Here is a 288358-nt window from a genome sequence, read left to right as displayed (position 1 = left end):
TAGGGGGCTTGCAAGACTGTCATGACCCGTGATCTTTATTACCCCCATAAACCCGACTTAGCACAACCCTCACTGGCTTGTTTCATTGTTTCTTCTTCTTCCTATTTCTCTTCTTCCTTTTATGCTGTGATAACTTCAGGACGGTTGAAGGGATCAAAGTCAAACTTGGTACAAGTATATATAATGATGAAAAGATGAACTGATTAGATTATGGGGTCCAGAGGTAAAAGGTCAGAGGTTCCGTTGGGTAAAATTTTTGGTACCGCACTAACTTGTGAACCAGTGATGGGATTTTGACCACACATCGTATAAGTATACAGTGTGATGTAAAGATGAACTGATTCGATTTTGGCATCAAGAAGTCAAAGGTCAGACGTCATATCCAGTAAAAATGTGATACTTGAGACCAACCGAAAGGATTTAAATCAAACTTTGTACAAGTATGTATCAACCTCCATCAGCGCATCTATCCATGATAGATTATTTGTGACAAAAAGGTCAAGGGTCAGAAGCCACATTATAACTCCTATTAACGTGATACAATTGGCTATGGGATTTGAACTCAACTAAGTACATGTACCATGATACATATCCACAGATTACATATTGAGGTCAAACTGTCTTGATGTTTTAGGTCAAAGTTAGAGTAAGCAAAGACAATATAAATATGGGCAGAGGCATATTGGTCGACATCGCAACATTGAATTGTCAAGTTTTCTTATTCTTTTTCTTTTTCTTCCTGTTAATTTATTTCCTTGCTGCTTATGCCCAATTGTTTCTCCACTGTCAATTCCATGAGCCTCACACTCTTGTGGACAGAAAAAATAGCATTACTCTAGAGTTTAATCAGCCATTGTTCTTCAAAATTGCTGTTGACATTAAAATGTATATTGATCATTTAAAAAAAATGTTTTGGTATAAAAAATTTACTGCTCAATGTGACTAATCAGTAATCAGAGCAAATTAATATTAGATGTGCATTTTTGATGTTTTTGTACAAAAGTTTATACATCATTGGTTTGCAAAATTATTGCCAAGATAATCTTTACATCATTTGTTTATTATTATTGTTTTTTCTTCTATTTTGCACATTTTATATCAAACGTATTTTAACTGCAGAATGAATGGAATTGTATTTTTATTGTTGAAATTACTTTTTGTAATATATTGTGATTGTGCCTCACATGTGACGGTTTTGTACTGCTGCAAGAGGAATATTTTACCTTGCTATTTACTTCGATTTTATTTCCATCTTTATAAATGCCATATATTTTTTGCACTTTGTATTATTTTCAAATAAACATCAAATGAGTTACAGATTTGTGTCAAACTCAGTAATGCTGCTTTATTCTCCACTAGCAGGGGCGACCCAGCACTGCCCGGGAGGGAGTGGGGGTGGGGGTGGGGGGGAACTCCCAGCACTGCCTGGCTGGGTGACCTTTTACTGGCGGTGGTTTTCGGCCGTGAAAAAGTAACAAACGCACAAAAAAACACAAACAAAATTATTTGTGAGATTTCAACATTTTCAATGAACAACATGTGCCAGAACCCCTACATAGCTAATTTTTTCCCAGTGCAGTGCCTTGTAAGGGGTAGGGACGTAGGGTTATACTCAGATCTGACCCTAGGTACCCCCAGCACTTATGAAAAATAAGTTGGAGATTGGCCCAGCCGTTTTTTCTTTTTTCTATGATTCTCAAAACTACTCAAACATACCTTGTTCAGATTCTAAAGTAACTATACCCAAAATTTGGAACCTCTAGGTGCTACGGTTCGGCCATGATAGAATAACGAACACACACACAAACACTTGAAAATATTTAAATACATTTGCCATTACATTCTCTGTCCCTCCTCCCAATCTCTGGGCAATTGTTCCTTTTGAGGAATGACAGCTTTATGAGTGAAATAAAACTCCATCCAATAAATGTTTTAAATGTGTAAAAAAAACATATAAAAACAAATGTATTGGTATCACTATCAATGTCTTGCAGCCAATTTTCTTGTCAAATGTTCTGGTGTTTCAACAATTTAGAAATAACTCCCGAGTCATTTAATTTAAAATAGAATTCAAAATGGAATTTATATATCATTTAAAAATGGAATTCAAATGTTACATTGTAATTTCAAAAAAAAAAGGTCATTCAGTTAACTTGGAATACGTTAGGTCATTGTGCCGATGCCTTGTGCACATTCTTTACCTGTTAAAACTGTCTCTGGCAGTGAAGCTCTGAGACTACTACATTGTCTAAACGTAAGTCTAAACGTAAGGCTCGCAGACTTCCTCTCCTGTCGCAGTCAACGTGTGGCCCTAAATGGAGTTCTTTCATCCCCTCTTCCTGTGCAGGCTGGAGTTCCTCAAGGTAGCGTTCTGGGCCCTGTTCTTTTTCTGGTTTTCATCAATGATCTCTCGGACTCTCTGGAAAATCCTCTATTTCTCTTTGCCGATGACTCCACCCTCTGCCGTACCATCTGTCATCCCTCAGACCGGCAAGCAGCAGCTTCTTCGCTCACTGCAGATCTGGATAAAATCACAAACTGGTCCAACACGTGGAACATGTCTTTCAATCCACACAAATCTCACACTCTCACTATGTCTCTTCGAAAGGACCGTTTACAAAACCCCCCCATCCACTTTCTCAACAATCCTCTGGAAGAAGTCTTTTCTTTCAAGCTTCTGGGTCTCACTATCTGCCATGACCTTTCCTGGGAAAGTCACATTTCCAACCTCGCCTCAAAAGCCAGTCGCCGACTGGGAATCCTCCGTCGTGCAAAGTCCTTCCTCGGCCCTCTTGAGCTCCTGACTACTTACAAAGCTTTTGTCCGTAGCCTGATGGAGTACTGCTCTCCCCTCTGGGCTGGTGCTCCTGCCTCCCACCTTTCTCGACTTCACGCTGTCGAAACCAGGGCTTTTAAGATCATTGGCATCCCCCGCAATGAAGCTGAGTCTTTGGGCCTCTCACTCAATCACCGCAGGTTGGTCGGTGGTCTTTCTGTCTTCTACCGACTCCTCTCCAGCCTTGCCCCCCCTGCTCTCTCTGCGATTTGTCCCAACCACATTTCCACAGGGCGCTCAAGGTCCGCCAACCCCCTTCTGGTAAAACTACCAAAATCACGAATCACTGCTCATCTTCACTCTTTCATTCCTCTTTTTTCCCGCCTTTGGAATAAACTTCCTCACTCTATTCTTTCCCATTCTTCCCTCCAGGCTTTCAAAACAGCTGTTCACCACCACCTCTTATCTTCCCCCATCCAAATCCTCGATCTTTTCTACCCCCGATAATCCACCCAAGCCCACTTCCTTCAATTCTCCTGCTTTCCTTCCTGAAAGTCCCTGTAATGTCCATCTTCTCCTCGCCATGTTCCCCGTCCCATCCCCATCCCTCTCCCTTCCACAGTTCACCTGTGTCTGTTCCCCAATGTTTTGTCCCTTCCACTCCCACCCCTCTTGTCTCATGCCTCCTTGCTGTGAGTTGTGTGTTAGCTCTCATATTGCAAAATTGCTTTCACAAATTCCACTTGATATATATATATATATATATATATATATATATATATATATATATATATATATATGTATATTTTTTTTTTTGTGGATTTCCGCCACCCCCGCATGCGGGCGACCGCTTTTAGCTAATTTACGGCCGCACGCGCCCACCGACCGTGGCAATCCAGTCGTAGCTTCCGGATCAACGCCTAAATCCAGCTACGGGTGTTGTTAACCACACCATAGATCAGCCAACTTTTCTGTCCACGCGCTACAGGGTTGATCGGCGAATTGTCGATGTACCTAATGATTCGCGCAGACAGAAATGCCGGGGATTTACACCTCAACGGAGCCTGCACGAAAATGAGCCGCTTTTAAGCAGCTCGTTCCGTTTGCGATTTGCCGAGCGGTTTTATATCGCCAAGCCCCGTCGGACCCGATTACTTTATCGGTGTTAAAAACCAGCTAATATTCCGAACGCAATTATGGCCGTTCAATGGAGGAAGGGACACAACGAGCAGGTGAATATTCAAACAATGACATTTATTTATACATGCACATATGCAGTCAATGAAGCAATGGGGGTAAGGGACAAGACACGAGCAAGAAAAACCTACAGCCGTTGTCTATTTATTCTGTACATGCACTTAACCACAATTCTACTTTGCGGACAAGGCGCCACAGACTTCCATGCAAAAACCCAGAAAGAAAAGAACAGGGAGAACAGGGTCCGTAGGCCTTTAATGTTCCGCGGAGCTGTGGAGACCGAAGGAGCTCCGCGAGACCATGCAGGTTATCTGCCACCCTCGTGGTGACTCGCTGGGCGACCTTCAATGTCTCGTCGTCAACACGGCAGCTGGTATAATGGTGACTCGGTTGGTCCAGGCCTAGCCGTGCGGCCTGGTCGATCGGGCCGAGCCAACAACGCCTCAGAGGAGCGAACGGGCCTTGCTCTTTTAGAGTTGATGCTCTCTTAAGAGCCCGCTCACTCCTCAGCGTCGCTCGGACCGTCCCCGGGCCCGATCACCTCGGACTGTTATGTCGCTGGCTGGCGACTTCTCTCCGGCTGCAACCCGACCAACAGCCCTGCACTGGACTCCAACCTCCACCGAACTCCAAACTCCGCTGCGCTCCAACCACCAACAGCCCTGCACTGGACTCCAACCTCCACCCCGAGCTCCACTCCGAACGAACTCCAGAGCTCCACTTGTCTTCAACTCTCCAAACTCCAATACTCAACTCCACGCCGAACCCAGACTCCAGACAAAACTCCCGGGGCCTCAGCCCCGCCTTTTATTGGGTTCGGGGGGGGGATGTTTGGTCTTTCACCTCTGACCCTTCACCCCCCCAATGGCTCCACTCCTTTTGTCATTCTGATCCGATCTTGCCGTCAAACGCAGACAAAGCGGACGTGGTAAAAATCACCGGCCATCGCCCCAACGAGGGAGTCCCCGCGTCTGTCCGCGGAGATGCCGTTCGTCGATGGATGTCGTTGCTGGCGAAAAGATGGCGGCGTTTGTGGAGATGAAGGTGAGGAGATGTTGTTTGTTGTGGCGACGGTGGTGAGGGGATGTTGGCAGTTGTTGGTTAAGGTGGTGTGGAGATGTTGTTTAAAATAACGATAGGAAAGACTAACACTACCTCAAAGGTTCACAGCCCGGCTCACGAATAAATCCCGTTAGACATCGGTGGGGAAATCTATCTGGACACACACTTATCGACATAACTAATCTTCGGGGAACCTGAATGGTGTTCTGTGAATTTCCACAACCATAACAATATATTACTAAAACTCTCATCATGTATGTATGTATGTATGTATGTATGTATGTATGTATGTATGTATGTTCCTGAAATACAGCCAAAACGGTACACGATAGCGCAACATTTTTAGGGCCCCCTTACTCACCATTCGCCTGCGGTGTGCATTATCAAGTTTCGTTCAAATCGAGCAACGAAAAAAATTATTAAAAATCAATTCCCAATTCAGTGAAGTCATCTTCGGGAGAATTTGATCAATGCTCTGCACGACGTCGTCTTCTTGTTAGTCTGTCTATTTGTCTGTCTGTTTATCGCCTACAGGTCACAATTTTTAACCAATCTTCACGAAACTTCACCACATGGTCGAGTAGAGTCATGAGAAAGAAGTATATTGTTTTTGAGGTCAAAAGGTCAACATAGGCCAAAGGTCAACAACTCAGGTGAGACTTCAAAAATCCTCAATTTTCATCCAATTGATTTTAAATTTGAAGAGGATTTATATTTCAGATCATTGAATTCAACTCGCCAATTATTTTTAAAGGCAAATATGGACCAAAAGGTCAACATCAGCCAACGGTCAACAACTAAGGTGGTATTTATAAAATCCTCAGTTTTCATACAATTGACTTGAAATTTGAAGAGGATTTATATTTCAGGTTATTGAATTCAACCACCAATTATTTTTGAGGTCAACAGAGGCCAAAACGACAACATCGGCCGAATTTCTGAAATTGTCAATTTTCATCCGATTGACTTGAAATTTGAAGAGGATTTGCACATTTGGTCATTGAATTCAACCATCAATTATTTTTGAAATAAAATTTGTTTTGTGGATTTTCAAAGTATTGTGCTCTGCATGACGTTGTCTTCTTGTTTATTTGTCTGTCTGTGTGCAGAATATCTCAAAAAGTTGACGAATCTGGATGAAATTTGGTGGGTAGGTTGGGTGTGTGACGAGGACTAACTGATTCGATTTTGGTGAAGATCCGGATCTGGATACGAGAATTATTTAATTTTGAAAGTGATTCTTCACCATTGAGAGATGGAGCCAAAAACTATATACAGCATGGTATTTCAAAAACGTATTGGGTCAGATATATTCTTGTGGATCAGGCATTATGTGGCAGAAGTATACGCTCTACCGCGTGCCCTTCTAGTTTTTTCTTTTTTGGTTGATTAGAAAAACTTGTATTTTATGTTGTCCATTTTCTTGAATTTCAATTTTTTTTTAATTTGAAAGCTAACCGAACTAATAACATAATTGGACTTGTACCTGAAAATTACTTTCAAGATGGTTGTGGTCACCAAGAGGTTAAACCAGCAGTAGTCAGTCATTTATCTTCCAGTGTATCTCGAGTAGATGTAGTCATTGATTGATACCAATATGTCAATAAAATCTGGCACAAGGTCTGTGCAAGCAGGAAAAAAAATATTCCATTTCAAAAAGTGATCAGTTGGGTTGATCAGACATTGCCACAAGTGTGGAGCAACTTTATTACTTTGGATAAAAACACAAAAGACCTTCCTTGGTTCCTCAGTGCCAAACTTGCTGTCACTGAATCGGATCAAAGTAAATAAATTGACAGGTAGCAGTTTCCCAGAGGCATTTTCCACAGCATGGGAAGCCATATCCAAGGTAGACACCAATCGCGAGGAGGCGGACACCCGCTTGATTCTCCATGCTCTCGAAGAGGTTGAATTAGGATATAAGAGAATCATTGTGAAACGCAGACTCTGACATTCTTCTGATGTTGATCTACTTCCTTGGGGACAAGATTGATGTGGGGATGATAAATGGTACTTCCAAGGATATGAAATGCTATCCCATACATGTCATTGCTCAAAAGTTACCACCTGTTGTTGTTGTTGAGAACATCCTTGGATTTCATGCGCTAACTGTAACTGGCTGTGACACTGTCTCCTCATCTGCTGGTATTGGGAAGAAGACATGTTGGGCAATTTATCTTAAGTATCCAGAGCTACTCAAAGGTGAAGGACGAGATGGTCCACTTGATGATGTGGAACAATTCATTTGCCTTTTATACCATGTACCAAATGTTATTGGTGGATGTGATAAGGAGAGACATGCCATTTTTGAGAAAGGGGAAAAAATCCCTTGAGATGTTCCTCCCAACCAGTGATGCCGAAGAACCACACGTCAAATGAGCAAATTTTCAATCGAATGTGTGGCTGCAGGCAAACAAGACCCAGATGAAGCTGAGCAGTCCAGCAAAAACAAGGGGGTGGGGAGAGATAAACGGTTGTCGAGAGATTGTATGTCCTCATGAGCCATCTGTGCCAAGCCTTTGTCTGTAGCTCAATAGAATACCACTCTCCCCTATGGGCCAGGGCTCCACTTTCCACCCATCTCCCCAGGATGTTGTGGAATCCAAAGCTCTTGACATCATTGGCACATCCCATGTTGAGAAAGAAGCACAAAGCTTGCTGCTTTCATTGCAGACATGTTTATGACCAATCTGTTTTCTATTGCCCATCCTCAGATCTTTGTCAATCTTGTCTTCCTTGCTCCAACCGTTTCCAGTCCCCCTAAGTTGTACACATTCTTTAAGTAACCATCTCATTGTGAAACTGAAAATCCAGGTAACTGCTCAATTCAATTTCTTTCCACCAACCTTCCACTATGTGGAACCTTTTTCAGTCTATTCAAATCCACTGTTCCATCGAGCCCTTCAAGTTGCCGGTGCACCACCACCTCAGATCACACTCAGTCCTTACCCTCATTAATCTTCACCTCCCTCTGCTCTCTCTTCTTTCTCTTGTTCATACCTCTCCTTGTTGCATCCAAATGTTGTCCTATTGTCCCACTGCTTATGCATTGCCTTCTACCATACCGTTTGTTCTATATCTCTATATCTATATCTATATCTATATCTATCTCTATCTCTATCTCTATCTCTATCTCTATCTCTATCTCTATCTCTATCTCTATCTCTATCTCTCTCTCTCTCACCTGAGCTGAGACTTTGTATTTTAAGAAAGTTATAGTGAAATTTGAAGTCTTCGTGTAATAATTTTTTGAAAAGCAAGAGTAAAGTGGAACTTTTGATGACTTCACATTTTGTGAGGATCACATCAGGAAAAAAAACACAGTTAGGTAAGTTGAGAAGTAATAACTTTTCCAAAAGTATTTTATTTGTTCCATTTTATTTTTATGGAAGATAATTATTTATCTCCACAGTCAATTAAAAGGGACGTTTTGAGCCACCAAATAAGTGAACAATCATTCCCCGGTCAGGTTTCTCTCCTTCACGATTTATAGAGGTTTGGTTGTAACTTTACGAGGATAAACCGTTTTAAATAACAAAAGGCAAAGAATTGATGGCATGAAAAGAAATAAAAACAAAATGTTGGTTTTATAAAAAAAAAAATTTTAAGTCGATGAATGTTACTATTCAGGTCCAAAACCGCTCTCTTCGAGACCAGCGTGATCCACATGCTGTTGGAGTCGTTTTGTCAACCACGCACCACCTGACAGTCCCTAAAGAGAGGAGGGGAAGTGAAGCAAGGCTGAGTGAGTAATAAAACAAGTGCAGATGAGAGGACAATTATTTGGAAAAGAGGGGAAAATCTTGCAGTTGTATTCGTACCACAAGGAGAAAACTGTAATCACTTCAATAGAATACACTACCAAAAATAAAACAAAGTTTCCTAAATTTATGAACCTCCTTATTAATATCAGTGGTGGAATAATTTTAATGTCAATTTTTGTAATCTTCTTGTATAATAATAATAATAATAATATACTTATTACCTCCATCACCGAAGGTGGAAGGAGGTTATGTTTTCACCCATGTTTGTTTGTGTTTGTTTGTCTGCACGAAATCTCAAAAAGTTATGGACGGATTCGCACGAAACTTGGTGGACACCAAGTGTGTGACAAGGAAGAATTGAACTATTTTGGATGAAAATCCGAATCTGGATCTGATAATTTTTGAAGTGATTCTTCACCATTTCAAAAAGTGATCAGTGGTGGAGATCAGACATTGCCACAAGCGTGGAACAACTTTATTACTTTGGATAAAAACACGGAAGATCTTCCTTGGCTCCTCGGTGCCAAACTTGCTGTCACTGAACCGGATCAAAGTAAATAAATTGTGACAGGAAGCAGTTTCCCAGAGGAATTTTCCACAGCATGGGAAGCCATATCCAAGGTAGACACCAATTGCGAGGAGGCGGACACCCGCTTGATTCTCCATGCTCTAGAAGAGGTTGAATTAGGGATCACACCTCAGAGAGTGCTGCAATCCCGATATCCAAACGCTTGTGCTCAGGTGATAACAGAGACAGGTGATCATCCTCTCTTAGGGATAGGACATTCCAGGCAGCCACCCGAAGGGACCTCCTCAGGTTAACCCAAGGAGTCCGCCGCCCTCTGGTGGACGACACCTCCTCACGACCCTGACAAACACTACCATAATCCAACCTGGGAGGGTTATCCCGTGTTTTTCCTCCTATCTTCAAAGATTGGGGGTTCCGAAGGCTTTACCCCAATCCCATCATCCGGTGAGCTGCCCTGTGAAGGGAAGCTGCACAGGAGGTACCACCACGGAGTGGGTTTTCAGTTTTCTTTGCATCTTTAGTGCGTTTTGTGGAGTGGGGGTTTTACGGTGGCTGGAGTGTAAATCCTGCCACCAACCTCCTAAAAAAAGGTAATCCAACTGCAGGAGGATGTCTGTAGACAGTTGGGCACTAGATATGGATGGCCATTGGCTCACAAGGAGCTCCTCCGCCCTTTGACAGGTTTTGTTTTTAATCCTGCTGGGTGTCCATATCCAAACACCCTCCTCACAAAAAAAAACCTGGTCGGGGAGACGGTTTAGTGGCCGACAACCCGACCATGAAACAGGTTAGTGCAGGTTTACATGGCAAGCCACAGATCTAATCTGGCTTCACCCGACACCATTGATAAATCGTGCCAAAAACTTTATCAATTACATGACGTCACCGCTATTTTTACAAAACAATCACGAAATGACAGAATATCATGAGATTGTGAACCAAATGCGTTTATATTTACTTTTAACATTGTTCTTAATGAACATATATATAGATAATCGAATAAAAAATCGAATATAGATAGAATTTTCAAAGAGGGAATCTATGACGTCACAATCAGCAGCGTTCGGCGGCAAACCGACGGCCGGGTCCAATTTGGAGTGCTTTACTTTACTAAGTCCATGAGTTCAGGACGTTTGTTCAACTCAGGATTTACGACTTTTATCCTGCCACGTTGTTCATCTGTTGATGGAGGTTATATAGAAATGATGGATATGTCAAATCGTTTGTGTTACTCATCCGACACTATGTGTCAAGGCCAACAATGTAAAGCGACCGGTCTCAAACGCCACCATGGGCACCCAGACACGCCACGAATATGAACTGAGCTGTTGAATGCGGCGCAAAACATCCAAAGAAACTACCGTAACCGAGTATTGTGATCCGTCCCGTCCCCCATACCCGTCGTAGACGGGTATCTGCTCGTGTTGTTAACAATGATAAGAAAGGGGGAAGAAATTGTGAATTTAATGTTCTGTCGTTATTTACTTTTAACATTGTTCTTCGCGAACAGGAACAACGCAGGAATGTTTTAAGCATTCTGGTATTCACCTTCGTGCTCCTGTCATTTTTAGAGTTTGGACTATGATTTGTGCCTTGTCCAATTCACATGTTTTATGCCAATAGGAAAAGTATGTGATGCACCCTTTTTGAATTGAATTGCCAGTGGATGTTTCATGTGGATATCAATTCAAAAATTACGCAGTGCTTGGAGGGGTGGGGTGGGGGTGGTATATGTCCAAACGTTATGGAGTGTAACGCTCGGTGGGGATGTTTCCAGGCCATTACATCATGCTATCAAGCAATGAGTACTTTGTTTCTTGCACCCTTTAATGACACAAGTATTTAATGACACAACAGGGGGAAAAGTGGTTATCTACATCAGCGAATACCTGGCACAAGGACTACTTCATTGTTTGGGTGGGTGGGGGTTGCCTTCAAGCATAATGTAACATCTAAATCTGGTGTTGACTTAGTGGTTAGGGTGGCAAGGTTAAGATATTCAGGTCTTGAATTTGAGCCCGTCGGTCGTTGAATTAACATCAGGTGTTTATAGTGTAGTAGATAGTGAAAAAATCGTGCAAATGATGATACAAGCATCAAATTTGGCATTTCTGTTCTGCAGGGCTTTCTGATCAAATCTGCCCAACTGGCCATTTGAAAATCCAAATTTTGAAAAATTTGGATTTTCAAATGGCCAATCAGGCAGATTTGATTAGAATCCCCTGGAGAACAAATGTGCCAAATTTGATGCTTGTATCATCATTTGCACAATTCCTCTAAAAAATTGCTGTTATCTGCCCCACTCGGTTGACTCAGCCTGTCATCCTTCCGAGGTCGGCAAAATGGGTACCAATGTACTGCACTGGTAATAGAGGGCACAGCATCAGCGGTGCAGCCACGCCCCCTGAAAATTATGCAACCGCCAGCCACAGGCTGCACACGATAGCCATGTAACATTTTACGGGGTGTTACAAGGTGGTGAATGTGTCAGAGGTTAGCAAAAATAGCATTACGTAATTTTTGAACACCAAAAAGAATTAAATTAAATGAAATGATGGGCTGAATGGCCTCCTCCTACGCCATAGTTTCTTCTGTAATGGTGCTAAGAATGTGAAGAAAGGGGGAGGGGAGTACAGAGAGTTGGGGGGGAGGGGAGGATGGATGTGATGGGGGGGGCAGAGAGTTTGAAGATTGAGGTTGAGTCACTTGGGGACTGGGGAGGTTGAGAACTTGAAGAAGAAAGGGGGAGGGGAGCACAGAGATGGGATAGAGAGTTGGAGTGGGAATTGGGAGAGGGTGAGAGTGGTTGAGGACTTGGGGTTGGGAGGTGGGGTTGTGGACTTCAGGTTGGGGTGCGAGGATAGAGAGTCGGGTGGGGGTGGCAGTTAGGGGATTGTGTTGCGAGAGGGGGTTGAGACTTTGCGGGGCAGAGGTTGAGGACTTGGGGTTGAGAGGCGGGGTTGTGGGCTTGGGAACTCGAAGAACTGGACAATTCATAGAACTGCAAATCAAATGAGCCTGAAGAGTATTAAAAGCAGGTATTAAGGGACCGCCTCAGGTTAAGGGAACCTCAGGTTCCTGTTAACAAGAGGAAGAAGACAATCAAAGACTTACGTCCATGGCATGGTGCACCCAGTTGAGCATTTTGTCTATTCGGCTGTAGACCCCAGGGTACTCTGGTAGACCACAGCCTTGTCCCCAGCTTGTCACCCCAACCACTCGCCACACGCCCTCGGCTTCCTGGCACACTAATGGCCCACCACTGTCACCCTGGAACATGAAACACCAAAGGATGAAATCTGTTATCTCATATCAGCACAGGCTGCCAGTATCAGGCCAGTAATTCTCACCTAAAATCATCACCCACCTGGCAAGAGTCCACACCTCCATGAGGCTGTCCAGCACAGAACATCCTGTCGGTGAGGCGTTGTCTGTATACTTCCTTTCTACGGCAATGGCTATCTTGCAACACTTGCACCCTGGCCTCTCGTGCTCGCCAAGGAAGCACTAGGGCTAAAGGACAAGGACAGATAACGATAAAGAGCAGCAGCCAATCCTTGTCGAAGACACCCTCGTTCCTTTTACACACTAATGTTTTTACTCATTTGAAAAAAAAAACTCTTTAAAAGGCAAACCACATGAAACTTGTGAAACTTTCCGAGTTCCACAAAGGAAAGTGATTGATCTGATAAATAAATGAAATGTAGAATGATTATGTGCTAAAGATTGGATAGATTTTTTGAGAAGCTTCCAGGCTTCCAATTATATGTTTTTGCATGCAAGGCCATCTTGGGTGTGATGGTCGACTTAAGTGGTTGTAATTTCTGTGTGATAAAGGTGGAGAGGCATGACCAGAGGACAAAGTTCAGAGCAGAGCAGCGAGTTTCATCTCAGAGAGGACAGAAATACAACATTATCAAAGAATGTCCAATGCCAACCCGACCTCACTCAATAAAATATTGAGGTGCTCTCTACAGGGTGGCCTGAAAGTCTCCGAACCCCTCCCTGGACATCAATCTTTTTAATCCACTCCCAAGTCCCTGCACAACAAGCAAGAGACTTAAGGTGCATTTTTCTTGGCCTTAATTCCACCAGCCCAAAATACCATCGCGAATCCTGGGGGTCACAGGGAACCCGGTCCGTTTGACCTTCGCAGCTGTCATGTGTTGTTTCCAGAGATCCCAAAGGACCTTCCACATTATTGAGCCATGAGGAAGACTCCAAATGATTTATCCTTCTCTACAATCCCTACAGATGAACAATCAATCTCATACTATGGATGCATCTGATTCACTAGTCAGAGGACTTCCCAGATTGAAAAATGTGTGTGTATGTATGTATGTATATATATATATATATATATATATATATATATATATATATATATATATATATATATATATATATATATATATATATATATATATACATATATATATATATATATACACATATACACACACACATACACACAGACACAGACACACACACACACACACACACACACACACACACACACACACACACACACACACACACACACACACACACACACACAGAAATCGAAACATGAGTGTGATGAGCACTCCGTTGATACCCGTTGGACAATAGTCCACACCAAAGGGTCGCCTCCAACACAGAGGCTTCAGCCCGGTGACTGTCAAAGAGACAAAGATTACCTGGTCATCATCAGTTAACCATCAAACGAAACCACCGATCCAGATTTCAGGCTTATTTTCCCTCATCAGGATGGTACACCGATAAAAATCTGACCAACGATGACCACATTTGTCGTTTATACATCAGTCGCACCTCCTGACTGTGATGGTGAGCATCGCCGCGGATTATGTCTCACACGGTAAAACCGCATAATCCGCACAGAGCAACCATCCGTCTGCCATCCAGAAAATTGTTCCTGCATAATGCAAACCGTCTCTCAACATGTTTCGACTTCCTCTTCCACACGTGTGGTTCTCGTTATTGTAGCATAATTCACTACTCTTCTTTTTCTTCTTAAAAACACTTGTCAATTCAACCTCTCCTTCATCCCACATCTAAAAAGTCCCACTGTTAGAACGTTTCTTTTCTCCATTCTCTTAATTCTCCTTTATTGCATCCTCCGTGTAATGTCTTTAATCCTATCTCTGACTTTACAAAATTTAAATCGCAGTTTGCAATGTATGTTCGTGTTTCATCAATCGTCCTTTTTTTTTTTTTTTCCAACTTCAGTGCCAATTCATCCAACCTCCTTTAATCTACCTCCTCCTCACCCCTAACCTGTTATACCTCTCCTTTCCCCTCCTATCTTGCCCCTCATCCTACCTCCGCTCTTGGTACCTCTTCACTGTCTTCTCATTCAGCATCAGCTCTTCCTCTGTTGTCCCAAAGTGTGCGGTGTTCTAATATCTGTGGGTTCCATTCTAACCTAACAGATATCCCACTCTCTCAATCAGTCCACTCGTCAACACCACAAATAGGCTCCTTCCTTCCTTTCACTCCTCCACCTCTTCCTAACCCCTCAAATCTTGTACCTTCCCTTGCCTGCTCCTTTCTTCACCAGACCACCACCACGTCTCATCCTTCCCCTCTCCACACCTCTCCCATCGCCCTCCTGCACCTTGGCAATGCCTGCTCTTATCATCTCCCCTCCCTCTCCAAGTAACCTTCACACTCTTCCCCCTCCAAGCTTCCCTCTCACCTTTCTCAAAAACTCCACCTCCACCTCCATTTCTCCCTCAACTCTCCCATCTCACCCTTTTCCCTCCAATCTTCCCCTCACCCCCCGTCAAAGTTTCCCCCCACTCACATCCACAAAGCTGCCTCCTTCCCCTGCCCTCTCTCTCTTCCATCTCATCACCACTCCACCTCCTCCAATCTTCAACTGTCTTCTACCTCCTCTCTTATTACTCCCCGCTATACCTCAACCCATCACCACCGAGCCTTCTCTCCTCCTCACGCGGCCCTCTCCCCGAGCTCTTCTCCAATCCCCCACACCCTTTCAACAACTCTCTGACCACCCCCTCCTCCCTTGTCCGACCCTGCCCCTCCCCTTCCCTGCACCCAAAGTTTCCTCCCCCCCCTCCTTCCTTAACAGTGTGGACCTCAAACATCCGGGACCTTTGCTCAAACTTCACAGATCTTTCGGCACAGGTTGCCACTGACAAACCAGACATAATCTACTTCACAGAAACTTTCCTCCTTCAAGACGTCTCTGACTCCCGAGTATCTCTCCCTGGTTACTCCCTCCTCCAGTATGACAGACTTGAGCCTCGTCCTAGTGGCAGAGTTGCTCTCATTATCAAACAAACACTCTATTCCTCACTTTCCATGAACTGCCCTCACTCCCCCATACCCCCAGGAATTCCTCTGGCTACGGCTTCCCCTCCACTCCCACCTCACATTCATATGTGTGTTGTACCGTCCACCAAACAGTGATGACTCCATTTACATCTCGCTCTCAAAAAACATGGACCAACTTCTACCCTCTCATCCGAACTCTCTCTTCCTCATATGTGGTGACTTCAATTGTCATCATGCCAGTTGGCTAGGTGTGGGTACCTCTCTCACCTGTCATGGCAGTTCAACAAAAGACGTCTGTGACTCAATGGGACTGACTCAATCTGTCAACTTCCCAACCTGGATCTCAACCAACTGCACTCCATCTCTTCTGGATCTGATTTTGACCAATTTCCCTGACAATATCTGCTGTTCCTCCGCTCCAATTGGTTCATCTGACCACATCCTTGTCAAAGTGGACATCTCTCTGGCCGTTATTAGAGAACAACCTCAGCACCGTCGAGTCTGGCATTTCACTCAAGCCGACTGGCAGGGGGGTCTCCAAGCAGCCATCAAACTTATAGACTGGTTTCCTATCGCTACTTTCTCCAACATCAACTCATCCTGGGAATTCTTTCAAAGAAACCTGCTCTCTCTCATGCACAGATTTATCCCCTCTCGTCTTCAGTTGTCCTCCCCTTCCTCCCGCCCATGGTTCACTGAAGCTTGTGGCGAGGAAAATGTCCTGAAACAACTTGCCTTTGCCTCATGGAAAGCAAACCCAATTGAGGGTAATCTCAGTTCCTTCACAAAGCTCAGAACAAGTGTGTATCTTCCCTCAGGAGAGCGAGAAAACAACTTTCTTATCTCAAGTCTGAACTCTCAAGCCTGTCTCCCACCTCCAAATCCTTGTGGCATCTAGTTAAGTCTGTTTCTGGTGTATGTTCCCCCTCCATCCCGTCCCTTAGCTCAAATGGCCGCACTGCTGATACCGCACGTGAAAATTGCTGAATGCCTAAACTCCGTGTTTGCTTCTAAATCTTGTATCACAAACCCATCACTTTCTGTAATGACCTTACCCAGTCGCACCCAGCTGTTCCTTGACTCTGTATCCTTTTCTCCTGACAAGGTGGAGAGCTTGCTGTCAAACCTCGACTCAGATTCTGCAACCGGTTCAGACGGCATCAGCCCTCATGTCCTAAAAACCTGCTCCTCTGCTCTTGCTCACCCTTTCTCTGTTCTATTCACCCTCTCATTTGCTCAAGGTCATCTGCCATCTGCTTGGAAATCAGCAAACATTACCACCCTGCATAAAAAGGTGCAAAAACAGATCCTTGCAACTACAGACCAATCAGCCTTCTCCCAATCATCAGCAAGGTTCTGGAATCCATCCCTCTCCCTTCCACAGATCTCCTCATGTCTTTGTTCCCCACTGTTTTGTCCTTCCCTCTCTTGCCCCTCTTATCTCCTGCTCCACTGTTTACGTTCTGTGTGTTAGCTCTCATACGAGCCTCGACATTGTATACAAAATAAATAAATAAAGCTACCTACAAGTCATGTCAATATCCCCATCCCCCCTTATCTCCAACGCCTCGAGGTGACCAATTCCAATTTAAACCTATCCACCTCTTGCACTGCCACTACCTTTCTCGGGAGACTATTCCACGCATTTCTCACTCTCCGACTGAAAGACCCCTGCCTAAAAACTGTCCTAACTCACATCTTCTTTACCCTCAAGCTATGGCTTCCGGCACTAACACCGTCCACTTTGCTGAAAAACTCCACTGCGCCTATCTTGTCCACACACTTCATTTTCTTAAACATCTCAATCAGATCCTTCTCCTGGATGAGCTGCCTTTCAAGGCTAATGAGCCCCATCTGCCAGAAGCAACTGGTTTTAAGGGTCAGTGATTCGCCTTCCACCTCTACACCAGTTCGTCAGAACAACCCCACCATGAGAAGGCTGGTGCAAGGCTAAACTGACAGAGGCTGTTTGAGATGCTGAGCCATTGGAGTATTTTATACACCTTGACAGCTTATCCTCAATGTCACTCCATGGGGGGAGGGGGGGCATGGGGTCCATTCCCCCAGTAAATCATTTGAATCTTGAATTCTTCGAATGTATTCTCGGCACAGAGCAAATTTCTTAAACATTCAACAAAAAAGCAAAACACACAAGACGCACAAAGGGAATATGATACGGTTTTATATCCTTGCTGTGAGTCTCGTTGTAGCAGCTCTTTCATTTTCTTTATGGAAGGATGGAGAATTTCTGTCTTGGTGAGGGTGGGAAACCCCAGAAGTGTGTGAGAGAGCACATCCTATAGCACATCTGGTCAGGGTATAAGTTGAACCTTCTCTGCCATTCGACCCAATCCCATCCATTTTCCTCTCATCACTCACATGCCTCGTTCTCCGTTCCCCAACCACTGATCCAGCAGTTCATGCCGGGTTGTAGCACCCAGCCTGGTGGAGGTAAGCACACCGGAGCCATGGCATCTGGGTTTTAGAGGTTGAACAGTTGAGACAAAGGGATTGGTGTCAGCAATAATTACAAACCACCACCATAAATGAAGGGTTTATGTTTTTTATAGGATGGTCATCATTGTGTACCATGCCCTCTGCAGAGTGTTGGTGATGCCAATCTAGGCTACAACACTGGTCGGGTCGCTACTCTGACTCAGGATGTTAGGACAGGAATTTGGAATTTGGATTTGGTGCCGGTGTTGACGCATCTGCCCTCCACGAAGGCCACCGTGGGATCTTTAACATCCAATTAATGCCGGCAGACAGCCCCTTCCATTTAACACCAATACGGGTGATGGCACACACATCGATGAATCACCCTACATATGAAACACTGGGATGACAGTTTATAGCTGGGTCGGGATTCAAACCCAGCCTACTTCGAGGCGAGTTTGCATCCCCCCAGGCCATCCTGCCAGTCCCACATTGGATCAATAATGCCAATTCCAATGGTTGTAATTTTGGGGTGACAATATTGTTGGGGCAGAGGTGACGGGTCAAAAGATATTGAAATTGATTGGTCCCATTCCTTAAACTAAAACATATACAGTATTTAAATTCTGAGTGTGCGTGCGTGCGTGCGTGCGTGCGTGCGTGCGTGCGTGCGTGCGTGCGTGCGTGCGTGCGTGCGTGCGTGCGTGCGTGCGTGCGTGCGTGCGTGTGTGTGTGTGTTAATAAAATATTATCTCTCACAATTTATTTCATCATTTTGCATCAGATATGCCTGACCAAATATATTTTCAAATCATTGATTGCATTAATTCTAAAGTATCTTTCCAACAACTAAATAGGAAAATAACTCTTCAATAGTTACTATATATATATATATATATATATATATATATATATATATATATATATATATATATATATATATATATATATATATATATTGTTGTCGAGGATCTGGGGTTCAAGGCTTGCCACGAGGGGAAGCACTTGGGTCCCTCCCGAACGTCCGGTCCCGAGGCCGCTGGGCACAGATAACTCCATGCACCGGCAGGTTGCTAAGAAACCACGAACGCAGATTAGCACGGCCAATCCAGGCAGGGTTACACTACTTTGCGTGATACCTTACCGGTGGATGGTCAACTAGTTGGAGTCATGTGCCCTCAGCGCACACTCAGATTACTGCCGAGCGTTACAGTGAGTGTGCGCTGGCTAACAAAGCAAATTATTGGGGTAAAATGTCCCGTCGAACCTTACTTGAGCATTACATCAGACCAATAATAGAAACAACAACCGAGACAGATTGGAAATCGCAACAAACAATTATTTATTACAAACACACAAGTGAGCAACCATTTAAAAGCAAGAATTTATAAGCAAGAAAGCAAAAAGGCACGTAAGGGCAGATTTATCCATAACACGTATTCTTCTTCAATCTTACTTAAACAAAAGACTTGGCCATCATTCACTCGGGGGTGAAGAATAAAACAAGAAGGACTTAAAAAAAAAAAAAGTAATGAATGGAGATAAGGAAAGTAGTCTTTCCTTGTCTCCCTCGTCTCACACAAATATGCAGGAGAATACAGAGGAAAATGGATGGGGAAGATGGGCAATGGCGATGACACACAATGGGGACACGCAGTCGTGTCCATGAGGTGCTCAGACCCAGGAGGTGAGTCCTGTCCGGCATCCCACATATGTAAGCCAGATGTGCGACTCACCATCCAGTGCTTCAGTTTCTTTCTCCTCAAACCCCCATCGATGAGGTGCCACCGTTCACCCTCCTCATCCTTCATGGCAGACAGGATAAAGAGGGCAGGATGACGCTCGTGGAAGGAGTGTTCTTTTCTTACAGAAGCTTGACACCAACTCCTCGTGAAAGCTTCCTTCCTTTAACCTCACACGCTTTTGTTCCTTCCATCACGAGCCCTCTCTTCTGCTTTCTGCCTTTTGCTTCTGTCAGCCATTCTGCTTTCTGAGCCATCTGCTCAAGAGTGCATTTTGTCGTTGCTTGCGCGAGCGTGTCCCTTGCCCTTCTGTCTTTATGCTTCTTATTCACATCAGCCTTCTTCTCTTCTCCTCCCACAAGACTTCTCCCCCTTCCATTGGTCCGCAGCCGATGGAGGAGGTGCACAGCGTCACTTGTAGAAATTGCCACGCCATCCTGAGGGAACTTTCAACGAAGCCCCAGCCCCGTCCTCTACATGCCAAAAGCCTTGACGAGAGCCCCCAGCTCCCTCCCCGCATGTGCAAAACGCCCACTCACACTGTTCTGCACTGTAGCACGCCTGCGAGAAGCACCTCACCTCGTAGGCCACAACAAGCACCGAGCGTCATGAACTTGAACGTGAGAGCACCCGATGGGTTATTAAGCAATGAGTAGATGGAGGGAATACGGAAAGGAATTCCCCGAACTGAGGGATGACCGAATGGCCACGGGATTGAAGGTAAGACCGATGGGGTGAAGGAGGGAATGTTGAAAGGATGTTTAATGGAGGGGAGGTTATTGGTGGACCGTTGAAACTGGCTGATGGTGTAAAGGATGGATGATTGAAAGAAAGTAAGAGAGGGATTGATTGAACAGAACGATGGTTGAAAGTAACAGAGGGGGAGGGGGAGACATTATAATGGAGACATTTCAGAATTGGATCCGACTAATGCACACAATATCCAGGTCCTCAGACAGTTATTTCCATAAATGAATGCTCAGAAAAGACCCATCCCCTTATTTGGTGGAATTCTAACTCCTCGATGCATTGGAGAAGGGTAGAGAACAGGTTCCATTTCTTTCCGAGGGGACAACCTTTTTCTCTTTCCGACACGTTCATGACATGATTTCATGTCAGTTTTAATTTCTGCATGAGCGATAGTCACCGTGCATACACCTGATAAGACAGCCGTTAGCCCAACGGATACTCGTCTATTCCCTTTCCATCAAGACACATTGGCTTGGAAATATAGGATCTACTCGTATTTACACATTTTATTTTGGTTATCATTTTCACATTGGACTTACAGGACATTTGAGTCATTAATCACACCGCAAGCTTTTCCCGAACAGTTCGTTCTGACGATCGAACATGGCTGTGGTCTCGGATCGTTTACGTCAGGCACCCACCTTTTTTCCATCAACGATTAACAACCCACCTTTTTCCATCGGCTCCATGGAGCCACTGAACTTTTTCCACCAGCTCTTCTTCATATCGGGCTAAACAATCAGGTGATTGCCCATTAACGTTCTGTGAGCGCTTCATGTTTAGGCTCATTTGTTCCTGCAAATCGCTGCTTTCTGGTGTTCGTCCAGTGCCCTGGACATGGCATCATAAGCCAGGCCTGTGCTAATTGGGAGTTGCATCTCATTTGATGGTCAGGAGCGAATGAGCGTGACAATGGATGGTTGGAGATCTCATGCTGGAATGCGTCAATGTCATGTTTGAGGCTCCGCCCACAAAGGTCGCCTGTAAAGGGATGGCAAACTGCTTTGATGACAGTTGGTGAGAGATCCTGATGACAGTTGGTGAGAGATCCTGATGACAGTTGCAACGGCAGTTGGTTGACAGCTCCTGACATTTGGTGACAGCAGCAATAGCGGTTGGTGATAGTTGGACTTTTCCTGCTGGTTCTGCTCGGTATCTGGTTCTTGACGCTCCTTGTTCCTGGGAATGACGACGTGACATCGATTGGTATTCGAGCCTGTTTGCGGGTGGGTGCACGGCGAGGCAAAGAGCTAACAACAGGAATGAGCCAAGCTGTGGAGAGCTCATTCAAAGAGGCAGACCAAGCCATGCTTACACATTTTGTGTTATTCTAAAAGACACACTTCTGCCCTAGTAGGCCGAGACCAGATTTCTTTTCCCCCTGAATGGTCTGATGAGTACCCATGTCTCGTGTTTAATTGTCAAGTTTTTGGTCGTTGTGATAAGCATCTGCTCTTTGTCCATTTTTCTATAAATGTTTGTTGAATTCTTTATTTCATTGAGATTATTTTGTCGAATGAACATTTGATTTGAATTCATCCATTTAATCGACAAGGAAATAAAAAGTCCTTCAGTTTATTCATTTTTCTTGGTAATAATAAATTCCTCGTTGACGTTTCAACCTGTCAGTGATTGTCATTTCCTTCCAATGATCCAGCATTTTCCGAACCTAGATAGACTGGGAGATTATAATTCCCAAACTAATTAACCTGTGATAGTCGGTGTGCACCAGCAGTAAATGCTCTGCCGCATTACTTAAGATCTAATCAAGATAAGATTGGTGCATCGCTGAGGGTGCGTTCCGCAGTCCGGAGGCCACATGACCTCTAGTTAAAGGGAAAATTAGACGGTGGACACTGGAACTCGTGGTTAACTGATTGGCATTCGTGGTTGTTAAGCAACCCATCGCACCACGAAGTTAATTGTGAACGGTGGCTCCAGGTCCGGTTCTTCAGAGGATAAACAGAGATTAACCCCCTCATAATACACTCGGTTCTCATGGCTGTATATGTATATATATATATATATATATATATATATATATATATATATATATATATATATATATATATATATATATATATATATATATATATATATATATATATATCTTCTTCTTCTTTTGGCTGCTCCCGTTAGGGGTCGCCACAGCGGATCATCCGTGTGATCCGCATAGTGATTTGGCACATGTTTTACGCCGGATGCCCTTCCTGACGCAACCCTGGTCGCCTCTTACGACACAGGGATAATATATATATATATATATATATATATATATATATACATATATACATATATATACATATATATACATACATATACATACATATATATATATATATATACATATATATACATATATATACATACATATAGATACATATATATATATATATACATATATATACATATATATACATATATATATATATACATATATATACATATATATACATATATATATATACATATATACATATATATATATACATATATATACATATATATATAAATATATATACATATATATATATATACATATATATACATATATATATGTATATATATATATATATATGTATATATATATATATATATATATACATATATATATATATATATATATATATATATATATATATATATATATATATATATATATATATATATATATACATATATATATACTACCGGTGAAAAGTTTTAGAACATCCCCATTTTTCCAGTTTTTACTGAAATTTAAGCAGTTAAATGTTTCAATGGACTCTGAAATTGAAGCATAGAACAAATAAACAATTACAGATAAAAAAATAAATCATGGAATCGTTTTGTTGAACAAAATTTAATCTAAATTTTGGACTCATCAAAGTAGCCACCTTTTGCAGATATAACAGCCGAACATACTTGTGGCATTCTTTCTCCAATGGAAATCAAATATTGTTTGGAATGGAAATCAAATATTGGAAAGTTCTTCCCAACACTGTTGCAGAAGTTCCCACAAATGTGTTGCACTTGTAGGTTGCTTTGTTTTCACCCTTCTGTCCAGGTCATCCCAAACCAGCTCGATGGGATTTAAGTCTGGAGACCATACTGGCCATTCCATGATTTGAAGCCGACCATCTTGTTCTTTTCTTCTAAGGTACTTTTGACATAGCCTGGAGGTATGTTTTGGGTCATTATCTTGCTGTCGGATGAACCCCTGACCAACTAGACGTAGACCAGAGGGTATTGCATGGCGCTGCAAAATGCTGTGGTAGCCCTTTTGGTTCAGGGTGCCAGTCACTCTGTGCAAGTCACCGACTCTGGATCCAGCAAAAGCACCCCAGACCATCACGCTTCCTCCTCCATGTTTGACAGTTGGTGTCACACACTGAGGAACCATCCTTTCGCCCACTCTCTGGCGTACAAAAACCCGACGTGATGAACTTAAGATTTCAAATTTTGATTCATCGGTTTATAAGACCTTCCAGTTTTCAGTTGTCCACTGGTGGTGCTTCATGGCCCAGGCAAGCCTCTTTTTCTTATTTTGCCATCTCAGCAATGGCTTTCTTACTGCCACTCGACCTGTCAAACCTGCAGTTCGAAGTCTTCTCTTCACAGTTGAAACTGAGACTTCTTTACTTCAACCAGTGTTAAGCTGTGCTTGAAGCTGCTGTCCTGTGAGCCGCCTATCACACAAGCTGTTGACTCTCAGAAACTTGTCTTCTGATTGTGTTGTGGCTTTAGGTCTGCCAGACCTCTTCCTGTCAAAGTGTCCTCCAGTTTCCAAGTGCCCTTTGATGGTGTAGGGAACTATACTCACTGACACCTTGGTTCTTTACAATTTCTCCAAAGGAAAGACCTTCACTTTTAAGGGTTAGGATAGTTTGTCTGTCTTCCTTTGTTTACTGTCTTTTTCTCACCATTATGATAGCAATATACTACTTCCTACAGTGCAATATTGTCCAAATAATGCTTCAGAGGGTGTAGCAACACAGTCTGTTCAAGCACTGCTTTTATACAGACAGAGGGTTTGTAACTAATCAACAAAAGTTGGGACACCTGAAGGAATTGTTTGCATTAACTTTCAAGGCTTAATTTACTTCCATTGCTGCAGAACAGCTGCAGTTGCTAACCCATTACTTGTTCCCTGAAAAGAGCCTTTTTTAACAACTCTGAAATTTACATTATTTTTCAGTTTTTGGGAACCTAAACTTTTTTCTTTTTTTTTTTTAACCTCAAGCAGTTTATGCTTAGCTTTGTCCAATTTCAGGTTATTCACTGGACTTGAACTGCTTCAATTTCAATAAAAACTGAAAAAATGGGGGTGTTCTAAAACTTTTGACCAGTAGTGTATACAGTATATATGATCGAGAAAGGGGTGGGATGAGGAGGGGAGATTTGTGGGGAGGAGAAAGGAGAGGAGAGAGAATTTGAATTTGCCGCAATGGAAAACTTTTCTCACCAATATATTTGGAGCAGGAAGAAAAGAAGAGAGAAAACCCACCAGTCAAATTGAGTGGTTGTGCAAGTTGAACTAGTGCCAAGTCAAAATCTTTGCTGCTTGGGCGATATAAAGGGTGGCACAGGATTCGCGAAACCTTAAACCGAGGGTTTCCAGACCGCCTGGACAAAGTTCCTGCCATGACAGACCACAGCCGTACATCACTGTGCCTGAAAATATAAGAGACAAAGAAAGTAGTCAGTGAAAATGTAACCTTGGCCATCGAATGACAATTGGCATTCCTTTAACACGTGACGTGCCTTTCAATCGGATATTTTAATAAATGTTAAGATCTCTGTTGTATGCTCTGAAAGTACAAAATTAGAAGGACCACACACACCTTTGCTATATGTGGCACGAGCTGAGTGTGCTATTTTTCATTATGAGTCAGTTCTCAGATGCATCATTGAAGCCTTATGATCCTCAAAGCCTTCCTTATCTTCATGACAAGATTTTGTAAAACTTTTTAATCCCATTTTAGAGAACCTAAGCTACATCAGTAACTCACCATTCTCCTTCAGATATAGAATGCAACATCCCTTACACATAGATGGAAACATTACACCAAAGCCGGAGCCAGCTGACCATGTGTCCGACCAACACTGTGATCGTTAAACAAAAACCGACAGAATATTTCACTATTCATTTCAGATTCTTTCACAAGGTTGTTACTTGGATTTTTTTTTGTGAGGAGCACAGTTGATAACTCCAAAGGTCTCCATGCATCCATCCATTGGGATCATACTCTGCGCAGAGCGTTGGTGCTGCCTAAGCAGTCTCCTAGGCTATTGGGCACAATCCTGGACGGGTCACCACTCCGACACAGGATACCAGCAAGCTGGCACTCATCTTGCCGACCTCGGAAGGATGACAGGCAGAGTCAACCCCACCTGGTATTAATTCAACAGCCGAGTGAGATTTGAACTCAAGATCCTCGGATCCCAAGCGCACCACCCTAACCATTAAGCCAACACCAGGTATTAGAGGCCTCCAAGTGTAATTAAATCATTCATTTACTCTACAGCAGGCTAGCTCCAGCAGATAATGCCACTTTGCCTTGTATAATAACCATTGCCTGTGCATCTCCCTTTATCCTTTACCTTGAAGTAGCAGTAATATCATGGTGATGCCTGTGTGTAGTCACCGTTTGAAGCAGTGAGCGGCAGTAAGAAGCCAGTTTTCAGTGAGAAGAGATCCACCGCAACGATGACTGCCAGCCCAGTGCAGGCTAAGGAGCCAAGGCCAGCGGCCAGGCCTAGCTACAGATCCTCCAACTACACGTGAAGCTGGTCCCCACGGTAAACCACATGCTTCAAAGGAATGGAAAGAAACAACAGGTGAATGATGAGATGAAGAATGTTGTTTATGTTGGTATCATACATGTAAGTTTTGGAACAGATGACAAAGTGTTGACAATGGTTTTAAAATCAGTCACACGCTGGAGCGGGTTGCTTGGGTAAATGCAAGGGGATTCATCGAAGGTAATTGGAGTATGGCCCTCGAGTCCCCTGACAATCGAGTGTGTGACGGTTACGTCTCACCTGCAAATACCTCCTTCTGTCTGAATATGGTGACAAGCTAGGTGACCAGATATGCGTGCGATCAAATTTTTTACTTTTTGGATGCTTTGTCGAGGCTCTTATAAGAGCTAACATGTAGAACATATAATACAGGGAGCAGGAGACAAGAGGGGGTTAAGAGAGGGAAGCACAACAGTCAGGAACAGAGACATTAGGAGATCTGTGGAAGGGAGAGGAATGGGGGTGGGGTACATGGGGTAAACAAGATGGACGCTACAAGGACTTTCAGGAAGGAAAGTAGGGAATTTGAAGGTGGGTTAATGGGAGTAGAAAAAGAACGTGATTTTAGATTGGGGGGGAAGATAAGAGGTGGTGGTGAACATCTGTTTTGAAGACCTGGAGGGAGGAGTGGGATTGAAGAGAGTGTGGGAGTTTGTTCCAAAGGCGGGGAAAAAAAAGAGGAATAAGAGAGTGAAGGTGAGCCGTGATTCTTGATTTTGGTATTTTCACCAGAAAGGTGTGCTAGCAGACCTTGAATACCCTGCGGAAATATTGTGGGGACAGAGCACAGATAGGGAAGGGGTGCAAGGCCGGAGAGGAGTTGGTAGAAGACAGAAAGACCACCGACCTACCTGCGGTGAGAGAGTGAGGGATCTAATGACTCAGCTTAATCGCTGGAGATACCAATGGTCCTAAATGCCTCGGTTTCCACAGCGTGAAGCTGAGAAAGGTGAGAGGCAGGAGCACCAGCCCAGAGGGGAGAGCAGTACTCCATCAGGCTGCGGACGAAAGCTTTGTAAGTGGTCAGGAGCTCAGGTGGGCCGAGGAAGGACTTTGCACGACGGAGGATTCCCAGTCGGCGACTGGCTTTGGAGGCGAGCTTAGAAATGTGGATTTCCCAGGAAAGATTATGGCAGATAGTGAGACCCAGAAGCTTAAATGACGTATTAAATATATATATGTATATATATATATATATATAAATATAAATATAAATATATATATATATATATATATATATATATATATATTTATATTTATATTTATATATATATATATATATATATATATATATATATATATATATATATATATATATATATATATATATATGGAGAATGGAGATTAATAGATTTCTTTTTTCTTTACAGAATTTGTTTTATGTATTTGGTTTAGCATTGAATGCTTTCCTTTTTTAATCAAGTTTCAAGTTCTCTTGTTTGATTATATTTATTACATTTCAAGGAAGGATGTATAGTTTGTGCATGTTGTTGTTATACCATCTAATGATCTAATCTATGCCAACTTGCAGCGGTTAATATTCACATAGCCTGTCGCTGAATTAGTCTCCTGGAGAGGATGGATTGTCTTGCGAATTTTACAACAAAGTATGGGGCTTGATCGGACTGGACTACCTAAGTGTAGCACAGGAAGCATGTACTACAGGCCGAAATGCCACTTTCTTGGCGGTGAGCAACCTTGGCTCTGATTCCGAAGGAGGGTGACTTGAGAGACATGAAGAACTATCGGCCAGTGTCTTAGTCTTGTGTGGACTATAAATTATGGCAAAAATGTTGTCGAACCGTCTGGGACCGGTGTTGTCAAAACTAGTGAACCCTGACCAATCATATGCCATCCCTGGAAGAACAATACATGACAACATATTCCTGGTCAGAGACTTAATACAGTATGCGGAAAAAACTCAGACTAAAGTTGGATTCCTTTCCTTGGATCAAGAGAAATCTTTTGACCAAATGAACCACGATTACCTCTTTGAGACCCTGCTAACTTTTGGCCTGGGGAGGAGATACATCGGCATGATTCAGATGTTGTACACATCGGCAGAATGTCTAGTTAAAGTCAACGGTCACTTGCTCACCCCCTTTTTCATCCGAAAGAGGAATAAGACAAGGATGTCCCTTGTCCGGCCAACTCTATTCCCCATGCATTGAACCCTTCCTTTGCTTGATGAGGAGAAGGCTAACTGGCATTGTGGTACCAAACAACAGGGCCTCCCTCATACTTTCTGGATATGCAGATGACATCCTTGTTTTTGCCAGCAGGTATACTCAGCAGCATCATCTGCTACAATCAATTGGAGAAAAAGCTCTGAGCTTCTAATTGGACCGATACAGATCACACAGAGTTCCCAACACTTTTTCAGGAACTGGCATGGAGTTGCAATGAGCTAAAATACTTGGGGGTACATCTATCAACTTCAAGTGGGTGCTCACCAATTGATAACTGGAGGACTTTATGGGACAAAATAGAAGCAAAGTTGAGAGACTGGAGTGGGCTGTTAAAAGTCCTGTCTCTGAGAGGGAAAACACTCCTTATTAAAAAGTTTATCATTCCAAAGTTAATACTCAAGATCTCTTGCATAAGCATTCCAGAAGAGTTTCTGGTTAGGATGCAGAGGAAGCTCTTGGACTATTTTTGGAATGGCAAACACTGGGTTTCATTGGGCATTCTAAGCTTGCCCTTTATTGAAGGAGGACAGTCTTTTCCCTGCCTTCGAAGCCACGACCATGCATCCAGGCTGAAGACCATTCAACGCTACCTGTATATGAAGCCTGCACCGCAATGGTGTTCACTGGCGTCATACTTCTTCAGCAAAGTGCAAAATCTCCAGGATAAAAAAAAAATTTTGCCATCACTTCACACAACCTGTCAACAAGTGAAACACTGCCTCTTTTACCAAGAAATGCTGAACGCTTGGAATGCTGTTGACATAAAAAGAACAGACCTTTACCCAAGCAATGAGATGTTTGAAGAACCACTTTTTTTCAACCCTCCTCTACAAGGCCCTACCCTAGCTTCGTTCTCGTTAAGAAAGAAGCTCTTAACTGGCAATATATCCATGGTTGGAGACCTTCTGAATGATAGGAAGAGAGGCCTTCTTTCACCGGAAGAGCTCACAGCAAAAATGGGCCTCCGGACAATTAGAATCCCCTCAAGGATATACTACAAGAAGTTAAAAGGTCTTTGCCTCCTGATTGCTTGGTATATCTCGAGAATCCCAATGATGGTGAAGGAACTTTGCAAATATCCATCAACAACTTCGTGGACTTCAAAATTGGGCCAAGAAATCGCGAGCTCCCTCAGACACCATGTTCGCACAATATGGGTGGGCCGTCAGGCGCAGCTAAAATGTCCTTCTGTGGGCTGTCAAGGAAGAACATGTACCTGTTGGTTCTCCATTCCCTCCACTATATAGCTCTTGTAACCCGATGGGATACTCCATGGCATGAGATTCTTCCAGATCCTATTCCAAGTCGTCCATGTTGGGGTTCACTTTATCTTTACCCAACACCAAGAACAATGGCTGACTTGAGTTGGAGATTGCTGCCACGGTGCCTCAAGCTCTGGAGCCATGATGCGGCATTTCACCAACATTCCGGAGGAATTCTGTTTTTGTGGTGAAAGGGAAACAATATTTCACATGTACCATCAATGTCGCCATCTTCAGCCAATTTTCTTACTGATGAAAAACTTACTATTGCGTTTCTGGCTTCACTTCTCACCAGCGCTCTTCGTCATTGGACACCCGGTTAAAGAACGGAGCAAGTCACGAGACCTCCTTGTAAATTTCATTTTAACTTGTGCAAAAATGGCGATTTATAAAACTAGGGAGGCAAAAATAGAGAGAAATATGGAACATAGTTCTGTGGGTCTGATAGGCTTGTTGCGCTCACGCATGACCTCAGAATATAAGGCGGCAGAATATTGTAACTGTTCAAAAGTTTAACGAAATTTGGACCACAAATGGGCAATTTGTGGTATCACTCACCAAGGCACTTTGTATGTCAGTCTCCACAAGGCACTTTGTATATCACTCCACAAGGCACTTTGTAGTATCTCTCCACAAGGTTCATTGTAGTATCTCTCCACAAGGCACTTTGTAGTATCTCAACACAAGGCACTTTGTGGTATCACTCCACAAGGCACTTTGTATGTCAGTCTCCACAAGGCACTTTGTATATCACTCCACAAGGCACTTTGTATATCACTCCACAAGGCACTTTGTATATCACTCCACAAGGCACTTTGTAGTATCTCTCCATAAGGCACTTTGTGGTATCACTCTCCACAAGGCACTTTGTAGTATCACTCCACAAGGCACTTTGTGGTATCTCTACACAAGGCACTTTGTAGTATCTCTCCACAAGGCACTTTGTCGTATCACTCTCCACAAGGCACTTTGTCGTATCACTCTCCACAAGGCACTTTGTGGTATCTCTCCACAAGGCACTTTGTGGTATCTCTACACAAAGCACTTTGTGGTATCTCTACACAAGGCACTTTGTGGTATCTCTACACAAGGCACTTTGTGGTATCTCTACACAAGGCACTTTGTGGTATCTCTACACAAGGCACTTTGTGGTATCTCTACACAAGGCACTTTGTGGTATCTCTACACAAAGCACTTTGTGGTATCTCTACACAAGGCACTTTGTGGTATCTCTACACAAGGCACTTTGTAGTATCTCTACACAAGGCACTTTGTAGTATCTCTACACAAGGCACTTTGTAGTATCTCTACACAAGGCACTTTGTAGTATCTCTACACAAGGCACTTTGTGGTATCTCTACACAAGGCACTTTGTAGTATCTCTACACAAGGCACTTTGTAGTATCTCTCCACAAGGCAATTTGTAGTATCTCTCCACAAGGCACTTTGTAGTATCTTTCCACAAGGCAATTTGTAGTATCTCCACAAGGCAATTTGTAGTATCTCCACAAGGCTATTTGTAGTATCTCTCCACAAGGCACTTTGTAGTATCTCTCCACAAGGTACTTTGTAGTATCACTCTCCACAAGGCACTTTCTTGTATCACTCTCCACAAGGCACTTTGTGGTATCACTCTCCACAAGGCACTTTGTGGTATCACTCTCCACAAGGCACTTTGTGGTATCACTCTCCACAAGGCACTTTGTGGTATCACTCTCCACAAGGCACTTTGTGGTATCACTCTCCACAAGGCACTTTGTGGTATCTCTCCATAAGGCACTTTGTAGTATCTTTCCACAAGGAACTTTGTAGTATCTCTCCACAAGGCACTTTGTAGTATCTCTCCATAAGGCACTTTGGAGTATCTCTCCATAAGGCACTTTGTAGTATCTCTTCACAAGGCACTTTGTAGTATCTCTCCATAAGGCACTTTGTAGTATCACTCCACAAGGCACTTTGTAGTATCTTTCCACAAGGCAATTTGTAGTATCTCCACAAGGCAATTTGTAGTATCTCCACAAGGCTATTTGTAGTATCTCTCCACAAGGCACTTTGTAGTATCTCTCCACAAGGTACTTTGTAGTATCACTCTCCACAAGGCACTTTCTTGTATCACTCTCCACAAGGCACTTTGTGGTATCACTCTCCACAAGGCACTTTGTGGTATCACTCTCCACAAGGCACTTTGTGGTATCACTCTCCACAAGGCACTTTGTGGTATCACTCTCCACAAGGCACTTTGTGGTATCACTCTCCACAAGGCACTTTGTGGTATCTCTCCATAAGGCACTTTGTAGTATCTTTCCACAAGGAACTTTGTAGTATCTCTCCACAAGGCACTTTGTAGTATCTCTCCATAAGGCACTTTGGAGTATCTCTCCATAAGGCACTTTGTAGTATCTCTTCACAAGGCACTTTGTAGTATCTCTCCATAAGGCACTTTGTAGTATCACTCCACAAGGCACTTTGTAGTATCACTCTCCACAAGGCACTTTGTGGTATATATACAAGGCACTTTGTAGTATCTCTCCACAAGGCACTTTGTCATATCACTCTCCACAAGGCACTTTGTGGTATCTCGACACAAGGCACTTTGTAGTATCTCTCCACAAGGCACTTTGTCGTATCTTTCCACAAGGCACTTTGTAGTATCTTTCCACAAGGCACTTTGTAGTATCTCTCCACAAGGCAATTTGTAGTATCTCTCCACAAGGCACTTTGTAGTATCTCTCCACAAGGCAATTTGTAGTATCTCTCCACAAGGCAATTTGTAGTATCTCTCCACAAGGCAATTTGTAGTATCTCTCCACAAGGCAATTTGTAGTATCTTTCCACAAGGCAATTTGTAGTATCTCTCCACAAGGCACTTTGTGGTATCTCTACACAAGGCACTTTGTAGTATCTCTCCACAAGGCACTTTGTCGTATCACTCTCCACAAGGCACTTTATCGTATCACTCTCCACAAGGCACTTTGTCGTATCACTCTCCACAAGGTACTTTGTAGTATCTCTCCACAAGGCAATTTGTAGTATCTCTCCACAAGGCAATTTGTAGTATCTCTCCACAAGGTACTTTGTAGTATCTCTCCACAAGGCACTTTGTAGTATCTCTCCACAAGGAACTTTTTAGTATCACTCTCCACAAGGCACTTTGTAGTATCTCTCCATAAGGCACTTTGGAGTATCTCTCCACAAGGCACTTTGTAGTATCTCTACACAAGGCACTTTGTAGTATCACTCCATAAGGCACTTTGTAGTATCTCTCCATAAGGCACTTTGTAGTATCTCTTCACAAGGCACTTTGTAGTATCTCTCCATAAGGCACTTTGTACTATCACTCCACAAGGCACTTTGTGGTATCACTCCACAAGGCACTTTGTGGTATCTCTACACAAGGCACTTTGTAGTATCTCTCCACAAGGCACTTTGTCGTATCTCTCCACAAGGCACTTTGTCGTATGTCTCCACAAGGCACTTTGTCGTATCTCTCCACAAGGCACTTTGTGGTATCTCTACACAAGGCACTTTGTGGTATCTCTACACAAGGCACTTTGTCGTATCACTCTCCACAAGGTACTTTGTAGTATCTCTCCACAAGGTTCATTGTAGTATCTCTCCACAAGGTTCATTGTAGTATCTCTCCACAAGGTACTTTGTAGTATCTCTCCACAAGGCACTTTGTAGTATCTCTCCACAAGGTTCATTGTAGTATCTCTCCACAAGGCACTTTGTAGTATCTCTCCACAAGGTTCATTGTAGTATCTCTCCACAAGGTTCATTGTAGTATCTCTCCATAAGGCACTTTGTAGTATCTCTCCATAAGGCACTTTGTACTATCACTCCATAAGGCACTTTGTGGTATCACTCCACAAGGCACTTTGTGGTATCTCTACACAAGGCACTTTGTCGTATCTCTCCACAAGGCACTTTGTCGTATGTCTCCACAAGGCACTTTGTCGTATCTCTCCACAAGGCACTTTGTGGTATCTCTACACAAGGCACTTTGTCGTATCACTCTCCACAAGGTTCATTGTAGTATCTCTCCACAAGGTTCATTGTAGTATCTCTCCACAAGGTTCATTGTAGTATCTCTCCACAAGGTACTTTGTAGTATCTCTCCACAAGGCACTTTGTAGTATCTCTCCACAAGGTTCATTGTAGTATCTCTCCACAAGGCACTTTGTAGTATCTCTCCACAAGGTTCATTGTAGTATCTCTCCACAAGGTTCATTGTAGTATCTCTCCATAAGGCACTTTGTAGTATCTCTCCATAAGGCACTTTGTACTATCACTCCACAAGGCACTTTGTGGTATCACTCCACAAGGCACTTTGTGGTATCTCTACACAAGGCACTTTGTGGTATCTCTACACAAAGCACTTTGTGGTATCTCTACACAAGGCACTTTGTGGTATCTCTACACAAGGCACTTTGTGGTATCTCTACACAAGGCACTTTGTGGTATCTCTACACAAGGCACTTTGTGGTATCTCTACACAAGGCACTTTGTGGTATCTCTACACAAAGCACTTTGTGGTATCTCTACACAAGGCACTTTGTGGTATCTCTACACAAGGCACTTTGTGGTATCTCTACACAAGGCACTTTGTAGTATCTCTACACAAGGCACTTTGTAGTATCTCTACACAAGGCACTTTGTAGTATCTCTACACAAGGCACTTTGTAGTATCTCTACACAAGGCACTTTGTAGTATCTCTACACAAGGCACTTTGTGGTATCTCTACACAAGGCACTTTGTAGTATCTCTACACAAGGCACTTTGTAGTATCTCTCCACAAGGCAATTTGTAGTATCTCTCCACAAGGCACTGTGTCATATCACTCTCCACAAGGTACTTTGTAGTATCTTTCCACAAGGCAATTTGTAGTATCTCCACAAGGCAATTTGTAGTATCTCCACAAGGCTATTTGTAGTATCTCTCCACAAGGCACTTTGTAGTATCTCTCCACAAGGTACTTTGTAGTATCACTCTCCACAAGGCACTTTCTTGTATCACTCTCCACAAGGCACTTTGTGGTATCACTCTCCACAAGGCACTTTGTGGTATCACTCTCCACAAGGCACTTTGTGGTATCACTCTCCACAAGGCACTTTGTGGTATCACTCTCCACAAGGCACTTTGTGGTATCACTCTCCACAAGGCACTTTGTGGTATCTCTCCATAAGGCACTTTGTAGTATCTTTCCACAAGGAACTTTGTAGTATCTCTCCACAAGGCACTTTGTAGTATCTCTCCATAAGGCACTTTGGAGTATCTCTCCATAAGGCACTTTGTAGTATCTCTTCACAAGGCACTTTGTAGTATCTCTCCATAAGGCACTTTGTAGTATCACTCCACAAGGCACTTTGTAGTATCACTCTCCACAAGGCACTTTGTGGTATATCTACACAAGGCACTTTGTAGTATCTCTCCACAAGGCACTTTGTCATATCACTCTCCACAAGGCACTTTGTGGTATCTCGACACAAGGCACTTTGTAGTATCTCTCCACAAGGCACTTTGTCGTATCTTTCCACAAGGCACTTTGTAGTATCTTTCCACAAGGCACTTTGTAGTATCTCTCCACAAGGCAATTTGTAGTATCTCTCCACAAGGCACTTTGTAGTATCTCTCCACAAGGCAATTTGTAGTATCTCTCCACAAGGCAATTTGTAGTATCTCTCCACAAGGCAATTTGTAGTATCTTTCCACAAGGCAATTTGTAGTATCTCTCCACAAGGCACTTTGTGGTATCTCTACACAAGGCACTTTGTAGTATCTCTCCACAAGGCACTTTGTCGTATCACTCTCCACAAGGCACTTTATCGTATCACTCTCCACAAGGCACTTTGTCGTATCACTCTCCACAAGGTACTTTGTAGTATCTCTCCACAAGGCAATTTGTAGTATCTCTCCACAAGGCAATTTGTAGTATCTCTCCACAAGGTACTTTGTAGTATCTCTCCACAAGGCACTTTGTAGTATCTCTCCACAAGGAACTTTTTAGTATCACTCTCCACAAGGCACTTTGTAGTATCTCTCCATAAGGCACTTTGGAGTATCTCTCCATAAGGCACTTTGTAGTATCTTTCCACAAGGCACTTTGTAGTATCTCTACACAAGGCACTTTGTAGTATCACTCCATAAGGCACTTTGTAGTATCTCTCCATAAGGCACTTTGTAGTATCTCTTCACAAGGCACTTTGTAGTATCTCTCCATAAGGCACTTTGTACTATCACTCCACAAGGCACTTTGTGGTATCACTCCACAAGGCACTTTGTGGTATCTCTACACAAGGCACTTTGTAGTATCTCTCCACAAGGCACTTTGTCGTATCTCTCCACAAGGCACTTTGTCGTATGTCTCCACAAGGCACTTTGTCGTATCTCTCCACAAGGCACTTTGTGGTATCTCTACACAAGGCACTTTGTGGTATCTCTACACAAGGCACTTTGTAGTATCTCTCCACAAGGCAATTTGTAGTATCTCTCCACAAGGCACTTTGTCGTATCACTCTCCACAAGGTACTTTGTAGTATCTCTCCACAAGGTTCATTGTAGTATCTCTCCACAAGGTTCATTGTAGTATCTCTCCACAAGGTACTTTGTAGTATCTCTCCACAAGGCACTTTGTAGTATCTCTCCACAAGGTTCATTGTAGTATCTCTCCACAAGGCACTTTGTAGTATCTCTCCACAAGGTTCATTGTAGTATCTCTCCACAAGGTTCATTGTAGTATCTCTCCATAAGGCACTTTGTAGTATCTCTCCATAAGGCACTTTGTACTATCACTCCATATGGCACTTTGTGGTATCACTCCACAAGGCACTTTGTGGTATCTCTACACAAGGCACTTTGTCGTATCTCTCCACAAGGCACTTTGTCGTATGTCTCCACAAGGCACTTTGTCGTATCTCTCCACAAGGCACTTTGTGGTATCTCTACACAAGGCACTTTGTCGTATCACTCTCCACAAGGTTCATTGTAGTATCTCTCCACAAGGTTCATTGTAGTATCTCTCCACAAGGTTCATTGTAGTATCTCTCCACAAGGTACTTTGTAGTATCTCTCCACAAGGCACTTTGTAGTATCTCTCCACAAGGTTCATTGTGGTATCTCTCCACAAGGCACTTTGTAGTATCTCTCCACAAGGTTCATTGTAGTATCTCTCCACAAGGTTCATTGTAGTATCTCTCCATAAGGCACTTTGTAGTATCTCTCCATAAGGCACTTTGTACTATCACTCCACAAGGCACTTTGTGGTATCACTCCACAAGGCACTTTGTGGTATCTCTACACAAGGCACTTTGTAGTATCTCTCCACAAGGCACTTTGTCGTATCTCTCCACAAGGCACTTTGTCGTATGTCTCCACAAGGCACTTTGTAGTATCTCTCCACAAGGCACTTTGTGGTATCTCTACACAAGGGAATTTGTAGTATCTCTCCACAAGGCACTTTGTCATATCACTCTCCACAAGGCACTTTGTAGTATCTCTCCACAAGGTTCATTGTAGTATCTCTCCACAAGGTTCATTGTAGTATCTCTCCACAAGGTACTTTGTAGTATCTCTCCACAAGGTTCATTGTAGTATCTCTCCACAAGGTACTTTGTAGTATCTCTCCACAAGGTTCATTGTAGTATCTCTCCACAAGGCAATTTGTAGTATCTCTCCACAAGGCAATTTGTCGTATCACTCTCCACAAGGCACTTTGTAGTATCTCTCCACAAGGCACTTTGTCGTATCACTCTCCACAAGGCACTTTGTAGTATCTCTCCACAAGGCAATTTGTAGTATCTCTCCACAAGGCACTTTGTAGTATCTCTCCACAAGGCACTTTGTAGTATCTTTCCACAAGGCAATTTGTAGTATCTCTCCACAAGGTACTTTGTAGTATCTCTCCACAAGGCAATTTGTAGTATCTCTCCACAAGGCAATTTGTAGTATCTCTCCACAAGGCACTTTCTTGTATCACTCTCCACAAGGCACTTTGTGGTATCACTCTCCACAAGGCACTTTGTGGTATCACTCTCCACAAGGCACGCTGTGGTATCACTCTCCACAAGGCACTTTGTGGTATCTCTCCACAAGGCACTTTGTATGTCAGTCTCCACAAGGCACTTTGTGGTATCTCTGCACAAGGCACTTTGTAGTATCACTCCACAAGGGACTTTGTAGTATCTTTCCACAAGGCAATTTGTAGTATCTCTCCACAAGGCACTTTGTGGTATCACTCCACAAGGGACTTTGTATGTCAGTCTCCACAAGGCACTTTGTATATCTCTCCACAAGGCACTTTGTATATCACTCCACAAGGCACTTTGTGGTGTCTCTCCATAAGGCACTTTGTAGTATCTTTCCACAAGGCACTTTGTAGTATCTCTCCACAAGGCACTTTGTAGTATCACTCTCCACAAGGCACTTTGTAGTATCTCTCCATAAGGCACTTTGGAGTATCTCTCCATAAGGCACTTTGGAGTATCTCTCCATAAGGCACTTTGTAGTATCTTTCCACAAGGCACTTTGTAGTATCTCTTCACAAGGCACTTTGTAGTATCACTCCATAAGGCACTTTGTAGTATCTCTCCATAAGGCACTTTGTAGTATCTCTTCACAAGGCACTTTGTAGTATCTCTCCATAAGGCACTTTGTAGTATCACTCCACAAGGCACTTTGTCGTATCACTCTCCACAAGGCACTTTGTGGTATATCTACACAAGGCACTTTGTAGTATCTCTCCACAAGGCACTTTGTCATATCACTCTCCACAAGGCACTTTGTGGTATCTCTCCACAAGGCACTTTGTGGTATCTCGACACAAGGCACTTTGTAGTATCTCTCCACAAGGCACTTTGTAGTATCTCTCCACAAGGCACTTTGTAGTATCTCTCCACAAGGCAATTTGTAGTATCTCTCCACAAGGCACTTTGTAGTATCTCTCCACAAGGCACTTTGTAGTATCTCTCCACAAGGCAATTTGTAGTATCTCTCCACAAGGCAATTTGTAGTATCTCTCCACAAGGTACTTTGTAGTATCTCTCCACAAGGCAATTTGTAGTATCTCTCCACAAGGCAATTTGTAGTATCTCTCCACAAGGCAATTTGTAGTATCTCTCCACAAGGTACTTTGTAGTATCTCTCCACAAGGCACTTTGTAGTATCTCTCCACAAGGAACTTTTTAGTATCACTCTCCACAAGGCACTTTGTAGTATCTCTCCATAAGGCACTTTGGAGTATCTCTCCATAAGGCACTTTGGAGTATCTCTCCATAAGGCACTTTGTAGTATCTTTCCACAAGGCACTTTGTAGTATCTCTACACAAGGCACTTTGTAGTATCTCTACACAAGGCACTTTGTAGTATCACTCCATAAGGCACTTTGTAGTATCTCTCCATAAGGCACTTTGTAGTATCTCTTCACAAGGCACTTTGTAGTATCTCTCCATAAGGCACTTTGTACTATCACTCCACAAGGCACTTTGTGGTATCACTCCACAAGGCACTTTGTGGTATCTCTACACAAGGCACTTTGTAGTATCTCTCCACAAGGCACTTTGTCGTATCTCTCCACAAGGCACTTTGTCGTATGTCTCCACAAGGCACTTTGTGGTATCTCTACACAAGGCACTTTGTGGTATCTCTACACAAGGCACTTTGTAGTATCTCTCCACAAGGCAATTTGTAGTATCTCTCCACAAGGCACTTTGTCGTATCACTCTCCACAAGGTACTTTGTAGTATCTCTCCACAAGGTTCATTGTAGTATCTCTCCACAAGGTACTTTGTAGTATCTCTCCACAAGGCACTTTGTAGTATCTCTCCACAAGGTTCATTGTAGTATCTCTCCACAAGGCACTTTGTAGTATCTCTCCACAAGGTTCATTGTAGTATCTCTCCACAAGGTACTTTGTAGTATCTCTCCACAAGGCACTTTGTAGTATCTCTCCACAAGGTTCATTGTAGTATCTCTCCACAAGGCACTTTGTAGTATCTCTCCACAAGGTTCATTGTAGTATCTCTCCACAAGGTTCATTGTAGTATCTCTCCACAAGGCACTTTGTAGTATCTCTCCATAAGGCACTTTGTACTATCACTCCACAAGGCACTTTGTGGTATCACTCCACAAGGCACTTTGTGGTATCTCTACACAAGGCACTTTGTAGTATCTCTCCACAAGGCACTTTGTCGTATCTCTCCACAAGGCACTTTGTCGTATGTCTCCACAAGGCACTTTGTCGTATCTCTCCACAAGGCACTTTGTGGTATCTCTACACAAGGCACTTTGTGGTATCTCTACACAAGGCACTTTGTAGTATCTCTCCACAAGGCACTTTGTAGTATCTCTCCACAAGGCACTTTGTCATATCACTCTCCACAAGGCACTTTGTAGTATCTCTCCACAAGGTTCATTGTAGTATCTCTCCACAAGGTTCATTGTAGTATCTCTCCACAAGGTACTTTGTAGTATCTCTCCACAAGGTTCATTGTAGTATCTCTCCACAAGGCACTTTGTAGTATCTCTCCACAAGGTTCATTGTAGTATCTCTCCACAAGGCACTTTGTAGTATCTCTCCACAAGGTTCATTGTAGTATCTCTCCACAAGGTTCATTGTAGTATCTCTCCACAAGGTTCATTGTAGTATCTCTCCACAAGGTTCATTGTAGTATCTCTCCACAAGGTTCATTGTAGTATCTCTCCACAAGGTTCATTGTAGTATCTCTCCACAAGGTTCATTGTAGTATCTCTCCACAAGGTTCTTTGTAGTATCTCTCCACAAGGTACTTTGTAGTATCTCTCCACAAGGTTCATTGTAGTATCTCTCCACAAGGTTCTTTATAGTATCTCTCCACAAAGTACTTTGTAGTATCTCTCCACAAGGTTCATTGTAGTATCTCTCCACAAGGTACTTTGTAGTATCTCACCACAAGGTTCTTTATAGTATCTCTCCACAAGGTACTTTGTAGTATCTCTCCACAAGGTTCTTTGTAGTATCTCTCCACAAGGTACTTTGTTGTATCTCTCCACAAGGTTCTTTGTAGTATCTCTCCACAATGTTCTTTGTAGTATCTCTCCACAAGGTACTTTGTAGTATCTCTCCACAAGGTACTTTGTAGTATCTCTCCACAAGGTTCTTTATAGTATCTCTCCACAAGGTACTTTGTAGTATCTCTCCACAAGGTTCTTTGTAGTATCTCTCCACAAGGTACTTTGTAGTATCTCTCCACAAGGTACTTTGTAGTATCTCTCCACAAGGTACTTTGTAGTATCTCTCCACAAGGTACTTTGTAGTATCTCTCCACAAGGTTCTTTATAGTATCTCTCCACAAGGTACTTTGTAGTATCTCTCCACAAGGTTCTTTGTAGTATCTCTCCACAATGTTCTTTGTAGTATCTCTCCACAAGGTTCTTTATAGTATCTCTCCACAAGGTTCTTTGTAGTATCTCTCCACAATGTTCTTTGTAGTATCTCTCCACAAGGTTCTTTGTTATTATTTGTATAAATGTGTTATTTTGGTAATTTTTTTTCTTCCCGTCTCTGTCTCTGTCTCTGTCTCTGTCTCTGTCTCTGTCTCTGTCTCTGTCTCTGTCTCTGTCTCTGTCTCTGTCTCTGTCTCTGTCTCTGTCTCTGTCTCTGTCTCTGTCTCTCTTGGTGCTTTCTCTTAAAATGCTCCACCTTACCTACTGCAGTCCTGACCGTGTACTCGCAGGGGTAGGGCCTACTACTACTAGTACTACTACGACCACTACTACTCTTACTACTACTACTTCGAGTTGCCTCGTATTTTCGCTGCTCCTCGAGTTGTTTCGACTATTTATCATTATAGTCATACTAATGCGGTTCTATTAGTTTTTGTTTTGTTTATCTGAACCGAGTTGGTTCATTTGTTTATTTTATTTTCCTGTTTTGATTGTTTAATTCGACCTTTTGTGTTGAGGCCTAGCTGCACGGCCCGTGTTGGGCTAGTTTGCCACGCCCGACCTGTGGCGTTGTCGATAAAATATCTTTGTGATTTCCCTTCGTTTTTTTCTTCATGTCCCTTTACCGTGCCAGATATCACAAGATTGTGAATGAGCTGAGTATTGTTTGCTTCAAACGAGTTTCTTTACAAACCGCGTATTTCAACGTTTCATTTGCTTTCTTAAAATCGTGTTCTTTGTTGTTGTTATTATTTTTTTTAAAATGTCAACGTTTGTTTTCCTTCTCGTGGGACAACTTCGCTAAATATAGCATAACAATTGTGCATTTTGTGAGGAAAGCACCAAATTTGGCACACTAGTAGCCTATCATATTGTTGTGGTTACCAAATTCGCAAACCACCATTCAGGTCCCTTAGGTTGAGGTATCTCGGTAAGTGCATGTGTAGTTAGGCCCAAACCCGTTGTCTAGTGGGAATACATGTCATTTATGCGAGCTGCGACTCTTCAGGATAGCCGTTTTTCTTTTACTATCTTTATTTTGGACCAACCGCCATGATCACAACCACAACATCAACCACCGACCACAACCACCGCTTCACCACAACCGCCACGACCTTCACGTCACACCTCGCAACCGTAGCATCGCCACCGTTCTTGCCCCGCTGTGGGTACCGGTGTTGGACTCGTGCAGGGCGCACGTTGAACAGCGTGTACAAAATCACGGATTTTGTGCTTCAAAAACGGATCAAAAACGACACACGCCCACTTTTTGCCGTCCAATCGGTGAGCGAGGGGCGATTTGGCCCCGCCTCCAGAACGATCGATATATGCAAATTTGTGGATCAAAAAGCCTTCACGCCCACTTTTTCTCGGGCCAATGGGGAGCGAGGTGAAAGGTCGAAGGGAGGGGGTCAAAGGCGAAGCTACGGGGGGATAAAAAGGACGGTGTTCGTCAGTCAAGAGAACGAGAAGGAGTCGGAACGGAGGGGCCGAGAGTGGAAGTCTGGAGCCCGAAGCCTGCAGTAGCTGGAGAAGCTGAAGAGAGTCGAACGAGAAGGAGTCGGAGGGAGAAAGAGTCAGAGGGTGTGGAAGTCTGGAGCCCGAAGCCTGCAGTGGCTGGAGAAGCTGAAGAGAGTCGCGAAGGGGAGAGTCGATCGGAGAGTCCGGCGAGGAGAGCCCAGGGAAGAGTCCAGGGTGGAGAGTCCAGAGGCGGCCGCGGCGAAGGCAGACGAGGGGGTGCTCGCGTCGGTGCCAGGAGCTGCACGCCCGAGGGAGGCCGGCAGCGCGACCTGGCCGAGGTGGAGACGCACACCAGGGATAATAAAGATCCTCTATACCCCGAGCATCAGCAACCCCCTCCTGTTTCCCCCCCGCGCTGAGATAGTGCGACAAAGGGGGCCCCTTTTCCCACCCCCTGCCTGACACTGTCCGCGAGGCCCGCGAAGAGAGGCGCCATCGCCGCTCCGCGTCTCATCACCAGACGGGTAGGCGCGACCCGGTCTCGGCCTCAGGCCCGCCTCATTCTTGAGGTATTTCTTTTCCTTGGTTTTGGGTATGTGTTGTCGGCGCCGTCTGTGAAGTAGAATTGTATAAGTGTTGCCGTGTGCTCGGTAGTCGGTATTAGCTCTGCACTGTGTTTTCACTTTTATATTTGCTTTTTGTGTAAATGGAATTGTTTTCTTTTTTTGTGTGTGCTTTTGGTGGAATTGTATTTGTGTGCTTCCCGTGTGCCGAGAATAAATGTGCTTTATTGTTGAACTGTTCTCCCGCTTCGCTTCGTCTTTTCCCCCATTGAACCCTCATCTTGCTTCACGTAAAGGGTTGGTAGTGGGCTGAATACGCCCGATAATTAATCGAACCGTCGAGGTCGACGATAACACCGCTCGGTTATTCTGATAGTACGGAACGGGTCGCTTAAGTGGCCCGTGTCCGAAGTCGACCTGCGGCGAGGTGCGATCGCCCGGTCTACCCTCCGCGTGGGTACTTAGGTAGGTCGAATTTGGCGAGCAACCCTATCCCACGCGGGGGCTGATTGGCTCGATCGCGGTGAGACCGAAAGGTCCACCCGTGACTGGTTCCCGGCGTTAGTCCGAGAGGGTCACGACTGGATTGTCCGTCCGGTGGGCGACGTGCCGCGATTCGAGTTACGTGGCCGTTCGCACGCCGGCGGGCGCGAAAACCGCAACAATATTATGAACAGATTTGGATATTGGGCCATCTCAAAATTTTTGATGGCAGTGGAAAATGGCTGCCACAGCCATCAGCGGCTCAATTTGAGATGGCCCAATATCCAAATCTGTTCATAATATGATAGGCTACTAGTGTGCCAAATTTGGTGCTTTCCTCACAAAATGCACAATTGTTATGCTAAGTTGCCCCACTATTCAGGTTAATTCCACTGCCCTTTATTTCGTGAATAGTTTTGTTTGTAAAATATATATCGAGGTACTATAAACATGCCTATGAATCGTGAATGGGCTGGAGTTACTGCGAGCCGTTCTGGCCAAGCAAGTGTGAGCGGCTCCACACATCCATTTAACGCGTTGACCTGGAAACATGGAGTGAGATGTGAGATGGGACGAGCTATCCAAATGGAAGCAAATGTAAAGGCAACGGCTAATGTTGTTGGCCCATCGACAATAGTTGCTGCCTCGAAAATGTATGGAAGGACCGTGTTCTTCCACAAATCCGAAGCTGAAGCAAATAAGGCGATACAGAAAGGGATTGTTGTCGGAGGATTATTTGTACAAGTTGAACCGCTCTCGAGTCTTGGTACACAGATTACCTTGTCCAACATACCTCCTTTCATGGCCGATAATGTAGTTTTGCCTTTCCTGGAGCGATTGGGAGTGCTAAGATCACCTATCAGGCCTGTGTCTCAAGGTTATCGTGAGCCTGCCCAACGTCATATCCTGTCTTTCAAAAAACAGGTCTCAATGGAGTTGAGAAATGACACGGAATGTGAGGGATCCTTTGTTATTCCTTTTGAAGGGAAGAGTTACAAGATATTTTATATGACTAATGAGCCTTGTTGTTTTGTATGTAAGGCAAAGGAGCAGACTCACATGAGAGCAGATTGCCCTACTATCTTAAAAGAAGTATCTACTCCTCGGTCCCTTGACAAGCCTAAGGAAAAGACAAGTGTCAATCCAGAAGCTTCTGTGTTGTCTTCTCATCCTGACCCTTCTTCTGCTGAAGATCAATGGCAGACAGTGAGGGCAGGGAAGGGGAAGAGAGCACAGAAGAGAAAATCAGAACCAGAAGACAAAGGGACTGCTGATCAAACTGACATTGAAGACACAGCCAACAAGGACTTGAAGCGATCTGCAAGGTCAAGTGTTTTGGAGGAGACAGAAATTGTGACCCAATTGGTGCAAATGGAAGATGAGGAAGATGCTGTTCCTGAAGTTACAGATCATGGGAAGTCTTTGCTGCCAGATACACCCAAAGACCTGTTGAGGAGTAAACAGAAAGATGGATCATCCATGAACAAGCCTGGCATGGTAATAAAGAATGATTCTGTGGCATCTCCTGACCTGTCAGAGTCAAATAAGACTGAGATGTCTGTCGCTCACACAGTACATCCAGACAAACCAACAACAACTGAAATGAGGATTCATCATAATTCAATGATTGATGCATCCAAGGCAGCAGTTCTGCATGAAAGGACTACCACTGAAGCATCAAAAGATACTGTAGAACCCCTTCTTATTGTGACAGACAGGCACAAGGTACCGGTATTACAAGCGACAAAGGCATTACCTGCACTGACTGATGCCTCTGAATGCTACCACAACGTCCACAGTAGATGAAGACAATGAAGTCGAGCACAGTTCTACCATAACACCTCAAACGGATGATCTCCCTGTCCCTACCATCAAAGCGTCTTCAATCACTATAGCTTTGTCAAGTGGTGAAGCAAGGACTGCTTCGTTAGTACCAACGGAGTGTTCATCTGTGTCACCAGGAGCAGGTGCAAAGTCAGTTTTAAGTGACGATAAGGTAGAAGTTCTGTCATATATTGTAGATGTACCAAAGGAGAAAGACCATGAGCTCCCAGACAGCGAAGATGAGGAAAGCATCTTTGACTGAGAAAGGGATCAAAGATCATTGATGGGCATTGAATCAGAACTGCCCTCAGGGCATCAATCATGTATTCCTGGCCATGAAATATTAGAGTTCCTTGAACAAAGTTTGCACAGTCGGAATAAAGTTGAAACTGCTCTAAAGTGGTGGAAAGATTATAAAACACTCGTGCATCCCCTGTGTATACTGAGGAGAGATGGACAAAAAAGCAAGACTTCAGGTTCGGCTGAGCAAGTCCGAGCCAGGAAGTTTTTTGCAAAGTTGCTAAGTTATGGGGCTAAGCATGAGTTATGACCGAGCTAAGCATGAGCTAAACATGACTGTGTTTCTCCTTCTATAACTCTCATTACATGTAATGACAGCATTATGTCTTCACCTGGGATCACTGAATGTTAACGGGTGTGAAGATGCATTTCGTTTGCACCAAGTACTGTCATTTTGTTTAAAGGAGAAACTTGGAGTAACATTTCTACAGGAGACCCACACAACCCAAGAGGCTGCCTTCCAATGGGAAGGTCAATGGCAAGGATTGGCTTTTTTCAGGCACCTCATGGATACATGGCTATCCTGTTTTCGCCAAGTGTGAAACCTGAAATACTTGTTGTAAATGAAGTCAGTTTGGGTCGTTTGTAACATGTAAAGGTAAGGCTTGAAGATTTTGTTGTGAACTTCATCAACATTTATGCACCATGTGTAGGAGCTGCAAGGGTGTGGTTCTTTGATCACATGTGGAGATTCATGCTCACCTTGCCTGATGAAGTGTGTGATTCTTGGAGGGGATTTTAATTGCACTCTCAATCCCTCCCTAGATAGAGTGGGTAAAGAACCGCAGTCCTTCTGCTAAAGCATTACAACAAGTGGCAACACTGTTCAACCTGAGAGACATTTGGCGTGTACAGCACCCCACAGATAAATCATTTACTTACACTAGTATCGGGGTGGTAATATCTCGCAATCCTGACTTGACTGATTTTACCGGTCTCACCGTTGGTGCAGGAGTGCAAGTTGCTCCGGTATAAAATTTGCACATTTTTCAGATCATAATCTGGCCTGGATTGAGCTTTCCTTGGCTGAGGCAAGGCATGGCACTGGGTTTTGGCATCTCAGCAATGCCTTAGTCAAGGATGAAGCTTTTTTGTTAAACTTTAGCAACTTTTGGCAAGCCTGGAGGGATAGAAAAGGAGACTTTTGTTCACTTGGACTCTGGTGGGACCGTTGGGAAGGCACGGCTGAAATTGTTCTGCCAGGAATACTCAAATGGATCGAGCTAAGCAATTGGAGTAAAAATTGCTAAGCTCGAAGAGGAATTGTTGCATCTTGAGCGTCGCTTGACCACGCTCACCCCTGCTGAATTGCGCGCTTATGAGGAAAAGAAGAGTACCCTCAAAGCATGTAATCGTATAAAGGCACGAAGAGCATTCGTTTGTTCTCAGTTGCAGTTTCTTATTGAAGATGAATATGCCCCGAGTTATCTCAAAACTTTGGAAAAGTGCAATGGTCGACTTACGACGACATCCAGTGTTCTGGCAGAAGATGGCAACTTGCTCAATGGTCCTGAGCGTGTTCATGAACAAATTCGAGAATTTTATGCTCAACTCTACTCGGGTAAGAAGGTGGATGCGGATGCTTGTGGCACTTTGTGGAACGGCCTCCCTGAAGTGACTCCAGAATACAGAGAGCAACTAGAAGCTCCATTTTCTCTGCAAGAATTAACAATTGCTCTGCATAGCCTGTCGCTGGATAAGTGCCCTGGAGTGGATGGCTTGTCTTGTGAAATTTACACCAAAGTATGGGATTTGATCGGACTCGACTACCTTCGTGTAGCTCAGGAAGCATGTGATACAGCCCAAATGCCACTGTCTTGGAGGCGAGCAACTTTGGCTTCGATTCCTAAGGAGGGTGACTTGAGAGACATAAGGAACTATTGGCCAGTGTCTCTGTTGTGTGTGGGCTACAAAATCATGGCAAAAATGCTGTCAAATCGTCTGGGACCGGTATTACCAAAATTAATCAGCTCTGACCAGTCATACGCCATCCCTGGCAGAACAATATATGACAAAATATCCCTGGTCAGAGACGTAATACAGTATGTGGACAAGACTCAGACTCCTTTCCTTGGATCCTAAGTTTGATTCCTTTTCTTGGATCAAGAGAAAACTTTTAACCAAATGAACCATGATTACCTCTTTGAGACCCTGCTAACTTTTGGGTTGGGGAAGAGATATGTAGGCATGATCCAGACGTTGTACATGTCGGCAGAATGTCTAGTTAAAGTCAATGGTCAATTGCTCGCCCCCTTTCCATTCAAAAGAGGAATAAGACAAGGATGTCCCTTGTCCGGCCAACTTTATTCCCTGTGCATCGATCCCTTCCTTTGTTTGATGAGGTAAAGGCTAACTGGCATGGTGGTACCAAACAACAGGCTCTCCCTCATACTTTCTGCATATGCAGATGACGTCCTTGTTTTTGCCAGCAGTGCAAGGGACATGCAAGCCGTTTATGATCGTCGGTGGGTCCACTCAACAGCATCGTCTGCGACAATAAATTGGAGGAAAAGTTCTGGGCTTCTGATTGGGCCAATGCAGATCACAGAGTTCCCAAAACCTTTTCAGTAATTGACATGGACTCACAATTAGCTAAAATACTTTGGGGTGCATTTGTCCACCTCAAGTGGGTGCTCACCACTTGTCAACTGGAACACTTTAGGGGACAAAATAGATGCAAAGTTGAGAGATTGAGTGGGCTGCTAAAAGTCCTGTCACTGAGAGGGAAACCACCCCTCATTAAACAATTTATCTTTCCAAAGTTGATGTTCAAGATCTCTTGCAAAAGCATTCCTGAGGACTTTCTGGTTGAGATGCAGAGGAAGTTGTTGGACTACTTTTGGAATGGCAAACACTGGGTTTCCTTGGGCATTCTTAGCTTGCCCTTGGATGAAGGTGGACAGTCTTTTCCCGACCTTCGAAGCCACGACCACACATCCAGGCTGAAGGCCATTCAATGCTACCTGTATGCAAATCCTGCACCACAATGGTGCTCATTGGTGTCATACTTTTTCAGCAAAGTGTTAAATTTTGGGTATGAAAGGCATATTTTGACCATTACATCACACAACCTGTCAAGTTCGACATTTCCTCTCTTTTATCAAGAAATGCTGAGGGCTTGGCATGTTGCTGATATAAAAAGAGCAGATCCTTCTCCAAGCAAAAACTTGTTTGAAGAACCACTCTTTCTCAACCCTCTTCTGCAAGGCCCAACCCTGGCTTTATGCTCGTTAAGAAGGAAGCTCTTCACTGGTAATATATCCACAGTGGGAGACCTTCTGAATGACAGGAAGAGAGGCCTTCTCTCATCAGAGGAACTCGCAGTGAAAATGGGCCTACGGACAATTACAATCCCCTCAAGGATACTCCAAGAGGTTAAAATGTCTTTGCCTCCTGATTGCTTGGCATACCTAGAGAATCCCAATGAGGGTGACGGAACTTTGCAGATGTCCCGAGACATCGGGACATCTGATGTCAGAAAGATGTCAGAAAATGTCAGAAATGTCAGAAACCCCCCGAGAAACCTTTGCAGATGTCAGAAACCCCCCGAGAAACTAACTTCATGGACTTTAAAATGGAACCACGACATTGCGAGCTCCCTCAACCACCATCCGCACACAACATGGGTTGGCCCCCTACAGCTAAAATGTCCTTCCGTGGACTGTCAAGGAAGAACATATACCTGCTGGTCATGCACTCGATCCACCACATGGCTCTTGCAACCCAACGGGATACTCCCTGGCGTGAGATTCTTCCACTTACTTTTCAAAGTCATCCATGTTAGGGTTCACTCCATCTTCACCCAAAGCCAAGAACAATGGCAGACTTAAGTTGGACATTGCTGGATGGTGCCTTAAGCTCTGGAACCATGATGCGACATTTCACAAACGTTCCAGAGGAATTCTGCTTTTGTGGTGAAAGAGAAACTGTACGTCACATGTCCCTACAATGTCGCCATCTTCAGCCAATTTTCTTTCTGATGAAAAACTTACTTTTGTGCTTCTGGCTTCACATCTCACCAACACTCTTTATCATCGGACAGACACCCGGCGAAGAAGCAGAGCAGGTCAAGAGATCTCCTTGTCAACTTTATTTTAACTTGTGCAAAGATGGCAATATATATATATATATATGAAATATGAAAGTAGGAAGGCAAAAATTGAAAGGAATGTGGTGGAACACGGTGCTGTGAACCTGAAAGGCTCGATTCGCTCACGAGTCGTCTCAGAACATAAGGCGGCAGAATATGGTAACGCTGTTCAAATTTTTAAGGAAACTTGGACCACAAACGAAGCACTTTGTAATATCTCTCCACAAGGCACTTTGCTCTTATTCATATAAATGTGTTATTTTGATATGTCTGTCTGTCTGTCTGTCTGTCTGTCTGTCTGTCTGTCTGTCTGTCTGTCTGTCTGTCTCTGCTTTCTCTTAAAATGCTCCACCTTACCTACTGCAGTCCTGACCGTGTACTAGCAGGGGTGAGGAGAGCAAGCGACATTAAATAGAATTGTGGCAAGTCTAACAAAAGTACTACTACTACTACTACTACGACTACGTTTAATTTTAAACACCATATGGAAAATTGCAGGACATGGTGTCAGTCGGTTTGAAATTCGCCTGGAAAACACCAGACAAATGTGTCAATCACTCGTCAATAATCACCAAGCGGTTCGCATGGATGAATCTTTCCATTGTGTGGTGGGCTTGTCGAGCTTAGGGATCATGAAGGATGTGGTGTGCTATGGTTCGGCAACAATAGTACTGTCGGTTTAATTACATCTCTCAAAGTTGCATTATCTGTACATTTTAAAATAATATTGTTTTTTATTTATTGATACATACATATAGAATATAGATATATAAATATATGTATATACAGTACCTACGCTGGCATTGCAGCTTGAGAATTTGTGCACTTTCACATTCATCACTGCATGAAAAACATATGGAAGAGCACATGTTATGAACCAAATAGCAATGATGTCATGACAAAAACATCTACTATATATTTCAGGGTTGGACTAAACAGGATAACTCAGAAGTTAAGATACTCATCATTGAGCTGTCATGTCTGAATTCAATTCAGGGGGGGGGGGGTCGTGGGGCAGCACCCCCTGTTGGTCACGACTCCTGCAGTAAGTGCTGGTGTTGCACAGGATGGAAGATGGGCCGAAAATGGTCCCGGGTCGACCCAACGAGAGAGTGGGAAGAATTGCTTTGGGATGGTTTATGGGGATGTTATATACTTTTGGTGAGGGCAATTAGGATGCATTGTTCAAAGAAAAATTAAAAAAATAAAAATAAAGAAAACAGCAGCCAACCAATAATTGCACTAATTACTGGACTGGCAGGATGGCCCTAGACTCTATCTAATTCAAAATTCACTTGGATTCCTCCTGACAAGGTGGAGAGCTTGCTGTCAAACCTCGACTCAGATTCTGCAACCGGTCCAAACGGCATCAGCCCACGTGTCCTCAAAGCCTGCTCTTCTGCTCTTGCTCACCCTCTCTCTGTTCTATTCACCCTCTCATTTGCCCAAGGTCATCTGCCATCTCCTTGGAAATCTGCTAACATCACTGCCCTGCATAATAAAGGTGCAAAAACAGATCCCTGTAACTACAGACCAATCAGCCTTCTCCCAATCATCAGCAAGGTGATGGAATCCATCATCGCTTCAGACATGAAATCCTTCCTCTTCTCCAATGGCTTGATTTCTGATCATCAATTTTGTTTCAGACCTGCTCACTCTACCCTGGATATGCTGCTTCTGCTCTCCCAACAATGGATGGAGGTCCTCAATTCCAGACAGGAAATCTGAGCCGTATCCCTGGACATATCACGTGCTTTTGACACAGTCTGGCACCCTGTCCTGTTCACCAAACTCTCTTCCTATGGTATCGAAGGCCATCTCCACTCATGGCTCGTAGACTTCCTCTCCTGTCGCAGTCAACGTGTGGTCCTTTCAATGGAGTGGAGTTCTTTCAAATGGAGTTCTTTCATCCCCTCTTCCTGTCCAGGCTGGAGTTCCTCAAGGTAGCGTTCTGGGCCCTGTTCTTTTTCTGGTTTTCATCAATGATCTCTCCGACTCTCTGGAAAATCCTCCATATCTCTTTGCTGATGACTCCATTCTCTGCCGTACCATCTGTCATCCCTCAGACCGGCAAGCAGCAGCTTCTTCGCTCACTGCAGATCTGGATAAAATCACAAACTGGTCCAACACGTGGAACATGTCTTTCAATCCGGACAAATCTCACACTCTCACTATGTCTCTTCGAAAGGACCGTTTAGAAAACCCACCCATCCACTTTCTCAACAATCCTCTGGAAGAAGTCCTTTCTTTCAAGCTTCTGGGTCTCACTGTCTGCCACGACCTTTCCTGGGAAAGCCACATTTCAAACCTCGCTTCCAAAGTCAGTCACCAACTGGGAATCCTCCATCGTGCAAAGTCCTTCCTCGGCCCACCTGAGCTCCTGACCACTTACAAAGCTTTTGTCAGTAGCCTGATGGAGTACTGCTCTCCCCTCTGGGCTGGTGCTTCTGCCTCCCACTTTTCTCGGCTTCACGCTGTAGAAACCAGGGCATTTCGGATCATCGGCATCTCCGGCAATGAAGCTGAGTCTTTGGGCCTCTCACTCAATCACCGCAGGTTGGTCGGTGGTCTTTCTGTCTTCTACCGTCTCCTCTCCAGCCTTGCCCCCCCCCTTGCTCTCTCCGCGATTTGTCCCCACCACATTTCCTCAGGGCGCTCAAGGTCAGCTAACAACCCCCTTCTGGTAAAACTACCAAAATCACGAATCACTGCTCACCTTCACTCTTTCATTCCTCTTTTTTCCCGCCTTTGGAATAAACTCCCTCACTCTATTCTTTCCCACTCTTCCCTCCAAGTCTTCAAAACAGCTGTTCACCACCACCTCTTATCATCCCCCATCTAAATCCTCGATCTTTTCTACCCCCGATAACCCACCCAAGCCCACTTCCTTCAAAGTCCCTGCTTTCCTTCCTGAAAGTCCGTGTAATGTCCATCTTCTATTCCCATGTTCCCCGTCCCATCCCCATCCCTTCCACACATCTCCTAATGTCCATGTTCCCCACTGTTTTGTCCTTCCCACTCCCGCCCCTCCTGTCTCATGCCCCCCTTGATGTGCGTTGTGCGTTAGCTCTCACACGAGCCTCGACAAGGTATACAAAAAAAAAAAAAATTACCTATCTTATTCGAATTTAAGCGAATGTGCATATCTCAAGACCCCAGAGATACGCACACTCACGCACACTCACCTACATTTGAACTAGATGGGTAATTAGATGCACTCGCAAATACCTGCGCTACGGGTGGACAATTTCATTTTCTCCATTCTTTTCAAGGAATTCTGGCCAAAGTGCTCAATAGTTTCAAGATCTGAATCGCTCCGCTCTGACAACATCAGCCATTTTCTGCAACTTGTTTTTTAATGGCATTTTCTCGAATTAGTCCCTTTTATCGCACTTTTTGAAATTAGCGCCCATACAGCTTTTATTTTAGTATTTTTAATTTTTTTTAAATTAGTGGCCCTGCAACCCCTCCCCCCCCCCAGGAAGAAAATAATTATCAAAACTTGATGGAGTCAAATGAAACTCTCACATGCATAACTTCACGGCACCCTAATTAATCCCTGAAAGTTTCAGCTTCCTCGGTCAAATTCTCTCGGAAGAGTAATTGATACTGACTTGCTGTTCTTTCCCTCCATTATGTATAGATTGTGGATGGAGGTGTGCAGGGATATTGACAGGACTTGAAGGTCGCTAGCTTGCGTGTGGATGGGTAATGGTTTGTGAAGTTGGGATAGCGCAGGCATGATTGGCACAGGATGAGGCCAATCACACAAAGTTCCTTAAATTTAGTTGATTTACATATAGTAGTATAATTTGGGTGAAGAAAAGATGTGGTTTATAAAAAGTAAATCCCATGACGTTGATAGCCTTCAAAATTAAACAACAACATTTTGTTCCACTAACAAAGACCTTTGTACTCGTGTTTACTCCGTCACTACAGATACCAGGAATGTGTCAATATTGAAGGGAAATATTTCAACCTCTCCACCCATCCTTTCATTTCAGTTTTAGTCTGCACAAAAGAAATATTTCCTGTTTTCTCGGTACTTTGACTCACTAAATATGCATTCCAAAAGCTTGCAATGTACATATGACTTATTAGATAAACATTTGAAAAGTTTACTCTGGACGTTTGGATCATCTTGTGTCATGATATGGACAATGAGATACAGTTCAACAAGACATCAATCTGTAAACCCACTATTTTACTCAACACTATATTGTTGGATCTATAAAGTTACAATTCTTACGTATCGAGTGATTTATTGATCGTCAAGATGATGATGATGATGATGGATGTGTACGAATAAGAAAATTAAAAATTGCACTTACTTGAAGGTAATGCAGACTTTTAAAGGAAGACCCTTGTGAAGGCATTCTCTAGACAGGTGGGCAAAACGTCGTGGTGTGGGAATGACACACCTGGCATTCACCAAGCCCCAGGTACTATGCCTTGTCAGGAGAGATTAGGCTGCGTCACAAAAGCATTCTTTCATCTCACAGACGTTGCGTGCAAGCATCTTTGACCACACAGTGACCCAATCATTTAAAGATCTGTTTGTGGTGTTAAAAGCAGAGGTGACTTCTCTTTTCATGAATTGTTTCTGTCGAAAGAGGCTTTGCAATTACTTCGAGTTCTAAAACTGGTTATCACACTCAGCAATCTCCAACATTCCCCATCCACCGATCATCCCGCTTGCTCATCAGTAAAACAATGCAGACACAAGTGGGCAAGTAAGAGAGAGGGTAAGATATCCATCTTGCATGGAAGAGGGTGAGGGATGGTAATTGCTTCAAAATGACATTTCCTTGAGGGTATACTCTACGGCTGTGTGTACCCATCATTTCTGAGCTTTGGCTTGATTGAACGAAGTAACCGGTGCTTATTTGCCAATCAAGGTAAAATACCTTGGTTTCTGTCCCTTTTTGCTGAAACCCTAACTAGCAGCTGCACAACAGCTGTATTTATGAATCGTCCTTCATGACCTTGTTCTTTGTGAATCCCACCATTAGAGGATCTCGGTTATGAATTGGAGGAAAGTGAGGATTGTGGATGACCCCGTAATGTTTCGGTTTGATTTTTTTTATCTGAATATACTTCATGTACTGTTGAGCATAGCTTTCTCCAATTGAGATCTTATGGGAATGAATGCAGTGTCACTAGTATAGCAAAAACAGACCATTCTATTCCAAAACCTTGCCACATAATCAAGGTATAGGAGATTTGTATGGTGGAGTGAGTGACAATTGGATACCTGTACTACATGTGGTTAGACATTGTATTGAAAAGAATAGTGGCGGTAAAAAAATGTTTTTCACATTCTGGCTTCTTGAAAAAATAAATGACTGCTCGATTACTTTTAAGGTTTTCTTTCTTTCTTTTGCTATGGCAGAATAAAAGAAGACCCAAATGAGTATATAAAAGGAATGCAGTGGCATTGAACAGGGAGGTCTCCTGAGCATCTACCTTTGATACCTACCCCTTACAGGTGAGAACCCCCTCCCCTCTTCCCCACACTGATGACCAAAGCAAGGAGTGTGAGTGAGCTGCACTGGGATGAAATACTGTACATGTGACGATGCTACCGACAACGGAGGTTAATCCGAGAAACTGTAGCGTGTGTGTGTGTGTGTGTGTGTGTGTGTGTGTGTGTGTGTGTGTGTGTGTGTGTGTGTGTGTGTGCAGGCCACTTCTCTCTTGTTGAGCATGATCTGGCTCTCCTCTGAGCTGTCCAGCCTGAGTTTGAATCCCGAACCAGCTATAAACGGTCATCCTGGTGTTTCACAGGCAGGGTGGTTCATCGATGTACCATCCCTTAAATGGCCATCAAACTGGTGTCCCGTACGCGAGCATTCGTTAGTGGATGATAAAGGTCCCACGGTGTCATTCACAAAGAGTAGGCGAGCTATCATCGACACCCTGGCCAAATTCCTGCCTGAACCATTGCCAGGAAGGCAATGACAAACCACCCAGAGCATAACCCTTGCCAAGAAACTGCTTCGACAGTACTGCACATGCCTTTAAGCAGAACATTGGAATATGAATAAGAGTATAAATATATAAATATATAAATATATATATATATATATATATATATATATATGTAAAATGTGTGTGTATAGCTGTTATAGCTGTTAGACAGTACTTTCACTGTATTGTTACTTTCAAGACCTGTTATATCCCAGTGTGTGGCAGACGAGGTCCGCCCAGCGTTTTCCACTTTCACCCTCTGCTGGATGATCTTGGCAAACAGGCACGATGCTACCCCAAGGGTTACTCACACCAAGCACCCAGCCAAAATGAGCTGGGGTTCACATGAAAAGGCGTTTCAAAGGGATTAAAGAGAGAGAAAAAGTAACAAAAACGTAACAGGCAAAAATGCTTATGACAAACGTAATCATTTGTAATAGGGGAATTTCAAAATTATGTAGTCCGTCCCAAAATGCTAGGTACGCGTGCACAGAAACCCCCCCGAGAAACAATGATGTTCAAGGCATGTGAACGTCTATCGTGCATGTGCCATAAGGATTGTTACTGAGAACGGCTCATTGAGCATCTAAAAGAAGTCAAAAATTCTTGGAAAAGTCTCGAGACAAAGCTGGGGTGTGGGGTGTGCCTCTGCACAACAAGAGTATTTCCTTTGGGTGCTTCTGAACACTGATGGGAAGGACGTATTTGGGGCTTGTGAATGCACAGGGTAGGTTTAAAATCAACTTTTAAAATGATATTTACTATTAATCATGTTGGGGTGGGGCGTGAGAGCTATTATATATATATATATATATATATATATATATATATATATATATATATATATATATATATATATATATGTGCAGTATATTGTTCGTTTTGAGTCCGGAGCCACAAGAGAAATTATACGGGAATTTTGCTACAAGGAGAAGCATGTGTGTCTGTGTGTATCCATGTCCATGCCCGTATGTGCGCGTCTGCCACCAACTCGCTTCCATTAACAGGAAATGGTAGGAACTCAACACCGAACATCCACGGAAACTTCTCGTATTTCCTATATGTCCATGAGTACGATTTGCATCCCTGCAGGTACATAGCAATTACGGTTAACCACTTTGAAATTGCCACTCTTTTGTGCCCGTTTAGGTATCATTACTCATTCAGGAATAGCTCATGATTGCATTATTTCTGGTGCCCTGGTTGTAATGATGATGCAGTCAGTGCCTTTGTATACCATGGGTGGAATTTGGTAAGTGTGCTGGACACAATGCCCCTCTCCGTGGGATTTTTACCGTCCAAAAATGTATGCTGGGAGACAGGACAGCCTGCTTAACTCCTCTCCAAAAGGATGGCACGCTCAATGATACAACGACCTTCTTGCAAAGCACCAGGACGATACACCACTGAATTAGCTACCTCTTCGCTCTCTGCCAGCAAAATATTAATGAAATATTTGAAACAATAAGAGACAAAGATTGATGGACCCATTAAGTTATTTTTACAATTACTGGATTGCTGGAGACTGGGATATGAAAACCACAAGACTATCACAGGACGCAAAGTTCTTCGATCAAACAAAGTCCAAAAGGCAGGCGGGTGTTGTCCAAAATTGCATTTCTATCAGACATGAAGCACGAGCGACAAATTGAATGATGACTGCACTCTTCTTTTCCACTCTTCCCTAACTCTGTTTTATCATTTATATAAACGGAGATCAAAAACATTTAAAAAAAAAAAGCCCCTCCCTCCACAAACTACCCACCTCATTGAAAATTTGTCATATATATATATATATATATATATATATATATATATATATATATATATATATATATATATATATATATATATATATATATATATATAATAAACAATTTGTTCCATGTCGAATCATCAGTATATACACGTTCACATTGCACTGAACCATAAAATTGCCGAACAGTCAATCATTGAGAATATGTGACATAACCCCTCACCTGGAGAAAAAAAATTCCAATTATTTCCCAGCGACGATTATTTTAAACAAAAAATATCAACAAACATGAGAGAGAATCATCAGAAGTTCAATCACAAACATTTTCGAATTGGAAATCATGCTCAAACAGCAAGAGAAGGAAATTGAGAGTTGTGGGACTCTCCAAATTTTACGTGCAAGTGGTTGGGGAATATGAAAAAGACTTTGACCATCCTCCCAAAATATCACCCCCATTCCTTCCCCATCTTAGCATCTTATCAAATTGGCATTGGAAACCTTTCTGAAAATCCACCGCTTATTTCTCCCCATATTCATATATTGTGGGAAAGCTTTCGGGACCCCCACTTTTTGATGATAGGAGGAAAAACACATGGTAACCTTCCCAGGTTGGATTGTGGTAGTGTGCGTCAGGGTGGTTCTGAGGTGTTGTCCACCAGACGGCGGTCCCCTTAGGTTAACCTGAGGCGGTCCCTTCAGGTGGGTGCCTGGGATGTCCCATCTCCATGAGGATGATCACCTGTCTCTGTTATCATCTGAGCTAAAGCGTTTGAACATCGGTATTGCAGCTCTCTCTGAGGTTCAGAGACCAGATTGTGGCGAGGTCGTGGCGAGTGGTTACACCTACTATTGGTCTGGTCACTCTGATGTTTACCATGTCCAAGGAGGTGCTGTAGCTGTGTCCAATAAGCTGACTCCAATGATAATTAAGGTAACGCTGGTCAACAAGCGTATTATGAGACTAAGGATTCGTCACTCCTTGGGTGTCATTTCCCTGGTCTCTGTATATTCTCCGACTGAGGCGAGTGATCTCACAGTGAAGGACGTATTCTATGCCACGCTCGAGTCTATGGTTGATCAGTGCCCCAGGTGAGATACTCTTCTAGTCTTGGGGGATTTCAATGCATCGACTGGAACTGATCGGGATAGTTATGAGATGTGTGTTGGTCCCCATGGGCCTGGAACTATGAACCAGAATAGCACTAAGTTCCTTGACTTTGCAAGAAGTCATGGACATAGGGTGGCTGGTTCATGGTTTCAGCGCCCACAAGCTCATCGCTGGACTTGGGATTCCCACTCTGGCGGTGTGGCAAAGGAGATTGACCATGTCCTCGTTGATGGTCGCTGGAGGATGATCCAGAACTGCACGGTCTACCGGAGTGCTCAGTTCCTCAATACTGACCACAGACTTGTTGTAGCAACTCTGAAGTTGCAGCTTAAATCTATAAGCATGGTACCATCCCAGCCTAGGCTGGCAAGCTCAAGGATGAGAGGATAGCTGAGACGTTTGGAAACAAGCTGACTGGAGATTTGGGGGGTCTGGTTGCTTCAGGGGATCCTGAAGAGTTGCGGAGTGCCTTCAAGACCACCATCCTTGATGTTGCCGGTGGATGTCATGGAATTCACCTTTGGGCAAAGAAGAATTTTGTCTCTCAAGCGATGCTGGATACCATTGACCAGAGTCACAGGGCCAGGCTTAATGGCAGAGCTGAGCTGTTCAGGGAGTTCCCTCACTCTGTACGAGGCATAAAACTGTACGTGCACCATGTGGAAAAGGACAAGGTGTACAAGGAGGCCTATGTGCGAGGATTTTGTGAGGAGGTAGAGCATCACCTGTGATCAAGTGATTCTCGCCCTGCTTACAGGGGAATTCACGCATTGCGTTCCTCCAAGCCCGTCCCTTGGTGCACTGCAGATAGAGTGGAGGGTGTTGGGCTCTTGACAGAGGAGTCCGAAGTGAAGGCCTGCTGGGCCAGTTCCTTTAAGTGACTGTTCCAGGCTGATTCACCAGCTGTCGAGTTGGATGTCAGGGTTGTTACTAGCCCTATTGCTGACCCTCCAATCAACTGTGGTCCACCTTTGTTTGTGGAAACACAGGCTGTGGTGAACCGGTTGAAACGGGGTAAAGCTCCAGGGATCTGTGGCATCCATGATGAACTTCTCAAGACTGGTGGAAATGCTGCTCTCGTGTCTTTGCATGCAGTTTTGTGCTCTGCTGGAACACAGGCATCATCCCAACTGAATGGAAGAGGGGCCTTGTTGTCCCTATCTGGAAAGGGAAAGGTGATTGCCAGGAATGCAGCAACTATTGTGATATTTACCATGCCAATTAAACACCGAGTCATATACTCAATTACTATCTGGAGGCGTATTGGCCGTTCATCCATTTGCCAAGCCAATGTACACATTGTTCCCTTTTTGTCCCAAGGTCAGCATGGATAATACCCTTAATCCCCCGCGTCTCTGTTTTTTGCATCTCGATAAACCAACGAAAACTCATACGACACTTGTAAACTAAAATTCCTCTTCACAACGCAGGAAAAGATAGGCAAGGAGGTAAAAGAAAGAGAGTTAAGCCCACCATCTTCATGAGAGTTGACCATTCTCAGGAGAGTGGGAAGGAGCAACCAATGTAATGTAGGAAGGAGCAACCAATGTAACCAAGCAGCCATGTGAGGGACCTGTGAAGACAGGTGTAAAGTCAAACACTGAAATCATCCCTGCACACTTAGTCCGATTGGCTTTGAGACGCCAACTCTTTACCCCGGCAGCCAACTCCAGTTAATAATGCGATAAAAAAAAATGTTTCCCCACCATTTATCCTTGAAACATTTTTCATCTTGACTTTATGTATAATCTCTCTCTTTGCCTCTGCAAAGAGTCAACAAGCGTGTCAGTGGAATCCTACAAACACTGGCGTTTAATTTCAGAGGGAATGTCACCAAGCACTCTGAAAGTGTGCTGCATTCGTTTCATCATTCAGAAAGAAGAAATTGCAAGTATTCTGCTGCCAAGAGCAACTGGTCATTGGGAAAAATCTCTCTGATCCTGATATTCCGCCATACTCTGTAACCAGGCGTCGGTGCTGCAGATGTAGTTCATTGGCAAGGGTTATACTGGGTGGTTTGCCATTGCCTTCCCAGCGATAGTTAAGGTAGGAATTTGGAATTTGTTCAGGCTGCTGGCGATAGCTCGCCTCCTCTTCGTGAAGGACACCTTGGGATCTTCAACGTCCACCGATTAATTCCGGCGGACGGGATGCCCAGTTTAACGTCCATCTGAAGAACAGAACACATTGATCAATTGATTTGTGGCTGCTTGGCTGCATCATTTGCTGGGGGCGCAGCTGTGCTGCTGATGCAGTGCCCCCTGTTTACAGTAAGCGGGTATTCATTTTTGCCGACATCAGAAGGATAACAAGCTGCGACAACCCACCAATATATAGCATGATATCTCAAAAAAGTTGTGTACGGATTCGGATGAAACTTGGCGGACACGTTGGGTGTGTGACGAGGAAAAATTGATTCAATTTTGGTGAAGATCCGAATCCGGATCTTGATACGATAATTATTTAATTTCTTACAGTAATTCTTCACCATTGAGAGATCAGGCCAAAAACGACATACAGCAAGATATTTCAAAAATGTATTGGGCCCGACGTGTTCTTGTAGATCGGGTATTGCAGGGAGGAGGTATGTGCTCTCCTGAGTGCCCTTCTCGTTACTTGTGTGCTCCCTGCAAGTAGTAGAGTTTTAAACCTGCAATCATTCTGTTTCAATCAAGAAGTTTATAAACAAGCTCAAATGAGCTAAGATCCTCATCCTCGAAATGATGACGTCATAAAAACGAACATGACGTCATTGTGATGCATCAGGTTTGCGATAAATTATCTGTGCTAATGCCTGGCCTGATTCCCGCAAACAAAATTCAAACAGCTTGCCTAGTTTCAGAGATAATGGGTATAGGGGATTTCCATTAGCGGCGATATTATGACGTCAACTTTTTTTCTAGGACGAATTTCCAAAATCGGAGATGGTTACTGCCTGCGCGCGGGCTTTCTGCATATACATGGCAAGTTTCACGAAGATCCGATGAATACTCTGGGTTGTGAAACAAAAAATGTCAAAAAATAGGAATGACGTCATAAAAAATGATATGACGTCATACTGATGTATCATATGTGCTGTAATTCATCTCCGCTAATGCCCCGTTCGATAGGGGAGCCATCTATAAAACACATACTTACCGAGATAACTGCGCTAAAGGACCTGAATGTTGAGTGTGATCATAGCTTCCAGATTCACAACAATATATGTACAAACATTCATATTATATATATATATATATATATATATATATATATATATATATATATATATATATACATATATATATATATACATATACATATACATATACAAATTTATATAAATATTTTTAAATGTGTGTATATATATATATATATATATATATATATATATATATATATATATATATATATATATATATATATTTAAAAATATTTATATAAATTTGTATATTTATATATATATATATATATATATATATATATATATATATATATATATATATATAAATATAAATATACAAATTTATATAAATATTTTTAAATATATATATATATATATATATAAATATACAAATTTATATAAATATTTTTAAATGTGTGTATATATATATATATATATATAAAATATACAAATTTATATAAATATTTTTAAATGTATATATATATATATATATATATATATATATATATATATATACAAATTTATATAAATATTTTTAAATGTATATATATATATATATATATATATATATATATATATATATAAATATACAAATTTATATAAATATTTTTAAATGTGTGTATATATATATATATATATATATATATATATATATATATATATATATATATATATAAATATACAAATTTATATAAATATTTTTAAATGTGTATATATATTATACATGCATGCAGGGTGTACACATATGAATGGTGGGGTTTTTGTATGCCAATTGACAAATAAAAAAACAGATACAGATGTGCATTGTACTTTTGTTTATTTGATTCACCAACTCAAAAAGTTTTTGTGCATAGCAGTTGTATCCATTTCAAAAATTATATAAACAAGTGGACATGCACATAATGCAGGGTATACTATTATTGTCACAACTTAATGGCAATGTCATGAAACCCCACCATTCATTTGTGTACACCCTGTCTGCGCATGATGAAAACTTCAAAATTGATCACTTGGCATTTAGCATCATTAAAACTCTACGGTGTTGTCCAATAGGCCAAATATAATTGCAGTGTGTCCCAAAAATAATTTTCACTTGTTGAAGTGTCCCAGAAAAACATCACTTTGTGGAAATATTACTGTTTTAAATTGCCCACCGAAGGTGGACCGAGATGGGCACTCCTGCCCAGAAAGGACTTGCTGAAGTGAGATTATTACACAGTGGGTGAGGATGCAGACGCTAGTAATAATAATAATAATAATAATAATAATAATGATAATAACAATAATTAATAATTAAAAAAGTGACAACACAAAAAGACAGCAAAGATAATCTCCAATGAAGACAATGATGAGATGTAAACTCACCAAGGCCAACAATCTTTTCCCCTCTCCCTCCCCATCATGACCGCTGAGAAAGTAGTTATCGACAGTAAGTTCTTACCTTTACTCTGCTTCTATTTCTGACAATGCAGAGAAACAGATGCCCAAAGTGTGTAGAGACAAACTGAGACAATACAAGTATGCGACTGCTTGGCATCCTCGTCATTCGTTGTTTCCAAGACACGAATGCTTCATTTGTACGGGAACAACATGTGCTGCCAGGTTGCTGTGTATGTGTCTGTGCGCGCAAGGCCATCCACATTGCGATGTGGCTATCTTTTAGAGCATCATCGTGTTTTGCTTTCTTCGTCAGTACCGTCGTATTAAAACTCGCCGACTCTCTGTACGACGGTAATGTATGAATGAACCTTGTACAATCGAAAACTGCTTGGCCAATCTCCCTCAAACTTTGCACACATGCTCGGGGTACCCGGTGTCACGTCACGGGCAAGTAATGGACCTCCCTCCTCCACGTGAGATTGGGAAAGGACTTGAAATTGTCAAATGTTCACATGGAATCGTGGCAAGCGGTTCAACTACGTCTCCTGTCAGAGAGTGGGTTTATTGATGCATCCTTTTGCTCCCGGAGAGTATTCCTAGTTTAATGCAAAATCAAGCAGAGAACCCGTTATGGTGAAGTCAAGAGATTCAGGACACTCAACCTCATTGAATAGATGACTTTAAACATTCGGGTTGGTTCATCTGACGATCCTTCCAGAGCGACAGGTTGAGATTGTTAGATTTGTCATGATTAAAAGACTTCATTTGTCAGCACAGAACCGAATCAATGGTAAATTAGCAAAAGTGACAGCTGCTATGTTCCTGCAGTTGGATGAGGTTCTGTACAGCATTATGTGGAGGAATCCACAAAGAGTAAAAGGGTTTTTTTCAGAGCATCAGAGGAGGAGGAGGAGGAGGAGGAGGAAATTAGGACCATACTCTGTGCAGAGCATTGGTGCTGCTTAAGCAGTTGCCTGGGCTATTGGGCACAATCCTGGACGGGTCGCCACTCTGACGCAGGACACCAGCAAGCTGGTACTTATTTTACCGACCACAGAGGATGACAGGCCGAGTTAACCCCACCTGGTATTAAATTCAAACAGCCGAGCAGGATTTGAACTCAGGACCCTGGGATTTCAAGCCCACCACTCTCGCCATTAAGCCAACACCAGGAGGAGAGAGTAAGGAAAACTGGCCCATGCAATAGTTGCCTGAACAGCTCGAGGCTTTCGTAATGAAGCAATGGTGATGTTACCCCAACACCATGGCCAAGGTCATCTCGAGGTTCTCCAAGAAGCATACAACAATGAGTTGCACTCGCCAGGGCAGACCAGCAAAGATGACTGCGCGTACTGTTCGTCAAGTTCTGAATCTAGTCCTCCAAGACAGACGACAAAGTGCCGCCAAGATTGCTGAAGAGATTTTTACAGCTTCTGGCTAGTCTGTTCGTGCGCAAACCATACGTCGCACACTCCATTGTATCGGGTTGCATGGGTGTCATCCAAGGCGTAAGCCTCTCCTGAAGCAGAGCCACAAGAAAGCTCGCAAACAGTTTGCTGAAGCACATCAATCCAAGCCCCTGGACTACTGGCAACATGTCCTCTGGTCTGATGAAACGAAGATCAATTTGTTTGGATCTGATGGAGTGCAGCGTGTCTAGTGGCGACCTGGGGAACAATACCAGGACAAGTGCGTTATCCGTACTGCCAAGCATGGTGGTGGTAGCGTCATGGTTTGGGGATGCATAAGTTCTGCCGGTACTGGAGAGCTCAAGTTCATCGAGGGAAACATGGATTCTACGATGTACCGTGACATCCTGAAGGAGAAGATGTTACCTTCCCTGCGAAAACTTGGTAGAGGAGCTGTATTTCAGCACAAACACGATCGGAAGCATCATTCCAAGCAGACAACTGCCTTTCTGAAAAAGTCAAAGGTCAATGTGTTGGAGTGGCCAAGCATGTCACCTGATATAAACCCAATAGAACACCTGTGGGGCATCCTGAAATGTAAGGTTGAGGGACGAAAGGTGTCCAACATCACGCAACTTCGAGAAGTCATTGCAGAGGAGTGGAACAGGATCCCAGCAAAGACATGTGGAACACTGGTCAACTCCATACCGAGTAAAATAGCTGCTGTGCTCAAAAACAATGGTGGACATACAAAATACTTAAAACAATAACGCTTCAATGTAAGAAAGTATATTAACATAGGGTATACTCACTTTTGTTGCCGCCCCCCCCCCTCCACCCTTTTCACAGTTATACCCAGTATGCCACATTGTTTCCACAGAATAAATGTTTTGGGCCTGTACATATGACACAATGTCTACTCTATAATTTATTTGTCTTGCGTTTAAAATAATACATCGAGGTAAATAGATTAAACAAAATATGTACATTTTTGAAAAGGGTGTACTCACTTTCGCGATTATATATATATATATATATATATATATATATATATATATATATATATATATATATATATATATATATATATATATATATATATATATATATATATATATATGAGGAACCGTGAGGACAAGTGATGCAAGGGCCACATCGGCCATTTTGGAGTTGATGTCATATAGCACTATTTTAACCCTTCCCCTATCATCCGAGCCTATCATCATCATATTGTTACGGTTGTGGAAATTCACAGAACACCATTCAGGTTTCCCAGAGATCAGTTATGTCGATAAGTGTGTGTTCAGATTAGATTTCCCCACCGATGTCTAAAGGGGATAATTCGTGTAACCGGGCTGTGATCTTTGAGTCAGCCATTATTCTTTTGCTATCTTTATTTTGGAACAACCACTACTTCAACAACCACAACCGCCTCTCAACAACCACGCCATCCCTACCACAAAGCAACCACAACATCACCTCACATTCATCTCCATTACGCCGTCATCTTTTCACCAGCCACGGCGAATCCCACGGACGAGCGGCATCTCCGCCGACAGACGCGGGAGCTGATGATTTCTACAACGTCCGCTTTCAATGCATTTCGCAACAAAATCGGATCAAAATATCAAAAGGGGCAGAGCCAGCGGGGGGTCAAGAGTGAGAGGTGAGAGGTGAGAGGTGAGAGATCAAACCTCACCCACGGGCCCCTTAAAAAGGCGTGCTGAACCGCCGCATTTCAGTTCTTGCCTGGAGAGTGTTTTGCCTGGAGTCGAGTTGAGTCGGTCTGGGCGTGCCGTGGAGTTCGTCTGAAGTCTGGGAGTGGAATCGAGCTGCAGTCTCTTTTGGAGTCGCGGTGTAGTCGGGAGAACACCACAAGGTTCGAGTCCAGTGGAGGGCAGTCGGAGCGCAGCCAACCCTGCAGGGCCGTGCAGAATTGCGGGAAGGTGGAGAAAGCCGGAGAGAGGTCGCCAGCTAGCGAGTCACCACGAGGGTGGCAGGTAACCAGCACGGTCTGGTGGAGCTCTTGCGGTCTTCACAGTTCCACAAACATAAAGACCTATGGGTCCAGTCTGCCCTTTCCTTTCCTGGGGTTTTTCTTTGTCTGAAAGTTGTGGCACCATGTCCATAAGAAGAACTGTTAAGTACATGTACATAATAAATAGACAAACGGCTGTAGGTCTTTTTTTTGCTCGTGTCCTGTCCCTTACCCCCATTGCATTCATTGCCTTGATTGCATACGTGCCTGTGTGTGAAATAAATGTCCTTGTTTAAATGTTCACCTGTTCGCTGCGTCCTTTCCTGTCATTGACTGCCATTATTACATACGGAATATTAGCTGGCTGTTAATAGCCGATAAAGTAATCGGATCTGGCGGGGCTTGGTGATATACAACCGCTCTGCAAATCGCAAACGGCGCAAGCTGCGTACAATGGCTCGTATCCGTACAGGTCCCGTTGAGGTGTAAATCCCCGGCATTTCTGTCTACGCGCATACTTAGGTAAATCGACAATTCGGCGATCGGACCCTGTCGCGCATGGACAGAATAGTTGGCTGATTTACGGTGTGATTAAAAACACCCGTAGCTGGATTTCGGCGTCGATCCGAAAGCTGCGACTAGGTTTGCCCGTCCGGTGGGCATGCGGCCGCGATTAGCTAAAAGCGGTCGTTTGCACTCCGAGCGGGTGGGAAACCACAACAATATCATTTAAAAATGTCGCTTACATCACTCCTCGCCGGGCCTCATATATGAATGTATGTACATATATACATATATATATATATATATATATATATATATATATATATATATATATATATATATATATATATATATATATATATATATATACACACACACACACACACACAGCTCTGGAAAAAAAAATAAGAGACCACTCCAAAAAAAAAATTAAATCATCATTCTCCATGTATGGCAGCCATTCCATTCCAGTGTGTGTTGAATTCCAACACAGGCACACCTCATTCTACTTGGTAAAGTACTGATTAGGTGATCACCTGAACCGAATCTTATTTAACAAGGAAAAGTATAAAAACCATTGCTGTGGTCATCACTATCCTCTTGCAATAGGACCAGCTGGATGGCAAAAACACTGCTAGTACCTCAAAAGTAATTGGAATCAAAAAAATAACTATTGACCATGCCAAAAGAGTTGAAAAGAAAAGTTTTGAGTGAGGAAAAGAAGGGTTCAATTCTGGCTTTACTGGCAGAGGGATACAGTGAGCGTCACGTTGCTTCCATCCTTAAAATTTCAAAGATAGCGGGTCATAAGAACAAGGTCAAGCAGCAGACATTGGGGACATAAAAGCTACAGACAGGCAGAGGGCGAAAACGACTTTCTACTGACCAGGATAACCACCAACTTATTCGAATGTCACTCAACAACCGTAGGATGGCATCAAGTGACCTACAAAAAGAATGGCAAACGGCAGCTTGGGTGAAGTGCACGGCGAGAACGGTTCGAAACAGGCTCCTAGGGGCAGGGCTGAAGTCGTGCAAAGCTAGAAAAAAGCTCTTCATCAATGAGAAGCAAAGAAGAACCAGGCTAAGGTTTGCAAAAGACCATAAGGATTGGACCGTAGAGGACTGGAGTAAGGTCATCTTCTCTGATGAGTCTAATTTTCAGCCTTTCCCAACACCTGGTCGTCTAATGGTTAGACAGAGACCTGGAGAGGCCTACAAGCCACAGTGTCTCGCACCCACTGTGAAATTGGGTGGAGGATCGGTGATGATCTGGGGGTGCTTCAGCAAGGCTGGAATCGGGCAGATTTGTCTTTGTGAAGGCCTCGTGAATCAAGCCACGTACAAGGTTGTCCTGGAAGAACACTTGCTTCCTTCTGCACTGACAATATTCCCCAACTCCGAGGATTGGTTTTTCCAGCAGGACAATGCTCCATGCCACACAGCCAGCTCAATCAAGGTGTGGATGGAGGACCATCAGATCAAGACCCTGTCATGGCCAGCCCAATCTCCAGACCTGAACCCCATTGAAAACCTCTGGAATGTGATCAAGAGGAAGATGGATGGTAACAAGCCATCGAACAAAGCCGAGCTGCTTGAATTTTTGCACCAGGAGTGGCATAAAGTCACCCAACAGCAATGTGAAAGACTGGTGGAGAGCATGCCAAAGCGCATGAAAGCTGCGATTGAAAATCAGGGTTATTCCACAAAATATTGATTTCTGAACTCTTCCCAAGTTAAAACATTAGTATTGTGGTGTTTAAAAATGAATATGAACTTGTTTTGTTTGTATTCTTTGAGGTTTGAACTATACTCTGGTACTGAGAGTGCTGTGAGATGTGGTGGTACCATATCTGAGGTATTTCCAGTTGTTACTGAAGTTTGTCAGGGGTGTGTACTGGCTCCACACTTTTCAGTGCTTGTATGGACTGGATTCTGGGGAGGATGTCTGAGAGATCAAGCTGTGATGCATCGTTTGGGAATGTCAATATCTCCGACCTTGATTTCGCAGATGATACTCATCTTTGCGGAGACTCTAGATATCCTTTTGGGGGCCCTCGAGGTGCTGAATGAGTCAGAGCCACTGGGATTATGGGTTTCCTGGGTCAAAACTAAGATCAAGGCTTTCAATGACATATTGGATGCTGCCACCTTGTCCATACCCATTTGTGTGAGGATATTGAGGGCACAGAGAGATTCTCTTTCCTTGGCAGTGATATTCATGTCTCCGCTGTGACAGAGGTCAATAGGCACCTGAGAATTCATGAATTCATTGGATCATGGGGTGTGGTGTTGTCGGTACCTGTGTAGGACGACGAAAGTCCGAGTCTTCAGGTTCTTGGTGCTTCCAGTCTTGATCGACGGATGCGAGACTTGGACTCTGATCAGGGATCTGAGATGGAGAGTTAATTCCTTTGGTACCAGGTCTCTTCGGAGAATCCTTGACAATCATTGGTCAGACTTTGTGTCAAATGAGCAGTTGCTGAGAGAGACTCAAATGAGATTTGTTACCTGCATAGTCCGTGAGCATCAGCTGCAGCTGTATGAACATGTGGCTCATTTTCCATGACGCTGATCCTGCTTACCAGATTCTCTCGGTGAGGGAGCCTCATGATTGGAGGAGACCAATGGGCCGACCACGTCCCTCGTGGTCGGTTGCAGCAGTTTGGTGAGCATCTCTAGGAGATAGGGATGAGCCAGACATCTGCCTGGGGGAAGGCCAGACAGAGGCATCGGGAGAACTGCAGAAAGTGGACACAGCAACGCGTTGCTCCAGCACATGCTCCCATACCTGACCCGACTTCAGCAGCAAACCATTTGTTTTAAAGATTTCACCTGTATGTAATCAGTAGTTTAACTTAAAAATTAAGCTCCTCCACGTATCTAAGGAGTTTTAAGGTGCAACTTGGTCACCAGCAAGGCAAACATAAAGACCAAGCAGTTTTTTCAAAGAAGTCAGACATAAAATGATGTGGAAGCACTGTTCAGGAGAACATTATGAGAAGATTTAAAAGTCACTCATTATCCCTTTTAGTGCGGTGAGAATAATCATTAAGAAGTGGAAGACGTATCATATCACCCAGACTCTACCCAGATCAGGTCGCCCATCCAAACTCAGCAGCTGGGTAAGCAGGAAACTGGTTCGGGATGTCATTGTAAATCCAGCAATGACTTTGATGAACACCGACCCCCTTCTGAGACACAGAGCCTTGCAGATTTTTCAATCAACAATATCCCGTTCCCTTCACAAAGCTGGCCTCTATGGACAGGTTGCGAGAAAGAAGCTATTACTGGAAAAAAAAATGCATGTAAAAGCTCCTATGGAATTTATGAAAAAAACACATCTTGATACTGTTGGCATGTGGAGAAAAATTTTGTGGTCAGACGACTCAAAAATTTAACTTTTTGGTATAAATTCAAAGCGTTACCCAGTCTGGTGCTAACCTAACACTGTACATTACCCAGTCAATACCATCCTGAATGTCAAGTATGGTGATGGCGGCATCATGTCATGGGATTGCTTTTCATCAGCAGGGACTGGAAAGCTTGTCCGGATAAAAGGGACAATGGACAGTGCAAAGTGCAGGAGAATCCTTGATGAAAGCCTGCTTGAGTCAGCCATGAAACTGAAACGAGGTAGGAGATTCACATTTCAGCAGGACAATGATCTGAAGCACAAAGCTGAAGCCAAACTGGAGTGGCTGAATAAGAAGAAAATAAATGTTCTTGAGTAGCCCAGTCAAAGTCCTGACTTGAACCCAGTTGAACATTTATGGTGAGACTTGAAGATTGCAGTCCATCGACGATCCCGATCAAACTTGGCAGAACTCGAGCAATTTTCACAAGAACAATGAGTGAAGATTTCACCATCTCACTGTGTAAAGCTTTTTCTTTTGTCTTTGAAACCCAATCATTTTTTTCTTCACTTTTGTGAGTCCCTTTTTGAACATTTACGTTTCACATAAATGAAGTGTACAATGAAATCAGAGACAATAAACCGACTCCAACTGCTAAACAACAATTCAATTATCCTCAGTTGTAGAAACTCCTCAGCCAATGTGGGTCTGCAGTCGCTGCTGAAAGTTTCCTTAGGAAGATATATGCTGGGTAATTTGCCAATGCCTAACCAAGATCAAGACATGAATTGGGAATTTCTCCAAGATAACTCCAATTTGTCTTTTTACAATAACATCAGTCTAACCTTCACAACAAACAGCAAAGACAGGACAGCCAGATTAATACCCCCTCTGAAAGTGTACTGCTTCTTGCATTTCCCTACAGGTGGAGGGAGCACCAGGAAAATTTGTCATCCAATAAAATCAGCCTGTTCCAGAGATCAAATTGACTCTGCTGAAAGGAAATGATGCATCACAGCCCCAAAGGCTCCAAAGACCGAACTTGATCCATTTACCAGGATTAGTAAAGTGACATATCCCTTGTAATTGCAATAGCATTATCCTTCTTCACCAAAATGACAACACAAATGTCCAGCAAGAACAGAGTCACGCTGTTTGCAAAAATAAAACCAATTTATTTAACTCAAATAAGTATTTACAATGACAACTCCCATTATTCCTGCAAAGGTTATAGCTTGTTAAAGTTAACGTCATCAAATGGCATGGTGACACAAGTATACACAAACTCTTCACACCAGCATAAAGAGTGATGAAACAGAACTAAGCTTCACTTCAAGCATCTCCAAAGGGAAATATTGATGTTAAAACAAGCACAACCAAGAACGACATTGAAAGTCTGCTTTTCATAAGGTTTAGGCAAAGGAGTTTACAATCAAAACAATGCTTTTATTGCAGCAATACTTATGAAAAGCAACGGGAAAGTCCATTTTGATATAAACTCCCTTGCCAAGATCAAACTAGCAATCTGTGATTTATTTAACCAGCGAGTTGAGGCTGGTCTTGTGGAAGAAGGGTAAAACAAAGCTCATGGTTTCTCCAGCATAGAGTAATGCTAATCTCATTCAAAGTGGCTTCAATCTCAGCGTACAGTTTTATTTATAATCATAAATGTCTATTTTTATGATTGAATGACATATTCCAATTAGAAAAACTCAAAAACAAAACGTGGTAAACAATAGTGGAAACTGTTTTTTTTTTAAAAACCAGTTCAATTAAGAAAGCGAATTTAAATGAATACTGAACTAACCTCAAAGGGAATGCTCTTTTTTTTTCTTTTACCCAACAATGAGGCTCATGGAAAATATAAAAGGCGCTTAGCAATCGTCTTGCTGACACACACATAACCCTAAAACAGTGACAAAAACATCGCTGCATGCACACAGCTAATTGCCCGTCTAAATAGCAATTTACGAAGGGAGATAAACAGTTGATTAGTTGTGCGAGTCTAAACAGCCAATTTGCCTGTGAAACACTACACATATCTCCAACATCCAATTGATATTATGCACTTGCATAGAATCGCAGCCCCATGGATAATTGTTGGAGAGATTCAGCACATTGCTTCTAATTGTAGATTGATCCAGGTAACGTTACACTAGATTCAGCAGCTAATGAAACAATTCCTTCGAGAGTCTAACTTTAAACAAATTTGATAGTGTCATCCTCCAGAGGATTGCATCCATCTTTGAAGATTCTCAATGCACGTCAGCAAACTGCCATATTCTTATCCTCTTCTGCCTCCTCTTGAGCTAATTCAAGCAAATGTACCATATAAACTACCAATTATTAGCCATGAGATTCTTATTCCTCCTCTACTATAGTTATTCTCTCTCGACACTGTCTCAGACCAAATCTAAATTTTTTTTATCAAAAACAAACAAAAAACAATACTACTAAAAATAAACATTTAAAGACATGAGCTAATGCAAACAATGGAAATAGCAATTCTTAGTTTGCCACTTTTTACTCCCCACACCATTGCAATTGGGTTTTTCTTTTTATTTTATTGCTATTCTAAATCTTCAAAGACTATCTTCTCATTTTTTTCAAAAATAAAAGCAAAACTGTGTGTGCATATCTGGTAGTGACTCCCAGACCTTTGAGCCAATCGACACCTGCAGACTTTTACATTTGAACATTACATGCAAACATTACATTAAGGAGTAAACATTATGTGCAAAACAAACAGAAACTGGAACTAAATAATTAGAAGAGTTTTAACTCAAGTATGAAAGAGTTATTCTCTGCAGGCTACTGTAATTAAAACTGTAACCTATAGTTTTAGCTCCATTGCTGAGAAATTTCTGCAGATGACTAATTAGAACTGTAACCGACTATAGTTTTCACTATAGTATTAAGGAGCAATTATCTACAGAATACTGTAACTTCTAAAGTCAACTTAAACTACCAAGACATATATGAGAGTACAACTGCAGTTCAAACTGTACCATTTTTGCCTAATGCTTGCTTCAAGGCATTAAATGCATTCTTAAACATGCCCTCACTGACATGTAAAAGTTTTTGTTATTTATTTATATACACACACATCTTTTTTTTTATATTTCTCTTTTCTCTCATGCAACTGGAAATACAGTATATAAGCAAGCTGTTTAAATTACATGGTTGGGTTGGGGAGAAAGACAGCAGTCACCAAAAGTTTGGTTTTTGGTTCGAATAAATTTGCTTCGAATTAGTGTGGAATGTCAACTGGACTTAAGACTTTTAGCAGATTGAAATCCATTTTATTTAGTCACAAATTTCAACATTTTCCTCTCAAGTAAACTGAATTTTTTTTTCTATCGAGTGACATATTCAGATTTTTTTTTTAATTAAGCAAAATCTGTTGTTTATTATTATTTTTTAAAATCACTTTTACATTCGAACTTCTGATGGAACAGAATTCAAAAATGAAAGTATATATATTTGTATTTACCAACCACAATTATTCTGGCCTTTCAACCAGAAACAAGTATTTTATTGGCTATTCAACGCATGATAATGAAGAAAAAAAATGTTTGAGGCACATAAAAGTCACCTTCCTACTCAACATGGAAGAGAGGAAGGCGAGGGAGAGTGGTGTGGGCAATGCCGCAAGCTCTGGTCACCATGTAACCATGCTGAAGATGACCATTTAACAGTTTTTCAGGATTGACATAGATCCAAGAATTTAAGGCTCATTTTTTTTTAATCTCTCTTGACAGAGCTTACTATGACGAGTTTCTGCTCAAAGTGCAAAACAGCAGCGTCAAGACATCTGTGTCTAACACCACCATTGGACCCTTACATTCCACAAACTTCATCACAATTGACTGTTTTCATACAACATTTGCAAATGTTCCTCTCTTCCTATTCATCATTCATTCCTTTACTGGTTACATCCACCTGATTACACATTGCCTTCCTTTCCTCTCTTCCTATTCATCATTCATTCCTTTACTGGTTACATCCACCTGATTACACATTGCCTTCCTTTCCTCAATCACTTTATGAATGCTATTCAAAGAATCTAGACTTTACATGCAAAATAAACAGAAAATGTGCATCATTACACAAAACAAAAGGAGGAATGTCAATGATCCAAGTCTGTAAGAGTTCCCTAAAATGAAACTCACCTGTACGAAATGCTATCTTGAAAAGTTGCTGATAGAAGAAGAAAAAAAATACCATAAAAAGTGGCAGGGCATTTATTACGGATGTAAATGAAACATGTAAAATGTTCAAAAAAATATGACTTCATTCTCTCTTGAATTTCACCCTGCCTGAAGGTTTAAACTTGACGTTCAAAGTAAAAATAAAAACATTATTGCATTTTCCAATTTGCATGGAGGGGTAGTGTGTGCAAGGTAAATAAGTGAGAATAAAACCAAATAAAATAACTTTTTAAAAAAGACGAGTTATACAAAGACGTGAATAAATCTATATACAATGATTAAGACAAGGCCAGAAAAGGTTTGTACAGAATGGCAGCTTCAACATCTGTAGATGGTCCTGTTGGCAGAATTCATTGCGATACCAATTTTGGTTACGCCTCACAACTGACGAACTCTGAATCGTCGAGGAGGGGGGTGTTTGCAACTTCGAGAAAGACGCTGGAAAGAAAAAAAAAAACTTTTTTAGTACAAGTTTTTAAATCAATGATAAAGTTAAAGAAATGTAGGTCAAATTAAGTGAGTGAATATCACTTGAAATAAAAGTTTGTCATTTTTGCACAAATGTTTTAAACAAAACCAATTAAGATATTACACCACTATATACAAACATAGAAAAATACATATGCAACCAGAAGGTCACTCGGTCGAGCGCATACCTCGGCCACGTAATGCCTGATCCACGAGAACATTTCGGGTAAAATACATTTTTTAAATATCATGCAAAACAGTGCTATATCGTTTTTGGGCCGATTTCTCAATGGTGAAGAATCACTTTAAAAATTAAATAATTCTCATGTCCAGATCCATATTTGGATCTTCACCAAAATAGAAGCAATTTCTCCTCAACACACACCCAACATGCCCACCAATTTTCATCTGAATCTGTCCACAACTTTTTGAGATATCCTGCACACAAACAAGCAATAAGAAGACTATGTGTAGAGCACGATACTTGCAAAATCCATAAAACAAATTTGACCTCAAAAATAATTGGTGGTTGAATTCAATGACCAAATATGGAACTCCTCTTCAAATTTCAAGTTAATCGGATGAAAATTGACAATTTTAGAACTTCGGCCTATGTTGACCTTTTGGCCAATGTGGACCTGCAAAATAATTGGTGGTTGAAATCAGTGACCTGAAATATATATAATCTTCAAATTTCAAGTCAATGGGATGAAAATTGAGGATTTTAGAAATACCACCTCAATTGTTGACCTTGGGCCGATGTTGACCTTACAAATAATTGGTTGGTTGAATTCAGTGACCTGAAATATAAATCCTCTTCAAATTTTGTCAATCAGATGAAAATTGAGGATTTTAGAAATACCATCCAAGTTCATGACCTTCGGCCTGTGTTGACCTTTTGACCTCAATAACAATAGGCTTCTTCCTTGTGACATTCTACCATGTGGTGAAGTTTCGTGAAGATCGGTTTAAAATTGTGACCTGTAGGCGACAAACAGACAGACAGACAGACAGACAGACAAACAAAGACAGAATAACAAAACAGACTGACCAATATACTTGAAAAATCTTTGATTTTGCAAGTGATGAAAAATCACTCATCGAGTGACAACTTGGTGAAACGGAACGGCACTCCGAAGAGAACATATCTCCGCCAGGCTGAATAGTTTACATTTTGTATGCCAATGAGACGTCAGATCTGATTCCGGACCTGAACCAAAATCAAATCGGCTTGTTCTTGTCACCTAACCAACTCTTCCACCTCGTTTTGTCACAAGTCGTCCACAACTTTTAGAGATAACATGTTATACATAGATTTTGGCCCCATCTCTCAATGGTGAAGAATCACCCTAAAAATTCTGGAATCCGGATACAGATTCAGATCTTCACCGAAATCGAAACAATTCGTCCTTGTCACACACCCAACCTGTCCACCAAGTTTCATCCGAATATGTCCTCAACTTTTTAAGATATCATGCAATATCATTTTTAGCCCCATCTCTCAATGGTGAAGAATTCGTGAAAAATTAAATAATTCTCGTATCCAGATCTGGATTCGCATCTTCACCGAAATTGAATTAATTCTTCCTCGTGGAACTCCCAACCTGTCTACCAAGTTTCATGTGAATCAGTCCATAACCTTTTGAGAATTTGTGCTATATATCGTTTTTGGCCCAATCTCTCAATGGTGAAGAATCACTTTAAAAATTCTCAGATCCGGATTTGGATTCGGATCTTCACCAAAATTTAGCGTTGCTGTCCTTGGCTGGTCACCTTACACACACAAAACTTTTTTTTTAATGATTGCTCGAAAACTGTGGCCAAAAATCATGTGACAAACAAATGCCACAGACCAACATACTTGGCAAAAATAATTTTAATCGACAAGTAACAGACAGACAGAAAGGGGTGAAAACATAACCTCCACCACCTTCGTTGGCAGAGGTAAAGATTAAATAAACAAACAAACAAACAAAAAGTGATAACTGTAAATACACATTTTGAGACATGAGCTAATGCAAACAATGTGAAACAATAACAATTCTTAGTTTGCCATTTTTTTTTGTCCACCCACACCATTTAAATTGGGGGTTTTTTTTACTTACAAAATTGAAGATATTTTCAAGTATTTTGGTTGGTCGTTTTTGTTATTCTGTCTGTCTATCTATTTGTCACCTACAGGTTGCAATTTTAAACTCATCTCCACATGGTGGAGGTTGTCAAAAGAAAGAAGCCTATTGTTTTTGAGGGCAAAAGGTCAACAACTTAGGTGAGGTTTCTAAAATCCTCAATTTTCATCCGATTGACTTGAAATTTGAAGAGGATTTATATTTCAGGTCACTGAATTCAACTCGCCAATTATTTTTTAGGTCCACATAGGCCCAAAGTCAACAAACTGGGTGGTATTTCTAAAATCCTCAATTTTCATCCGATTGATTTGAAATCGATTTTATACACCTGCCAGCAATGGGTGTGGCTGAAATAACCGAATCCACCAATTAGAAGGGGTGTCCGCATACTTTTGGCCATTTGGTTTAGGTCCAAAAACGATTTCGTACTCTATAGCTCATAGCATGATATTTCAAAAATGTATTGGGCCCGATATGTTCTCATGGATCAGGCATTACATGGCGGAGGTACGCACTCTGCCGAGTCCCCTTCTATTTTCTCAATCGTGGCAGACCAGTCCCATCACCTTGTCTGGTAACTACTCTGAGACCAAGGACCATTGATAGATAGAATGGGCAACTATGACGCATGTATGAGCCAAACTGGAATAATCTCTCCCTCATTTTCCTCCCACAAGCAACCAACATTTCAATGCCGACACCATAAAATATCAAAAACCAAAAAGTCGAATAGCATTTTATATTCCTTTTGAGTTTAGACCTTAAATACCCCTTACAACTATTGGATGTAGGGGATGTAGATGACCTTTAGACCCCCTCTACAATCCCAAGACGCACACCACACAAACATCTGGATTCTTCTTGCAACATACAGACTATACTTCATTTTTAAATATTTTCAGGAAGTAATGTGCAATTTCCACCCACCCAGAGGGTGGGTAATCTGCTACTGTATGATATTTGAACCATACATTATCTGATAACTTCCACAGGCAATTCATTACACCATTTACTCCTGACCTGTGTGAATACTTCTGACGAATGGAAGAAGGCTTCCTTTGGCTGCCCCTCACAAGTGTATTTAGCCGCGGCAATAGCGAAGTCAGAACCTCACGATTATATCCACAATAATGCTGCACTGTTCGAGACTGCAAAATAAGGCAAGAGATGGGGAAATAATGGAGGGTGGGGGAATGGGGGAAGAGTGAAGGTGGGTGAAAGGTCCTTGGGAGGAATGCGAAGAAGAGGGTGAAGAAGGGGGGGGGTGAAGAAGCGAAGCCTGGCACAAGCACGAAGTGGGGGGATGAAGAAGCGAGGCTCGGCACGAGCACGAAGTGGGGGGTGAAGAAGTGAGGCCCGGCACGAGCACGAAGTGGGGGGTGAAGAAGCGAGGCTCGGCACGAGCACGAAGTGGGGGGTGAAGAAGCGAGGCCCGGCACGAGCACGAAGTGGGGGGGTGGGTGAAGAAGCGAGGCCCGGCACGAGCACGAAGTGGGGGGGGGTGAAGAAGTGGGGGGTGAAGAAGTGAGGCTCGGCACGAGCACGAAGTGCGGGGGGATGAAGAAGCGAGGCTCGGCACGAGCACGAAGTGGGGGGGGATGAAGAAGCGAGGCCCGGCACGAGCACGAAGTGGGGGGATGAAGAAGCGAGGCTCGGCACGAGCACGAAGTGGGGGGGGGGTGAAGAAGCGAGGCCCGGCACGAGCACGAAGTGGGGGTGAAGAAGCGAGGCCCGGCACGAGCACGAAGTGGGGGGGTGAAGAAGTGAGGCCTGGCACAAGCACGAAGTGGGGGGATGAAGAAGCGAGGCTCGGCACAAGCACGAAGTGGGGGGGGGTGAAGAAGTGAGGCCTGGCACAAGCACGAAGTGGGGGGATGAAGAAGCGAGGCCTGGCACAAGCACGAAGTGGGGGGGGGTGAAGAAGTGAGGCCTGGCACAAGCATGGGGGGGGTGGGGAGGGAGGTCCAGCATTAGGGGAGCAGTGTGAGGTCCAGCATTAGGGGAGGGGTGTGAGGTCCAGCATTAGGAGGGGGGTGTGAGATCCATATAGAAAATTAAGTGACATTTGTTTTTGGGGTAACTACAGTGAGAATGAAGTTTAAAAGAAAATCAAACATAGTGATGAAGCAGTACCCATGGAGGTTTTAGGTGTAGCATAAGTCGTGAAAGGAGGAGGCATCCTGCAGCAAGGCGTGATGGCTTCTCTCCCACAAAGCTTGAATCAGTGAGAGACAGCTCACACACAAACCGTGCCAGTGTTAGAGTGCGGAAATCACAGCGGCCACACTGCAACATCAATACAACAATGATAGTACACACAAAAGATTGATAATCAAGTGCATATAGTAACATCCCCACCTCTCTTCCTCAAACCATGCTGTCACTGTAATCGTCATGGCTGATCAATGTGTGTCCAGTGAACGCTTCTTTCGATGAATAGGACTGTCTGCATTAGTCCACCAACATCACCTGACACCCATCTATTATATTTATAATATTATTCACATGACAGTGGGCCACGTCTCGTCTCGACAGAATGCTCGACACAAGAAAAACGTCATAATTGGACCAATTTACTCAAAGCTGCATTCAAACGAATCGCAATCAAGTCTCTTCACGTTGTTTTACAGAGTTAACTTAAATATCCGTTCAGCTACACTCAGCATCTCGTTGTTCCAATCACTTCCCATTGTACGAAACACCCTCCTGGCTTCAATGATATTTTAGCTGAAGTCATTGTTTGCTGCCTTTGTGGTACAGTATTGTCGTGCACAGTAGCCCCCTCACAATTGGGTGTACAGCATTCTGCTAAATCATCCCGAGTAAGCATGCACTTATATTGTGGATTTCCCCACTGTGAGGTGACCAAAAAAATAAAATAAAATATTAATAATAATAACAACAAACTAGAACGACACTCTTCAACCAATATGCCCCCGCCAACATTATTACATCCTTCTACGTACATGTACCAAGTTTGATTTAAATCCCTTCAGCTGTTGTCACATTTTCACCTAACATGACCTCTGACCTTTGACCTCTTGATGCCAGAATCTAGTCAGTTCATCTTTGCATCTTAATATATACGTGTAATAAGTTTGGGCAAAATTCCATCACTGGTTCACAAGTTAGCACAGCAATGAATTTTTACCTAACGGGACCTCTGACATTTAAACATTGCCCTCTTGACCCCATAATCTAATCAGTTTTTCTTTACATCATTATTCGTACTTCTACCAAGGTTGACTTGGATCACTTGAGCCGTTCTTAAGTTATCGTGGTAACGAAAACCTATCATGGACACACGGGCAGATGGACAACCCAAAAACATAATGCCTCAGGTGACTGTCAGCAGAGGCATTTAAAAAAAATCCAAAATGACGTCATACAGATAAGAGCCATTCTTGGTCAATGGTCATATTAAGTCATATTTGTTGTGTGTGGTTTTTCTGAATTTTATTTTTGTTGAATTTTCTGTAATACATTCATAAGAGCTTTAAGTTTACAGTCACAATTGTACAAAAGTTATCAAAGGTCGAAACCACAGTTTTTTGGAATAATTAATTCATTTAAATAAGACTTTAGTTACACAGTTGAGGAGTTTCAAACATTTTGCGGAGTGGATACCTTACGTATGCATCTCCATATTTGGTAAAAACATTTATGGTAATGGAGCGAGTGCAAGATCATTTTAAAGTCAAGATAAACATCCATTTGCTAAGAATCAGAATCACCATTTTAACTGAACAAAACCAATGATGTACCCAATCAGATGGTTGGTCCACAAAATTATATCATTTTCAGTCATGAGAATTCATCAGTCTTCCTTTCCACTCCCACCACGGTTCTCCACACGATGCATGAGAACAACCCTCCCATCTCCAAAGTCTTTCCATCTTTCTTTCCTGAATTTAATCCCACTGCCAACGCCACACTTTTTTGCCTATACAGTATACAGATGGCCCCAATATTATTCAATCTTAAAAGTACAAACATATTTTTAAAATAATAGCTGCTGATATAATTGAAAGTGATGCAGGGTATGTGACAATTAATTTGCATTCCCAAATAATGGGTACAAAGGGCTTTCCTTTTCTTTTCCCAAAAAGGGAGGGGGGGGGAATAAAGTAAAAAGATTATTTTAGAAAAGAAAAACAGTTATGTCAATACTCTTACAGTAAACCCTTGTCCTGCAAGATGAAGACGACGATGAATATGTACTGTACAGGTATTCCCTCTGAGTTTTTTTTTTATCAACACATGAAGAAAATAAATAAATAATGAAAGAAATAAAGAAATAAATAGCTAAATAATTAAAGAAATAAAGAACTAAAGAACTAAAGAAATAAATAAAGAACAAAAGAAATAAAGAACAAAATAACTAAAGAAATGAAGAACTAAATAACTAAAGAAATAAATAACTAAAGAAATAAATAACTAAATAACTAAATAAATAAAGAACTAAATAAGTAAAGAAATAAAGAACGAAAGAAATAACTAAATAAAGAACTAAAGAAATAAAGAACTAATGAAATAAAGAAGTAAAGAAACAAATAAAGAAACAAATAAAGAACTAAAGAATTAAAGAAATAAAGAACTAAAGAAACAAATAAAGAACTAAAGCAATAAAGAACTAAAGAAATAAAGAACTAAAGCAATAAAGAACTAAAGAAATAAAGAACTAAAGAAACAAAGAACTAAAGGAATGAAGAACTAAAGAAATAAAGAACTAAAGAAACAAATAAAGAACTAAAGAAATAAAGAACTAAAGAAATAAAAAACTAAATAACTAAAGAAATAAAGAACTAAATAAGTAAAGAAGTAAAGAACTAAAGAAACAAATAAATAACTAAAGAACTAAAGAAATAGAGAACTAAATAACTAAAGAAATAAAGAACTAAATAACTAAAGAAATAAAGAACTAAAGCAATAAAGAACTAAAGAACTAAAGAAATAACGAAATAAAGAAATAAATAAAGAACTAAAGAAATAAAGAAGTAAAGAACTAAAGAAACAAATAAACAAATAAAGAAACAAATAAATAACTAAAGAAATAAAGAAATAAAAAACGAAATAACTAAAGAACTAAATAAATAAATAATTAAAGAACTAAAGAAACAAATAAAGAACTAAAGAACTAAAGAAATAAAGAACTAAAGAAATAAAGAACTAAAGAAATAACGAAATAAAGAAATAAAGAAACAAATAAAGAACTAAAGAAACAAATAAACAAATAAAGAAACAAATAAATAACTAAAGAAATAAAAAAAAACTAAATAACTAAAGAAATAAAGAACTAAACAAAAGAAATAAAGAACTAAATAACTAAAGAAATAAAGAACTAAAGAAATAAATAATTAAAGAACTAAAGAAACAAATAAAGAACTAAAGAACTGAATAAATAAAGAACTAAAGAAATAAAGAACTAAAGCAATAAAGAACTAAAGAAATAAAGCAATAAAGAACTAAAGAAATAAAGAAACAAATAAAGAAATAAAGAAACAAAGAAAAACAAACAAACAAACAAACATTAAAAACCTATAAAATATTTGTCCTGGTGTTATATTCTGCAGTCACGTTCCCTTATCCCGATTTATCCCACATGGTCTTAAGCTTGCGCAAAACAGATTTTGAACAGCTTAAGCTTCCAGAAACTGAACCCCCACGTTGTATGAGGGTTTACTATACCCAAAAATAAAAATAAATAAACAACTTAAAAACATGGATCATCCATGCTCCCCACTCCATATGTGGTATCCGAACATTATAGCACCACTTGGCTAAACATCTTCCTCCAACTGCAAAATCGTTCAAAGTTGAATTTGATTTTTTTATTTTTATACTAAATAATGGGTAAATTTCAGTCCTTCGCAGACAACCTTGTAAAATGCCGTCCGAAACTTGCCTTTGCAAAACGCCGTAAAAAGCGGTAAGGACAAGGCAGGTTGATCTCAAAAGAAAGTGTAAAGAGGAGAGAACACTCGGCTGAGAGAAGCTCTTCAGACTCAAAAGAATCATTGGCGATGAAAAGGAAGTCGGCCACAGTTGGCGCAACACGTTCCTGAAAAAGCAAATTGCCACAATCAATCCTTTGCACTTATTACATCACTTTGAGACTTGAACAGGAAGAAGCTTCGGTTTTAGATTATTTATCTGCAAAAAGCTTGATAAAGTCCATCAGTTTGCATTTGAAACAAATCATTTTTTTTTCATCTGGATTTTCCACCATACAAGGAAAAAAGCCACTCGGGGTAAAGGGCTGCAAAGATGAAAAAAAAAAGAAAAGAAAAAAGAAGGAACTTATAAAGCTCTTTTTATATTGAAGGGGTAGGGCAAGGGGGAAGATTTGAGGGAATTGGTGAACAGGGTTTGCAGAAAGAGGGGACATGAAGTAGAGGGATGCGGAAGAGGGGGTACACAGAAGGGGTGGGAGTGGGAAGGACGTGGGCTTGGCGGAGACGGGTGATCGGGGGGGGGGGGGGAGTTCTGACACATGGGTTTCACACCGTAAAATAACGTGAAAGGGATTTGCTTGTTGGGGACAGATAGCCTCTGCAAACTGGATTTCTTAGGATTTCCAAATTGGATACACAGAGATAAAGATCATGGGATGAGTGGAAAGATTTTTTGTTGTTGTTGAAGGCACGGGAAGAAGGTTGATGGACCAAGCGCTTCGGTGAGAGACGGGTTTGTAAACCATGCTCTGTGAGAAGAGGAGGAATGGATCGTGATGGAGAAGAAGACGTGGAAAGTGAAGTATTATTATTTTCACAAAGTTTTTAAAGAAGGAAGAAGGAAAAAATGTTTACTTCAATGAAGATTCAGTTTGGAGGTATTGAGAAAAGGGAGAGACAAAGAATGAAGTACAAAAAGTACAATACAGGTGGAAGGCAGAATGGGATCACATTATGGAGAGGAAAAAAAAAAATGATTTTTTGGTTTTTTTTGGGGGGGGGAGGGGAAGGACAATTTTTTGGGGGATAAAAGGCAGCAAAACAAAAAGGAGAAAAACCATGTGGTGACATTCCTCAAGCGGATTGCGGTGGTGAAGTGTGTCTGGGTGGTGCTGAGGAGTCGTACACCAGACGGCGGTCCCTTCAGGTGGGTGTCTGGTATGTCCTTTCCCTCTGAGAGGATGGTCACCTGTCTCTGCTATCACCTGAACTCCAGCTTTTGGACATCGGTATTACAGCACTCTCTAAGGTTCACAGACCAGACAGTGGTGAGATCATAGCAGGTGGTTATACCTACTCATGGTCTGATCACTCTGATGGTTACCATACTAAGGGGTTGCTGTAGCTGTGTCCAACAAGCTGAATCACATGATAATTGAGGTATCACCTGTCAACGAGCGTATTATGAGACCGAGGATTCGTCACTCCTTGGGTGTCGTTTCCCTGGTCTCTGAATATTCTCCGACTGAGACGAGTGATCTCACTGTGGGAGGCATTCTACGAGTCTTGGATAAGATCCAGTGAAGTTGTTGGTCTCATTGGGCAGTAGTTTGGCTCTTCTCTTAAAACCACTCCCCCTCCACCCCAGGCAAGATACTCTTCCAGTCTTGGCAGATTTCAATGCACTGACTGGCACTCATAGGGATGGATACGAGACGTGTGTTGGTCCCCATGGGTCTGGAACTGTGAACCAGAAATGCACCAAGTTCCTTGACTTTGCAAGAAGTCATGGACTTAGGGTGGCTGGTTCATGGTTTCAGCGCCCACAGGCTCATCGCTGGATTTGGTATTCCAACGCTGGTGGTGTGGCAAAGGAGACTGACCATGTGCTCATTGATGGTCGCTGGAGGATGATCCAGAAATGCAGGGTCTACCGGAGTGCTCAGTTCCTTAAAACCGACCACAGCCTTGTTGTAGCAACTCTTAAGTCGCACCTTAAATCCAGGATATTGATACCATCCCAGCCTCGGCTCGATGTTGGAAAGCTCAAGGATGAGAGGGTAGCTGAGGAGTTTGCAAACAGACTGAGTGGGAATTGGGGGGGGGGTTTGGTGGGGCCTGGGTGTTCTGGGGAATCCTGAAGAGTTGTGGAGTGCCTTAAAGATGACCATCCTCGATGTTGCCAGTGGATGCCTTAGAACTACCTGTCAGGTGAAGAAGAACTTTGTCTCCCAAGGGACACTGGATACCATTAACCACAGTTGTGGGTCCAACCTTAATGGCAGAGCTGAGCTGTTCAGGGAGATGAGGTGTAACATGCGCCGAGGGTGGACAAGAAAGCCGATGCGCGAAGATTTTGTGAGTGGGTAGAGCATCACCTGTGGTCAAGTGATTATCATCCTGCTAACAGAGGAAATTGTGCAACGCCTTCCTCAAAGCCCATCCCTCAGTGTACTGCAGATAGAGCAGAGGGTGGTGGGCTCTTGACAGAGGAGTCCAAAGTGAAGACCCGCTGGCCCGGATACTTTGAGCGGCTGTACCAGGCTGACCCACCAGCTGTTGAATTGAATGTCAGGGGAGTTACTTTCCCTATTGCTGACCGTCCGATCAACTGTGGTCCACCTTCATTTGTGGAAACACAGGCTGCGGTGAACCAATTGAAAGGGGGAAAAGCTCCTGGGATCTGCAGCATTCATGCCGACTTCTCAAGGCTGGTGTTAATGCTGTGGTCGCGTCGTTGCATGCAGTTGTGGAGACTGTTTGGAACACAGGCACCATTCCAACTGACTGAAAGAAGGGCCTTTTTGTCCCTCTCTGGAAAGGGAAGGGTGATCGCCAGGACTGCAACAGCTACCGAGGGGTGATGCTGCTTTCAGTGCCAGGCAAGGTCTTTGCTCGGATAATTCTTGATAGGGTTCACCACCATCTGCTTGAGCACCAGCGTCCAGAGCAGTCAGGCTTTACACCAAAGAGTTCAACGATTGAACGTATCCTTGCTCTTTGGGTCCTCACCGAACACAGACGAGAGTTTCGGCAGGGGCTGCTCACAGCCTATGTTGATCTTCACAAAGCGTTTCATTAAATTCATCAGGATGCCCTCTGGAGGATTCTCGGTCTTCGTGGGGTGCCACAAAACTGATCAATCCGATTTCTGAACTGTACTCTGGGACTGAGAGTGCTGTGAGGTGTGGTGGTTCCATCTCTGACGTGTTTCCAGTTGTTACTGGAGCTCGTCAGAGGTGTGTACTGGCCCCCACTTTTTAGTGCTTGTATGGACTGGATTCTGAGGAAGATGTCAGAGAGATCAAGTTGCGGTGCATTGTTTGGCAATGTCAAGATCTCTGACCTTGATTCCAAATATGATTCAGTCATCTTTGTGAAGACGCTGCATATCCTTATGGGGGCTCTCGTGGCACTGAATGAGGTGTTTGAGCCACTGGAAATGCGGGTTGCCTGGGTCAAAACTAAGATCCAGGCTTTCAATGACATCTTGGATGCTGCTATCTTGTCTGTACCAGTTTGTGGTGAGGATGTTAAGAAGACAGAGAGATTCACATGTTCGCATGTTGTGTGCCAGAGGTCAATCGACGTCTGGGACGGGCCTGGGGAGTCATGGATTCACTGGATCATGGGGTGTGGCGCTGTCAGTACCTCCACAGAAGAACGAAAGTCTGAGTCTTCAAGTCCTTGGTGCTTCCAGTCTTGCTCTACGGATGTGAGCCTTGGACTGACCAGGGATCTGAGACGGAGTCTGAACTCCTTCGTTCAGTACCAGGTCTCTTTGGAGAATCTTTGGCTATTGCTGGTCAGACTGTGTCCAATGAGTGGTTGCTGAGAGAGACTCAGATGAGATTTGTTGCATGTGTGGGCATGTGGCTCATTTTCCTGACGCTGATCCTGCTTACCAGATTCTCTCAGCGAGGGAGCCTCATGAGTGGAGGAGGCCAACAGGTCGATCTCGTGCCTCGTGGTTGCAGCATGTTGATTTGCATCTCAAGGAGATGGGGATGGGCCAGGCGTCTGCCTGGGGCATGGCCAGGAGGAGGCCTCTGGAGTACCGGCGGAAAGTGGACGCAGCGACGCGTGCTCCGACGCATGCTCCCATACCTGACCCGATCAGAGAAAAAACAACTTCAAGACTGAGACAATTTTGCTCGCTGGATATCCAAGTAGTTGGTGCGAGCTATAAATTTGACAATTTTGCACGACAAGGTGCAATTCGACACACAAAAAAATTGGACGAAAACAAAAAGCAACGCAAGGATGAAAATACAACAGAAAAACACGATGGAGAAGTTGAAAGGTGGGTGAGAGGCCAAACGAAAGCAAAATTTGACTGACACATGGAACAACTCTGAAGCAGAAGCTTCTTTGGTGGCGAACCATCAATGTGTGCGCCGTCCCTCAGATGGACACTAAACTGGGCGTACCATTTGCCGATATCTGTTGGTGTAATGTTCAATCTCCCACATATCGTCGGCGAGCTATCGCCAAGACCTTGAACAAATTCAGGGTTCAACAACACAAAAATTCAATATATATATATATATATATATATATATATATATAGTAATCATGTGTTGGAATACAGGAAAGTTGGCCATACTCCTCATCCGGATGAAATGGGTGAGGAAGCGAATACACATATAGTAATAGTGTTGTAGTGCTGGGTTCGGTAGCGAGGCCGACCGCCAGACAGAGCAGTCGGACCGTCTCCTACCGAACACCGGAATTGAGAGGTTGTCACCCCGGATAACTCCGGAGTCGACGGGTCACTTAAAGGACCGTGGTCGCCAATATTTCGACGGTGTGAGGTCGGGTCCACTTTTCTAATTCCAATTTACCTAAGTACCCACGCCGTCTAGCTACCGGGGAAGCCACACCCTCGCCGACTTTGTCCGAACCGAATCGCTATCACCGACTCGGAGCCGGCATAACCGAGCGGAAGTTACCAAAGCCGTGCCGGACCAAATGAACAATTACAGCACAGACGGCCTCACTATTTCTCAAGCCCGCACCGTGCTGGGTCAATGGTAGAAACGACAAGCAATGAACTGGAACATTTAACATGGCTGTATTTATAAGGGAGGGAGACGGAGCAGACTTAACCACGAATAAAATGCAATGTACAATGAACAATCAACACTTATACAATTCTACTTAACAGACTAGTGCCACACACACACACACACACACACACACACACACACACACACACACACACACACACACACACAATGGACCCCATCGGGTATTTATGCGGTCCTCCAGCTGAGGAGGATAGTTCAGGTGGGGGGACAGAGCCTGGCTGGGTACCTGTCCGCCTCGTGCGGTCACACCAGACTCCAACCCACCACGGTAGGACTCGAACCCCCAACCCGGAATCCACGAGTCCACGATCATGGCTGCCACGAACGATGATCGAGCACCACGATCCTGGCTGCTCGACCACCACCACGAGGAGCCCCACAAAAGACCGCAGACCACGATCGCAGACAACCACGACGACAGACCAAAGGGCCAAGAGCAAAGACGACGACTCTACTCTCTTCTTGATGACCACCCTACTCTTCCCTCTCCTCCTTTTTACCACAGCTCGCCACTTTTTCTTATCCTTCCACCCACTGGGTCGAGGAAACCGCTCTGAAGTAACTCGCCTCCGGATTGTACGAGGGGTTGTCGGGCGATCAGTGGCCTCCCCTTATTGGTTGGGACGAACACTCCATCTGGCTAAGGCGGAGTCGGCCCTGAGGTGATGAGCCTCCTGATTTGAGGAGGTCCGGTGGGAGGGGGCAACGACCACCCTCCCCCCGTGCGTGTCTGAGAACCAAGACGGAACAACCAGGAGAGCACCCTATTCTCCATCCACCCTTGTAGCGAGGAGGGGCGATCTTGGGTCGGCTGTCAGGGCGGCCACTGTCGATTGGACGAGCTCACGGTGGGTGGAGGGAACCTCACCCCTGTACATGACACGTTGCACGTGGGCGATGGATGGCGATGGTGTGAGAACGAAGGATTGATTTAAGATATAAAAAACCTGACTATAAAAGAAACCCGCAGCGCACACATGAAATTCCCCATTAGACAGAAGGAGGGGACCCCAACTATAAACACATACTTATCAAAAATAACTAAGCTGAGGGACTGCTGACTCTGTGTGTGTGTGTGTGCAAATGGCTTCCAAATCCGTGACAATAGCACCAAGATTCCGCATAGGCGCAGCATGTCTGACGACGAAAATATGGAAACTACCCTTGAAGTCGTTATAAAAATATGGATATTCATCCACATACGGAAGAGTTTCACCCATGCTCGATGCCAACATTTGTTACAGTTAATGGCCTGCAGTGCGTGCGGCTGTATGGGACTCACGTCAAATTTTGAAGCGATGAGCATTGCTGCGCAACCAAAAAGCTGCAGTTTAGTACAGGAGGTAGAGACCCGTTCCAGGTACCGATCCAACAAGCCAACGGCCAGATACAGTGTCTCATGGTTCAAGCTGAAGTTCTCCTTCAAAAAAAAAAAGAAAAGGTCTTGCATTTCAACCCAACATTCGTACCATTTTATTTTATTTTTTTATTTTTTTCTCTACAAGCAAACAGACTCCACAAGGTTTTTGTAAACTTTGAACGGTTTGTAATGGAGTTTGATTTGCAAGGAAATCGGTGATTGCCAGAACATAAACATTGTTATTCAAAGTGTAATAATAAATTTGATCATCAACGAGGCAAAGAGCCTTTCTGAACCATAACGATAATTTATTTGTTCCTGTTCTCGTCTGAGCTGGAGCTTCGGACAAATGACAGGCGAGATACGTGCAGGCGTCCAAACCTGAGCCAGCGAGCCAGGTGTGCGAGCCTGTGATGTGTGGGGCAACGGGCGAGCCTGCTCACGGTCGGAGAAAGGCTGCGCCCGTCGTCGGGTGCGAGCTGGTGTCGGTGGTCATCATGCTGGTTCCCAGGGTGTTCAGAGCGGACCATCGGGGTCGACTCAGTGCTGTGCAGGATGTGTTTTGGCTGCCACAGGGCAGCGGGTAAGAAAAAAGTGGTCATTAGATTAAAAGAGATAGGCCACTGTGAGCCTGTGTCAGCTGAAGCCCCGATTGGGATGTAAATCTTTTTGTGTTGCGAACGCAGAGCGAGGAGCTGCGAGTCATGAACAGCTGGTGACTCATGACAATGGAGGAAAGTGGGAAGAGTGGGAGGCTCAATGCCACCAGCAGCTGCAGGAGGGGGCAGAAAAGCCCGGTATGAATAGGGTTATAGTGTGCGGGCGCAAATGGTTTCATGGGAAGAATGGCTGCAGCAGGCACTGCTGGTATTGAACATGCTTCCCAGAGGCAATTTTGATTTATTAAATTTACCCTTTCCCCATTGTCAGGACTCACCATACTTTGCTATTGGGGGGAATGCAGGTGAGTTGGGGAATTGGAATGGGTGACAGCCAAGGGTGGCCATGAGAGTCAAGCATATTGGATCAGGTGGAAAGGGTTAAAATGTGATGCGTGTTCTAAATAAAGGAGTATTTTGTTCAAGTGTGTGTTAATGATTAGTGTGTATGCAGGCAATGGCAGGGTAGGTGCCCAGTGCTTTGTATTGCAGGTGTTGAAAAATGTATGGCAGCGGTGGAGGGAGTGACATTTGGGGTTTTGTGGATGGGAAAGGTGTGTGTGTCCGCAGGTACGGATGAGGCTCTGGAGGAGTGGTGACTGTGGCCTCTCCTGAAGTAACTCGCCCCCGGCAGTCGAAGGTGTCTGAAGTTCAGGGGGCCTGTTGGAGGGTCTGGTTTGGGCGACCAATGGGTAGGAGACCCTTGGCAACCTGGGGGAAGGCCAAGAGTGTCGGAGGCCAGGAGAGCCTGTGTGTGGAGACCCTCCCCGGCGGGACATACAGCAAAGGAGCTGTTTGACTGCTGGGGGCTGAGAAGTTGAAGGGTGGTGGGAGGGGGGGGTCAAAGAAGTCGTGAAGTTGGTGACTTGTTTGGACTGCAGGTGCCACAGCCTGAAGCGTCCCCACCATCTTGTTTGTGCAGGACCTCCCCACTGCTGAGTTAGGGCCACACCTGCAGTTTGGTAGCCATGGCCTTGCAAGGAATTTGGTGGTGGTTGTTGTGAATGAGGGAATTGTGTATGAATGTGGGAATGTTTCACTCAGTCCCATGCGACTCGATGTGTGCTATGGAGGGCAGGTCGCCCGTGAAATTTTCAGTAGTTTCGAAATTGGTATTTGGGCTCAGCTGACAGCTGGAGCAGGTGATATCCACTGGGGGACGTGGTCAAGTAGATGGGATTGTTTGATTGGTTAAGTTGAAGAATTGTGTTTAAGTTAGGCCTGTTTGTTTTTGGAGCCATTTTCTCTCCACCCCAGGACATCGGAGTGAAGAGAGAGAGAGGAGAGAATCTACTGGATATAAAAATTGTACATTTTTGGAATTTTGCTTGCAATTAAAGGGGAAGTACGCTGAAGAGGTTGGGGAAGTCAGCTACGGCTTATTTCCCACAACCCCTCTTGATTTATTTTGTTGAGATTAATTAGGTGTGAGTCTAAGTGTTAAGGCTGGAGCTGTTTCCCCTGCAGAGAACCTTTCGGGAGCTGCGGTTCAAGGAGTGGGAGGAGGGGTGTGGGGGGAAGGGCTGTGTTACATTTGTGGGGGAAGGGTTAGATATTCCCATAGAACACATAGGAATGTATAAAGTAGCATGGTCTGTGTGCAAGTAGATAGTCACCTCGATGTACAAGTAGGGAAATGTCAGCTTAAGAATTGTCTTGTTTGCATGTGTGTCACACAGAGGGCGATGCATGGTAATAAGTAGATGAGGTTCATGGTTAAGGAAATCGAGTGTAAAACCTCAATGTAAACTTCTACCGTGGAGTGCTGGGAGACTTGACATAAAGGAGGTGGGAGGTGGAGCTATAGACGCCTTCAAAAAAGGGGTGGAGCATTACCGAAGAGGAAGGAAAGGGAGGAACTAATTGGAGAGTTGGTCGAGAGAAGACGATAGACGCAGTTGGTGAGAGTTGAAGTCTGAGGCAAGGTCCAGGAGAAAAGAGGTAATCGGTCCAGAAAGAACGTTAGAGAGGGTGTGCGAGTCTGAAGGCGACCGAGGAGAAAGAGTTGAGGTCGTCCGACCTGCCTATGCCTCTGATTGTCGCGCGGAGCCTGTTCGTTGTCTTGCCCATCTCATCATCGTGCCATTGTCTGCCTGCCTTGTAGTCATCCTCCTCGTCCTTAATCACCTGCTCATCCCAGCTGCCGCAGAGCTGAGTGCTCCGGTTTTTGTTCCCTTCCTGTTTGTGACTGAGTTCGGTTTGAGGCGCCTTGGTTTCTTTAGCTTTCTTTTACATATTTGTACGTAATTATTTATTATCGATTCGTTATTTTCCTTTTCTTCGCCACCACAATTCACCGCCGTCTCCTCTGTCAAGTTCAGTCATCCCTGGTTCTTTTCATTATTGCTGTTCGGGAAATCAACCGTTGGGTTTAAAAGCTTTAAGGTTTCTCATGTCTCTCCTCACGACCCGCACGCGTGTTGTCCGCCATCAACTCGGAACATCGCGGGACTTTAACCTCCCGCCGCGACAAGCTCGGAGTTTGTTGAGCTGTCGACGCTACAGTACTCAATACCATTGACAGGCAAGCTGTGGCAGAATCACATTAGACAAGTTTTTTTTTTTGTTTTTTTAAAGTCACTCGTCAAAATGCACGAAACGTTCCAATCTCCACCTCTTCCTCAAAAAGGATTGGCTCATAAATCCTGCACTTCATCTCTGTCGGCAGCAACTGTAGGGAGATGCAGTTTATAAAGCTCTTAAACCTCATCATCAGTCATCACCACTCTGAAGCTAACAAAGAGCTAACATACCACCAAGCTTGTCTCAAACGCTGGTTGATACCTTGGCATTTTCCACAGACCCAAGTCGACACACTGTGGTGCATCTGAGTATTCTTTTTTTACCGCCTGCTTGTTCTCTTCTGCAACAAGTCGATTGATCTTTTCACTTCCATTAAGTCGTGACCACTGTCAGGAAATTCCATCTATTTTTTTTTTAAATGCAAGAGTTAGGTTAGCGACTTTATTGTGGGACAAGTCTGGAGACGGCGATGGTTCACGAGCAATGGACACGGTTCGCCTTTTTTATTTTTTGACCTTCGAGGGGACGCCACGGGCAAACTGGCGGGAATCGGGAAAAATGTAAACGATGAAAGTTGTTGTACTCGAAGAGCACTACTTGCATACCAACTTTCATGCGAAACAGTTGAAAACCCTAGGAGCTCGATGCCCAATTTATTGATTTTTTTGACATTTTCTAAGTTCGTGACCTTGTGACCTTGACCTTGTGACGAAAATGAAAAAACAAAAAAAAAAAATCGAGCTCCATGGGGCTATGCAGGTGCCATTGGGCTAACCAAATACCGAAACCTCTGCCAGATTCGACAAACCCCCTCGGAGAAGATGTAACTTGAAATCGGCTACCCCCTAAAAACACGTTTTTTGGGCGGGGCTCCGCCCATAATGGGCGCAGCACGTCCATTCTCAGGAAAACACAACTAGATCATGATACAAACCTCGCACCCAAATTTTATCAGGATCGGATCAAAACCCACGGAGCTATGCTCGGGACAGACACACACCCATAACGAATATAGTGGTCACTTACTGACTCGTGAACCAATAGTATTCCAAGATGCTGTCTCTGATGCTTGGCCCTGCTACATTACCTGAACTTCCACCATCCAATCGATGAGGATGGCACGCATGTCTGCATTGATCTCTTTTTGTCGATGGAAATATGGTGAAACTGTGCAGGTCTCCTAAAAAAAAAATTAGAAATAAAAATAAAAAGGGGGGGGGGGAAGTCATCAAAGTTGGCAAAATTTCATGTTCATTATGGAAAATAATTATTGCACAACTTTGTCAGCCTCTCAAAATAAGCATAACTCAAATTTTCTTGGGCAATCGAAAAAAATCACAAATACCCCAAATTACATTGAAAGTGGTCATTTGTGAAAAGAGAGAGAGACAGAGACAGAGACAGAGACAGAGACAGAGAGACAGAGAGAGTCAAAGACGATTGTACCACTTCACCGAATTGTAAATGACTCCTCCTTCTTACCTCTCTCTCTTTCATGTATTGAAAAATCTCCACAGCGTATGTCGATACCAGGTTGGGATCGTTCATGTTTTCTGCATCAATGTCAAAAACCTGTGAGTGAATATAGTAATGCGAATGGGATATTAATCTTCAGTGGAATTCATATCGGGGTCTCCAGCTGCTACAAATTATCCGTAGTAAGATTGTGCAGAAATAAAACTCACGATATAGTCGTGGCCAAAAATATTTGGCACCGTTGAACTTTTTTGAAATAATTCACAATTTTCTCGAAAAATAAGTTCAAATTGACAAAAGTATTTGGTCTCCACAATTCTTTATGTCACTGTTATTATTACAAAACCTTTGTTTTTTTATTCAGAACTTAATATATCCTTTTAAATCAGGCAAATAAAAAGAAAGGGCATTGACAAAATTATTGACACCCGAGACTTAATATCTGGTGGCGCAGGCTTTGGACAAAATAACTGCAGTCAAGTGCTTCCTCCAGCCATGAATGAGCTTCCCACACCTCTCTACTGGCAGTTTGTCCCACTCTTCTCGTGAAAACTGCTCCAGTTCTCCCAAATTTGAAGGGTGCCATCTCCCAACTGCTGTTTTCAGATCTCCCCAAGGGTTGTTCTATGGGATTTAGATTTGGACTCATTGTTGGCCAATTCACAACAGTCCAGTGTTTTATCTTGAACCATTCCTGGGTGTTTTTGGAAGTGTGTTTGGGGTCATTGTCCTGCTGTAAGACCCATGACCTTCGACGGGGACCCAGCTTTCTGGCGACGAGTTGAACATTGTGCTCCAAAATACCTTGGTAATCTCCTGATTTCATGATGCCGTGCACACATTCAAGGCACCGAGTGCCAGAAGCACCACAGCAACCCCAAAACATCACTGAACGTCCTCTATGTTTGACTGTAGGAAATGTGTTCTTTTCTTTGAAGGCTTCATTTTGTTTTCTGTAAACATAGAGATGATGAGCTTTACCATGAAGCTCAAATTTGGTCTTATCTGTCCACAGGACATTCTCCCAGAAGGATTTTGGTTTGTTCAGGTGTGTTTTAGCAAACTACAGTCAGGCTTTCTTTTTGTCTCTCTCAGCAGTGGGGTCCTTTTGGGTCTCCTACCACAGAACCCCCTTTCATTCAGTTGGAGATGGATGATGCGAGTTGAAACTGTCGTACCATGAGGTTGAAACTATTGAAGTCTGAAGAACAGCTTGAATCTGTTTGGCAGTTCATCGAGGTGCTTTCTCCACCATTCGAACAATCCTTCGCTGCAATCTTCAATCAAGTCTTCTCTTGTAGCCACATCCAGGGAGGTTGGCTACATTGCCATGGGCCTTAAACTTCCTGATAACATTGCGTACGGTGGACACAGGAACATCAAGGTCTCTGGAGGGGGACTTATAGCCTTGAGATTGTCCATGCTTGGCTACAATCTTGTGTCTGACTTACTCAGACAATTCTGTGGTTTTCTTCCTTTTCTCCATGTTCATTGCGGTACACACAGTGACACAAAACAGCAGAATGACTCCTTTTCTCCATTCAAACTGATTGAATGAGTGATTTTTATATTGCAGGCACCCGCAACTCACCACGGGTGAGTTCGATTCCAAAGTCAAGGAGAATCACCTGCTTGAAATCAAATTATTTCCCACAACTTCTAAAAGGTGCCAATAATATTGTCTGGGCCATTTTAGGATGTCTGTGTGGAATAAGCTAAGATTTAGTAATTTTTTTTTCAGCTTTTTTTTGTTTTGTTCCACCGCAAACCAAAGAAATACATATGTGGAGACCAAAATATTTTTTTCATTCCAACAATTTTCTGGAAGAAATGGTGCATTATGTGAGAAAAGTGCAAGGGTGCCAATATTTTTGGCCACGGCTGTGTGAAGCAAATATTCAAAACTGCAATAGATTTGATTTAAATAATGTGCTGTTGCCTCCAAGAGCAACAGTTTCTGCAACTTCCTAAAACAATAATTTTGGTGAGCGATTATAATAATATTCAACACCATTGTTAGTCTCGCACTTCAAATGATGCCATTACAATTTGCTCATTTCGTTGCAATTTTAAGAGTTACGATTGCAAATCTGCCAATGCCGTGCCAACAGCAGATCCGTTTGTTTTGGGTGCGGCAATGCGACTGCTGTGGTCCTGCCAACCGTGAGAGCAAGTTACGCAAAATGCGACTTTTCCATATCACCATGGTCGCTGTTGAAAGACCACGGCAAACGCATTGCTCATTGAGAGCTGTGCAAGTTCACCAAGTACCGAGACATCATGACGAAGATGGAAAGCAAATCATTCAGAAAAAGCAAACCTGCGGATGGCAAATTACCCCAAAAGCAACGATGAAATGCCTGCATTACCTCATCTTCGTCTTCTTCCACTCGGTGTTTCTTCACCTTTTTCACCTCCCCTATCTCTCTCGAAGCACCTTCAATGAGAATATCTTCTTCCACTCGGGGCTTCTTCACCTTTTTCACCTCCCCTCTCTCTTTCGAAGCACCTTCAATGAGAATATCTTCTTCCCATGGTTCTTCATCTTTCTGCTCCTTATCCTTACCATCAACAGCGAAACCATGAACCCTGCAAAATGAAAGAACGAGCGATGACAAAATGAAAGACAGACAGACAGACAGACAGACAGGGGAACATAACCTCCATCCACCTTCAGTGGCAGAGGTAATAATGTTTGACCAAAAAAAAAAAAAAAAAAAAAAACAGTAGTTTGTTACAGTTAAGAAACTTTGACCCAGGAGGAAGCCATTAGGCCCATCATACCTGTGCTTCACCAACACCAGATCAAACAAATACACATCAGGCCACAGACGCGATCTCAGTGGGGGGAGAAGGCAGGTGGCTTTTCCAGCGATACCCCACACTGTGCGGCCTGCTTTGCACAGATTTGCTTTGGCGGAAATGAAATACTCATTTTATAAGTACCAAAATTTTTTTTTTAATCCATCAAGCGAGAAGTCACAAGTTTAAATGTACCGTGTTGACTGTAAACGCGACCATGAGGGTTGACACCGGCGGCAGCCAATCAGCGCATCTCCGCTCAACCAATCACCGAGTTGTTAGTTGTTTTCCTGCTGAGTGCACCACCATATTGGTAATTATGGATGCCGAAAGTGTCAAGAAAAAGCATCAGTCTGGAGCTAAAATTGAAAGTGTTGAGGCTGATGGAGTCGGGTGTTGGTGCCACCGCCGTTGGGTGTGAATTTGGTTTCAGGTAGTCATCAGAGGATAATTGCAAAGAACAAAGTTTAAAAAAAAAAATTAAATCATCTCGTGAGTCCACGACTCCCGCAGGTGCCACAAAACCAACGAGATTGAGAAGCAGTTCAATGGAGAAGATGGAGAGACCTTTATCCTCTGGATGGAGGAAATGAATCTGCGTGCTACACCATTATGGCTAAGGTGTGCCGGGTGCTGAAGTTTACCTCCCTAGCTCTATCCTCATCTACGAAGAAGATGAGATGAGCTGTTCAAGCTATAACGAGGTCCTTTAGCCAGTCAGGCAATCAGGGGTCCAATAACATTTTTTCGTTTTTTTGTCCCGACCCCCCAAGATTGCTCAACGGATCGTTTCAAAACTTGCTCGGCGAGACGATTCGTGACGTCGATGCGCAAAAACTAATGAAGCCCCCTCACCCCTCCCCCCCCAAACCACAATCTAGGTGGTGAGATAATTAGCTAATTAACTCAAAATGTAATCTGTATTTTTACAGGGTGTTTCAAATAGATTGATACAACTTTGCCTTTCTGCCATTTGGTTGTTTTCTGACCGATACAGTTTTCCTTTTCAGGGTTTGGTGTTGTTGTCGTGGTATTTGTTCCCTGGGATTTCTCGCTCCGTTGCTCAACTATGCCATTGACAGTGAAGCAGAAGACAAAAGTGCTGGCTCTGTGGTACGTGACAATCATATGTAGACACCCGCCGGAGGTTCTGCCGGGAATACGACCTCAGAATACGTGATGGACCCACAAATTGTGCCATTCAACGTATTGTGAAACATTTTGAGCACAAGGGCACAGTGCATAATGCCTGGTGTTGGTAAATGTACAAAATGTATATATTTTTAGCTTTTCTACGACGAGGTTGAGGTTGAGATGGTGGGCTTGGGATCCTCAGATCCTGAGTTCAAATCCCATTTTTCTGTTGAATGAATACAAGGTGGGGTTGACTCTGCCTATCATCCTTCGGAGGTCGGCAAAATGAGTGCCAGCTTGTTGTTATCCTGTGTCGGAGTGGCGACCCATCCGGTCTTGTGCCCAATAGTCAAGGAGACTGCTTAGGTGGCACCAACGCTCTACACAGAGTATGGTCCCAATAGATGGATGGATGGAACAGTGCACAACCAGAGCAAGGGCAACAGTGGCAGGCCAGCATCAGCAGCCAAGAACCAAGCCAACATCAACGCCGTGCGGGATTCTGCAGTGGACAGTCCCAAGAAGTCCCACCGCCGGCGCTCCCGGGAGGTCGGCATCAAACCAACATCAGTCTGGCGTATCCTCACAAAGGAACTGAAGCTTTTCCCATACATCAAATCTCTATTAGGCATAAACCGAGTCAAGATGACATGAGAATGAGACTTGGTATATGCAATTGGCTCAGTGACGGGATGGAGTGGTACCCAAAATGGATCAACCTGATCTGGTTCAGTGATGAAGCCGATTTACACTTGAACGGTGCCATCAACAACCACAACAACATTTTCTGGGGATCAGAACCACCTGAAAGAGCCGAAGGTCACATACTTCTGCACCTTCAATGACAGATGGGGAATGCCAAGACCTTACTTGTTTGAGAATGACAACAGCAGGACGGTGACGATCAACGGTGAGTGCTACCAGGTGGACCGTGCTCCAGAAATTCCATAATGATCTAGCCCAGAAGGTCACCCCAAACCAGCTCAGCATGACCTGGTTTATGCAGGATGGTGCACCCCCACACACCGCTGGTGACACCATCACTTTCCTGCAGCAGCTCTTCAGAAACCGCCTCGTTGTCTTGGGTACCGCTCAAGACTGGGCACCCCAAAGCACAGACCTGAACTCTCTGGACTACTGGTTCTGGGGTGCTGCCAAGGGCTCTGTCTACACCATCCACCCTGCCACACTGGATGATCTAAGCAGATGTCAGACTCCCTCCAGGCAGTGCCACTTGAGACCTACAGGAAATTTGGACAGAACTTTGGAGCACAACGCCTGTCTGAACCGCGGAGGGGCACACATCGAGAACTTCAATTGCAATGATTTTGCGTAAATGCCAATTTCAGACCTTGGGCTCTCACCAACTCGAGCAGTGACTTGCTGCAACAGCAATCACCGATAGAAAACACCACGTCGTAAACTTTCAAATAAATGTTTGCTTCACGCTCTTGAGGTTTCGGTTTCTTTGTGAATAAACATTTAAAGTTGCATCACTCTTTTTGAAACACCCTGTATGTCCATCACATATCGTGAGATTGAAATCCCATCACCTCACAAGATTGTGAATAAAACGAAACAAAACGATGCTTCATCGTGATTTCATTTAACCTCCGAATCCCTCAATCCTCACGATAATTCACAGGTCTACCGGTGTATGCGTTTGTTTGCTGTGCTCAGACTCCGACGGTTCTGGGCTGATTACATCCAGACTTGCTATATCGGATCAGCACGACTCCAATCAATGTATGCAGGGGTGTTTTTATCTTTGCTGGTGGTTTTGGAGGGGAGAGGAGGGAGAGAGGACGCAAATTCTATATGTAAATGTGTATCGAGTAGCGCTGCCTCCAGGTGAGGGAAGGTATAACAAATCCCCACGTTTACCAGTGCAATGAGGCGTTTTAAATTATAAGCTGTCGGCACGTTTTCCCTCAATGGACGTAACCCGGGTTTTTTATTTATTTTGCTTATACAGAGTTGTCAATTGCCTATACACCACCCAAATAAAGGTATGCGTCAGAAGAACGTGTTGCATGCTTGGAACAAGATTGCCAGGAGGGAGAGAATTCTACGAGTCACAATTTAATTAATCTTGATTAAATTTTAACCTCTTCATGTCATTAATGCCCTCTTGCTTCGGGTAATGAGAAACACTGGGGGAGGGGAGGATAAAGAATTTGAGTAAGGGCAGAAAGGGGACAATACATATATATATATATATATATATATATATATATATATATATATATATATATATATATATATATATATATATGAGTTATTTCAAGACCCTTTCAACCCTTTAGATCCATTTCAGACCGAAAGGGGTTTAACGGACCTTTCAGGAAAAAAAAACAAATCCAATGAAACGGTTTTCATCAATTCAGGACCCACTCACCCAACATTATTTTCACTGAGTGAATGCCATCGTGTGGCCAGGCCTTTCAGACACAGCGGGCCCCTAATTTCCCATCGAAACAAACCAAACTGGAAGGGCACCCGGTAGAGCGCACACCTCCGCCACGTAATACCTGATCCACGAGAACATATCGGGCCCAATACATTTTTGAAATATCATGCTATATAGTACTATATGGTTTTTGGCTCAATCTCTCAATGGCGAAGAATCATTTTTAAAATTAAATATTTCTCGTATCCAGATCCGGATCCGGATCCTCACCAAAATCTAATCAATTCTTCATTGTGACACACCCAATGAGTCCACCAAGTTTCGTCCAAATCCGTCAACAACTTTTTGAGACATCGTGCTGGATATATCATTTTTAGCCCCATCTCTCAATGGTGAAGAATCTTATATATTATTTCCGAGTTTGTGGTTTCGTGTCGCGCTATCTTCGACTTTGTTCTGCGCTCGAGTAACGTGATATTGGGCTTACATTATCTCAAACACCATATGAGGTGCATGGTACAAAAAAAAGTAAATAAAATGGTTCTGAAACAGTGAAATCGTATTCCACTTACTGCATTAAAGTAAAATTACTACTGATACTCTGCATCAGTTCCTTTCTCAAACACACCCACCCCAACATGTCGCGCAGAGCACAGGTTATGCTAGTGACTTATAAATTTTTAGTCGTCGGATCTAGTTAACCAGGTGAGGTTAGGGTGTGTAAGTACCTTGCAGGACTAAAAACAAAACCTGTAAAAGGGCGGATGAACTCCTTGTGATTCAACGGACACCCACTGTCTATGTGAGGAGTGGCGCGCCACACAGTCTTTTGTTTCGCGCCTTGTAAGGCAAGATTTCCCGATGCTGGCCCTTTCGGCCCGAGTCGACGTAGTAGTCGTAGTCGTTTTCACCGAATGACCCTATCTGCAACCTTCCTCCATTGGGAGATGGGCATCTGTTCTAATTGTGGCTTTTCATTTTATCAACCAATTCCGAATATCTATACATTTAAATTGTGCATTAATGTTATCAGGTTATTACAATTTTTATATATATATATATATAATTATTCTTACGTCCCCCCCACGGAGGTTGCGAGTCTATCCCGGAATTAGCACATTTGATCAATGCTTTAGAAGCCCCGTTCTGCACAAAGTTGCTGTTGCGTGAATCTCTCAGGAACCTATCCTTCCTTCGCACAAACCCGAGTATTACTGCATGCAAAAAATAATAATAAATAATGTAAATAATAAGTATTTTTGCTAAAAAAAAATTTGATTAGGAGCCAAAAGTATTTTTATTACCATAAAAATATTTTATTACCACATTTTTACCATAAATGCAACATAAATGAGGTTATTTATTGGTGCGGATGAGGGGTACAAATGAAGACCCTCCTGAAGACCTCATGGATGAGATCCTCCCACAGACCACAATGACTACACATGACTACTATCACGCATCAACATACATGAGCTGCCTACCAATATTCCTGTACCCTTGTACCTCTAATGCATCTAGGTACCCATCCAATTCCAATTTAAACCTATCTATTCTTTCTGCTGGCACTGCCCTTCTCGGGAGACCATTCCATGCATCAAATACCCTCTGAATAAACGACCCCTGCCTTATTACAGTCTGACATCTAATCTTCTTTACTTTCAGGCTTGACCCCTGGTCACTGCTTCAAAAACTCCACTGCATTTATTTTATCTATACCCTTCATTATCTTAAACAACTTGATCATATACTCTTGTACAAAGTCCTGTCTCCTTAAGCTGCTCCTAATTGCGTAGTCTAGCCATACAGGGATCAATCTAGTAGCCCTACAATAACCCTCTCTTCGGCACTTACGTCTTCCAAGGATGTGGTGACAAAGCTAAACAATATTCTAGATGAAGTCACACTCACAAAATTCCTACAGGGTCAACACCAACTCTTGATTTATAATTTATTCCTCTACAAATACAAGCTAAAACTAGAATGGTACTCGATGGAGCGCACACCTCCACCACGTAATGCCTGATCCACGAGAACATATCGGGCCCAATAAATTTTTGAAATATCATGCTGTACAGTGCTATATCGTTTTTGGCCCAAACTCTCAATGGTGAAGAATCAAGTAAAAAAATACTAGTCGTCAGATTTGGATCCGGATCTTCACCAAAATCTAATCAGTTCGTCCTTGTTGCACACCGAACCTGTCCACAACTTTTTGAGATATCATGTACACATACACACACACACACACACACACACACACACACACACACACACACACACACACACACACACACACACACACACGAGTGAAAACAACCTCCTTCAACTTCATTTGCGGAGGTAATAAAGCCATATTAGCTTAACCTATAACAATTTTTTTTTTTTTAATCCCACAGGTTGTATATACATTGTATTTGGTGAAATAAATCATGAGCAAATACACATTTGAATCAATTTATTTGCTCGATACAGCCAATGGTTTGAAAAGAGCATCAACCCATTTGGGTACATTGGGGAAAATATCGGGGGGGGGGGAGGAAGGGCGGTAACGGAGCAAATGTTCGCTCAAACGAGCTGCTCAGATTTATCTCGTTAGAATGTGCAAGTGATTATCACGATATTTTGAAAGTTCTATGTGCCTTGAACACACAAGGAATTCGGCACCGATAAAACTGCTTTAAATATCCGAGCAATCGTAACAACCTTCTTTGTTTGAGGATAGATTAAACATCAAACCTCAAACTACAAATACTTGTACAACCATTCACTTGTCCCCCCCCTCCCCCCATTTGGCGAGTTGTGTGCAGCAATTCTTCATAAAAATAAAGTATTTAAAAGCTCCATTTTAAGTATCCTTGTGGACATCAAGGACCAAACGGAAGGTAGCTGGTACTGACAATATCTAGGGCGGGTAGATTAACCAAACTCTGAAAGTCTTTAAAGAGCCAGCTGGACCTTCATTTTTCACCTGCAGCCACTGAAGGTGGAGGTTACGTTTTTGGGTAGTCGATAGAGTCGAAAAAAAAAAAATTCCCATTAAAAATATTTTTTTTGATCTATTGATCTACCCTTATTTGTTGGCCGTGGTGTCGGTCTGTCCGTGTGTGTGTTTGTCGGGGGGTTTTTGACCCCCTTGCAGTTGTTCGATTTTGATGAAATTTGGGTGGTAGGACCAGTTTATGGGTGGTAGAAATTTGGGTGGTAGGACCTCGTTGTGCCGCGTTGGTACTGGTTGCTAACGCCCCTTTGGTTGCCTAGCAACGGGACTTTGAAAATTTTGAAAAATCATAAAAAAATTATTTTTTCGAAAATCAAAAATCGGGCCACGAGCGACTGTGGGCAGTACATTCAGCCATATTGTTAAACATTTCCAGCCGGATCCTATGAAAACTGTCGGAGAAGATAGACTTTGAATGAACCCTGGTCGAAAACAATAAAAAAACGAAGTTCGTTATATCTCAGAGACTATGAGTCAGATATACATGAAACTGGTATGGTAGGTACATGGTATGTCCTAGTTATGTGTTAGAAAGAACCGTTGCTCTGGACCCTCCGTTGCCTAGCAACGGCCGAAAAACCTCTAAATGTGGGGGTATTTTAACGAAAACAATCTGCAGCATTAACCCTTGAAGCTAGATTCATGAATTTTCTTGTGCTTAATCCTCAGGTCATTCCCCATCGAACGGGCCCATCGCGTCAGGTTCTATTCCATGTCCGCTTACCGGCTTGTTACCTCTGTCTGTTTGTCTGTCTCTTTGTCCGTGTCTGTTTGTGTGCAGGATATCTCAAAAAGTTGTGGACGGGTGTGGATAGGATGAAATTTAGTGCACAGGTTTGGTGTGTGACAAGGATGAGCTGATTTGATTTTGACGAAGATCCGAATCTGGATCTGTATACGAGAATGATTTGATTTTTAAAAAGATTCTTCACCATTGACAGATCGGGCCAAAAACGATGTCGAACATGATATTTACCTCCGCCACCGAAGGTGAAGGAGGTTATGTTTTCACCCCTTTCTGTCTGTGTACAGAATATCTCAAAAAGGTCGTGAACGGATTCGGATGTAATTTTGTGGACTGGTTCGGTGTGCAACAAGGACGAATCGATTAGATTTTGGAGAAGATCGAGATCCGGATACTAAAATTTTTTAAGTGATTCTTCACCGTTGAGAGATAAGGCCAAAAAACGATATATTGCAAGATATCTCAAAAAGTTGTGGACGGATTCAGATAAAACTCGGTGGACACATTGGTGTGTGGCATGGACGAATCGATTCAATTTTGAAGATCTGAATCTGAATCTGCAGAAGAGAATTATTTGATTTTTTAAGTGATTCTTCACCATTGATAAGACCAACCAGAGAGTTGGTGTCAAAGCCACCCAATGCTCGCCTGTTTATACATTTATCGTTTTTAAAAGACTAGTCTAATAATATTTTTTGTAAAGCATTGCAGTGAAGTCTGATCCAAATAATTTTAAAGCAATATATGTATATTGTAATCAGTAAAAAAATAGTGTGGTAGATAAAAACATTAGAAAGGAAAAAAACTTTAACGTTGATGTGCTACAAAAAAGTTAAGTTCAAAACAGGTCAAAAATTTTTAAAAATTGAAATTATTTTTTAATTCCAACTTCACTACATCAATAATATACCCCAAAGGAACCTCCCTGCCAAATATCAGCATCCGAGTACACATATTAAATGAATGGCAAGCTTCTAAATAACTTGCACCAAAAACTTTAACGTTGATGTGCTACAAAAAAGTTAAGTTCAAAACAGGTCAAAAATTTAAAACATTTGAAATTATTTTTTAATATCAACTTCACTACATCAATAGTATACCCCAAAGGAACCTCCCTGCCAAATATCAGCATCCTAGTATACATATTAAATAAATGGCAAGCTTCTAAATAACTTGCACCAAAAATTTAACATTTTCACGCTCACGCTGAGGCTCACGCTCACGCCGGGGGTATCGCTATAGCTCTCTGTTCTTCGAACAGGCGAGCGAAAAATGAAACTTTTTGGAGCACATTCAGCAATTTGAAATGAGAAAGATGACCGTTTCTGGCTTGCTAAGGATGAATACACACTCGTTGCAAGCCTTCGAGCAATTTCAAGGTGCCTTCTGTTAGGTTGGCCTGAAATGTCGAGAAAGAAAGCTGCTCGATTGCAACTGCCTCGTCACACAATTCGGTATTGAGGTGCAGGGGGGATGGATCGGATAGCTGCATAAGGAACAGGATTAACCCGTGCATTAGAAAGCACAGGCTTTTGTGAAAGTATTACCGTATGGAATCGATATCAGATGGAATGGAGATTGAAGCAAAATGATTTTGTGATGGGGAAAGAGAGCAGTCATGCCATTTCACCCGTGCAAGCTGCCACGTTATGTTGCACCGATGTTGCATTCTAACAGCAGGCAGAGAAATATGGGTTTTGACAATTACACTGAACAGTCAAGAGAGGAAGACGACAAACAGTCAGAGGTTGGACGTAACGCTCATAATTACCAAGTTCAGATTGGAAGAAATAGTGTTACCAGGGATGCAGGTTGGAAGGTTCACAGAAGGGCCTGGCAGTGATGCACTGGCATGGTTGTTTTCAGCAAACTCCCAGACAACTGGCACGGTAGCGATGGAGTTTGGGATTGTAGGTTACTAAAAATATATATCATCAACATGACATTCCCAGTAGCACGTGCCGATGCACGCACCAAAATAGCAAAAACAAAAACGGTTGAGGCTCTGGGTGCTGATCGCTGACACACCGAGGATGGGGGAGGGGGGGGGGCAAACTCGGCAACCGCCCTGAACAACACATTTTGCATCCATGATCCGTCTACACTTTCGAAGACCTTTTTCCCCACAGCGCATTACAGACTCGGTTAGAACGCCAGACACACTAATGAATCATCCTTCCTACGAAACACCAAGGTGGTAGTTTGGAGCTGGTTCGGGATTCAAACTCAGGGTAGACACATCCCAGAGGCGAGTGTGCAAACCTCTCGACATTATCGGTGTCAGCACTGTGAAATGGCACGCTCTCAGTCCGCCGGCAAATGGTCATGGCCGACGTTGCGCAAGAGAGAAGGGCATGCCAGGAAACCAACTCGGAAGAGAATCTCTGCCACCTCTGCATCTCATCGACTCATTCGCATGCCCGGAAGGCCAAGCAGTCAGCAGCGTTGATGTTTCTAAACATGTGTTTGTTTACACTCAACTGTTCCACACATGCTCCCACACGGGCCACACACTCCCATATCTAAATACAACAAGCCCGTGCTCGCAAAGCGAAAAGCGGGGTATAGCGATCGGTCCCATACATGTGGACGTACGTGCCGACATTTTGGTATTCCCTTTTCTCTGGATCCGCTTGTCGGATTGACACGACATTTTCATGATAGGTGCAACTACTCTTGTGGAATGTTTTAATGATAATCATGACATCATAGGTCATGTGGTGTGGTAGCCACGTTGGAAAAAAAAAAAACCATAAAAAGAGAGAAACGTTGGAACTATTTCTTTGAAACCGCTCCATGGAAAAAATTGAAACTTGGCACATGTTCAAATTTCAACCTGATCGGACGCATGGTCTGGCAGCCAGAATTATTTCATTTTTTTTTAATCTACATTATTATTATTATTTTTGAATACGGCTCAGTTGGCTGTGCCTGGATGGCTTTGAGGGTGGAGGAGTAGCAGCTGAAATGGGAATCTTATCGAGGTTCCTCCTGATGACTTCATCTTTACTTTTTGCTTGTTTGGGTTCCTTCTGACGACGACAGCACAAGGCTGTACCTATTTGGTCTTCCATTTGATTTGAATTGAATTTTTTTTTTGACGACAAATTTGCCACCAGAACAGTTGGCTCACACCAAGTCCTTCTCAACACTGCGTGGTGTAAGTATTCGATGAATACCATCTAGTTATTTACAAATGTTTTGATATTTACAGACAGTGACTTGATTTTGTGAGACGCGATGGAGTACCAAGGATGATGCAATTTTATGCTGTATGGTCCTACCTGCATGAAATATCCGAAGCCCTGGAGCAGCTTCATGAGAAGAACACCGAGACGCAGGACATGGTCAAATGCTGCTATTTTGTCGAATAGCATAATGGCCCACATACCTATTCTTTTGGTAGCCGGTGTGAACTCTCTCTCTCTATCGAGTGCAGCCTGTGGCTGCTGGTTGCATCATTGGTTGGGATGCAGTGTCCCCCTTACCAGTACACTGGTGCTCATTTTGCCGACCTCGGAAGGACGACAGGCTGAGTCAACCTCCTGGTGTATTTTTAATTCAGCGGCCAACGGGGCTTGAACTCAGGACCCTCGGATCCGAAGCCGCCACCCAAACCACGAAGCCAACACCAGGCTTCAGCGATGTGAACCGAGATTAATGACTCGCAAAACATTCTCCAAATGCCTATACTGCTCAGAATAGGATGCCTCTGAGGCCAAGTTGGGGACCCTTGTTTTATTTTTCAAAAATGAGTGTGATAACATAATAGAGGAGGTGAAAATCAAGGCTGGGTGGAGGAAATAAAATTAATTATATTTTGCTGCTGGCACACCCATTGTGTGATGGTAATTAAATAACTCCAGAAAGGCGATTGTAACAGACGCCTTGTTGTCCAAGGACGATTATACGACGGCATAAAACGGAACGTCGGATTTTGAGAATCTGGTTACTCAGTGGTGAACGGAAGGTATGATCAAAGTAATCAGCTTGTGTCTCCATTCACTAGGCCTCTTCATATTTTGTCTTAACTTTGTTGTCACCCTCTCCTTCTCACGGACGGCCTCGCGTTCCCGGGGCTGCGGTCATGATCTGAGCGTGCCGAAGGAGAAGAACCTTCTGTGAACAAACGAGAATCTCCACCGAGTGGTGGGGAAGGAAGAAGAGGAGAATAAATACCATGGGAGGACACCATGGACACAGGTTTCTCATTACAAGACGAGATCAAACGGCAACAGTATTAAATCTTGGATCAGCTACACGAGAGGATAACGACCTGACACACTCATCAGATTAGTGACATGAACACTAGGTTTGGGTTTCTCACGGCATGCAGTCACCTGATAAACCCATCCAACAACGGCAACATTGCCATGAAAATACACCATCTCAGAAACGTACAGCAATATCATTGCCAGTGAGCTCCAGAGGGAGATTCATCATCTTCGTCGACACATCAAAATGTATGAGGAAATGACTGGGAGGCACATGAAATCCTTAAATATTGCTGCCACTCCACAAAGGCAATGGCATGCAACATACAGCAGAACCGAAACAGATATTTCATTAATATCCATTCCGTTAGCCCTTTCAATATGTCTCGTGGGTATATGGGACAAGATGCGTTGCGTAGGGCATTTCCCTTTGTTATTCTTTCACCTTTTTTTTATTTTGCTTTAACTTTGCATCAATGATCCCTCTGACTCTGGAAAATCCTCTGAATCCCTTTGCTGATGACTCCACCCTCTGTCATCCCTCAGATCAGCAAGCAGCAGTGTCTTCACTCTCTCCAGATCTGGATAAAATCACAAACTGGTCCAACATGTGGAACATGTCTTTCAATCCTGACAAATCTCACACTCTCACTATGTCTCTCGGAAAGGACTGTCTGGAACCCCCCCCCCACCTGCCCTCCCTCACCCCCCAATCTACTTTCTCAAATCCTCTGGAAGAAGTCGTTTCATTCAAGCTTTTGAGTCTCACTATCTGCCATGATCTTTTCTGGGAAAGCCACATTTCCAATCTCGCCTCCAAAGCCAATCGCTGACTGGGAATCAGGTCAGGTCAGGTATGGGAGCATGTGCCAGAACAGCACGTCGCTACGTCCACTTTCCGCCGGTACTCCAGGGGCCTCCGTCTGGCCATCCCCAGGCAGATGCCAGGCCCATCCCCATCTCCTTGAGATGATGGTCAACCTGTTGCAACCATGAGGCACGTGGTCAGCCCACTGGCCTCCTCCACTCATGAGACTCCCTCGCTGAGAGAATCTGGTGAGCAGGATCAGAGTCAGGAAAACGAGCCACATGTCCATACAGCCGCAACTGACGCTCACGGACTATGCAGGTAACAAATCTCATCCGAGTCTCTCTCAGCAACCGCTCGTTGGACACAAAATCCGACCAGCGATAGCCAAGGATTCTCCGAAGAGACCTGGTACCAAAGGAATCAAGTCTCCGTCTCAGATCCTTGGTCAGAGTCCAAGTCTCGCACCCATAGAGCAAGACTGGAAGTACCAAGGACCTGAAGACTCGGACTTTCGTCCTCCCGCACAGGTACCGGCAGCACCACACCCCATGATCCAGTGAATCCATGACTCCCGAGGCCCGACCCAGACGTCTATTGACCTCTGACTCGCAGCCAGCAGAGACATGAATATCACTGCAAAGGTAAGTGAATCTCTCCACGACCTCAACATCCTCACCACAAACAGACACAGACAGGACAGCAGCATCCAAGATGTCACCGAAAGCCTGGATCTTAGTTTTGACCCAAGAAACCCGTAATCCCAACGGCTCCGACTCCTCATTCAGCACCTCGAGGGCCCCCAAGAGGATGTCTAAAGTCTCCGCAAAGATGACTGCATCATCTGCAAAGTCAAGGTCCGAGATCTTGACATTCCCAAATGACGCACCGCAACTTGATCTCTCCGACATCCTCCCTAGAATCCAGTCCATACAAGTGCTGAAAAGTGTGGGGGCAAGTACACATCCCTGACGAACTCCAGTAACAACTGGAAATAAGTCAGAGATGGTACCACCACACTTCACAGCACTCTCAGTACCAGAGTAGAGTTCAGACATCAGATCGATCAGTTTTGGTGGCACCCCACGAAGACCAAGAATCCTCCAGAGGACATCCCGATTCACTGAATCGAACGCTTTACAGAGATCAACATAGGCTGCAAGCAGCCCCTGCCGAAACTCTCGTCTGCGTTCGGTGAGGACACGAAGTGCAAGGATACGGTCAATCGTTGACGTCTTTGGTGTAAAGCCTGACTGCTCTGGACGCTGGTGCTCAAGCAGATGGTGGTGAACCCTATCAAGAATTATCAGAGCAAAGACCTTGCCCGGCACTGAGAGCAGCGTCACCCCTCGGTAGTTGTTGCAGTCTTGGCGATCACCCTTCCCTTTCCAGAGAGGGACAACAAGGCCCCTCTTCCAGTCAGTTGGGATGATGCCTGTGTTCCAGGTGCAGCAACGACGACACGAGTGCAGCATTTCCACCAGCCTTGAGAAGTTCGGCATGGATGCCACAGATCCCTGGAGCTTTGCCCCGTTTCAACTGGTTCACCGCAGCCCGTGTTTCCACAAGCGAAGGTGGACCACAGTTGATTCGAGGGTCAGCAACAGGGATTGTAACACCCTTGACGTCCAACTTGACAGCTGGGGGATCAGCCTGGTACAACCGCTCAAAGTAACCGGCCCAGCGGGCCTTCACTTCAGACTCCTCTGTCAAGAGCCTACCACTCTCTGCTCGAACTGTAGTGCTCCGAGGGATGGGCTTGGATGAACGTAATGCATGAATTCCCCTGTAAGCGGGACGAGAATCACCTGTCCACAGGTGATGCTCTACCCCCTCACAGATTCCTCGCACATCGGCCTCCTTGTCCACCCTCAGTGCACGTACAGTTTTACGCCTCAGCTCCCTGAACAGCTCAGCTCTGCCATTCAGCCTGGCCCTGCGACTCTGGTCAATGGTATCCAGTGTCCCTTGAGAGACAAAATTCTTCTTTGCCCTGCGGTGAGCTCCAAGGCATCCACCGGCAACATCAAGGACGGTGGTCTTGAAGGCGCTCCACAACTCTTCAGGACCCCCCAAGTGTCCACTCAGCCTGTTCGCAAACTCCTCAGCTACTCTCTCATCCCTGAGCTTGGCAACATCCAGCCCCGGCTGGGATGGTACCATTCTCCAGGATTTAAGGTGCAGCTTTAGAGTTGCTACAACAAGCCTGTGGTCAGTATTGAGGAACTGAGCACTCCGGTAGACCCTGCAGTTCTGGATCATCCTCCAACGACCGTCAATGAGGACATGGTCAATCTCCTTTGCCACACCGCCAGCATTGGAATACCAAGTCCAGCGATGAGCTTGTGGGCGCTAAAACCATGAACCAGCCACCCTAATTCCATGACTTCTTGCAAAGTCAAGGAACTTAGTGCCATTCTGGTTCATAGTTCCTGACCCATGGGGACCAACACACACCTCATAACCGTCCCTATCAGTTCCAGTCGATGCATTGAAATCCCCCAAGACTAGAAGTGTATCTCGTCTGGGGCACTGATCAACCACAGACTCGAGTGTGGCGTAGAATGCATCCTTCACGGTGAGATCACTCGCCTCAGTCGGAGCATAAACAGAGACCAGGGAAATGACACCTCAGGAGTGACGAATCCTTAATCTCATAATACGCTCGTTGACCGGTGTTACCTCAATTATCATTGGGGTCAGCTTATTGCACACAGCTACAGCAACTCCTTGGGTATGGTAACCATCAGAGCGACCAGACCAATAGTAGGTGTAACCACCCACCATTATCTCGCCGCAATCCGGTCTCCGAACCTCAGAGAGAGCTGCAATCCCGATGTCCAAACGCTTGAGCTCAGATGATAACAGAGACAGGTGATCATCCTCTCTTAGGGATAGGACATTCCAGGCACCCACACGAAGGGACCGCCTCAGGTTAACCCAAGGAGACCGCCGTCTGGTGGACGACACCTCAGCACCACTCCGACACACTCTCCCGCAATCTGACCCAGGGATGTTACCCCGTGGTTTCCCTCCTATCAAAGATTGGGGGTCCCGAAGGCTTTGCCCCAATCCCGTCATCCGGTGAGCTGCCCTGCGAAGGGAAGCTGCACAGGAGGTACTCCCACGGAGTGGGTTTTCAGATTTTTTTGCGTTTTTGCGGAATGAAGGGTTTTACGGTGGCCGGAGTGAAAATCCTGGCCGGAGTGCAAATGGGAATCCTCCATCGTGCAAAGTCCTTCCTTGGCACATCTGAGCTCCTGACCACAAACAAAGCTTTCGTCCACAGCCTGAGGGAGTACTGCTCTCCTCTCTGGGCTGGTGCTCCTGCCTCTCACCATTGTTGGCTTCTCGCTGTGGAATCCAGGGCATTTCGGATCATTGGTATCTCCTGCGATGAAGCTGAGTCTTTGGGCCTCTTAATCTCTCACCGCAGGCAGGTCGGTGGTCTTTCTGTCTTCTCCAGTCTCCTCTCCTGCACTTCACTGCCCTCTCTCCAGCTCCTTGCACAATGAGGGACTTTCCCATTAAACAATCCTTCCAAAAACAAAACCGAACAAATATAAAAATGCAAACCTGGCAAGAACTTGCAAGTTGTCCTCCAAGAACTTGTCTCCAGCACGTTTCCATTCTCGGCCGATTATCTTCAAATCATGTTGCTTGTTTTCCAGGATTGGAGGCTGATGGAATAAAGCAGAACAAAATGTGTCTGGGTATCAAAGAGGGCAGGGGGTGGGGGAGAAAAAGAATACCAATAATAATAATCAACATAATAAGATCCAATGTCTGTCAGTTTCACATCTCCCAAACCACTGGTCGTACAAAGTTTTAAATGGTACAACATTAATCGCCAAGGATTCAGGCAGTGCAGTGTCAAGAAAAAATTGATTTTGATAAAACATTTTCATCATTAACATTGATAAATACCCAGAACTAGAATGGGCACTCGGTAGAGCACATACCTTCGCCTCCGCTACTTTTTTGTTCTTGGCATGAGAGTGGGGGGAACAGAACAGTGAACATTATGGTGTTGGTTTCATGCAAATCGGTTTTGATTTGACCGTGTTATGACAAAAACCGCATATTTTGAAAGGTCGTGACCCCACTGACCTTTGACCCCCAACCGCTAACAAGGGTAATGACGTAATTGTGTCATGTCGCCCATTACAAGATTGGGCAATGAATTCTGAACATTTTGGCATCGGTTGCATGCCAATTAGATCAAAATTGACCGCGCTATGGTAAAAATACGAATTTGACCTTTCAGTGACCTTGACCTTTGACCCGATCGCTCCCAAAATCTAATCAAATGTTCCTTGGATAATAACCCATCATGCCACCAAATTTCAAGCGATTTGGTTTAATACTTTCTGAGTTATGCAAATAAACACACACACACATAAATAAACAAGGGTAATGACGTAATTGTGTCATGTCGCCCATCACAAGATTGGGCAATTAATTCTGAACATTTTGGCATCGGTTGCATGCCAATTAAATCAAAATTGACCGCGCTATGGTAAAAATACGAATTTGACCTTTCCGTGACCTTGACCTTTGACCTGATCGCTCCCAAAATCTAATCAAATGTTCCTTGGATAATAACCCATCATCCCACCAAATTTCAAGCGATTTGGTTTAACACTTTTTGAGTTATGCGAATAACAAACAAACACACACACACGTCATATTCACAAACAAATAAATAAATAAATAAATACACAGCGACCAATACATAACCTTTCGCGGAATGCGAAGGTAAAAAAGTAACTGAGAATTGTGCTTCGCTTGACTTGATGACAAGTCACAAAACACGACTGACTGTGCCAGTCAAGGTGAACCGTGGTTGGCTCTTGGCAAGTGACATTAAAACAACCTTACTGTACCTGTTTTTCTCCGTTCATAGAATTTCAACATGGAAAAAAAAAAAGTGACAAACAATGGAACAAAAAGTGGGTCTGAGGCCTATGGGGTTGCTAGTATTAAACATACCCATCAGACATGGGGAATCCCCCGCCATTGAAAAAGAAAAAAATTTAGGGCCGATTTCGCGATAATGTCATTTTTCAAGATGGCTGCCTGGCGGCCATATCTGATGTTCGACATGGCCGAAATGCAATAGCAACCTACTTCCTCCCGTTACCTACCTTCCCAGCAAGTTTCATCAGAAAAGAAAAAAATTAGAGCCTATATCGCGATAACATCGTTTTTTTCAAGATGGCTGCCTGGCGGCCATATCGAATGTCCGAGCGGGGCAGAAATTCAATAGAAACCTACTTCGTCCCATTACCTACCCTCGCAGCAAGTTTCGTTGGAAAAGAAAAAAAAATTTAGGGCCGATTTCGCGATAATGTCATTTTTCAAGATGGCTGCCTGGCGGCCATATCTGATGTTCGACATGGCCGAAATTCAATAACAACCTACTTCGTTCCGTTACCTACATTTCCAGCAAGTTTCATCAGAAAAGAAAAAAAATAGAGCCTATATCACGATAACATCGTTTTTTTTTCAACATGGCTGCCTGGCGGCCATATTGGATGTCCGAGTGGGCCAAAACCATGTTGGAAAAAGTTCCCCAGGGGTGAGGAACGTAGTAACCAAAAATAATTGAAATCAGATAAGCGGTTTTCCATTTATTACAAAAAACATTTTTTTCAAGATGGCCGCCCCAGTCAACATCTTGGATCCGGCCACGCCCAAAATCAATAGGGTTCTTCCTTTTCAGGTGGTACATGTGTGACCCAAATTTCAAATAGATATGGCGAACAGTTTATGAGTTATCGCACTCACAGCTATAAATGTTGACGCACGGACGGACGGACAACCCAGGTGACAATATCCCCCTTCCACCATGCGGCGGGGGATAATAAAAACGAGCAGAAGCCCATGGGAAAGATACCATGGATTTAAAAAATAAAAAAATAATAAAACCAAACCTTTTATTCTTGCACTGGTTGAAAGAGCTCAAAATTGGAGGTTATACATTTCTTACCAGGAAAGGAAACCAGAAAGAAGAAAGAAAGAAAGAAAACAAGTCTGGCGACGGCGATGGTTCACGAGCAATGTACACGGTTCGCCTTTTTTATTTTTTTACCTTTGAGGGGACGCCATGGGCAAACTGGCGTGAATCGGGAAAAACGTAAATGATGAAAGTTGTAGTACTCGAAGAGCACTACTTGCATACCAACTTTCATTCGAAACAGTTGAAAACCCTAGGAGCCCGATGCCCAATTTATTGATTTTTTTGACATTTTCTAAGTTCGTGACCTTGTGACCTTGACCTTGGAACGAAAATGAAAAAAAAAAAACGAGCTCCGTGGGGCTATGCAGGTGCCATTAGGCTAACCAAATACCGAACCCCTGCCAGATTCGACAAACCCCCTCGGAGAAGATGTAACTTGAAACCGGCTACCCCCTAAAAACACGTTTTTTGGGCGTGGCTCCGCCCATAATGGGTGCAGCACGTCCATTCTCAGGAAAACACAACTAGATCATGATACAAAACTCGCACCCTAATTTTATCAAGATCGGATCAAAACCCACGGAGCTATGCTCGGGACAGACAGACAGACACACACCCATAACGAAAATAGTGGTCACTTACTGACCCGTGAACCAAAAAAAAAAAAAATCGGAAGCAATAGAAGCAGCAGTCTGTTGCCTATACACTGCCAGGGTTCAAAGTTTTTGTCTGATTGAAAAAAAACTCATTGTTTGGATTAATTTGAAGCAACTTTTACTGAATAATATTGTTCCCCTCCGAGAAGAGTTTCCATGTTCCAGGGTGGAACAGAGACAGACAGACAGACAGACAGACAGAGCATTAGCCTATTATATGTATATATATATATATATATATACACATCTTCTTCTTCCTTCGGCTGCTCCCATTAGGGGTCGCCACAGCGGATCATCCGTATGATCCGCATAGTGATTTGGCACATGTTTTACGCCGGATGCCCTTCCTGACGCAACCCTGGTCGCCTCTTACGACACAGGGATATGGTACACCTATTTTAACCGGGGTATACACCGGCCCAGTACACTGGTACTCACTTCGCCGACCTCGGAAGGATGACAGGCTGAGTTAACCCCCTGGTGTATTAATTCAGTGGCCCAACGGGGCTTGAACTCAGGACCTTTTGGATCCCAAACCGCTGTCCTAACCACTGCGCCAACACCAGGTATATATATATATATATATATATATATATATATATATATATATATATATATATATATACATATACATATACATATACACACACACACACACACACACACACACACACACACACACACACACACACACACACACACACACACACACACACGAGAGGAACGTTGCTGCCAAATTCCAGCCAGATTGGCCCAGTGGTTTGGCCAAAGAAGTCAAAAAAGGAGACGGACCGATGGACGGTGTGCGATGACAACACCTTATCTGGAATTTACACTCCAGATAAGCTAAACAAAAAACTGAGCAAAAGTACCTGTCTCCGATGAAAGGAAAAGTTTAACTTAATCCATCAATTTGTATTATTTCATGGACTTTAAGAAGGTGAATTGTGTTGTAATCTTGATCTCACTCGGAGCCAAAGCTCCGAAACAACTTTTACAACACACCACGTAACGGTGGTGCACCATCGGACAACGGAGATTGGATTTCTCTAAAAATGAGGGCAAAATATAGCTATTTTAAATTGTGTTACACCATGAAGATCTGTATTAAATGTACCTTAATTCAGATGTTCGTGTTGATTTTAATGATTTCTGGAAGGGACAATAAAGTGACTAACTACATTACATCAAGAAAAGAGAAACGAAAATGCAAAATAACCAATCAGCAGCTTTTCAAACACAGCATTGGAAGCGGCCGCCATAAACGGGAGAGACAGACAGCACAGTTCACAATATACATTCACACATGATAGACAGAAGCCATAATATATATTACAATCTACCTTATTGCAGTCTTCTGCCTTTCCTTGGTTGGTGATGTCACCCAAAGCCGATCTCTTTGCTGCACCGAAAGGCGACTTTTGGGCTCTCTTACTGGACAATACATCCTACAATACAAAAATAAAAGTCTATATTAAACACACACACACACACACACACACACACACACACACACACACACACACACACACACACACACACACACACACACACACACACACACACACACACACGACAATCCACTCTTACGGCGTGCAGAGCGGGGGAGGGTGGCGCGGCGCGCAGAGCGGGGGAGGGTGGCGCGGCGCGCAGAGCGGGGGAGGGAGGCGCGGCGCGCAGAGCGGGGGAGGGAGGCGCGGCGCGCAGAGCGGGGGAGGGGATGGGCGGCGCGCAGAGCGGGGGAGGGAGGCGCGGCGCGCAGAGCGGGGGAGGGAGGCGCGGCGCGCAGAGCGGGGGAGGGAGGCGCGGCGCGCAGAGCGGGGGAGGGAGGCGCGGCGCGCAGAGCGGGGGAGGGAGGCGCGGCGCGCAGAGCGGGGGAGGGAGGGAGGCGCGGGGCGCAGAGCGGGGAGGGAGGGCGCGGCGCGCAGAGCGGGGAGGGAGGCGCGGAGCGCAGAGCGGGGGAGGGAGGCGCGGCGCGCAGAGCGGGGGGAGGGAGGCGCGGCGCGCAGAGCGGGGGAGGGAGGCGCGGCGCGCAGAGCGGGGAGGGAGGCGCGGCGCGCAGAGCGGGGGAGGGAGGGCGCGGCGCGCAGAGCGGGGGAGGGAGGCGCGGCGCGCAGAGCGGGGAGGGAGGCGCGGCGCGCAGAGCGGGGGAGGGAGGCGCGGCGCGCAGAGCGGGGGAGGGAGGCGCGCGGCGCGCAGAGCGGGGAGGGAGCGCGGCGCGCAGAGCGGGGAGGGAGGCGCGGCGCGCAGAGCGGGGAGGGAGGCGCGGCACGCAGAGCGGGGGAGGGAGGCGCGGAGCGCAGAGCGGGGGAGGGAGGCGCGGCGCGCAGAGCGGGGGAGGGAGGGCGCGGCGCGCAGAGCGGGGGAGGGAGGCGCGGCGCGCAGAGCGGGGCAGGGCGGCGCGGCGCGCAGAGCGGGCCAGCGAGGCGCGGCGCGCAGAGCGGGGGAGGGAGGCGCGGCGCGCAGAGCGCGGCAGGGAGGCGCGGCGCGCAGACCGGGGAGGGAGGCGCGGCGCGCAGAGCGGGGGAGGGAGGCGCGGCGCGCAGAGCGGGGGAGGGAGGCGCGGCGCGCAGAGCGGGGGAGGGAGGCGCGGCGCGCAGAGCGGGGGAGGGAGGCGCGGCGCGCAGAGCGGGGGAGGGAGGCGCGGGGCGCAGAGCGGGGAGGGAGGGCGCGGCGCGCAGAGCGGGGGAGGGAGGCGCGGCGCGCAGAGCGGGGAGGGAGGCGCGGCGCGCAGAGCGGGGGAGGGAGGCGCGGCGCGCAGAGCGGGGAGGGAGGCGCGGCGCGCAGAGCGGGGGAGGAGGGCGCGGCGCGCAGAGCGGGGGAGGGAGGCGCGGAGCGCAGAGCGGGGGAGGGAGGCGCGGAGCGCAGAGCGGGGGAGGGAGGCGCGGCGCGCAGAGCGGGGGAGGGAGGCGCGGCGCGCAGAGCGGGGGAGGGAGGCGCGGCGCGCAGAGCGGGGAGGGAGGCGCGGCGCGCAGAGCGGGGGAGGGAGGCGCGCGGCGCGCAGAGCGGGGAGGGAGGCGCGGCGCGCAGAGCGGGGGAGGGAGAGACGGCGCGCAGAGCGGGGGAGGGAGAGGCGGCGCGCAGAGCGGGGAGGGAGAGGGGCGGCGCGCAGAGCGGGGGAGGGGAGGGGCGGCGCGCAGAGCGGGGGAGGGAGGCGCGGCGCGCAGAGCGGGGAGGGGGAAGCGGCGCGCAGAGCGGGGGAGGGAGGGGCGGCGCGCAGATCGGGGGAGGGGAGGCGCGGCGCGCAGAGCGGGGGAGGGAGGCGCGGCGCGCAGAGCGGGGGAGGGAGAAGCGGCACGCAGGGCGGGGGAGGGAGGCGTTGGAACGCAGAGCGGGGGAGGGCTGAGAAGCTAAGAGGTGTGAATACAAGGTGGGAAACAATTTCAAACAAGAGAACAAAACTCCATTTGGCATGAGGAATTTCACGTACCTCTGAAGTTGGACCACCAATCTTTGCTTTTCTTGATCTCAGTTCTCGTGTCCTCACTTCGGCCATTGCTCCAACCAGCAATTAAAAGCAATATAAAAGTAGTAAGTTAAAATTGAGCAATGCCAATGGCCATCTGCAAGAATACAGGGAGAGGAAAGTCGAGGGGTGGGTGTAAGGGGGGTGGGGGGTTGTGGGCGGGGAGGGGAAAAAAATAAAGGGAGAGCATGGAAATCATATGAATGACTTTCGACACCAAAATATCAATACATGTATTTTGTTAGAAAAGCCCAAGGAGAGAGTTGGGCTGTTTATGCTCAGAGCCAGTATAATATGAAGATCCCCACCGACTTTCTGCCACGGAGGTGAAAAAACAAAAAAAAAAAAGGTGCAAATGCTCTTTCAGGTGGAGTGTTTTACTCCAGCCCTGTGTGCACAACAGACAACAGCTGTTTGGCACATCACACCTAAATGAGAAAGGTTCTACTTTCATTGCCTCTAAAATAAATTGGCAAACTTCAAACACAGACAAGCATTGATCCGACAGAAACTGGTATCTTGTTTTGAAAATGACATCCTGCAAAGGAAAGAGGAAAGCAGGACTGAGTAGTCTGTTATGTCGTCCCCTCACGTGTTGGCATCAGATGAACAAGTTCACATCTGCGGCAATACCGTGTATTCCTACACAATAGGGGTCGATTTTTAAAAGTAGGGGTCGGGGGGAAGCTGTGTTGTCATCTCAACAAAATGGGTGGGATGATCAAAGACAGGAGGTAGATTCCCAGAGAATGTCACTCTCCCAAAGGCTCTACTTAATCGAAACAATCGTTTGTTTTTCGAAACAATCGAAACAATCGTTTACTACAATCGTTTGATGGACTCTACTTAATACGAACTTGCATCGAATCTTGTTCCTCTTGCCCTTCCTCTCCAAAGCACCCAAGGTCATACATGTTTCTCAAGAAACCTTCACTTTACTCACCCTCCCAAAGCTCAGACTGGGTTGTCCACTTGTACTCATTGGTCTCCTTAGGCCCACTCCCGTCGTGTATAGTGACACGGGGTGGAGGCCTTGCTCTTCCCCACTTCCTCACCACCCCCCCGAGTTAATATTTCCGTTAGCAAATCAACAAGTTATATTTGCTAATTAATATAATATGAAGAAACAAGTCTTGAGGTGATAGTTCATGCACCATTTGAATCTTGTAAGGAAACAGCAACAAATCTTTCTTCATTATTATCCTTCGCGATGATGATTTTGCCATTCCGAGCTGAGTTGATGTTTCTGGGTTTTCGTCGATAACTCTCCCTAACACGGTCAGTGTTTTCTGGAGTACACATTGTTTTTGGTCTTCCACTGCGGGCAGAGTCATGAACAGACACCTTCGACTCAAAACGACCAATCGATTTCCGAATCGTGTTTTTTTTTTTTTTTTGATTGTTGTTCTCGAACATTAAAATGATAGCGAATTTTTCTTTTGAGTTTTAATTTTTGATTTCCCTCTGGAGGAATCAAATTTTAAAAATTTCACACGCTGGTCATTGCTAAATGTATTGTTAATGAATCTCTCTGGTCTTATTTATCTGTAAAAAAAAAAATAATTATAATAATTATAATAAATTAAGAATTAATTTTAAAAAAAAATAAGAAAACCTTCAGTGACTTTTGACCCACCCTGTATAAACAAACAGAGATACACCTTACTTTGATGTTCCCCAGATTTACAAATGGATCTCGAGCACCTCTTCCTTTGATGAAACAAACCCGCTTGTTCATCAGGCATTTCTCACTTAACAAAGTCTTCTATTCGATGTTGAATGATCTTTAGTAGTTCTGGTATCTCACGAGCATGGGAATGCTAAATGAGGAAAATGCATTTTTTTATCTAATCTGCAAAATGTGGAGGCAAGTCACCGTCCCGAAAATAACCAGAGTTGGTGTCAAAGCCACCCAATGCTCGCCTGTTTATACATTTATCGTTTTTAAAAGACTAGTCTAATAATATTGTTTATAAAGCATTGCACTGAAGTCTGATCCAAATAATTTTAAAGCAATATATGTATTTGTATATTGTAATCAGTAACAAGAGCGCGAGTGAGCACAATATACGCCCGAACAAGAAGGTATATACAGAATTGTGCTACTACATGGAAAACGGCATCCTGGTTGCCATGGCAACCACTTTAGATGACGAACATATGTCGCGACACACCGTCTCTACAGTCTGTACCTATGTACCAAATATGAAACGTGAAAGTTGAAAACTTTGGGAGTTAGAGTGCGGACAGGAACGGACAGACAGACAGACGGACGGACGGACGACTGGTATCACATAATATGCCCTGATATATATATATATATATATATATATATATATATATATATATATATATATATATATATATATATATATATATATATATATATATATATATATATATATATATATCGGGTGTATAAAAAAAATAGTGTGGTAGATAAAAACATTAGAAAGGAAAAAATAACTTGCACCAAAAACTTTAACATTTTCACACTCACGCTCACGCTGGGGGTATCGCTATAGCTCTCTGTTCTTTGAACAGGCGAGCTAAAAATGAAAATCACCATCCACAGGGATTGTCTATGATTTTCCCCTGAGCCAAACTCGCTCACAAAGAGTTCTGATTTTCACTTAGTGTGTGGGGAGTTGGGGGGGGGGTGAGGTTGGTGGTGTCCATAATCTTCTCAAATCCATATACTGTTGAACCTCGCTATTCACGGGGAATACGTTCCTGAAAAATGCCGTGAATGTCGGGGAATTATTATTATTATTGTTATTATTATTATTATTATTACAGCGCGTGCGCTGTATACAATTGCACCGAGTTTGAAATGTCCCCGGTGTCCCCCCCCCCCCACCACGTGCCTCAAGTGAGCCAATGACAGCCGTCCGGTAGATGGCAGTGCGTAACCGAGATGAAAATGGCGACAATTGACGGAAATACCCGTGTATTTCAATGGAAATTTGTGAAACTAATGTGTTATATATGTGAAAACCATTGAATTTATTGCTTGACGGAAAAAAAAAAACCAACAAACGCTCCCCTCATGTACGAACGAACGAAGACGTCATTTCCGCCCACCAAGGCATTTCGCGCCGAATGCCGAACGCTGAAAGCCAAGTTCTTCTTATGTCATCATTCTCTTTAATATTAGCCACGCGCTGTATTGAAGGATTTCACTTGTTATTATTATTATTATATTTAAACATGGTCTCGGCTCATGGAAGAGCGATTACACACGAACAAATATGGACACAACATAACAAAGGGAACAGCAAGAGAATGTCTGTCAGAAGGATGAGAGATGTCATGGAAGAGTATGGAATCATCAGCAAAGAAATAAAGAGGATTTTCCAGAGAGTCAGTGAGATCATTGATGAAGATTAGGAATAAGATGGGGCCGAGAACACCGCAGGCTTGACAGGGATAGGAGAGGAAAGGGTTGCGTGAAGACTGAAGAGCCATATGTTGTCTACGACAGGGAAGGAAGTCAATAATCCAAGAGTGCAGTTGACCTTGGATTCCATAGGCAGACAGTTTGGAGAGCAAGGTAGGATGCCAGGCTGTATCAAAAGCTCGAGATATGTTCAGAGAGATGGCCCTGATCTCATGTCTGATATTGAGGGCCTTCACCATTGTTGGGATAATAGAAGCAGCATGTCTAAGGTAAAGTGACCAGGTCTGAATCTGAATTGATGATCTGAGATGAGGATGTTGGAGAGAAGGAATGATGTTATGTCAACTGTGATGATGTGTTCCATGACCTTGCTGATGACTAGAAGTATAGTATGCTAATTGGGCTGTAGTTAAGGGAATGTTTTGTACCTTTTTTATGTAATGCTGTGATGTTGGCTGATTTCCATTTTCCCAGGTGGATATACGAGACCGGTCCTGAAGTGTTAAAAATAAAAAATAAAATTGAAATAAAATTTTAAAAACTGTGAATACACGAAGCATGAATGTAGAAGCAGGTCACACTTTAAGACCGGCAAATACATGGGGTCCACGAATAGCGGGGTCCGACAGTACTGCACTGCATGAAATGTTCTGTCCTGTCTGTGACTAATATTTTTGCTAATGACTCCACCCTCTCCTAAAATATACGTCATCCTTCAGTTATGCAGGCAGCAGCCACTTCCTCCTCTGCAGACCTTCATAGAATCACAAACTGCTCAAACACTTGAAACATGTCTTTCAATCCTGACAAATCTCACACCCACCCTGGCTCTTTTTAGGGGCATGGGGGGGGGGATTACACTGCTCTTGCACTTTATTGCTACGTGATGATCACAACTACCAAGTTTGGTGAATTTCTGCACAACTGTTTAGGAGGAGATAGCGTGACGGACAGACGGACAGACTGCAAATTATAGGCAATTTGGATTAGGAAAAAAAAAATCAGCAAAAAGTATACAAGGAACGTGAACACAGGTGGGGCATTTGTTTCACCAAGTGTGTGCTCCATACACAGCATATCAATTCACTATCACAGTTTAACAACTTAAATTCATGAGAGAGATGTGGGAGGTGGAGGAATGGCAATGAGAACAGTGGGGCAAACACAAACATCACCATGGTGTTTTACACACACACACACACACACACACACACACACACACACACACACACACACACACACACACACACACACACACACACACACACACACACACACACACACAGTTTCGTTTTTTGGGTGAATGGAGGCCATGGTTTTAGGGTGGTTGAGGAATTAACAAACACAGGCAGACATTCAACTTTTGATGAGACCCTCCACAATTACATCAGGTATCCACACCTCTGCTACCCAATGCTTCTACATAAGGTACCTATCCAATTCCAGTTTTAAAACCGTTTCTGCTTCTACTACCTCTCAACTGGCCTATAGTTCCCAACCACCCCCCCCCCAAATCTCTTCTTAAAAAGATTACATTTGCTGCACTCCAATCCTCCGGCACCTGTGCTGACTCCAAGGAGCTATTGAAGATACATATTGCCAGGAGTTCACATAACTGGTACTCAGGTACTCATGCGTGGTCAAAATTTTTTTTTTTTTCCAAAAAAAAATACTAAATGTGTTCTTCAAAGATGCTCCGACAGCTCAAAAGCGTGCTAGCTCACACAACGGAGGATTTCGGTGGAAGCTTTTATTCAGCGAGTGTCGGTAAAGACCGCTCCGTGATAAATCTGATATAATTGATATATTGTGCTGCGATTTCAGAATTTAAGTGTACAAAATTCAGTTTATAAATGATAACATTATAATTAACAAGTTATAACTTGTAAGATAATAAAATAAAATCGATCCAAGGAGAACACGTAGGCAAAGAGGAAGAAGAGGACGTTCAGAAGCATCCGGAAGGATTATAAAAAACAAAAATAATTAAAAAAAAAAATTGTGTGAACCCCTGGTTATTGGTTAAAATCCCAGTTAAAGTACACTACTAGTCTGAGATGAGGATAACGATACAAACCTGCGTCAGGATGCTCGGACTGTGTACACTGCAGGTCATCTACAGTAAACAAGTACCGGCAGAACAAGATCAAATGAGCCAAGATCCTTGTCCTCTTAATGATGACGTCATAAAAACGAATATGACATCATTGTGATGCATCAGGTTTGCGATAAATTATCTCTGCTAATGCCCTGTTCGATTCCCGCAAACAAAATTCAAAAAGCTTGCTGAGTTTGAGATAATTATTTAGGCGATTTCCATTAGCGGAGATATTTTGACGTCATAACTTTTTTTTCTAGGAAGAATTTCCAAAATCTGAGATGGTTACTGCCTGCGCGTGGGCTTTCTGCATATACATGGCAAGTTTCATGAAGATCCGATGAAAACTCTGGGTTGTGAAACAAAAAATGTCAAAAAATAGGAATGACGTCATAAAAATTGATGACGTCATAGTGATGTATCATATGTGTGGTAATTCATCTCTGCTGATGCCCTGTTCGATTCCCACAAACAGAATTCAAAAAGCTTGCCGAGTTTCGGAGATAATTTTTTAGGCGATTTCCATTAGCGGAGATATTTTGACGTCATAACTTTTTTTTCTAGGAGGAATTTTCAAAATCGGAGATGGTTACTGTCTGCACAGGGTATTTTTACATGTATACACCAAGTTTCAGGAAGTTTCGATGAAAACTGTAGGCTGTGAAACAAAAAAAGTCCACAAGAAGAAGAAGAACAACGTAAGACTTCGAGATCTTCCACGAGGATCTAAAAACAAACAAACAAAAGTTTCCCATGAATTTGGCTTCAATGTAGTTTTTTATTTATTTATTTTTTAAGACGCATCGCACACACCGCTCAACATTTTAATTTGAGTGTTTCAGCGCTCACACCCACCGAGTGCGCAGTGTGTGAGGTATCATTTAGCATAGTGAATCGGGTTATCGCTAGTGAAGTTTCGTTTCCATTTTACTCAAAATAGTTGAGGGGCCGGGAATGATCAACCGAGTAGTACTAGTAGTACTAGTAGTACTAGTAGTACTAGTAGTAGTAGTAGTAGTAGTAGTAGTAGTAGTAGTAGTAGTAGTAGTAGTAGTAGTGAACAGATTCAATGTTCACACACGTGCTCCAACAAGGAAGAACAAAAATCCTCCCGAACTTCGACTTGCAACCCTCCGGAACCCAGAGACCTTTTAATCGTTTGAAAAACACAGGAACGATCTCACGAAGTGCGGATCCATTACAGAACAAACTCATCACGGCAACTACATCAACAAAAATGTCATATAAATAAATATCAACGATGGGTTTACATAACGTCTCCAAATAAAATATAAAAAAATCTCCAAAACGTATCCATTGCTGAAAATATAAAAGGGAAAAGAAACCAACCCCCCTCGTCCTCCTCCTCCCAAGTCCGATAACAAACTCATTAAATGACAAATCACGACATGTCGGTCTCGCTTTGTAGTTTGTAGTTTGTATAAAAACAATCAAAACTGACATGTCCAGGTACGAGCGATCCAAATGAACATGTATATTCAAACTTTCAGCCGCACACTTCATGATTCCACTTACTTGCTCACATTGGCGATCAGACGCACGTTGAGGAGGAAATATTCAAACCGAAACTCCGCCCCACAGCGCTGCCCCCATTGGCCGACGTCACTTCCGTTTGGGAACGGGACCCTGGTGGTTGTTCCGCGTTGGAAAGTTTTATCCGTTTACCGGTTGTGAAAAACCGTCACGTATTTAAAAAAAAAACTTCGCTTGTTTGAAATCATCATGTGTACGAAACTTTTGGACGAGTATAAAATAAAATTGATCAACTGTACAACACGACGACTGTACAGTACGGTACAGCTTGGAACAGTGCAGACATTTACGTCATCACGTCGATCAGGTTAATTAATTAATTAATTGATTTGTTTATTTATTATTTTGTTTATTTTTGAAGATTATACTCTTTTTTTTATCTCTCGTTCTCAGGCTTCATCATTTCCCCTCTCTTACGGACAATCTCTCAATGGTGAAAAATAACTTTAAAAATTCTTCCTCGTCAAACACCCAACACGTTACACACCCAACTCGTCTCACGCCCAGCTCGTCCACACCCAACTTGTGACACACCCAACTCGTCACACACCCAACTCGTCACACACCCAACACGTCACACACCCAACTCGTCACACACCCAACTCGTCCACACCCAACTCGTCGACACACAACTTGTGACACACCTAACTCGTCACACCCCCAACTCGTCACACACCCAACTCGTCACACACCCAACTCATCACACACCCAACACTTCACACACCCAACTCGTCACACACCCAACCTGCCCCACCCCTTCCTCGTCACACACCCAACTCGTCCACACCCAACTCGGCACACACCCAACTCGTCCACACCCAACTCCTCACACGCCCAACTCGTCGCACACCCAACCTGTCCATCCCTTCCTCGTCACACACCCAACTCGTCCACACCCAACTCGTCCACACCCAACTCGTCCACACCCAACTCGTGACACACCCAACTCGTCACACACCCAACTCGTCACACACCCAACTCGTCACACACCCAACCTGTCCACCCCTTCCTCGTCACACACCCAACTCGTCCACACCCAACTCGTCACACACCCAACTCGTCACACACCCAACTCGTCCACACCCAACTCGTCCACACCCAACTTGTGACACACCCAGCACGTCACACACCCAACTCGTCACACACCCAACACGTCACACACTCAACTCGTCACACACCCAACTCGTCACACACCCAACTCGTCACACACCCAACACGTCACACACCCAACTCGTCACACACCCAACTCGTCACACACCCAACCTGTCCAGCGCTTCCTCATCACACACCCAACTCGTCCACACCCAACTCATCACACACCCAACTCGTCACACACCCAACTCGTCACACACCCAACTCGTCCACACCCAACTCGTCACACACCCAACACGTCACACACCCAACTCGTCACACACCCAACTCGTCACACGCCCAACTCGTCGCACACCCAACCTGTCCACCCCTTCCTCGTCACACACCCAACTCGTCCACACCCAACTCGTCACACACCCAACTCGTCCACACACAACTCGTCACACACCCAACTCGTCCACACCCAACTCGTCCACCCCCTCCCTCGTCACACACCCAACTTGTCCACCCCCTCCCTCGTCACACACCCAACTCGTCCACCCTCCCTCGGTACACCTGTCCACCCCCTCCATCGCTACACCTCGTGATCGTGCGTTGAAGTTCTTCGGCCGAACTTTGCGTGCAGCACAAGGCTTGCGGAGTAGCATCATCGCCTCAAGGCCCTCTGGCTACTTCGGGCAGGAATTTGGCAGTGGTGCCGGCGATAGCTCGCCTACTCTTCAACACAGCCGTTTAACATCCATCCGAAGGACAGTGCACACATTGATGAATCACCTTGCCTACGAAACACCAGGATGACAATTTGTAGCTGTGTTGGGATTCCAACCCAGGCTAGACAGCTTATAGGAGCTTATAGGTGAGCGTGCCTACCTCGAGGAGGCTATCCTATCAACCCCTGTATTAAAAAGTAAGAAAACTGTTTGTAATGGTGGGCGTTCAAGCCCCAGGAAGAACCAATTCCAAAGTTGGTACGACCACAAGATGTATTGAGCTTTGTTAGTAAAATAATAACCTCATACTGTTTCAGGTCCCCACACCTTCCTCACCCTCCCTGTTTGTTTGACCAGTGGTGAGTGAAGCTTTTCCAAGTCAAAGTTGATCACAATATCCATTCGCTCTTCAATGATGCAACAAACACTTGTTTGACTATCCACCTTGTCAATAGGACATGAAATTGCGCAAAACATTCACCTGAAGGACTTGTTTATGTATTTGGTAAACTCAAAGCACGGAAATTGAAATTCTAAATTATAATGATCAACTTTGTTACAGGAAAACATACTATGACATCACGTGATCCATATTACACATTATAATGTGCATTTTCTTCTCCTACATATCCCATGAAAAGTGTAGAACAATGAGAAGATACAATCAGCAACATATTCGCCGATTTAATGTAAAATAAATGTGCAATTATAAATGCAGATGTTTTTATTAATACTCATATTAATAATGGCCTTGGAAGGGGGGGGGGGGTACACACCTGAAGGTTCACCTTAGGCACCTAATTCCCTTGCACTGGCCCTGGTATGTATACATGTGGAATGAAGTCAAATCAAGTTTATTGTCAAATGTGTAAAATATACAATGAAATTTGTTTCAATCTTGGAACCAACAAGCTCAAATGAGCTAAGATCCTCGTCCTCTTAATGATGACGTCATAAAAATTGATATGACGTCATAGTGATGTATCATATGTGCGGTACTTCATCTTTGCTAATGCGCTGTTCGATTCCCGCAAACAGAATTCAAAAAGCTTGCCTAGTTTCGGAGATAATTTTTTAGGCGATTTCCATTAGCGGAGATATTTTGACGTCATAACTTTATTTTCTCGGAGGAATTTTCAAAATCGGAGATTATTACTGTCTGCGCAGGGTATTTTTACATATACGAGTATATGCCAAGTTTCAGGAAGTTTCGATGAAAACTGTGGGTTGTGAAACAAAAAAGTCCACAAGAAGAAGATGAACAACAACAACGTGAGTAAGACTTAGAGATCCTCCACGAGGATCTAAACATAATAAACACACAAGACAGACGTCATGCACAGATACTTACGAAACACGTCAAATAGATTTGACCTTAAATATAATTGGTTGTTGAAATCAATGACCAAATACACAAATCCTCTTCAAATTTCATGTCAGTCAGATGAAAATTGATGTCATATTGACCTTTGACCTATGTTGACCTTTTGGACTATGTTAACCTTTTGGTCGATGTTGACCTCACAAATAATTGGTGGTTGAATTCAGTGACATAAAATAGAAATCCTCTTCAAATTTAAAGTCAACGGGATGAAAACATGAGGATTTTAGAAATACCACCTCCGTTAAGATGTTGAGCTATCGCCTATGTTGACCTTTTGGCCGATGTTGACCACAAAAATAATTGTTGGTTGAAGTCAACAAACAAATATGCAACTCCTGTTCAAGTAAATCGCATGAAAACTGACAATTTCAGAAATTCGGCCGATGTTGATCATTTGGCCGGTGTTGACCTCAAAATAATTGGTGGTTTAATTCAGTGACCAATTATGCAAATCCTGTTCAAATTTCACGCCAATCCGATGATAAAGAAGATTATATTTGTTACAGGCTTCTTGCGTATGACGAACTCTTCTCGGTGGTGAAGTTTCGTGAAAATCGGTTTCAAATTATTGTGACCTGTAGGCGATTGACGCACAAACAGACAGACACAATAATTCATAAGACCGACCAATTTAGTTGAACATTACCACTGGGCGCTCACCTGGTCGTGGCTGGATAAGATAACTAAGGAATCACTGGTAGGCATGGATGACACGCAAAATATATAATGGGGAAGAAAGTAAATACCGATGGATTTAGGGGATAGACATGACGATTGGCAGCTGTTGATAAAGATTAATGTTGTCAAGTCACAATAGTCAAGTCGTCAGAATGTGTGCATAACCAAGCTTTATAAAGGCAAATAAATATACACTTTAAGTATATTTACAATTAATTATACACTTTGCAGTCACAACAATAATTATAAGAAATATATTCCTTTAAAGTTGATTCATATACATGTATCAATTAATGTATTCTCCATGAAAGCTTTTAATTATTTGATATTTGGAATGAACACTGTATTGGATGAACAATGTATAGTTATAATAATGGCTTTTTATTATAATGTGTTAATGACTGCAAAATGGTGAGCCTTGCAGATGACAGCAGTTGTGTACAGCAAGGGTGACATCCAGTGCCAAGCCTCACGCATCACATTGAGATCGCCAAACCACACGTCTCAACCTTTTCTTACCATTTAAGATTCGTCTGTAGAATTATAAATGCTTTATAATATCAATACAAGTCTCCAATAATCTGCTAAAAAAAATAAAATAAAATAAAAAACGGGTTTCCAGTGTTCATTGTACAAGCAAGCTTTTTAAGAGATGTTTAGTTTAATCCCTGTATAACAATGAAAATTTTGCAAAATCATCATGAGGTTTGAAAAAAAGAACAACTTGCTGTAATGACAAAGATGTTGAAAGAAATTTCCACACATTTCTGATGAAATATGTTGACAACATATCACTTCAAAACGTAGAAAATAGGTTATGTGGGGCTCAAAAAAAAATTTTTTTTTGAACAAGGATAATCCAATGATGCAGTTATTGGGTGGTCGCAAGAGTACCGTTATACTCAGGTTTTCCGTCTGTCTGTATGTCTGTTGGGTGGTCGCTAGAGTACCCTTATTTTCACTTTTTCCGTCTGTCTGTATGTTTGTATGTCTGTTTGTTTGTAATGCACAGCTCTGGAGGCCAGAGGAGTCAACCGATTTCGATGAAACTTGACAGGTAGGTTCATACCATGATCTAGTTCTATGCTTTTGAGCACCGTTGCCTAGCAACGGGACTTTAAAATTTTTGAAAAATCCTAAAAATATATATTTTTTCGAAAATCAAAAATCGGCTTCCAGGCTTTTATGCGCACTATAATCAACCTCTTTGTCAAAAAATTTCAGCCCGATCCATCAAAAACTGTATGACTACTATGCAATTATGTAGCGACCACCCATGTTGCCTACCGGCTTGTCTGTTTGTTTGTATGTAATGGACAGCTCTGGAGGCCAGAGGAGTCAACCGATTTTGATGAAACTTGACAGGGAGGTTCATACCAGGATCTAGTTGTATGCTTTTGAGCACCGTTGCTATGGACGCCACCGTTGCCTAGCAACGGGACTTTGAATTTTTTATTTTTTTTCGAAAATTAAAAATCGGCTTCCGCGCTTTTATGCGCACTATAATCAACCTCTTTGTCAACAATTTTCAGCCCGATCCATCAAAAACTATGACTAGGATGCAATTATATAGCGACCACCCATGTTGCCTACCGGCTTGTCGAATTACGTCTGTATTTTTCTGATTGCTATCCTCGCAATAAATGATCTGAATTCTGAACCTAAAGAGTTTATTTGATTATAAGTAAATAAATTCCACGACGGCGTACTGCAGTCTGCCCTCGGAGCCCTTGGGTCAGCGCAACAACTCGTCTCACCCGAATGCAAATCATACTGGCAATGAGTTGTTCAGGCATTAATTTGTACTGGCAGCAACTCGTTCCATCCTGTGCCTCGGTGCATCGGACAGCTCATACAGGCAAATAATGAAGGTGGGCAGGAAAGCACCTTAGCGCGTCAGACAGCCCTGGCTCTTGGTGGGTACCGCACTGGCTTGTATAGGGCTTCAAGCTCGGTGTAGCAAGGGATGGTAGATGCTCACTCGTTTTGTGTCTTCATTGGCCCGCAGGCACCGTCTTTGACCCAGCATCCCCGCCCACTCACCGCACACATTGTAGGTATAGGTTATGCAACGTGTTTCTGCCATGCAGTTTGCAAGTGTCCCTTTAGCTTTTCTCTCACTAGCAAGTGCAGAACTGCCTTTGATTGTGGTGTTTTGTGGCATAATCTGTGTATGGTTTATGCTAAGGTAAGGTGTAAGGGGACAAATGATGGGGAAGAGGATTTCAATGGATTGAGGATGGAAGGGATGGACATGGATTCAGCGAAGAGGGGGTTTGAGAATAAATGGGTGAAGCTTTGTGGAGAAGTTTAAGGAATAGAGGTTTGGGAGCAAAAGGGTGAGGAATTGGGATGGAGGGATAAATGGATGGATTTGGTATATTGTCAGATGGAAAGATGGATTGAAAGTGGGATTGATAGATGGAAAGTGGGAAATCACACAGAGGGAAAGAGCCTGCCAAACCGACACAATACATCTTTCCCATCCCCTGTTACGAAGGGATGGGACATGACTAAGAACACTTACAAATGAAATATTTAACTAAGGCTCTCTTATGTGTTGGATACAACTCCCCGGGGTCCTTTTTCCATAACTGCGACAACATACAGTATATATTGGTAGTGCCAATCCTAACAGGGTTACACTACTTCGTGTGTTACCGTTTCCAGTGGATTGACCACACCAAGCGAGTTCCGTGCCCTTGATGCATACTTGCGTAAACTTACCATATCAGGTGCAACCGAACAGAGCTGCCAAGTACACACCGGCTAACAAACAATTCATGTTGGATACAACTTTCCATCGAACTATACTTATACACTGTGTCGGACCTGTCTAGGAAAAGACAACCAAGACAGATTGGAAATAACAACAAACAACTAGAACTGCCACTTTATAACTGCTGGCAGTGATGACCGGGTACCCAGTCCGTCCGCCTTTGACACAACTGATACAACATGAGACTTAAATCATAGTCGCAAAGTTTCGCATTCATCGGATAAGCGGTGCCAGAGAAAACATTATTTAATGGTGATACAAACACAGGCATGCTTCGAGACGGCACGGAACAGACGAGTTACGAACCGGGCAGCACAAAGCGTTCAATTTCCTGATTACTGGCGAACACATTCAAATAATTAAATAATTCTGGCTGCCAAACCGCGTGACCGATAAGGTTGAAATTTTAAACTTTTGTTTCGCATGTCGGCTAAATTACAAATCTGAAGTTTCGTATATACAGAAGCAGCGGTTCCAGAGTAAACATTAATTAATATTTATCCTTCAATCCAAGATGGCGGCCAAACCGTGTGACTTGTGACGTCATAATTTTCACCACTTGTGGAAACACGATTGGAGACAATAAGTGCAAATTTTCGCTTTGCTAGGTTAAGCAGTTCCAGAGAAAACATTATTTAATATTTTTCTTAAAACCAACATGGCTGCCAAACCCTGGGCCCGATCCCGTTGAAATTTCAAATGCTCATTCCGCATGACTGTTCCACCATAAAGCTGATGTTTCACATTTATTGATGCAGTAGTTCCAGAGTAAACATTAATTAATATTTTTCCTTCAATCCACTATGGCTGCCAAACGTTGCATCGTACCTCAAAAGGGGATGAGAACTTTTTATTCGTCATGGAGAGGCGGTTATAGTGGTGGAGTTTCGCCTGGATCTGTTCAGTCGTTTCAGAGAAAAAGACGTTTTAAGATATTATTTTTCAATCCAAGATGGCTGACGAACCATGTGACCTATGACATCACAAATGTACATTCTGCTTCCAACTGGGTATTGGAACACGTTTGTGAAGTTTCGTGTTAATCGGTAAAGGTGCGTTTTTCTATCCAAGATGGCCGCCAAACCATGTGACATGTGACATCATAATTTTTACCACGCGTGCACACACGATGGTAGACGATAATTGCAAACTTTCGATTCGTTAGGTTAAGCGGTTCCAGAGAAAACATTATTTAATATTTTTCTTAAATCCAACATGGCGGCCAAACCGTGTGACTTATCAATTTGAAATTAACAAACTTATATCGCCTACGTGTCCCGAACATACTTCTGAAATCTGCCCTTCATCCGACCAGCACTTCTGCAGAAGAAGATGTTTGAAGGTTTTAGGGTTTTTTCAAGATGGCCGCCAAACCATGTGACCGATCAAGAAAAAAATTAACAAACTTGAGAAAGGACCTCATGGGGAATATATGTGTGAAGTTTCGTCTTCATCTGTCTTGCCCTTCTGGAGAAGAAGATTTTTAAAATTTATTCATTTTCAATCCAAGATGGCTGCCGAACCTTGTGACCTATGATATCATAAATTTAAATTCTGCTTTCCATCGTCGACCCGAACAAGTGTGTGAAGTTTCGTGTAAATCGGATAAGGTCTATTTTTCTATCCAAGATGGCCGCCAAACCATGTGACTTCTGAGGTAAAAAATTTTTAGCATGTATGCAGACTTGAGCGAGGAAGGCACTTGCAAATTTTCGCTTCGATGGCTTATGAAATACCAGAGAAAACATTATTTAATATTTTTCTTAAATCCAACATGGCGGCCAAACCATGTGACATATCACTTTGAAATTAACAAACTTGCATCGCATACATGTCACGAATATAGTTCTGAAATCTCGCCTTCATTGGACCAGCGCTTCTGGAGAAGAAGATGTTTGAAGGTTTTAGGGTTTTTTCAAGATGGCCGCCAAACCATGTGACGTATCAATAACAAATTAACAAACTTGAAAGAGGACCTCAGGGAGAATGTACGTGTAAAGTTTCACCTCAATCTGCACAGCCGTTCTGGAGAAGATTTTTTTAAAAAAACACTAAAAAACAAGATGGCGGCCGAATTACGTCACCGATGACGTCAAAATATTTTTTTTCTACGATGAATTTTTGTGTAGGTGACGCTCAAGAAATTTCAAATTTTTGTCATGTGGCGTTCTACTTGACGAATTTTTACTGGGATACCTCTTCACTGATGACGTCACGAAAAATCACACGTATTCCCGAGAGGGAGCTTGTTAAAATGTATCAAGCGAAATTTTTTTACACTAGAAGGTTTCCGAGATACAGAGGTCCAAAGTTGATCTGTTTTTTCAAGATGGCGCCCGTACCACGTGACCTATGACGTCATAATTATCAATTATGTATGCTATCAAAAAAGATACATATTTGGTGAAAATTTTGTGTCGATTGGTCTTACCATTTCTGAGAAAATGGCATTTAAAGCGAAAAAAATTGGAAATTTTGCAAATTTACGGCGGAAGAAAAATAATAATAAACAGAAGAAAAACAATAGGTTATCCAGTCCATTTGACTGGATACCCTAATTATTTATGTCAAACGCACTCGTAAGCGATCATTTTAAAGGAAGTATTTACAGACAAGAAAGCAAAGGAGCATAAGAGCAGATTTAATCATAACACACATTCTTATACAATCTTCGACTATCTTATTTACACAAGAGACTTTTCCATCATTCAATCAGGGGAGAAGAAGACAAGAAGAACTTGAAAAGAAAATAAAAGTATGAAGAAAAGAAAAGTCAGGTCTTTTCTTTTCTCCCTCAGCTCAGACAGCCCGACGGGGCTGTGCAAACCAAAATGCGGAGAATGCAGAGGAAAGGATGGAGAAGATTGACAGTGGTGATACAGCACGATGGAACATGCAGCCACATCCCTGAGTTGCCCAGACCCAGTAGTCGAGTCCTCTCCGACATCCCAGATATGCCAGCTACGAGCACCTCTGTTTCTGCTGGGCCCCCATGTCCAGCAGTTCCCCATTATCCAAACGTGGGAACTTACAATGTTCCCACGGAATGACGTGGCATTGTCCCCCTCCCTTCATGCACCCACGGCTGCGCCGAAAGCCCTCAGCCTCTCCCTGCACGTGCAAGAGGTCCGTTGTACTGTACGTACTGTTTCACATGCAAGAAGTGCCGTCCCACAGGCCACGAACACCAAGCATCGTGCTTTGTTCCGTGAACATGCACGCGAGAATGAGCACAGCCCCATGTGGTGAAGGTAATCTGATTGGCTCGACGGATTGAACGTGCCCAATCAAACAATATGCGAATGTAGCAAATAGGGAGAGGGCCGCCGCCAGACTGAGGGATGACCGAACGGTTGTGGGGGTTGAAGGTAAGAACAATGGGATGAAGGAGGGATTGTTGGTGGATTGAGAAAGCAGAAAAGGGCAACAGACCGATGGTGTGAAGGAGGAATGCTCGAAAGTAACAGAGGGTTTGAACGGACCAGTGGGGTGAAGGAGCGATTGTCAAAATGATGTTTGGTGAAGAAGAGGTAATGGACCTATGGTGTGATGGAGGGAAGATTAAAAGTAGCAGAGGGGGGAAAGGAAGACATCACACCGGGGAAACACAAACCAATCAACGGATGCCCACCGAACAACCCCTCGACAAGGGACCAAAGACGAGCTACACATAGACTCATCAAATAACTGATCCTCAGGTTACCTACATGTCCATGTATGCTCTCCCCCTGAAGTAAGGGAGTTTCCAAAACCGTAACAATATATATATATATATATATATATATATATATATATATATATATATATATATATATGTATCATTTGGGGGAACTTTTTTTTTTTTGACATACAGTATGGAACCTTTTTGTCCCAAGAGTTAATGTCATGGCAGAGCGATATAAATTTCGTCAACGTGGTCAGAAAATGGCGAGTTTATGGAACAATATGTTGCTTCATGAAGGGAGATGGTCATCACATGCGAGTTTGGAGAGCTGGCAGACAAAATGATCCGGGACCAGCTCGTTGAGAAAACAAGCTCACCTCCCATTCGAGAATGTCTCCTCCTGAAAATGGAACCGACGTTACAGAAAGCTATAACCATGGCGAGACAGATTGAGTCGGCAATGGTGGAGGCTCACATCATAGGACAAGGCACTGCTCATGACAAACAGGCCGTACACCCTGTTCAGACACAGGATTCGCAGAGCAGCAAGAGACCCTTTAGACTCGCTGTGAGAGGGATGTCAGATGAGCAAACTCAACTAGCTCAAAGGAAAACGTGACATAGATGTGGATCTGTAAATCACACGGCCGACGACGATTGGTGCCTTTGCTGGGCATCGTGCCCTCGAGTGCAACAGCTGCAAAAAGAGAGGGCACTTTGCTAAAGTACGCCGGGGCTCCAAACAGGTTCACGAAGTGACCGTCCCTGACGTGAACGTGTTGAGTGTAGACAATAGGGCTCGAGATGCTGATAAGATAATGTGCGCTCTACAAGTTACTGCTTCCAGGGAAGAGTCGATGGACATTGAACATAGTTAGACACAGGCTTGGTAGTAGCAATATTTTCCGAATCCGGCTACCTGCAATGTTTCAATAATGTGTCACTGACTGAGCCGAAATTACACCTGGTTAGCTGGACTGAAACTGAACCTTTCAAAATGCCACTTCAGACAGACAGAGATGTCATTTTTCGGGCATGTAGCGTCACACACAGGACTGAAACCTGACCCTGCTCATGTTGTTGCGGTGTCAGAAGCACCCCCACCGAAAGTCGTGTAGAGCTTCTGCTCTTTTCTGGGGCTCATGTCAAGGTATGCGAAGTTCATCCCTATTTCTGCATCGGTCGTTGAACTCCTGAGAGAATTATTGCGGGGACCATCCACCTTCTCCTGGTCAGTCACAGCACAGCAAAGTTTCGATTCGGTCAAAGAACTGATTGTCAGTAGTCCAGCTATCGCTCTCTTTGACTCAGAGCTGCAGACCATAGCGACAACTGATGCCCCTGATTATGGCCTTGGAGCGGTCCTGAAGCAAATTCATGCTGACAAAACGGAGAAAACTATCGCATTTGCATCCCGAACGCTGACTGAATCGGAAAGAAAATATTCCACGGGGGAAAAGGAAGCACTTGGATGTGTGTGGGCGACTGAGAAGTGGAGGACTTATCTCTGGGGTAGACATTACACTTTACGCACTGACCACAGTCCTCTCACTATACTGCTTTTCATGAAATGATTGGGAAGAGCTGGAATGCGCGTGGACAGATGGTCCGCATGGCTTCTGTCATTTTATTATGACATTCAGTACAAGCCTGGCTCTGAAAACGTTACAGCTGATTGCTTGTCTCGACTTCCACTACCTATTTCAGAACCCATTTTGGAGGATGATGTTGAGGTTGTCGCACTCACGTCGACCCCCACTTCGGTGACAGCTGAAGAAGTCAAAACTGCCTGTATTTCCTGCTCCATTCAAACAAAATTGCGTGAATTGCTTCCAAAGTGCTGGCCGAAAAGGTCAAAAGGCCAGGATCCTGATCTCCTTTCTCACTTCAGATTGCAAACTGAACTGTCACTACAAGAGACTGCGTGATGAGAGGTACTCACCGCCCCAGAGGAATTACAGGCACATTTCATCAAATTAGTGCATGATACGCACCAGGGCATAGTGAGGACAAAGCAGCGGTTAAGAGATCTGTATTGGTGTCAGGGAATGGACGCGCCCGTCGAGTCCGCAATCAAGGCTTGCATCACTTACCAGCAGCACGACAAGACAGCTGTGACACACGCATCACCACGACAGGCGGTTCCTTATCCCGATGTCGCTTGGGAGAAATTGGCAATGGACATGGTGGAGCCCTTCGACTCTGCGCCACTGGATTGTCGTTTCGCTCTCACTCTCATTGATTACTTTAGCAAATGGACAGAAATTGTCTTCACTTCCCAGGTCACTTCCACGACAGTGATCAAGTTCCTGTCAACCGTCTTTAGCAGAGAAGGTAACCCAAAAGAGTTGGTATCTGACAATGGTTCACAATTCACATCTCAGGAATTTCAAACCTTTCTGAAAGAACGAGACATTACCCACAGGAAGTCAACTACCAGCAAGTGAATGGGGAAATTGAGTGATTCAATAAAAGGTTAAAGGAAAGCTTGCTCACTGCTAACATTGAGGGGAAAGACTGGAAAACATTGACAATGGACTTTCTTCAAACATACCGGGCAACTCGACATGCCACTACACAGCGATCACCTGCTCAACTGCTTCATGGGAGAGAGATGCACACCAAGCGACATGTATCTAGTTTGCAAATGCCAAATCCCAACACACCGTCGCACAAAGACACGGTGCTCATTGTACAAGAAAAGCAGAACAAGCAAGAGGTGTACACCGACAAACGCCGTGGAGCAAAGGATGTGAACTTTGAATGTGGTTCCTTCATCCGAGTGAGGAAACCTGGCATCCTCCGAAAAGGACAATCCAAATTTTCAGTGCCTCTCCGAGTTATGGAGCAAAGAGGATCTCACATGTACAAACTGTCCGACGGACGGATCTGGAACGCGTCTCATTTAACATCTGTCTGTCAAAGGAATGCAAGAGATGATGCCGAGCTACCATTCCTTCCTGACATCACCGCACCACCAGCACAAGACACATCAGAATCTGTGCCGGTCGGCCGGGATGCTGGAACTCGCAGACCTCCAGTCTGGACTCAAGATCATGTGATGAAGTCATGCAAAGTCCTTTGAGAATAAGAAAAGGAAGCTAATTGGCCATGCTTATTACTACTGTACTTGTTTTATGGTTAATCCATGCTGTGGCAATTATTACATTTCAACTTCTAGTTCATTGATATTATTGTTGTCCACTGACATACGGAATGCATGTGGTCAAAAAAAGGGGAATATGTGGTGTTGTTTATAGACTGAGAGGGTGTGATGAGGAAGAAGGAGTTCCAGGTGAGAGGTCACGAGGTGTGCAGTGCAAAGGTTGTTACCTTCTGATGATCGGTTGAGTAAAACTGTTGGAGAATATTGGATTCCTCATTCTTGGAGTACTTTACGATACAACATTAACCCATGGGCCACCCTTGTGCAAGGTGTACTTCCCAGTTAAGCCTGGTGTTGGCTCAGGGATTCGGGTGGTTGGCTTGGGATCTTGGGGTCCTGAGTTTGAGCCCTATTGGCTGTTGAATTAACACCAGGTGGGGTTGACTCAGCCTGTCATCCTTCTGAAGTCGGTGAAATGACTACCAGTATACTAGTATAGGGGCACAGCATCAGTAGCATTGTCGCACCCCAACAAAATGATAGCAACCTGGCAGCCAAGCTGCCATATATGCAAGAAGAGGAAGGGGAAGAAGAAGAAGAAGGAAGAAGAAGAAGGAAGAGGAAGAAGGAAAAAGGAAAAAGGAAAAAGGAAAGAGAAAGAGGAAAGAGGGAAGAGGGAAGAAGACGACCCAGTGTTTGCCTCTGATTAATGTTGCATGAAGGCATGGGAGGAGGTTGTGGATGGCCATGTATGCAACTGGAACATATTGCCAGTCATGGCATTGATGACAGGCATAGGATGCCGTGATGAAGAACAATGTCAATGGCTCAGAGGTCACTCAGCATTTTCTCCACACGTTTGGTTTTAATATATTTATTCTTCGAAAGGTTTTCTTTTAATCTCTTATTTAACATCTCTCCTTTTATCTCCTAACAATCTTTTGTTTCGTTTCGTTCCGAAATATTGGTCTTTGTTTTACCCTTATGGTAAACATACAACAATAACAACAATAACAACAATAACAACAATAACAACAATTACAACAATAACAACAATAACAATAACAACAACAACGACGTCCATGTTGACACGTTGCGCACGTGACGAGACACGAACGGCTGACGTCATCACGCACATTTGGGACCGTGAATGTCAAAAGCCGCAGTTGAAGAAGGTAAGGCCATGTTTATTTCCTCCAACCACGCATTTTGGACGATGCCCGTTTTAAATTTTCCGAAATGTGTTTCGTCGCAGGACGGTGAAAGATTAGACGCGCGTTGTTGGGTTTTTGTAGTGCTGTGTAAATATTTTTTCCTTGGGTTTCGCCTCATAAAATAGCAATTTATTTAATTGTTCTCCTCATGACAATGAAGGGTCCGGTGAGCGAGCAGCGCTGACTGGACCTCGTCGACTTGACACGGTGTGCGTGGTGTGGTGGCTCGAGTGTGTGCACACACCTGTGATTGCGGAATGATGACTCAGGATGACGAAGATTCACTTGATCAGTGTAAAATGTGTAAATTTTTACCCAAATTTTGGGTACCAATCCAAAACCATGATCTTTTCTACCCTCCTTAACCCAACCCAAATCCTTCCTTCAAAATTTCCAGTTTTACCTCCTGAGAGTTCCATCTTGTCCACCCCGTGCATCCTTTCCTGCCCCCCATTCCTCCCCACACCCATTGTTTGTCTGCCTCCCTCTGTCCCAACTGACTGGAAGAGGGGCCTTGTTGTCCCTCTCTGGAAAGGGACGGGTGATCGCCAAGACTGCAACAACTACCGAGGGGTGACGCTGCTCTCAGTGCCGGGCAAGGTCTTTGCTCTGATAATTCTTGATAGGGTTCGCCACCATCTGCTTGAGCACCAGTGTCCAGAGCAGTCAGGCTTTACACCAAAGAGGTCAACGATTGACCGTATCCTTGCCCTTCAGGTCCTCACCGAATGCAGACGAGAGTTTCGGCAGGGACTGCTTGCAGCCTATGTTGATCTCTGTAAAGCGTTCGATTCAGTGAATCGGGATGTCCTCTGGAGGATTCTTGGAGGTGCCACCTAACTGATCGATCTGATGTCTGAACTCTACTCTGGTACTGAGAGTGCTGTGAGATGTGGTGGTACCATCTCTGACTTATTTCCAGTTGTTACTGGAGTTTGTCAGGGGTGTGTAGTGGCCCCCACACTTTTCAGCACTTGTATGGACTGGATTCTGGGGAGGATGTCAGAGAGATCAAGCTGCGGTGCATCGTTTGGGAATGTCAAGATCTCGGACCTTGATTTCGCAGATGGTGCAGTCATCTTTGCGGAGACTTTAGATATCCTTTTGGGGGCCCTCGAGGTGCTGAATGAGAAGTCGGAGCCACTGGGATTATGGGTTTCTTGGGTTAAAACTAAGATCCAGGCTTTCAATGACATCTTGGATGCTGCTGTCCTGTCTGTGTCTGTGGTGAGGATGTTGAGGTCGTGGAGAGATTCACTTACCTTGGCAGTGATATTCATGTCTCTGCTGGCTGTGAGTCAGAGGTCAATAGACGTCTGGGTCGGGCCTCGGGAGTCATGGATTCACTGGATCATGGGGTGTGGCGCTGCCGGTACCTGTGCGGGAGGACGAAAGTCCGAGTTTTCAGGTCCTTGGTGCTTCCAGTCTTGCTCTATGGATGCGAGACTTGGACTCTGACCAAGGATCTGAGATGGAGACTTAATTCTGTTGAACTGTTGAATGTGGGTTTTAAAATATGATCCAATAAATACCTTCTCTCTCAGCTTCATTTTACCTTCAAACATTCAATGGAGATTTCCATGAACGTTTTCATGTGAAAGTTCTCACCATGGGTTTGCTGTTGATGTTTTTTCTTGCATTGGTTCGGACACTTCAATTACCTTTTTATTTATTTCTCTTTTTGTAAAAAAAAATTAATACCATGAATGACATGTTTAATGACATTCATATCTGTTTCATTTTGAAGACATGGAGGGTGAGTGGGAGACTGTAGGAGTTGGAGAGAGAGTGGTAGCAACTCCTGCAAATCCAAATCGGTGAGTATAATATTACTTGGTACAATGACTAATTTTAATTTGAAATTTTAAATTGAAATTACCTTCGACCAGTGCACTGCCACCACAGCTCTTATCTTATTTACACATTTTTCATGCCTTTTTATTCACAGAGTATAATGGTCAACAAAAGATGTCGGCATGAGCATCTAAAGTCTAAACACAACCCTTTAGTCAAGCTTCCCACCAACATTTAAACTCGTGTGATGTCCTTCAGGCTCCAGAGTGCAATATCCTAAAAATCTGTGGGCTTTTTAACACTTCCCATTTGCATCACTTGACCTGACCGTTGAAGCCTCTCCCCATAAGATACAACACTGCTCTGAATGACCGTTGTCTTGGAATGCGTAATAAATTTTTAACAACCATACTTTAGTGCTTTCAAAATATTTGAATCCTCCCAAAAATATTATTTTCCTCATCAGAACATAATTGGGTGTCGGTGGATGGAGATATGTTTTCAAGAAACAGAAGGCACATTAAGTCAATAAATTTGTCGTGTTGACAAATGCTGTGGTTGAAACTTTAGCACATAGAATGGTCTTTAACTGGGATTGCATTCCATCATTGTTGCCACGTTGGCCTTCATTTTGCAGCACTCAACTAGTTAAGCCAGAAACCATTATGAATGCCAAATTTCCGGACATGTGGGTTGTTATTTAGTACATAAATTTCCTTTTTTTAATGGGAATGAACAATGATACTTTGTCTTGTCAAAAGGATAAAACCCGGTGAATTTGAGAAGTCAGTGTCATATTAAAATGATGCCCAGCAATGTGACATCATCTCCCTATGCCTGTCGAGCCTTCATGACTTAAAAGTTTCTGCACATTGCTATATCATGTCGGCTCCCATTTCTATTCCTTGGTTTTTGGGGGTTTTTTCTGGGAACCTCCGACCCGATAAAATGTGTTGGCATAGTCCAAGATTTCATAACAATTGTGCACTTTGTAATAAAGGCACCAAACTTTGCACATACATAGAATAATACCAAATGATCTTTTTCAGATATCGGGGCACTTCAAATTATACCTGTCTGCACATGGGCTGTGATGTTTATATAGGCAGATCTATCTTGGTACTGTATACAAATCAATGTTAAAAATAATCGTTCAGTCATTTTACATGGACATGACGATGTACCCGCTGAAATTCCACGTTATGTAAGACATGACTTCAAGTCCTCAAATATTCCTCCTCAACCCCAACTCCACAACTGTCCCCGCCCAACCCCAAGTTCTCAACTGCTCCCCAACCCCAAGTCTTCAACTGCCCCCCAACCCCAAGTCTTCAACTGCCCCCCAACCCCAAGTCTTCAACTGCCCCCCAACCCCAAGTCTTCAACTGCCCCCCAACCCCAAGTCTTCAACTGCCCCCCAACCCCAAGTCTTCAACTGCCCCCCAACCCCAAGTCTTCAACTGCCCCCCAACCCCAAGTCTTCAACTGCCCCCAACCCCAAGTCTTCAACTGCCCCCAACCCCAAGTCTTCAACTGCCCCCCAACCCCAAGTCTTCAACTGCCCCCAACCCCAAGTCTTCAACTGCCCCCAACCCCAAGTCTTCAACTGCCCCCAACCCCAAGTCTTCAACTGCCCCCAACCCCAAGTCTTCAACTGCCCCCCAACCCCAAGTCTTCAACTGCCCCCCAACCCCAAGTCTTCAACTGCCCCCAACCCCAAGTCTTCAACTGCCCCCAACCCCAAGTCTTCAACTGCCCCCAACCCCAAGTCTTCAACTGCCCCCAACCCTAAGTCTTCAACTTCCCCTCCCCAACCCCAAGTCTTCAACTGCCCCCCAACACCGTCTACAACTCCCCCCAAGCCCAAGTCTTCAACTGGCCCCCAAGCCCAAGTCTTCAACTGGCCCCCAAGCCCAAGTCTTCAACTGGCCCCCAAGCCCAAGTCTTCAACTGGCCCCCCAAGCCCAAGTCTTCAACTGGCCCCCCAAGCCCAAGTCTTCAACTGGCCCCCCAAGCCCAAGTTTTCAACTGGCCCCCCAAACCCAAGTTTTTAACTGGCCCCCCAAACCCAAGTTTTCAACTGGCCCCCAAGCCCAAGTTTTCAACTGGCCCCCAAGCCCAAGTCTTCAACTGCCCCCAACCCCAAGTCTTCAACTGCCCCCAACCCCAAGTCTTCAACTGCCCCCCAACCCCAAGTCTTCAACTGCCCCCAACCCTAAGTCTTCAACTGCCCCCAACCCTAAGTCTTCAACTTCCCTCCCCAACCCCAAGTCTTCAACTGCCCCCCAACACCGTCTACAACTCCCCCAAGCCCAAGTCTTCAACTGGCCCCCAAGCCCAAGTCTTCAACTGGCCCCCAAGCCCAAGTCTTCAACTGGCCCCCAAGCCCAAGTTTTCAACTGGCCCCCAAGCCCAAATTTTTAACTGGCCCCCAAACCCAAGTTTTCAACTGGCCCCCAAGCCCAAGTTTTCAACTGGCCCCCAAGCCCAAGTTTTCAACTGGCCCCCAAGCCCAAGTTTTCAACTGGCCCCCAAGCCCAAGTTTTCAACTGGCCCCCAAGCCCAAGTTTTCAACTGGCCCCCAAGCCCAAGTCTTCAACTGCCCCCCAACCCCAAGTCTTCAACTGCCCCCAACCCCAAGTCTTCAACTGCCCCCCAACCCCAAGTCTTCAACTGCCCCCAACCCTAAGTCTTCAACTGCCCCCAACCCTAAGTCTTCAACTTCCCCTCCCCAACCCCAAGTCTTCAACTGCCCCCCAACACCATCTACAACTCCCCCCAAGCCCAAGTCTTCAACTGGCCCCCAAGCCCAAGTCTTCAACTGGCCCCCAAGCCCAAGTCTTCAACTGGCCCCCAAGCCCAAGTCTTCAACTGGCCCCCAAGCCCAAGTCTTCAACTGGCCCCCTAAGCCCAAGTTTTCAACTGGCCCCCAAACCTAAGTTTTCAACTGGCCCCCAAGCCCAAGTTTTCAACTGGCCCCCAAGCCCAAGTTTTCAACTGGCCCCCAAGCCCAAGTTTTCAACTGGCCCCCAAGCCCAAGTTTTCAACTGGCCCCCAAGCCCAAATTTTTAACTGGCCCCCAAACCCAAGTTTTCAACTGGCCCCCAAGCCCAAGTTTTCAACTGGCCCCACAAGCCCAAGTTTTCAACTGGCCCCCAAGCCCAAGTTTTCAACTGGCCCCCCAAGCCCAAATTTTTAACTGGCCCCCAAACCCAAGTTTTCAACTGGCCCCCAAGCCCAAGTTTTCAACTGGCCCCCAAGCTCAAGTTTTCAACTGGCCCCCAAGCCCAAGTTTTCAACTGGCCCCCAAGCCCAAGTCTTCAACTGCCCCCAACCCCAAGTCTTCAACTGCCCCCAACCCCAAGTCTTCAACTGCCCCCAACCCCAAGTCTTCAACTGCCCCCAACCCCAAGTCTTCAACTGCCCCCAACCCCAAGTCTTCAACTGCCCCCAACCCCAAGTCTTCAACTGCCCCCAACCCCAAGTCTTCAACTGCCCCCCAACCCCAAGTCTTCAACTGCCCCCAACCCCAAGTCTTCAACTGCCCCCCAACCCCAAGTCTTCAACTGCCCCCCAACCCCAAGTCTTCAACTGCCCCCCAACCCCAAGTCTTCAACTGCCCCCCAACCCCAAGTCTTCAACTGCCCCCAACCCCAAGTCTTCAACTGCCCCCAACCCTAAGTCTTCAACTTCCCTCCCCAACCCCAAGTCTTCAACTGCCCCCCCAACACCGTCTACAACTCCCCCCAAGCCCAAGTCTTCAACTGGCCCCCAAGCCCAAGTCTTCAACTGGCCCCCAAGCCCAAGTCTTCAACTGGCCCCCAAGCCCAAGTCTTCAACTGGCCCCCAAGCCCAAGTCTTCAACTGGCCCCCAAGCCCAAGTCTTCAACTGGCCCCCAAGCCCAAGTTTTCAACTGGCCCCCAAGCCCAAGTTTTTAACTGGCCCCCAAACCCAAGTTTTCAACTGGCCCCCAAGCCCAAGTTTTCAACTGGCCCCCAAGCCCAAGTCTTCAACTGCCCCCAACCCCAAGTCTTCAACTGCCCCCAACCCCAAGTCTTCAACTGCCCCCCAACCCCAAGTCTTCAACTGCCCCCCAACCCTAAGTCTTCAACTGCCCCCCAACCCTAAGTCTTCAACTTCCCCTCCCCAACCCCAAGTCTTCAACTGCCCCCCCCAACACCGTCTACAACTCCCCCCAAGCCCAAGTCTTCAACTGGCCCCCAAGCCCAAGTCTTCAACTGGCCCCCAAGCCCAAGTCTTCAACTGGCCCCCCAAGCCCAAGTTTTCAACTGGCCCCCAAGCCCAAATTTTTAACTGGCCCCCAAACCCAAGTTTTCAACTGGCCCCCAAGCCCAAGTTTTCAACTGGCCCCCAAGCCCAAGTTTTCAACTGGCCCCCAAGCCCAAGTCTTCAACTGCCCCCAACCCCAAGTCTTCAACTGCCCCCAACCCCAAGTCTTCAACTGCCCCCAACCCCAAGTCTTCAACTGCCCCCCAACCCCCAAGTCTTCAACTGCCCCCAACCCTAAGTCTTCAACTTCCCCTCCCCAACCCCAAGTCTTCAACTGCCCCCCCCCAACACCGTCTACAACTCCCCCCAAGCCCAAGTCTTCAACTGGCCCCCAAGCCCACGTCTTCAACCGGCCCCCAAGCCCAAGTCTTCAGCTGGCGCGCAAGCCCAAGCCTTCAACTGGCCCCCCAAGCGCAAGTCTACAACTGTGCCCCCAAGCCCAAGGCTTCAACTGGCCCCTAAGCCCAAGTTTTCAACTGGCCCCCAAACCTAAGTTTTCAACTGGCCCCCAAGCCCAAGTTTTCAACTGGCCCCCCAAGCCCAAGTTTTCAACTGGCCCCCCAAGCCCAAGTTTTCAACTGGCCCCCAAGCCCAAGTTTTCAACTGGCCCCCAAGCCCAAATTTTTAACTGGCCCCCAAACCCAAGTTTTCAACTGGCCCCCAAGCCCAAGTTTTCAACTGGCCCCACAAGCCCAAGTTTTCAACTGGCCCCCAAGCCCAAGTTTTCAACTGGCCCCCAAGCCCAAATTTTTAACTGGCCCCCCAAACCCAAGTTTTCAACTGGCCCCCCAAGCCCAAGTTTTCAACTGGCCCCCCAAGCCCAAGTTTTCAACTGGCCCCCCAAGCCCAAGTTTTCAACTGGCCCCCCAAGCCCAAGTTTTCAACTGGCCCCCAAGCCCAAGTTTTCAACTGGCCCCCAAGCCCAAGTTTTCAACTGGCCCCCAAGCCCAAGTTTTCAACTGGCCCCCAAGCCCAAGTTTTCAACTGGCCCCCCAAGCCCAAATTTTTAACTGGCCCCCAAACCCAAGTTTTCAACTGGCCCCCAAGCCCAAGTTTTCAACTGGCCCCACAAGCCCAAGTTTTCAACTGGCCCCCAAGCCCAAGTTTTCAACTGGCCCCCAAGCCCAAATTTTTAACTGGCCCCCAAACCCAAGTTTTCAACTGGCCCCCCAAGCCCAAGTTTTCAACTGGCCCCCAAGCTCAAGTTTTCAACTGGCCCCCAAGCTCAAGTTTTCAACTGGCCCCCAAGCCCAAGTTTTCAACTGGCCCCCAAGCCCAAGTTTTCAACTGGCCCCCAAGCCCAAGTTTTCAACTGGCCCCCAAGCCCAAGTTTTCAACTGGCTCCCCAAGCCCAAGTCTTCAACTGCCCCCAACCCCAAGTCTTCAACTGCACCCCAACCCCAAGTCTTCAACTGCCTCCCTCCCAACCCCAAGTCTTCAACTGCCCCCCAACCCTAAGTCTTCAACTTCCCCTCCCCAACCCCAAGTCTTCAACTGCCCCCCAACACCATCTACAACTCCCCCCAAGCCCAAGTCTTCAACTGGCCCCCAAGCCCAAGTCTTCAACTGGCCCCCAAGCCCAAGTCTTCAACTGGCCCCCAAGCCCAAGTCTTCAACTGGCCCCCAAGCCCAAGTCTTCAACTGGCCCCCAAGCCCAAGTCTTCAACTGGCCCCCAAGCCCAAGTTTTCAACTGGCCCCCAAGCCCAAATTTTTAACTGGCCCCCAAACCCAAGTTTTCAACTGGCCCCCAAGCCCAAGTTTTCAACTGGCCCCCAAGCCCAAGTTTTCAACTGGCCCCCAAGCCCAAGTTTTCAACTGGCCCCCCAAGCCCAAGTTTTCAACTGGCCCCGCAAGCCCAAGTTTTCAACTGGCCCCCAAGCCCAAGTTTTCAACTGGCCCCCAAGCCCAAGTTTTCAACTGGCCCCCAAGCCCAAGTTTTCAACTGGCCCCCAAGCCCAAGTTTTCAACTGGCCCCCAAGCCCAAGTTTTCAACTGGCCCCCAAGCCCAAGTTTTCAACTGGCCCCCAAGCCCAAGTTTTCAACTGGCCCCCAAGCCCAAGTTTTCAACTGGCCCCCAAGCCCAAGTTTTCAACTGGCCCCCAAGCCCAAGTTTTCAACTGGCCCCCCAAGCCCAAGTTTTCAACTGGCCCCGCAAGCCCAAGTTTTCAACTGGCCCCCCAAGCCCAAGTTTTCAACTGGCCCCCCAAGCCCAAGTTTTCAACTGGCCCCCAAGCCCAAGTTTTCAACTGGCCCCCAAGCCCAAGTTTTCAACTGGCCCCCAAGCCCAAGTTTTCAACTGGCCCCCAAGCCCAAGTTTTCAACTGGCCCCCAAGCCCAAGTTTTCAACTGGCCCCCCAAGCCCAAGTTTTCAACTGGCCCCGCAAGCCCAAGTTTTCAACTGGCCCCCCAAGCCCAAGTTTTCAACTGGCCCCCCAAGCCCAAGTTTTCAACTGGCCCCCAAGCCCAAGTTTTCAACTGGCCCCCAAGCCCAAGTTTTCAACTGGCCCCCAAGCCCAAGTTTTCAACTGGCCCCCAAGCCCAAGTTTTCAACTGGCCCCCAAGCCCAAGTTTTCAACTGGCCCCCAAGCCCAAGTTTTCAACTGGCCCCCAAGCCCAAGTTTTCAACTGGCCCCCCAAGCCCAAGTTTTCTACTGGCCCCCCCAAGCTCAAGTTTTCAACTGGCTCCCCAAGCCCAAGTTTTCAACTGTGCCCCCAAGACCAAGTCTTCAACTGCACCCCAACCCCAAGTCCTCAACTGCCTCCCTCCCAATCCCGTCTTCAACTGCTTCCCTGAGGCTTAATTCTTTCCACTCCAAATCTTCAACCTTCCCTCCCCCCACCACCACAGCTCCTCACCCAACTCTCCCCTCCCACCACCACAGGTCCTCACCCAACTCTCCCCCCACCACCGCAAGTCCAAACCAACTCCCTCCCCATGGCAAGTCATCACCCCCCACCCCAACCGCATGAACTCACCTTCCATTCTCAATCCTCAAATCCTCAACCATAACTCTCCCCTCCCAACCCCAAGCCCTCAACTCACCCCTCCCAACCCCAGGCCCTCAACTCTCCCTCCCAACCCCAAGTCCTCAACTATTCCCCCTCAACCCCAACGCCCTCAACTCTCCCTTCCCAACCCCAGGTCCTCAACTCTCCCATCCCAACCCCAGGCCCTCAACTCTCCCCTCCCAACCCCAGGCCCTCAACTCTCCCCTCCCAACCCCAGGCCCTCAACTCTCCCCTCCCAACCCCAGGCCCTCAACTCTCCCCTCCCAACTCCAGGCCCTCAACTCTCCCCTCCCAACTCCAGGCCCTCAACTCTCCCCTCCCAACCCCAGGCCCTCAACTCTCCCCTCCCAACCCCAGGCCCTCAACTCTCCCCTCCCAACCCCAGGCCCTCAACTCTCCCCTCCCAACCCCAGGCCCTCAACTCTCCCCTCCCAACCCCAGGCCCTCAACTCTCCCCTCCCAACCCCAGGCCCTCAACTCTCCCCTCCCAACCCCAGGCCCTCAACTCTCCCCTCCCAACCCCAAGTCCTCAACTATTCCCCCTCAACCCCAACGCCTCACCTGCCCCCCCAACCCCAAGTCCTCCACTCTCCCATCCCAACCCCAAGTCCTCAACTATTCCCCTCAACCACAACTCCTCAACTGGCCCCCCAACCCCAAGTTTTCAACTGGCCCCCAACCCCAAGTCTTCAACTGCCCCCAACCCCAAGTTTTCAACTGGCCCCCAACCCCAAGTCTTCAACTGTCCCCCTCCCAAGCCCAAGTCTTCAACTGCCCCCCAAGCCCAAGTCTTCAACTGCCCCTCCAAGTCCAAGTTTTCAACTGCCCCCCCAAGACCAAGTCTTCAACTGCCTCCCCAAGTCCAAGCCCTCAACTCTCCCCTCATAACCTCAATTTTCAGCTTGTAGATATTGTAACACCTTCAACATCACAACAATTATCTCAGACAAACTGGAAGCTGTCATTTGCACAGAATAGACACCAGAGCACTTAAAAAGTCCAGTCCAGCCAAAAAGGAAAGACACTGGCACAGGCTACAAATCACTTGCTGAAAATCTTGTAAAATCAAATGAATGAGGAAAACTACCAAAACACTCCAGTTGAACAGCCGAGATGAAGGTGGAGGTGTTGAAATAACTCTACTTGCCAATCGGGTCAAGTGTCATAAAAATGCAACTTCAATGCAATATTACAATGCTGCAAAGGGTAGATAAGATAATAAGGGAAACCTCAGTTAATGAAGCCAAAGATGAGCCAGTTGTATGTGTGCACACCAAATCACGGTCATCAAGCATTGAAAAAAACCGCTCATGACACTTGTTGCTTTTCTGTGGACAATCAGCTGCCACTGAACACCTTCATTAAGCAGAAACATTGCAGATGGATCACCATGTTCAGGCCAGTGCAACACTTGTTGGGGACATGGAACTCCTAGCCTGCCTCAGTATAAGTGACATGATTGCCCTTGAAGCCAAGCATCACAGAAAGTGTTTGGTGGGACTATAGAATCGTGCAAGAACAGTTAAGGCAGATGAACAGCAAAGTCCAGACAGGGAGTGCATTATATCCAGAATTGTCTTTGCAGAACTTGTGATATACATTGAAGAGACCCATCAGGAAGAAGGTACCAAACCAGTATTTAAATCACCCAACTTTATTCACCTCTATATGTCAAGGATGGAAAACTTTGGAGTTGAGCGTGACAGGAAAGTGCACAACACATGTCTTAAGCAAAAGTTACTGCCTCAGTTTCCAGATCTGCAACATAATAGCAACTGTCGAAATGTTCTGTTGGCATTTGATGACAATATCAGTACTGTTTTAACCATAGCCTATGTACAGGACAATGATAGTGATGCTGTGGTTCTTGCAAGAGCTGCACAGATTGTACGACAATACATGTTTCACGATCCGAAACTCTTTGATAACTTGTTCCAAGAGAACTCAGTGTCCAGCCTGTTGTTTGCTCAAGTTAACATAGTGCGAGAAGGCCTCTTCATCAAAGAGCAAAGTTATAAACCAGCAGCACCAGCTTGCTATTGCCCCAGCTACTGAAAATCAAGTGTCAAACACATTTAAGATGAGCCTTTTTATCAGTATCCAACAAAAAAGGTAATCTTCAATGCACAGCTCTGTGCTCTTGTGAGGGAGAATGCCCCAGAAATTAAGTTTGTTGACCTTGAACATTTTTGTTCAGTATCGATGTTCATGAAATGAAGTACAAGTGTCACTTGTTGGAGCTGTCATTTATACCTGTGTCTGACATGAGCCTCTGTGTTTTTATACCAGGCTAAAATAGACTATTTCAAATGACAGACATGTGCATACATGTATTATGACAATTATGTAATTGTTTGCAGATTCACACTGTGTTTTTAATTATTTTATCAACAGTGCTCATATCATCTTGTTTTTTTTTAAAATATGAGTCACCGTGTGTTATTCTCAGTTCAAATATATACGCATTGTTTCAATTGGCTGTGCATACGCACACATATATGCGATATCAAATGCACCAATATCTGAAAATGATCATTATATATTATTCTACTATTGGTATAAGTTTGGTGCTTTAATCACACAATATAGAATAGGTTTGGTGTTTGCTATGCCGATGGACTAATACCCACCTTTGCTCACACGTCATATTTGCTTCTGTCAAATGTCCACTTATTTCTTTCTGCCTGTTCTCTGTACTTTTGTTCTTCATGAACCTCACTTTTCAATAAAATAAAAATAACGTCACTAACTTTTCATTTACGACCACACTTGCTTATCCTCTAATTTAATTGCAGTTCAATCAGGACTGCCATTTGGTCTTTGCTGGTCTGTTGACGTCACTCAGGGAAGTTAGTTGTGGTGGCAATAAGCACGTCATCACGTGCATTGCTAAACTTTTTATAAAGTCTTCCAACAATACAATTATTTTATTTTATTTTATTTTATTTTTTCCTTGCTGTGATCTTCCAACACCTCCAGCTTTCTTTCTTTCATATCCGATACATCTCACTTTGTTTTGTCCACAATTAAACACCTAAGATCATAGACATTTAGAGATTGGCAGAATTATGGACAGTCAATATCAACAAGACAAATGTATAAAGTTGAACACCTGATTTGTTTCTTTATTTTTATGCAGAGGTACCCACTGATGTTTGAATCTATAAACAAATATGGTGAAATGGAACTTTGTGTGATTTTTGTCGAAGCACGTTTTCAATACAGAGCCAATGTGGGTGCACTTCATTTCAATCAGTTGTTCGATCTATTTCTTATCTAGCACTTTTCATTTGGAAACTGTCTCAAATCACTTTATAAGGAAAGAATAGGTAGTTAAAAATAAACAACTGTAAAATGATGGTTTTTAAGAGAGATTACAAAAAAAGTCAATGAAAATGTGCTAATTTAAAAATGCATCGGTTGGTGTAGCTTTGTTTCTTGTCATGTTTTGCTGATTAATGCCTAAAGGTGGACAGGTGGATCCAAAGAATTCTTGATTGCCACAAGTCTTCATCCATGTGCGAGGAACGATGACAAGAGATTCTCGTTGTTAGAATGTTGAGTTCTTGCAGGGGTGTATGAATAGAATGGTGTGCTTATGTCAGAAATGTCAGAAATGTAAGCAGGAAGCAATTTATGTTTGGCTTTGAAGGTTATCAACACTTAATTTGCCTATAACATAGTTGTCGTGTGGGCATTCAGTGTGATGTTTATCTTGCACAATTTTTCACTTTTCCCACTAGGCTTCCTCATGAGCGGGTAATTGTAAAAAGCTTGGTGAGTACCTTTTTCTAATAATTGAAATTACTTGATGCATAAAAGGTTTGTAGTTTTAAGCTATTAAGTACTGATCTTGTTTCTTCATACATCTTTATGCATGTGTGTGCCTAGATGTGTTGTGTGCCATTTTATAAAATTCAAACAATCAAAATCTGCAGTTACGAAGCATTACATGTATATTTTTATATTTGTGTCGATTTTGGTTTTTTAGATGTCCAGTTGCTCATGGAATGAGAGCGACCGGGGACCAATTGAGGAGTCGTGTGCTAATCAGAAACTCTGTAATATTGGTCTTCTGGACAAGGGAGAAAGATCAGACATGTTGGAGGTGTGTTGATAATTTTTTTTTTTTTAAATATCTCCTTTGTTGAAGCTTTTTCTTATGCCATGTTTTACTGATGAATGCTTCGATGTGGTTTATTTTTCATTATATTCTGTTGGTTCCATGCATTAGACATGCTGTTAAAATGAACACGTGTGTGCATGTTTGTGAGATCAGTTTTTATGAACTCAATTTTTCTTTTGTACCGCAGCTTGGTGTGTTGAATTTGGATCGGATGGAAAATGAAGGAAGGGATTTGGCCGAGGTGAGTAATTGGAGCTTATGAAAATGGTGTGGGATTTAAAGAAAACAGAGCTTAACAACAATATTTCAATTTGAGTGAATGATGGGTCATTGGGCACACTTTTTATTTTTTATTTTAATTGTATGCTTCTTTTTCTTCTTCTTTTTTTTTTTTACTAGTTGAGATATTTCTCTTCTGCATTATTTATTATTTTTCCTTTTCTTAATGTCTACCATTTTTCTGTGAGTTTTCTCATCTGCTCTTGATTTACCTTTTTGTTGAGTACTATGTGTAGTGGATGACACATATTCATATTGCATATAATATGTGAAAGTCTCAGGATTTGGTTTCCCCTCTTCCCCACATAACTTCAACATAATCTCTTTTCAACCCACTCTCCCCCTCCCCCCAACCCCCATCCATTCCCTTCTACATACATTGTACTATTTTATGGAAATGGCCCCTTATCTTTAACCTTTTATATTGCCCCTATGCTTATAATGGTATTGTTTTTTTGTCAATCTTTTCATTGCAATATTTCTACAGGCATGGTGCCCAGAGTTGGGACCACTTCTTGCTGCACTTGCTGGGCCCCTGAGGCCTGGTGCTGGTGTCTGGTTAGTTCTTGGCTTGCTTCCTATGTGGCCATACTCAAGGTCTCATAACAAGGTTGGATCTTTTTGTTGGACCAAAAAACAATGCTGGAACTATTTTTTTTTTTTATCATTAATCAAAGGATCGTAGTGGAGCTTCCACTTGTATCACACAAGGTCCACAGTTATCAGTCGACAATAGTGTACTTTTACATTTGCTACAATGACATTGGTAGACAATTGACAAATACATAATATGTTATGTGGGATCTGAACTTAGGTTCAAGGCATCATGAGCTCGAGGTTCAGGGAGGAAGGATAATAGGCCAACCAAATACATTGAGATAATGATCTGCTTTACATTGAAGGTACTCGGAATAAGAATGAGTAATAACAGTGTATTGTTATGGAGAAATCAGCACAATATAAAGAGTTGGCCAATTGCAAAAGCAGATCATTTTACCCTCTCCCTATCAAGACTGGAGTCCCAACAAGTAGTCCATCGGTCAATGTAAAAAAACCAAATTTTCATATAGAATCTTGGCAACTGTGTTTAATTCCATCTAAATACATCACTGATCAGAAAAAATGTTGTTGCCAGATTTTCTGTGTGGTCCCAGGGTCATTTTTGGTACAAAATAAACTTTGGTGTGAAAAATGCGATAATATTTGACCAAAAATTTAGTTTCTTTAGTAAGTATACTGTGTGACCCCTTAAAATGATCAGGATGATCCAATCCACTATGAGGGTATGTTTCCATATAGTCATGAGTCCCTGTGTGTGACTATTGTGCAGTTAAATGCTATTAATGTATAATTCTTCACTACAAGTACCAGCACATGGGGTCTCAAAAAGATGAGCATTTGAATTTCCAATGGACAAAGTGTCGCATTAAGAATTTTGCAAACATTAGTCACTCCTATTGTGAACCAATGTGTCCCACTTCAAACCACATATATTTACACCTGAGTCCTTGCTCCTTACGTTACTTCTCTTCCTCATCTTGTCCAATTACAGTGGGTTGTGTGTTGTGACATTTGTCCTCATCTCCTGCGCAGTGACAGAATTCGGTGCAGACAAGATTGCGGTGTCTGCAAGAGCACCTGCCTGAGCATGTCCTGTCTGTGGATGCACAGCTGCATCGCGTCAGCTGCAAAACTGCATCTGGAGCTGGTGCTTCCTCGGTCAGCACTGGCACAAGTCGACCATCTTGCTGCTGCCATCCAAGCTCTAGAGGGTTGGGGATGACTGGGTCTAGGACCAGGTCCTGTGACCAAACACTCGCCTGTACATGTGCTCGCCTGATATGCTCCAACCAAGCACCATGGGTAGGTGGTAGTTTGTCCACTCCTTGTTCAGGCTTCAGTAGTTTGAAGAGGTGCCACCTGAGGTCCTTCGCCTGGGTGATGTGGTGTTGTCTAGGACAGAATAGTGCGCACAAGAACTCTTCACAGCCCTTGACCACTTCAGTGGACGGTTCTGCTCCTTCTCCAAGCTCAGACAGTGCAGCAAGTACCGTGGGGCTTGATGCAAGGAATGCTGTGAAGCATCCCTTTTTGCACTTTCCTTGTATGTGTCCAGTTGTATCGCACCCGGTCAGTGCGTGCCAGTTGATTAAAGCAGATGCTTTATCTGGACCAAGTTGGTCAAAGATTGGTTTCAGCATGACTTTGTGACGGCGCTCCCTGGTGCCCATGATTACTGCTGGTTCGATGCCCAGTTGTGGCACCCTGCGAAGAGCCACGAGTAGGACATCATTGTCTTGGGAGTATAGGTGGACTCTGAGTCCTGTTTCTGCAACTTCCACCGCATGTAGAATCATGAGAGTGTCTGCCTCTTTGTGTGCTCACACCTGTAGAGACAGGGCAGTCGGAGTTTGTCACGACACCACTGCATGTCACGGTCACCAGGTTCCCAGCAGTACTCATGTCAATACGTTTTTGAGCCAGGTACAGAGTGAGTGAATCCTTTGGGTCGTTGCTTGCGAGAAAACTACCTTTGTCTCTGATGCAAGTAGAATCTTGTACTATGTAGGATCGGATTCTCTTTGACTTGCCTCTGCGCCGTTCTCTTGTGCCTTCCTTCAGTGAAGATACTTTGGTATAGTTATCAAAGATAACCCTCACTTGGTCATAGCCTCGAGCTTTTGAGTCGATTATCTTGACATATGACGTGCCAAGGTCACTGCAGTTATTGAAGTTCTTGACCGCCATCAACTCCTGCAAGACTGCCATTCCATCGACTATGAGACAGCACCCCTTCTCTTCGGTCGGTTTGTGTGTAGTAGCTTCTTGGGTTGTGTCACTATCGGCCTGCACAAGATTCTCCAGCAGGTGGATTACTGTGCTTTTGTCAGTTGTTGGGTGGATCGATCCATCTGGTTTCATCAACACCCGGTTTGTGTATGCAAACTCGTGAGTGCCAATCACTGCTTCCAAATCAATGCCCTCTCTTAATGACCGCGCTATCACCAGCATCCTGGCAAAGAGTGATGATGTTGCCTTCAGTATCACAGCTTCGGAGCCAGCATTCAGTTTGATCTCTTTTGCAGATGCACTCCAAGACAGCAGTTTGACCTTTGTCATCTTGGACCATAGTTTTTCATTGACAGTCAGACATTCTTTAACGAATCTCAGATAGGCACCCATGCCAACCTGCTCTGTTGACAGCATGCTCTCTTTGACATTGTTGGGGAGTATCTCCTTTGACAGGAGCTTGAACATGCGGCCTGTCATGGCCGGGGGATCAGGCTCAGTACTGGACCCCTTGAAGATGTTGCATTGTGCTCGCACCGTCTTCAGCTGTACAATAGCTCGTTCCTAGCGACAAACTTTGGCCTGGGAGAGGCAGTGGTGTTGATGTGCTATAGCACTGTTGGATAGTACAGCCAGTCTTTCGGTCTCTGCTGAGAGGCGTGCCAGCTCAGGGCCTGTGAGACAGAACTTGAGTAGAGTCTTTGGGTACGACGTGATCCCAGAGATTCCTCCTTGACCTTTGGTAAATTTGTTGAGGTGCTCCATGGCTTGGTCTACACCAATGCAAGTGAATGGAACAGTGTTGCTTGTGTTCACCGTGAAGTCGCCATTCACAAACTCCTGCCAAATATCTGGATCTGTGGTTTTCATCTCATGCATGCGAGCAATGTACTCAGGGATGTTTTGGGCATAATCTAGCCTGTTGTAGGCGAAGAAGTAGACACACAGTTTCTCCAGGGCTGCCAAGTAGAGGAACCAGTTACCCTCACGTGTGGCACGCTGAAACTGGAGCAGCAACATGACCTGATTCATGTACATGCACACCCACTTGTACATTGCATCCTTGTCATGAGTGACATCATACTCTAGCAGCTGCTTCTCGATGTTCAGAGACTCCAGCTTCACTAGGAATGCCTGGTGTGCCATGTGGACATCCTGGTTGGTCCTGCATGCATCAGTCAACTCCTCTGCTGCTGACCGTAGGGAGTCACACACTGCAGGATGGTCTTCCAGGAATGCACCCAGCCAGAGGTCGAACAGTGCTTGCAGTGTTACCTGGTGAGCTTGAAGAGCCCTGTTGTGATGGTTGCCATTGATAATCTGGGTCACCGTGACACTGCTGTACAGGTCTGCTTCCTGCCACGCCTCATCAAGGTCGCTCCCCTCAATTGTCCTGCCCAAGCGCCGCAGGGCACATAGCACAGTGTGAAATGCACCAGGGCATAGTACCCACTTGTTCTTGTACTGCCGGTCAAGGTATTCAAGTTTCAGTGCCCTCTTGTACTGGTCCATATACAATATACATGGTTGCCACCAGTTTGCTGTCTGGTCCAGTCACGAGATCATTCACTCTTGACAGCTGATCCAGTGCCGTGACCAAAGTGGTCCATTCATGGGCTGCAGCGTTGATGATGGGAAGCCCAAAGGCCTGGTCCACTACTGTGGGAGCATCCGCGGGCAGTGGGATATGTGTGAGTGAATTGTAGGCAGACCAAACAGGTACAGGCTGTTCTCCATCCATCCTGTCAGCTGTGGGTTCTTCTGGTTCACCTTCCTCTGTTGGCAGTGTTTCTGGGCCAGGCTCATGAACAATAGGCCTGTTGAAGAAGCATGCCACCATCCACCCAATGTCATTGGTCTGTGATCTGCCGTAACTCTCATCATACACTCCCATCTTGTAGTTGGTGTAGTGTGGACTCCTTTTGGGCTTTGGGTTCCCCTCAATCGTACATGCAACCATGTCGATAACAGTTGGTGGCACATCTTGTAGGCCTGCAGATGTCAGACTCTCACTGAATTGCACTGGGTCCACCACTGTTTCGCCTTGGTCCGATCACTGGTACACTCCAAGGGCTGTTCCATGGAAACTCCCTTTTCCATCTGGGGTGTCCACTTTCTTGTTGATGTTGTCCAGAGAAGCCCGGATCCTCTTGTTGCGCAGAAGGCCTGGTGGCACATACACACCGTACTCTCTGATATTCTGAGAGATGGCATTGGCGATGTTGTTACGTATTTTAGTAACACGGTCATAAGAGACCCCAACGCCAAACTTGCTCAACAGCGATACCGCCTTCTGACTTCGGAAGTTGTGGTACATGTACAGTGACAGTCCAACAGCATAGGGACTTTCAAACATACTGTGGAACGTTGACTCTGATGACATGGGGGTGTGTCACTTGTTTGTCTGTCTTGCAGGCCTGTACTATTGATTGAGACAGGATGAGACACGAGTTGTGCAAGTGTTCGGTGCATGTCTCGGTTGTTTTCGCTTTTGCTCCTTGCAAGACCCATCTTGTGAAGATGATCAGTTCAGCTGGTACACCTGATTCACTACACCCGACCAGTGACCCATTAAAGGACCATGGATCATCCTTTCTAGACCGTAGGACAGCTTGCCTAATTATGTTGGAACACCAGAAGATTGTGTTCATCTCTCCTTTGATGTCTCTCTCCTCTATTGCCTGGTCTATAGCAGAGCGACCAGCTTCATTGGAATGTAGGACTGCTGGCTTCCTCCCTCGTGCATCAGTGATTGTGAAATTTGTGATGTTCTGTTGGATTTTCTCCAAGAGGACCTGCCGAGTGATTTTTCTCGTTGGGAATTCCATGATCGTGCATCATATTGGTGTACGGTGCAGCCACCTCGGTCAGTGTGATGATGTCTCCTTGATTCAAGCGCTCTTTTAATTCGGCAAATAATTCAATCTCCGCCGAAATAGATGCCACAGTGTCTTTGTTTGACTGGTTGTCCCTGTTACTGAGCCTTTGGGGCTGCTGCACGTAGCGCTGCCAGTGCATTGTGTGGAAACTTGTGTGGTACCTGATGTCCCTGGACAGGAAGTCTCTCTCCACAAGGATGTCTGCCATATTCAATTTCCATTGGTCATTATGACTGGCATCTACAATCTTTTTGACTGATTTTCCAATGTCTGAAGTTCTGCATAAGTGAACCTGCTCTGGGTTTGAACCAGATCTGGCATGTTTCTTTTCGTGTTTGATATCTTGGCAGTAGAAACAAAGCTCTCAGTTGAACGGGCTGATGTGGGATCGTGTGAGTGACCTTTTCATTGACTCAGCAGATTCACTGCTATCAGGCATAGTGGTACTACTTGACATTGGTCGTCCCCCTTCCTTCTTGTATGACAACACGCTTGAACTCTTCGCAGACGGTGCTTTCTCGTACCGCTTTTTGTCTCTGTCAGTGTGCCCTTTGTGTGTCACCTCACTGTAGCATGTCCTGTGCCATACAGCATGGTTTTGTTCCAAGATCTCCGCTGACAAACCATGCCGCCGTTGATTCAAATGAACGAAGTCAGGATTCCTATATTCAACTCTTTGACTGGTATAGTCAAGAAATTTCTGATAGCTTTCACGTTTTGGATACGTCAGTGACTCCAGCTCTCTCCCTTTGTTTTTAGTGTTCACCCACTGTTCTCCTTGGCATTTGAGGCAGAGGTCAAAGTCAATTGATTGTTTCTTTATAGGTGGTTCTCCTAATGCTGCAGAGGTGGCCATCTTCGTTTATGTTCTCTGTGAAGGTGCAGATGTTGGGTTTGACACAAGTCGGCAATCAGAACTTGTAACGGCAATGAAGTCGTAGCTTGGATGTATTCATCTGCAACTTACGAAACAAATGCAATAATTATGTGACACCAGTGGCGGATCTACCGGGGGGGGAGGGGGGTCGGGGTCTGACCCACCCCCCACACAGCCTCCCTCCCCCACAGACCAAAAAAATGCCAAATTTTCTCACATATACACTCCAGCTTTGCTCGAGATTCTGCTGAGCCTCAAGCAGGCCGCAGAAACGAATTTCCGGGTGCCTATTTTTCAAAATTTTTTAGGGGAAGACCCCCAGACCTCCCTCACGGACTACGCGCCTTCGGCACTCATGAGTCAGGCCCGACCCCTCCGCCCCCCTTGAAATTGCCTAGATCCGCGCCTGCAGCCCAGTATGTTACCGAAGATCATAAAATATCAGTTGTTAGTAGAATTAGTGTCGTATTTTGTATTATTAAATTTTTAAACAATCTAACCATATTTTGACTCTGAGGGCACAAAATACCTTTAGGAAAAGATTGGCAATATTTGTTTTCGTATTTTACTAGATAATTTGGATGAATTGAAATGCATTTGCCAAAAGTCTGGCTCCCCAAAAATTGAAAAATATTTTTACGGCAACTAAAAAATTTTTTCATACTTTTGCTCAGAAATCACCCCGGGACCAAATAGAAAAACTGGCAACATGTTTTTTTATGTCCTAAATACTATTTAGAGGAATTTAAATGCATTTGCCAAGATTATAACAAAAATATGACAAGATTTAATTTTTTTACATTGACTGATGGACTAAAGGCAGAGTTCTGTGCCCCATCCTATTCATGATCTTCATCAATGACCTCTCTGACTCTCTGGAAAATTCTCTATCTCTTTGCTGATGATTTCACCCTCTGCCTTGATATCCCTCATCCTTCAGAAAGGCAGGCACCATCCTCTTCCTTCTTTTCACACCTTGTTAGAATCACGAGCTGGTCAAACACTTAGAATGCTGTATGTCGTTCAATCCTGACAAATCTCACCCTCACTCATTTAGAGAATGCACCTATATTACTAGATGTAGTAGACCTTGTATTAATTTACAGCTTGGTGTTTTACTAATATTAAGTGTATTATTAAGTGTATTAAGGTGTATATATTAATGTGTATTAACTAATAATTGGTATATTAAGGTGTACTAATACTAGGTGTATCAAGACCTTTTCTTCAAGGAACATGGAAAGAAGTCACACTTGTGTTAGCTGCGTATATGCATATCACATCTATTGTTCATGCACTTAACCACGCTGCACATAGCTAGCCAAAGGTTCTTCCTTATTCACAACCTTGTATTCCTCCAGCATGATTGTTTGAGCAGCTGCATGTTATTTGATTTATGTTATAGGTATTGGTCATTTTAAAGTCCTATTTGACTTCTCAAAATTAGGTTTATCAATTAACAAAAGTCCAGTACACTCTGCTTTCTTTACATTGCATTTAAACACACCCCTTTGTGCAGATGGCTGCTTGTCTTTACCGCAACGCTCTTCAAGCTGCACAAGGTCCTGGTCGATCCACAAGTATATGGGCAGATGTGACAACAGCCAGACGTGTGTTGAGTGCGGTTGCAGCCTGGGCTTCTGGGAGTGATGGCAAAATGTCAAGCAGGGGGTTGGAGTCAGCATCCTCAACTGAAGACGATTTTGTGATGGCAGTGGAGTCGGTGGAGGATGACGATGTGGAAGGGGGTAAGAGAATTTGGAGCCAAAACAGGAAGAGGATGATTTTGAGATTGATTACTTTGGTTTTTGAAGCTGCTTCAAACTTATATATACTAACAGGGTACCTGTCACTGACGGGCTCGTCGACGTCTCATCTCAAATAAGTGTGTATTGGTAGAAATGGGAATTCAGTGTAAATATTCCATCCGTCCATCCATTGGAACCATAAACTGTGCAGAGCATTGGTGCTGCCGAAGCAGTCTCCTTGGCTATTGGGCACAATCCTGGGAAGGTCACCACTCTGACGCAGGATACCAGCAAGCTGGCACTCATTTTGCTTACCTCGGAAGGATGACAGGCAGTCAACCCCACCTGGTCTTAATTCAACAGAAAAGTGGGATTTGAACTCAGAATCCTAGGATCCCAAGGCGACCACACTAACCATTAAGACAACACCAGGCATAGGATTTGTTTGTGACCTTATAAAGCTGTATAAAATACAATGACAACAAGTAAAAACATACACATTGTACAGTGTGGAGATATCACATTAGGTGGAACTGGTAACCTTGGCAACCTCGTTCCATTCCATCAGTGAAGATTTCCAATCCATGCTTGTTGTACCTCCAAAGTACTTGGGAGTGTGGGTGATATTATGAAAGCTTGGCTGGGAAACTAATTTCGGCACATTTTGGGCCTTCCGCCTGATGGAAGATCACCAAATTCTTTCCATGCCAACCGACCATCTACACTCTACAGGCACCTATCCCTCTCCATATCGCTTCTTCAGTCCCCAATCTGCTGCCTCTCTCGATACTCCCCATAGCTTTGCTTTTGGCAATTTCCATTCTGGTTTCTCATTCGATGATCCATAGGTCAGTCGTTTCAGTTTCACTTTTCTACATCAGTTTCACTTTGAGATATCAGCTTTGATTCATCACAACTAGTGATGCAATGCGAATGGTGCACGAAAAATGTCATCAAAAATTATTTTCAGGGGAATCTTTTTTTGATTTTTCTAAAGTGTGTAGAGGGGCCTAAAGTGGCTTAAGGGTCTTAAAAGGTCAAAAACGGGTCCAAAGTGTTTTATGGGTCTAAGAGCCTTAAATGGGTGTGAATGTCTCAGGGCGAAATAGCAAAAGCGGTCTGAGATGTCCAAATGGTCGGAAATTGTTCAAAGGGTCTAAAAAAGGTCTTTCGGTCTGAAAAGTGTCGAAGACGGTTTACATGTCTCAAAAGGGTCTAAATGGGTATTAAAGGGTCTAAGGGGTGTAAAGGGTCTAATAGGGTCGACTGACTCTACAGGGTGTAAATTAGTGAAGCTGTAGTGAAGCAATTACCTCAGATTAGTAAATATATTAACTCGAGAGTACAACACTGCAATAACGGGCCAAATGGCCTCCTCATGACCGCCTATTTAGGTGCAGCTTGGGTTAAAAATCTGATCCTAGAAAGTTAATTCACGACAAAACTTTGGGAGCTCAAAGCAGTAAGGTCACAAACAAAAATACATTTCGGTTTTAGATACAGAAATGGACAACCTATTTTTCTGTTGCAGCCTCTTCTTCCTCTTCTCAGGGAGGTGGCATCACTTTTTTTTCTTCCATCGACCAGCTGACAGTGAGATTTCTGGGCAAAGTCATGCCTAATAGAGAAATGTTCTATCAGAACCTCATTCAAGGTTACAGAAAAGCTCACGCAGAAACGTCCAAAAAGTCCTTTAATAGCTCGTTTTAATATGTAACGAAAAAGGTTGTTACGTAACGGCTCTGGAAACACCCGCCAACCCTCTGCAAGTGTAAAACTCAAAAACGTTTGGACATACACCCACCCTCACCAAACTCCAAACCCCAAACCCCAACCGTGACACGTTCGGTATGTCGCTTTTTAATGGCCTCTCAGATAAGACATCGTTAAGAGGTCAGAGATATCGATAATATTGTAAGAAATGCAATATATCTCAACTGTAATTGATTATTGCTGTGATAGTGACCAGACACCATTTGAAAATCAAAAAAGAATAATGGTTGCCAAGGTTACCGGCTCCACCCACTACGATATTTTGTCACTGAATTCCCGTTTCTATCAATTAATTCACACTCCAAAAATTTATTATTTGAGATGAGACCTCGACGATGAAATCAATCAAACATCGATGATCAACTTACGATCAAAATCAAATCACAATGTTAACTTTGTTCTTTTAAATTGTACGGTGCATGTATAGTTGACGTGTATATTTGGTGAAGTTAGCTAAGATGGCAACCTTTTTTCGAACAAAGTATTTTCATCCTTGAGAGTCACGTCTTTAGATGAGCAGTAAAATTACCTTTAAATCGATGTGTGGATTCTATTTGTACTATCTGCGGTTTTTGAATGATTCGCACATTTGAGAGGTACCGATCATGGTAAGGTCTTAATTGACAGTTATTTTTCACATTTGAATCTATATTTTACAATCAGAGGTAACCACCTCACCAAATATATCGGTATCTGAGTTGAAATCCGAAAGAAAATGGGCTTTTTATGAAGCATTGTATATATGGATCTTCATTTGCTGAGATGGTGGCAGCTCGTGTGTTTATAATTTACTAGTACGTGCCCGTACGTGCGTGGCCATACGTGCAATAAAAAAAAAACTTTCAACCGCGAGCCAGAAACAACAACCACACAGGCCGTTCCTTTGCTCTCGCGTGCCCATACGTGCATGGCCGTACGTGCAACCCCCCCCCCAAAAAAAAAACCCAACAAACTTTCAAACAAACACACAGGCCGTTCCTTCACTCTCGTAAACGACAACTGGATTGGAGCATTATGTTTATCTATAAATGCGCATAAGAAATTGAGAAATTATTAGAATACACTAAATCATCGCTATCCGGAAGTGGTGCATGCCCGTATGGAATGTTCACATGCATTCCACAAATTATCGCTTGCATTGAAGTAACAACTTCTGTGATACTTACACACACAGAGTTAATTAAAATCAAGTTTACCTCCCTGTCTTTGCTTGCCATGATATTCGCTGCCATTGACCATTGCCACTCCTACTCCACGGTAAATAAGGCACCGATCCCCATCGTAACCGGCACGGCACGTGACGTCATTGTAGGCCGGCCGCGCACCGGCCTACGCAGCAACGTGTCCTTTCATTGGTTGGTAAATAAATGGCCATAACTTGGGAAGCACTTGTCCGATTAATATCAAACATGGAAAAGGCACATCCTCAGGTCCCCAGCAATATACCTGGCAAGTTTCAATTAGATCGGACCAGTGGTTGTCGAGAAACAGCGGTCAATGGCTGTAAATATGTAAATAGACACCCTATTTTTGAAGGACTACCATTTGAAAAATAATCGGTTTGCTGGTTTGTGCTGTGGAGCCTCGCGTTGCGCGCGCGCACGCACACACACACACACACACACACACACACACACACACACACACACACACACACACAGCTGGAGTTATAGATAGATGAATTGTGAGAAAAAGACTGTTTAGGTGCATCGTGGTAAATAATGTGATCCTGTAAAGTTTCATGGTGATTAACCTTCGGAGCTCAGAGGAGTCGGGTCACAAACAAAAATTTTTCTTTTTTATATGTAGATATGCCTACGTGTACCCTGTCTACTTTGGGGATGTGTTGCTGATGAGTGTGACGAATATCAAAGCAATTTTTCTCATAATAATTTAATCAATGGAATAAGGGGGAGGGGTGCGTTACTCATGTCGCCACTTCACCTATTATATTCTGCTTTTTACTGATGATATTACCCTTTTTTGATTAATGACAGTTATATTCAAGTACACATCCGTATAAATAAATAAATAAACCAATTACCATACATATTTAAATAAATATAAATCTCTTCCAAAAGTGGTCAACGTTGGCAGTATATCTTCTTCCTTCTTCTTCAATGCATGTTATAGATCGGTGGCATACTTAATAACCCGGCAACATCAACGGCACATTCACCAGCATCCATTCGAAGAATGACATCTAATTTCACTTCTAAGGTAACACTTTTACAATTCCTCTTAACCAGTCTACAAGACAATACTGTACACTTCCTTATGTGCAAAGCAAAGTAGAGTTGTTTGGCGATTTTGCGATCTCTCGATTTGGTACGTTAGCGATGTATTCTGGTGTCTTTATCAGTCATGTAAGTTCTGAACATGCTCGAGAACAAAAGGTATTGATTTTACAACGACGTAAGTGTGAGTTGAGACAAATATTGAGAAGTGGTATTAAAAACATGACGACATATTTTCAAAACAACATAAAAAGGGTGACGTAAACCGGGGTGTTACTGCATATGTGTGTATATATATATATATATATATATATATATATATATATATATATATATATATATATATATATATATATATATATATATATATATATATATATATATACATATATTGTTTTTTTATAATGGTAAATCATGTTACGATTAAAATAGGTTACAATGATAAATTGTTTGATTATCACGGAAGTGACATTGCAGAATCGCCATGACGCTGTGACGGCTCCTTCATTGTAGCGAATGAAGACCTTTGTTAAGCAATGAATAGTCCCAAATGAAACCGTTTGGTGTAGCAAACCTTCATTAAGCAGGGGATACCTGCATATGAATTCCTTGACCTTGAAAGCATGTATTTCGGCATTTCCCTAAACGTTATATCTTGCTTAAATACATGCAGAGAGATAGGTATTTATAGGTTTGATGACCATCTTGGATTTTCCCAAGAAGTAGGTCACTCAGGTCAGGCACCCCACTGTGAAATGTTTGTGTATATAGTGTGCATTAACTGTACCAATTTTGGTGCTTTACTAATGCTATGTGTTAGCTGTACCAATTTTGGTGTTCATGCACTTTCTCACATATGTTTCCTTAGCAACTGAATTGTTGGAGGATTCAAATACATTCGAGCAGCTGCATCTGAAAGTGGGAGACGTACCGCATAATCAAAAGGGGATTGCATCCAGCATGTCACAACCTTGCTAAAAAAAAAAATGGTGCCAAGCCACTGGAGTAATGTAGAAAGAACGGATTATGAAACACAAGTGAAAATAATTTGCCAAAGTAGGATCAACAATATTAGGCCAAAGGGTAGACTAAAAATGATATGGAAGCAAGCAGTGGAGAAGGATCTAATGGAAGCTGGAAATCGTATAGAAGAAGCACAACATCTAGCCTAAGACAGGCAAGGGTGGAGAGCTGTGGTTCGGGCCTTGTGCTGCATCACAGTGGGAAAATAAAGAATAAGGAATGTGATTATTGCTTGTTCCTACTGTCTTAATCCCAGACAGCAGAACAGGCACAGAAACTGGGGCTCTGTTTGTATTTTGAACCCATGCCGGCGCTGTAATTTATATCCTGGTGAATATTCATAAACTTTATTCTAGTTATTTATTTTGTACTGTATTCTGGTTTGTACTTATTGTAGTGGAGGGGGAATAACTTGAGCATTTAATTTTTACAAAGTAATTGATATTTTATCTCACAATCCCATACTTATTTCCCTACTCCTTGCAGCTTTCTCCGATAGTCCCACAAGCCCATCTGATTGGATGACTCCTCTCAGCTCTCCACTTTGGGGCAGTAATTACTTCACAGATGATACAGTTGGAGGAACATCACCCTGGCGATGGCTTCATGAGCCTTCACCTCGCTTCTCAGAGGGGGGGCAAAGTAAACAAGGAAAGGTGCGATCCCTGGATTCAGCCTCCCAATTGAACTTCAGCAAGCATACAGCCAGGCATTTGGCCAGAAGTTTTGGGATACAGCAAGGTGTGTTGGTCAGAAAGGAGACTCCACTTAAAGAAAGGAAGTTGGAGGATTCAAATACAATTGAGCAGCTGCGTCTGAAAGTGAGAGACATACCGCATAATCATAAAGGGGTTGCAGAAACTGGGCATAAAAACAACCTTGAAATTGAGGACAAAGTCAAAAGGTCATTTGTTGAAAATGAAGATTGTGAAGAAATAGAGTCTGAAACAAGCCCAAGTCCCATCATCTTTCTTGATGATGTGAGCTGTCGTCGTGCTCTTGTTGCCACTATTGTGCCACCCACATTGCCTGACTCACTTTCTGTTGATGTGTGTGGCTATGATCCTGAGGTTCGTGATGCACTCCAGCACACAAACGATCTCCTGCATGCCACATCACCAGATCCTCAACACTTCTGTGAGAGTCACCTCGCTCAGATATGTGTGCCCAAACCATTGCCACGTCGTGTGCCTAGACACTTGACTCAAAATGCAACTTTTGTGGCCTCTACATCTCTCTTACCATGCACATCATCTATTGGACCAGACAGACATTCTGCTTTTGCTCCACCTGAATTTGGAAGTGACAGCGACTTGGCTGGGCATGTTGAGGGCCCCATTAGTAAGTCAAGGTCTAACCAACATAGTACTAACTTGGTGGGAGATGCACAAGAGAGAGCTGCAGCAGTGATTGCTGATCGCATAGCACAATGCAGCATGTGGGAAGGTTACGGTGCCTTGGCAATTGCAACCGTCCTTGTTCGGCAAGCTTTAACAGATGCATTGGCAGAATTCGCTATGAGGCAGAAGCTTGCATCTATTGCTCGAGTTTTAGCAGTGGAACTGATATCCACAGGCACGGCTGAAGCTGGGATTGAGACGCAGCGACGACGGGGAGTGATGGTCACTCAACTGGCAAAGGACTTGGCTGAGCAGGCTGTGTTTGAGGGTACTATGGAAGCTCAATACTTTGCCTCAGGAGAAGTAGTAATGCATAGAGCAACTGCAGCTGTGAGACAAGCTGGAAGAAAGCTGAGACTAGGAGAGCAGGGAAAGAATACTGAGGATAAAGCAATTGGGGTGACTGATGGCTGTCTTTCCTCAAATCCATTTGTGAATCAAGATATTTTGTTAAGACCAACAGAAGATGCAAATAATCAGACTCATTTGCTTCAGGAAGCAAGGCATATACTTCCATCTCCAACTCCTTCATCTCTTGGTACGCCCCTTTGTTTGCCAATGTTCAGTTCTTTGCGTGCAAAAGACAAAAATGTTTTTTCAAAAAGGGAGGATGAGGATATTGGCTTGAACGAGCAAGTGCACATCAAAATGCCAGGAACAGACACTTTACCCTCAGTTATGCCTCAGTCATCTATTGTACCAAGTTCAATTGCTCATCCAACCACCTCTTTATCAGCCTTCTCCTCTGCCTTAGCGATAGGTGTTGTTTCCTTAGCAACTGAATTGGCAGCTTTGTACCTTGAAGACTTTAGACCAGCAGGTCTTCACTACCGCTCCCGTCGCTGGTGCTCAACCCATCGGCGTAGACATCGTTATGTCCCTGCATTTTCAGATAATGAAGATACTTCATCTGGTATTGACACAGATGCTTCCGATGATTGTGACGAACCTTCATGGCCTGGGCCACCAGCTGGTTTTGAGCCACGACGTGCTGCTCGTCCTGGCCTCCGAGCCTATGGGCGTACAGTTGCAACAGCTGTTTTGAATGCAGCAGTAACTGCAGCGAGCCAGGTGCTTCCACAGCCACAAAGACATCAAACGAGATGTAGCCAGAAGGTTGGATTGATTGAGGCTGCTGAGTTGTGGGCTGGGGCCATTTTGCATGAAGCCCTGATGGATGTTGACCTGGCAGGCACCTCTGATAAAGGTGGTGGTGAGCCTTGGCAAGGAAAAGCTAAGGTTGAACTGGATAGGGGTCGAAGATCAAGGAGAACACGAGGCCAACCTGTGAAACGGGAAACCAGGGCTGTGCACAAAGCGGCCACATTTGTGGAGGACCTGGCTGATTCTATCCTTCAAACATCTGTTTCCGAAGTGATGGAAAGGGGCTGTGTTGGGTTGGAGCCATCTTTTGTGGAGGAAAGGTAGGATTAAGAAATAAAGGTGAAACAAAAAAATGTTATTGTTAATAATTTGTTGATGTGTTTTAATATTATGGCTTGATACAATTGCAATGCAATTAATTTTGTATTGCAAAAATTACAGTAGGGTTGTCGATGATGTTATCCACAATTAATTTTATTCTCCCCGTTTAAAAAAAGAAAATCGACCGATCCCCACATAGCAAAAAGATCACCACATGGTGAGAGCAGTATCACTTTTGGCCCCACCCCCTCAGTTCTTGAGGCAGGGTCAAAAGGTCAAATACCAAAAATGAAATTATGGGCACATTTTAAAACGTTTTTAAATGAAACTTTGCATATGCAATCAACGTTTGAGGATGCATGAAATATGTTACGTTTTTTTTGGGGGGGGATGTGATCCCTGATTCATGCCCCAGCGGGGTGGGGACTTGGGGTCACAGGGGTCAAAATGGAAAAATTTTAAAACTCAATTTGATATTGGGTCATTTCTGGTAGAACGTTTTGCCATCTTTCAACTTTGATGTAGGTGGGAAGCGTGGGGGCTTGCGATGGGGCACCATCAGCTTAGCTCGAGCTCAATTTGCATAAGAAGCTGGTGCATTAATTAAAAGAACATTGGGACACAATGGACAAACATATGGTATATGGGATTTGAACCTCAGTTCACAATAATGAGCCACATGTTCAGATGAAATCACAAAACAACCCAGTTAAAAAGGTGGCATGCACAGGCAGTTTGTCACCAGACAAGAGGTATCCATATCACCAAGAATTAAGCATCTGGAAATGCATTCCACTATATGAGCTTTTATAATTGTGTTTCCATTTTTGGCCTACTTGGCTGCAAACGTTAAGAAACATATTCTGTGTTATGAGGTCATCATCATCGTACACCTGGCTGCTGGTTTGCATCATTTCTGGAGGTTCTGATGAGACCATTGTCATGAAAGCAGAACCATTGTAGATTAATGTAAGTAATTTAGAATTTGCCCAGGGTGCCAGTGTGCAACATTGTGCTATTTTAATTAGGTACAATGGCGTCATTAACAGTGAATGATAGCATACAGGCTCCTTATCTATCTCCTTGATGCAAGTACTGTGTCTCCAATTTCTTGTTGCAGTGCCCCAACAGCAACACACCAAGATAACAGTTTTTAGACTGTTGAGAATCAAACCCAAGCAAGACAGCTTCAATAACCTTATGCAACCTCTGATCAAATTAAACATCTCAACCCCCAACTGTCAGCCGGATTACGATCTAATGGAAAGATCATATAGTCAGAAAGGTCACCATTTCCATTTTCTGTGCAGTTGTACAGCTAAATTCCATCTCTTTTTCACTGGTTCTTCTTGGATGGGTAACGTCCTCCATCTTGTAAAATTGTGAACATCACTCCTCTTCAGAAGAAAATTTTCAAAACTGATCCCCTCAATCCGAGGCCTTATCAGCCTTTTCCCCAACATATGCAATTAATGCAGTCTATCATTGCACCTGCCCTCAGGCACTATTTCTTTACTAACTCCCCAATCTCTGACAACTAGTTTTGCTTCTGACCTGGCCATTATACCTTGGATATGTTACTCCTTCTGGCACAGCAGTGGATGGATGCATTGAACTACAAACAAGAGACCAGGACCATCACTAGATATTTATCGAGCCATCCACACTGTCTGACATTTAGCCTTGATTTACAAGTTATCTTCCTTTGGTATTCAGGATCCACTGCTAAGGTGGATGTCTGATTTCCTTTATGAGTGGAAACAGCAGGTGGCACTTGATGGTGTTCTTTTCCTCTTATATTTTCCTTTGGGGTGTGATTCCACAAGGCAACCTCTTGGGATAGACATTATTCTTGATTTTCAGCATTGCTCGACGTGATTCTTGAAAACCAACTTCATCATTTTGCTGATGACCCTGGCCTATGTAGAATGATGCATCACTATTGTGAAAGGCCAGATGTGGACATGATAAGCCGCTCGTCAGCGACTTGGACCATTACCTTCGATACGGGCAAATCACACGCTTCCACACTGTCTCTCCACAAAGATCAGCAATCAAACCAAGCAATCCACTTCTCTGGACAGACAGTTAGAGTTGCAGTTCCTGGAATTCCTTGGTCTCACGATCTGCCATAACCTTTTGTGGTCGAATCATATCAGCAAATGATCATCCATCTGGGTATTCTCGGCAGAGAAAAAGCATTCCCAAGCCATTTGTCATCCTTCATGGCAGATAACTTTAACCATTTTATTCTCGTGTTTTTATTGGCATTTTACAGACTCTCATTCCTCTCAGGCAAATAGACGGCATTTTACGTGTCTTGGCGTATTGTTTTTTTTTATCATTCCAATTGAACCAAGAACCCAAGGACTGAAGCTTGGTTGGGAGATGAAAAATATTGAGCGTGAGAATGTTTCATTCATTGTGGAGTGTTGGGAAATGAGTAAAGTTGGTGCATATGGGAAGAGGTGTGTGATTGGGGGATTTCTGGAGAGTTGGAGTGATCTTATGTCTTTCTGCTTTGCAACCAATGACAATACAAGCATCCATTGCAGGCGCTTCATCTTTATGCAGCTTTTGTATATGCAAAGCAAGGTTTAATTTTTTTTTTTTTACTTTTTGTTCTTGATAAGTAAGTTGCCAAACACTGATGAGTTTGTTGCTGCTGTGCCTCAACACTTGCACACACACCGATGCCGTAACATATGGAAAACATTGTCATGCTCATCAAACCATTGGGTGACTACACATGCTATGTGGATGGGGGCATTGGGGGTCTCCTCTTGCAGCTATGCGAGCCATAATTATAGGCAACCAGGCCTGTGCAACATTTTTTTTATACATGACCCGAAGCATGCTGGGATGTAACACATGGGCCACACCTGTGTGGAAGTCGTTCCTTGGTGTCCCTCATTTCCTCAGATGTTTCCATTTTTGTCCATTACCTGTAGATGTCATTGCAGACAAAAAAAAAACAAAACCAGATGAAATGACAAGGTTTATAAACAGTTCAACATGTTTAAAAATACAGATGCAAAGTCGGAAGCAACGAAATCCCCAGCTTTCATCCGTTTTGTCCTTTTTAAAGAGAAATGTAACAAAGTCAGGTCAGGCCAGATTACATCTGTGACTTGCTACAGGTATCATGTAAACCTGCACTAACCTGTTCCATGGTCGGGTTGTCGGCGACTAAACCGTCTCCCCCACCGGGTTTTTTGGTGAGGAGGTTGTTTGGATATGGACACTCGGCAGGATTAAAAACAAAACCTGTCAAAAGGGTGGAGGAACTCCTTGTGAGCCAACGGCCATCCATATCTAGTGCTCAACTGTGTCTGCGGACGTCCTCCTGCAGTTGGGTTACTTCTTATTAGAAGGTTGGTGGCAGGATTTGCACTCAGGTCACAGTAAAAACCCTTCATTCCGCAAAACACAAAAACGCAAAGAAATCTGAAAACCCATTCCGTGGGAGTACCTCCTGCACAGCTTCCCTTCGCAGGGCAGCTCACCGGATGACAGGATTGGGGCAAAGCCTTTGGGACCCCCAATTTTTGATGATAGGAGGGAAACCACAGGATAACATTCCTGGGTCAGATTGCTGGAGAGTGTGTCGGAGTGGTGCTGAAGTGTCGTCCACCAGATGGCGGTCTCCTTGGGTTAACCTGAGGCGTTCCCTTTGGGGTGGGTGCCTGGAATGTTCTATCCCGAAGAGAGGATGATCACCTGTCTCTGTTATCATCTGAGCTCAAGCGTTTGGACATCGGTATTGCAACACTCTCTGAGGTCCGGAGACCGGATTGCGGCGAGATCATGGTGGGTGGTTACACCTACTATTGGTCTGGTTGCTCTGATGGTTACCATTCCCAAGGAGTTGTTGTAGCTGTGTCCAATAAGCTGACTCCAATGATAATTGAGGTAACACCGGTCAATGAGCGTATGATGAGACTAAGGATTCATCACTCCTTAGGTGTCATTTCCCTCGTCTCTGTTTATGCTCCGACTGAGGCGAGTGATCTCACTGTGAAGGATGCATTTTACGCCACGCTAGAGTCTGTGGTTGATCAGTGCCCCAGAGGAAATACACTTCTCGTCTGGGGGATTTCAATGCATCAACTGGAACTGATAGGGATGGTTATGAGATGTGTGTTGGTTCCCATGGGTCAGGAACTATGAACCAGAATAGCACTAAGTTCCTTGACTTTGCAAGAAGTCATGGACTTAGGGTGGCCGATTCATGGTTTCAGCGTCCACAAGCTCATCACTGGACTTGGTATTCCAACACTGGTGGTGTTGCAAAGGAGATTGACCATGTCCTCATTGATGGTCGCTGGAGGATGATCCAGAACTGCAGGGTCTACTGGAGTGCTCAGTTCATCAATACTGACCACCGGCTTGTTGTGGCAACTCTGAAGTTGCACCTTAAATCCAGGAGAATTGTACCATCCCAGCCGAAGCTGGATGTTGGCAAGCTCAAGGATGAGAGGGTAGCTGAGGAGTTTGCGAACAAGCTGAGTAGAGATTTAGGGGGTCTTGGTGCTTTGGGAGGTCCTGAAGAGTTGTGGAGTGCCTTCAAGACCAACGTCCTTGATGTTGCCGGTGGATGTCTTGGAACTCACCGAAGGGCAAAGAAGAATTTTGTCTGTCATGGGACACTGGATACCATTGACCAGAGTCGCAGGGCCAGGCTGAATGGCAGAGCTGAGCTGTTCAGGGAGCTGAGGGGTAAAACTGTACGTGCGCTAAGGGTGGACAAGGAGGCCTATGTGCGAGGAATCTGTGAGGGGGTAGAGCATCACCTGTGGTCAAATGATTCTCGTCCTGCTTACAGAGGAATTTGTGCACTACGTTCATCCAAGCCCATCCCTCGGTGTACTGCAGTTGGAGCAGAGGGTGGTAGGCTCTTGACAGAGGAGTCCGAAGTGAAGGCCTGCTGGGCCGGTTACTTTGAGCGGTTGTACCAGGCTGATCCACCAGCTGTCGAGTTGGACGTCAGGGGTGTTACAATCCCTGTTGCTGACCCTCCAATCAACTGTGGTCCACCTTCGCTTGTGGAAACACAGGCTGCGGTGAACCGGTTGAAATTGGGTAAAGCTCCAGGGATCTGTGGTATCCATGCTGAACTTCTCAAGGCTGGTGGAAATGCTGCACTCGTGTCGTTGCATGCAGTTCTGTGCTCTGCCTGGAACACAGGCATCATCCCAACTGACTGGAAGAGGGGCCTTGTTGTCCCTCTCTGGACAGGGAAGGGTGATCGCCAAGACTGCAACAACTACCGAGGGGTGACGCTGCTCTCAGTGCTGGGCAAGGTCTTTGCGCGGATATTTCTTGAGAGGGTTCGCCACCATCTGCTTGAGCACCAGCATCCAGAACAGTCAGGCTTTACACCAAAGAGGTCAACGATTGACCGTATCCTTGTTCTTCGGGTCGTCACCGAACGCAGACGAGAGTTTCGGCAGGGGCTGTTTGCAGCCTATGTTGATCTCTGTAAAGCGTTCGATTCAGTGAATTCTAGGTCTTTGTGGGGTGCCACCAAAACTGATCGATCTGATGTCTGAACTCTACTCTGGAACTGAGAGTGCTGTGAGATGTGGTGCTACCATCTCTGATTTATTTCCAGCTGTTACTGGGGTTTGTCAGGGGTGTGTACTGGCTCCCACACTTTTCAGCACTTGTATGGACTGGATTCTAGGGAGGATGTCGGAGAGATCAAGCTGCGGTGCATCGTTTGGGAATGTCAAGATCTCCGACCTTGATTTCGCAGATGATGCATTCATCTTTGCGGAGACTTTAGTTATCCTTTTGGGGGCCCTCGAGGTGCTGAATGAGGAGTCGGATTCTGCTGGGATTACGAGTTTCCTGGTTCAAAACTAAGATCCAGGCTTTCAATGACATCTTGGATGCTGCTGTCCTGTCTGTGCCTGCTTGTGGTGAGCATGTTGAGCTTGTGGAGAGATTCACTTAACTTGACATTAATATTCATGTCTCTGCTGGCTGTAAGTCAGAGGTCAATAGACGTCTGGGTCAGGCCTGGGGAGTCATGGATTCACCGGATAATGGGGGTGTGGCGCTGCCGGTACCTGTGCAGGAGGACGAAAGTCTGAGTCTTCAGCTCCTTGGTGCTTCCAGTCTTGCTCTATGGATGCGAGACTTGGACTCTGACCAAGAATCTGAGATGGAGACTTAATTCCTTTGGTACCAGGTCTCTTCGGAGAATCCTTGGCTATCGCTCGTCAGACTTTGTGTCCAACAAGCGGTTGCTGAGAGAGACTCAAATGAGATTTGTTACCTGCATAGTCCGTGAGCATCAGCTGCGGCTGTATGGACATGTGGCTCGTTTTCCTGACGCTGATCCTGCTCACCAGAATCTCTCAGTGAGGGAGTCTCGTGAGTGGAGGAGGCCAATGGGCTGACCACGTGCCTCGTGGTTGCAGCAGGTTGATCAGCATCTCAAGGAGATGGGGTTGGGCCAAGCATCTACCTGGGGGATGGCCAGACGGAGGCCCCTGGAGTACCGGCGGAAAGTGTACGCAGCGACGTGCTGCTCTGGCGCATGCTCCCAAACCTGACCTAACCTGTAACAGTAAACCAGACGAGGTGGTGTAATGGTTAGAACATCCGCTCTAAGTTTGTTTGGTCATTGGTTCAAACCCCGTCCGAGTCATACTGAAGACTTAAAAAAATCGTACGCGCTGCTTCCTTACTTGGTGCTCAACATTCAAAAGGATTGAGCATGGGGCCAAACAACATGGGGAAGGCATTGGCAAACCACCCAGTGTAACCCTTACCAAGATAATGCTTAGGCAGCACCAATGCTCTATAGAGTATGGTATACAAGCGTAACTATCCTTCCCTATTGACGGGAAAAGTTTCAGTCAATTTATCATTTTAAATTATTTCATGGACTTTAAAAAGGTTAATTGTGTTGCACTCTTGGTTTCACTCAGAGCCAAAGTTCTCAGCTACTTTTGCCACCCACCATGAAATGGTGGTGCAATATTGAGTGGCAGAGGTTGGATTTGTCTGCGAAATAAAATTTGACATCACTATTATTCATGCCTGTTCTGTCATTTAAAAAGTGAATTTTGAGCTTTGCCAGTGTGCACAGCTTTTGAAATGTAGCGCAGGAAACGGCCACTGTAAACATGAGACTGAAGAACCCACAGACAGACACCACTGTTTGATTTTATTTATATATATATATATATATATATATATATATATATATATATATATATATATATATATATATATATATATATATATATAAAACACAGGGTGACATAAAAGAGTGGAGGAAAGTGCACACAGGTGGATTACATCTTAAGCAGGAGATGCAACCTGAAAGAGATTAGTGACTGCAAGGTGGTGGCAGGGGAGAGTGCAGCTCGACAGCATCAATTGGTGGTCTGTAGGATGACTTTAGAGGTGAGGTTGAGGAAGAGAGTGAGGGCTGAACCAAGGACCAGATGGTGGAAGCTGAAGGAGGAAGACTGTTGCGTGAAATTTAGGGAGGAGGTGAGACAGGCGTTGGATGGTGGTAAAGATGGGTGGGATGATTGGGCAACGACAGCAGAAGTTGAGAGGGAGATAGCTGGTAAGGTACTTGGTGTGACATCTGGACAGAGGAAGGAAGATAAGGAGACTTGGTGGTGGAATGAGGAAGTACAGGAAAGTATAAGGAAGAAGGGGTTGGCAAGAAAGAAGTGGGATAGTCAGAGAGATGAAGAAAGTAGGCAGGAGTACAAAGAGTGGCGGCGAAAGGCAAAGAGAGGTGGCAAAGGCTAAGAAAAAGGCATATGACGAGCTCTATGAGAAGTTGGATACAAAAGAAGGGGAAAAGGATTTATACCGATTGGCAAGACAGAGGGACCGAGCTGGGAAGGATGTGCTGCAGGTTAGGGTGATAAAGGACGCAAATGGGAATGTGGTGACGAGCGAGGAGAGTGTGTTGAGAAGGTGGATGGAGTACTTTGAGGAGCTGATGAATGAAGAAAATGAGAGAGAGAGAAGGTTGGAAGAGGTGGAGATAGTGAATCTGGAAGTGGGGTGGATCAGTAAGGATGAAGTGAGGACTGCTATGAAGAAGATGAAAAGTGGAAAGGCGATTGACCCAGATGATATACCAGTGGAGGCATGGAAGTGCTTAGGAGAGATGGCAGTGGGGTTGTTAACCAGATTGTTTAATAAAGTCTTGGAAAGTGAGAGGATGCCGGAGGAGTGGAGATTAAGTGTACTGGTTCCGATTTTCAAGAATAAGGGTGATGTGCAGAGCTGTGGAAATTACAGAGGGATAAAGTTGTTAAGCCACACCATGAAGTTGTGGGAAAGAGTAGTGGAAGCTAGGTTGAGAGGAGAGGTGATGATCTGTGAGCAGCAATATGGGTTTATGCCAGGAAAGAGCACCACTGATGCAATGTTTGCTTTGAGAATGTTGATGGAGAAGTGTAGGGAAGGCCAGAAGGAGTTACATTGTGTGTTTGTGGATTTAGAGAAAGCTTATGATAGGGTGTCAAGATAGGAGTTGTGGTATTGTATTAGGAAGTCGGGAGTGTTGGAGAAGTTTGTGAGGATCGTGCAGGATATGTATGAGGACAGTGTGACAGTGGTGAGGTGTGCGGTAGGAATGACGGACCGGTTTAAGGTTAAAGTGGGATTGCACCAAGGATCGACTCTGAGCCCTTTCCTGTTTGCAATGGTGATGGACAGGTTGACGGACGAGATCAGACTGGAATCCCCATGGACTATGATGTTCGCGGATGACATCATGATCTGTATGGAGAGTAGGGAGCAGGCTGAGGCGAGCCTCGAGCGGTGGAGGTACGCACTGGAGAGAAGGGGAATGATAGTCAGTCGGAATAAGACGGAGTACATGTGCGTAAATGAGAGGGAGGGTGGTGGTATGGTGCGGTTGCAAGGAGTTGAGGTGGGGAAGGTGGATTGGTTTAAATACTTGGGATCAACTGTCCAAAGTAACAGAGAGTGTGGGAGAGAAGTGAAAAAGAGAGTGCAGACAGGATGGAGTGGGTGGAGAAGAGTTGCAGGAGTGATTTGTGACAGAAGGGTAGCTGCAAGAGTGAAGGGGAAAGTATATAAGACGGCAGTGAGACCAGTTATGTTGTATGGTTTTGAGGCGGTGGCACTAACAAAAAGACAGGAAGCGGAGCTGGAGGTAGCAGAGTTAAAGATGCTGCGATTCTCGTTGGGAGTGAAGAGGATGGACAGGATAAGAAATGAGTATATTAGAGGGACAGCGCAGGGAGGACGGTTTGGAGACAAAGTGAGAGAGGCGAGATTGAGATGGTTTGGACATGTGCACAGGAGGGAAGCGGAGTATATCGGGAGAAGGATGTTGAAGATGGAGCCGCCAGGCAGGAGGAGAAGAGGAAGGCCAAAGAAGAGGTTCATGGATACGGTGAGAGCGGACATGCGGGTGGTTGGAGTGTCAATGGAAGATGTGGAGGATAGAGCGAAATGGAGACGGTTGATCCGCTGTGGCGACCCCTAACGGGAGCAAGCCGAAAGAGGAAGAAGAGATGTGTATATATATATATATATATATATATATATATATATATATATATATATATATATATATATATATATATATATATATATATATATATGTATATATATATACATATACACATATCTTTTTCTTCTTTCGGCTGCTCCCGTTAGGGGTCACCACAGCGGATCATCCGTTATGATCCGCCTAATGATTTGGCACAGGTTTTACGCCGGTTTCCCTTCCTGACACAACCCTGGTCGCCTCTTACGACACAGGGATATGGTACACCTATTCTAACCGGGGCATACACCGGGCCCAGTACACTGGTACTCACTTCGCCGACCTCGGAAGGATGACAGGCTGAGTCAACCTCCTGGTGTATATTAATTCAAGCGGCCGATGGGGCTTGAACTCAGGACCTTTTGGATGCCCAGCCGCTACCCTCACCACTACGCCAACACCAGGCTTTTATGTATATGTATATATATATATACATATATATATATATATATATATATATATATATATATATATATATATATATATATATATATATATATATATATATATATATCTATATGATTATTGTTAATAGCTGATGAATTTGCTGTGACGACACCAAAGGATATCTAGTAAAGGTGTCGCATAAGCATGGGAGACCTCCGGCCCATGTGGTCATATTTTATTTCGTATTTTATGCAGCTATTATCACTTCACTCAAAAAACTTAAGGATGGCAACAAGTATTCCCCCCCAAAATGGTCACTTTCATCAAAAGGAAGCAATCTGAAGTCACATTAGGTATGTTACTTTCAAGTTGTTATTAGTTATAATTATAAAATAATTCAAATTATGATTGTTATTGCAGGTCAGCCCAAGCAGCGCTGCTGATTGATGACCAGAACATCCCAAACCGATCATGATGGTACTGGCTCTGCCAGGCTAACAGCGGTTCAGAAGCGAGGTCTGCCTTGGTAGTTTGAATGTGGGATCAATGGGTGGGGTTGGAGTCGAGGTGGTGAAGATGCAGAGAAGGAGGTTAGAAGTGTTGTGTGGGCAGGAGACCAGATGGAAAGGGGACAGGGCGAGGAGGTTGGTAGGAGAGTGAAAGCTGTTGCACGCAGTGAGGAATGGAAGGAATAATGGCATGGGAATAATAGCAATGTGAGAGATCAGCAAGGAGGTGGTCAGAGTGGAAATGTGGGAGGGACGGATAGCTATGGCATGGGTGATAATACAGAGGCAAATGGTGTGTGTTATGTCGATATATGGGCCACAAATGGGAAGGATTGGGGCAGAGGAGCAGGAGTTCATGGATCACTGGAGGGGTTGATGGGAAAGTTTGAGCTGGAGGTGATGCTGTGCTTTGCAGGGGAATTTAATTTTAATTTATTATATTATCAATCACAAAGTGCTGAAAAAAGCCCTAAAGTGTTGATTTTCCATTTTGCCAGTGACGTCACACCTGGAACCCACCTTGATCCAAATGGTGGCTTACATAGAGAAACAGTGTATTTCTGATTCCATAATTATTGGCAACTCTGAAGGTTCTCAATATGTTGAAACTGATCAGTGGGATTTTGAAGAAACTATTGGAGACAATTAGTACTGGAAATGCTTTTTCGAGGATTTATGGAGCTGAATCGTTTTGAGCTTTATGCGAGTGATTCAGATGAAGATGGCGACAATAGAAGTGTTGGTGAAGATGAAAATGCCGGTTGCATGTTCACTACAGATTGTTAGGTTTTGTTTTTCCGTTCAATTGATGATTGAAAAGGGATTTTGTATTCATTTATAAATCAGTTATATTGTTACGAATTTGGAAGTCTTGTGCACACAGACAGACAGCACTCCCCAAGTTTAGTTATCTCGATAAGTATGTGTTTATAGTTCGGGTCCCCTACCTGTGTCTAACGGGAATTACATGTGTGCACTGCGGAGTTTCTTTTACAACAAATCTCCTTCACTTCACTTCGCACACCGACGCTATTGCCCACGTGCGTTCGACCACGTACGTGGGCGGAGATTTTCATCGCCTCAGCTCCGACTCCAATCATGCACAGAGGGCGACTTTCCCATGACACACCGGCCAATGAGGGTTGAGATGGCCACAGAAGGTGACTTTCCCACGACACCCCGGCCAATGAGGGTTGAGATGGCCACAGAGGGCGACTTTTCCATGACACCCCGGCCAATGAGGGTTGAGATGGCCACAGAGGGCGACTTTCCCACGACACCCCGGCCAATGAGGGTTGAGATGGCCACAGAGGCAACTTTCCCACGACACCCCAGCCAATGAGGGTTGAGATGGCCACAGATAGTGACTTTCCCACGACACCCCGGCCAATGAGGGTGGAGACAACCTCAGATGCCGATTTTTCTTACCCGGGCAAGAAAATTATAAAGGAACGCCAGGCGGGGGAGGTTGGTCGTCTTGAGGGTCATGGGTCTTGGTGCTGGCTGATTCGTCTGGTCCTGGGTCATCGTCATCTCTGATCTTCTCCTTGGTCTTGGTTGATTGGTGCGTGGCCGGTTGAAGAGTGTGGTCACTGGTGCTTGGCACTGCATGAAAGCTGTGGGTTCGAGGCCCGCCACGCGACCAGATCGTCGTACACCGCATGAGGCGGACAGATGCAAGCCAGACCCTGGTCTTCGGCTCAGCTTTCCTTCCGAGCTGGAGGCCTCAATAAAGACCGGCCGGCCCAGTTCGTGTGTGTGTGTGTGTGTGTGTGTGTGTGTGTGTGTGTGTGTGTGTGTGTGTGTGTGTGTGTGTGTGTGTGTGTGTGTGTGGGTGTGTGTGTGTGGGTGTGTGTGTGTGTGTGTGTGTGTGTGTGTGTGTGTGTGTGTGTGTGTGTGTGTGTGTGTGTGTGTGTGTGTGTGGCGCCAGTCCATTAAGTAGAATTGTTTAAGTGCCTTGTACATACCTGCATTGCTTTTAATCGGTTTAACTCTGCTCTCTGTGTCGCCCTCCCTTATAAATACACCCCTGTTAAATGTACCAGCTCGTTTTCTGTGCTTTCCTCCATTGGCCTAGCATGGTGCGTGTTGCGAATTGGTAGGGCCGTTCATGCCGTGGATTGTTCATTTGGGTCCGACGGACTCTGGTAATTCCGCTCGGTTATACTGGACCAAGGTCGATAGAGTGACCCGGTTCGACAGAGCCCGTCGAGGGTGTGGTTTTCCCCGGTAGTTGGACGACGTGGGTACTTAGGTATATTGAAATTTGGAAATTAACCCTACCCTACGCTGTCGAAATATTGGTGACCACGGTCCGCTAAGGGACCCGTGACCTTTCGGACTTATCCGAGAGTCACGACCAAAATTCCGGGATGTTCGGTGGAAACGACTCTACTGCTCCACCTCATGGTCGTTTATCGCCACCGAACCCCGGCCCACAACAATATGACTCCAACAGAAACATGGCATGGACCACGCCCAAGCACACTCGGACACCTTGGACAAAATGGGCAACAAATGCTTTGTCCCACCATCGCAGGCTGACCAGGTGTCTTGTATGTTACGGGATCATCCCATTTCATACTTTTTCAGGACGCCATTTGTGTCTGTGGTCATGTGTCCATGTCCATGCTGTGGCGCCATGTCGATGTCCTGCCCCAATGGAGGGGGGAGTGGTGCTCAGGTGGAGGGGGATGTGTGGTGGTGATGGGTATGGTGGGGTAATACTGGAGGGTGGTGGTAAATATTGTAGGGGTGATGGTTGTTTGGGGGATGTAGAGGGAGAAGTGGTCACCTGTGTACATGTACTGGTACCTCGGTAGAGATGGTGTGACAGTTTCGAGCGACGGCTGTTTCTTTCACTTAATCATGGGTGTGGCATCCTCTCTCAATGGTGGCGGATAACCACAATATCTCGCCATCTCTGTTGTTTCATAACAGTACTCTGTAAAATGTTCTGAGCACAAAAGTGAACATTTTCGAGGCCCGATCCACACTCTGGTATTTCGGACAAACCTCATCCAATTTCTGGAGAACTTAGGGTCTTTCGGCCATTGGTGTAGCATTAAACCATCTCAGTTTGTATTATTATACAAGCACCAAAGACTCATCAACTCGGAATATTTGTGGAAAATCGAAAATTATTCGCCATTTCAGTTAAATCACACCAGGAGATAAATAGACCAGTAGCCAATCATGTAACCAGTAGACAATACAAATCTGGCAGTCGACTTCCAGGTGTGACATCACAACTAAATGTAAAAAAGAAGATTTCAATTTTTAATTGCAAAATGACCTACTTTATAAATCACAGATCAGAAAAAGACACATCAGATCTATTTTGTGGGGTATCAAGGGATAGATTAGCGTCGATGTGGTCTGAGTGTTTGGGCTTCCCTTGAGAGAGTAGCAGTATCGTGTGAAGGGGGAATGTGTTGATAAATTTGGTTTGGGAGCAAGGAATAGAGAGGGCCGAGAGCTGGTGAAGCTGCTTGGTGAGTAATGGGATGGCCATAGATGGTTAGTTCTTTCAGAAGCGGGATAGTCACAAAATTACTTACAGGAATGAACAGCATAGAACAGAGTTGGATTTGTTGGTCGTGAGGAAGCAACAATTGTGGAGGATCAAGGACTCGGGCTGTGGCAGGAGAGCATGTCACCATCCAGCACAAACCTGTGGTGTTTGTTGTACGCATTACGAAAAGAAGGGAAGTTAAGAGCAGAGGTCTGAAGATGATAAGGTAGGGGAAGTGCTGGGAATATCCCGCCATAGAATATAAGGAGAGTATTGGGGCCAGGTATGAGGAACTTTGTGAAGAAGCTGAAGATTTAGAGTGGAAGAAGAACATAGAGATGTTTAGGGGAATTACAGAAGATGTGTTTGGAAGGACATCAGGAAAGGGTGCATTGTCTCAGAATAGAAACCAGGAAGTAGCAAAGGTAGTTGGTGAAAAGAATGAGGTTTGGAAGAGGATAGAGAAGATAAATTCTTAAAGGGGACAACTAAATGCATGGTTGCTTTTCTGATATGGGCAAAATATGGAGAGCTATGGATAAGGTGAGGAATGATATGGAAGCTGAGATGTACAAGAAGTTAGAAGAGTGTGGTATGAAGAAGATTATTTCTAAATTGGCTCATGACAGGGTTGAGGATAGTAATGACATGAGGGGGGGGTGATTAAGGATGGTGGCAAGAAGCTCGTGACAGAGAGGGGGACAACCAGGAAGCAGTGCCGGATTAAGCCTCGGCTGGCCCTAAGGCACATTTTGAAATTTTAGAGAATGGCCTAAAAATTTTAAATTACATCTCGGGCTCATGGAAATGGACCTCAGACAAAAGATGAACTGATTCAAGAACAAAATATTTAATACAAAAAAGACAAATATTTAATGTGAAAATAATTTTTGGCCCAAATTTTTGGCTGGCCCTAAGGCACATGCCTTGTCTGCCTAATGGTTAATCCAGCACTGCCAGGAAGGAATAGTATTTCAATAGACAGCATTACAACCAGTATTCAAGGATCTGTTGAACCGGGGAGGAAGCAACAGTGAGCTGGAGCTACCGTGTTATGTAGAGGGGAAAGTGGAATTGGTGGAGATCACAGGAGAGGAGGTACGCACAGCATTAAAGAGGATGAAGAAGAGAACAGTGCCAGGTATTGTTGAGGTATGTACAGAGATGCTAATTGTAGTGGGAAAGTCAGAGTCAATTGGATTAAGAGGCTGTTTGAATGTATGTATGAGAGGGTTCGTTTCTGGAGGATTGAAGGACAGGGCTTATTGTGTCGATACGGAAGGGGAAGGGCGATGTTCAAGATCCGGGGAAGTACAGAGGCATTAAGCTCCTACGTCATGTCACGAAGATATTGGAGAGGATTCTGGATGGGAGGATGACGAAGAGTTTGGAGATTGATATTGGTGCAGAGCAACAGTGGTTTAGAAAGGCTAAGGCAATGCTTATTTGCTCCTCATCAAGGTGTCTGGAACTCTAACATATGTGTGGTACTTCAAGATGGAAGGATCAGTGTTTCTCAAGCAGAGACTTGAACTGATTTAGAGACTGACTCAATTAAATAACTGGGGAGAGAATTTATATGATGACTTTTCGCAGGTTGTCGATTTAATGACAGAAAGCTCTTGCAGTATAATTGCACCAAGAATCTAATGCAGACCTTGATTGTGGAGGGGAAAGGGAGTTGGGGTGGGGGGGGGGGTGATTAAGCATCTCTTTATGTATGATATCTGTTGGCAAAGACATTGATGATCTTCAATGTCAAAAAAAAGAAAAGAAGTGTGTTGGCTCCTCCCCCACACTTACAATTAAATACAGAGCATTCTTCTTTTGTTAAAACTACAACAGATTTGCCCTCTGATCAAAGCTGGAGCATTTTATTAGCCTCCGTTGGAGTTAGTCCGAAATGTGGACTTATGGATTGGGTCTCGTATGCCTGTGCATCTGTAGCCATAATCTCAGACATGTATGGACACATTTTGTTCAAACTTGGCACAAAAATAATACATGACGGTATACATATGCACATCCTTTTGTTTTGCGCGTCAATCAAAGATGGCCGACTGGCGGACACTTAAGTTGTAAAAAAAAAAACCCGATGTTGAACACGTCCTCAACCATTTCTCGGATATTCATTTACAGATCTTGTTCAAACTTGCCAAACAGATTTAAAATAATGGCTTACATTTTCATGTCAGTTTTTTCAAAATCAGATTCAAGATGGCTGACTAGCAGCCATTTCGTTACTTAAACGTGTCCTCAACCATTTTTTGAACGTGCATCGCCCAATTTTGTTCAACTTCAGCACAAGCACAGTCCATGATGGCATACACATGCACCTCACTTTATTTTGTGATCTGATCAAAGATGGCCGACTGGTAGACTGGTGGCCATTTTAGTTGGAAAAAACCCCGATATTGGACACTTCCTCAACCATTTCTCGGATATGCATTTACCGATCTTGTTCAAACTTGCTACACAGATAATGAATGGTAGCATACATAAGCAAGTCAGCTTTTTTCGAGATCAGATCCAAGATTGCCGACTGGCGGCCATTTTGTTACTTACATGTGTCCCCAACCATTTCTCGGACATGCATGGTCCGATTTTGTTCAAACTTGGCGTACACGTGCACTTCACTTTATTTTGCGATCTAATCAAAGATGGCCGACTGGTAGACTGGCGGCCATTTTAGTTGGAAAAAAACCCGGTATTGAACAGGTCCTCAACCATTTCTCTGACATTCATTTACCGATCTTGTTTTCTGTTGTCTGCAGTTATAGCATTTCTTTTATACATTAATAAATATTATTTAATGTTATACTGTTTGCCTAATTGCCTGACTTAAGCCTGGTGTTGGCGCAGTGGTTAGGGCAGCGGCTTGGGATCCAAAAGGTCCTGAGTTCAAGCCCCGTTGGGCCACTGAATTAATACACCAGGGGGTTGACTCTGCCTGTCATCCTTCCGAGGTCGGCGAAATGAGTACCAGTATAGTGGGCCGGTGTATACCCCGGTTAAAATAGGTGTACCATATCCCTGTGTCGTAAGAGGCGACCAGGGTTGCGTCAGGAAGGGCATCCGGCGTAAAACATGTGCCAAATCACTATGCGGATCATACGGATGATCCGCCGTGGCGACCCCTAACGGGAGCAGCCGAAAGAAGAAGAAGATACTGTTTGCCTAATTCAGTGGTCTCCCCTAAAATATATGAACATTCAATCTCTTCTGTACGAGATTTGCATTCCCAATCGAAAACATCATACATGTCACATGATCAACTATCTTACACAATATAATGACGTGACCCACACCATTAATGTTCATGACCGAATAACCCAATTGTATGCATTCTTCCATGTCACATGACCACTCAAGTCAGTTGCACATACACATAAATCTTGTAAACATGGGCTATCCTTTTAACTCCAGACAACAAAATTACTAAAACCGTGGGGGGCAATGACATTGTCTTTTTATCCTTGTTTGTTTTATCCTAATTCCAGGTGCAATATGCTTCTTATGATTTTCAAATTCCAGGATAGGAGATTGTGTGGCAGTTCCTCTTTATTGCTAGAACAGTTAACAGTAGTAGCAAAAAGAGTCAATATAAATAACATCAGAGCCTGATGTATAATTAGGCTGAAAGGCCATTACCAGCTTCAGTGTTAGGTGAGGCCTAACCCATTATGGCAAGCCTTACTGAGGGTGAAATGCTGTGTCCATGTGGCAATTCCTCTCCCAGGCTGAACCTTCTTAGATGCAATTATTTTGCTTTGCCATTTCCTTATTGGATTTCAGTCTTGCTTTTGCTTTGCTTTATTTCTTTCACATTTAATTCCGAGCAAACTGTTTCAAGCATCTAATTTGCAGTGAGGCTTGCAGGGGAGGCATGATGAGCCAGGCTAGCAATGGCAGCTGGGTACACATTGCCGTGGAGGAACCCAGTGAGGGTGTAACCAGCCAACCAAGCAGTAGGTAGGTTGAAGTATTAATTTTTGTTTTCTTGTTTAATCGAACTGTGTTATATCCTATTATAGTTCCTGGTCGCTTTAACTTTGGGCATAGTTTCATTAATCTCTCCCTTCTATTGATTCATTGTCTTGTACTTTTCTTTGCAACATCTGAAGTTGGGGGAGCCTCGGAGCTGATGAGGGATCGGATGAAAGTTTCTCTTTTCCTGGTCTCTCGGACAGGTACGTACAGTATTTAATTTTTGCTTTAGCCTCTCTTCCTCACCATATTAACTTATCTCCACAGTCTTTATTCACCTAATCATGGTTTGATTTTGCCAACTGTCTTTACCCTGATAACCAAGCAACTTGTCTTCACAGATATGCTAATGATATGCAGATGGTTTACTCTGCAAGTAATAAAAAATACATGTTTCTAAATGCAAATGGATGTGGGGACAGTATGCCAAAACGTATGTAAACAAGGAAGAGACGGTCACAAATTATCATATGAAACCACCCCAACATCTTTCTTTGAATAATGGTTGTTGCCTGTCCATCCCTGAATCCCTTGGCAATGATAGTGTATGGAATTTGTTGATTATTTCAATGCATAAATTTGACCAGTAAAATATTAAAACACACACACACACACACACACACACACACACACACACACACACACACACACACACACACACACACACACACTTCAGCTTGTGGTGATTGTGGAGATAGAGATAGAGATAGAGATAGAGATAGAGATATAGATAGATAGATATAGATAGATAGATATAGATATAGATATAGATATATATATAGATATATATATATATATATATATATATATATATATATATATATATATATATATATATATATATGTTGTCATTTTCTGCCACAGCCATTATTCAAAGATAGATGTCAGGATATTTTCACATGATTTCTTATAATAGTGGAGCAGATAACAAGATCAATCGTTCAAATGATGATACAAACATGAAACTTGGCAGGAATATTTATTTTATGTCACTTTATGAGAAAAAAGTGCAAGCCACTTGAAATTCCAACATGGCCACCATTTCCCAAGATGGCCGCTGGACGACCAGCGGCCATCCAAAATAGGAACAGATAATAACAATCGTTCAAAGAATGATACAAGCATGAAATTTGGCAGAAATATTTATTTTAGGTCACTTTATGAGATACAACTGCAAGCCACTTAAAATTCAGCATGGTAGCTGTGATGAAGACCCTCACCAATCTTGGCCAAGAATTGAGGGGAGTCAACAGAAGATTCTCGAATATATGGTTTATTGAAGTTGCACAGCACTTGCAAGCGGAGGTAGCACAGGGACCAACCACAGCAGTCAGACCCTGTACCACACTAAAGGTTACACTCCAAAAGTTTCATATATAAAACCTATTCCGAGGCGGAGAAAGCAAGCAAAGAAAGAAACAAAGATGCAAGTGGGCTTTTTCCTCCCTCCCTGCGGCCCTCGGGGAGAATTAGCAGTAAACAGCTTCTTTCTCACGCTTCAAACAGCGAGAGAGTGCTGGCACAAATTCATAAACAGAAGCAAATCCTTTGTAGTTCTCCAAGATTGTTGACACTCCACTGAAATTCATAACAGCCTACAGAAGCAAGGCTGTCAATGACACAGGCTGGCTTGTTGGTAATACATCGTGTAAAACGAAGACAAAGGCTTGGAAACACAATTTGAAGCAGCCAGGACAAGGGTTTGAATCCAGACACCTGATTAATGCAATTGATGAATGTTTAAATAAGTCAAATGTACAAATATTGGACAATGGGGCCATCACCTAATATGTCATAACAGTATTCCCTCCTTGGCCACATTTGGCCATATTTCGACATCAAATGACATAATTTAAATATTCTTGAGCAAGGGAAAAACATCTCTGACAGCCAATTCGATTTTACAGTCAACAATTAAATTTATAAAACCTCAAATGATTATATTAACCATGATCACCATACCCTGTTCCTTGAGGAGATAGATATGCATTACACCAGTCCAATTAACAATGGCAGTGAATGCTCAGAAAATACAGTCGAGGCACACCCCGTTGACCTGAGGGGAAGGTAGATTTTGGCAGGCAAGAACTTGGGCTCGTTGCTGGGTACAAGGTGATGAAAAGGATCAGAGAGGTGACCCAGAGTCCCAGCCGAGTTCGGCCCCTTGTAGCAGCAGTTCAAAAGTGCTGTGCATGTTGGATGCAGTCATGGTGGCTGCACAAGCCCCCAGCTGCACCACTGAACACATGTTGCAGGGGACTCGCCGAATGGCCGTCAGGGCTTTCGTTGTGCATTGAGGCAGCCACAGCAAGTGCACGATGTATTTGCAGAGCAGCACTCCGCGTTTCCACGCTTGCCTGGCCGGTCTGACCTCACAAAATGGTGATGTCAGTTCTTGCCCAAGCTTCTCCTCAGTGGGGTTTTTTTTTTTCCACATCGTTCATCTTATCTCCTCAGGAAAGGGGTAGTTTCATGATCACGTGTTGAATGCCTAATCACCCAAATCTGGGTTCTCCCCATCGTCCAATCTTTTGGTTGAAGTTCTTCCAAAGCTCCATGAGATGAAATCATACAGTGCATCAAGGACTGCTTTTAACACTCCAAAACAAATAAAGCATCACTTAAACACCAATCAACAAACTTCGTGGGTTTATGTATTTCCACAAGACTGACAAAGGTTCTTACAAAATGCATTCAACTTGCATTATTTGTCATATCAATATTTTATCCCTTTCCTTGTTATTTTTTTCTCTTTCCAAAACATGCTAAAATATACAGAAATCTCAGTTGTACGTATACTCAAAACATTCATCTCATTTGCTATTTCCATGTAAAAGCAAACAGTCTTTATCAGGGTTCCAATTTGTAATCAATAATTCTTTTCACCAAAAAATATTCCATTATCTATACAAAAATATGAAAGTTAGCTACTTCTTTCAAGTACCGAATCCAACGCGATTCGATTTTTCACAGTTACCTTTTTAACATTTACAATCATTATCTGCTAAACAATCCACAGTTTCATTCACAAGCAGTTCCAGAGCAACTGCCATTATTTATTTATTTTCCCAGTTAACTTGGCACTTCTGTGCTGATGAAAGATGGTCAAGTCAGTGTTAGAAATACCTCCTTACTTATGTAAACATACAAGAAGTATAACTTGATAAAAAATAATGCACTTGTCCAATTAATCAGAAGACAGATAACACAGGTAATATTTAAATTGGCTTGTAGTCATTGCACTCTTTTCAATAACATAATTCTTTTATTTTGACCGATTTAACATTTATTTCAACGTTATGTTTTCTGTACTCCGCATAATTCTCGTTTATTCTTTTTGTTTGTCTTTCCACAAATTGTAGAGTCATTTCATTTAAATTACAGTCAGGTCAGTACCAGCTCCTAATCAGTGAGAGCAATACAGTTACAATACATGGTACAATTCCTAATTCCATTTAATTGATTTCATGATTGCTGTTGGTCTCGCCATTCTTTATCATTCTGCATTATGGTTATGTAAATACCATGTTTTTTCCCTTATAACTTGATTTCTAATATGTAGTGTTGACCAATCTGTTGATCAATTTAATAACAGAGACCCTTTTTCAATATTATGTAAGTACCTTAACTTAATATATTATTATCTTGATTCAATTCTCAGTAACTTTTTCCTATCCTCAATTAACAGATTATCAAAGTCCTTAGGTAAAGGATTCTCAATTTGCAATCTCAAAACAAAAGTTCATATTAATTATGACCAAAAGAAACATCATGGTTCGTTCCCAATGAGCTCTTTTCCCCCAATTTTCCTATTTTTATGAGCTTAGTCTGAAAGTAACTAACACGGTTTCCATACACTATCTCCATTTTTTATGGATTTGACAACCAATCTGGTAAAAGGTTTGTGAAAATTACTCTTCTGATTAATATCACATACAAACATTATCATGAGTATCACTTGTTGGTCCCATTGACCCTAAGATTATCCCCATCACCACCATTACAGGTCAAAACACACTGGTGTACCATGTCTAGGTGTTCGCAAAAGATTGTGCAGATCACACCTGTGTGTTCGGTTATAATTCACAAAATAGATTCCCAAATAATTCAAAGATAAGTTATTCACAGGAGTAATTAAACATGAGTAATTCACAGCAATATCATTGTCGTCACAGAGTGATTCCATCCATCCATCAAACCCTTTCTGCTGTCCATCTTTTTAAAAAAGTCTTTGCACTTGCCACAGCAAAACGCTGCACATTCCATCCAATTTACTCTGACCATCTCGGCATTTGCGTAAATCCACTTTAAATACAAATCAATTCCTTGCTCAAAACAAACAAAGCATTTAACTCCCCCTTTCCATCCATCCTGAATCCCTCAATCCTTCGCGCCTCGGTCTCGCGTCGCTCACCATCCAAACTGTTGTCCAAATCCACAAAACCTCCCAACAGCATCTAACACCAGGAGCTTCACAATTAATACCCCTCCAGTTTGCCAACCAGCATGACTACCGAAGAAAAACCACTCCGTTAATGAACTCATATACGTTCATTTTTAATCGGAATTTTTACACAACCCTATAAAGGGCGTCCCCAAACCTTGTAAAATGTGCTAATTAATCTCGTAAACCCTCACGATAAGCTGTTCTTCGACGGGACAATTCCGTGCTTTCGTCGCACCTGTTAAATCCTACGGCACATCACGTGACTCGCAAAAACCCCATAAATCTCAGTTTTTTTCCTCCAGATTTAGGAAAATCAAGTATAAAACATGCTTAATGACCCAAAAAAATGAAACATAATTTAAACTGACGTTAAAACGAACCCGTAGCGTCGATCAGCCTTATGAAGCATGCAAAGTGGAAACAACTGAATTTGAATGTAAAAATCAAAATGATGCTCCGAAGAAACCATCCATTTATCACGTATGCAACGTACAGTGTTCAAAGCCAAAACAGCATACAGAGTTTATCGAACAGTGAGAAAACCCAAGCCTTGGTCCATTTGACTCCCACAGCTTAACCACAGCATGAGTACTGTCGGGAATTCTCACACATAATCTCCAAACTGTCTGCCGAAGTGGTTAATTCCCTATCGAGTTCACACAGACACAGACACAGACACACACAACTCGGTAAAAACACTCTCAAGGACATTTGCCCATCACTATGAATTAGCAGCTCGTGCAGAATTGGTCATAATCATCCTTCCTCCGGATTTGGTGTGCGCAATTCACCTCCTCCAAAGTCTTCACGTTTACGATGACGACCAATCATTATCTCTATACAAACATACAAGTTGTTCCACACATACAAGTTCCAGGTTGGAACACTCAACTTGCGTCTAACACAAAACTCAACCTTCCCACTCGCATTGTATTCGCCTCCTCGCTCGTTTACCTTGTGTACATCCTGTCTCAGCTTGTGACTCCGTTAGCCAAGCCAAAATCTCAGTTCTTTCCACAAAGCTCGGAACAAGTGTGTATCTACCCTCAGGAGAGCCAGAAAACAACATCTTTCTCATCTCAAGTCTGAACTCTCAAACCTCTCTCCCTCCTCAAAATCCTGGTGGCGTTTAATCAAATCTGTTTCTGGTGTATGTTCCCCCTCCATCCCCTCCCTTACCTCAAATGGCCGCACTGCTGATTCCACACGTGATAAAGCTGAATGTCTAAACTCGGTGTTTGCAGCTAAATCTTGTGTCCCAAACCCATCACTATCTCTACCCACTTTACCCAGTCGCACCCAACTGTCCCTGGACTCTGTATCCTTTTCTCCTGACAAGGTGGAGAGCTTGCTTTCAAACCTCGAGTCAGATTCTGCAACCGGTCCAGACGGCGTCAGCCCACGTGTCCTCAAAGCCTGCTCTTCTGCTCTTGCTCACCCTCTCTCTGTTCTATTCACCCTCTCATTTTCCCAAGGTCATCTGCCATCTGCTTGGAAATCTGCTAACATCACTGCCCTGCATAAAAAAGGTGCAAAAACAGATCCTTGTAACTATAGACCAATCAGCCTCCTCCCAATCATCAGCAAGGTTATGGAATCCATCATCGCTTCAGACATGAAATCCTTCCTCTTCTCCAATGGCTTGATTTCCAATCATCAATTTGGTTTCAGACCAGGTCACTCTACCCTAGATATGCTGCTACTGCTCTCCCATCAATGGATGGAGGTCCTCAATGCCAGACAGGAAATCCGAGCCGTATCCCTGGACATATCACGTGCTTTTGACACAGTCTGGCACCCTGCCCTACTCACCAAACTCTCTTCCCATGGTATTCAAGGCCATCTCCACTCATGGCTCGCAGACTTCCTCTCCTGTCGCAGTCAACGTGTGGCCCTAAATGGAGTTCTTTCATCCCCTCTTCCTGTGCAGGCTGGAGTTCCTCAAGGTAGCGTTCTGGGCCCTGTTCTTTTTCTGGTTTTCATCAATGATCTCTCGGACTCTCTGGAAAATCCTCTATTTCTCTTTGCCGATGACTCCACCCTCTGCCGTACCATCTGTCATCCCTCAGACCGGCAAGCAGCAGCTTCTTCGCTCACTGCAGATCTGGATAAAATCACAAACTGGTCCAACACGTGGAACATGTCTTTCAATCCAGACAAATCTCACACTCTCACTATGTCTCTTCGAAAGGACCGTTTACAAAACCCCCCCATCCACTTTCTCAACAATCCTCTGGAAGAAGTCTTTTCTTTCAAGCTTCTGGGTCTCACTATCTGCCATGACCTTTCCTGGGAAAGTCACATTTCCAACCTTGCCTCAAAAGCCAGTCGCCGACTGGGAATCCTCCGTCGTGCAAAGTCCTTCCTCGGCCCTCTTGAGCTCCTGACCACTTACAAAGCTTTTGTCCGTAGCCTGATGGAGTACTGCTCTCCCCTCTGGGCTGGTGCTCCTGCCTCCCACCTTTCTCGACTTCACGCTGTCGAAACCAGGGCTTTAAGATCATTGGCATCTCCCGCAATGAAGCTGAGTCTTTGGGCCTCTCACTCAATCACCGCAGGTTGGTCGGTGGTCTTTCTGTCTTCTACCGACTCCTCTCCAGCCTTGCCCCCCCTGCTCTCTCTGCGATTTGTCCCCACCACATTTCCACAGGGCGCTCAAGGTCCGCCAACAACCCCCTTCTGGTAAAACTACCAAAATCACGAATCACTGCTCATCTTCACTCTTTCATTCCTCTTTTTTCCCGCCTTTGGAATAAACTTCCTCACTCTATTCTTTCCCATTCTTCCCTCCAGGCTTTCAAAACAGCTGTTCACCACCACCTCTTATCTTCCCCCATCCAAATCCTCGATCTTTTCTACCCCCGATAATCCACCCAAGCCCACTTCCTTCAATTCTCCTGCTTTCCTTCCTGAAAGTCCCTTTAATGTCCATCTTCCCCTCGCCATGTTCCCCGTCCCATCCCCATCCCTCTCCCTTCCACATTTCACCTGTGTCTGTTCCCCAATGTTTTGTCCCTTCCACTCCCGCCCCTCTTGTCTCATGCCTCATTGCTGTGAGTTGTGTGTTAGCTCTCATACGAGCCTCGACCAAGGTATACAAAAAAAAAAAAAAAGCTGCTAACACCCTCCAGTGTGTTTCATTCTGTCTCGAGCATCCCACTCTGCCCTCCGTCAACACAGAGCTGACGGTGTGTAATATCTTTGGATCTAAGGACCCGGTCAGTGAGAAGGGATCCTGTCTTCCTGCTGTCCATGTTACCCAGCCCTGTACTCCCTTTATAAACCATCCATTTGGGTAACTATGTTCTTTGGAGAGTTATTCCCCATTGTATGTTCTTAACTTGTCACTAGCCTAAAGCTTTAGTCTTTTCTCCTTTTATCATGCAGGCTCAAAGACCCGCTCTTCTCGATTGCCTTAAAGCTTTTCTCTCCTCTGAAGGACTCTGGACCCTCCCAACGATTACCCCAGTACTCTAACCTGCGATCACAGGACTCAAACCTGCACTTACAGGACTCAAACTTGCACCCCCTGTTTCACTCGGACGTTCCTTGTCCTCTGACCCAAAACCGGTCACCTGAATCCGGCCTAATAGCCCCTATGCTCCTCCAACAAACCGCATTCAACTTTCCTCATTTACCATTACCAGTTCGGAACCCGCGCAGACCCCGAGGCAGCGCTCAACGGAGATCCCTCCGGATCGTGGCGTCAGCTGCGCTCAACGGATATCTCTCCGGATCGCAGCGTTCAGGACCTGACGGCGTCCCATCTGGGTCGCCAGATGTGATGAAGACCCTCACCAATCTTGGCCAAGAATTGAGGGGAGTCAACAGAAAATTCTCGAATATACGGTTTATTGAAGTTGCACAGCACTTGCAAGCGGAGGTGGCACACAGACCAACCACAGCAGTGCCCTGTACCAAACTAAAGGTTACACTCCAAAAGTTTCATATATATAAAACCTATTCCTAGGCATAGAAAGCAAGCAAAGAAAGAAACAAAGATGCAAGTGGGCTTTTCCCCCCTCCCTGCGGCCCTCGGGGAGAATTAGCAGTAAACAGCTTCTTTGTCACGCTTCAAACAGCGAGAGAGAGAGAGAGAGACAGAGAGAGAGACAGAGAGAGAGAGACAGAGAGAGAGAGAGAGAGACAGAGACAGAGAGAGAGACAGAGAGAGAGACAGAGAGAGAGACAGAGAGAGAGACAGAGAGAGAGACAGAGAGAGAGACAGAGAGAGAGACACAGACAGAGAGACAGACAGAGAGACAGACAGAGAGACAGAGAGAGAGACAGAGAGAGAGACAGAGAGACAGAGAGAGAGACAGAGAGAGAGACAGAGAGAGACAGAGAGAGAGACAGAGAGAGAAGAGAGAAGAGAGAAGAGAGAACGAACGAACGAACAGGAGCAAATCCTTTGTAGTTCTCCACGATTGTTGACACTCCACTGAAATTCATAACAGCCTACAAAAGAAAGGCTGGCAAGGACACAGGCTGGCTTGTTGGTAATACATTGTGTAAAACGAAGACAAAGGCTTGGAAACACAATTTGAAGCAGCCAGGACAAGGGTTTGAATCCAGACACCTAATTAATGCAATTGATGAATGATTAAATAAGTCAAATGCACAAATATGGGCCAATGGGGCCATCACCTAATATGTCATAACAGTGGCCATTTTCCAAGATGGCCACCATGTTTTTCTGCCCTGCAATGTTCATTGTTCTGATTAGGTCTGACAAGAACAACTGCAAAGTGGGGTATGACTTAGTCCGTAACGATAACATTTGCACCTTCCACTACATTGTGTCTTGCTTCCACATTTCGTTAACTCCTGGCAGCTTTTAGCTATGGGAGCAAGGGCAGTCCAGAAGACCTTCCACGATTCATCTTCTTTGAACCAACCCCACTCGGATGGACACTGAGCTTCTGGCTGGCAGACTATTGCCTGGCTCCAAATGTGTCCTGCTTGATATGCAGCTCGCTTGACATGTTCCGTGAGTGCTCCTTGTGTTGGTGGAATTAAATCATATGACCTCTGCTTTCATGCAAAGAAAGCAAGCTGTGCCTCATTCACTGACGCAACTGAACTTGATCTGTCATACATCAGGACCACAAATTTCTCCAGGATTTCTAGATCAGATTCCTCAATTTTTGATGGGCACTGACTGAGTTTCGTGAAGATTACTGATGCTTCATCACATACATTCCATGTCTGCCATGCTGTCCACAACTTTGGGCGGGGCATGTACTTCTCTGTTATCCGAACTTGGAAGCTGGAACATTGAAATGCTTGTATCATGAAAGGATGTACTAGCTGTGGTTGCTGTTGGATTGTGATCAATATGTCCATAGCAGAGGTGGTGAAAATTCGCTTACGTAGAACTGGTGGACACACAACTCCTTCTTCCACATACTGGTTTACAACAGATTCGCCTCACTGGGCAGATATTTCTAATACCCTGTCATACGAAATGCTACCATTCTCATGAAGCTTGTCAATAAGCTGTCGTTTTCTCGTCTTGGCAAACACTGTCATCCCAATGTATTCAGCAAATGGTGTCTCACGGTATTTAGAATGCCAGTGGATTGCTGATCCTTCTCTGTACTTCGTGTAGCAGTTTTACTGCAACAGTTGTGCAATAGCTAAGTCTGATTTTACTACACCATGTTTCAGATGTGACTTAATATCGACACCGTGTTCGATATTACACACAAACTGTAGAAGTGATGGAGGAATTGATTCTTCACCAGATCCTTCCTCGAACTGATCGTTGAATTTAGTCTTGTGATTAAGCATCTCTTTACGTATGATATCAGCAGCTTTAGCTAAGTGAATAGCTTCCCCATATTTACTAGCATCAGCGACAACTGAGCCTATGTCATTTTTTAATGCTATCAGGACATCGCGTCCTTTCTGATGCGCTTCAAGCTCGGGAATGCGCGAGAGTAACTGTTCCTTTAACCTTGTTGAGTTGACATCAGGAGAGTCCACATGGAGTTGCTGTAATCTCTGCTTGTACAGTGAAGCTAAATCTGCCAGCCTAAATATAACTGGATCTGTTCCCTCGGTGGCAGTTCTGGTGTCAGTGATGTAGATGATAAGTTCTGAAAAAGCAATGGGGTATAACTCTTTACCTGGCTTTTTGCAGCTCTGTTCTTGCTTAATCAAATTAGGATGGGCTCGTTCTCGATTGTATACAGCTACCAGGCAAGCAGGATGATATTTCAACTCCAGCGCAATAGCATCACTGGCACTGAGCTTTGCGAGGAGCTTTCCATCATTCAGAGTCCTGGCACACTCATTGAGTCTTTCATTCAATTGCATTGTCATTGCTTGTCGTACAGTTGATGTTTCGGCCTCTTCTTCACACAAAAAGCATACTGATGAAGGTTTTGGTGGATCTGATGTTCTTTGCCTCTTACTGCGGTTTTCTTCTCTGCATGTAGAAGTACTTGCAGTCGCTCTCTTCTGTGCCCTTTTTAGCTTTGTTATTGAACAACAATCTACAGCTTTGGTGATATTTTGCTCTGTTTCACACCATTGTGTCTTCTATACCATCACCTTCATCTAGTCTGGCTGGATTAAGTGGAATCGGCATATCATTGATGGCATGAAACAATGGCACATTGTTTGCAATGTTGGTATAACCAACATAGTCCTGTTCCCTTTGGAATGAACTAAGTGGTGACATTAACTTTTCCTCTGTGTCCTTCTGACAGAGACAACATTTCCTCGTTTGTTTGTGGTTTTGATTTTGCTTGAGTATCCATAATTTGTGACTAGCAATGGCAAGGTCGAGGGTTTATCCTTTTACCACCTTGCCTTCGTGCACTTTGATGTATGGGATACAGCTAGGTTCATGCGTTTGCCCTACACCTAGCCAGATCGTTCATCCAATGCCATTTAAATCCCATGCGATCTGTACACCATCTGGATAACTACATGTAAAACCCCCGTTATCCTTGGCTCGGCTCTCCCGCGCTGACACATCCTATCGGTTCAGGTGCGGCTATCTAACATCTGAGGGGTTCATTATATAGCATTTGGGATACTAAACCCACGGTTGAGCTGATATTGAACCCCATGCTGAGTTGCACAGCAGTGTATGCCACCAGTGTGCCCTGTGCCCTGGTTTAGTCGATATTGGCTGGTGTCCACCACCATTGATGGTTACAATGTGTCAGGGTCCTATAGATCCTTATGGCTGCATTTCGGTCGCAAGTGGTTTTATTTCGGAGTTTTCCATCTCCTAATGAACTTCATCTGCCCAGAGCTGTCTGGTTTTCAGGCGCCAGAAATTCGCCTTTCGCACCACCACTATTTGTGGAAACACCCCCACTACGAGAAGGCTAGAGTTGGAGCTTGACTGCCAGAGGCTTTGTTTCGCTTTACTTGCCATTTGGGGCATTTCGTAGGCAAAGAGAGCTCATCCTCTTTGCCACCCCAGCATTAGCAGTCCTTTGGAGGGGCAATAACTATTTTGAGCAATTAAAATACAAGCTCTGTTCAAGATCTCCAACAATTCTAACCGTCCCCGTCTATAACACGATGAGAACCAATTTACTTGTATTCGAAGCCTGCAGAATAGTTGTCATTTGACTTCTTTATTGTTACGTAAGTCCTAAAATGGATTTATTGGTTCATGGAATCGATCAATACACTCAATAATCAGCTCTTGCAAGGGCAAAAACCTATAAATCGATATCAAGATGAAATAAATCTGACATCTCTGGCGATTTTTTTTTTATGGTTTAAAATTGTTTTTTTCATACCCTGGCGGCCATCTTGGAAAAAATGGCTGCCATGTTGAAAATCCACGTGGCTAGCACTTTTTTCTTGCAGAGTGACCCCGAAGGAACGTTCGTACCAAATTTCATGCTTGTATCACCATTTGAACGATTCTGCCAAAAAATCACACTTATTTGCTCCACTATACCATTCCCTACACCCTTTTGCATTTTGTAAAAATTGTTTATTTCTGGTTTCTGTATTTTTTTTTTTTTTAAAGTATTTATATTTTTACTCACCAACTTTATTTCATGTCCGTCACACTTCAATGACGACGAGTTGATGATAAACTACAGGGCTGCGTACGTACATGCCTGCTAGCTTTACAGAGGGAAGAAAGCTCTTGCATTCTTTGCACGTGCCATCCCACCTTTGATTAATGATTGTAGTTATACGATTATAATTATTGTATGTCCAGCAACAACGGTTGTCAGACTGTACACAATATTTGGCGTTAACCACACCCATTTAGGTGTGGTTGTCCCTCGGGCAATTGTGTCGCCGTGGTCCCACCCCACCATGTTCATTGACAGGCATTGTCATGTCATGTTCATAACCCACCCCTTTTCCCTTCATATTATTTTGTGTAGTTAAGCACTTTGGTCTACTTTTCATGGAATCCTTTCAAGTTATGAAACTTTTGAATATTCATAGACCTTCCCACTATAAGATGCAGTACATTCGTGTTTAAACCAAGTCCTAAGCTTAAACCAATTTTGAGTTTGGCTGTCTGAAAAGAATAAGAATTACAAACGGGCTATTTTGGGTCGATCATTCTTGAAGCTCAGCGATGCTGTCAAAGATTTGTGAGTGTTATTGGATGTGAAATCCTCCACAGACGACTAGTAAGTAATTTATCGGTTTATAAGTTTGTATCTTGGTCGATTTTTTTTTTCTTTCTATTTCTTAAGGATTTGTGTTGTATGAAACCTATGGAGTGTCTGTGCCATCCCTACACAGAAAGTCTAGCAACTTCCTGATGTGCGATTTAGCTGTAAAATACAAGCTGAGAGAACTGGGGTTTTCTTTTTTCACTTTGTTAGTTATTTAGTTATTTAATTTTTTTTGTTTATTTTGGTTTTACTTGATACTAGCAAATACCACTCGTCGCTTCGTTGACGGGAACACTGAGATTGAGGGGGGGGGAGAGCGGGCAGATAGAGAGGGGTGGGGGAGAGTGAGTAGATAGAGAGAGGAGGGAGGGGGAGTAAGGAAATTGGGGGGGGGGGTGGGGAGGGAAGGCAGCAAGAGGTGAGAGGAAGGGAAGGCAAACGTGCGGTGGAGCATCAATTTCGATTCATTACTCTCATCTTAATATAATGATTCTGCATAGAATAACAGTAAAGAGGGAAACAAAATATTGTCAAATCCATTTTCTACCGGTCATCCTATGAATACCACCCAGAGACAAACACCACCCGGACATATACGGAGATAAACACAGTCCAGAGACAAACACTGCCTGGGGCGTCTGGAGCCAAGCTGTCTGGAGACAAACACCGCACCGCCTGGCCATGTCCGGAGACAAACTCCCATCCGGACACATCTGGAGACAAACCCGTTCGGACATAACCACCGTCCAGATACGTGTCTGGAGACAAACTCCCATCCAGACATAAACACTGCCCAGATACGTTCGGGGACAAACACGTCCGGAGCCAAGCTGTCCAGAGACGAACACTGCTCAGGCACGTCCGGAGACAAACTCCCATCTGGACATAACCGCCGTCCAGACACAAATGGAGATAACCACTGTCCAGAAACAATGACCGTCCGGATACGTAGAGAGAGAGAGGTTGGGGGGGGGGGGTAGGGGAGTTATCAGAGAGAATATGTTATGCTTTGTGAACACACACACACACACACACACACACACACACACACACACACACACACACACACACACACACACACACACACACACACACACACGCTTGACCGAAATCGGCAATTTTTGGGGAATCGGCAGGTTGGAGTCGGTATGATTACTGACTACAGTACGTACTGTACACAACCCAGAAACCTTGATTAGCTTTGACTGAAAAATGTTACATTTCTATAGACATTTCAGGGAGAGGTTTACAAACATTATTCTTTGTAAACAGCTGCGTGTGATGGGTTGAAAAAAATTTGGCTCGGTAATTTACAAAATACGCTAATACACAGGCAAACAGCTCAGAAATCGGGCGTTATCAAATATATTTTGCTTTGAAACTCACAAAGAGAAAAATAAAAGCTTTGTAAAGCAAATCCGAAAACCAAATGCTTTAGAAACAGGTGTGAGGACAAAGGAAAAACCTGATAGAATCTCCATAAGATACGGAATGAAACTTTGCCACCACGGCACCCATAACAGGTATGGCATGTCCACACACCCTTGGAGAGTCCATATAGATCCAAATCTACCCATATGTACCACGTCCGTGTGTGCTGTTTGTGTTGTATTAAACCTATGGAGTGTCTGTGCCATCCCTACACAGAAACTGTCGACTGTACATTCCGATTTATCATGTAACCTATCATGCTTAAGGTTTCATACCTCTACCTTGTAGTAACTGTCAACTGTACATCCTGATCAGAAGACTAACTGTACTGTACAGCTCAGTGAGTATAAGCCTGGTGTTGGCTTCGTGGTTAGGGTGGTGGCTTGGGATCCTAGGGTCTTGAGTTCAAGCACCATTGGGCCGCTGAATTAATACACCAGGAGGTTGACTCAGCCTGTCATCCTTCCGAGGTCGGCAAAATGAGTACCAGTGCACTGGTAAGGGGGACACTGCATCAGCGGCATAGCCACATCCCAACCAATGATGCAACCAGCAGCCACAGGCTGCACTCGATAGAGAGTGCTCAGTGAGTGGCTTAAGCATTCAATCAAGCACTCCAACGGAATGCCTGGCTTGGCAAGCGATTACCAATTTCCCTCGATACAACTTTGCACCCAGAAACGCCCGTGCAATGTCCGAATTGGACAAATCAACACTTTTTTGGGGGAGTCGGAACTGCTGATACTTTCAAATCTGGAGCTTACATTTTGTAATTCTGGTTAGTTTAAGAGATTCTCTCAGTTATTCATGTGCACAAATGAAATAAAGCCACCAACGCTGGTGTCTCCAGGCGTTTATAAGCATTGCAATATACCTAGCGATTTGTAGCTATGATGAACAGGCATTCTATAATATGAGTGAGGAAAGTGGAAACAAAAAAACTTTATCGTTAAGAAATTGTTGCGGCCTGTTCCAAATCAAAGCATGGTTGAGCAGGCCAAAAAACATGGCGGCTTCAGACCCCAGCAAGGTTACCCAGGAAACACCTTTGTACTCCAGACAGCGAGGTGGCTGAGCATGCACCTGATAAAGGATATAATTAAATAATGTCGTTAATTATCTTCAAAAGGGGTGTTTTCATTAACCCAAACACCCAATTTTCACTCTTGCACTTCCTTGGAGTTATCTTAGTGTGCATGCAAAGTTTCAGGCTGTTAGGTTTTTATGGTTTTGGAGTTAGGGAGGAGACACACACTGACACACACACACACTGTCTTTTATTCATGTCGATGCGCTAACTAAACCAAATCACACTGTTGTCCCTATCGTATTCAAAAATATGTTTGTCAATAGGAGACTTTTGAAATGACACGATCTGGCCCTGAATACTCTTCATGCTTGCACCAGCAGTCATCAGGACATGCTGAAACATATTGTTGCAGGTTTTGAAGCGAGTAGTGTGCCAGGGTGCACACGAAGGGGTTTTTCGGACGTGCCGCTCGATCTCCAACCCAGAAGCCGCAAGCCACAGATAACTCTGTGGCCCAATGTGTTGCTAGGCAACCGTGGACGCCAGTTGGGGCAACCAGGTCTGGCAGGGTCCTCACGTCCAATGTTGCGGTACCTATTGGTGACCCAAAGACCTCAACCGGGGAACCGCGCTCTCAACGTTCCACCCTTATTTACTTATTGAGCATGGCCAAGCGAAACCATGAGTTGGGCGTTGGCTATCTCAGAACTAATTTGCGGGGTACAACATCCCGTTTATTTATTATGTGCACACTTGTGCCGAACCAATGATGGAAAGAACAACCAGATAGGTTTGAAACATTTACCAAAATAAAGGCATGCATTTACAGTCACCAATATTCACAAGGCACATATAGATATTAAAAACACAAGAAAAGCTTAACCCTCTTGCTCAAAAAATCGTCTTATACACTCTTAATTATCTAAGGGTGGACAGGCACGCTACACAATCATCCTGGGAAAGTGGAGAGGAAGAGAAAGAAAGAAGAGTGAGATGTTGAAAGAGATGTGGCTGATACAATGGAAAGGTACCTGAGTAGTTTTACTCATGAAATAACTAACTGGGGAATCCCTTTATGTGTTGAATGCTCCACCCTGGGGTCCATTTTCATAACTGCAACAATATTGTGCTTAAGATAAGGATTGTTTTGTGAAATGGCTCACAAAGCTTCTAAAATAAGTATGAAAAGTACCTGAGAGAAAGGGGTGTGCCTCTGGACAAGAAGAGTTGGAGAACCTTCTCGGCTTGCTGACATGGCTAAGATCTTGCACCAGCAGGTACTGCAGATTCCTGACGATGTGGACCGGTGCAAGGCCCAAATAATTGCAGACAGGCACGTGCTACCCAAACCCTCAACCATAGCTGCCATTGAGTGCACTTTGAACGTTGTGGGAGTGTCTCCTGTGAACATGGCAGGCTTGGTGATTTATTTAATGGATGTCTGAAATTGTGAAGATGATGCTGTGGTAATTACCAACAAAGTGATGGTTATCAACTCTTCTGCAAAGAACATCTTCATGATTTGAAAATGCACAAAGCTTGTGCCAGCTATTATTTACATGAGAACCAAATGTGCCAGGCAGATTTCCCTGAAGGAGACACCATATCTGGTTTGAGTGCTTCTTAACAATGATGATAAAGTCTTATCTGGGGCTTGTGAATGCACAGGGTAGATGGAGGAATTTAATGGGAAAGTTGGGATTGAATAGAGTTGTTTGGTCCGTGGACGAGTCGTAGACATCTCTTTGTAATTAAGTAGGGAGACTGTGAGCTTAAATGTTATGTGTCACCACACGTGGGGTGGTGCAGTGTTAATTAGGGATTAAGAATAAGTTCCCCCAGTATGTGATTGCCCCCTGAAACCTATTCCTACGTTTTTGCATTTACAAGCGAGCCAAACATGCCGAGCAGACAGAAGCCCCGCCTCCAAGGGTGACAGTGGGCGAAGTCACACCTCTGAGGCTGATGATTGATGGGCGTAACATCAGAAACTAGCCAAACGTGCCGAGCAGGCGGAGGCCCCGCCTTCCCGGGTTTCATGCGAGCAAGCCATGCCCTGGAGGAGGAAACGGGGGTTCGGTGTGATGTTAGGCAGGGTTTGGAAGAGGGGTTGAGTGCGGAGTGAGGGGCGCACATGGTTGAGAGAGAATGTTGCTAGGAGATGGCCTGTAAGAAAAGGACTTTACAGCTGGCTTTCCTTCGATGCATGAAGAAGACGGCACGATTCTCGTATTTGTGTTGAGGCGATTTGGCTCCCCTGGTGAAACAAGACGCTGGCCTTTGACTCTTGGTTGGGTTGTGAGGAACACACCCCAAGCCTCGTGTATGTCAAATAGTGGGTCGGTGAGTATGATGGACGCACAAAGCAGCTGCATGGGGTCTCTGAGCCTTGGTGTTTGATACTGCTCACGAATTGTCTGACGTTTGTTTCCTCCCCCCCCCCCCCCCGCTGCGAGGGAGCGACCCCACAACTATATATATATATATATATATATATATATATATATATGTATATATATATATTTACATACAGAATATACATATATATATATATATATATATATATATGTAGTAAATATTCATATATATATTATTTCGGGCCGGGGGGTCAGATGAGAAGACCACTAGGTGGGGGGAGCTATCTCTGTTCCCACCACAGACTCCCCGTAATTGTAGGCCATCACACACGGATAATTTCGTGATGCGGTGGGTCGCTTAACCGACCGTGGACGCCAATAACTCAACTGCATGACCTCGGGTCTTCCCGTCTATGGGTTAATCGGGTTACCTAATTAATCACTTGGTTTAATTACCGGGGAACACGCCTCGGTACGCCTTGTCCGAACCGGATCACTCTACCGGACCGGATCACTTTACCGGATCGGATGCAGCCGGGCGACACTGCCAAGGACGTACCGGCTAAAAGGAACGGATCATTGGAAATAAAGTCCTGGCTAAACTAGGATTCGGATCATGCTGGATCAATGGAAGAAAAGACAAAAATGAGCAGGGAACATTCCAAAAATTATTTATTTACAATCAACTTACAAAAGGGGACACAGCAGACTTAACGTGAAATTAATAACAATGATAATGAAAACGATCTACTGCAGTCTTACTTTGGCAGATAGGCACCAGGACACACACACACACACACACACACACACACACACACACACACACACACACACACACACACACACACACACACACACACACACACACACACACACACACACCGATGAAGAGGGAGTTTAGAACCAGGAATTGGGCACCGTAAAGGAGGAGCTTGAGTCGAGAAGGGGTGGAGTCCAGAGTAGTGGTAGGTGGGGTCGACATCGTGTGGGCGGAGATGAGGAGGTGGAGTCCGGGCAGCAGGAGGCGGGTCGTGGCGGTATCAACGAGGCGAAGCAGAGAAAGAGGCGGAGAAAATCAAAAAGCAAGAGAGAGAGATGGAGGGACTTCTCCTACCTTTATAGGATTTGCAGCTCGGGGGGAGGGGCCACCCCAAATTGTAATGTCATCACCTGAATCGGGCACTCCGATTGGCCCCGACCCCTCACGTGGCCCGCCGGCTTGGGCCGGAAATCGCCTCACTTCGTTTCCGTCAAGGCCATCCCAGACAGCGAACATATTTCTCTCTGACCCCACGACATGACACGAATCGCCCACACCGAAATTGGCACGCAAATCGTCCTGCAAAAACCCCTTGGCCGTGCCCGGGCGACCGGTCGAGGGTACCCGCTCGAGCATCCGACCAGCGTCGATCAACGCGCTTGCTCCGCGCACGCCAACATGGCCGGCACTGTACATTCCTCGGCTCAATCGCAGCTTCGCTGGCCATAGAGAAGAGAAGACGTTCACCATCCATGGAGAATCCGCTGCTGCCAGCGAGGACCGAAGGTACATCGCCATGGATAAATCCATGCATGTTTCAAGAGCGGCGTACGTGTCTGCTTTCGAGCACATTCCATACAGTGCGCGCGGTTCCGCCATTACGCACGTGGCCAGCGCTCGCGTTCACACGACTCCGCTAGTGTGTGCCCGGGGTGAACACCAACATGTGTTGGATATTGTGGTTAAAAAGGAGCAAGCCGCTTCTACTCGCACACTCGTATTCTGCCAAACATGGCGTGGAGGAGTCTTTATTGGCCTCCGTACGCGTTTCGTGCAGTGTGGGCATCGTGCTGGCTGTGTTTCCCGTGCCGTGAAAAACACCATTCGTGCAGCCTCTTAAGAGGTATTTATTCGTATGCCTTTTTAATGCAACCAGCAATTCTTCCCAGACCATCGGTAGCTCGAGTCGACAACCCCGCACTGCCAAGCACACATGACTCGCCGCACACACAGGGTTTAGGGCTCGCCCTGGAACGAGGATCTCTGTGCAGCAGATCCCTCACCACGGTGCCGCATGCGCTGATCTCCATGAGGCCCCACCTTACAGCGAAGGCACACGTGGCTGATTTACCTCAGGAATATAATCAGAAAAGAAGAAGAGTAGGGATGAAATGAAGGAAAAAAATGATTGAAGCAACCCTAGCTATTAGATCATCGCAACGCACTCCCTTGTTGTCCCGCAAAACAAAAGGAAAGGGACTATCTACACGTATAATAATGGAATAACTGTCTTGGGACACTATCTGTTGAATGCTTGCGGTTCCGAGAACCGCAACAATATACATATACACACACATACTAATATTTATGTTTCCGGGGCCACAAGAGAAACTCGAAGGGAGGGCACCCGGTGGAGCGCATCATACCTCCACCACGTAATGCCTGATCCATGAGAACATATCGGGCCCAATACATTTTTGAAATATCATGCTCTTCTTTCTCTTCCTCTTTCGGCTTGCTCCCGTTAGGGGTCGCCACAGCGGATCAACTGTCTCCATTTCGCTCTTTCCTCCAACATCTTCCATTGACAATCCAACCGCCCGCATGTCCGCCCTCACCGCATCCATGAACCTCTTCTTTGGCCTTCCTCTTCTCCTCCTGCCTGGCGGCTCCATCCTCAGCATCCTTCTCCCGATATACTCCGCTTCCCTCCTGTGCACATGTCCAAACCATCTCAATCTCGCCTCTCTCACTTTGTCTCCAAACCGTCCTACCTGCGCTGTCCCTCTAATACACTCATTCCTTATCCTGTCCATCCTCGTCAATCCCAACGAGAATCACAGCATCTTTAACTCTGCCACCTCCAGCTCCGCTTCCTGTCTTTTTGTTAGCGCCACCGCCTCCAAACCAAACAACATAGCTGGTCTCACGACCTTCTTATATACTTTCCCCTTCACTCTTGCAGCTACCCTTCTGTCACAAATCACGCCTGCAACTCTTCTCCACCCAACTCCATCCTGCCTGCACTCTCTTTTTCACTTCTCTCCCACACTCTCCGTTACTTTGGACAGTTGATCCCAAGTATTTAAACCCATCCACCTTCCCCACCTCAACTCCTTGCAACCGCACCATACCACCACCCTCCCTCTCATTTACGCACATGTACTCCATCTTACTCCTACTGACTGCTATCATTCCCCTTTTCTCCAGTGCGTACCTCCACCTCTCGAGGCTCGCCTCAGCCTGCTCCCTACTCTCTCTGCAGATCATGATGTCATCCGCGAACATCATAGTCCATGGAGACTCCAGTCTGATCTCGTCCGTCAACCTGTCCATCACCATTGCAAACGGAAAGGGCTCAGAGTCGATCCTTGGTGCAATCCCACTTTAACCTAAAACCGGTCCGTCATTCCTACCGCACACCTCACCGCTGTCACACTGTCCTCATACATATCCTGCACGATCCTCACATACTTCTCCACCACTCCCGACTTCCTCAAACAATACCACAACTCCTCTCTTGGCACCCTATCATAAGCTTTCTCTAAATCCACAAACACACAATGTAACTCCTTCTGGCCTTCCCTATACTTCTCCATCAACATTCTCAAAGCAAACATCGCATCAGTGGTGCTCTTTCCTGGCATAAACCCACATTGCTGCTCACAAATCATCACCTCTCCTCTCAAACGAGCTTCCACTACTCTCCCACAACTTCATGGTGTGGCTTAACAACTTTATCCCTCTGTAATTTCCACAGCTCTGCACATCACCCTTGTTCTTGAAAATCGGAACCAGGAAACTTGATCTCCACTCCTCTGGCATTCTCTCACTTTCCAAGATTTTATTAAACAATCTGGTTAACAACTCCACTGCCATCTCTCCGAAGCACTTCCATGCCTCCACTGGTATATCATCTGGGTCAACCGCCTTTCCACTTTTCATCCTCTTCATAGCAGTCCTCACTTCATCCTTACTGATCCACCCCACTTCCTGATTCACTATCTCCACCTCTTCCAACCTTCTCTCTCATTTTCTTCATTCATCAGCTCCTCAAAGTACTCCATCCACCTTCTCAACACACTCTCCTCGCTCGTCAGCACATTCCCATTTGCGTCCTTTATCACCCGAACCTGCATCACATCCTTCCCAGCTCCGTCCCTCTGTCTTGCCAATCGGTATAAATCCTTTTCCCCTTCTTTTGTATCCAACTTCTCATACAGCTCGTCATATGCCTTTTTCTTAGCCTTTGCCACCTCTCTTTGCCTTTTTGCCGCCACTTCTTGTACTCCTGCCCACTTTCTTCATCTCTCTGACTATCCCACTTCTTTTTCGCCAACCCCTTCTTCCTTATACTTTCCTGTACTTCCTCGTTCCACCACCAAGTCTCCTTATCTTCCTTCCTCTGTCCAGATGTCTCACCAAGTACCTTCCCCGCTATCTCCCTCACCACTTCTGCTGTAGTTGCCCAATCATCCTACCCATCTTTACCACCATCCAACATCTGTCTCGCCTCCTCCCTAAATTCCACGCAACAGTCTTCCTCCTTCAGCTTCCACCATCTGGTCCTTGGTTCAGCCCTCGCTCTCTTCCTCAACCTCACCTCCAAAATCATCCTACAGACCACCAATTGATGCTGTCGAGCTACACTCTCCCCTGCCACCACCTTACAGTCTCTAATCTCTTTCAGGTTGCATCTCCTGCTTAAGATGTAATCCACCTGTGTGCACTTTCCTCCACTCTTGTATGTCACACTGTGTTCCTCCTTCTTCTTGAAATACGTATTTACCACTGCCATTTCCATTCTTTTTGCAAACTCTACCACCATTTGCCCTTCCACATTCCTCTTGTTGAGACCGTACCTACCCATCACCTCCTCATCCTCTTTATCCCCTTCCCCAACATGCCCATTGAAATCTGCTCCAATCACCACTCTTTCATCTTTGGATACACTCATTCCTACATGACTTGCTGTTATGTTGGAGATGATATAAAAGTAACCAGTACTGTTCTGTACATGACTTGCTGTCATGTACTTGGAGTCATGTTCTGTACATGACTTGCTGTTGGAGATGATATAAAAGTAACCAGTACTGTTTCTTCCTCTGCTTCCTCTGCTTTCTTCCTTTACACTCATGTACACATATTTTGAAATATCATGCAATACAGTACTATATCATTTTTGGCTCAATCTTTCAATGGTGAAGAATCACTCTGATAATTAAATATTTCTCGTATCCAGATCCGGATTCGGATCTTGACCAAAATCGAATCAATTCGTCCTTGTCACACACCCAACCTCTCCACCAAATTTCATCTGAATCCGTCCTCAACTTTTTGAGAGATCGTGCTATATGTCATTTTTAGCCCTGTCTCTCAATGGTGAAGAATCACTTTTAAAATTCTAGTCGTCGGATCCGGATCTTCACCAAAATCGAATCAATTCTTCCCTTTCACACACCCAACGTGTCCACCAAGTTTCATCAGAATCTGTCCACAACTTTTTGAGATATCATGCTATATATCGGTTTCGCCCGATTTCTCAATGGTGAAAAATCACTTTTTAAATTTGCAGTAGTCGGATCCAGATCTGGATCTTCACCAAAATCTAATCATTTCGTCCTTGTCACACACCCAACGTGCCCACCAAATTTCATCCGGATCCATCCACAACTTTTTGAGATATCCTGTACACAAACAGACAAACAAAGTCAGTCAGACAGACAGAAAGGGGTGAAAACATCACCTCCTTCACCTTCGGTGGCAGAGCTAAATATATTAGATTTTCACATCTGTTGCTAGAAGGCGTGTGTGCGTGTACGTGTGCATGTCTTTGATTATTTTCTCCATATGTGGGTTTCAGAAGTTGTAACAGAGTCCTTCCCAGGACTCGAAGTATCCATCTCCGTTTTGGTAAGGGATCACTGTTCATGGACTGAGCTGTAAAGTTTTGTTCTCAAGGTTTTGTTACAATGGCTCTTTTCAGGATCGTCAGCGAGCCCCAGACAGCTCCAACTGTAGTTTGTTTGTGGTAATACGGGATTTAAAAGGATGTTTTTAAAGATCTCTGTAAGGTTCTTCTTTATCATTCCCTTTGCTCAAATAATTATCACTGGTACAATTTCAGCACTCTTTAGCTTTTGACTTCAATTTTGAGATCTTGGTATTTAGTCATTTTCTCGATTTCTGTGTTATTTTGACCAAAATCACTGGATACTGACACCTCAATTAGCAATGATGTTTTTTTTCTTTTTTTTGTACCTTATGAAGTCGTCGTACTTTGTTTTCTATCTTCACACTCGATGGGATCACCTAGGTCGTAGGTGATTGATACATCCTTCTTTTCAATGATTGCTTTTAGTTCATGTTTCCATGAGTTCTTTTTAAACTGGGATATTTGAACCACCCCCCACCCCCCACACCGCTATGCATTCCCCACTGCTCATGGATGAAATACACTTTGCAGAAGAGGATGATCTCTTTCTCTTCTATACTCCGACTTTCGTCGTTTCAGTTTCTTTTGCGGAGCTTTATTTTTTTTGTTGGTGTTTTAGGGAGACAAATAGCATCTCCTCAGCCTCTTCACTTGCTGCAGATCCCTATCTCCCTGTGAGAGGGTCTTCTTTCTCACAAGAGGAGGTGCAGGCTTTATTTTTTATAGCACGCATTCCGGCTGCTTGTGGCTGCACAGACGAAGGATTCTGCCTGTATGTGTTCTGTATCCCATTATTCTGTGTTTTGTTTTCTTTTATTCTCAACACAAAATTTGTTTTCATCTTTCCTCTTATGTCCTGCTGTCCTTGGTAGCGATCTTTCCTCTCGGGAATCGCCATGTCAGCCACCTGACATCCCCACCAAGGCCCGAGTGGTGTTGCATCACTTCGGGCTTACCTCCCCCTTCTCTGCTTGGCCCACAAGATCATCTATGGCTGTCGCCAGCTTCGCAGCATGACAATAATCCTGGGCTCCAAGCAGTGTGCCCGAGAAGCAACCATTTATGTGGCTTCATCCCGGATCATAGGCCGCACTGCTTCGTTCGTCCCTCAGCGATCCATGCCTCTGTGCCTGATTGATCCTCTCCACTCCGTTCACCTCGTTTTTGAAACTCTCATTCTCGGCATTCAGGGCCTCACACAGTCCGTTGGAGACACAAACATCCACAGAATGTTGTCCTGACAGCGTGCGGGCTGCAAAGTCACACGCGCCTCATGACAGCCTATGCCTCCATATTCCATTGAGCCTCTTTGCTCAGATTGTCAGCCTTCCCTCCAGAACATTTATTTATCTCTCTCTCTCCCCCCCCCCCCCCCGATATTGAGGCCTCACAATCACCACCGGTGGAACCAAGTGGGAAAAGTGATGAGTAAGGCTGTGTGAAAAGGCAATTACGTGCTCGTTTCATCAACGTGTTCATGTGTGTTCTTGTGTCCGTGTGTCCGTGTCCAGAGCATAGCTTCTTTTTTTTTTTAAACCATTTGACCATTGTCATTAAATTTTCAACAAACCCTTATTATGAGAATATGTTGAAGACGAATGAATAGTTGGGACAAAATGTCAAAGGGCAAAATCGCAGCAAGTAGAAATAGCTCTTATCTGCCCGTCCACCGTGCAGCACCAGAAAGCCGAGTTTTGTCATCGCTTCCGTGTTTATTTATTTATTTCCCATTTTAGCTTCGTGTGTCTGTCCAGGCCATAACGTTTTTTTCCCATTTGAGCATTTGTCATCCAATTTTCAACAAGCCTTATGAGAATGTGGGGAACACTAATTAATAAATTTAACTTTTACAACCATAGACTCCAATAGAGAAGGACTGGAACCTCCCATGCTCGGGGTTTGTAACTTGAGTCTGAAGGATTAACTTGAGTCTGGGGCTAAAATGACTTCTAGAAGGGCTAGAGACACGATCTCGGGATCCATATAGGGGGTTTTTGAGGACAGCGAGTTCAATAGTGTCATTTTCAACACCACCTGAGGTCATCTTCAAGGTCAAAAGGTCATATTTCAAGGTCAATTTACTGAATTTTGGTATTTTTTGCCCGTTTTTGTGTCTGACTCATAAACGGTGAGAGATGGCTGATTGTAATAAGATGCAAGTGTGTCGAGCTGTCAAACTTTGATATTTATTGTCGTATATCGTATTACATAAACATTATATGCATGTCACAACACTATGCCTATTACAACTCTGTCTATGTCTATCACTAGTTGGAGAGCTTTTCTTGCCTCCTGAGGCATCCCAAAGCTTTTTCTTTGTCACTTACATAGAGGACATGAGCTTTCAATAGAATGTTAGCGAAAGTAGTACATGCAGCATTACTACGAGCTAAAGGTGCATCGACAGAGGATAACAGCTCAGCAAAATGAAATTGGCAACGCATTTTAGTCTTGTCATACAAATTATAGGCATTATGTACAAAAAAGACGGTTTACATACTCGGCACACTCAATCCACCTCCATTCAAATTATCTACAAACTCAGATGACACCTCGTTACCATCTTCATCATCAATGATCTCCTCCATACTAGTGCTATTGCCATATTTATGAACAAGGTGTCCAGCCAAATAAACTACTTTATGCTTAAGGGCATCGTCAGACCCCAAGAGAACCTGAGTGTCTTGAGGAGTAATCTCGTCAATGAGTTCACTTCGCTCATCTGGATTTATGGAAGTTGTACAGTTCTTGTCGCAATCAATCACACAAGAACTAGATTCGGGCATAATGTCATGCTTAATGAGTGTTTGCAAATTTACAATTTTAGCTGCAGCTATAATGTCAACTACGTCAATGTAGAAGTTTCCACCGCTTCTTTGCCTGGCTTGGCCGAAAAACTTTTCCAAGGCTTCATCTGCAAATGTAGCAGGAAGAACGTAGTCAAAGTCTTTCTCTGCCAGAAGCAATTTGGCAGCATCCACATTATTACGTGTGGACACAGTGAAGGCTTCAGCAGTTTGCTCAGTTAGCTTCAGCTTACGACCACCACCTCCTTGCCATGCGCAGGTAGATATAATTTGGCAGGCCTGCTCCAGCCTTGTGAAACTTGTACAGTCTGCTGTCCAAGGCTGTCTGGATTCGTCGCGCAGATGGATAGCTGAGAAACGGTCTTTCACGGTCATCATCTTGTACCACTCACTCATTATCTGGGTGAGGATGATTGTGCCTTCGCTGATGCCCAGGGAATCCTTGAAGGTCTTTAAAGCAGCGACAGTCTTGTCATTGAACACTTGGCATACCAATGGTACGCTCTGGCGTTGAAGGTGCTTGGGGAAAACAGCAGTGTGCGTCAGCTTGGTTAAGCGATTAGGAGTAGCCTGGTCGATCTCATAAACCTTCTGACTATCACTCCAGTAAGCTTTGTACTCATTACCATCTACGACAAATGAGAGTGTCTTGCCATCAACAGTAATCCAGTTGTTGTGAACATTTTTGAAGATGTGCACGTAGTCGTACACTAAGAACATAGATTGCTCTTGAATTGACAGCACTTGGCAACTTCCTGGTCTTCCAAGTTTTCAATAAACACTGTGGTTGGTATTGCAATTGTCACATATCAAAGAAATCACAGTACGGCCAGCACCAACTACAGCTGATGCAGCTTCGATAAGGAGTTCCTTCAGCTGATCGGCAGTTAGTTTTTTGCAGGGCAAACTGCGTAGAATATAGCATGGACCACTGAAATGGCAGGCAACTTCAACAACCATAGCATGTGAAGGAAGCATTTCATGTTCACCACCCGCTGCTGCATTTTGAGAATACCCTACAACATGCCCTCCAGAAAATCGCAATGTCTCGACCAGCTTTACCTCGTCAAACATTAAATTGACCAAACGCTGCTGTGGTTTAAGCTGGTCGAACAAGGTTTTGAGGTTGGAGTCCTGCTGATTACTAGCAAGCATCTGTTTTACCTTTATTAGAATGATGGTAGAATTAATCATTTTGTATGCACTGGGTGATATGTTGTGAAGTTGCATTGCGAAAATCATAGTATCAGTATCAAATCGGCGACGATCAAGAGGTTTGAACATAAGATGTAGCTGCGACAGAAGGAAGGTGAAATGAGGAAGCTCGTGTGCCTCAGTCATCCAACAGAGCTGGCTAATTACAAGCTGAAGAATTTCCTTGCTTGTGCATTCATAGATGTTTACCTGGTCAGTTATGGATCTAATCTGGGACCATTTTGAGAGCAGGCTGTTATTCTGCAAAGGAAAAAGTCGTTTGGGCACCTCAATGCCATCTTTCTCAACTCTATTCAAGAATAGAAATCCAAAAGGTGAGTGAACTTGTTGGAAATGAAAGAACTGCTTGACAGTTTGTCCAGTAGCATCAGTTCTTGATAGGTAAAGGTGTTCCTGGTCTTTTATGACGTTAAAGCCAGGAAAATAGGAGCTGATTTTAGCACAGAAGTGGTCCAAATCTTGGATATTGTCTGCAGCCTCATCAGCTGCCTGCATGTTCTTAGCTCTTGATTCTGACGTAGAAGATGGTGTTGGGCGTGGGGCTGAGGTCACCTGCTTCAAAGCTGATTTCGGTACTCCAGGAAATATTGATGGGGGTTCTTTGGGTCGTTTTCCACCCCTAACTGACACCCAATCACAATTGAAATGTGCCTCACAAATATATATCTCCTTTAAGCACCTCAAGCTTTCTTTCTCATTTGGCATTGCCAATATCCATCTCTCCCTCTCCTCAGGATCTTTTGGGAAGGATATGACCTTTACATAAGGCGACCCACCATAGTTTCCTCTACAACCAAAGCAGCTGCAACGACGTGGCATATTGTCACCAAAGCAGGAAACAACACAAAGATCCTGTGAGATCACCAGCTGGACAGTTTCTGAAAGAGAAACAAACAAAACATACATTAGTTAACGATGATACAAATCAGCAAGTAGGTGCACAATGTCATGTTTTGTCATAGACTTTACAAAAGTTTTCCTCTACGAGTTAGACACAAAAACGGGCAAAAAATACCAAAATTCAGTAATTTGACCTTGAAATATGACCTTTTGACCTTGAAGATGACCTCAGGTGGTATTGAAAATGACACCATTGAACTCGCCGTCCTCAAAAACCCCTATATGGATCCCGAGATCGTGTCTCTAGCCCTTCTGGGAGTCATTTTAGTCCCGGACTCAAGTTAATCCTTCAGACTCAAGTTACAAACCCCGAGATCGTGAGGTTCCAGTCCTTCTCTATAGGAGTCTATGTTTACAACACATCAATTTAACTATACAACACCAGATAGCACAACAACACATCTGCAGCAATGGGGCTTGAAGACTAAGCTGTAACAGTTCTCAAGGGAAAAGGACTGTTGCCAATGCAAGAGTCTTTTAACAATCTATAGCTGCAGCTACATCTGCAATTTATGTTCCCAATGACCTGATTTAATTGTGGTATCGCTGGGATGGGATATCGTTTCAAGTTTCACAGTGGTTTGTTTATTTATTTCCCTTTATTCTTTTTCTTCCTTCCTATTCCCTTGTAGCGAGGCTGCAGAGGTTAATCTTGTCACAAAAACAGACAAAGCAGATCCAGTGGCTGGTAATAATGTGAACATTTCATGTTAGATTGTTGTTTTTAATGAGTTACCTTGCTTCATTTGTTATACTGTACTTTAATGTGTAAATACATTACATGGCCAAAAGTATGTGGACACCTCTTCTAATCAGTGGATTTGGCAATTTCAGCCACACCCATTGCTGACAGGTGTATAAAATCAAGCACACAGCCATGCAATCTCCATAGACAAACATTGGCATGAGGATGGGTGGTACTGAAGAGCTCAGTGACTTTCAACGTGGCAATGTCATAGGATGTCACCTTTTCAACAAGTCAGTTCATCAAATTTCTGCATTGCTAGAGCTGCCCTGGTCAACTGTAAATGCTGTTATTGTGAAGTGGAAATGTCGAAGATCAACAATAGCTCATCCATGAAGTGGTAGGCCACACAAGCTCACAGAATAGGACCGCCAAGTGCTGAAGTGCGTAGCACGGAAAAATCATCTGTCGTTGGTTGCAACACTAACTACCGAGTTCCAAGCTGACTCTGGAAGCTTCATGAAATGGGGTTCCGTGGCCGAGCAGCCGCACACAAGTCTAAGATCATCATGTGCAATGCCAAGCGTCAGCTGGAGTGGTGTAAAGCTCACCACCGTTGGACTCTGGAGCAGTGGAAACGTGTTCTCGAGAGTGATGAATCGCACTTCACTATCTGGCAGTCCAACAGATTAATCTGGGTTTGGCGGATGCCAGGAGAACGCGACCTGCCCAAATGCATAGTGCCAACTGTAAAGAGTGGTGGAGGAGGAATAATTGTCTGGGGCTGTTTTTCATGGTTCAAGCTCGGCCCCTGAGTTCCAGTGAAGGGAAATCTTAACGCTACAGCATACAATGACATGCTAGACGATTCTGTGCTTCCAACTTTGTGGCAACTGTTTGGGGAAGGCCCTTTCCTGTTTCAGCATGACAATGCCCCCATGCACAAAGCGAGGTCCATACAGAAATGGTTTGTCAAGATCGGTGTGGAAGAACTTGACTGGCCTGCACAGAGCCCTCACCTCAACCCCATCGAACACCTTTGGGATTAATTGAAACACCGACTGCGAGCCAGTCCTAATCGCCCAACATCACTGCCTGACCTCACGAATGCTCTTGTGGCTGAATGGAAGCAAATCCCCGCAGCAATGTTCTCACATCTCGTAGAAAGCCTTCCCAGAAGAGTGGAGGCTGTTGTCACACCAAAGAGGTAACCTACTCCATATTGAAGCCCATGATTTTGGAATGAGATCTTGAACGAACGAGTGTCCGCATACTTTTAGCCATGCAGTGTACATAATGTGGATTTAATGCTTTTGTAGGTGGTTGAGTGCAATCAAAACAAAAATTTTGCTTCGTCAGTATTCTTTTTTTGCTGTCTTCTAGGCCCAGCTGGCAATTGCAGTGAGAGTCGTGAACTTCTGCTCTTGCCCTTTGATAATCTGAATAGTGGGATTACCCGACAAGCTCTGCTAATCCATTGGCTGGCTGCATCCAGCTTTGGCCTTTCTGGGTTGGCCGTGCCAAGATACCTTGTGCCAAAGCCAGACAAGGTCTGACTCTCAATGTTCCAGATGTGTGTGCATTGTTTGTTTGCCTTTCAGTGACTATCTCAGTGCTTGCATTACGTGCTCAGAAAAATAGTAACAAGTTAGCTCAAAACATAAATTTATTTCTTCCCCTCGAGGATCGCCGTGCGAGCTTATGAGAATATGTTGAAGACTAATCCATGGCTCCCAACAAACTCATTTTAACTGAAAGTTAAAAGTAGCTGGCCACAGTTATATTTCACAACTACATAAATATTCTTCTTTATATAATGCTTCTTAACCAGACTCGGTGGCATAATGGTTAAAAATGGAATGTGCTCCTTCCTTCCTTGAAGATCAGCATTTAAAAGGTTAGAATACAGACAAAAATGCCTTGTTAACCAGCAAAATTGTCCTTTGCTGATTAATAAGGCATGGAACTCTTTTTCTGCATTTCCAACTTCATAACAAATTTGCAATCTTTTAGGCAATGTCTTCTGAAGATGTTTCGTGTTAGCAGAATAACAAAACTATAACACAATGGTGTTTGAAACAGGTCCATTTTGGAACTATTAGAGATCCTAAAGGATGTTCAGGCCACACTTCTATTTCACAGCAATGCATGACCTGCTCAGTTGTTGGACATGATGAACCAACCCATTACACATGAAGAGAGTTCTGTATATGACTTGCTGTTGGAGATGATATAAAAAGTAACCAGTACTGTTTCTTCCTCTGCTTTAGTTTGAATTGGCTGTTGCTGCTGTTCATGGTTCTGGCATTTCACTGGGAAGCCTCATTCAGGCTTTGGAGGAGAGAGAACAATCCGAGATGATTGAAATACCAGAAAGCGGCACTGCCTCGATGGATGACGAGGAACAGCTGTGGGTCAGAAAGTTAAAATTAGCTGGTGCTTGCAAACTGGAAGCTTTGAGTGCTTTATTTGAATGGCTGGAGGAATAATGCATTTCTCCAGGAAAATTCTGAATCCAAGGTTTATCTCCTTTGCTCAGTTTTACACATTTGTGATGGCCCCTTCGTTCTACTTGGTTTCCATTTACCGAATTACTTCCATCATCCTCTTCCATACATCTTGCTGTTTAATTCCAACACTTTTTTTATTCTCCTACAGATCGTTTAATTTCTCCACATCTCCCCCTACCTTGATCTTAGTGCACCACAATGCTTCGTGGATTTTGTCCAGCAATGTGCATTACTGTGTTTTCTGTGCAAAAATATTTGTTACAGCGCGAACAGTACAAAAGGCCTCCATGCAGCTTCACTGCAATCCTTGCAATGCATCTGGTTGGAAAGAAATCTCACATTACTCAATGGTGTGTATTATGTGGGATTAAAATTAGCTTTTATTAATTCTGTTGGTATTATTATTATTATTATTATTATTATCATCATTGTTTCTGATAGTGGCAGTTGGTTCCACTACAGCATGTGGTTTTTGGGCGGAGGGGGCGGGGGGGGCGGGGGCGACAGAGAGGGTTCTTGCACTCCTGGTAGCGATAACTGCCATGCACTTCATTACTTTCTTGCTATGATGCATTCGAGTCAGTGAATAAATGTATTTGCCTTTTGTGAGATTTATTTTTCTGTACTGTTTTTGATTTACCTCACTTTGCATTGTAACTACTAGTTTTATTTTAAAGTATTGGAGGGGAATAGACACAATTGAGAGTAGTTTTTGAGTTGCAGAGAAATCTAAAGATAGTCGTACAGGATGGTGCATTCTCAATGATCTGGGTTCAATTCTCAATGACTATAAACTGTCAAATTTGTGTTTCACTTGCAGGGTGCTGCATCACATTGTGCCTTCTCTTGGATTTTTTTTGTATACAGGGCCAGGTTCTTGGAGGAGCTGGAACACGGAATGGACGAGGATGTAAAAGAACAGTAGACCGGGGGACAGAGGGTGGGGACCCACCAACAGCAGAGTAGAGGGATAAAATAGATGGAGACTTTGAGGAATAAAGGTCAGGGAAGAATGAAAGCAAATGGAGGAAGGCGGGGGGGGGGCATGAAGAAGATGGACAGCGCCACAAACTTTCAATCACGGATGTGGAACGGAAAACTCGTGAACAAGCAAAATGGAACAATTTTTTTAAAATATAATTGTACATATATATTGTTACGGGCATGAGTACCGAGTGTATTATGAGGGGGTTAATCCCTGTTTCTCCGCGGAAGAACCGGACCTGGGGCCACCGTTCACAATTAACTTGGTGGTGCGGTGGGTTGCCTAACAACCACGAACGCCAATCAGTTAACCACGAGTTTGTGTGTCTACCATCTAATTTGCCGTTTAACTAGAGGTCACGTGGCTTCCTGACCGAAGAACACGCCCTCGGCGATGCACCAGTCTTATTTTGATTAGATCTTAAGTAATGTGGCCGAGCGTTTACTGCTGGTGCATGCTGATTATGATTGGTTAATTAGTTTGGGAACTACCTCCCAGTCTATCGAGATTCGGACAATGCTGGATCAATTTAAGGAAAGGACAAGCACGGACAGGTTGAAACGTCAACAAGGAATTTATTATTAACAAGAAAAAATAAATGAACTGACGGACTTTTTATTTCCTTGTCAATTAAATGGTTGAATTCAAATCAAACGTTCAATCAATAAAATAATCTCAATCAAATAAAGAATTCAACAAATATTTATAGAAAAATGGGCAAAGAGCAGATGCTTATCACTATGCCTCGCTTAACAATTAAAGATGAGACATGGGTACTCATCAGACCATTCAGGGGGAAAAGAAATCCGGTCTCGGCCGACTCGGGCAGAAGTGCGTCTTTTAGAATAACACAAAATGTGTAAGCATGGCTTGGTCTGCCTCTTTGAATGAGCTCTCCACAGCTTGGCTCGTTTCTGTTGTTAGCTCTTTGCCTCGTCGTGCACCCACTCGCAAACAGGCTCGAATACCAATCGAGGTCACGTCGTCATTTCCAGGAACCAGGAACGCCAAGAACCAGCGAGATGGAGCAGAACCAGCAACAACAGTCCAACTGTCAGGAGCTGTCACCAACGGCTATTGCAACTGTCATCAGGATCTCTCACCAACTGTCATCAGAGCGGTCCTGCCATCCGTTTACAAGCGACCAGTGTGGGTGGAGCCTCAAGCACGACTTCAGCCAAATCCAGCTTGCTTCTTGACTCATTTTTGCACGAGACCTCCAACCATCCATTCTCGCGCTCATTTTCTCTCGACCACTGAACGAGATGAAACTCCCAATTAACAAAGGCCTGGCTTACGACGCCATGTTTGGGGCACTGGACGAATGCGAGAAAGTAGTCACTTGCCGGAACAAACGAGCGGAAACATGAAGCGCTCACAGAATGTTAATGGGCAATCACCTCTTTGGTTACCACGATACGAAGAAGAACCGGTCAGCGTCCAGAGAGCCGCTGAATGGGGCGTCAATCGCCGATGGAAAAAGTTGGGTGTCGAACGTCAATGGAAAAAGGTAGGTTGTTGATCGTTGATGAAAAAAAAAAAGGTGGGTGCCTGAGGTAAACGATCCGAGACCACAGCCATGTTTGATCGTCAGAATGAACTGTTCGGGAAAAGCTTGCGGTGTGATTAATGACTCAAATGTCCTGTAAGTCCAATGTGATAATGATAACTAAAATAAAATGTGTAAATAAATCCTGTATTTCCAAGCCAACGTATCTTGATGGAAAGGGGAAATGGAAAGAAACGCATCTCATATGATGGAAAGAAACGTATCTCATATCTTGATGACGAGAACGATTATCCGTTGGACTCATGGCTGTCTTATCACGTGCATGAACGGTGAATTATGCCTAAACAAACTTGTTCAATTATTATTCCTTCACAAACTTGTACACCCAAGGCTTGGGGAACATTTGTGTGAAGTTTCCTCTCGATCTGTCCAGCCGTTCTGGAGAAGAAGATTTTTATTGGTTTTAGGATAAACACAAGATGGCTGCCAAACCATGTAACCTATGACATCATATATGTGAATCTTTTGTTCCTCGTGGATAGGCGGTCATAAGTGCGAAGTTTCGCTTCAATCTGGTCAGGCACTTCAGAGAAGAAGATTTTTGAAGGTTTTTGTAAAAAACAATATGGCTGCCGAATCATGTTACTGATGACGTCATCAAAAAATTTTCTGTGGACCATTTTATTCCGAGGTGACCCTCAAAAATTTTCATACTAATCAGATATGGCATTCTACATGTGCAATTATGATGTCATAACGAAGGCATCTATGATGTCATAAAAAATCTCACTTTTTCCCCATGAGTACATGCTATGTGCCAAGTTTCATTTTTAGCAGCGTCTCGCGTAGCGAACGCTGCTCAAAGAGAGCTCGGCGTTGTTCTTGTTCTTGTGAAGACAAAACCTTAATCTCTCGGACTCGGCTCTTGTATATACAAGATCCGGATGTCCTGAAATACTGAGCACATGTACACATCCTCGCATTGAGGGTTCCTTTTGAGAGCGTCTATCATGAACTTTAAATATATTCGGACATTTGCTTTAAAGTTTCGAAAAGTTCACGTTACTATTTAAAGATTATTCCATTTATCGTATTGTAATTTCGTAAATACACGATATATCGTAAATACATTATGATGGGTTTCGCTATTGGCTTAATCAAGGCACGTGACGAAATATCGGAAGTTGTTATTTTAAAAAAAATTTTTTTTTTTAGCCGACAAAACCTTTAGGACGCTGCCCTTGAACACATTTGTCCTTGTTTTCCCTTGGTGCAGTTTTGGAGATACAGAGGTCCAAAGTTTTTTTTCCCGTTTTTCCAACATGGCTGCCATACCACGTGACCTATGACGTCATTTTGATGAAAACATTCTACTTGAGTAATCGCAGCTATGGGAAAAATTTTGTCTCAATCCAACAAGCGCTTGTGGAGAAAAATACAAAAGTTATATGTGGACAAACAAACAGACCCAAAAGCAATACCATCTCCTCTGGTGTGGGTAATTCACAGCATCCTTAAACTTCTGCTTATCAAAACAATGAAAACTTGAGTATTTCTTTCTAGAAAGAATGCTCTGTCAAACCTGACACATAAAAACATTAAAATAGTTTTTTTAAAAACCTGGTCAATCACTTTGAAGAGTGAATCCCTCACTTGTACTAAATCCAATTTTTTTTTTTTTTTAACCAAGTCAAGGCTCATGTAAGAGCTAACGCACAGAAACGTATAACAAGGCAGGAGACAAGAGGGGCGGGAGAGGGAAGCACAAAATAGTGGGGAACAAAGACAATAGGAGATCAGTGAAAGGGAGAGGGATGGGGAACAACTTTGTATATAAAGTTCCCTAATTTTGTATACAAAGTTCCCTGTCCCCCAACGACTTTGTATGTAAAGTTGAAAAATCAAAAACTCAACTGACTTGATATTGAGGCGTATAATCCTATCTTATAACTCCAAAGAAGAATTAATGCTCCATAAAGTGTTAACACCAGAATTCTTCACAATTGCTAAACAATATTTCCTGAACTTGCAAGCCTGAGTTAACGATAACCAATAACTGTTTGGTAGAATACTGTGTTGTGTGTAAGCAAAGACAGCACACGCGAAGGATATTTTGCTCATCTGCCTTTAATCACGTCTCGTGCTCCACACTCGACAGCTCGCTGACGTCACTCTCGGTTCCACCTCATCAGTTCTGGCTCATCATGCATTCGTTAATATTCATGCAACACCCAATACCACATATTCTTTTTTTCGTGACAATAACAACTGCCTGGCACCTGCTATAAGCCTATACTTGTACTGGTTCTTATGAAGCTTAGGGATCCAGAAAAGCCAAGGAATACAAAGATTTACCTTTTTACATTTAAGACTGAAATTATTAACTAAAACTTCCTGATGCTCAGACATATTATCTTGGGATGACTTATGACAAGGAACATATGTGCTATTTCCTATACTTGTGAAAATAAACCGTATCAATGCCTAACTCTTCATAAAACCTCTGCATAAAACCTTTTCAAACCACGACAAAATTATTAGCAGCCTTATTCACTGGAGCTATTATGTAGCTATCATGGAGAACCCAAATGTCTTTACGAACACTCGGCTTGTTCAACACTGGTTTAGACCGACCCAATGAAAGCAAGCCCCGACTTCTAAAACAAACAATCCTATTACCCAGGACTTTCACAACTCTGTTAAACCATCCATTGAAACCGTTTACAAATAACTTGAATTTGGTGCACATTTTGTTAACAAAATTGGAGACAGAATCCACAATTGAAGACCTAATGCAGCTCCACGGTTGAGTTACTGGTTCCCTATATTTAGCTCCCATTTTCATAAGATCCCTAATTTCATCATTACTAATTATAATCAAATCCCCAGAAACTACGTGTCCACAAGGACCATATAAAAAGGGGAAGACAAACATGCACACTCAGTTCCTAAAATGTCCTTTACTATATCTATTCTATGAGTTTTAAGAAATTTACCGTAATTTCATGAGGATTGTCCTATTGTCTTAATAAAAGTGAAATAAACCTTCAATGGGGTTCGCTCCTTAACTTTATCTGGTTATCTCTACACTAGTATCCCTAAAAATAGAATGAAGCTGAAGCCTATCTACCTGCTTGCTGGAAGAAAAACCAGAGAGTTAGTGTCAAAGCCACCCAATGCTCGTCTGTTTATACATTTATCGTTTTTAAAAGACTAGTCTAATCATATTTTTTATAAAGCATTGCAGTGAAGTCTGATCCAAATAATTTTAAAGCAATATATGTATTTGTATATTGTAATCAGTAAAAAATAGTGTGGTGGATAAAAACATGAGAAAGGAAAAAATTTTAACATTGATGTGCTACAAAAAAGTTAAGTTCAAAACAGGTCAAAAATTTAAAAAAAATTGAAATTATTTTTTTATTTCAACTTCACGACATCAATAATATACCCCAAAGGAACCTCCATGCCAAATATCAGCATCCTAGTACACATATTAAATGAATGGCAAGCTTCTAAATAACTTGCACCAAAAACTTTAACATTTTCACGCTGATGCTGACGCTCACGCCGGGGGTATCGCTATAGCTCTCTGTTCTTCGAACAGGCAAGCTAAAAAATCACAAGTTAAGAACTCACAGATCCCATCAACTTTGGGAGTAGACTTCTTCACCAGAACCCTGCTACAAAAGCTTCAACCAAAAACGAGCATATGTCGTATGAACCTGCTAAACTCCGGAGAATATGAGCTTAGACTTGTTTGGGACATGACCTTAGAAGAACATAAAAATCATGAAAAACCTTTCCTACATAAAAACCTTTAAGTTTAACAATTATAAAGATGCCAGAATATATTGCTAAAGTATAAATCGTGAGATTGTTAAAATGCCAAATTGTATGTCGTCGTCTTCATCGTCATCTTCATCTTCTTCACCGGCAGAGCACAAGAAAGAATGAAACGATGATAATGATACTAATTTTGAACGGTTTTTGATGTACGCTCAATATGCGCTATATCAAATGGTCGTGTAACATGTGGTAAAGTTTCAATTTATTCCTTTGAACGGTTTACGATGTACACCCTTAATAAAATGCACACACGTAGGCTACATACATGATCGATTGCTATGCCTCTTTTTGCTTCGCGAGCGCGGGCTAATTAGAGAGTTCATGAAACACCTTACCCCATGCAGTCTTGAGAAACAAGGACATGGGCGGGGTCAGCGAGCGGAAAATTTGATTGGTTGTGATGAGATAAAACTCTGTAATATTTTGTCCAAGTACTGCTAAATGAAATGGTTTTGGAAGTGCCAACAGGCGATTTGTGTTCTACAGTGATGAAGTATATAATTAAATTGAAACAAAGTAACGATTTAAAAGATTGTTGGAATTTTTTTTTGGAAGTTTACCGCCTTTGATGCAGCGTCTCTTACACTACCCCATTTAACACATTACATTAGTTCTTCATGCCTGTTGTTTGTGTCCAATATGACGTCTTTAAAAACAGTAAATTTCTTCTTTGGAATAATTTCCAATTTTGTTTGACTGCCACAGGCAGACAGTAAAAATATTATCTCACTCCGCTCTGCGCATGCGTGATCAGGTCAAATTCAGAACCAAAGTTCTGGTAAACTACAGGATTGTTTTCCAATTCGTGTTCAAACTAGATGGTATTCATAGAATATATACCACATGCAGTATTGAGAAGGACTTGGTGTGATCCAACTTTTTTGTTTTTTCACGGTTTTTATTCCCCGCCGCGTGGCGGAGGGGGATATTGTTATCACCTGGGTCGTCCGTCCGGCTGTCCGTCCGTCCGTCCGTCCGGATGGGCGTCAACATTTATAGCTGTGAGTGCGATAACTCATAAACTGTTCGCCATATCGATTTGAAATTTGGGTCACACATGTACCACCTGAAAAGGAAGAACCCTATTGATTTTGGGTGTGGCCGGCTCCAAGATGGCCGACTGGGGCGGCGTCAACATTTATAGCTGTGAGTGCAATAACTCATAAACTGTTCGCCATATCGATTTGAAATTTGGGTCACACATGTACCACCTGAAAAGGAAGAACCCTATTGATTTTGGGTGTGGCCAGATCCAAGATGGCCGACTGGGGCGGTCGTCCGGCTGGCTGGCATGGCGTCAACATTTATAGCTGTGAGTGCGATAACTCATAAACTGTTCACAATATCGATGTGAAATTTGGGTCACACATGTACCACCTGAAAAGGAAGAACCCTATTTATTCTGGGCGTGGCCGGATCCAAGATGGCCGATTGGAGCGTTCCGTCCGTCCGGCTGGCTGGCTGGGCGTCAACATTTATAGCTGTGAGTGCGATAACTCATAAACTGTTCACCATATCGATTTTAAATTTTGGTCACACATGTACCACCTGAAAAGGAAGAGCCCTATTGATTTTGGGCACGGCCGGATCCAAGATGGCCGACTGGTGCGGTCATCTTGGAAAAAATGTTTTTTCGCCATATCGATTTGAAATTTGGGTCACACATGTACCACCTGAAAAGAAAGAACCCTATTGATTTTGGGCGTGGCCGGATCCAAGATGGCCGACTGGGGCGGCCATCTTGAAAAAAAAGTTTTTTGTAATAAATTGAAAACCGCTTATCTGATTTCAATTATTTTTCAATGACGGGGGATTCCCCATCTCTGATGGTATATTTTTCATTGATTCAACACACCCATTGATGACCGGTTTCAGGGCATCATTACCAACCATATGGGTATGTTCACAGATCCAATATGGCTGCCAGACCACATGACCAATGACGTCATCTTTATCAAACTATATTTTCCATGGGTAGTTGATCAGTTAGTTAAATTTTGCATTGATCGGTTAAGCGGCTTCTATGAAGATTTTCAAAGATTTTTCCCTTAGATCTAATATTGTTGCGGATTCGGCGGCGCTGTCTCAGGGGTTATAACGCCAGCTAGTTCGGCACAGGTCTCGGGTCACATGCCTCAGATCACGATACCAAAGTACACCTGGGCCTTACCAGTTGGGGATATAGACCCCGGCTACAGACTGGGTTTGATCAGACACCGAGCGAAGTCTGCCAGTCCGTAGCCCGTTTGGTTTTAAATACAAATCGAGCGATTGTTCCTCAGCGCGACACGAATAAATTCAAGGCGGCAAATCTCATATAAATCAGCCAGATTTATTGGGTATATATTGGGGAACACGACACAAGCAAAGCATTCATGAACGTTATAATTAATCTATAACCCGCTCTTACCTAGGGAACTATGGATACGGGTTTCGAAGGGAGCCCTAGCAAAATAAACCTTAGGCCTGAACAACATGCAGACAAGACACGGAGTACTTGGTGGTGCCTCATGGACGAGAGGAAAAGCGTTGAAGGCATGAATGCGGGTCGTGACAAGCCGATGGTGTCGGATTCAAGCACCCAGCTCGAGCATGCAGCGTGGCAAGATGGCACTCGTACTCCTATCGGCATGCCGCGTGGCAAGATGGCGGTGACGACGTCCTTTTGGCGGCACCGCTCACGCACGCAGCCTCAGCGCATCCAGCCCTGTAAGGTCAACGGCACAGGAGAGAAAGATCTATGGTGTGTTCCAGCTGGTTTCTCACAAGGTCCAGTATGCAAATCCAAGCCTGGCATGTACACCAGACCAGGCCAAATCTGGGTGTTGGACTCCACAGGTGGATTGACTGGATCAAAAGACGTGGTCCAGCCGTGCAGGGAGTCAGGACAGTCAGCGGCCCTCGTGGTTGGATTCAGGATGAACCTGTGGATGACCTGCAGGCTGGATTCATGGCCGAGAAGGAACAGCTCGTCGAGTCACTCCTCATACAGCCGATCGCAGACTCACCAAGCAGTTCCTTCCTTGCCTTTTGGGGCGGGCCTTACGGACCGCCTCTGGGGACACGTGATTGGTCCATCGTTCGAGCCCGCAGCAGCTCTCCACCAATGGGTTGCTGGCACGTCTTTCTGACTGACTGTCAGGGCGCTGGGTGGGGGCTCGTTAGAAGGGGGGAAGGAAAAAAGTAGGCACCTCTCGGTACACCACCACTGTATGAACACTGGACAGCCTGCTACACCTCTCGACACACATGTAACGTCCGATTACCAAACAACCTGGCTAAACATGCATTTTGAGGGGGGATCTGGGCTAATCCTATATTTAATAACCCACTAAGGGCCCATTTCCGCAACAATATGACTGCCAGATCACTTGACACGTGATGGTTATTTTGAATATGACCCAAGACCAGCAAAGTCGCAGTGGACCGGCGAAGCCTGCGAATTATCACAGACGAGAAAAGAGTTTCGGCCAGTCGAAAACTCGCCACAAACTTAAGGAATTCAAGTTTTGAACTTCGAAGAATTGAAACTTTGACAAGGCATTCACCATGACCATAAAGGTCAAGGTCACCAAACTTGGGATCGTTTGATTTCTCTCACCGGGTACTATAAGCCAACTTAAGATCGGAGAAAAAAATTGTTCAGATTCGGCACGTCATCGCTACCAAAAATCATGTGATTGAAAAGCTACCAAATCACCAAAAATCAGATTTGTGATGTCATCACTACCAAAAATTGGATACCGTCAAAATATCGAAAATCGGATACCGTCAATCGATGCAGAATTGTTCGAAAAATATCCATGCCAAGTTTCATCTCAATCTAACTCGAACTCGAAATGACGGAGCTGTAGTATTTTTTTCAAAGTCGATCTCAAGAACAAGAAGATGATTATGACCAGCGATATGGGACCAGTTCCTGGTCAAACAAACGCGACACCCGACCTCCGTTTCTTAAAAACACGGCTTTTGGAAGTTGCTATACACTATTCAAGAAAATATTGCAGGTGGCCCTGAAAAGGGCTGGGCCGAAGGACTGTTGCACAGAAATCTAGCGCAACTAGAAGCATTTGGGATGGTCACGAAAACTCGCTTCACAAATACTATCAATTACGTACAAATTCCTAGGAATTTGCAATAATCATAAAAACATTACATGTAACAGTGGGAGACACGTACATGTAACCACACTTGCGGAAGGTCAGTTAACTTCCAAATGTATGCCTTAATGGTGAAAAGAAAGCTGATTTTTGTAAGAAGTTGATCTTACCCATTATTAGCCGAGCCCTTGCGACCACCAGCGCTCTCAAAAGTTTGGAGGGAACTAACCACAAAAGTTGGAGACATCTGACGGCAAATGCAGAAATCGATAAACAAAAAAGAATCACAGTGCCTGATACTCACTCTGTATCGAAACGCGTGCAAAGTAATCGAATAAGTGTCTATCAGTTCAGATTTTTTTACTGGCAGAGAACTGACTGAGAATTGAAAAAAATAATTGATTTGTTTGCCGTTGCTTGGGTGTTGCTCGGGAGAAATGTTTTAGAAAAACGCTCAAAAAATCTCTATTTATGGGGAAAACTGCCCGCATGCATATGATATTGTTAAAACATCCGATGAACAATATTTACATCGACTGCGATTTTAATTTTGCCCTACCGCCATAAATGTCAACAAGCGTTTTCAATTAATTCCATTTTGCCAAGTAACAAAATGGCGGATTTTCATGTATTGCTGAGCAACCGAGGTCAGATATCAAAAATTAGACTTCAAATTTGACGCCAAGTTTGATGTCACCTCCTGAAATGATTGACCAGCATAACAACCTGGGTCTCACTCGAGAGTTTCGCCGGTTATGAAACTCCTGTTCAAATTTAAAATCAATCGGATGAAAATTGAGGATTTCAGAAATTTGGCCTCTGTTGACCTTTTGGCCTATGTTGACCTCAAAAACTAGTTGGTGGTTGGATTTAGTGAGGTGATAGATATGGAAATGCTGTTCAAATTTCAAGTCAATTGGATGAAAAGTGACAATTTTAGAAATTCGGCCTGTGTTGACCTGTTGGCCTATGTTGATCTCAAAATATATAAATGGTCGTTGAATCCAGTAATTGGTGGTTGAACTGATATGAAAATCCTCTTCAAATATCTAGTCATTCGGATGAAAATTGAGGATTTTAGAAAATGGACGTATGTTGACCTCAAAAGAGTGACTGCGATATCATAAGGTAATTTCATGTGCGGAATGGTTTTCGCTGTATACTCTTAACAAAATGCAGACATACGACGTATGCCATATGTACGTACGCTACCGATCGCTTAACCCTGTTTGTTGCTTCGCGAGCGCAGGGTAACTATAACATTCAATTGAAATGAAGTTGTTCCTCGAGTATATAACGACTGAGAGACGGACAGACATGAACCAATTGCTTATTCCCGCTTTTCGCTTCGCTTGCATGCTTGGGGCAATGTGGTAAATATATATATATATATATATATATATATATATATATATATATATATATATATATATATATTATTAATTGTACATGTGTGAGGATGTATCTATTTTATTGTCTTTAACAAAGAAGAACTAAAAAGAACATTCAAAATATAATGATACCCCCACTTTGTGGCCATCCTGTAGAAGTGTAGGTTTGCTGTCGCTCCTCACTGGAGTATCTTGACTATGCTCTATCAGGCCAATTGTTTGCATTGGGCTTGGATGTCGAGCTGTCATCGACAGATAAGTCGTGGTGGATGAACTCTGTCATGTCATGTCAGTGAGTAGCTTTACACTCCTTCGCGACTGTTCTCAGACTAAAGGTCGCTCACTGCAGGTGAAGTAGTATTGCCAAACAGGTGAACATTCATTCTTAATCACATCATATTCATATTTCCTTTGTTTATTTCTACCGAAAATTCATGCTTGTTTTGTAACTTAATTGAGATTTTTGGAAGAAAAGAAATGCATTTCGGGTCTGGATTTGGGTTGGTAGTTAAATGTGATGTAACGATGCATATCTGCATACAGAGCACAAGCCACTCGCCCAAGGTGACAGAGCACAAACCATTCGCTCATGGTGACGGACCACGAACCACTCGCTCTGAATAATGTGGCGTGGCAAAAGCGTCCGCAGTGAGTGAACGATTCACTCAAAACAACATAGCGTGGTATCACTTTCGACAAAAGGCACTCAGCAAGTGGCTTAAGCACTCCAATTCAATGGTTGATAAGGAACAGTTGGCCAGGCTGTCGCTGCATACCATAAACAATCACTTTAACTTTAAAGCCGGTCTTCACCGTGCACGCAGTAGTTAATGAAATAAAATGAATCTATAAATGCGCCATTTTGCCTGCTCGTCTGTGCACGTGTCAAGTGGTACATCGGTTCGGTGCCTCATAAACGTTAAAACTGTGTTTTTTAAGACCTATTTTTCACCAGATTTGCTTTGATTCCCCGCAGAGCACCTCACAAAACCTCCGAAAATATAGACACAGATCTGGCATACACTATGGATAGGTAGTCCCTTTGGGGGACAGAGCACAAGGTCAAGCAGTGAATTCATTAAATCATCAATTTCAATGAAGCTGGTTAATGTTGGCACCTTCGTAAAATTTTTGTTCACTTAATATAGTTCTCCAAACAGAAGAAAAAGATGAAGTTTAATGCTTTGGAAATTTCACATTTTCTTACGTATGTATGGAGAAGGGAACATAGCTTTACTTGCTTAAAATAAATATGTATATCGGCTTAGAGATAAGACTCATTATTTCTTTAAATTATCAGATTTCACAACAGATTTTGACTCTTATTTAGTCCAGACGATATCCGATCCTCAAAACCGAAATAACGTTTTGATTACATACTTTAATTAGTCCATGAGAGTAGATCGTGGGAAATTGTATCATATAATGCATGAAATCGCTCCAAGCTCCTACTTTGAAAACTGGAGTACTTACAAAAGCGATGTATACAGCGATTCGTAGCTACGATGAACAGGCATTCGATAATATGAGTGAGGAAAGTGAAAAGAAAACCTTTATCATTAAGAAATCGTTGCGGCCTGTTCCAAGTCAAGGCGTGGTTGAGTTGGCCAAAAAACATGGCGGCTTCAGACCCCAGTAAGGTTACCAAGGAAACGCCTTAAGACCCCAGAGAGTGAGGTGGCCGAGGATCGCCTGATGAAGGATAAAATTAAATAAGGGCGTTTAATTATCTTCAAAAGGGTTTTTTTAATTAACCCAAACACCCAATTTTCAGTCATGCACTTCCTTGTAGTTTTCTTAGTTTGCATGCAAAGTTTCAGGCTGCTCGGTTTTATGGTTTTGGAGTTATCTATCTATAATTCCAGCAATCTCTGTGTGTCCGTCTGTGTGTCTGTGTGTCGGCGACCGCTGTTTCTCGACAACCGCTGGTCCGATCTAATTGAAACTTGCCAGGTATATTGCTGGGGACCTGAGGATGTGCCTTTTCAAGGTTTGATATTAATCGGACAAGTGGTTCCCAAGTTATGGCCATTTATTTACCAAACCAATTACAGGACATGGTGCTATGACGTCAATCATGACGTCACAATTTTTTTTATTATTCTTTTTTTATTTTTGCACGTACGGCCACACACGTACGGGCCTGCACCAGTGGAGTAGAAACATTCACACACACACACACACACACACACACACACACACACACACACACACACACACACACACACACATTAACATTTATTAGTATATACTGTATATTGTATAAGATAATGCTTGTATTATTTATTCTCTTGTTGACTTAAGGTAGCAGAGCCAGGGATGTGGTATATGGGGTCACATCTGCTATGTAAAGCTGGCAATTAGACTTTTCCCATCTAGTTTTTGATACATTTGTGTTAACGTTCGATCAAAATCACTTTATCAATTCGATATCACTTTACTAAGCTCTAACTGATAATTACCTCCATCCACCGAAGATGGATGAAGGTTATGTTTTCACCCCTGTCTGTTTGTGAACAAAATATCTCAAAAAGTTGTGGACGGATTCGGACCAAAACTTGGTGGGAAGTTTGGGGATGGAAGAAGGAAGAATTGATTCGATTTTGGTGAAGATCCGAATCTGGATCCAGATCCACTTGGTGGAGGTATGTGGTCTCCAGAGTGCCCTTCCAGCTTTAAATATTTTTACTTTTAATACATCTTCAGTTTTGTTTTGTTTTTTTAAGGGTGTTCTCGTGAAATGTTTGTAGATCTGTACACAGTAATGCTGTTGTTAAAGTTTCTTTCACTTCCCACTACATTTCAAGGTTGGTGGTGGGGGCCTCTACTACTGGAATGTCCCAGAGGCTGTTAAACTTCAATCTGGCTGTGTTTTGAAGCAAGCATTTAGTTGTCTGTTTCTTTCTCCACGCAGAAGTACCTGAGTACCAGTTATGTGAACTTCTGATTATATCCTCACCTGAAAATTGAACAGAAACAGCTGCTCTCGAACTCACCGCTTTATGGATCGTCTATAATCTATATAATGATGTTAATATGTGACTTTCTGTGCACCTGGTGCGGAATTGCGCTTTTAATGCTCAAACTCCTTTGGGATCACAACACACCCATTGATGACCGTTTTTAGGGCATCATTACCAACCATATGGATTCGTTCACAGATACAGTATTACAAATAATACTCCATATTCCATGAATGACGTGATTGTCCCTTTACAAACGCTCCGATGAATTGTGCAATGATGTCCTTTTCATGGTGGAAGGTTTAATGGGTGGTGCTGGAATGGAGGTCATCGCATTAACCTATGGATAAAACGGGCAAATGGACCTGATGGCTGGTGCTCTATCTCCTCCATGGGTATCCAAACCACACTCAGGGAAACAGCACTGAATCAATTCCATTCCACCGGAGATCCACCGCAAGACAGTTTAGCGGTTAGTTCCTAGTTAGTACTCTTGGAACGTGCTCTGTTAGGGCTGGCAAGATAACTTAAGTATGGAAACTCTCCCTTCTGCTGTCCAACCGGCTTGAGGTTGGCAATTTCGACTTGGCTATAAACTGCCATCCTGGTGTTGCATCAATCAATGTACTTGCACCCTGTGGCCTTGCATGAACGTTATGAGCTGGGGGTGTGTTCAGTTTGCAAGCAACTAGCTAGCGCTTGCCGAGCCAGCCGTTCCTTATGAGCAACTTCCAAAGGAGTGCTTGCTTGAGTGCTTAAGCAGCTTGGCGAGCGCTTTACAAGAAACTTGCTAACTGAACACACAACCCTGGAAAAGTCGTCTGCTGGCACCGGTAGGTGGTGAATGTTAAAAAAAATCACGAGGAGTAGGCGAGTTATCACCGGCACCCTAACAAGCAACTTACAAAAGCAGACACAGAGCAGACTTAACGCAAAATAATAATCTATCTATAATTCCAGCAATCTGTGTGTGTCTGTCTGTCTGTCTGTCTGTCTGTCTGTCACCGCCGGTCTGATCTGATTGAAACTTGCCAGGTATATTGCTGGGGACCTGAGTATGTGCCTTTTCAAGGTTTGATATTAATCGGACAAGTGGTTCCCAAGTTATGGCCATTTATTTTCTAAACCAATGACAGGACACGGTGCTATGACGTCACAATTGACGTCACAATTCTTCTTCGTTTGGTATGACGTCACAATTGACGCTGGGGACCTGAGTGTGTGCCTTTTGAAGGTTTGATATCGTTCTTCTTCATCCGTTTCAGCTGTTTCCCAAGTGTTTCCCAAATTATGGCCATTTATTTACCAAACCAATGACAGGACACGGTGCTATGACGTCACAAAATTTTTTTTTTTTGCACGTGTGGCCACGTACGTACGGCCACGCACGTACGGCCACGCACTAGTTAAAAAAAAAATAAAAAAAATCATCTGTCGTCCTTTGACGTCATGACCGATCCGACAAATGCATTTGTGGTGAAACGTAGCACGTATCGGAGAGGGCTGGAATGTGCCACGTGACGTGACGTGACGGCGCGCGACACGTCGCCAAGGAACTACTTTCGCGACCATCAAGCGGGTTTTTGTGGCGGTCGATCGGTAACATAGACGGCGTCTTGATTATAATACTTTCCTTTGGCACACCGATTAATGTTCCAACATGCGCGTAACAGATTCTTATCGAGATATTCGATTAGGAGAAAGCGTCAAAATACGCTTGAGCGCGTTGTCTGAAGAACTACTGAATAAAAAAAAGTGGATTTACTCTCGGTATTCCAAGGGATTTACATTTTTAAATGCACAGTATTTACATGCGGCATAAAGAAACGTTAAAGGAAAAGGAGAGATTAGACGGAAAGTTTCCAGGAAACGGAATAGTGACGAACTAGGTTATTTGAGCGGATGAGTGCTGGATGACGTGGATAAGTAAAGCGAGCGATACGTGCGGAGTGATATTCTCCACAGGACTTGTGGTGGTTGTTATAAACGCTTGACGACGCGCGTCGGGATTTTATCGCCTCAGAACACGTTCGGACGCGATATCGACTCGAAACGAAGGATTTCCCTTCGTACGTTCGAAATACTGACGGTGGTTATTGTGCTTTTTGGTCGTGTTCAACATTCCTTATCGATACCTTTTTTTGACGTTGTTTCGTTAAAAAAAAGAAACCTGTTGTGAGGAAGGATAAAGCCGAGAAATGGTCGCCAAGCAGAGGATGCGATTGGCGAACGAGAAACACAGCAAGAACATCACGCAGCGGGGGAATGTGTCCAAGACGACGGTAAGAGCCCGCCTGAGGTTTGTCCCGGGGTCGGCGACGCGCGCACTCCACCCCGGCCGGCTCACAATCCGAGGCCGGTTCGAGGCCTAGTCATTTACACAGTCGTGCTGTGCGTGTCTGTGTCTGTGTGCGTCCTCCGTGTCCCGCAGAAACCTCAGGACGACAAGTACCCCGTGGGACCGTGGCTTCTGGCGCTCTTCGTGTTCGTGGTTTGCGGCTCGGGTGGGTGACACTCACAAACACCAACACCAATTGGATCCATCGTTGTCACTTTTGAACATGTACCTCGTTGTGCGTGTGTGCGCAATCCACTAATCATATTGACGTATCCTAGGAGAATTAGTAATTTGGGTTAATTAGTGGAATAGCCTTCTAATGGGGATATGAGGGAGGGGGGGCTGTGGAGGAGTGGTTTTTGGCATGTCCTCATGAGGGTGCAGTAACGTGGGGGGGGCTGTGGAGGAGTGGATTTTGGCATGTCCTCATGAGGGTGCAGTAACGTGGGGGGGGGGCTGTGGAGGAGTGGATTTTGGCATGTCCTCATGAGGGTGCAGTAACGTGGGGGCTGTGGAGGAGTGGATTTTGGCATGTCCTCATGGGGGTGCAGTAACGTGGGGGGGGTGTGGAGGAGTGGATTTTGGCATGTACTCATGAGGGTACAGTGATTGGGGAGGTGGAGGAGTGGATTGTGACACGTACTCATGAGGGTGCAGTAACGTGGGGGGGTGTGGAGGAGTGGATTTTGGCATGTACTCATGAGGGTGCAGTGGAGGAGGGAGTGCTGGAGTGGATTGTGACACGTACTCATGAGGTTACAGTGTCATACCCTTCTAGTGGGGATTTTATTGGGGGATTTTATTTTATTGGGGGATTCTAATTTTATTTGGGAGGGGGTGGTGGAGTGGATTGTGACGCGTCCTCATGCGCGTACAGTGATTGTGGAGGAAGAATGAGGAGTGGAGTGAGGTGGATAATGACTTTTTACCGGGAGTGGTGGAGTGGTGGTGGAGTGGTCCGTGACACGTACACGTACTGTCTTGTCACAACCCTGAGGCACAGTTTGTTTTCCATTCCTCTCGTGTTGTTTACCTAGCCGAGCTGCCATTGCTCAGTTCAGGCTGCTATTCCAGTAATAATTAACACCGTATCTTGCTTAACCTTGGTGGTTATATGGGGTTTAGATGCCAGCTGTTTGCAGGGTACTTGCCTCACACGCGCACACATTTGTGCTTTGCCTTTTAACCCGAGTTGTTTTCTATACCTGATGCGAGTAGTAATACCGATACCACGTACGAAGTCATGTAGATAAGAGGTGAATTGACAATGCACTGTGGTTGGTTCATTGTGCCCATTCAATTTTGTGGTTTTTGATTATTTTTATTTTATTTTATATTTTATATTTTATATATACCGTCTTGGTTCATGAAAGAGAATTTACTTCACAATTCCGTTTTCGACCATCTTTGCTCATGTAATAGTTTTCTTCTTTTGATGGTGTAGATTTTTTTTTACATCCTGATCCATTCAGTGCACTAGCTCTTCCATGAGCCTCTACTACGGATGCAAAAAAGAAAGGTAGAAATGCCTTTGTTGGTAAGATGTAAAATTGTATATTTTCATTCACGTCGTTAAGATTATCCAATTGAAACGTGAGGAACGTGAAAAAGACTAATGCGATGGTAAAGCGCAAACGTACTTCGCAACAAAGGATTCGTGAATGTGGACTCGTTTTTTCGGACACGTAAGCGGGGATGACGGGTTAACGGACTTTTCAAAATGCCTCTTCGACTCGATGTGGCACCGTCGCGCACCGATCCCCACAAGGTTGAGTGTCCTTCCAAATGAAGTTGGTGGTTCATCAGAGTAAAATTCAACGAATCTCTGTGGGTATGTCTGTATGTCTGCACTTCATCATGGAATTGAAAACGGCTTGGCCGATCTCCACCAAATATATACGTGCTGGGGCTACTGAGGGTCGGGTCATGTGCATTAAATACCCCCCTCCCCCCACTCCCCTGGGGAGATGGATGCCTTGCAACCTTTGCTTGTACATGTGGAATAGTGCAAGCTGTTTAACCGCTGCTCCCTGCTGAAGTGAGAGGTATTGACACCATATCGCTCCTGGAGAGAGCGGCTATTACACGTTCAGGGTGGTCTAAAAAAAAAAAAAAAAGTCGATGCCTCCCCACCCCCATTTTTTATTGCACAACTTTAGTTTTACTCACTTATTTTTTTTATATTGCAGGTATAGATAGCTGGGAAGGTGTAGATATCTACAGTCATTTAAGGAAAGTTCAAAATCCATTTAAACTGCAGGGAAGCCCTGTCGAAGTAAACTATGGATAAACAAGTTCAAGTTTATCCAAAGGGGACTGTGCTAAACCTTAATTCAAAATCACAAGATCGGGAGAGTCATTCAGGACGTAAGTCGGTGAGAACCCCTGAGGTCATTGAACATATCAGACAGTCAGTGGGCATCAGCCTGAATAAGTCGACACAAGGAATTACAAGGAAATCATGTGCAGGAGGAGGCCATTCGGCCCATCATGCCTGTGGCCCACCAATACCAGATTTAATCAATCCGTTGTTGCCCCCTTCCCTTCGTGTTCAGCCTTTTGGCTGCTACACTGGTACTCATTTTGCCCACCTCGGAAGGATGACAGGCTGAGTCAACCCCCTGGTGTGAATTCAGTGGAAAAACAGGGCTTGAACTCAAGACCCTAGGATCCCAAGCCACCACCCTAACTGCTAAGCCAACACCAGGTTAAAATCATGAATGAGGAATTAGGTGTTTATTTGTTTGCTTGTTTGTTTGTTTATTTTGACATGCTGTCAAAATCAGGAATTGGGTGTGAAAAAGGGACTCTGCTGAACATTCTCCACAAGGACATGAAAGTGCACCCAGATAGGATTTGAATTGATCAAAAGCTCACAAACTCAAGATATCAATAACTTTATGAGACTGATCCAAGTAGGCATTCAGCGCCAGGGCGAGCATTTGAGCATATCCCGTGACATGCATGACTAAGTAATGTTTAACATTCCATTTGTAAAATTTCTCTCATAGTTTTGACGTACAGTGCAGTGTATCGTTTCATGTAATTCTGGAGTGCAATTTTTTTTTGTTTTTTTTGTTGAATAAAATTGCAGTTTTACCGGCAGTTTTCATGGGTCAACTTTTTTAGGTCATCTCTTCGAGCATGACCTAATAATATGGGTGTCGATGTCCTTCGATCCGTTCGTCCGTCCGTTCACAATGAAGTTGAAGTGGGAGATCTGGTCATTAGTGATCCTGATAGAGGTCGATGAGACGTACACGATGGTATGACTTTCAAGGTCACCGAAGGGCAAGGTCCAGGTCACGAGGCCTTTGAAGTTGCGAAAATGACGATTTTCAAATTCTATCTCCTCCGCCATTTCTCAAGCGATCTTGAATTTGATTGTAGCATACGAATCTATGGGACAATATCTAAATTTGGTCGGGCCGGATTTTCGATATTCGCTTTCATTTTCGTGTCACGTAACTTCAAAGTTGGCCAAAAATGCGAACATGACTATTTTCAAAATCTATCTATCTCCTACATTTCTCAAGCGATCTTGCTTTTGATTGTGGCATATGAATCTATGGGACAATATCTAAATTTGGTCAGGACGGATTTTCGAATTTCACTTTTGTTTTCGTGTCACGTGACTTCAAAGTTTGCAAAAACTGCCCTACCTTCAGGAGGCTATATATTCTCTTCTGGGCATGGTAAAAGTTAGTGAATGGTGTCATTACGTAGCAGCTGACCTTGTCTTTCATGTCCATTCGAAAGAATACCGATATCTTCGAATACGTACACGTCACGTGACTTTGAATTTTGCGAAAACTGCTTCATGTAGTTGCAAAATGGCGATTTTTCAAAATCTATCTCCTCCTACATTTCTTAAGTTATCTTGAATTTGATTGTGGCATATGAATCTATGGGACAATATCTTGATTTGGTCAGGCCGGATTCTCGTAATTAGCTTTCGTTTTTGCGTCACGTGACTTCAAAGTTGTCCAAAAATCCCTCCTGACCTGAGAACACTACACTCTAGTAACAGAAACTCATGCTTGTAAAGGTCGTTCTCGTGCTTGGTATTCGTTAACTCTCGGATTGTGACTCCTATTATATAATCTGCCTGCCTGCCTGCCCGCCCGCGGCCCGCCTGCCTGCCCATAGCATAGCTTTTTAGGTACCCCCACTCATAGCCGAATGTCCCCACCAAATCGGCAAATCACCATAGGCTTAGGTCATAGAAGCTATCAGAATCGAAAAATATTGGATGGCATATCGTTATGTGTTTAATATACGTCAAAGTGCTGGAAAACAAGAGAGATCTCCATTGTTTTCCAGCACTTTGATATACGCCATCCTTCTTTTGACATGAATATTGATCGGCAGCCGACACGACGGGACAGGTGTCCAGTCGTATGAAGTTTTTTTACGGTGTTGTTGTGTTTTTCATATTTCTGGTGTTTAGCACTGCTTCGTCAAATAATCGCCATGTGCGATTGCGATATTTCCGGTTTCCTTCCGCGTTTATCTTATGTCGTACCAGTCGAATAGATGTGCTAAATGCGCAATCTACATAAAATGTTTTATGCAATTAGTCTAGTTTCTCGCAGAAATGACCGTCACTCCCGCACGGGGTGTATTTGTTTTATTTGGCCACTCTGTATATTTAAACTTTATTTTTGAAATTCAGAAATGCATCATTACCGTAATTTGAACTTGTATGATCATTGGGCACGTCTTAAATGTCATTACTCTTACTTATAACTTGTAGCGTCACATAAAATATTTATTGGGAAAAATGCCTGCGGCATAGAGAAGGCCCCTTTTATATGCTATGTGCCATGTGGCAAACATTAGAAAAGAAGGGACATTCCATGGATTGAGGAAAATGCCAGACCATAGAAAATAAGGCTTATTCACAAAAATCTCGTGCACATGCTGTACTACCCTTGTGGTATTAGGAGGAATCAAATAATGATCCAGAAAAGTTCATACATAGTGGTGCCAATTTTTTTAAACAAATTAATCATGCATTAATTAATTCATTAAACACACACACGCACATCATCTTATGGGCTTTCGTTTTCAAGGTACAAATAACTTTACATACTGACGGTTTTAACCGATATATGTAGAGCCCCTCTTTACCACAATACATGGAATGTCCCTTCTTTTCTATTGTTTGCCACATGGCACATAGTATATAAAAGGGGCCTTCTCTGTGCCCCTTGCATTTTCCCCAAGAATATCATGGATGATGATGGTTGTGGTCAAGTTTCATCAAAATTGTATGTGTGGTTTTGGAGAAGAAAGCAAATGCCTATTTTGGAGCATCCACCCCCACTCCCCAATGGGAATTTCCAGTCCCTGTGTTAAAGTTGCATTTAGAGAAACCATTCCATATAAAGGGAGGGTTGCTTCGCGCTTCCCTTGATCGCTGCAGGAGTCTCTGCTTCTAACAACACCGCCATTGTATACTTGTACCGCACAAGGACAGTACTCGAGCTAATAGCTAATGAGTAAAACCTATGGCACGTAGGTGGAGTTTGTTTTGAAAGCCGTTAATTATACACATATTGTCCCATGTATATTCCAAGTTTCAGTGAATAGCCTTTGAGATATGAGCACCAACACTTTTTGGGTGGACAGAGACTGACGGACACCAACATGAATTTCAAGGTTTTTTGTTAAAAACTCAATATTGAAACAGACGTTGCTGAAATATGGAACATGTTACCTCGACGCACAAAGGATTTTCTTCTGAATCTTGCAGCCAATTTCGTCCGGTAGAAACCGAGAAACGAACTTCCAATCCCCGTGTTAAAATTGCATACAGAGAAACCGTGCCATATAGAGGAAGGGGTGCTTCGTGCCTCCCTCAATTGAGATCAACTTCTCCTATTCGCAAATTACTTTGTATCTTTCGGAGAGTTGACAGCCTGAATGAGTGTTCACAGATGATGCGATTACATTCTTGTTCATTATAGATCTTGGTAATCTCCCACGACCTCTCCAGTAAATGTAGCCATATTTAATCGGGCCAAAATGTGAGGTGGGGCACCGACTACACGTTTATTCTTTTGATTTGTTTTCAAACTATCCTTGATCTATAGGTGCTGTAAATAGAATTTTCTTTCCCCTTGCAGTAATAATTGCAGGTGTCGATATGCACAAACTGATGCACAGTGTGTAGTGTGTAAATTGCGGTGATATTTTCCAGGTACAAATAGAACCTGGTCATGTTTCGGACCTTTTCAGGATTTTGAGGCTGAATATTGTTTATATTTTCTCAGTTCCAGGGGCAGTGATCATTGTTTGTTCAGCGGATACATGCACACTTAATATAATGCAGCCGATATTAAATAATGATAGGCTTTATTAACTGGAATCTGGTGTGGAGATGTGCTAACTGTCGGGGGAGGGAGTAAAGCAACACTGATATTTTGGGTGTTAGCCCTTGCACTCTTACAGCAAGAGAGGGTGCAATTGTACATAATTGCATTGGAGCGCTTCCACGTCTCCCCCCCCCCCAAAAAAAAAATACATGTTAGGTGCTAAAACTTTTGGGATTCTCCATAAAGGATATCTGTGCAACACAAGATATTCGTACTTGGTGGTGGTCTTGCAGGAAGGTTGCTTCAAATTTTCCACCTGTGTGCGTATTGTATATTATGTGCATCTGGAACATTTTATTTGCTTCTATTATATTTGGAGGTTTTGGATGGTCATTGATCCAGACCCTGTTGATATGAATTGGTGTTGCTTACCTATTTAATATAGATGACTGCATGTTGAAGACGAATCATCTTGTGGGAGTTTGATGCCAGTCTTCCTACGAAGTTGTCAGCTTTGATGCTGACACATTCTTTTCCGTTGAATCTACAACAGACTTGTACTCTGTTATGGCACGGACTTTTTCTTTTGATACATGCCCGTGTTTGTTTTTGCAGCCATCTTCCAAATCATACAGAGCATTCGCATGGGATCGTAAGCACCAGTCCCACCCACCTCACCTGCCTGCTCGCCTTGCCCACCTGCTCACCTTGCCCAGCCTCTTCGCTTACCGTACTTGCCCTGCAAAACAAGACTTATGAAGACCAGCCTAGCTGCCTACTCGTTGGACCAAGGGGTTTGAGTAATGGGATACAAAATTAATCTCAGATTGAGTGCAGTGACTTAGAGGAGGTAGGTGTTTGGAAGGGGGGGGGAGTTTAGAGTTGAGTGCCCCAGATATGAAGAAATGGAGGAGCTGGAATGGGTAAAATTATTCTCATTTGTGTGGGAGAAATGAAACTTACCAAGATTATTGGTCATATTCACCTGGCTGAGGCATAGCCAAATGTGTTAATGATAACATCCTTTATTATGTAGTTTATTTTTATTTTATCTCTTGCCATAATACTCTGTACCCCCTTTCATTGCCTTTCCATATGTGTAAATTTGATTTTTACCTCTCCCATTTCCTCATACCATCTTGTGTTTCTCATGTGAATTTCCTGCTCTCTGCATAAACTCATGATAATTTCATCTGTTCCCAGCACTCGTACATGTACATTGATTCTGTAATAAACCTCCCATTTGCTTTCATTTGCTCTGTGCCACTTACTGCATTTGCATATCGTCACTCTCATAACAAAAGTGCCCAAGTCATTTTATTCGTTGATGAAGCTTAGGCACTTTTGTTGTGAGGGTAACGATATGCAAGAGTCACCCCAACGATAATAATAGTTTGCGGATTAAAAAAAAATATTCTTATGCAGCCTATAACTGCTTGGTTACATCGTTTTCTGGGGACGTGGCTGTCCTGCTGATGCAATGCCCATTACCAGTAAACTGGTACTCATTTTGCTGACCTCGGAAGGATGACAGGTGGAGTCAACCCACCTAGTATAGTTATCAGAGTATCTTACTCCACTATTTGTACATTTGTTGCCAACATGCTGTGGTGCCAACAAGAGATCTGTTAATTTACAGGAGATAAACTTTAGTTTAGATTAGCAACATGAGTGCAAGAACGGCATTTATTAATTCAACTTTTAGCCCTGGCTCATCTTTTCATGATGAGTTTGTTTTTTTCCATCAGCACTCAACTCCATTGTAAGGAATGGATTTGTCATTTGCTTTTTCAATCTTATGATTCACATTTGCAAAGTAATCTATGATCACTTGATGGCCTGAACAATGTTTGCATAAATTTTAATCTTATGAGCTGCTTTATGCCTTGGTTACCAGAAAATAATTTACTTTCAGGTGCATGAAACATTTCCAGTTCCAGCAGGTCTGCTTGGAATTAGGTTGGGTAACATGCTAAGTTATAATTTTACAATGCCAAAATAACACTCTCATTGTACCTGTCAATAAATCATCTGGTTATTTAAAAGTGAGCTTGCAGTGTTCCATAATACATGATCAACGAGAGCAGCGATCTTCACTATTGTTTTAAAGGAGGGCCACTTTTTCCACCAAGACATCAGTGTGAGAGCCGCCACATCGCCTGCAGGATCCCGTAATGGCTGCTATTTGGCCCTGCCTCCACATACTCTTCTTCGTTGTGGTTAACTGGGCTGCATGTGTAATTATTTGTATACTGCAACCATATCCTGATGTAGTTATGTTACTTTTATGCTTCGCATTGGAGCACTCGTTTGATAGCATTTATGGAACATGAGGTGAATGCACCCGGCGCTGCCCGGGTTCTTTTTGAATGAATTTAATCTTCTATACATATGTCTGACGGGAGCACAGTATCAGTTCCCTATTGGGCCATGGCAGTCATAGGCTAAGGGGGTTGGTGAGGGGGAAACGCACCCCTCCCACCCCCGGCCGAGGGGCCTTGGCACATAGCCTATAACCTTCCCGGGGCCCATCTCGACGTTTTTTTGTTTCAGTGGTTAGCTCCTATCTTTCACCTTTCAGGAGATTAGCGCGTGCAGACAAACAGACAAACAAACAAGCAGTCATAGACTGGTACTTATGAAATCGTCAACTTGACCTCTGACCTTGTCTAATAAAAGCTGTCTCTCGAGAAGGTAGCGACGCAAACCAGAAGTTTCTACGATGATTCTGAACCAAACCATCAAAAATCGAATGTTTGACCTCACTGTGACCTTGACCTTTGACCGATTTTGACCAAAATCTCATCAGCGCTAGCCATCACCCTCCTGAATCACGTGGTGTAATTTGACATTGGTAGGTTCTTCCGTTCTCAAGTTATCGTGCATACAAACAAACAGAATGGAACTGATCAATATACTTACGAAATCTAACGATTTCGTAAGTAACAAGCAGTCATAGACTGGTACTTACGAAATCATCAACTTTACCTCTGACCTTGTCTAATAAAAGCTGTCTCGAGAGAAAGTAGCGACGCAAACCAGAAGTGTCTACGATGATTCTGTACCAAACCATCAAAAATCGAATGTTTGACCTCACTGTGACCTTGACCTTTGACCGATTTTGACCAAAATCTAATCAGCGCTCGCCATCACCCTCCTGAATCACGTGGTGTAATTTGACATTGTAGCTTCTTCCGTTCTCGAGTTACCGTGGATTAACGTAACGTAAAGGTCACACTCGATGCCCCCCCCAACTCCAAAGGACGCCGGGGCGAGCGCCATGACGTCAGCGCGCACACGCAAAACCTTTACGTGACAACGACGCGTCTGCTCGAGTGCGCTGCGCCACATGACGAGCCGTAACGCGGCGGGTGAAATATTTTTATACAATCTTAAAACGTCTCCAAAACATCCGATTTATTTTTATTTTATTTTTTTTTACCAGAATTTCGACAACAGAGTGTTAAGCGTCCTAAGCGATCGCAAAAACCGAAGACAAAATTAAAATCGAAGTTAAAACAAACTCGTAACTTCGACTGAAGCAAAAATACTCCATTTCTCCACAGGAATTTACGGAATTATTTAATATTATTTTATCAAAGCCATAAAACCGTAATACTCGGCCATCCACAAACAATCTTTACACCATCCGCCGGCTTAGCGAGTCAGGCATGTGACGATAAGCTTTATTGGGATGAAAAATTACTTTTAAACACCATCTTTAACGAAAACACCGTCAGCGCGCACACGCAAAACCTTTACGTCACTCAACGACGCGTCTGCTCGAGTGCGCTGCACCACGTGACGAGCCGTGACGCAGCGGGTGAAATATTTTTATACAATCTTAAAACGTCTCAAACATCCGATTTTTACCAGAATTTCGACAAACGAGTGTAAAGCGTCCTAAGCGATCGCAAAAACCGAAGACAAAATTAAAATGAAAGTTAAAACGAACTCGTAACGTCGACCAAACAAAAATACTCCATTTCTCCACAGGAATTTACGGAATTATGTTTGACCTCACCGTGACCTTGACCTTTGACCGATTTTGACCAAAATCTAATCAGCGCTAGCTATCACCCTCCTGAATCACGTGGTGTAATTTGACATTGGTAGCTTCTTCCGTTCTCAAGTTATCATGCCAACACACACACACACACGACGGAAGTCGTCAATATACGATATCGTAAGTAAAAATTAAAATCATATGTTGGATATATTGTATATGACGTTGGCCCCAATCGGCTGAACTTGAAAAATTAACGTTACAAAATCAGGTGATGACGTCATAATTCGGAAACCGGAAGTCGGAAGTTCAATTATTTTACATCGGGACACTCCCGGGTACATGTTCTGTCAGCATCTGAAGTTTGGTGAGGATCAGTCCAGTACCTTTTGCGTGCATAGGTCACAGACAAACAGACACACTTTCAACTTTTATATTTATAGATTACAATGGAGTGTTTTCACATTTGTGTATTATTGGCCACACTTTAGGCCACCAGTGGCTTGCTTGTGGGCCGTGCAATGAAGAACAGGGAACGAGAGAGTTCATAGAACATATTATCCCATGCTGTCTTGAGAAACAAGGACATGGGCAGGATCTATGAGCAGCAAATTTGATTGGTTGAGATGGGTTTTGAAAGTGCCAAAAAAGGTGATTTGTTTTCAAGTTGATGATTAAAATGAAATAAAATAAAGATAAGATTTTAAAGTTTGTCGAAAAAAAAAAAAAAAATTGGGGAAGTTTACCACCGTTGACATAGTGTCTATGACACCACCTTATTTAACACATTACGTTAGTTCTTGGTGCCTGTTGTATGTGTCCATTATGATGCCTTTAAAAATATTAAGTTTCCATTTGGAATGATTTTCAATTTTGTTTGACTGCCAGGCATGCAGACAGAGTAAAAAATATTATCTTACTCCTCTGTGCATGTTCGATCGGAACCAATTTGGATCCAAAGTACTGTTAAACTACAGGTTCTTTTTCTAATTAGTGTTCAAAATAGAACATTAAATTGAAATTAAGTTTTTTTTCTCAATCATAAATTGATGTCTTTAGACAGAAGGACAAACACAGACAGAAGAGAATCAATTGCTTAACCCCGCTTTTTGGTTCGTGTGCACGGAGTAAATATGACGAATGTGGGTTTGGTTTCTTTGATGGGTGCAGAAGCTCTTTCAATTGAAGTCCAAGACCAATTGCAGACTATAAAAATTATTCCTTGTATAAGCCTCCATACCATCGCTGATTTAAAATGCTCTTCAACTGCTACATGAAGTTTCACAAGCTCAGGTCTTTGCTCATTTAATTTTTCATTTCATATCCTGCATAGACAAAATAGACCATTAAGTTTAATGTCTTCTTCTTGTGTATGGCAGCTTGGCTGCCGAGTAGCTGTCATTTTGTTGCTGTGCGATTATACCAGTACACTGGGACTCGTTTCGCCAACCTCAGAAGGATGACAGGCTGAGTCAACCCCACCTGGTGTCAATTCAACAGCTAATGGGGCTCAAACGCAGGACTCTAATATCCCAAGCCAGCCACCCGAACCACCAAACCAACACCAGGCTTTAAAAAAAAATTAAAATTCTGATAGTGAGGAGGGAGGTTCACGCCTTGTGTACCTGGTTACCTGCAGGAGAGGAGTTGGGACCGCTGATGCACGAATATTTATCGTAGATTTTAATTTGTTTTGCTTCACCATGGTATTTAAAGCTGTTTCTTTCAAGTCATATTGAGCTCCCTTTTATAAGGAACTTTTTGACCCCTTCCCCCCACCCCTTCCAAAATATGTATTTGCTTTCTTCTCTGAAACTACACACAATTTCGATGAAACTACACCAGTGTTTTTTATTTATTCATTTTTGTATACTGTCGAGGCTCATATGAGAGCTAACACACAGAACCTACAACAAGGGGAGCAGGAGAAGAGAGGGGTGGGAGGGGGAAGGACAAAACTGTGGGGAACAGAGACATGAGATGTGTGGAAGGGAGACGGATGGGGTGGCGTACACGGGGCAAACAAGATAGACACTACAGGGACTTTCAGGTCCTTACATGACAAGGACTTTCAGGAAGGAAAGCAGTGAATTTGAAGGAGGTGGGTTTGGGGTGGATTCGCGGGGATAGAAAATCATGGTTTTGGATGGGGGAAGATAAGAGATGGTGGTGAACAGCTGTTTTGAAGATCTGGAGGGAAGAGTGGGATTGAAGACATTGTGGGAGTTTGTTCCAAAGGTGGGGAAAAAAGAGGAATGAAAGTTTATTCATGGCATAAATTTTTTTTTAAATCATGGTCTTAAAAGGTCTGTGTGGTGGGTTTGAGTGACTTGCTCCTGATCCAGGTGAGCTTCATCACCCACAATCCTATTTTTAAAATTTCCAACCATATGGTGACATAATTAGCTAATTAACTCAAAATGTAATCTACGTTTGTATGTGCATCACATATCACGAGTCATCTCGAGATGTTTCGTTTAATTTAAACCTCGTAATTTAACTTGATCTTAATCATGGTTTAATTGAAGCTCTTGATTAAATTTTAACCTCTTATTGTCATCAATACCCTATTTCTTTGAAAAACAGGAAAGAAGTGGGGAGAGGCGGACAGAGTTGGGATGGGGTGGGTGTCAGAGCCCTTTCAGTTCCTTGTTTTCCTTTTACCCTTTTAAGACACTTTATATCCTTTAGACTCCTTTAGACCTTATATGCCTTTTATATATCCCAACTACTATTGGATTGGACCTTTAAACCCCATAGACCCATTTCACCTTGAGACTATTTACACCCTTACACCCTTTTAGACCGTTCAAAACCTTAGACATTTTAAGACTTTAGATGTTTACATCCTTTAGGCACTAACTACTTTTGGAACGTACCCTTTTGTCCCTTGGACAGACATCTATGACCCGTTAAACCCCTTACACCTGTATACCCTTTTGACCGTTAGGACCCTATAAACCCTTTAGTGCCATTAGACCCTAATTATTATTGCAATGTACCCTTAGACCCTTTCGACTTTAAATCCCTTCGACCCTTTAGACCCTTCCAAGTTGAAGTCATTTAGACGTTTTTTAGTCCCTTTTACACCCGAGTCCTTAACACCCCTTTAGGGTCTCAAAGGGTTTAAGGGTCCTTTCACTGGACAAAAATTAATGGAACGTTTTTCATGAACTCAGGACCTGCTCATCCCACATAGTTTACACTGTGTGAATACAATCATATTATTAGGCCTTTCAACCCTTTTTTTTTTTACTTTTTTTTATTACCAACTTTTTACCTTATTACCAAAAAGGTAAAAAAACGGATCCCTGCAACTACAGACCAATCAGCCTTCTCTCAATCATTATCAAGGTTATGGAATCCATCATCGCTTCAGGCATTAAATCCTTCCTCTTCTCCAATGGCTTGATTTCCGATTATCAATTTGGTTTCAGACCAGGTCACTCTACCCTGGATATGCTGCTTCTGCTCTCCCAACAATGGATGGAGGTACTCAACGCCGGACGTGAAATCAGAGCCATATCCCGAGACATATCGTGTGCTTTTGACACGGTCTGGCACCCTTCAGGTCAGGTATGGGAGCATGTGCCAGAACAGCGCGTCGCTGCGTCCACTTTCCGCCGGTACTCCAGGGGCCTCCGTCTGGCCATCCCCCAGGCAGATGCCAGGCCCATCCCCATCTCCTTGAGATGATGGTCAACCTGCTGTAACCATGAGGCACGTGGTCGGCTCACTGGCCTCCTCCACTCATGAGACTCCCTCGCTGAGAGAATCTGGTGAGCAGGATCAGCGTCAGGAAAACGAGCCACATGTCCATACAGCCGCAGCTGACGCTCACGGACTATGCAGGTAACAAATCTCATCCGAGTCTCTCTCAGCAACCGCTCGTTGGACACAAAATCCGACCAGCGATAGCCAAGGATTCTCCGAAGAGACCTGGTACCAAAGGAATTAAGTCTCCGTCTCAGATCCTTGGTCAAAGTCCAAGTCTCGCACCCATAGAGCAAGACTGGAAGTACCAAGGACCTGAAGACTCGGACTTTCGTCCTCCCGCACAGGTACCGGCAGCGCCACACCCCATGATCCAGTGAATCCATGACTCCCCAGGCCCGAACCAGACGTCTATTGACCTCCGGCTCACAACCTGCGGAGACATGAATATCACTGCCAAGGTAAGTGAATCTATCCACGACCTCAACATCCTCACCACAAACAGACACAGACAGGACAGCAGCATCCAAGATGTCACCGAAAGCCTGGATCTTTGTTTTGACCCAAGAAATCCGTAATCCCAACGGCTCCGACTCCTCATTCAGCACCTCGAGGGCCCCCAAGAGGATGTCTAAAGTCTCCGCAAAGATGACTGCATCATCTGCAAAATCAAGGTCCGAGATCTTGACATTGCCAAACGATGCACCGCAACTTGATCTCTCCGACATCCTCCCAAAAATCCAGTCCATACAAGTGCTGAAAAGTGTGGGGGCAAGTACACATCCCTGACGAACTCCAGTAACAACTGGAAATAAGTCAGAGGCGGTACCACCACACTTCACAGCACTCTCAGTACCAGAGTAGAGTTCAGACATCAGATCGATCAGTTTCGGTGGCACCCCACGAAGACCAAGAATCCTCCAGAGGACATCCCGATTCACTGAATCGAACGCTTTACAGAGATCAACATAGGCTGCAAGCAGCCCCTGCCGAAACTCTCGTCTGCGTTCGGTGAGTACATGAAGTGCAAGGATACGGTCAATCGTTGACCTCTTTGGTGTAAAGCCTGACTGCTCTGGACGCTGGTGCTCAAGCAGATGGTGGCGAACCCTATCAAGAATTATCCGAGCAAAGACCTTGCCCGGCACTGAGAGCAGCGTCACCCCTCGGTAGTTGTTGCAGTCTTGGCGATCACCCTTCCCTTTCCAGAGAGGGACAACAAGGCCCCTCTTCCAGTCAGTTGGGATGATGCCTGTGTTCCAGGCAGAGCACAAAACTGCATGCAACGACGCGAGTGCAGCATTTCCACCAGCCTTGAGAAGTTCGGCATGGATGCCACAGATCCCTGGAGCTTTGCCCCGTTTCAACTGGTTCACCGCAGCCCGTGTTTCCACAAGCGATGGTGGACCACAGTTGATTCGAGGGTCAGCAACAGGGATTGTAACACCCTTGACGTCCAACTCGACAGCTGGGGGATCAGCCTGGTACAACCGCTCGAAGTAACCGGCCCAGCGGGCCTTCACTTCAGACTCCTCTGTCAAGAGCCTACCACTCTCTGCTCGAACTGCAGTGCTCCGAGGGATGGGCTTGGATGAACGTAATGCGCGAATTCCCCTGTAAGCGGGACGAGAATCACCTGTCCACAGGTGATGCTCTACCCCCTCACAGATTCCTCGCACATAGGCCTCCTTGTCCACCCTCAGTGCACGTACAGTTTTACGCCTCAGCTCCCTGAACAGCTCAGCTCTGCCATTCAGCCTGGCCCTGCGACTCTGGTCAATGGTATCCAGTGTCCCTTGAGAGACAAAATTCTTCTTTGCCCTGCGGTGAACTCCAAGGCATCCACCGGCAACATCAAGGACGGTGGTCTTGAAGGTGTTCCACAACTCTTCAGGACCCCCAAAGCACCCAGACCCCCAAGTGTCCACTCAGCCTGTTCGCAAACTCCTCAGCTACTCTCTCATCCCTGAGCTTGGCAACATCCAGCCTAGGCTGGGATGGTACCATTCTCCAGGATTTAAGGTGCAGCTTTAGAGTTGCTACAACAAGCCTGTGGTCAGTATTGAGGAACTGAGCACTCCGGTAGACCCTGCAGTTCTGGATCATCCTCCAGCGACCGTCAATGAGGACATGGTCAATCTCCTTTGCCACACCGCCAGCGTTGGAATACCAAGTCCAGCGATGAGCTTGCGGGCGCTGAAACCATGAACCAGCCACCCTAAGTCCATGACTTCTTGCAAAGTCAAGGAACTTAGTGCTATTCTGGTTCATAGTTCCTGACCCATGGGGACCAACACACACCTCATAACCATCCCTATCAGTTCCAGTCGATGCATTGAAATCCCCCAAGACTAGAAGTGTATCTCGTCTGGGGCACTGATCAACCACAGACTCGAGTGTGGCGTAGAATGTGTCCTTCACGGTAACATCACTCACCTCAGTCGGAGCATAAATAGAGACCAGGGAAATGACACCTAAGGAGTGACGAATCCTTAATCTCATAATACGCTCGTTGACCGGTGTTACCTCAATTATCATTGGGGTCAGCTTATTGGACACAGCTACAGCAACTCCTTGGGTATGGTAACCATCAGAGCGACCAGACCAATAGTAGGTGTAACCACCCACCATTATCTCGCCGCAATCCGGTCTCCGAACCTCAGAGAGAGCTGCAATCCCGATGTCCAAACGCTTGAGCTCAGATGATAACAGAGACAGGTGATCATCCTCTCTTAGGGATAGGACATTCCAGGCACCCACCCGAAGGGACCGCCTCAGGTTAACCCAAGGAGACCGCCGTCTGGTGGACGACACCTGCTGCGTTTGCTCTCCCAACAATGGATGGAGGTACTCAATGCCGGACGTGAAATCAGAGCCATATCCCGAGACATATCGTGTGCTTTTGACACGGTCTGGCACCCTTCCCTACTCACCAAACTCTCTTCCCATGGTATCCAAGGCCATCTCCACTCATAGCTCGCAGACTTCCTCTCCTGCGGCAGCCAACGTGTGTCCCCAAATGGAGTTCTTTCATCCCCTCTTCCTGTCCAGGCTGGAGTTCCTCAAGGCAGTGTTATGGGCCCTGTTCTTTTTCTGGTTTTCATCAACGATCTCTCCGACTCTGGAAAATCCTCTTTATTTCTTTGTTGATGACTCCACCCTATGCTGTACCATCTGTTATCCCTCAGACCAGCAAGCAACAGCTTCTTCGCTCACTGCAGATCTGGATAAAATCACAAACTGGTCCAACACGTGGAACATGTCTTTCAATCCTGACAAATCTCACACTCTCACTATGTCTCTCCGAAAGGACCGTTTGGAAACCACCCCCACCCACATCTACTTTCTCAACAATCCTCTGGAAGAAGTCCTTTCTTTCAAGCTTCTGGGTCTCACTATCTGCCATAATCTTTCCTGGGAAAGCCACATAAACAACCTGGTCACCAAAGCCAGTCGCCGACTGGGAATCCTCCATCGTGCAAAGTCCTTCTTCGGCCCATCTGAGCTCTTGACCACATACAAAGCTTTCGGCCGCAGCCTGATGGAGTACTGCTCTCCTCTGGGGCTGGTGCTCCTGCCTCTCACCTTTCTCTTCTTCACGCAGTGGAAACCAAGGCATTTCGGGCCATTGATATCTCCCGCGATGAAACCGAGTCTTTGGGCCTCTCACTCTCTCACCACAGACAGGTCAGTGGTCTTTCTGTCTTCTACCGTCTCCTCTCTGGTCTCACCCCCCCCCCCGCTCTGTCTGCGATTTGTCCCCACCATATTTCCGCAGGGCACTCAAGGTCCGCCAACAATCCCCTTCTGGTAAAACTACCAAAATCACGAATCACTGCTCACCTTCACTCTTTCATTCCTCTTTTTCCCCACCTTTGGAATAAACTCCCTCACTCTGTTCAATCCCATTCTTCCCTCCAGGCCTTCAAAACAGCTGCTCACCACCACCTCATTATCGTTCCCCATCCAAATTCTCGATCTTTTCTACCCCTGTTAATCCACCCCAAACCCACCTCCTTCAAATTCCCTGCTTTCCTTCCTGAAAGTCCCTGTCGTGTCCATCTTGTGTATCCCATGTTCCTCACCCCATCCCTCTCCCTTCCACAGATCTAATGTCTGTTCTCCACTGTTTTGTCCTTCCCACTCCCGCCCCTTTTGTCTCATGCCCCCTTGCTGTGCGTTGTGTGTTCGCTCTTATATGAGCCTTGACAAGGTATACAAAAAAAAGAAAAGGTTGAAGCCCTATAACCCACCGTGTTTGGATTCATTCGGTAAAATATCAAAAGGAAAAGCAATTTTCATTTACTGATATATTTTGTCGACCAGAAACCAATAAAGAGAACGAATATAACAAACCAGACGTAAAAATTAGTTTACTTTAACGCACGCTCGAGCTGATACCAGAACCCAAATGAAGAAGAGCTTTTGTAACCCACCATGTTTCGGTGGTTTCTCGGCTTTGCTTATTTCATATTAAAAAGAACCTGATGTACATGCATGATGCCAAAACGTACATACGGCTTATTTCCATATACAGTATAATACATTGTGGTTATATACTAGGTATCGTTCCAATTGCACTGGACCGTGGACTAACACTCAGGCCTGAAGCCTGAGGCCTGCCGATATGTGCTGCTTCATGCAATGGCGACGCATGGTTTTATTGTGGTGGAGTCAAGCCAACTGTCCAGCCAATGTGTGTAAAGCAGTGGGTTGGAGTCAGGGCAGCTTAACACTGACCCATGTATAATATGTGATATTTTCTAAGTTTAAAAAGGACATAAATGTGTGAAAAATTGCTGAAACACCCTGAAGCTCAAACTTGTTCTGAAACTTATCATAATATAGCCTTCTACCAAGTTTCAGTTGAATACGTTCAAGGATGTCGGAAAAAAAGTTTAAACAACCACAGGTGGGATGGATGGATGGACAGACAGATGGAGAGAAAAGCTGTAGTCTCCTCCGATGAAACCGGTAGGGGACGAATAATACCTAACTTGCTTATTTATAGCCTTGTGAAACATGCATACCTTAAATATCTATATATTAATACTGAAGGAACAATTTTGTGCTCCTAGCGGTCGCGTCACGTTTTTCTCGGCACTGTGACCTGGACTGAAAGAAACTTTGTACCTGAAAGAGTGCATCGCACATAGTGGCAATAGTCAACGTTCAACTCTGAAGCATCTATATATTAATACTGAAGGACCAATTTTGTGCTCATCCTAGCGGTCGCGTCACGTTTTTCACGGTACTGTGACCTGAGAAGTGTTGACACAGTGTACGTCAAAGTTGACACGTGCACAAATCAGGGGACTTCTTCATAAGGAGTAGTGTACACCAAAAATGTCGTGTGCAAGGACGTTTTGTAGGCCTCATTCGGTAAGGCCATGGAGTACATCGACTGGGATCCGGCTCTTTCAAGAGCCGCCACTGGTTGTCATATTGGGCTCATGGAACGGAATCCGGCTGTGATGGGGTTTCGGCTAGTCTACAATAATACATTAGCAAAGATGCAAGCTTTACTTTATCATGTGAAGCATGCACAACAATACCTCACTTGCTTACTTATAGCCTTGCAAAACACGTATACCTTACTAAGCATGCATACCTTTAATACCTTATTAAATATGCATACCTTTAATACCTGACTAAACATGCATACTTTTAATACCTTACAAAACATGCATGCCTTTAATACCTTATGAAACATGCATACCTTACTTGAACTGCCACACATAAATTCCTAGCATTATCCCCAAAATACTATACTGCACAGCTTGTTGCAGAAAGATGTTGCAACAGAATAGTGCAGAGGTAGTGCACTTACCTTTGAGCTATCTTAATCTGAATTATATTCCTGACTGGACTGACTCTGTAAGCTGTCGTACTCGTGCTTCATGTAGACAGGGTGTTGCTTCACAAATTATGCCATTGGCTGCACATTAAGGTGGGGTTCCCATTTGCTCGCATTAGCAGGTGGATGTCAAAGATCTCACAATGCCTTTCGTAAAGAGAATACTTGTTATCCCTGTTCCCTGACACCATTAAACAATTACAAATTTTTGCGTTAACCTACAGGGGTCACTGTTGCACAAACACCAGACCAAACAAATCAGTCTTGGATAACAGACACAATCTCAATGGGGGTAGGTGCAAGGTGCCATCGATGCAAACAAAATAATATTAAAAAAAAATTTTTTTTATTATTGTTACTATAAATAATAATGTTTTTCATTGTTTTTTTTGGTTGGAGGGAGGTGGAGGAAGAGGAGGGAGAAGAGTGGTTGGAGGGTGAGGAATGCATAAAGTCCAACCACACACTCACCCTTCTTTGAGACCCCCAATGAGGGAGGCATTGATACCCTCTCCAACTGATGATGACTGCAGTATTTGAAACCACCTCACAAGAAGCTACGGTCTACCTTCGCACCATCAAAACCAGCTACTCAGACAAATAAGCATATGCTCCCTGTACAAAATGGACAAATATATTCTCCAGAAACAAGACAGAAAGTGGGTAAAGGAAAGACTCAACCAGTGAAGATGAGTCTGGTGAGCAAAACCTGTCTGTGATGGGAAAGTTATAGACCCATACTGCCCCAAAATGGAAGAACGTACACATGTAAAACATTGATCCCCATGAGGTTGAGTGTCTTTTCAAAAGAAGTTGGTTCATTCCAGTAAGATTTGGCAATTCTCTGTGGGTTTGTCTGCATGTCTGAACCTTCAGGAATCGATCACAGTTTTTCTGATCTCCACCAAATTTTGCATACTCGCTGGGGCTACCCAGGGTTAGGTCATGCACTTTAAAAAATAAACAATCCTCTAACTCCCATGAGGGTGGGGAGATGCCTTGCAGTCTTGCCCGTGTAAGTGGTTTAACCACTGATCCTTGCCAGAGGGAGGAGTGTTGACACCATACATCGCTCCTGGAGAGAGTGGGTCTTACGAAAACAGGGTGGTTAAAAAAACAAGTTGATCCCCTTACCCCCTCACGACTTCCCCCCAATATTTTTTATCATGTAACTTTATTTTTACCAACTTCACATGGGTGGATGGTTGGCCAAATGTTGTTTTCTGGCTCTCCTGAAAGTAGACACACACTTGTTGCGGGCTTTGTGGAATGATCTGAGGTTGCCTTCGGTCGAATTTGTCTTCCAGAACAACGCAAATTGTTTGAAAGGGGAACCCAAACACTCAGACAACCTCAACGCTAATATATCCCTTGATACCCTACAAAATAGATATGATGTGTCTTTCCGACTTCGAATTATAAAGTAGGTAAATTTGTGATAAATCGTCGTAATACACATGTCGTTTTTTCTTATTTTGAGTGTAAGGTGTTGGAGATGGGAAAGAATAATGAAAATAGAGATTACATGATGCAAGGGGTAATTTTAGAGTGTGTCACACAGGAAAAGGATCTGGGGGTGGTAATAGATATGGGAGGTAAGCAGGCAGCACAATGCCAGTCAGCTATAGGTAAAGCAAATAGGGTTTTAGGTTGTATTCGGAGGGGGAACAATTTCAAATCAAAAGAGGTGGTTTTAACATTGTACAGGAATTTAGTGAGGGCCATATCTAGAATATTGTGTGCATTTCTGGTCACAACTCAGGAAGGATATAGATGCCACAGAGAGGGTTCAGCGCAGGGCTACTAGATCGATTCCGAACCGAGTTAGACTCAGCTATGAGGAGCAGCTGAAGGAGTCAGAGCTTTATACACTAGAAAGGAGGGGGATACAAGGAGATATGATGGAGATGTTTAAGATCATGAAAGGTATAGATACAATTAGTGCAGATGAAATATTCAGCACATTAGACAGCGATAGCACCAGAGGCCATAGCTTGAAAGTGAAGAAGAGGAGAGTTTGATGGTAGCAAGGCAGATGACTTTTACTCAGAGAGTAGTAAATCCATGGAATGGTCTCCCTGAAAAGGTAGTGGCAGCAAAAACAGTCAATAAGTTTAAATTAGAATAAGATAGGTACCTGGAAGTTATGGAGATATCGGGGTATGGGGATGTTGCCAGGACTTTTAGCTCGTTTGAGCATTTATAAGTAATTGTGTACATGTGTACGGAGTGCTGTTGGTGGGAGTCTTGTCAAGTATAAAGTAACGAACTTTATAAGTAATTAATTTTGAATCAAGCCCAATAGCTACACCCAAAAATGAGATATCATGCTAAAGCGTATCGTTAGCCAGAATCTATTAATTATTCTGTTTCTCAATTTGACTTCAAAAAAGTTGTATTAGCCTGATTTCAATGATTAACCCCAATTTTACTTTCCGGCACATTTTATCATCTTATATTTTTGGGGTATTTTTTCCAATCCTAAAGTTTTCAAGAGGATTATTTACAAAACAAATGTGCTATTTTGAAGAACTATCATTCCCTTTTCCTATGCAAAAACAATCACGCAAAACAGTTTATATTTTTGCAGAGTAATGAAAAAAAAAGAAGAGTATACATGGGGTTACTTGGAAAATATCGCAATTTCCGATGATTCTTGGAATATACATGTAAAATGTAAATGTAAAATAAGTCGAGGCAACGTTTAAATTACAATATCGTGATTTATTGACATTATCATAATATGACAAAATTGTTAACAATGTATAACAACATAGTCATGATAATCAGATATAGTCGATTTGACGTTTCTATCTGTTCAATACCAAACCTAGAAATGTCCTTTCCCATGAATTTTTAATGATTATTTGTAATCATATGAGGTCCCAGAACAATTCGAGCTTGGTTGCCCAAATGGCAACTTTGGGCAATTCTGGTAATTTGCATAATCCAAGATTGTTACCGATCACTATCTCGATAATTTAGTTTTTTACCCGCTTGTCCTAAAATGGTGTGTAATACCTCTTTTCAGGTTTTCAGATTCAGGTATGTATGTAGAATCCATTTCTGTAGAATCCATTTTTATTTCCTTGTGGTGAAAATAAGTAAATTCATATCAATCAAAATAATCGCAAGCAAATAAAGAATTAATCAGGCATTGATGGAAAAACAGACAAAGAGTAGATGCTTATCACTATGCCTTACTTAACAATTAAACATGAGACAAGGGTACCCAGCAGATCATTCAGGGGGGAAGAGAAATTCGTTCTCGCTCACCAAGTAGAAGTCTTCATGCGTCAAATAATACGCCCCGAAATGTGTGAGCAAGCCCTGGTCCGCCGCCAGCACCCTGCCTTGCCGTGCATCCACTCGCAAAGAGGCTTGAACACCAATCGACGTCACGTCGTCAACCCTAGGAACCAGGGACGCCAAGAACAGGTCTCGAGCAGAACCAGCATTCACGGTCCAGAACCAGCATTCACCCACCGTCTGTCAGTAGCCACCAGGAGCCACAACCAACGGACAGCTGGAAGAAGCTGCGAAGTGCTGTGAGAAGCTGTCAGGCTGCAAGGACGTCACCAACTGTCACAAACTCAAATGTCGCCAGCTCACCAACCGTCTGACTGGAACTGACTGGAGCTGAAAATAGCCGTCGCCCTGCTGTCACCAACTGATACAAACTGTCGCAAACCTCTCAAAAGGAGCTGCAGCCAGCTGTCGCCAACTGACACAAAAAACGCCTTTTTATAGGCGGCCTGTCTGGGCGGAGCCTCAAGCAGACTTCAGCCAAATCCACCTTGCCTATTGGCGCGTCATTGCACGTGACAAACCGCCAGTCTTGCGATCATTCCTGGCCTATGATGCCATGTTTGTGGTGCTGGCCGAACGGCAGAAAGCAGCCATTTGCCAGAATTCCCAAGAGATAACGTGAAGCACTCACAAAACGTCAACAACATTTATCACCTCAATGTTCAGCCCGATACGAAAAATAGCCAGTTAGCGTCCATAGAGCTGCTGAATGGGGTGTCAAACATCGATGAAAGAGGTGGGTGTCGAACGTCGATGGAAAAGAGGTGGGAGAGGTAAATGATCCACAGCTGTATTTGACCATCAGAATAAGTGCTCAGGAAAAGCTTACAGTGTGCTTAATCAAATGTGCTGTAAGTTCAAGGTGTAAATAAATCGTCCACTTCCAAGCCAATGTGTCCTGATGGAAAGGGGGTAGACGAGCCTCCGTTGGGCTAATGCCTATCTCACGTGAATGAATGTGTCTGCCATAAAGAGAAAAAGGCTATCCCATAAGAAAGGGAATCTATTCTTTACCTTTCTCAACGTATCAAAGTTAGAATCCCACCAGACATGGGGATGGGTCTATCCTGGACATGCATTTAGGGAAATAACTGTCTGAGGTCCTAAATGTTTGTATGCATTAGTCGGATGTGATTCTGAAATCCAAAACTATATATATATATATATATATATATATATATATATATATATATATATATATATATATATATATATATATATATATATATTGTTATGGTTTTGGAAAACTTACCCTGGAGGAGAGCATACGTGGACACAAAGGTGACTCAAGGATCAGTTATTTCATTAGTCTTTGAATAGATAGTCCTTGGTCCCTCGTCAAAGGGCTGTTCGAGGGGGCATGCATTGGCTCGGCTATATTTTTCCAGTGTAATGTCTCCCCCTCCTCTTCTGTTACTTTCAACAGTCCCTCCTTCACTCCATTGGTCTTACCTTCAATCCCGTGACTGTTCGTCGTCCCTCAGTCAGACGGAATTCCTTTCTGTGTTTCCTCCATCCACACATTGCTTGGTGGCCCATCTGGTGTGGTCACGTGCATGTTCGTGTTGTGTCTCACATGCATGCTTGTGGCGCTTAGTGCTTGGCGTGGCCTGCGGGTTGCAGCGCTTATCGCGGGCGTGGTACAGTACAGAACAGTGCGACTGAGCGTTTTCCACACATAGAGGGTAGGGCAGCAGCTTCGTTGAAATTTCTCTCAAAACAGCGTGGCAATGTCCACAACTGACGTCATGCACCCGCCCCTATTGGCTGCGGACCAATGGGAGGGGGAGAAGGCTTGTGGGGGGAGGGGAACAAAGCTGATGTGAAGAAGAAGCAGAAAGGAGAGAAGCGCTCGTGACAAGCTCATGCGAGCGGGGACGAAGAGCCCTCCTGAGCAGACAGCTCATAAAGCAGAAAGAGAAGCAAAAGGCAGAAGCAAGAGAAGGCAGAAAGCAGACGCAGAAGGCTGAGTGAAGCAGAAAGGAGAAACAAACGGGACAAGCTCGCATGAGCAGAAGACTAAAAGAATGAGAAGGCTTGTGAGGGAGGGAACAAAAGCGTGTGAGGGTGAAAAAAGAAAGGTTTCACAAGCAGTTGGAGTCGAGGTTCCGTGGAAAAAGAACACTCCTTCCATGAACATCATCCTGCTCTCTCGATCCTGTCAGCCACGAAGGTCGAGTAGGGTGAACAGCGGCACCTCATTGATGGGGGTCTGAGAAGGAAGAATCTGAGGCGGAGGAGGGTGAGTCTCACATGCAGCTCGCATATCTGGGACGCCAGAGAGGACTCGTCTACTGGGTCTGGGCACCTCAGGGATGCGGCTGCGTGTCCCTATCATTTCACATCGCCACTGCCCATCTTCCCCATCCATTTTCCTCCGCATTCTCCTGTATATTTGTGTGAGACGAGGGAGACAAGGAAAGACTGCTTTCCTTTTCTCCATTCATTACTTTTATTTTATTTTCGAGTCATTCTTGTTTCATTCTTCTCCCCCGAGTGAATGATTGGCCAAGTCTTTTGTTAAAGTAAGATTGAAGAAGAATACGTATTATGGTTAAAGCTGCTGTCTTGTGTCTTTTTGCTTTCTTGCTTATAAATTCTTGCTTTTAAATGATTGTTTGCTTGTGTGTTTGTAATACATAATTGTTTGTTTCGATTTCCAATCTGTCTCGGTTGTCTTTTCCTTCATTGGACCCATGCAGTGCACAAGTAAGGTTAGACGGGATGTTCTACCCCAATAATTTACTTCTTTAGCCAGCGCACACTCACTGTAACACTCGGCAGTAATAATCTAAGTGTGCACTGAGGGCACTGACCTCAATTAGCTGGCCATCCACAGGTAAGGTATCACGCGAAGTAGTGTAACCCTGCCCGGACTGGTCGTGCCTGGCGGCGTTTGTGGTTGCTTAGCAACCTGCAGGTGCGCGGAGTTATCTGTGCCCGGCAGCCTCATGATCTGGAATTCGGGAGGGACCCAAGTGCTTCCCCTTGTGGCAAGCCTCAAACCCCGGATCCGCGACAATATATTATCATTTACTCTTCTGAGAGGATTTGACCGAGGACGCTAAAATTTTCAGAGTCCCCCCCACCCTTCATCCCCCAACCCCCAGCACCACTCCCCCTTCCACAATCCCACATCACCCCTATCAATTCCCACCACCAGTCCACACCCCCTCCTCCACCATCCCCCCTAATACCCACCACCTCATAAATCAGAACCCTCGGATCCCAAGCCCATCATACCAACTATTAAACCAACACCAGGCATATAGTTGGGATGAGTGGTTAAAAGTTGGTCCCTGTTGTCTGAGAGAGATGTAAATGGAGTCATTACTGTTGGGAGCAATCCTGACCCAGCTATAAACTGTCATCCTGGTGTTTCACAGGCAGATGATTTATCAATGTGTGTGTCATCCCGCGGATGGGCGTTAAATGGGAGTGCCATCTGCCAGCATTCATTGGTGGACATAAAGATCTTATGGTGTCCTTCACGAAGAGTAGGTGAGCTATCGCCGGCACCATGGCCAAATTCCTGCCCTAACCAGCAGAGGTCATTGCATCAGCTGTAGAGCCACGCCCTCAGCCAATGATGCTACCCTGCAGCCCAGTGCTGCACACGAACGAAGAAGTGAAAGTACCAACTCTCACTCTATTAGGCCACTGTGTTTAACATGATGCCTGGCCCGATGTTCAATAATCAAGTTTGTTATTCCACAATACCCAGGCGTTGTGTCAACCTTGGAGTCAGTCAGCCGATTAGATCGAGTCAGATTCGGCTTCCCGGGCCAGTGGTTAACCTGTGAGATTTGGAATGGGATCAGCAACATCTGGGGTTGCACAATGCTGTACCTCTGTTGGAGCAGTTGTAAAATGTGCACAGTGCTCTACAGAATTATTCAACTTGTATTGTGGGAATATTTTTATACAGCGGATGACATGCACAGGTACAACCGATTGCAACAATCACAGTTTTTTTTGTTTTTTTTTTAATGAGCACATTTTGACAAAGTGAGCACATTATAATAGTGGACTGTAACATGGAAAAGTTGACAATTTGAAGGTTACATTGACCAAAGACTAACACGAGAACCGTTGTTACTCATCAATACACAAAAGTAGCATCAGCACAACCAAATCACAGAACTTTGAGTGAGTGTGTAGACTCTGACAATAACTGGATTATCACAGCAATTTTTCAGAAAGGACCTTAAGTGCTACCAAAGATGTCCTCCCTACAGATAACAACCTTGTTTAAACACCCAAATTCGGTACGCATGTGTTTCAGAAGCCGCAGTGGTGTGCAGGTGTGGTGTGTGAAATACAGCAGAATTTGGGAGGCTATTCCTGCAAGTTGAACAGATTTTGCATCTCCTGTTGATATCACCTTCTTATTCAACACAAGCAGTTTCAGCACCTTACATCTTCATAGCCATGCAATGAACTCCTTAACGATTTGTCACATGAACCCAAGACGTTCTGAGGGATAAAGTCAATTTGACAAAATTGGAAAAGGAATGAATTTCCACATCAGACAGACATAAGGGAAAAAACACGTTTGGAAGATATTGCCATGAGTGCTTTTTATCTTGATACGAGTACGCTTGTGTTGTCTGTGGGTCTAATGCTCTTGGAGAGGCTTGTTCATACATCACATTCAGGACAGATATTTTGGGATAAACCACTATACCTTCAAAGGAATTACAAGGACATTGGTACACTTGGAATTTAGTTAAAGCATTGTTTTATGAAACATCTTCATTGGATCGTTAGGCATCCTTAAATCCTGTTATTTTCACTAAATATTTAAGTTTAAATGTTGCTGAACTCTCTGGGTCCCTGTGCTGTGAAAACAATGTAGCTCAAGTGTTCTGACTATTGCGTTTGATTATTTTTTTTCAACTGAAGCTGTTGATCATTTTCCCTTAATGTGTTTGATCCCCCCAGCCTTAGCAACACAGATGGGTGACCGCGGTGTGTACCGATGTCGTACGACTAGTCAACAAGGCAAGTGGTAAATATTGATCTGTGCATTTACAACGTACAAGGAATAGATACTTTTTGATAAAAGCATTCTTTGATTGCAAAACGAAATTTGTATTATATGCTTAAAAACAGAACCAACTGCATTTTGATGCCTTTTCCGTACAATTCTGTAGGTCTGTAGTCTGTACCCTTCACCTCATTGCATCCCACCTTTGTGACTTTTTGCATTTTATAAACAGCTTTAATCACCAGCACAGTTTTGACTATATGTATGTTTAGGATTATATATTCTTTAGGTAGGCGTGGGGTGGGTGAGAATGAGAAAATTATACTTGAGAAATGGACGAGAAGGGAGGATAAGAAAGGAGGGCAGGACGTATGTTGAGAGAAGAAAAAGGAGGTTGTGAAAATATAGGAGAAAGGATAAGGACAAGAAAGGGCTGTTTTAGCTCACTATTGGGGATAGGGGTCGTAGTGGTCGAGGGGAATGGTGGTGGCGGTGGAGAGGAGGGCTTGGGATGAACGATGGTAGTGGTGATGGAGGAGGCCATACTCTGGACAAAGCATTGGGCCATTCAAGACGAGTCGTAAATGTTTCCAGGGATAAGAACAAATCCTGGAAAGATTTCCACTCTATCACAGAGTGCAGGAAACTTCCACCTTGAGCAGCAGCCAAAGGACTCAAACTGACAATAGTGAGGCCTGAGAGCAAGGAAACAAGGATGTACCCACTCCACAACCAAGCCACTTTCGGAAGAGTTGGGGGCAGGGGTGGGGGGTGGGGAAGAACAAACAGATAGCCCCTTTCATTAAGTGGAAACGATAGGTCAGAATCTCTACATTATCAGTAAACAAAATAGTAATTAACAAAAATACATGTTCAAAGAATACTTCACACATGATATACGTTTAAAATGGCAGGCCACGTTACGTACTTTTACTAAACTAGAAACGCCATCCGCTCCCTACGGGAGCGTATAACCCCCTCCATTTAGCAGGGGTCAGTAAAGCACTTTTACTATGCCAGGTATAAAGTGCAAAATTGCAAGTCACCTCCACAGCTGACTTGTAATATCGTGTCCCACCACCATTGGGTGGCGCTACACGATAAACATTTATATGGAGAATTTGTTTCCTCAAATCGCCCGCACCTGAACCACCTGCAATTTGATGGAGATCGGCCAAGACGTTTTCGATTATATAATCATCAGATGTACACACATACAGAGAATTGCTTTATTGGTCCCCTACCGGTTTCACCAGCAGGGACTACTATAGGTTTGCTCTCTGTCTGTCTGTCCATCCATCCCACCTGTGTTTTTTCAGACTTTTTTTCCCCATACCCTTTAGCATATTCAACTGAAACTTAGTCCAGAGCTTTATGATGATACGTTGGAGAACAAGTTCAAGTTTCAGGATGTTTCGTGAATTTTTCAGTTTTGCCCTTTTTGGACTTATAATATTATATCACATGGGTAGGGGACATGTATTGCGAAGCAATTCTCACTCTTGGTTAATAGGGAAGGATGCAACGACCATGCTGAGTGCAGATTCTGATGGTAATGACCCTGATAAATAAGAACGAAGAGCAAGTTAGGAACTATAAGCAGTTTTTCGTGAACTAGAAACACCCGCTCCCTTTGGGAGCAATGGCAAGTCGTCACCCCCAACACTCCCAACGATGAGCGGATTTTCTTTTTGATCCCATGACCTGACACTGGGTACTACCAATACATTGGCAAAATTTGGTGGAGATCAGGCCATCATATATATATATATGACGGATGATTGGACAAATCGTGGCTCATGGCCTCATGTTACCTAAAAGCTTTTCATTTAAAGAAGTGCAAGGCATCGTATTGTGCCAGCGGGATCCCTGTACGATCTAGCGCAGTGTGCAGCTGGAAACCCTCTCGCAATGCGAGCACGGCGAACTCGTGTTTGAGGCTCTCCAACGGACAAATGAAGAGCGAGTCATCCTTGAGCAGTAGTTTGGCGCCGCTCTCAGCACGCGCCACATGTCGGAAGAGGAGTGCGCTCGTACTGAGGATGCACTCGGGTGGAAAGCGCTCCAGGCGGCTCTTCGAGATGGACACAACACGTGCCTTCAGCTTGTCGAGGAAGCGTGGAACCGTGCAGAACACCCTCACTCCCTGGCCTGAGTCGGTGCGATCACACAACTCGAGGAATGAGACGGGTGGCCGTGCAAGGCTATCTCCAAAGCGCTGAATGAGGGCAGCTCGGAGCGCAGGAAGTCGCAGCTGGTCAGCGTCCCGTGATAGGGCCTCGGCCTCGTGGAACCCCTCGGGGAGCACGAGCGCATTCGCTGCAGCAGGAGTGGCTGCTCGCAAGAAGGAGAGCACGTGGCGGAAAAGCATGCCGTCGGCTTCAATGAACACGACACCATCACCCATATCTGGTGTGAGAAACAACAGTGGAACAAACAGTTAAAAAAAAAAATTAGTTTTACAAAATATATCTCAGGATGAAAATGCAGGGACTTGTAATTACATGACATGAAAGCTGAAAGACATTACTAGACATCAAATCAGGGTTACCTTTATATCAATTAGGCGTGCCTCCCGACGCGTCACTTTGCTGATGGGTTTAATCAAAAGGCAGCATGTTGTACTTGACAAACATGTTGCATATTTATCTGTGAGTGTCAATGAGGATGTAAAATCAAGTAAAACATGTCGTGGGGCAACTTAGCTAAATATAGCATAACAATTGTGCATTTTGTGAGGAAAGCACCAAATTTGGCACACTAGTACCCTATCATATTATGAACAGATTTGGATATTGGGCCATCTCAAAATTTTTGATGACAGTGGAAAATGGCTGCCACAGCCATCAGCGGCTGAATTTGAGATGGCCCAATATCCAAATCTGTTCATAATATGATAGGGTACTAGTGTGCCAAATTTGGTGCTTTCATCACAAAATGCACAATTGTTATGCTAAGTTGCCCCACTAATGTGAAAAAGGATCTTTTATACCATGTAATTGTTGTTGTCATGGCCGTGGTTGATGTTTATGTGATACTTCCATGTACTTTACATATTTTTGTATTTCTTTGAGAACTTTTACTATATTTCCTTTTGTGTGCAAATCCTGTGTCCTTGTTGTGGGTTCCTGCTGTCGTAGAATAAAAAGTGTTACCGTTGGAACCTCTACATTAAAGCTCAATGTCCAGTGTCTTCTTCCTCAGTCCTAAGCTCCACATCAGCACCACCACGTTTTCTCAGATAGGGGTTAGCTTTTCAGCCATGGTCGGGAGTTGTCCATGATGGGTTATGGACCCATTCTCCCAAAGCAGGCTATCCTCTTTAAAGGCCATAAGCCTTTGGAAACCATCTTCTGGGTGGTCATCAGAAGGTGGCTTGATCAAGTCATATCGATGAAATGAGCCACGGCTGTCTGAAATCGGAAATGGAGCTGAATGGATTTCCAATTAGAGGCCAGAGAATAGAGGCCTTCACAATGGAGTTTTTCTGGAGATTATGGGACAATATTTGGCTATTTGAACAAGCATGAGGTCCAAGTGGGCAACCTTCAGCTGTGCGATGCATCTCATAGCAACAGGAACGTCCCATGTGAGACACTCGATGAGGAAATACGAAAAGTTTGGATCGAGGGAAAGAGGATACTGAAGATTTTGTAACCAGTTCATGCAACATATGATTATTTCATGCTTCGTGAGGTTCCATTGCTTGGGAGCCCAATGTGCAGCCATCTTTGGAGTGTTGAGTTCTCTGACAGTTCAGAGAGAAAGCAGAAATCATCCACCTCACCGATTGAAAGTCGCAGGTTCAGACAATACTATCACCACGCCAACGGGAGTGAGGATCAGCCGAGAACACCAACGAGGTCCCAGGTAGCACAAACCAAATTTATTCAAGAAGCAGTCAAACACATGGCCAAGTTGACTGGGAACACGACGAAGAAGAGAAACCACGTCTACAGCGACACCAAGCGGTAAACACCCAGACTAACATACAATGGCATTGGGTGTGCAGGGGAATGTTCTACTAATTTGGGATGGCTATCTCAAACATTGGTTTTTATTTTTATATTAAAGTGGGGAATTATCACAAGAAGTGGATGAATTATGATAAGTGCTGATGCACTCCTGCATCGCTGGACAGAATAACTTGAAACCTGGATGTTATCGCTAAAAATAAATCAAACTCCCAGAAGTTTTACAAATCATTATAAAATTCTCTGTTATAGTATAATGAAAACTATCGTCATCAAAGATATGGAGGAATGCGTTCAAACATAATGATTTGTTTGTGGGAAGAAATGTGTTGAAACTTGGTGGTTGGACCCAGGGTCTGCACTGGAAGGTTCTACGAAGTTGAGATGGCTACCTCCAGCTTAAAGTTACTTCCCCTCCCTCCTGCCCTCTCTTGCCGCTCCCATGGGGGAGCGGGTGTCTCTCATCTCGAACAATTTGAAATAACACATGGACATCAACTTATCACAAATCACCAACAGCCTCCTCCGCTTCTCCGTCACCAACACCCTTCCTTCTGCGTTTTGTGTCGTTTCTGGACTAAACAGACTTTTTAAGTCCATTGAAGGAACATGATGGAAACTTTGGCACACCGAGTGTCTCGAGGACCATCACTAAAGAGTTGCCAGAATTGAATGCCATGGCTAGTTCGGCAGTGAGTATTATACAGGGATCTGAGGATCTCATCGTCTCATCCTGTCACTCCAGATATATCGTTGCACAAACCCATTTATCTATTTCCATAATCAACCACTGGAAGTATTCAGTGTCCTCAACTTCAAGGCCTGACCATCAACCATGTCTTTTGTGCCGATCATACAGCAAAGCTAGCCTTCAAAGCCAGGCCCAGACTGGGCATCATCTGTCAAGTCAAGTGATTCCTCAATAAATCAGAACTACACACAGCCAACATGGCCTTTATCCATAGCTCAATGGTGTACAGCTCTTGTCCCACCCCCCCCCCCCATTGATCAATGTCACAGCATCACATCTATGTTCTGGATTCTGTGGAACCTAAAACTCTCAACATTATTTGCATCTCCTGTAATGATGCTGAAGCACAAGGCATGTTGCTGTCGCATTGCAGACATGTCGATGGCCTCTCTCTTGTTTTACCTCCAATGCTCCACTGTCGTTCTGTCTACTCAAAGACCTCCGACCCTCCCCAATGTCCTCCATGATGCACACATTCTTTCATAAACCCTCTACTGGTTACACCCCAAAATTCAGGCTTCGCACCTACATAAACTCTTTTGTTCCCCTTTTCTTTTCTTTTCTTTGCGAAACTGCCTTCAAAAGATGGTTCAGTGGATCTTACCCTCATTGCCGCCACGCAGTTCATTTTGGGAATTTTTGGAGAAATCATGTTTTTTTCTGCCATCTCTGTTTCCAGATATTCATGTTCTTTATATGAGCTGCCAGACAGTGCGAATATTTACTCTTTAAAAGCATACCTAAAGTAAATCGCTGCAGAGCAAAATGCATTTTAACGTTGGATAGAACTCAATCAGTTACCAACATGTGTTTTTTTAACCAGCTCCCAACCAATCCTAAGAGATATTTGGGTGAGCTTGATTTGAATTGAAACCATGGTGGATCAAGTCAAAACGGACGAATGTGCACAGTTTGCATTTTCCTGGAGGAATCATATCCTACATGATCAAAGACCCATTTTTAGCTCGCCTGTTCAAAGAACAGAGAGCTTTAGCGATACCCCCGGCGTGAGCGTCAGCGTGAGCGTGAAAATGTTAAAGTTTTTGGTGCAAGTTATTTTTTCCTTTCTAATGTTTTTATCTACCACACTATTTTTTATACGCCCGATATATATATATATATATATATATATATATATATATATATATATATATATATATATATATATATATATATATATATATATATATCGGGGCGTATAATGTGATACCTGTCGTCTGTCTGTCTGTTTGTCTGTCTGTCCGTCCGTCCGTTCCTGTCCGCACTCTAACTCCCAAAGTTTTCAACTTTCACGTTTCATATTTGGTACATAGGTACAGACTGTGGAGACGGTGTGTTGTGACATACGTTCGTCATCTAAAGTGGTTGCCATGGCAGTGGTTGTTCGTCATCTAAAGTGGTTGCCAACAGGATGCTGTTTTCCATGTAGTTGCACAATTCTGTATATACCTTCTTGTTCTGGCGTATATTGTGCTCACTTGTGCTCTTGTTACTGATTACAATATACAAATACATATATTGCTTTAAAATTATTTGGATCAGACTTCACTGCAATGCTTTATAAACAAATATTAATTATTAGACGAGTCTTTTAAAAACGATAAATGTATGAACAGGCGAGCATTGGGTGGCTTTGACACCAACTCTGGTTATTTACATTGTCTACTGAATTGGCTAAAGTAGTGGAGAAATACAAGTCAAAATTGTGCAACTTTACCATGAAAGCCAAAATACTGTGGTCTGATGAATCGAAGTTTCAACGCTTTTTGTCTAAGCGACCCCAGTTTGTTCACCGAATACCTGGAGAATGTTACGACACGCAATCATGACACACAGCGACACCGCAACAATGACGCCATATTTGTCACTGGACTCAGCGAGGCATTTCCTGATGAAGAATTTCCTCATCCCCCATGGAAGACCAACCTATGCACATTGTCCATTCTCTTATCCTTTTAAATGCTGAACGTCAGGCAAGGAAGTGGCACATACCATGTTTTTTTTAAAGTCCTTGGTATGACTCGGTTGGTATTTGAACTGCCGAGCTCCCAGACTTAGAGATTATGCTCTAACCAAGTCGTATAATGTACGTTTAGTAATTATGTGGCCATAATGTATCATGAACAGCAGTCTTCTTGATCACCTAATCGTGTCCACATGATATCTCTTATCAAATATGATAACTTGATGTTCCTGAGAATGAAAACCAGCAGGCTTTACCTGGCAAGCCAGCTCCTGGTACTTCCTCCCCGCGGGCCAGCCGTGCAGGCACAGAGTCAGGGAACTGTGCCAGGGTCTCCCATGTGGCTGCATAATAGGTCCCTCCAACACACAGCTTTACCACGGAACGCTCCGATCCCGTCCTGCTCTCATCTTTTCCTCTCTCTTGGCCTTTCACACTCCCCGCCTTTCTCTGCATCTCTCCCCTTCCATTGCTCTCTTTCTGCCTTTCAGCATCACGACTTCCCTTCACTGACCCCCCTTCACTTCCCCTTTCTTTCATCGCTCCATCGCTATCTCGTGAGCAAATCATGGTCCAGCTGTGGGAATGGAAGGAGATAAAAGAGCAAGGTACGTGTAATATGCAGTATTATTACTCATTTCAAAAATAACTCAGCAAGACGTTCGACAGCAGAGCAATCATCGTGAATTTGCAAATACACCGGTCACCACTACAAACAAGGTACATCATGGAAGAGCTCTTTTTAAATTATTAAGAATGGAAGAATTTAAGAATACACCTGATGGACATGTAAATAAAGACAAAACTCTGATAATGATGAGTGGCATGTAAACACACATGTAAGGGAAACTGGGGTGCATTGGGACACCACCGCTAGCAGCTACAGTCTTGGCCATGATATATTGAGTAGCAATGTGTTAGCAGTTCATGTCATTGGCCAATAATATAGCTGCTAGAGCTAGAGGGGGCGTCCCAATGCACCCCGATTTCCCCAACATATAATGTTTGCTTTCAAATAAATAAATAAAATGAAAATGTAACGGTCAAAGGAAAACTAACCATGATGTTACCATCCCAACATCCATAAAATTAACTTTTTGGACATTTATCTTATTGTTGCTGAAGAAAAGGAAAGGAAATTATTTGGAATTACAGTATACATGCAGCGTTCAAAATGGTCCTCAAACGACACATTCACAGACATTCTCATTTTTATTTTGAATACAAAGGTATATATACATATATATATATATATATATATATATATATATATATATATATATATATATATATATATATATTAATAACCTCGTTACCTCCATGACCGAAGGTGGATGGAGGTTATGTTTTCACCCTGTCTGTCTGTCTGTCTGTTTGTTTCAAACAAAATATCTCAAAAAGTTGTGGACGGATTCGGACGAAACTTTGTTGGTCAGTTGGGTACATAACAAGGAAGAATTGATTCTATTTTGGTGAAGATGCGAATCCGAATCTCGATCAAAGAATTTTTAAAGTGATTCTTCACCATTGAGTTATGGAGCCAAAAATGACATAAAGCATGATATCTTGGAAAAATTATGGATGGATTATGACAAACCTTGGTGGATGAGTTGGTTAGGTGACAAGAACAAGCCGATTAGATTTTGGTTCAGGTCCGAATCCAGCCTACCGGTGGGATACAAAACGTAAACTGTTCAGCCTGGCGAAGGTATGCACTCTCCCGAGTGGCATTCCAATTGGTATATCCTTTTGAACATCCAACGTGGGAATTGCAAGAAGTTAAACCATTTTTACCACTTATTTTTAACCTCTGCAAGCTCACAAAATAAAGAACACCTTTTGAAGTACAACAATGCAATACACGAAAATACCATGTAAAGAAAATACCATCCAAAATACCAACTTAGTATAAAGCATAACAAGAACTGCAACCAAATTACAACAGCAAACAATATAAAAAGCCTTTTGGGTGACCTTACCAATGTATCATAAAGTGTTCCAAATCTGTTGCTCGACTCGGTCTTATAAAGCTGATGCTTACGCTGTTGCAGGGGAAGACGTAGGGGGTGTTTCTGGGTTTGGGATTTAAGAATAAATGTTTTATTCATTATTTCAGTTCATCTTTTATGGAAGACGCACTATGCGGTTCCTTACTGTGAAAAGGGCAAAGGCAGGAAATTCAGTTGCGTAGAACGGTTGAATGTCAAATTCAACTCAGGATAGATGTGATCAATACTTATGACTTTGGTATTGTTTAAAATATCAATTTGTTTATTTTTCAGCTGTGAATAAAACACAAATATTGACACTTTAGCATCAATTATGAGAAACATCCAACATATGAGAGGATAAAGATATATATGTGTGTGTGTGTATATACATACATATATATATATATATATATATATATATATATATATATATATATATATATACATATATATTGTTGCGAATTCGCGCCCGCCGGCGTGCGAACGGCCACGTAACTCGGATCGCGGCACGTCGCCCACTGGACGGACAATTCAGTCGTGACCCTCCGGGAACTATCGCCCGGAGCCAGTCACGGGTGGGCCTTTCGACCTCACCATGATCGTGCCAATCGGCCACCCGCGTAGGATAGGGTTGTTCGCCAAATTCGACCTACCTGAGTACCCACGCGGATGGTAAACTGGGCGATCGTACCTCGCCGCAGGTCGACTCCGGACACGAGCCGCTTGGGCGGCCCGTTCCGTACTATCGGGATAACCGAGCGGTGTTATCGTCGACCTCGACGGTTCAGATTATTTAACGGGCGTTTTGCACCCACTACGTTAAGCAGGATGGAGATTCAATTCGGAAAAGACGAAGTGAAACGGGAAAACAGTTCACACAATGCACATTTATTTCCCGGCACACGGAAAGCACGTATATACAGCCATACAGTCAAAATGCACATAAAGCAACCAAAACAATAAAAGCAACAACGACGCAGAGTTAATACCGACTACGCGCACAAACGGCAACACTTATACAACTTTACTTCACAGACGGTGCCAACACACATTTACACAAAAGCAAAGGAAAGAAGCCACCCTCATAGACAAGGAGGCAGACAGGCCTGTAGGCCAAATGTGCGCGGGACCTAGAGGAGCGGCCAGGTCCACGAGACCCGGGGGGGGGGGGGTCCTACCCACGTCCTCGTGATGCGTTGGCGGCCGCAAATGTGGCCGCGCGGCTGTGCCCCGACTCCGTGCTCCTTGGCGGGTTTCGTTGGCACGACGTTTGGAGTGGGGTCGGAATGGGGCCCTCTTTTGCACTATCTCAGCGCGGGGGAAAGGGAGAATTGTTGATGCCCTGGGGGAGGGGGATGGCTGGCTGGTTTGGGTCCCACGACGAGACGAGCAATCCCCCACACCGTAACCTCGTCGCCGACCGCCGTCCTCGCCTCGGACCCGAGCTCCCTTGCCTGCAGTTCCACTGCGCACACTCACCTCGACTTCAGCAACGCAACGCAACGTGTCCCCAACAGCCACTTCTCGACGACCCTCTTCAGGCAACTCCCGAACTCAACTCTTCCTGCAACTCCTCTCAGTTCCGCACTCTCCTCACCCGACCAACTCGACTCTGCCACTCTCCCAGTTCCGCACTCTCCTCACCCGACCGACTCAACTCTGCCACTCATTTCGCCTTGCACTCGCCTTTTTATAGGCGGGCAGGAGAAGCCAGTATGCAAATATTCGGATCAGAATGACCTCGGGGGCGGAGCCACGCTCGCCCATTGGTCGGAGGAAATGGGGGCGTGAACCTCCCCTGATCCTAGAATTTGCATATATCGACTTCACACACACGCGCCTGGAGGCGGGGCCAAGCCGCCCTGCGCTCGCTAATTGGACGGAGGAAAAGTGGGCATGTAGCGTTTTTGATCCGAATTTTCCCTTGGAAAGGCCGCTATTCGCGCTCGCGGCTCGGTGCGCTCGGCACCAAATGCCGAACGGGCCCGAGACAGCCCGACGTTCAGTGTTCACAGGTGGTGCAGGAATGACCGTAGAAGGAGAGAGGTGAAGGTGGTGGAGGGTTTTCGATGGTGGTTTGATGGTTATGGTGCCGTTTGGGAATGGCGGTGGTGCGATGATGTGGGAGCGTAGATGGTGGCGGTGGCGTGGTTGTTGTGTGATGGCGGTTGAGACGTGGTTGGTTCAAAATAAAGATAAACAGAAAAAATGGCTAACTCAAAGCGTCACAGCCCGGATGAATCACATAAATTCCCTCTATACAACGGGTTTGGGCTAACTACACATGTACTTTGAGATATCTCACCTGCGGGCCCTGAATGGTGGTTTGCGAATTTCCACAGCCGTAACAATATATATATATATATATATATATATATATATATATATATATATATATATATATATATATATATATATATGTGTGTGTGTGTGTGTGTGTGTGTGTGTGTGTGTGTGTGTGTGTGTGTGTGTGTGTGTGTGTGTGTGTGTAGTCATGTCCAGGGGGGTTTAGCCCATACCTGGACGGATGGCCAAACAGCTCTCCCTTGGAGGCTTACAGCTGAGACTCCTGGAGATTAATGCGTGCGCGGAAAAGAAATGGCGGTAATGGATGGAGGCACACGGGTTGTCCTCGACCCACAACAGATACACAGACACAAGCAAATGAAATTAAATCAAATGGATAATTTAATTACAGTAATCAACTATGTTCAATGACAATAATTCAAACAAGTGGTGCCAGGCACAACAAATCCCGCCCATTTAAGGCATAAAGTTATTTTGGGGATCAAATTTAAATTTGATATAGGCTTAACCTGAATGTTGATTATAAGGAATAGAATATGGATTATTTTAGTCTTAGTTTGAAGTCAATTAAACCATTTTTGACGAAGTTATAAGCGAAAAAGATTTTGACCTTTTCGTGACCTGACCTTGACCTTTGACCTAATTGGACCCAGAAGTTAATGGGGTCGTCCGAGGTTCAGTACCCACCTGTGGATACAATTTGACAGTGTTTGAGCCAGCCGTTTTCCCGTAAAGTTGTATTTTCGTAACCATATTTAAGGTTTATGGAAAATTTGTAATTTTGACCGATGACCATGATCCCCAAAACTTCGGACCCTACCGATCTTCACAAATATGCATTTTTCACTATAGGAATGGGTAGGCTTATCAGTGACAAATGGAATAAGGTTCACTATAAGCTTAGTTTGAAGTAAATCAGATCATTTTTGACGAAGTTATGAGCGAAAAACGATTTTGATATTTTCCTGACCTTGATCTTTGATCCAATTGGACCCAAAAGTTAATGGAATCGTCCAAGGTTCATTGCCCACCTGTGGATTAAATTTGATAGTGTTTGCTAAAGCCTTTTTGCCTTAAAGTTGCTAACAGACAGACAGACAAACAGACAAGCCGGTAGGCGACGAGGGATCCGCGAGGATCGAAGCGCTGGATACGATGCTTTTCATTCTGACCGATCCACCGACGAAGATTCATTGCCAAGACGTATTGGTTCACATACAATTGTTCCTCTGCCTGGCAAGATTTTTCCTATTGCGTATTTTGCCAACTGGCACTCCTCATAGGACTACCATTTGAAAAATAAAACCCAAATCAAAAATCGGCTCGAGTAAAATTTTCTAAATATCTCGAAGTGTTTAATTCCGAAGTCTCGTTTCTCCACATTCAAAACTGTAGGACAAGTATTGAAAATAGTGAATGTAGGTCGAGAAAAAGTATTTTTTCGAATTTTGCGTATTTCAGCCCCGACACCCTTGGTGATCGAATCTGGAAAAATGCTGCGGTTCAATTTTGTAGTAGTTATTAAACTCTATCCATACACCGAATTTGAACGTTCCGCCGTCGACGGTTTCCGAGGTCAAGGTCACTTAACATATTCCCTGATTCACCACCTTTCCGCATTCGGAGGGCTGCCATTCGGAAACTATGAGAGATAGAGGAACATTATGCTGTCGTGATAACTAGATGGGGATGCAAGGAATAGGCAGGAGTTGGTCCGGTTGCTCTACCTATCATAGAAGCCGCGCTACGTCAGTTACCGTTTGGGCTGTTAAAATGTAGTTTTTCGGCCGCTGCATAGCAACGGGTGGTTGCTTAGCAACGAAACTCAAACGTGCACACCCCTAGCCCATATGGCACCTGTTTGCCAAGTTTCATCGAAATCGGTTTGCTGGTTTTAGTGGGGCAACCCTCGTGTCTGGACTGGACCATAACCAATATCTAATTGGCTTGTTCTTGTCACTTAACCAACTCATCTACCAAGTTTTGTCATAACACATCCATGTGGGATAATTATAACTGAAATGTACTGCAAACAGTTTCTTGATGACTGTCACTGCTGACGGAAGCAAGACTGCTCCTGAAATGTGGGGCCGAAAAAGGGTTCTCTTTTAAATGCTCAGTGTGTCTTCTTTATGATATATTATACGCTAGCAAATACCACCCAACGCTTTGCCGATGGGAATACCAAGCGGGGGTGGGGGGAGGGGGAGAAAAAGGTGGAGAGACAGAGAGGGGGGAGGGGAAGGGAAGGCAGCATGAGTGGAAGAGAAGACAGTGTACCAGGGCATTACTAGGGTGAAAGTGCTTTCAATTGTCGATTGTGAAAGTGAACTTGTTGCTGCTCATGATTTTGGTTTCTTTGAATCCTCAGTACATATATATATATATATATATATATATATATATATATATATATATATGTATATATATATATATATATATATATATATATATATATACATACATACATACATATACTGTATATACATATACTGTATATACATATATCTGGCTCCGGACATATCTGGATGGTGTTTGTGTCCGGGCGGTGTTTATCTGCCTGGTGTTGGCTTAATGGCTACGGTGGTTGGCTTGGGATCTTGGGGTCCTGAGTTCAAATCCCACTCATCCATTGAATTAATACCAGGAGTGGTTGACTCAGCTTGTCATCCTTCCAAGGTCAGCACAATGAGTCCTAGCTAGTTGAGATAATTGAGACCTTAAAGTATCCTGCATCGGAGTGGCGACCCATCCAGGATTGTTCGCAATAGCTCAGGAGACTGCTTCACCAGCACAAACGATCTGTGCAGAGTGTGGTCCTGATGGATGGATGGTGTTTGTCTCTGGATGGAGTTTGTGTCCTGGCATTGTTTCTCTCCAGACAATGTTTGTCTCCAGATGTGTCCGTGTTTGTCTCCGGATGGTGTTTGGTTCCAGATATGTCTAGGTGTTATTTGTCTGCAGACATGTCCTGGGGGTGTTTACTCTGGATGCTATTTCTGGTATGACCGGTGGAAAATGGATTTCAGTCATTACTTTGTTTCCATCTTCACTGTTATTCTATGCAGAATCATTTTGATGAAACAGTATGAATCGTAATTAATGCTCCACCTGCCTTCCCTTCCCCTCACCTCTTGCTGTCTTCCCTTCCCCCACCCCTCCTAACTCTCCCTCCATGCTCCCACATTCCCCTTTCTTTTCCCCTTCATATCTCTCTCTCTCTCTCTCTCTCTCTCTCTCTCTCTCTCTCTCTCTCTCTCTCTCTCTCTCTCTCTCTCTCCTTTTCTGCCCATTTCGTACTCCCGTCAGCGATGTGACGGGTGGTATTTGCTAGTAATTAGACAAGGCCATTAATTATCTTCAAAAGGGGTGTTTTAGTTATCCCAAACACCCAATTTTCACTCCTGCACTTCCTTGGAGTTCTCTTGGTATGCATGCAAAGTTTCACACTGATTGGTTTCATAGTTTTGGAGGAGACGCACGCATGCACGCATGCACACATGCACGCACGTACACACCTTTACTCTGAGTACACTTACACACGCAATTCTGACAACTCTCCAAAAAGGCCCCAGCCTCTCCCTCCCAACTCTGTTGCTTCTTTCCTCTAACCACCACCCCACCTCAACCCCAATTCCTCACACTTCCCCTCTCAACCCTCAGGCATCAATCCTCTCCATGTACTCAAGTCTTCAACCCCCCCCCCCCCATACCAAAAGTCCTCAACCTCAACCCTAAATATAGCATAACAATTGTGCATTTTGTGAGGAAAGCACCAAATTTGGCACACGAGTAGCCTAACATATTATGAACAGATTTGGATATTGGGCCATCTCAAAATTTTTGATGGCAGTGGAAAATGGCTGCCACAGCCATCAGTGGCTGAATTTGAGATGGCCCAATATCCAAATCTGTTAATATTATGATAGGCTACTAGTGTGCCAAATTTGGTGCTTTCCTCACAAAATGCACAATTGTTATGCTATATTTAGCTAAGTTGCCCCACTATTTGTGCTGTGGAGCCTCGCGTTGCACACACACACACACACACACACACACACACACACACACACACACACACACACACACACACACACACACACACACGGAAAACCCGACAATAACGGATATCTAGCGAATGCCAACAGACAAACAAACCGGACGATTACAATATCCCGCTCCCTCCATCCGGGAGGGGGCGGGATAAAAATAGAAATCCCTCCTTTATCCCAGCACTCAGCTGTGTGCCCAGGGATGGGCTTCTCAAGCTTGAAGGTCACTAAAACTGCTTCGTCACTGCGTGGGGAAAAAGCACTCAAAATGGCGCCCAGTCGCTCTCTAGAAGTAATTAATTCAATTTAATGATTAAGTAAGTAATTAAATAATTAATTAATTCGGAGACGGTCCTCAATGTCAGGGCTCAGGAACCACCACGTGGCTTCCTTATCGATCGTGCTGGCCGACGCAGCTGCTCTCTTCGGTGATATACACGAGGCTTCGAGGTCAGTCTCTCACGATCAGCCAAGAGTCGATGGCTGGCATCTTGCTCCACCACGCGAGCAAATTTATTTCAGCACAAATACGACAATTGTGCCATCTTCTCTGCGTCGAAAGAAAGCCAGCCGTAATGCCCTGCTCTTTTGACTGCCGATTCTGCCTCTCTCGCCTCTGTCCCGCTTCGAGCCTTCGTCTCCGATCGTGTCTCTCTTCTTCTGCCCTTTTCACCTCACCCATGCATTCGCTTCTTCGCTTCGAGCTGCTTCCCATCCTCTCTCGACGTCTCACCTCAAATGAGTGTGTTATTCGTAGAAGCGGGAATTCAGTGTCAATATTCAGTGTGCAGATATCGCAGTAGGTGGACCTGGTAACCTTGGCAAGCTCATTCCATTCCACCAGTGAAGATTTCCAATCTGTGCTTGTTGTATCTCCGAAGTACTACTTGGGAGTGAGGGTGATATTATTATGAAAGCTTGGCTGGATGACTAATTTAGGCACGTTTTGGGCCTTCTGCCTGATGGAAGATCACCAAAGTTCTTTCCATACCAACCGACCACCTACGGGCAACTATCCCTCTCCACATCGCTTCTTCAGTCCCTAACATGCCCCCCCTCTCTCTATACTCCCCACAGCTCTGCTTTTGGCAATTTCAATTCAGTATTTCTCACAGCATTTCATTCTTGTTTCCCATTCGATAATAATCCATGCATCAGTCGTTTCAGTTTCACTTTTTCTTCCGCCACCGAAGGTGAAGGAGGTTATGTTTTCACCCCTTTCTGTTTGTTAATTGCCGGAATCCTTCGAATTTCGGCAATTATGTTGGTCGGTTGTGTGTGTCATTCTGTGTGTCTGTCTGTCTGTCTGTTTGTTTACCCTGTAGCAGCCACACCGTTTCAGCGATCATAACCAAACTGGGTACAGACGTCGACCATGGTCCAACTTAGACACTTGTCGTTTTTGGTGAATCTAGGTCAAATCTCAAGGTCAAGGTCACCGAAAAACCGAAATTCTTATTTTCGCAATAACGTCCACTAAAATGATCGTATCGACTTCAAACCAAATCCAAAATGTGCATCTTCCAATTCTGCATCCAACCATATGTCTCATTGGGGTGTCACACCAACACCCTTCTTAGCGGTCGGGGGTCGAATGTCAGGGGGGTCGGGTCAAAAATTTCAAATTGCAATAAAAATGCCAATTCAAATCCGATTGACTTCCAAGTTATGATCATGACCAAACTAAGTGCTATAACTCATTAAACAGCAGCACTATCGACTTATAAGAACCAAATTTATTTCCAGGTTTTTGTTTTTTCAGAGATCATGGAGCTATGACAAAGTTATTCCGGCAATTCCTTGCTCAAGGAGCAATTTCATTTATTTGTTTGTGTACAGGATATCTCAAAACGTTGTGGATGGATCTGGATGAAATTTTGTAGGCAGGTTGGGTGTGTGACAAGGACAAACTGATTAGATCCTGGTGAAGATCCGGATCTGGATCTGACTACAATAATTTTTAGTGATTTTTCACCATTGAGAGATAGGGGCAAAAATTATATATAGCACGATATCTCAAAAAGTTGTGGACGGATTTGGACGAAACTTGGTTGAAACGTAACAGGCCCAATATGTTTTTGTGGATCAGGCATGGCAGAGGCAGAGGTATGCACTCTACTGAGTGCCCTGCCAGTCTACATCAGTTTCACTTCGGGATATCAGTTTCGATTCGTCATCGCAACTTGTGATGCAATGCGAATGGTGCATGAAAAACGTCATCAAAAATGATTTTCGAGGGAATTTTTTTCGATTCTCTAAAGGATGTAGAGGGTTCTAAAGTGGCTTAATGGTCTTAAAAGGTCAAAATGGGGTCTAAAATGTTTTAATGGTCATAAGTGGGTCAAAAGTGTTTAAAGGGTCTAAGGGTCTTAAATGGGTCTAAATACCTAAATGGGGTCTAAAGGCAAAAGAGCAAAAGCGGTCTGAAGTGTCAAAATGGTCTGAAGTTGTCCAAAGGGTCTTAAAAGGTCTCGAGGTCTGAAAAGTGTCGAAAGGGTTGAAGCCAGTCTATCTGCCTCAAAAGGGTTTAAATGGGTATTAAAGGGTCTAATGGGTGTAATGGGTCTAATGGGTGTAATGGGTCTAATGGGGTCAATAGGCCATACAGGGTGTAAAAGGAGTGAAGCTATAGTGAAGAAAGTACTGATTAGGTAAGTAGTAGGGTAAGAATACTGATTCTGGCTCACTTTTCCCCATGTAAATGAATGGGGGATTTTCAGCGATTTATATTTTTTTTCCCTAAAAATAAACCCCCCTTTTTATCCCAAGGTATATTTATTTGTCTCCCCTTTTAACTTGGAGGTTGAACCTCATTGAATTGAACACCTGGGGGTTGAACAGCTCACTCATTGAACCTATAAAGATTTGTTCATTCTCAAATTCCTTCAATAGTTTAATTTTCTTTGCACAATAATCCCCATCTAAAATATTGACAAACAAAACATTTGAATCTTTATATTTTTTAAGATACCCCATTTGTGTCATTACGAAATGATAAACTTCTCTTAATGCTCTTGTTTGACCACCTCCTGAGCCACAGGTTATTTTTTGTTAAGCCCCGCCCACTTTTCTTTAAGCCCCGCCCACTTTTGTTAAGCCCCGCCCACTTTTCATAAGGTAATTTTTCTAAGCCACGCCCACTTTTCCTAAGCTCCGCCCACTTTTGCTAAGCTCCGCCCACTTTTCACAAGGTATTTTTTCTAAGCCACGCCCACTTTTCCTAAGCTCCGCCCACTTTTGCTAAGCTCCGCCCACTTTTCATAAGGTATTTTTTAAGCCACGCCCACTTTTCCTAAGCCCCGCCCACTTTTGCTAAGCTCCGCCCACTTTTCATAAGGTATTTTTTCTAAGCCACGCCCACTTTTCCTAAGCTCCGCCTACTTTTGCTAAGCCCCGCCCACTCTTACATCATTTCCAGTTCATCTCTGACTCACAAAGAAATCACTAGAAAATTACAGGATGTTATGGTTTTGAAAAATTTCCCAATGAAGGCTTGCCTCGGCTTGCCCAGGGAATTTCCAAAGGAAACCACACCCACCAGTCTTTCTCTATAAAAGCTTCAAACCCAGGCTCCATTTTAAACATTTGTTCTTGCTGGCAATGGTGTTCTGTGTGCTTGTCTCAAACTCTCTGTCTTCTATGGAACTAAACCTTCAAGTTGATGAACTGGATTCAAACCTCTTATCTATTGAGGTAAGATTTTTTATTTTCCTATTTTCAAACTTTGATTGAAGCATACTCATTTAATAATTAAATAACTTAATTAATACATTATTATTTTCTCTCACAGGAAATTGTATCTGAAAATACTGCTTTTGCTACAACTTGGGGGGAAATTGTTGGCTTGGTTGAAGACCTTGAGTGGGATGACTTTGGTGTTCCTTGGAACTCTCTGTCTTCTATGGAACTAAACCTTCAAGTTGATGAACTGGATTCAAACCTCTTATCTATTGAGGTAAGATTTTTTATTTTCCTATTTTCAAACTTTGATTGAAGCATACTCATTTAATAATTAAATAACTTAATTAATACATTATTATTTTCTCTCACAGGAAATTGTGTCTGAAATACGAAATGAAAATACTGCTTTTGCTACAACTTGGGGCGAAATTGTTGGCTTGGTTGAAGACCTTATGAGCGACCAAGACCCACAGAACGAGTTCGTCCTTGATGACCCAACCAAAGAGTTATACCTTGGAGACCAGCAAAATCCTGAAAAAGAGTTTTACAGCAATAGTACTCATTGTGAGTTATCAAGACAATACCCACTGAACAAGTTATACCTTGATGAGCCAGAATACAAGTTTTACCTTGGAGACTCACAAATTTTGAAAAATCAGTAAATGAGTTCTGCCTTGATGGTTTAAATAACTACCTTGGAGACTCAGGAAAAGGGTTTTGCCAAGATGGTTCTAAATATGGGGCCTACCTTGGAGACTCACAAATTTTGAAAAATCAGTAAATGAGTTCTGCCTTGATGGTTTAAATAACTACCTTGGAGACTCAGGAAAAGGGTTCTGCCAAGATGGTTCTAAATATGGGGCCTACCTTGGAGACTCACAAATTTTGAAAAAATCAGTAAATGAGTTCTCCTTAAGAGACTTTGTAAGTTGGTTTTACTTTGAATACTTGAAATGTGGGTTCTGGATTGATAACTCACAATGTGATACATATCTTGGAAACTCAACGGGAATGTGGTTATACCTTGAAGACTTGGAAAGTTGGGTTTATGTTGGACACTTGAAACTTTTTTGGGGGCTTTTATTTATTTATTTATTTATTTATTATTATTATTATTTTATTTATTTATATTTTGGAGACTTTTGGAGTTGCTATCACTCTTTGGGATCTAAACCTATCGATGTAGTTCTTTGTCGGATGGTGCTTGATGGGAGCAAGATCAAGAAAGTTCTGGGAAGAAAGTGCAGGCTTACTCCCCCTTTCTACGTCATCAAACCTGAAAGCCTTAAAAGACAGAATTGGAAGAAGAAAAAAAAACGTAAAAATATATATATATAGGTGGAAATCTCATTTTGAAAAAGACATTGTGTTAGGCGAGGATTGAGTTGGGGTTGAGATTTTGAATGTGAGGGTTGGGGTTGAGATTTTGAATGTGAGGGTTGGGACACACACACACATACACATCAACAAACAAAAGTTAAGCCTTGACTATTCAGTTGAGGATTCTGTGTTTGGGGTTCACAGATCTAAGAACGTCCCCCTTGACACACATTATATACTGTTATACACCTCGGACTTGGCCCTCGAGTGTCCACAACGGTGTATAGTAGGAGGGAGTGAAGCGCCAACCTATTGCTCCCATTACACACACACACACACAAACAAAAGTTAAACCTTGACTATTCAGTTGAGGATTCTGTGTTTGGGGTTCACAGATCTAAGAACGTCCCCTTGACACACATTATATACTGTTATACACCTCGGACTTGGCCCTCGAGTGTCCACAAAGGTGTATTATCTGCTTAGTTTTGTCTTTTGTAATTCCTGTGAATAAAATGAACCTAAAATCTCTTCCCTTCCAAATCATATATTTTATAAGTCCAAGGAACTGTATCTATTACATCAACAATTTTAAAAGTTCTTTCGTCCATCGTTCAGTAAAACCCTTTTCAAAATGAGATTTCCACCTATATATTCTTACGATATCACCAACTTTGAACTTAGGTTTTCTGACATTAATCTCTTTTTCATATTTTAATTTTGTAAATGTTTCTGATGGCTTCATATTCGTTGACGTGTGAATCGTGTCATTATACTTATCCACAATATCCTGAATAAAAGATGACCATTGTTGTGAACCGAGTTGTGTGAATTTTTTATATAGTCTCTCTTTTAAGGTACGATTAAAACGTTCAACAACAACTGCCTTCCCTTCATTAAAGGTACTGTATATTGTAATACTGTTATTTTTTAGAAAATTCATAAATGTCTTGTTATAAAACTCTCTACCCTCATCAGTCCACAATTTCTTAGGTTTTCTCTTACTTTTATTAAATATCTGTTGAAAAGCTAACATAAGAGTATTACCTGTTTTGTTTTTTAAAGGGACAACCCACGCATATCTACTCCTCAAATCAATAACGGTTAAAGCATACTTGTACCCCTTATCATTATTGAGTTCAATCAAATCAGCAGACCAGATATAATCAACTTCCTTGGAATAAACTTTCCTTCTCTGAAACTTTGTGAATATTGGTTTATGTAATTCATCAGCTAATTGCTCTTCAGTCTTAATGGCATCATTAGAGCCTATAAGTTTTTTGAATTTCCAAGTCCAAGTTTCAATTTAGCACTAATCATCTTCTTCACGATGAACCTATCAACTTTTTCTCTCAAGGTTGGATTTTGTATCAGAGACAAATTATATAACATTTCTCTATCGGCTTCATGCTTTTCTTCCAACGTTGTGGTATTCCCATAATCAATATCGTGTCTCATGCACACTTCATCAACTCTATTGATTGGTTTACTCCAGGATTTAGGATTGTCTGCCTCATCTAATCTTTTATCCAAGTTTGTGCCTGGACCACAGAAAGAATACCCTGGAAGATGTAAGTGTCCTGGTATTGCAGTAGTTGTAAATTTACTTCCTGATAAAAACTTTTGTATATCTCCTCCGAGTTTGTGTTTGGAGATAAATTGATTTTTTTTTTGAACCACACACCGAACATATACCTTTTTGTATAACCCTGTTATTTTTACTTTTAATATATGAAATATTTTTAGTATTAGTTTTCTTTTTACATTTGAGACAATAACTCATTTATTTATGAGAAAAATTTCTGCAGAGTGCAAAAACCTTTTTAGTTTCCAACATGCACATTTGAATCTTAATTTTTAAAACATAAAGAATCCTTAGAAATGCCTTCACTCTCTCCTCCATTTATTTAAGAAAAAACTTGAATTAAAATACATGTCTTCTCGATGTCGATAGTCTTGTCGAAAGTATTGCAAATAGACTTTTTAATTCTTTGTATTCCTCCCTGGTGAGATAAGTTAATTTCTTTAATACCTCTATTCTTTTTTGAATCTCACTGGTTTCCATATTTTGATATTTATTCATTCTCTCTCTTTCCTCCCTCTCTCTCTTCTCTCTTTCCTCCTTCTCTCTCTCCTCCTCCTCCTTTTCCTCCTCTTCCCTCTCTTCTTCAACTCCTTCCTCATCCCTTACTATACTTGAATCGCTTACACCCCAT

At 43.9% G+C, this 288358-nt stretch overlaps 6 protein-coding genes across 21 annotated transcripts in view; 3 read left to right on the top strand and 3 right to left on the bottom strand.

Moving 5' to 3' along the window:
- Nucleotides 1-1317, top strand: part of LOC147024265 (cell adhesion molecule CEACAM5-like) — a 33698-nt gene extending 32381 nt beyond the window's left edge. For all 5 annotated transcript variants that reach the window (XM_085884041.1, XM_085884042.1, XM_085884038.1 and 2 more), the window contains one exon: nucleotides 1-1317. This exon is cut by the window's left edge. The gene's annotated coding sequence lies outside the window, so the exon portion shown is untranslated.
- A 6869-nt stretch (nucleotides 1318-8186) lies between these two features.
- Nucleotides 8187-42434, bottom strand: LOC147024264 (transmembrane protease serine 6-like). Its single transcript, XM_085884037.1, has 7 exons — nucleotides 42339-42434; nucleotides 26184-26349; nucleotides 25043-25209; nucleotides 18008-18103; nucleotides 12696-12841; nucleotides 12443-12598; nucleotides 8187-8747 (listed from the first exon to the last, which is right to left on the bottom strand). Exons 1-7 carry the CDS (start codon nucleotides 42352-42354, stop codon nucleotides 8658-8660), a joined length of 837 nt encoding a protein of 278 aa, XP_085740163.1. The 5' UTR covers nucleotides 42355-42434; the 3' UTR covers nucleotides 8187-8657.
- A 32349-nt stretch (nucleotides 42435-74783) lies between these two features.
- LOC147024263 (G2/mitotic-specific cyclin-B3-like) lies at nucleotides 74784-132371 on the bottom strand. 4 transcript variants are annotated; one of them, XM_085884035.1, is made up of 12 exons: nucleotides 132237-132371; nucleotides 119528-119660; nucleotides 117441-117545; nucleotides 113056-113159; nucleotides 96735-96954; nucleotides 94372-94461; nucleotides 93977-94069; nucleotides 89630-89767; nucleotides 83269-83424; nucleotides 79497-79649; nucleotides 78384-78511; nucleotides 74784-75204 (listed from the first exon to the last, which is right to left on the bottom strand). In XM_085884035.1, the coding sequence occupies exons 2-12, from the start codon at nucleotides 119591-119593 to the stop codon at nucleotides 75138-75140; spliced, it is 1320 nt and encodes a 439-aa protein (XP_085740161.1). In that variant the 5' UTR covers nucleotides 119594-119660; nucleotides 132237-132371; the 3' UTR covers nucleotides 74784-75137. The 4 variants fall into 4 exon arrangements, with proteins under 4 accessions (XP_085740161.1, XP_085740159.1, XP_085740162.1 ...); XM_085884033.1 differs by lacking the exon at nucleotides 132237-132371 and adding an exon at nucleotides 126598-126735; XM_085884036.1 differs by lacking the exon at nucleotides 132237-132371 and adding an exon at nucleotides 126606-126628.
- On the top strand, nucleotides 131392-227631 carry LOC147024262 (uncharacterized). 9 transcript variants are annotated; one of them, XR_015058953.1, is made up of 14 exons: nucleotides 141088-141203; nucleotides 142990-143059; nucleotides 154081-154114; nucleotides 154329-154445; nucleotides 154651-154704; nucleotides 155230-155352; nucleotides 162808-163036; nucleotides 168556-170893; nucleotides 188737-188841; nucleotides 188994-189059; nucleotides 218209-218264; nucleotides 219645-219811; nucleotides 220532-221121; nucleotides 221639-227631. XR_015058953.1 is itself a non-coding variant. In XM_085884027.1 (13 exons), exons 2-13 carry the CDS (start codon nucleotides 142992-142994, stop codon nucleotides 220748-220750), a joined length of 3576 nt encoding a protein of 1191 aa, XP_085740153.1. In that variant the 5' UTR covers nucleotides 131392-131536; nucleotides 142990-142991; the 3' UTR covers nucleotides 220751-221386. The 9 variants fall into 9 exon arrangements, 7 of the variants coding, with proteins under 7 accessions (XP_085740153.1, XP_085740158.1, XP_085740155.1 ...); XM_085884027.1 differs by lacking the exons at nucleotides 141088-141203; nucleotides 221639-227631 and adding an exon at nucleotides 131392-131536 and having other exon boundaries at nucleotides 220532-221386; XM_085884025.1 differs by lacking the exon at nucleotides 221639-227631 and having other exon boundaries at nucleotides 220532-221386.
- A 9869-nt stretch (nucleotides 227632-237500) lies between these two features.
- SERP2 (stress associated endoplasmic reticulum protein family member 2) lies at nucleotides 237501-245479 on the top strand. The gene is made up of 3 exons (XM_085884024.1): nucleotides 237501-237851; nucleotides 238001-238073; nucleotides 244843-245479. The coding sequence occupies exons 1-3, from the start codon at nucleotides 237768-237770 to the stop codon at nucleotides 244881-244883; spliced, it is 198 nt and encodes a 65-aa protein (XP_085740150.1). The 5' UTR covers nucleotides 237501-237767; the 3' UTR covers nucleotides 244884-245479.
- Nucleotides 245480-265070: 19591 nt separating this feature from the next.
- KCTD4 (potassium channel tetramerization domain containing 4) lies at nucleotides 265071-274858 on the bottom strand. Its single transcript, XM_085884023.1, has 3 exons — nucleotides 274771-274858; nucleotides 273049-273368; nucleotides 265071-268512 (listed from the first exon to the last, which is right to left on the bottom strand). The coding sequence occupies exons 1-3, from the start codon at nucleotides 274779-274781 to the stop codon at nucleotides 267929-267931; spliced, it is 915 nt and encodes a 304-aa protein (XP_085740149.1). The 5' UTR covers nucleotides 274782-274858; the 3' UTR covers nucleotides 265071-267928.
- Between the last annotated feature and the right edge of the window lie 13500 nt (nucleotides 274859-288358).

This window comes from Eptatretus burgeri, chromosome 6, assembly GCF_056783735.1.
Source record: "Eptatretus burgeri isolate ZD-2024b chromosome 6, Ebu_testis_v1, whole genome shotgun sequence".
NCBI lineage: Eukaryota > Metazoa > Chordata > Myxini > Myxiniformes > Myxinidae > Eptatretus > Eptatretus burgeri.
Note: the sequence above shows the minus strand (reverse complement) of the source record. Positions and strands in the feature narration are given on the sequence as shown.

Coding starts and splice junctions, on each gene's coding strand:
- LOC147024264 (XM_085884037.1), bottom strand. Junction 25,210..26,183: donor GCCGCTCACTGCTTCAAACG/GTGACTACACAC, acceptor TTATATTTTCAG/GCACAGTGATGTACGGCTGT. Junction 18,104..25,042: donor ACAACCACTCAATTTGACTG/GTGGGTTTTCTC, acceptor TCTAAAACCCAG/ATGCCATGGCTCCGGTGTGC.
- LOC147024263 (XM_085884035.1), bottom strand. CDS start 119,593: ATGGCCGAAGTGAGGACACGAGAACTGAGATCAAGAAAAGCAAAGATT. Junction 117,546..119,527: donor TTGGTGGTCCAACTTCAGAG/GTACGTGAAATT, acceptor TTTGTATTGTAG/GATGTATTGTCCAGTAAGAG. Junction 94,462..96,734: donor TGGAAGAAGACGAAGATGAG/GTAATGCAGGCA, acceptor ATTCACTCACAG/GTTTTTGACATTGATGCAGA.
- LOC147024262 (XM_085884025.1), top strand. CDS start 141,179: ATGTCAAAAGCCGCAGTTGAAGAAG. Junction 163,037..168,555: donor GGATGACGATGTGGAAGGGG/GTAAGAGAATTT, acceptor TACTCCTTGCAG/CTTTCTCCGATAGTCCCACA. Junction 188,842..188,993: donor ACCAGCCAACCAAGCAGTAG/GTAGGTTGAAGT, acceptor CAACATCTGAAG/TTGGGGGAGCCTCGGAGCTG.
- SERP2 (XM_085884024.1), top strand. CDS start 237,768: ATGGTCGCCAAGCAGAGGATGCGATTGGCGAACGAGAAACACAGCAAG. Junction 237,852..238,000: donor GGAATGTGTCCAAGACGACG/GTAAGAGCCCGC, acceptor CGTGTCCCGCAG/AAACCTCAGGACGACAAGTA. Junction 238,074..244,842: donor GTTCGTGGTTTGCGGCTCGG/GTGGGTGACACT, acceptor TTGTTTTTGCAG/CCATCTTCCAAATCATACAG.
- KCTD4 (XM_085884023.1), bottom strand. Junction 268,513..273,048: donor ACCAGGAGCTGGCTTGCCAG/GTAAAGCCTGCT, acceptor TTCTCACACCAG/ATATGGGTGATGGTGTCGTG.